Source organism: Fringilla coelebs, assembly GCF_963513975.1.
Source record: "Fringilla coelebs genome assembly, chromosome: 17".
Taxonomy (NCBI): domain Eukaryota; kingdom Metazoa; phylum Chordata; class Aves; order Passeriformes; family Fringillidae; genus Fringilla; species Fringilla coelebs.
The window spans coordinates 5,418,523-5,695,045 of NC_140043.1; the positions used below are offsets into that span (position 1 = coordinate 5,418,523).

General features: G+C 51.8%; 12 protein-coding genes across 18 annotated transcripts; 7 read left to right on the plus strand and 5 right to left on the minus strand.

The window, feature by feature from the left end:
- Positions 1-19,647: 19,647 nt before the first annotated feature.
- On the minus strand, positions 19,648-36,609 carry SUDS3 (SDS3 homolog, SIN3A corepressor complex component). Its single transcript, XM_084216944.1, has 12 exons — positions 36,429-36,609; positions 34,914-34,983; positions 33,959-34,014; positions 33,578-33,649; positions 32,063-32,082; positions 31,383-31,539; positions 29,410-29,505; positions 27,669-27,730; positions 26,765-26,786; positions 26,019-26,124; positions 22,014-22,098; positions 19,648-20,390 (listed from the first exon to the last, which is right to left on the minus strand). The coding sequence occupies exons 1-12, from the start codon at positions 36,586-36,588 to the stop codon at positions 20,292-20,294; spliced, it is 1,005 nt and encodes a 334-aa protein (XP_084073070.1). The 5' UTR covers positions 36,589-36,609; the 3' UTR covers positions 19,648-20,291.
- Positions 36,610-52,990: 16,381 nt separating this feature from the next.
- Positions 52,991-116,555, plus strand: TAOK3 (TAO kinase 3). Of its 3 annotated transcripts, XM_084217091.1 has the most exons (21): positions 52,991-53,102; positions 73,569-73,658; positions 74,837-75,047; positions 77,597-77,668; positions 78,508-78,609; positions 78,864-78,909; positions 79,548-79,644; positions 81,542-81,655; positions 82,983-83,074; positions 84,981-85,074; positions 86,406-86,487; positions 89,014-89,181; positions 91,931-92,137; positions 99,954-100,088; positions 108,410-108,646; positions 109,377-109,505; positions 110,212-110,415; positions 112,767-113,006; positions 114,052-114,264; positions 114,615-114,797; positions 115,064-116,555. In XM_084217091.1, the coding sequence occupies exons 3-21, from the start codon at positions 74,928-74,930 to the stop codon at positions 115,223-115,225; spliced, it is 2,697 nt and encodes an 898-aa protein (XP_084073217.1). In that variant the 5' UTR covers positions 52,991-53,102; positions 73,569-73,658; positions 74,837-74,927; the 3' UTR covers positions 115,226-116,555. The 3 variants fall into 3 exon arrangements, with proteins under 3 accessions (XP_084073217.1, XP_084073218.1, XP_084073219.1); XM_084217092.1 differs by lacking the exon at positions 91,931-92,137; XM_084217093.1 differs by lacking the exons at positions 52,991-53,102; positions 73,569-73,658; positions 74,837-75,047; ... (4 more) ...; positions 81,542-81,655; positions 82,983-83,074 and adding an exon at positions 83,498-83,637.
- A 915-nt stretch (positions 116,556-117,470) lies between these two features.
- Positions 117,471-120,144, minus strand: PEBP1 (phosphatidylethanolamine binding protein 1). The gene is made up of 4 exons (XM_084217010.1): positions 119,960-120,144; positions 119,525-119,634; positions 118,824-118,924; positions 117,471-118,257 (listed from the first exon to the last, which is right to left on the minus strand). The coding sequence occupies exons 1-4, from the start codon at positions 120,092-120,094 to the stop codon at positions 118,040-118,042; spliced, it is 564 nt and encodes a 187-aa protein (XP_084073136.1). The 5' UTR covers positions 120,095-120,144; the 3' UTR covers positions 117,471-118,039.
- An 813-nt stretch (positions 120,145-120,957) lies between these two features.
- On the plus strand, positions 120,958-127,220 carry VSIG10 (V-set and immunoglobulin domain containing 10). The gene is made up of 7 exons (XM_084217187.1): positions 120,958-121,074; positions 121,287-121,571; positions 124,277-124,558; positions 125,327-125,620; positions 125,700-125,810; positions 126,516-126,695; positions 126,810-127,220. The coding sequence occupies exons 1-7, from the start codon at positions 120,990-120,992 to the stop codon at positions 126,875-126,877; spliced, it is 1,305 nt and encodes a 434-aa protein (XP_084073313.1). The 5' UTR covers positions 120,958-120,989; the 3' UTR covers positions 126,878-127,220.
- Positions 127,221-128,110: 890 nt separating this feature from the next.
- On the plus strand, positions 128,111-130,212 carry CFAP73 (cilia and flagella associated protein 73; the record flags this gene model as incomplete). The annotated part of the gene is made up of 6 exons (XM_084216987.1): positions 128,111-128,169; positions 128,616-128,751; positions 128,898-129,002; positions 129,070-129,270; positions 129,370-129,591; positions 129,859-130,212. 6 exons carry the CDS (start codon positions 128,111-128,113, stop codon positions 130,210-130,212), a joined length of 1,077 nt encoding a protein of 358 aa, XP_084073113.1.
- A 377-nt stretch (positions 130,213-130,589) lies between these two features.
- On the minus strand, positions 130,590-136,011 carry DDX54 (DEAD-box helicase 54). Of its 2 annotated transcripts, XM_084217134.1 has the most exons (20): positions 135,955-136,011; positions 135,398-135,533; positions 135,242-135,312; positions 134,974-135,159; positions 134,838-134,887; positions 134,680-134,721; positions 134,354-134,449; positions 134,137-134,258; positions 133,908-133,969; positions 133,655-133,786; positions 133,190-133,400; positions 132,761-132,895; positions 132,344-132,565; positions 132,200-132,273; positions 131,917-132,114; positions 131,612-131,757; positions 131,424-131,537; positions 131,233-131,337; positions 130,948-131,051; positions 130,590-130,869 (listed from the first exon to the last, which is right to left on the minus strand). In XM_084217134.1, exons 1-20 carry the CDS (start codon positions 135,991-135,993, stop codon positions 130,646-130,648), a joined length of 2,469 nt encoding a protein of 822 aa, XP_084073260.1. In that variant the 5' UTR covers positions 135,994-136,011; the 3' UTR covers positions 130,590-130,645. The 2 variants fall into 2 exon arrangements, with proteins under 2 accessions (XP_084073260.1, XP_084073259.1); XM_084217133.1 differs by having other exon boundaries at positions 130,590-131,051.
- Positions 136,012-136,077: 66 nt separating this feature from the next.
- On the plus strand, positions 136,078-139,497 carry RITA1 (RBPJ interacting and tubulin associated 1; the record flags this gene model as incomplete). The annotated part of the gene is made up of 2 exons (XM_084216988.1): positions 136,078-136,298; positions 136,439-139,497. The coding sequence occupies 2 exons, from the start codon at positions 136,078-136,080 to the stop codon at positions 136,971-136,973; spliced, it is 756 nt and encodes a 251-aa protein (XP_084073114.1). The 3' UTR covers positions 136,974-139,497.
- A 773-nt stretch (positions 139,498-140,270) lies between these two features.
- Positions 140,271-182,703, plus strand: TPCN1 (two pore segment channel 1). Of its 4 annotated transcripts, none has more exons than XM_084216966.1 (27): positions 140,271-140,309; positions 140,606-141,203; positions 157,961-158,085; positions 160,546-160,722; positions 161,549-161,662; positions 162,481-162,611; positions 163,789-163,877; positions 164,447-164,481; positions 165,035-165,093; positions 165,823-165,922; positions 166,804-166,920; positions 167,781-167,905; positions 169,485-169,533; positions 169,731-169,794; positions 170,568-170,612; positions 171,810-171,866; positions 171,957-172,010; positions 172,338-172,410; positions 172,605-172,712; positions 173,828-173,899; positions 174,691-174,780; positions 175,471-175,586; positions 176,257-176,303; positions 176,711-176,864; positions 178,167-178,303; positions 179,013-179,093; positions 180,091-182,703. In XM_084216966.1, exons 2-27 carry the CDS (start codon positions 141,092-141,094, stop codon positions 180,211-180,213), a joined length of 2,454 nt encoding a protein of 817 aa, XP_084073092.1. In that variant the 5' UTR covers positions 140,271-140,309; positions 140,606-141,091; the 3' UTR covers positions 180,214-182,703. The 4 variants fall into 4 exon arrangements, with proteins under 4 accessions (XP_084073092.1, XP_084073093.1, XP_084073094.1 ...); XM_084216967.1 differs by lacking the exon at positions 140,271-140,309 and adding an exon at positions 140,330-140,424; XM_084216968.1 differs by lacking the exon at positions 140,271-140,309 and having other exon boundaries at positions 140,466-141,203.
- A 927-nt stretch (positions 182,704-183,630) lies between these two features.
- SLC8B1 (solute carrier family 8 member B1) lies at positions 183,631-189,451 on the minus strand. Its single transcript, XM_084217135.1, has 15 exons — positions 188,768-189,451; positions 188,118-188,270; positions 187,969-188,021; positions 187,814-187,872; positions 187,480-187,584; positions 187,220-187,387; positions 187,031-187,138; positions 186,892-186,948; positions 186,608-186,738; positions 186,293-186,434; positions 185,799-185,920; positions 185,467-185,620; positions 185,300-185,380; positions 184,715-184,779; positions 183,631-184,631 (listed from the first exon to the last, which is right to left on the minus strand). The coding sequence occupies exons 1-15, from the start codon at positions 188,921-188,923 to the stop codon at positions 184,434-184,436; spliced, it is 1,752 nt and encodes a 583-aa protein (XP_084073261.1). The 5' UTR covers positions 188,924-189,451; the 3' UTR covers positions 183,631-184,433.
- Positions 189,452-190,608: 1,157 nt separating this feature from the next.
- Positions 190,609-194,960, plus strand: PLBD2 (phospholipase B domain containing 2). The gene is made up of 12 exons (XM_084217348.1): positions 190,609-190,831; positions 190,972-191,065; positions 191,148-191,306; positions 191,713-191,813; positions 192,205-192,419; positions 192,488-192,582; positions 192,653-192,813; positions 193,354-193,449; positions 193,779-193,850; positions 193,950-194,102; positions 194,200-194,362; positions 194,463-194,960. Exons 1-12 carry the CDS (start codon positions 190,617-190,619, stop codon positions 194,628-194,630), a joined length of 1,692 nt encoding a protein of 563 aa, XP_084073474.1. The 5' UTR covers positions 190,609-190,616; the 3' UTR covers positions 194,631-194,960.
- A 2,756-nt stretch (positions 194,961-197,716) lies between these two features.
- SDSL (serine dehydratase like) lies at positions 197,717-199,521 on the plus strand (the record flags this gene model as incomplete). The annotated part of the gene is made up of 7 exons (XM_084217349.1): positions 197,717-197,884; positions 197,982-198,021; positions 198,110-198,249; positions 198,476-198,564; positions 198,653-198,880; positions 198,962-199,086; positions 199,328-199,521. The coding sequence occupies 7 exons, from the start codon at positions 197,717-197,719 to the stop codon at positions 199,519-199,521; spliced, it is 984 nt and encodes a 327-aa protein (XP_084073475.1).
- A 4,008-nt stretch (positions 199,522-203,529) lies between these two features.
- LHX5 (LIM homeobox 5) lies at positions 203,530-210,266 on the minus strand (the record flags this gene model as incomplete). Its single annotated transcript, XM_084217043.1, has 5 exons — positions 209,470-210,266; positions 207,545-207,768; positions 206,077-206,354; positions 204,856-205,021; positions 203,530-203,897 (listed from the first exon to the last, which is right to left on the minus strand). Exons 1-5 carry the CDS (start codon positions 209,640-209,642, stop codon positions 203,530-203,532), a joined length of 1,209 nt encoding a protein of 402 aa, XP_084073169.1. The 5' UTR covers positions 209,643-210,266.
- Positions 210,267-276,523: the final 66,257 nt, after the last annotated feature.

The window sequence follows — 276,523 nt, forward strand, 5'->3', positions numbered from 1 at the left end:
AGATAAATCTGCTGCATACAATTAGCACCAGGAGTCACCTGCATTTCACCAGCCTTCCCCTTCACTCCAGCCTCCACCAGCACCTCCCAGGCTGCAGAGCAACCCACTCCCACCTTTGGAAAGGATTTTCCATGGCATTTGCCCTCCTCTAGCAAGGGGGAAGATGGGGTTAAACACCTTTACTGCATTACTGTAGTCCAGGAGAGCTGCTGGAGGGGCAGAGGCCAAGGCAGGAGCTGCTGCAGCTGTCCCAGCTCAGTCTCCAGCTGCAATTCCTGCAGCAGCACAGCCCAGGCCAGCAGCACTCCCTGCTGCCCCAAGCCACTCTGCTCCTCCCCAAAAGCAGCTGCATTTCAGCAAGGTTTGGGGCAGCTGTGCAGCCCCTGGAGAGCTCTGGGAACAGCTCTGGGAACAGTGAGCAAACACTGTGACTACCTAGAAAATATGGGAAGCACAGGTGGGAACATGGTGTTCCTTTTTAATATCATATAAAAGTCTGTAGGTTTTTCTGGCATCTGTTTTCAGAACACCCTGAAACTTCAGTGTACAATCCCCAAAGCCTGGGGAGCACAGAGCTGCTGAGCCAGGGTCACTGTTGGGGCAAGAGGGAGACCCACAGCTTTCCAAAGAGAGAAAGCTGAACAAGGAGAACAACGTTGTCCTGTACCAACCACAGCGATGCACAGGCAAAGGTCTCACCTGAGACTGGAGAGCCCCCACAGCCTCTGGCTGTTCTCTGTCTGGTTCAAAACTCACTGGTGAGCCAACTCGACTGCATCCATTCCCTTCCCAGAGCTCTGAAGCACAACAGTTGATTTAAAAACCTTACAGCAAACTGTTGGGGAGTGAAAAATGGATTTTCAGGCATTAAAGCACAGACCGAGGAGCAAACAGACACCTTTGATTGAGAAATCAATGCTGGGGTTTTACAGCACTTCACACTAAGCAGCAGCAGAGCCCAGCGTGTGCCTCATCCCTGCAGGGCATGGAGGGAGAAACCAGCAGAAAGCAGAGAAATTAAACACTCTGAGGCTTCCCATGGCCTCACCAAAGCCAAATGTACCATGTTTTCAGAAAAAAACCCTTCACATCATAAACTGACAGGGAAAGGGTCCATGCCAGACCTTTCAGGGGGCTTCACCTGGCTGCTCCCAAGGCTGAGGGCTGCTCTCTCCTCACCCCCTGCTAACCAAGACCCTGATCCAGTGGCTGACATTCCGGCGTTGGAGCTAAATGGCCTTTAAGGACCCTTCCAGCCCCAGCCATTCTGTGATTCTCTCATCTCTTCCAGCCCAGGGATCACCCAGGGCAGCACACAGGAGCTGCTGCTGCTCTGTCAACCAGCCTTGGGTGCAAAAAAGAAAAAAAAAAAAGAAAAGAAAAAACCTGAAAAATATTAAAACAGAGCCTGGGATTGATGAAGATGCCAGAGGGAAGGAACAAGTCACAAAGGGAAGAGGAGGAACAATCTCTGCACCCAACAGGGATGTTACAAGCAAGAGAGACAAGCTGCCAAATTAAAACAGACCACGAGAACCCCTGATATGTTTTAAAGTCTTCTCTCAGCTTTCTTCTTCTCTTTTGTACATTGAAAATTCATCTTCAATTGCAATCTCAATGCCCCCAGAGGGAAAAGCAGCCTGGCATAAGGCAGACTTCCCTCTAGGCAATGTGAGTCTGTATTACCAGAGCAAAAAGCCTTTCATCTCAAAATCGTTCCCTTCCAGAGCACTTGACCCAAAAGGAAGTCTCCTTTATTTCTCTAAAAGTCACTTTCTCTCCCACATCCCGTGGCCTCAGAAGGGAGCAGGGAGGCAGCTCTCTGCATTCCCCAGTGCCTGCTCAGAGCCTGGAAGTGCCTGCCCTGTGCCCCTCCAGCACCCACTGCTGCCAGGGCACAGCTGGGCAGGGTCAGCCCCTCCCTGCAGCACCAGGATGGAGGCAGATCCCAGGGCCAGGAGCTCAGGGACACCCCTGCTCCCCAGAGAGCCCTGCCAGGCTCCCCAGGGCCCTTCTGCCCAGAGAGAGGGACAAAGGGGGACCTTCCCCAAGAGTTTCCACCCCCCAGCAAGAGCCAACACAGCAGGTGCAACCATTGGCACCTGTCTTGCTTCTCCTCAGATGCTCCAAGCCAGGAGCACTCCCTTTTCCAACCAAGGCTGCATCCACAGCACCTGGGTGGTTCTGGACAGCTCAGAGGTGCCACCAGACACAGCAGATAGAAACCTGGGAGCTGCTGGTGCCCTGGGAGCTGCTGGGACTCCACGAGGAGCCAGCTGTGATCCCACCTCCAGCAGCTCCCAGAGCCGGGACAAAGTCCCAGTCCCTGAGAAAGCTGAAATGGAGGGGACAAGTGGCACCAACAGCTCAGCAGGAGGGAGGGGAATGGCTGTTTGCCACTGCCAGCAGGCAGCCAGAAGCTGGGATGGGTGAGACAAGCTCCTACAGCCATCTGAGCTGCAGGGACATTGCCACCATGGACAAGGATCTGTGCACCAAGGCTGCCAGCCCAGCCTCACCCCGTGCCAGGAATGTGCAGCTGGGCTCTGCCCTGCAGGACACCAAACCCCAGACACCTCCCATGTGGGCCACAGCTCCCTGGGCTCAGAAAGACCAAACAACCCTGGACTCAGAAAGCCCAAGCCCAGCCCAAGTCACTGGGTCCATGCTGAGTTTTGCAATCAATTTGCAGTGTAATGGCAGGAAGGACAGCAGGACCCACAGAATTACAGCACATTTCTGCCCCTCCAAGCTGAGAACCACCTGAATCCCAATGTGCTGGAAAAACCCAGGGACTGCCTGTGCAGAGCTCTGCAAATTCCATGTTTTTAAAGCAGCCCTTGGGGTTGTTTGAAGCTCCTGCTGTTGGGATCCCAGCAAGCAGCTCCTGAGCACGAGCTTTGCTTTCTCTTGAACACACACACAGGTCTGGGCTACTCACTGGGCTCAGCCATCCTGGAGGGAGCAGACTTATCAGGCAGGACTGGCAATAAAGATAACAGTGGTGGTGATGGTTCCTCGAGCTGAATTGCTCTCAGTGCACCGAGGGAGTGACATGCAGTGCAAGATACCCACAGAGTTCTATAGAATAAACACAGCCTGCTTCAGTTCACACAAACCAGCCCCACAGAAACATTAAAATTCAACAGCAGGGCCGTCAGCTGGTTCAGATTGGGCTGATTTCTGCATGCCTTTGGTAGCACTTTTAGGGAGGCTTTTTCTGAGGCTCTTTTCTCCAGCTGACAACTCCCTCAGCCCCTCTTTTTCTGGGCACCCCAAGGAAATCCTTGAAGGAAAATCATTTCCAAACCTCTCAGAGATAAAATAAGTCCTATTAGACTAATTTTTAGTATGCAGGGAGGAGAAAGCTTAAGCTAAACAAACTAGTGGAAAAAATGATTTATTAAAGTAGTTGGATGCTATCAGGGAAGCAAGCAATTTCCTGCAAGCACCATTCTACTGGAACAGATCTGCCTCACCTTCCTGGCAGTGTTCCCTCTGCCTGCCCTGCTCCCAGAGCAGCTCCAATGGTCTGATCCCCTTCAGTGACCCATTAGCAGCCATGGCACATTTGCCATTGTGTAAGTGGCAGCAGCAGCAAACATAACACTCTAAATAAATTTTCGTTGGCTGCAGAGTGGTGTAATTAATCACAGGGTGTTTTACAGGCAGCAGGAGGCAGGGGAATGCACAAAGCTGTGGGAAAAGGGACATCAGGTCCCCCTTCTGCTGCTTGTCCCCACCCTGCCCTGCCAGAGGCGACACAGGAGCTGATGGCTGAGGCCAGGCAGCAGCTGGAGCTGGAGCTGGAGTGGAGGTCAAGCTGTGTTTCACAGCTCCTCCCAGTTTGTGAGCTCCAGCAAGTGATGGTGTCCCCAGCCTGCTTCCTCCGGGCACATCCTTGATCAGCAGTTAAGCAGCCCTGACTGTCAGTGCCTGCAGAGGTGTAAAGTTAACCCTGCTCCAAGCCCACTCCCTGCATCTTCCCCTTCCCACATCCCTGAGCATCAAGACCTGCTGACACAGAGCAGGAGAAATGAGGAAGGAACAGCTTTAAACACTCTGAGTTGGATCCCTCCAGCTCCTCCCTCAGCCCTCACAGAATTCACAGAATCCCTGGGTTGGAAGAGACCTTCAAGATCATGGAGTCCAGCCTAGCTCAACACCTCAACTGAACCCTGGCACCCAGAGCCCCATCCAGGCTTTGTTAAACACACCCAGGGATGGGGACTCCACCACCTCCCCAGGCAGCCATTCCAGAACTTTATCACCTTTCTGTAAAAACTTTTTCCTAACATCCAACCTGTATTTCCCTTGGTGTAGCTTGAGGCTGTGTGCTCTGGTTCTGTCAGTGCTGCTGGAGAAAGAGCCCAGCCCCACCCGGACAGAATTCCCAGAATGACTGGGTTGGAAGAGACCTTAAAGACCATCGAGTCCAACACAACCCTCTCCATCCCTGCAGCCTCCTCCTGCATCCCATGAAGGCTCCTGTGGGATCTGCTGGCTCCTGCTGCCCACCCAGCAGCTGGGGATTGCTGGAAAGCCTCCCAGTCTCCTGAGAGCAGGACACAGCACGTGCTGCCAGCATGCCTGGCTGCCCGGATCCCAAGGGCATCAGCAGAAGCAAATGGAATAGCCTGGCCCTGGAGAAACCTCACATAAAACTCACACCACTTCAGAAAGCTGTCAGGGACCCTTGAACTCACCAGGCTGGTACAAATGGCAAGCTGAGAGCCTGCAGGACTTCTCCCAGGGGAGCTGGCAGATGCCTTGGCCCTCTCCTCCTCCCATCCTCCCTCATCCAAGGACAGTGGCCCACATGGAAGTGTCCTCCTGCTTCAGAGGGCACTGCCCTCACCTGTAGAGACAGAGACAAAAAAACAGGTTTTGTTTCCCAATGCTGAATAGAAAACTGAAGTCCTGCAGGCTGTGGTGGAATTGAAGTGTCAGCATTCACCCAGAACCCACCTGAGATAATCCTCCTCTTTTTCTCTTGCTTCAGCCCCACTCCCTGCTCTCTCCTGAAGTCTGGCATCCCTCTTGCTCTGACTGGCTGCTGTCTCTGAGCAACACCACCAAAGCAGTGCTGAGCAGAAGGGGAAAAAAGATTACAGATATATATATATATATATATATATACAGCAGCCTTTGAGCCATGCTTTTAATATTTCATCTTTCTTTTTCTGCCAGAAGAAAGGAAATTCCTTATGCTGGCTGGGCTGCAGCCTCACCACCACAGCCCTGAGCCCCAGACAGCCCTGGCTGCCAGCCCCTCCAGGCAGACAGGGAGTGCCAGGCTCATCTCCCACCCACCCAGACCTTTCTGCTCCAACATTCCTGGTGCCACTCAGGAGCTGGCACTGAGGGGGCAGGGGTGGGGCTGGGCAGCTGCCTCAGAGCTACAGAATTCAAGATATTGAGGAGAATCCCTGCACTGAGCTCCACAGGCCACTCAGAGGCCTCCATGGACCAATTCTGGTGGAAGCTGATCCAGAAAAGGTGACAGGTCAGCAGGCACCGGGTCACCCCGAGGGACACCTGCCAATCCCTGCCACCACGCTCTGTGTCAGAGCCAGCTGCCATCCCACCCTCACACCAGCTATCCATCACGCATTGTGTGTGTCAAGCCAGCTTTTATTTTTAAATGTAATGTCTGTAAAGTATTTTGGCTTTAAATTATTCTGCAGCCTCCCTCGGTTTGGCGGCGCTTCCCCGTCTAGACAGAACAATCTTGTTGTCAGTGAAACAGATTCGCCCTGACATCCCTGCCGAGATGTTGCTGCTGTTTTGTGGAAAGGAAAAAGGCTAAAAAGCTCATTCTTTACAGTTTGGAGATGTGATTCTTGTCCATTACACTTCAAACAAACACCTCAATAAACAATCCCGCTGTCTGAGGTTTGATCTCTCTGCGTTAGGCAGTGCAGGATGGCTCAGCAGCAGTGGGATCCCCCCTCTCCCACTGCCTGCCCTCCTGGGAGCCAGGGATTCCCACCTCTCCTGTCCTTCCAAACCCACCTGCTTTGGCTGCAGAGCAAGGACTGCAGTGTGGAGATCCCCATGGCAGCAGAGTCCCTGCTCCCCAACACTGCCCTGGATCCTCTTGGCTGCAGGACAAGTCATGGATGGCTGCATGGGAGATGCAGGAGAGACATTAAACCAAGTCAAAATATACCTTGCACACCAGATTTACTGCCAAGGCTCTGCCAGCATGAAAGGCTACAAATACTTTCTTTATAATTAAAAAGAGTGCTTTTCCCCCTTGTTCACCAAGGCAAAGATAAACCAGACTGAGCGTTCAGCAGCACCTCGTGTTAGCCTGTGATACTTGGAGAGAGAAAACAGCCTGATCCAGCCAAAAATAACATTGTTCCCCTTTCGCTCTGCCGGTGACACATCCCTGCTGCCTGCAGTCAGAAGTGACAAGTACCAGCTGGGCACCTTTCCATCTCCTCTCCCGGTAAGACAGCCACCCACGTGGCAGCAGGGAGGTGATCTCCACCTTGTGTGGGGCATTCCCAGCCCAGGCATCACCCAGGGGAAAGGAACAGCCCCAGAACTCAGCCCCTGAGGAGCTGACACACACAGTGTCACAGAGGGGCCTCCATGAGAAGGGCAAAAGCTCAGCCCCCAGGGATGCTTCTCAAGGGTGCCTGTGGCCAGGGGGGCTGGAGAAGAGCTGAACTAGGGTATTTTCTGGGACTCCCACTGTTGGAAGGAAAGAATGATGAATTTGACTCCATGTTTTTAGAAGGCTAATTTATTATTTCATGATATTATATTGTACTAAAGAATCCTATACTAAAACTATACTAAGGAATAGAGAAAGGATACTTACAGAAGGCAAAAAGGTAGAAAAGGAAAACTCATTGCTCCTTCCAGAGTCCTGACACAGCCTGACTGTGACTGGTCATTAAGTCAAAACAATTCACATGTTGGATAAACAATCTCCAACCACATTCCAAAGCAGCAAAACACAGGAGAAGCAAATGAGATCATATTGTTTTCCTTTTTCTCTGAGGCTTCTCAGCTTCCTAGGAGAAAATCCTGGGCAAAGAGATTTTTCAGAAAATATGATGGTGGCACTGAGCACAACACCAGGCACACCTATAGGGTGGCAAAGTGTTCCACTAGCTGATTTCATTCCTGAAATGCCTCTGGAGCTCCAGGAGGTGCCCAGCTCAGGGCAGACTGGATCAGCCCCCAGGTTAACATTTAATCCCAGAGCATCACACAGTAAATCATGTGCAAAAGCACCGTGCACAGGAGGAGACACTCGCCTCTAAACAGCCAAACAGAAAAAATACCTCTGGATATTCAAATGGGAAAATGCAGTCATGAAGCAAGAAGGGCTGTCTGTGCTCTTTGCTCAGGCACCCACGTCCAGCAGTGGAATGGGAAGAGCTACAGCAGGAAAAGCTTCAGGGCAGCTCCACACCTGCTTCCCACCCTTCATGTGAGGTACAACCTCGTGAATTCATCCCTGTCCTGACCTCCATGGAGACAGAGAAGTTTCCTTCCCCCAGCTCTGCCTCTGTCCCACAGGGAACAGCAATCCTGGCAGCCCCACATTTGGAGCAGCCCCCAGCACACCCACCCCAGGCAGGAGCAGATGGCCCCAGGATGCAGAGAGGAGAGCAGAGCAACCAACCATCCCAGAGATGCCATGCAGAGCCAGCCCCAAGGACTGACTGTACCAGGGAAACAGCACCAGGAAGGCACGGGAAACAGCAGATGGATGTGGCCTTTCCTGGGAGCATGGAGACCATCCCACACAGCACAGAGCCCAGGCATGGCTGAGAGCACCTGTGGTGTTTGTGATGGTCCCCAGGATGAGGTGAGAGATGAGACTCTGACTCCACGTTCTCAGAAGGCTGATTATGATATATGATATTATAGAATGCTATACTAAAACTATACTAAAGAAAGAGAAGGATACAGACAGAAGGCTTAAAAAGAATGATAATGAAAAACTCGTGACTGACTGACTCCCCAGAGTCCAACAGAGCTGGACTGCAATTGGTCATTAATTAAACACAATTCACACGTTTGGATAAACAATCTCCAGACCACATTCCAGAGCAGCAAAACATGGAGAAGCTGAGGTTTCTCATCTTCCCAGGAGAAGAAATCCTGGTGAAGGGATTTTTTTAGAAAATATGACAGTGACAAGCACCCTGCAGCACAGAGCCCAGGCAGGGCTGACAGCCCCCTGCAGCAGCCCTTTCTGCCTCTCCCTTCACCCACAGCAACACTGCGCCAGCACATTAATTCTGTGGGGTTTTGCCCCATATCTGGGGGACCAGCAATTGCTCCTCTGAGGTGCCTTGAGCACCTGCTCTCCGTGTTGATGGAGGGCTGCGAAAAGTCTTCTCTCCTCAGCCCCTGCAGCTGCAGCAGCCCTGCTGATACCCAGATCCGTGATAAATGGAGTTACAGCTCCGGCGAGTGTTCGCAGTCCCCCTGGGATGGAGGTGTTAATGCATGGGCAGAGCTGGCAGAGTGGAGTGCTGGAAAACGATGCAGGAAGCTCATTAGCGCATCCTTAATAGCCCTGAAATTGCTGTGAGGGCCTCTGGCAGCTCTCCTCCCCCTGGGTCGGGGGGAGCATTGTCGGGGCACCTCCACCCCGGGCACTCCCAAGGGGAACGAACTAGCTCAGCTCAGCACATCTGCTCCAAATCCAATGACTTTGGCATCAAGCGCCCAGATTTTACTGCTGCATGCTGCTACTGCCCTCTGTGCCTCAGTTTCCCTGAGTGGAAGAGCTGTGACGCCTTCCACCCACTCTGGTGAGTATCTCCTGCTCTTGATTCTTGTTCTGCCCTCACGGAGCTGCAGTGATACACTCGGGGGGGGGGTTTCAGGCAGTTCAGAGGTGCTGCCTGAATTCCCAAGGTCACCCAAGCACACCAACACAGAATCCCAGAACGGTTTGGGTAGGGAGGGACCTTAAAGCTCCTCTCCTTACAGGGACACCTCCCACCAGAGCAGGTGCTCCATGCCCACTGGTGGGTGGGTGGGTGACACCCCCAGGTGTCCCGGGGCTCTGTCCAGGGGGAGGTGGATGCGGACACTGCTCCCGGCAGGTCTGGTGCAGCACACACTGAACCAGGTCAAGGCTGGCTCACAGGAGCAATTCTGGTTTCCAGAGCTGGGGAAAGCCTCCTCTCTGAATTAACCAGCTGGTCAAATGCCACTCCTGGGCAAGAAGGGGGCATGGGGCAGGAGCAAGTCCCGTGTCCCACCTTTAGGTGCTGCACCACAGTTCCACTTTCCATGGCACCTGCACTGCAGGGATTTGATGACTCCTGAGAAATGCCAAGCCAAGAAGCTTTTGAGAACTCCTAAACTGCCTTTTTAAGAGGCAGGGCACATGTGCATCTAATCCAGTCTTAAAACTAATGATTTAATTTACCTTTGGAGAAGCAAACCAGCATAAATTAATATCTCCCAGTAGTATAACATAAGCATGTTTTATCTAGAGATTATGTTGATTAAATCATCAAGTGCCATAATCTTCCCTTCGTACCTCAATAAATTGGAGGGAAAAAAAAAATCCCTAAAAATGTAGATACAGCCTTCTAAGCCACAGGAGGGAAGTGCATGTTCAACTCCAAGCAATTTCTGGCTCAGCAGAGCCTGCACAGGAGACTCCCAACCCTGGAAGGAGCTGCTACAGCTGGCATAGTACCAAGAGGTAAAATTAAAAAATAAAAATAATAATAATAAAAATTAAAAAAAAAAAAAAAAAAAAAAAAAAAAAAAAAAAGCTCAGTGTTCCTCATGGAAGAGGTGCCAGGAGATGGAGGAGCTCTGAGGCAGCACAGGAGTTGCACTTCTGGGGTTTCACTGTGCAGATGGACCCGAGCAGGGCAGGTCTGGCTCCTCCAGGCCGTGTATCTGCTTTCAGGATACAGGACACCAGGGCCATTAAGTCATGCGAGCTGGAAATTCCAGTGCCTCAGCAGAGGGGGAAAGCACAGAATCCTCTTTAAACCACCTCCCTGCCGCCTCCCTGATCTCATTTCTGCTTGTTCCCACTCACCTTGGCTGAAGGACTAAACCACCCACCCTGATGAATCAACAAGACCTACCTGGACTTTTCCCACCTGCCGTGGGTGGTTTTTCAGACAAAGCCGGTTCCTGCGGGACTCGGCTGCAAACAGTCTCCAGGTAATCATGGCCAGGCACTTGAGCTTTAATGGCTTTGTGTGCTGGCTGTTTGGATTGCTGGAGAGCCCTCGGGCCGGGCACTTCAGACGCACAACACCTTTTATTCAGAGCCAATGCAGAACCTCAGGCGGGTTTCAAAGCTTCCCTGGAGAAGGAGCTTGTTAAGAGGAGGTGTCCAAGGCCAAAACAACATCTCCCACAACAGAAAGTCCCTCCCATGAAACAGCAAACTCTAAACACTGCTGGTACCCCTGACGCCAGCAGCAGGTCTCCAGCAAGAAATCTGGATTTACAAGGTCAAACCTCAGCCTGAGCAACACAGACTCACCCTCCTAGTCCCCCCCAGTGCTTATGAAATAAGTGGATTTTGCAAAGAAAGGGCAGTTAACAGGTGTTGTTTTATTTGGTTATTGGCAAGTTGGGGCAAACAGCAAAAAGCTGCCAGCAGTGCAGGCACCACAGCTCCGTGCCTGTTTCCTCACAAACAGGGTAATTTCTCCACTTTTGTAAGAGCTCAAGAGCCTTCAGAAGAGAAAGGGCATTATTTCAAAAAGCATTTTAAAGCCAACATGAAGTTGTCAAGAGGAACACTCTGCTCAGTGTCTGAGGCAGAAAACACAGCTCCATCCAAACACTCTGTCCCTGCTAGGAAAAATACACATTGTAAGGGATCCATTTTCAGGCTCTGAAAGGAGGCACTTTCTGAACACAGGTTTTTCTCTCAGAGAGGAGACACTGTGTGCTGACTTGCAGCATTACAGATGTGGAAGCTTCAAGAAGTTTCCTGACTTTTTTTCTTTTTTTTATAATTACTAATTTCTGTGGTCCTGCAAACCTGCCTGGTGATTCAGAGAGCAGAGGGGGCTTGTGTTTCTTTCCACGAGAACCATTAAACTAAAACTCACCCCAAGCCCTTTTCTCCCCTAGAAGCAAACCTCCAAGTCTTACTGACTTCCCTAAAGTGATCCAGGCAGAGCAGTGTAATTTAGGAGCAATTCTTCACATCCTTCTAATGCTGTTTTACAGTAGAAATAACCTATCTGACCCTCTCCCTCTGAGAGTGTCTCTGCCTGTCCAGCATTTCCCTTCTAGGCTTTATAACCTCTTCAGTTCAATTATAGGGGCCCCCAAAAGCCTGGGGGCTGCATTACTCCTAAATGAAACATCTTCAAAGACATTAATGCCACTTGTCTTCTGCAGGACCCTCATTCCAGGCAAGCCTGGCATTTTGACAGATCCTCACACTCTTTTTCACGGAGGATATGCCGTTACACAAGGTTAATTTTTTCAGGATTGATAGAAAATCTCTTCCTCTAGGTAAACATAAGACAAACATCTACACACTGAGTGGAATTATATGTCAAGCCACTCGGTAAAACCAGCTTATCTGCCAGGAACCAGCCTGACAAATCCTTGGTGCAGATGTCTTTCTTTCCCCACTTTAAATTGCACTCAGAGGCCTCAGAGTTCAGAGGGAGGGAGGGGGTTCCCCTCATTGATCATCCCCATCCTGCCTGTGCTCCCACCCCCCTGCTGAGCCAGCTGCCTTTGGAAAGGAGGATTTGGAGAAGATATCCAGAGGAAAGCCTTACAAAAAACAAAACAAAGCAAAACAAACACAACAGGGAGGTTGCCTGACCTCTCTCCTCCTTCCTCCCTGCTGGGAGAGCGATGCTGTCTGCAAATGTCACCTGTGCCACCTGTCCCCCTGGCAGGGCCCGTGGCAGAGGGTGCTCAGCTGCCCAGGACAGTGACCACCAGAGCTTTGTCACTCTGCTGCTGCTCATTCCCCAGGAGGAAATTAACTGGGGATGTTGCTCCTTACAGACCCGACCTACAAGCATTTGCTTTCTGGTTTGGAATATATTCCCCTGTCCCCCCAAGCTGAGGGGAGAAATCCTCCCCAGCAGATCAAAGCCTACAGATGTCAGGCAGTTCCTCTTCCTCTCCTTTTGCAATCCTTTAGCTGCCTGATGACCTGGGGGAGCCAAAGGCTGCAGGGAGAAAGCCCATGGTCCCTTCAGGGTGGATTTTATGGTCTTTAGCTAATGAGTTCCACCTTGGAGAGGGAGATCCTCCTTTCCAAAGGCCACAGATCCTCTCTGAGCTTCACCTAGAATCTGTATGGACATTGCCATTCTACACTCCACATCCTGGACAAACAAATGATTAATTATCCCCAGGGAGCTGCCATCTGCCAGCCACTGGCTGGAGGAGGGATGTGATTAACAGAACATCCCCCTGATCTCCACCAACTGCCAAGGAAAACGTGCTCTCTTCCAATGGTTGGTGCAACCAGCTTCTCAGACTCAACTACCAAATGTAGCTGGTGATCCAGAGCTCAGCCAGCCGCCTGCTCCAGAGGGAGCCTCGGCCTGGCCAGTGGATGGAGAAGGGCCAAGAGGGTGACACTCAAGAGATGCACCCAGAGGTGTGGGTGAGGCTCTGACATAACCAAAACCCTACTCAAAGCCTTAAGGAAGGTTAAGTTGCCCTCAAGCCCAGAGTGAAAGCTAAGTTGAGAAAGGAGAATGTAATTCCCAGCTGAGTTCCAGAGCCAGCTCTCAGCCTTTGGCTGCTCACTGCTCTCCGGTGCCTCAGCCTCCCTGAATGAGTCATCATGTTTGTTCTCATTTACTTCTCTCTGTAGAAACCTCTGATATTCGTATTTCAAAACCACTATGGGGGTAAAATCAGCGGCGAGACAGGCAGCAGAGCCCCAGCAGGAAAGGAGGATGCTCGGCTGGCTCCTCCCGCCCGCCCTGCTCAGCAGGCGATTGCCACAGCAACAGGAAAGAGGAGAAAAGTGTCCCTCCAGTTCGGATCCGGCTGCTTTTAAGTGGATGAACAGGGGAGAGTTTGTTTATAAACGTCAAGAGCAGGTCGGCGTGAAATTGGAAACGCGGGAGGAGTTGGGCTGCGGGATGGAGGATGGGACAGCCCAGGGGAATGGGAACACCTGAGGGGAATGGGGCAGCCCAGGGGAATGGGAACACCCGAGGGGAATGGGAACACCCGAGGGGAATGGGAACACCCCAGGGGAATGGGACACCGGAGCCAGGTGTGTGTGGGAGCCCTGGGGGCTCCCGGCGCTCAGGGAACCATGTCACTGATGCTCGCAGAGCGGTGCCTGCTCACCCCCCCGTCCCCAAACGCCAGCACAGGGCTGAGCCATGGTGATGTGCCTCCCCAAAATGAGCCCCCGGTGCTGGAGTGCCACGCTCCGCCAGCCGGGCCGGGTCAGCAGACGGGAGCGGGGCAGGAAGGCAGAGCAGGCCCGTGCTCGGCCCCAAGGCCGATTGAGGGGCTCATTGAGGCAGGTAATGGCCGCCGACTTTAATTTCTAACAGCGCCCCCAGGGACTCGAGCTCTGGCTGGAGCACTGAGGGACACCTCAGCCGGGCTGTGCCAGGGGTGAGATCCCAAAAACACAGGCGGTAAAAATCCTGATTTTCGATGGACAGCGAGGCTCTCCATGTGCGCTGATGATGATGAGGGTGATGGTGGCTGGGTTAAACTGCCGGGCAGCACAGCTCGCCCTCAGGGCCTGCCTGCCTCAGGACATGTCTGCTCCCAAAGGAGAGTGGGGGAAGCAGGGTGAGAGCCAAAGCAGCCCTTTGGACAGTCCCATTCCTGAGATGGTCCCTGCAGCCCCTCTGCAGCACACTCGGGGAACGAGTGACAGGCAGGGTGGAGGGCTGGGACACCGCGGGTCAGTGCCAGCCGCCTACCCAGAGCCTGCCCGGCCCTGCTGCACATTCCCCTTCATCCGAGACACCACATCCACCCAGCCAGCTGCTTGGCCATGAAAGGCTGCAGGAGCAGGGAGCAGGTTCACCACCACACATTAATTAAAGGTAGCAATGCCCCAGAACTTGGGTGAACCTGCAGCGGCACCGTGCAGCAGGGTGTGTAACCGGGCACGGGCGGGTGGCTGAAGGAGAGGCCTGGTGGCTCTGCTCGGCTGGCTGGCTGGCTGCTGCCATTAATTACAGCCCCATTAGGCAGGCAGGAAATGCTCCCACCAGCAGCACCTTCCTGCTCTGTCATCCAGGCCAGGAACATGACAGATAGGGCAGAGCTGAGGCATAATCGAGACGGAGCACCTGCCAGGCAGGATGGATGGGGAGGAACCCCTCTGCTCGGAGCCTGTGGGGGTTATTGATACCTTTGCTTGCATGACAAGATAAAGAGGCACTGCAGGCCTCAGGAAGGCCACAGCCCATGTCTGAGGCTGTTCACATCCACTTCAAGGCAGGTGGATGAGATCCCCCCAGGGAGTCAGCACTGCTTGGGGGAGCAGAGGCTGGCACGAGCCAGCCCAGCACATCCAACTGCATCCCTCATGCTCCCGTTGGCCCCCGTGGGATTTCAGAGCAAACAAAACCTTCAGACTTCTCTGAGAAAGCCAGATCAGCACTGAGAGGTGCCCAGCCCTGCTCACTGCTCCAGAGACTTCTCATTGCACTGCTGAGGCCCTGGCACAGATTCCCAGGGAAGCCCTGGCAGTATCCAAGGCCAGGTGGGACACTGGGGCTTGAAGCACCCTGGGATGGTGGAAGGTGTCCCTGCCCATGGCAGGGGTTGGAAGATGATCTTTAAGGTCCCTTCCAACCCAAACCATTCTGTGATTCCATGACTCCCTCCCAGGACAGTCCAGGATCTGCTTTCCACACCCCACCTCCCTTGCCCAGACATCACACAGGCAGCCCAGGTATGAGAGCACCAACACAGCAACTCTGCAGCCCAAAATATCTGCTAAATACCCCCCTTGACAGCACCTGGACATGGCAGGCAAGCACTTGTGCCTACTCAGATGGATGAAATCCTCCAGGAGCAAAGCCCTGCAGTGGCAGAGCCACTCACTGGACTGCCACCAATTGTCCCTTCCTTGGAACAGACAAGGGTTTATCATTTTCAGGGGACAGAAACTGCATTTCTGTATTTCACCCAGACTTTCAAAGCTCTTCCCAAAACTGCTATTTCAATGGAAGAGGAAACAAATCCATAGTTTTGAATTCTCTCAGGGAAGAATGAGACCAAGAGGTGAGGCAGGGCTGGTAACAACCCTGCCATGTTCTATTTCTCCTTCCTGGACTGCAAAGCTCCAGGCTGGGTCCAAAATGAGATCTAATCAATATTCTAATGCTGAGATCCCATTACAGACTGAGCATCCCAGGTTCCAGGTCAAACTCTCCTCATGTCTCAGTTTTCCACACAGCCTTGAATCAATTGTTTTAGCAATTCCCAATCTCAATGTTTGAGATTTTTACCACCCCAGAAATCAATCCCAACAGAATCTTTGCCTCCTGCTTTTCTACTCATTTTGTGCATCTGCTTTACATGATTTAGCATCATCAGTATTCAGAGCCTTCCCCATTATGTGATGTCTCATGATGTGTGAGGTTTGGAATGTTTCTTCTCTAATCACATCAGAAAAAAGATATTCCTGTGGCCATTAGGCAGTGTTGCTAAATTTCAGATCAGGGGCAAAAGGCTATTTCTTCTCCAGAATGAGTAATTTTTCAGTGTTAACAGGAACTTGACATGATCAGCAGCTGCCTTCAACTGCGTGACAGAAATCAATCGTTTATCAAACATCCTGGATAAAAAAGGTAAAAGCCCAAAACAAACAAAAAACTTGACTTACCTCCTCATTTAATGATGGAAGCAGACATCCATGTGTCCTGAGCCTGTCCTCCAAACCTTTGTGAGCCAGTGCCACCAGTCTGTTCACTTAAAAACTCTTCAGTCACCAATTCCAAACAGGATTGAAACCACCAAGCAGAAACCTTGGCTGAAGACACCAGTTTTCCCCCTGGATTTGCATTTGTATTTATTTTTTGTTAAAGCTTGTTAGCTCTCATGACCTGGGCTGGCCATTAAACCTGCAGAGATCTGCAGGCAGTGACCACCCTCCAAAGAATCCTAAATTCAATAAAAATAAGGAGCCTTAATAAAGTGAAATGAAAAAATGTACATTTCATCATTATTCTGCCTTCCCCCCCCTCCCCTCTCAGGATTCAGGGCAGAACATGGGGATGCAAATTAGAACTAAATGAAAAATGACAAAGCTACCTGAGGCATCCAGAGAACTGATAGCTTTCAAATGTGAGATTGATGGAATAAATCAGCAGCTGCTTCCCGTGGGTTACAGCTCTCGGTTCCAAAGCCCTACAAATGCCTGGCTTTGCTCTGAGCATTGCTATTTTAGAACCAAAGGCTTAAGTAACTCTTCCTGTGCTGCTGTTCAGCATTTTAATTATGTGAGGGGAGTTGAGACACCCATCCTGTTTAGATATACACCATGGAGAATATTTAGCATTTCTGTTGTCACCTAAATGTTATTTTAATGTTGGTCCCAAGGCTTCTTTGAGCCACTCTTCCCCCCTCTGCTTATTTATTAGCATTACATTGGAGGGGAAAAAAAACCCCAAATATTTTGGGGAGGTTTTGGTTTTCATAAACCCAAGCTGTTCTTCATGCCTATTTAAAAATTGAAATCAGTATTTTACAGAAAGGCAGTCTTGCTTAAAAAGCAGGAATCTAAATAAACAGAATTACTCCACTGTAAAGTGACAGGCACTTAAGTATGACAAGATGTTCTGGCATCCCCAAAGTTTGAGCTGATGTTAAATATTAAAGGGGTTTCCCACATTCAGCAAAACATTACAATAGTGGAATTCTTTAACTGCATGAAATTTGAGGTGTCAGTGATGACAGGTTTTCAATAAATCATAGAAAAACAGAAACGTGCATTCTTTTGTTTTCTAAATACTTCACTGTGTATTAAATTCTTACCTTTAGAATTGGACAAACTAAAAATAGTAACTACACCTCAGACACCCATTCAGAATTCCTGAATATTTCAGTGTTTGCTTCTGTAGAGCAAGAACACAAATGCTGCTTTTCCTTTTTCTGAAGGAGGAAGAACCTCAGCTATCCACAAAGCTATTCCTTGCTCTTTTAGCCTTTATTTTCTTTAAGTTCCCCAAAATTTACAAAAAACAAAGCAAACAATTAAGGTTTCAGTCATTAAATCCCTTTGTCTCTTTACAAAATTCCAGGCAGAGCACATAAACTAAAAAAGCCAGTTTTGTATATTAGCATTTGTCCTTGGAAAAAGCCTTTTTGGAAACCTTTCTGTTGAGAATGATGTCAAAAAACCCCTGGAAGTTGGCTCCCTGATCTGGCCTTCTTCCATTGAACATCTAATGGCTGGGGGGGAATGTCTTTTTTATTTTGCACATATCAACATCACAGTCCATTTCTCAAGGCAATAAAAAAAAAAGAAAAGCTTAATATGACTCAGCCAACTGCAATTTAACCCTCAATAAAAGTCTATTTTTGGCAGAAGGTTCACCTTTCTTTAAAACTACTGTAACGAGGAGTCAAAGCCATTTCCTGAATTTGCTTTGAATGCTGTTCATAATGAGGATTAAATTGTTTCATACCTGCAGCAAAGCTGTTTCTGTTCAGAGGGTTGGGATCCTTCAAGACTGATGATAAGCAGGCAAAGAGCAGACAGAAAAGCCAATTTTCTCCCAGAATTCAAGCAAGACCTTGTCCATCTCCTTGAGTAACTTGTCTCTATTTTTCCAACCCGTGGCAGGAAATCTTCAGTTCTACAGCTGATGTCTCCACTCTTGATCTCCACATGCCTCATCCTCACCACAGAACTACTTGTGCATCCTTTTAGGATTAAAGAAAAAAAAAATGCACTTTTCTTCCCTGAGTGCACAGCAAGGCACTGCACTCTATCACTTCCAGCCTCACAAATGGCTCAGGCCATTACAGAGCAGCCTGCCAGAATAAAAAATTCAGGATACAATATTCATGTACTCTGTGAGACACAGCTACTCTTTATGGTGATCGACAGAGGCGAGGCAGACTTTCATTTCATTAAGAAACTGAGGATGAAGCAGCCTATAAACAAAATTCCTTCAGTGTAGCAGTTAAGTTTGAGCCATTTACAGCAGTACAACCCCTACTCAGGGCTGCCAAAAGCAGAAATTACCAGTTCCAAGGCTGACCCAGGGGCACTGGGGAAACTGGCCAGGAGTTCTGACAGAAGGAAGTTGTACAAACCTCTCACATCCCTCCTGGAGGCGTAAGATTGGTGTGGAAGAGTTTGAGATTGGGGTTTGCCAACTGCCACGAAGAATCAGTGCCCTGATTCACCACGGGCTCATGAGCCCCTCTCCTGTCCCACACACAGTGACATCCCAGCCACACACTTCTGTTAACTTCCAAAATTCCCCCAGAACAGGGAACACCACAGCAGCAGATGGCTGCTGGCAAAGCATCTTCCCAACACTGAGCACGAGTCTCCAGCAATTCCCACAAATATATGTATTGATAAAGTGATAGAGACAGGAAATAAATCCTGCTACTTCCTTAGCACTTTTTATTATTAGAACGATGTTCATTTAAAGACTCAGTGACGAATCCTGCCTGGTACATCATCACCTTATCAAAAACCTGTGACATGTGCAGAGAATGTTAAGTTATATTAAGTAAGCTGTTAACTTGACAAAATCCAGCCTGCTGCATTTGGCTGCCTAAGCTGCAGCAGAGATGGCACATTGTCAAGGGTGGGAAACACCCTCTCCTTCCTTGCCAGAGCTCCAGATCCTCAAAACTCAGCACAAATCAAGTCAGGTGTCTCAGTCACATCAGGAGCTCAGCCATCACACTCCACTCCAGACCCACGTACAGGCAGCAGTTTTTGGGATGTGACTGCCACCCAACTGCAGGAAAGGAACGGGCACAGCCAGTGCAACTCCCTTCCCTGGACTCCACTTGTCCACACACCAAAGAAAGGCTGGATGGGTGTTAACAGGAAGGCAGCTCAAAAGCAAAACCAGAAGATGCCTCAAAGTGAGAGAGACTGAGAAAGACAGAATTTACAACTTTTTGATTAGTAATCAAAAGGAGCACTAAGTTGTTCTGCACAGAAGGTGGAGATGTGACAGCACTGCCAGGGCAGTCACACATGGCACTGGTGCTTCTACCCATCAGCAACTGACTGGGAATAAAAAAGGAATGCCAGAGGCAGATCCTTAAACACCCAGGGAGCACCTTAATGTCATTATTTGGGTATTTTCACTTGTGCTGCAGGAGGCCAAGTGTAGAAACCCAGTGTTACTTCCAGCAATTAAAACAGCCTTCAAGAGGAGCTCTTTGCAGAACATCTCAGGGAATGAAGGTTCCAGCTAACAGCATGTCAAGGCCACTTCCTGCTCTGTACCAGGATCCTTGGGAGGATCCCATCATAACCTTTGATTCTGAGCATCAGTGGAAAAAGTGAAATTGATCGTTTGCCTCTTTACATCTCTGAGTGGTTACAGACACACACAGAGCTCAAACAGCCTTGCTATCTGCAAAATCCAGGTAATTAGTCCTTTAATTTAGTTATCCACCTATCCCAGGTAATTATATCAGCAAACAGACATACTCTGCTTGTTCATTAAGGGGTTTTTAATGTGAAGTGAAACGGAAGCTTCTGACTAACCACGCGTGACTCTGAGCTACATTAAAATCACTGGATTTCAGCGGTTTCTGAGCTGTTCACACCATCCTAAAAAAGTCTCCAGTCTTTCAACAGTTCATCCAATAAAGCTGATGTTGTGCATCAGGTATTCTGGAGGCATCTCTCAGCTGCAGCTGAAACCTGGCAGGATTCATCTTTTGCCCAAAATCCTGAGCCTTGCAGGAAAACAAGGCCAAAAAGCACAAATAACCTCAGGTCTTGACAAGCAAAGCTTCTTCCACTGGTCTGACTCCCAACAGAAACATGATGATGATGTTTTTGACACACAAGTCCCATCTGTGCACCACAAAACAACAACAAAAAGGAGGATGATGCCAAGTCTTCTCAAACAGTCACCCAAAATACAAAGAGAGCGTACAGAAGCTTGATGCAAAATCCAGAAATAGTCCAGGGCAGTGCTTGGGCATCACTAAAGGTTTAAGGACTACTGGGGATTATGTGGCCAGCCACAAAGTGTCTCATCAGAGGTCAGGACTCTTCCCTGCTGCTGGGAGGAGTGAGCAGCCTGTGAGCCCCTGGCAGAAGTTTGGTGATGTGACAGAAACCAGGACAGGGCAGAGCAGAGTCAGGTGGCCGAGCGCCGGCGGATCACGAACACGCCCCGCTGCAGCTGCCCCAGGTAGATCCTCATCTTGGTGCTGTCGCTGGTTTTCCTCACCCAGATCTGCAGGAGAGGAAGGGCAGAAAGAATGGGGCAGGAAGATGAATTAGGGGAGAAAAAGGGAAAACTCACAGCAAGCAGCACACAGACAAATTAACTGCGTGTCTTAGTGTCGGAGCTGAGCCCCTCAGGGGGCACAGATCAATGAGGTTAATCCCCTCTCCCTCCCCACATGAGGCATTTGCAACCTGAGTAGGAAATGAAATAAGGTGTCTAACTTCACCTCCTTAACTTCCTGCTCACAACAGTCCTCGAGAAAAATGACTCTTCCAAGCACCATCAGGAAAGCAGGTTCCTCCTGCAACAGCTCACAACAGAGCCGTGGCACTGAGCTTTGCCTAATCAAGACTAAGTCTCTCCAGATCCACAGATGATAAAATTATCTATCCTGGGATTTGCCCAGACAAGTAACTATTAGTCAAATGAAAAGCTTATTCTGATTCTGTTCCATGAAGCATTTCCCACCATGTACCACAGAAATTGTGTCTGGAGATAAAAGGGCCTCTCTTTTAAGCACCTGCATGGAAGGATTCACACCACGTGCCACAAGACAAATTGCTGCCACCAAGGCAGCCACTCCAGAGAGTTTTTGAAATCACCTTCAAGGTGTTTAGATCTAAAAACCTGTACTTTAAAAATCAAGTCTGAGCAATTTCCTCTGCATTATATCCTTCTAATGCATTTCAACATATTTAAATAAATACACTGAGTAAGAATTATCCACTCCTTAGTACTGCAGTATTTTAGGAGGGAAGTCTAATATCTCCTCATTCAAAGGGTTATAAAGTTATGTTGGCCTGTGATTTACGCTAAACTTTCTTCTTCATATATTAGTTACAGGCCTGGCAAGTAAACTGATTTAACTCTATTATTTTAGTTCTAAATTGACTTTATTAACAGGACCCTTTAATATAAAATTTAGCATTTGCCAGGATTTCTACTTCAATTATTTCTCCAGAGAAATTAAAATCAGCATTCGTTGATAATAATCTCCCAACTGCAACATTTCCAAGGATTTGGCATGTTTTGCTTGCCAAAATAATTCAAAAATCCATAAAGTTTGAGCAACTGTAGGAAACAAACATGTACAATTTTATATTCTACCACAGTATGATGGAATGATACATTAGTTTTGCTAAATTACAATAACAACTTTTAACAAATTTTAATGCACCCATAAGCCCACTACCACTGCTTTTATCTGAACAACTGAGTGCCACAACTGCCACTGCAAGGGAACAGCTGTGACACAAACAGATCCCACATGCAACTCACTCTGGGGAAAATAAAGTGTTTTCCCTTAGCTGCCACAACAAATTAAAGTTCCTTTATTGGCTGATTGAGGAGAAGTGCACTCAAATCTATTATTTCTTTCCCTGAAGTGTCTGGAATCTGCAAGCAAAAACCAAAGTGCTCCCTTTGCCCAACTGCTGCAGGAGCTAGCAAAACACATGATTATCCTTCAGAAAAAATGCAAGTCTCTTCCCATCTCAAAAAGAGATTTCTCAAGTCAGTTTTATCTTGGCTTCAGCTTTCTTTACACCCTTTACAGACAGGTGTAAATCTTCAGCCCTTACTAAACCCATGTCTCTCCCCCCTCTGCTGACAAATAAAAGCAGCCACAACCTCGTTGGCACCCACGGAGCTGATCACACAGCTGATCTTCGTGTTCTCTTTAGACTCCAGGTAAATAGCTTGGCTCTTGTGGTACCTGCAAAATGGAAACAAAAAAAAAAGGAAATGCATGAATCCATTATTGATAAAGCTGGACAGAGTAAATTTGAAGTCTGCCTTTCTTTCCACACCACCTTCTCCAGCTTTGCAAGATAGTGGTGATCTGATCGTGCACAAACAACCTGCATTAATGGTATTGTGAAATGCAGGAGTCTTAACTCACATTCAAATCTGCACTGAAGGGTACTGAAAACAGATTTCACAACTGCAAGGGGGAGAGGCAGAGTCCCAGCCACAGGCCAGGGGAACAGTGACTGACAACACACCCAGGCTTCAAAGGGTTAATCCAAGCAGCCTTTCCCATTTCAGACTCAGGATGGATTTCAGAAGGCAACTCCTTATTTTGCCTGACAAAATATGACAGAGGAAATCACAGATACTCAAGTTGCTCCCTAATACAGAATTACCAGAGCACCACCAAAAGTGCATTACCCTCAATCAGTGCAGTCTGTGCATTGTTTAATGAGAGCTCAAATTTCTAATGCTGGCCTGTTGTGTGAAAATACCCAAAATGGTAACTAATGGGTAACTGACTCTGTAATGAACTGTAAATATCTGCCATAAGGAGTCCATGACTAAACATATCCATTTCATCCCATTGTAGATCATATTTTAAGCTCTATATTGTTCTTAACACATTGTGTATAAAACAAAGACTTTGAAATTCCTAACTCTGAATTTGATTCCTTGGACTTCCCTCTTTCACAGCCCACATTTCTCCAAGTGCTGCAGTGTGCCAGCCCCAAACCCCCACTTTCTGTTCATTCTGCCTCATTCTCTTCCATAGGCAGAACTAATTACACTGGAACAGGTGACTGGCAAGTAAATCATCTTAATCAAGCAAGCACCAAAATAGTTTACAGTTATAAAAGCATGACTGTATTTCCACCTTTCCCCTAATCATGATTTTATCTGGGCAATCCAAGCTGCAGAATCCCTGCACAGATATTCCCTCAGCAGCCACCCAGTGCCAGCCCCTGCAGCCTGGCTGCCATTTGCAAAATACATGGATTTATTGAAACTTTACAGTTATTTCTACAGTAACCACACTGTATATGTGGAAGTCTTCCAATGGTTTATTCCACAATCTCTTCCTACTGGAAAATCCTGCACTCAGAATTTTCCTAGTGCTTGCCAGTAGCTGGAATGAGTGTCAGCTTTGAGCCTTCCAAACACACTCATTACCCATGGGGGGGGTGGGGGGTGAGGGAAAAAAAAAATCCCCAAATCCTGCAACCTTTAAAACAATAGTTGGACACAGGTGTCTTTCTCCCTCGTTTTGACAGAAACAATGCCAGTGGGTGCCAGGGCAATGCAAAGCAACAAAGATCTGAGCCAAAAAAAAATCTCAGTTTAGCAAGTCCAGATGCCATTAAATGATACAGCTGCTGCAAACCCCAGGCCTCACTAAGATGAGACAAGAATCTCAGTCCAGCAGTGCCCTACCATGCCATGCTGTGAGTACTTAAGCAAGAGTTTTGATCTTGATACAATCAGCAGGAGTGCAGGAGAAGCCAGAGCAAACAACGGCTCTGAGTGTCAGCTGTGCCCACACAGACAAGGAAATATTTCCCCCACTTGCAATTTCTGATTAGCAGTGAATTCCACAGCTGATGACACACGTGTCAGAGGCTTCATTCAGCCCTTGGATTTCACACCATGAATGACTCTCCATCAGTAAATTAATGCTAATTGTGCCCAAAAAAGGCAAAGAGCCAAGTCAGCAGTGTTTCACTGAGGAGCTGTCTCACCTGTCTCACACTCACTGAGACAGGGCAGCTGGAGGCACAGCACCCTGGTGCATCAGTTCCCTGGTCATGTCTCACCCTTTTGCCAAATGTATATATCCACAGAGGGATAGGATTGAAGAAATAAACCTCAGATGAAAAATGCAATGGGGTTTAAGTTGGCATTCAAGAAAGCAGAGCCAAACAACTCAGTGTTGCAGTAGGTAAAACACACCAAGAGAGGCAAGCAGAAATAATTCCATTTCCTGCTATAAAATATTTTACTGAAAGGCCAAGATTTCCAACTGCAACTCCATCAGAAGATTGAAAGAAATCCCTTTGCATTATTGTATGCAGCAAAGCTAAGAGCAAAAAGATGGTTGCTTAACAGTGAACTGTGGTTTAGGATTTGATGGGGGAGCACAGAGCTCTGAGGATGAAAAACCTGAGTCTAATTCCACATTCACCTGAAACACTCCACTCTGGAGATGTCTGAAATGTCTCTGCAAGACTTCAGGGGGTTCATTACTGGCATTAAACATTCCCTGTTTTCAGGTAATTGTCATGCAGGGCTGCATCAGGAAACAAAGAAAGTCATTCCTGGGCTGTCAGGTTTAGGATTTCTGTGCATGCCAGCATTCTTCATGCACCTTAGGAAGAATTACCCTCCCACTGCCAGCAGTTACTTCATTATTTTAAAACACCAGCTACTTTGCACAAGTACTATTACTTATTATCAATCAAAAAAACCTAAGCAGGATTGTTACAACCAAAAAAATATAAGATACTGATCTTAAAACAGCATAAGAACAAGGCAGCCAGGAAAAACAACAGCTGGAATTCCTGACAGCAAGACCCCCATGACAAGTGAATTCAGCAAGGTGAAAATATCTGTTAAGTGCTTTATGCCACAGCCAGATACCCTTCAGAGAGAGCTGGTGCTTTGCTGAGGTTCTGGGCTCACTGAAGCTCTTCCAGGTTGAAATTTAATGGGAAGTTTTGAGCTTTACTGACAGATTACTTCAGATGCCTTTTTTTCTTTCTTTCTTTTTTTACTCATGAACACTTTTCAAGTACTCCATATGCTTCAAAATTCAGAAGAGTTTATTCATCCAAATATATCCTGGGGATAGTCACTCTACACACACAAAAAAAATTATAAAAGCAAAAAAAAAAAAAACCCTAAAAACCTTGATGAATCTGTGGATAAGTAGCCTGTTCAGTTCCTACCTGCTTTACACTTCATGAATGTTTAAACTGAGGGAGCAGCTTTTATGAGAGCTGTGTACACTGAACTCTCAATTAAACTTCAGTCAGAAAGAAAAACTGACCAACTGGCCAAGAGGATTGCTGTGTAAAAAAAAACCAGCTTCACACCTACTTCTGTGATAGAATTACAGCCTCATCACTTGTTTTGAGCCACCAGAACACTGAAGGAGGCTACAAATAAGCAGATGACTTTTTGAAAGCAAATTGTTTTCTGCTCAAGTTTAAGACTGCCCCCTTGATTATCCAGGTTAGCAAGTCTCATGGATTGAGTTTAAGATCTAAGTTTCCTCTGCAGAATTTAATATTTTCCTTGTGTTTTGTGAGGCTTGTACAGCTGTATGGCCATAAAACTCAACAGAGATAAATCCAATCAGCAATTCTGAAGTTGCCTCTCCCAGGTGGGTTTGATCTTTAAAGGTTATTTGGATTTATTAGAAGCATCTTTCATCCTGAGCAGCTGGTGGATGACATTTCTTCTGCCACCTTGTGGAATGCTGGGCACAAATCTGAAGCTCAGAAATGGGAATGTTGCTGACAGCAAATCATGGAGTGCCTGTGTCCAAACTGGCAGCTCCAGTCACATCCCACCGTGGCTGCTGCTGCCTGTCCTGCCTCTTATTAGGTTTGACTTCCTAAGTGCCACAGTGGGCCATGGAAAAGATCCAAATCTCCTTTTATTGGAGCCACCAGTTATCTCTGAAAGCCTGCAGGGTGTGAACATTCCATCATCCCCTCTGCTCTACTGGGCCCATGATGAGCTTGTGGAGGGAGCAGCAAACCTCTGCTCTCAAGCATTCTGTCCACCAATTCTTTGCTCAAAGGCATTTCTCTCTGCAGCCTCTGCCTCCTCACAAGAGAACACAAGACAGACTGATGGAAACAAAAACTCCCCAGGCCTCACCATCTCTTGTCATAGTAGAGTTTGCCATCTTCTATCCGAGCTTCAAATCTCTGTGCTGGAGACTCTGCTGGTGTAGCTGGGAGGTGCTCAGGAGAGGAGGGGGAGGCTGGGGACAGCAGAGACACTCTGGTTAAAGATCAGCATGTGCCCCTCTCACAGCAGCACATCTGACTGCAAAACTGCAGTTAATAAGGTTGTGTGTGCAGAAATAGCAAGCAGAGAAAGCTGAAAACTCAAATATCCAGCAGGGAAATATTATATATTGTGATGAGTAACTTGACCTCTGCCTTGAATTAAAATATTCACTGAAATACAGCATTTATGTGAAAAAACATTTATGGGATGGACAGTATGTCCTTGATTTTGTTTTAGTTACAATCCACAGTTAATTAGTTAAATATGGTTAAAATTACTGAGGCAAGTTAGTCCCACTCTGTCTTGAAATAAAATGTGCAAGTACATATAGAGAGCTGAAGGAATAAAACCATAAGTGGTCGATCCCTCAGTGGAGCTGACAAGCAGACAAGGTGCCCAGATGCACCTGGATATAATGGAAGATCTCTTTTCCCAGCTGGATTGTCCCATGCCCAAATGTTTCAGCCCCCAGAGATGCTCGTGCCCCCCCCCCATCCCTGACAAACACCAACAGCACATAAAGAACAGCAATTGCACAGCCAAACATCTGCAGTACCATCCTCTGCTCAGAACAGCCCCCATGAACAAGTTCCACTGCATCTGTAACTCACCTGGTCTCTTGGGTGATTTCAGCTACATGGGAAGAGAAAAAAGCAGTGTTAGAGATCCAACAGGAGCCACAGAAGCTGCACTGATAACTTCAGATATCTAAACACACTCTGAATATTTCTATTTTAAGGCTCTGTTAAGTGGCACAACACATAACCAGTGTGCTCTAAACAGCCAAAGGTGCAGATAATCAGTATAATGATCCAAAAGGCCAAAAAACTGAACTTGAGAGCATTCAGCCAACCCACTTCAATGAGTCAAACCCACCTAACACACTGTTTTTGAATGTGATACAACACTTCTCAGGGTACACAAAATACAGGAGCTAAATCATTAGAGAAACCTCAACAGCTGGCACAAAACCAGCCCTCCACTACCCTCCTCAAAATGCCTTAATGAGCAGCTTATATTCTAAGAAATTAGATAAGCCTTCAAGTGTTCAGCAAGAAAACAATATGTTAATCAAACCCAGAAAAATATAAACATGCACACTGCCCCCTATGCAGCTTGCTGAAATCTTGTGACAGCAGGGAGGGAAAAAAATTAATGAAAAAATCCTACCCCACACTAAGGCTTAAACCAAAGGAAGCCTGTGATTTCCCAGAAAAACACACTGACAATCTGCTCAGCCATGAGGAAGAAACTCCTCAACATAGCTCATCCCTTGGTTCACACAAAAAGTAACATTTTTAGGTGACAGTCATTTAAATTAGGTTAATTAAACCTCAATAAAAAAGAGGAGATACCATCTTGCTAAATCTTTTCTTGTACTACTTCAGAAAGCTTACAGGGATGAAATAGTGCCACATCTCAAAAATGAATATTAAAGAGAGCTCTGTTCTCTTCAGGAGAAAGCATTTGCCTTCTCTTGAAAATGAAGAAATACAGTCAAGCAACAATCCCTACCTTATTCAGTGTTCTTAGGTCCTCCATTATTTGCTCATCAGTCAACAAATAATTTAGCTGAGGTATCCAGAATTAAGGTTTCCATAAGCTCTTGACAAGCAAGGCTAAAAATTAAAGGTCAATGACATTTCACTTGAGTAAATGTAAGCCAAAAGGTTTCCGGGATTTTAATAAATGTCTTACTTGAGCTTTTCTTTTATGTCAGAGGAATTAATACAAGTCCATCCCCACCATCTTAGCAGCAGAGTGCAAAATCATTTTAAGTCATTCAGACACAACCATCAATGAAAAACCTTTAGTGCACTGACATTTACTTCATGGAAGCATCAAGCACCAGTATTTTCAGTGTTTTTCATCTTGTATTTCTGTGGAGAAGAATCTGTGAGCTGAAACAACAGACTCACTTCAGGTTTTCTACAGTGAAGCTAAATCCCACCTAAACCTAGTTAAATAAAACTTTGTGTGGTTGGGGATAAATAAGAGCCTACAATGCACCTGAAAAAAACCCAAAACCTCTGAAAATAGAAATTAGTGTATTACAGTCTTATTAGAGCTCTGCTGTACTTTTGTTTCTTCATAAAAGTGTTTAGCCAAAAGCATTCAAAGTATTACACTAAAGTTAACAATTGCTGGGCTGCATTTCAAGGATTTTGGTTTTGATGGACTTTAATCCTCTCCCAGTGAGCAAAGGCAGAGATTTTCACTGTGTGGTTGCTGTATCATGCTCAATTAGCAGGTCATGTTCACTATGAAACTCATTTATTTTGGATGAGATAGGGGCACTAATAAATTACTTTTTTTTTCCTGAAAGAGTGAACAGAATCTCCAACCAGAAAGAGGTTAATTGAAACTGGAGATGCTCATGACCATCCTGCATGAACTCCAAAAGTTCAAGGTTTGATATTGCCTTCAGAAAATGAGAGTCACTCAGATAAGTTTTTTTTAATCTAAGACATACAGGTTTAGAATCTAATATGAAGCCCCTGCAAAGCAAATATCCTTGCCTTCCTCTCCAGGTGAATTTAATACACAAATAGAAAAAGTGCCTATCATCACAAAGGTGCTAAAAACATATTTCCAGAAGCCAAGGAACATTTTAATTTTGAGACATGCAGGAAGGCAGATCCTAAGGATTACACAGACATGTTTTTCTGTCTCTTGTGGTACATGAAAACAAGATGAATCTTCATCTTTTCTTATTCAAAGAACAAATCTAGCATCCTTGCTTTTGCTATGCATCTCTGGATTAGAGATCTGAAGCTTTTATCAGAATTGGAAAACCTATTTGGATATGACAAATATGATCTTCCTGGTAAATGCTTTGTCACGTCTTGAAATGAGAAAAGTTCTGGCTCATGTAAAAAGCCATTTACTATCTATGGAATCAACTATCTCAGCATAGCATATATATATATATAAAAAAAATGTTCTTTTAAAGTTTTTCTTTTGTGAAATAAATTGCCTGTAGAATTCAAACTATTCTCACTGACAAAAAAAAGTTATCTCATGATACTGTAAGGATTAAATTAGGATACCAAGGGATCTCCAAACATATACATGTATTGAATTGTGTAACTGCTGGTATTGCTTTAGCACACATGACACATGACAACTGTGCTTCAGTATTTCCCAGGTTAACATCTGATCCTGGCATTTCATTTCCTTTTCCTTGCTGTACAAAACAAGCAAGGTGTGGGTAGCACAGGGCTGCAAACCCAGCAGTGACTCCAGCAAAGGATATCAGGGGCAGGTTTCCTCCTCTTGTCTGGGATGGGAACTGGATCATTTGGTCGCCGTCTCAGTTTCCTCGTCATAATGGGCTTCACTTCCATTGAATCTGGAGAGAAATGAAGTTGGAGAGCTGATAAGGCCAGAGAGAAAGGAGTAAGCAGCAGCAACTTTCTATACAAGGCACAGGGAAAATAATCTTCCCTCTTTCATTCAGCAAATTGGATTTTTTTTGTGTGTGTGGGTTAGCTTCCAGCATGGAAGTGCTGACAGTGAATCCAAGTTCTCTGCCATCAGGTCACTGTTCAGTGCCAGTGCTGCAATGCCATGGTTACAGCTGCTCCAGGTACTGATAAGCAGCACAATGATGCTACAAGGATTCAAGGCAAGCTCCTTTCATGCTCACCCTATCTGCTTGGGAACAGATTTAAAAGGCCAAGCTCATGGAGTTCTTTCCCAGCCACACTCAGATCATTAATAGCATGTAAAACATCAGCTACAAATCAATTGCTCTCTCATCTTCAAGGTAGAAAAACAGCTTTGTCAAAAGATTAGGGAAAATCTCTGCATTGAAGACTGATACAAGTCTGCTAGAGGGATTTCAAACAAACAGTATTTAAATTCAGATTACCTAAGAATGATTAATGAAATGAGCCTAATTAATAACACACAGAGCAGCAGTTGACAGGAAGTAAACTGCAGCATATGCACTAGGGAAAAAGAAGAGAGTCTGTTAAAAACTTAAACACCAGTCTCATCACCAAGTAATTATCTGAACTTAAGTTTGTCCAAATGCCTACAGATAACCTTTACTGAACAACTCCACTAAACTCTCACAACTCATTCCTTAATTCATCAAGATACGTTGAACTGGCAGCCAAGAGACCACACCATAAATGCCAAATACATCATCCCACCTCCCTTTCTCTGTGCTGAGATTTATTTGCTCATCTCTAAGCACCCCTGGATCACCCCCTGGGAAGCACTTCCATCTGGGAAGCCCCTTTGGCTCCCACTAGACACAAAAGCCTTGAGCAGCTCTGCATGTGCCAAATACACCAAATTCCTTCTCTCCTCATCTCAAGGGTGAACAAGGATGACCACGAGATCAGATTTCATAAATAAATGAAAGTTACCAAGGAAACAGCATAACTCAAGATGCTTTCCAGTCCACATCAGCCCTAAGAGTTTATATAAAGCCAAGAGCACCATTTAATACACCAAAACAGGGTTTAATTCTCACTTCTGAATATTAACTACATGATTAGTTAATATAGAACCTGCAGACACCATGCAAGAAATATATGAAGGGTGTAACTCATGGACAGGCCTCAGCAACAAAACCACACTATCAGTCCATGAAGTGAGGGAGCTGCTCTCAAAGAACATCAAACCAGACTTTTGATTCAGCATCACAGGAACAGAATTCTGCAGGAATAATTAACCCTTGACTTAGCTCCCCTGTGTCCATTACCACAGAGCACTGCAAGGCACCAGGGGTGCCAACTGTCCCAAAGAAATCTGTCCATTTAATATAAATTTTCTAGAGCCTGTACACAAATGTAACCCACAAATCTTTGTTTTCTGGCTTTAAGCAGCAGATTTCAACCTTTATTGTTTGGCTTTCTTCAAACTGCTTGACCACCCACACCTGCAGCAAGGAAAGGGCACAGCTTTACAAGCTGGCATCACTGGCTAGGACAATACTGTGACATATCTCAATACTTTTATTGCTACATCAGGGAACCAAAGCAGCCTCTCTCCCTGCCATCATCCCCTCTGCTGCTCCACTGGCACTGCTTGATTCACCTGTTAACAATTCACTGAATTTTGACCGGCTTTCTCCATTAAAAGGCCATCAACTCCTGCTCTGCCCCTCTTGGCATTTCCCAGCAGCTGTGTAAACCAGCACTGACATCTTTACAGCTCTTCTCCTAAGCAGGAGCAGAGTGGATAACACAAATGACAGGTGCTTATCTTCTTTACCTCCTGTTAATTCCATGGTTAGCTTTTCATTCTCAATCATCTTCTTCTTCTCTTCCAACTCTGCTATCAGATTTTCCTTAAGCTCAATTTTCTTATCTTCAAACTCCTTTGCTGCTGCTTTCTTTTCTTTCACATAATTTTTCTCCACCTGATCTGTCTAATGCAAACCCAAAGAGCAAGAAGGTTAATTAAGGACTCAAGTTAATGATATCAAAACAGCTTTTCAAATGCTTTATTGATCAGTTTTCAGTTCACAACTGGCCCAAGTTCTAAAGATTATCAATATTCACAATCTACAGAAAAACATCAAAATACCACTTAGTGCTATTGTATTGGCAAAAGAATGATTTTTAAGAAGACATTTTAATGTTGCACAACACATCAAGTCCCTAGCAGAGAGCTCTGCTGATTTATAAACAGCACTTTTTGACCAGCCCCATGCACAGCCAGATACAAGAGCCCAACAGCAAACATTTAACTCTATTTTAACAACAAAGTGCAGAAGTTACTTGAGATAAAACCAGCAGTAAGCTCTACTACATCTCAAGTGCAACAAGCAAGCTAGAGGAAGAAAATTTCTTTAAGCCTTCTGGGAAAACAAGGCCAAAACTGGCTGATGAAACAAGGTTTATGCCTCTTCCATCTAATTAATGCATATTTTTGATATTAAGAGTACTTACTTCCAGCTGCAGGAACAGTTCTGAAACACAAGAAAGACTTAATTTATTACCTTCAAAGCTGCACAAAATTACTTCCTTAACATTTTAAGCCACTGAATATTGGAGCCAAGACAGGCAGTGAAGCAAATAATTCATGTACCTATCCAATCTCTACTCTGACTTCACAGCTTTATGCTGAAAATAAAGTGACTATGAAAAAGTTCCACAAAAACACACTCTTACTAGAGGTTTTTTACAGATTGTCACCTCAAAAAGCTTCCACTATTCCACACTATTCAGTTCAGGCTATAGTAGCAACACTGTACTACTCTATTATTAAAAAAAATAATAATTTAAAAACAGTAATAGATATACACCAAATATAAGAATGCTGTAATAAAAATCAAACCTTTTATTTGCAAAGCATGGAAGAAGCATTATGTAGATAATCAAATGCAGGTAAATGGAAAGTGTTGGTTTAATAAACCTCAGCATGGCAAGGACAAATATAAAAGACCTTTATTCCTGTAGCACAAGGCAGCTGGATTTTTTTACTCATAAAATTCCAAGTGATCACCACCTGCCCTCCTGTGGAAGAACTCTGCTGCTGCAGCACTGCTCGTGGCCAGCCAGAAATACCAGTTTGCACTGGGGCTTAATTTTATCAGAACAACCCAGGCTTGCCAGGATGCAGCTCTAGTGCACATGAAAGGTCTTTTTGGAGGTATTTCCCAACCTAAATCATCAGTGAAATTCATCTCAGGAGACAGGTTCCTGTTAACAAGAAGTTGTTCAAATCACTTCAGTTCCTCAAGCAAATCCTTTACCTTTCCCAGGCACTTTCAGAAATACAGAATTGCTTGCTTTTGCTAAAGGAGGAGCAGCTGTATTTCCTATATCCACATGATGCCTTCTATAAAAGGCCCTGCTTCAATATCCAAGGGAGGAACTACTGGAAAGGGAAGAAGGAAGAGAGAGGGCAAGCAGCTGGATTTGATTCCCAAGCCACTCCTCTGCAGCAACATAACAAAACCACCCAGAAGGACAAGCACTGGGCACTTGAAAAGTTAACTTTGCTCCTTGAAACAGAGCAGTACCCAAAGTCCAGGCAGCCCATTCCATGCAGCAAATGCTCTGTGCTCATTGTTCACAGACAGATCTTGGGGAAAGCATGTGCTCCTAATTTCCAATCCTGCAAACTGAAGGAGACAGGGCACCCAAAGCTTCAGCTGGGGCCACAAAGCAACAAAGTGGACACTGTGGGTTAGGAAAAAAAGGAATCATCTTTCTGCTTGTGCTGCTTCACACAAATGAAGGCTAAAACTGTTTATCAGTCAGCAAACAATGCTGATCAAGGGAAGAAAATCATCGAGGCAGATCCTGTCATGTTTGGTGGACTCTGAGAAACCCTACAATCCCTTTGCTCCAGCAAGTTCCTTTTCTTTAAAGGACAGAATTACCTCTTTTTTTACTTCAGTGTTATACAAAACACACATTTAAGTTATTTGCAGTGTCTTAGGGAGAAATTCGACTTACCTGCATTTCTTATCCTTTCTTTGTACTGCTGGTCCAACTTTTTCATCCTTTTCTGATACTCCTGAAGAGTACCTAGTGGAAATAAATTGTAGATTCCCATTGTACTTTTTCCCCCAAGTATTAAATATCCTCAAGGAGTCAGACACCACTCAAAGCACATTCCCTGCTTTTGTAAAAAGTGGATTACTCCTTTTAAGGAGTGTTTTAGCAGAGGCTTACCTACAAGTGGAGTTAAGATGAAGAAAAGATGGGAAGCAGCTGACATTTTTAACTCTGCAGCACAGCTGAGAGCCAACATGCAGTGAAAGATGCTGCTCCCATCCTTCCATGATATTTGAAAAGTGCTGAAAATAAAAACCAAAGCTACTCTTCTAAGCTTACCTTCCTGCAGCTGCTGTAACTGCCTCTTCAGAGATGCCAGTTTGTCCTGATACATCCTGCAAACACAGCAGGAAACTTTTAAAACACCTAACACACATTGTTTATTCCACCATCTCTTGAGGTTAACATGTTTACACAGAATCAAAAACTTCTCAGAACTTCAGTGAACAAATGAACTCCAAACTAAAATATTTTTTTTCCCATGGAAGGTTCTCATTCTGTCTTAAAAATGGGCTTAAAAATTGGGATAAAATAGGATTTTTTGTTGTCGTTGTAACCTAAAATGACACTTAGATCTACAAACATCAGAAACTTTACAGCAGAATCATTCTTGCACTATGTCAAGTTTTATTAGCTGTGTACTAGCTCCCCACATTATTTTAAAAACCACTGAAGTCTATTCCTGGTGCTGCTGCAAACCTGCATTTCTTTTACCATGCAGCTGTGGTTTAACACTGGCCAAGTCCTCCTGACCTGTACAAAAACAGGTCTCTGCCAGTAAGCAACAACTCAAAATACTGCAAATGCTCCTACACACCAAGGGCAGACTATTTCAAGTCTCCCAAAAGTCCATTTCTGGTTCAGGACTAGAATTCAATTGTTTAAGGCATTTGGATAGGATTTTAGTTTTGTTTAGTTTCTCTAAAGCACAGCTTTATTTTATTTGAAGGATTTATCTGCAGCAGGATCCATTTGCAGCTGATCTCAGAACTCATAATTATTCCTTTGCCTAAAACAGCAGCAGCCCTTAATTTCATTAATTTATTTAGAATAGAGAAATTAACTAGGGAGAGCAGAAATACAAGTGTGTGGACTCATGAGCTGTTCCACGGGGGTAAGCACTTAAAACTCCCAATCTTGGCCCAAAACTTTGCCAAGTTTTAGGCAATAAATACCCCTAAACCCACAAATAAATAGAACATCACCTTATTTCTATTTGGAATGGGTTACTTACTGTTCTTTCATTTCTACAAAGTCCTCCTCCTCGTGCTTTGCCAGGTCTGTTTCACTGGCATCCTCAGTGTCTGAACAAGGCAAAAAACAACTTGTTAAGATTGAAAAAGTATTTAAAAAAGAAAAACCAAACTCACTAGTAAATTATTTAAAACAAGGAAACAGGCAAACAAAAAAGAAATCCCCAAACCTCAGGCAATTTGGCATCAAAGACAACCTGAGAGATGAATTCAGGAGGGAAATGAAACATCTCATGTCCCTGCAACTCTGAGTTTTGCATGAACAGCTTCAACCTCAGCCTGGGAATTTTTTCTCATTTCAGACGAGTGCTTCTACATCAATACTCACACACAGGTGAGACACAAACAGCCTAAAGACTCTGAAAGACATTTTCACAAACCTGTTACTGGAGTTGCACCCACTCAGTGCTGCTGGGGTTGACCCCAAAGGTCTCACAAAGAGCAGTTACTGCCTGGGACCTGAACTTCTCACCTATACCTCACTTTAGCAGCACTGCCATAAAGATAGCTGCATTTTATAAACAGACTGCATAAACTGTAGATAAAGTAAATCACTGTGGGATTGCCAGTTTGCTGCTAAGACTTTTCAAGAATCCATTAGCTTGCCCAAGAGGGGCAAGTGCCTCCAGACTTTACAGGGTACAGCTGAGAAACCTAAACCACAGCTAATTCCCTACACATGGCAGGGGAGCCCAGCCCTTTAAATAAAACCTTTCTCAAATTTTTCTTAAACTACAAACAGTTTGAACTTAAGATAAAATTTAAATCACCAAAAATAAACCAACAAGCTTTTTAACTGCAAGAAATGTACTTCAATGTCTGGGCCACCACGAAGGATTTCCACACTCTGTTGGGACAGAGAGCCCCCAGTGACCCTGTCTCCCTCTGCATGTTTATGTTATCCCATCTATAACCAGGCCAGAGGGATGGAGGGCTCTGCTGCCAGTAACAGGCACTGTCCAAGAGTCCTTCTACATCTCCCTTATCTGTCGTTTTATGCCCTCTGCACTCCTGGCTACTCTGGGTTTTACTTAATTTCCTCCTTCCCTCCGGCTCCCTGGTTCTTGTACTTGCTCACATCCTCCTGCACTGCTACTCTTCTGTCCCTCTCCTCCCTCAGTGCGTCCTTCCCCTTCACACCACGGAGTTAGAACCCATACACTGGGTTTCTCCGCTGTTTTCGCTCTGCTGTCGCACTCAGTCCCCTGCTCAGCGCTCCCCCGTGTCCCACTGTCCCCTGCTCGCCAGGGAAGCCAGCACTCCACCTCTCCAGCGGCTTCTCTCCTTTACTGTTCCGCGGGGAGCCGCTGCCACCTGACAGCTCCTTGTTTCCCCCGGGTGCTCTCGCCGCCCCAACCCCTGCAGCCCCCAGCCCGTCCCCGAACACCGTGCGGAGCGGAGCGCTCCCCTCCGCCCCCCAGCCCCACGAGAGCCCCCGCTCCATCCCCCCCGTCCCACCCCGTCCCCGGGCACCAACCCGCCCCCTCCCCACGCACCCTCGTCGGAGTCGCGGGCCCGAGCGCTCCGCTCGCCGTCCTCCTCCTCGGCGCTCTCCAGCTCCTCCTCCTCGTAGTAGTCGGGCGCGGGGGCCATGGCGGGGGCGGGCGGCCCCGGCGGGGCTGCGGGCGGCGCGGACACGAGCCCGGCCGCGCTCATGGCCGCGGGCGGGACGGGACGGAGCGGCCGCCGCTCGGCAACCGCGGCGGGAACCGCGGCCGCGCTTCCGCTTCCGGGCGGCGCCGGGGCCGCCGCGCCCCCGCCCGGCCAACGCGGGCCCTGCGGGTCCGAGGGTTGCGGGTTCGAGTCCCGGCCACGCCCGGTGCGTGGCACGGGGTTGGACTGTGCTGGCGTGGGGTTTAACTCCGCTCTGCTCAGAGGTGCCAAGAAATAGGAGCAACGGGCAGAAACATGCCCAGGAAGTTCCACCTAGAGATGAGGAAAAGCTTCTTCGCTGTGCAGTGACCGAGCAGCAGAACACAGACCAAAGAGGGTGTGGAGTCTCCCTCTCTGGGGATATTCCAGAACCGCCTGGACACAATCCTGTGCTTCGTGCTCCGGGATGACCCTGCTGGAGCAGATGATCCCACTGTGATCCCTTCCAACCTGGCCCATTCTGTGACACAGACACAGAGCAGGACCTTGCCTCGGTGGGGATGGACTCATTAGGACACTCGTACTCTTTTGAACTTATTTATTATATTTTAATAGAGAAATTACTTCCCTGTTCCTCCCGGCAGAGCCCCGCCACAGAGAGCAGCACTGTGATCTCACCCGGGTGAATCAGGCGCCGCGTGCCAGCGAACAGCAGCTTTAGTAGGACACGTGCCTCACATCTGCCAGGTACTGGTTATTGTCCTGACTGGACACTGCTACAAAATTAAGGATCAAGACACATGTCCTGTGGGGAGACTCATATGGAGGATCCCACTCCCCTCTGAAAGTGCCTCACTGTGGTATTTCAGACTAAATATCTCATGTATCTTATTTTTGCAGCTCTAATTCGCCTGGGAACGACTAATTAATCTCATCACCTCCAGCACAGCCACACTAATCGCTCACCTTCAGCTGCGAGGTGCATTCCTCACATGCACGGTTTATTGACTCACTGAGGCACTACAAACACCTCACCGAGGGGAAGGAAATGGGTTTGATCTGAAGCTCTGAGCTCCAAAACCTGCAGCGCCTCTCCCAACCCGCCGAGCCGGGTGCTCAGCGCCCACAGCAGCACCAGGTCGGTCACACCGTGTTCTCAAAGGGGCAGCAATAATGCAGCGCAGCCACTCGGCTTTCCTGCCGATCGCCCCAAAGGTCTGTTTGCCCAGACTGACAATTTTTAACTCGGAACACCCATGCCAAACATGCTCCGTGCCTCTTTCCTTAAGTCAATATTGCCTCTACCAGGGGACGAGGCTGAGGCACGGCCAAAAGCGGGCACCGCCCCCCAAGCAGCTCCCAGAACTTGTGGGAGCGTTTTTGTCTCAGGGGAGAGACACCACCGGAGCTGCCCACCACCCCTCCTTTCCCAAGGAATGCTGTGGGTTATCAGCACGTTGGAAACCCCTCCTTTTACCCTTCTCCCCACTCAGGCAGCGTGGCTGGCACGGCTGCCCGCGGCCCCGGGGTGAACAGGAAAGGGCGGGGTGGCGGCTGCCACATCGCATGAGCTGCCTGGTGCCCACGGCTCCGTGCTCTCCCCACGCTCACACCTGGCTTGAGCTCCTCAAATCACTCCCCAAAGCCATCCAGTTGCTAAGCTAAAAGTAGACACGGGACTGCAGGACTCAGGAGCTAACCAGAGCCCCCTCGGAGCTTCACAAACACTAGCGTTTCCCCTTTGTCCCGCATTTCCTGTGCGTATCTGTTCCATCTGTCCACACACTCGGCTCACCAGCTCCCCTGCCAGCCGGGTTTGTGCTGCCGGGACTGCGGACACCAAACCACTTCTAAGTGCGCCTAAACCACAGCTACCGTCCCCGGAATCGTCTGCCCTGCCTTACTGTTGCCTCAGCACGTCCTGTTCGGAGCTGGCTGCCCTCCCGGCACAGCCCTCCGCACATCGGGCAGGTGCAGGCACCGACAGGAGGGCACAGGAACCCCCTGAACAGGAGCCAGTGGGTAAAAAAACCTGCAAACTGCCGCCGATGCAAAACTTTTTTAGCTCATTCTGTGGTCAAAACTGGGATCTCAGAGCTGTTGCTCCCTCCGTGCTAATTCCTCCTGTTTAATAGGAGCCTGCTGGAGACACCCTCTGCTGTCATCTCTCAGGCATTCAGTGGGAACCCGAGGGAGGAGGCTCAGCTTTAAGGAATGCCATGTTTCCCTTACAAACGCAGAAACTTAACTGTCTCCGCCCCAAGGAGCTGTCAGGGAAAGTGTAAAGTTCCCTGTCGAGCTGTTGTTCTTGGCTCGTGCTTCCATCAGAGCTGTTGTTCTCGTCACAACTCACTCAGTGCTTTGTACTCGCTCAGTTTGGGGAGAGATCTCTACCTCCTGCTTGCTCAGCACCAGCTTTTCACAGAGCTGCTGACAGACGAGTCGTGCTCACTCTGCTCTTCTTTCCTCTCGTAAGAAAGAGGGGGGAAAAAAGGGTTTTGGAGCTCAGCTTATAAACAGGAAACTCAGTGTGTGAAATTACTCAACTACATTGAGAAGAGCTGTATGGTACCTTGGCCTCTGAGCACAGGACACACCAACACCCCTCATCTGGGACTCGGGGCTCTCAGGTTTCTGTACCTGTGGTTTCACACAGCTCTCTGAGGATAGTTCTAGAAGCCCAAGAAGGGGAACAGCTGTCAGGAGCAAGTTGGCAGAATGAGGCTGCATGAGGTACTGGCAGATAAAGCTCAGGTCCTCCAGTTTTATTTAGAAAAATGAAGTAATTAACCCCCCTATCAAATAAGTCTCTACAACGAAGTGTTAAGGTTCAGAGGCCACCAAGTGTGGCAGAAACAGCATGAACTCATTTTACCTTGCCTCTGCTCCGAGCAATTCCTAATGCAGAGCTCTCAACCCCTGCTGCAGCTCCTTTTCCTTTGGGGCTTTGCTGCCAAATCACAGCTGCTCCTTTTGGGTACAGGGGCCTCTTCCTGCCACAGGACATGCAGTGCCTGTCAGGGCTCCCCCAACACCCGCAGCACGGGACTGAAGATTCTGAGCTGCCTTTTTACTGGGCCCACTGTCCCCTCACACAGGAGCTGGTCATGGGCCCCAACACACCCCACACCTGAGAGCACTTCAGACCCTGACAATGCACACAAACATCCCTCTGAACTAATTATGGGCGCTGACACCCCTCCACACACACACACCTGAGCCTGATTTGGCCCCCAGCATCCATTCCCCATACTTGAGCCAACCACCCCCGCACACACCTAAGAACACTGTGGGCCCTAACACCCCTCACGCACACCTGTGCCCCGGCACGAACAGCCACAGTAGCCGCTGCTCTGGCCGTGCACCCTCACGGCGCTCCCGCCATTGCCCTCCCTCAGAGCCCGCTCCCTCGGCGGCACCGCGCAGGCGGCTCAGTCGAGCGCCGATGGCGCGGGCGGTGCGCTCGGTGAGGCGGCGCCGCTCAGCGGCACGGCCTGAGCTTCCAGGCGGCGTAGCCGAGCGCCGAGCGGGGCCGGGCAGGAAGCGGCGGTGACGGGCACGGCCCGGCGGACACGCTCCGTCCCCCTCTCCTTCTTCTCCTCCTCCTCCTCCTCGTTCCTCCCCGCCCGGGCCCCGCGGACGTGGCCCGCTGCCGCCGGCCGGCACCAGGTGAGGCACCGGCAGAGGGAGCGGCGCCGCTGACAGGCGGGTCCCGGCGGGGCGCGGAGGGCAGGGGGCAGCGCTGGGGCTGGCAGCGTTCGGGGCTGACACGGGCACTTTCCGCCGTTTGGGGCTGATAAAGGCACTTTGCGGGGCTCCGCTGTCCCGGGTGCCTCATGGCAGGGGCTGCTCGGGCTCGGGGCAGCTCCCGCGGGGCTGCGAGTGCGGGCAGTGGGTGTGGGGGTCTGAGAGAGCCCGGCCGGGCAGGACGGGGCAGCCGCCCCGCAGCCCGTGCCGGGGCACCGGGAACAGCCGCTCCTCCCTTCCCTTCTGCCCCGCTCCCCGTGCCTTGCCTCGCTCCCCCGTGCGTGCCGGGAGCTGTCCCCGGGCGCTCTCTGGAAGTCGGAGCTCCGGCAGAGCAGCCCCGAGCGGACGGGAACGCCCCGGTAGGAGCGTGAGGAGCGGAGGGAGAGCGGGCGGCTGCTTCACCTGGGGCCGGGCAGGGCTCGGGAGAGCGGCGCTGCTCCCGGGATCGCCCCGGCATCGTCTGAGCCGGTGAATCCCGGGGAAGAGGGAGCTGCGTTTCTGTCGGCTTTGAGCGGAGTTGGGAGCAATGACGTCGGTGTGGTGCGAGCAGATGTCTCTGTCCTTTTAATGACACAGAGAAATGGTTTGCTGTAGGTGCTGGATGCCATCGAGCAGCACTCGTACTTGCGTGGGAAGGAGAAGGAAGGAGGACACGAGGCAAGTACTAAGCCTTCAGAATTTTGTTTTATAAATACATCTCCTCGTGTTTCCTCACCCCCCTCCCCCAGGAACGTGAGTGGAATGAATTCCCTAATCCTACAACTATGGCAGTTCTAAACTTCAGTAGGCACTGAGTAGCCCTGGTAGATTCCTGGTTTTCCCTGCTCCCTTCCTGAGCCTGGGCAGAAGTGAGCAGCTCGGTGCTGGGTTTGCTGTCCCCAGCTGGGCTGTTCTCCCCTGGCTGGGGGAGAAGCCCGTGGGACGCTGCTCTGGGAGCTCTGTGGAATGCTGGGCTCACACACAGTCCAGCAGCAGCTCCGTGTTTGTTTAGAAACAGCAAAGCAGGCGGTGCTGATTCCAGCCCTGCTCCTGCCAGGAGGATTTGGAGTCTCCCTGCCCAGCTGTGTGGACAGTGATCCGCATAAGAAGGTGGAAGCAGTCAGGTTCTGCATCCACGTGGTCACACTGGCACAGAACACAGGGTGATTTCAAGTTGCTGGCTGGGATTTGTGGTGCTTATGTTGTTTGAGAATAAGTGGGCTACAGTCTGTTCCCCAAGGTTTGCTGACATCTTTTAGCAAATGTTTAGAATGCTGCAGTGCTGCAGCTTGTTTTGCCAGTGGTCATTACTTTGATGTATCCCATACCAGATCTGTGAGAGGACACGTGTTGGTGTTTCTGTGTTGATGGATTGTTTGTGGAAAGAGATAATACCCCGTGCTTGTCCTCTCTGTGAGCTTAAAATGGGGCTATTTCTGGTAGGTAGCTATTTTTGTGTTCTCAGGGGCTAATAAAACAATATAGGGCATGTGTGTAATCTCTCTTCTAACCGAGCTTCATACAGATATCTGACAATTCTTTCATGCACCCACAGTGAGGCTGCAAACTGTTCCTATCTACATAAATGTCTCATTTATCAAATCCAGATTTCTTATTTGCTGTCCAACTCATCATATAACTTCCTCTGGCATCTGATTTGAGGAAACCTTGAGCTGGGTTGTTTCCATCCAGCCCTCTCTGTACGAGAGCTTTCAGATTGCAAACTAATTCTTGTTTGTGTGTGTATGTGTTACTTACAGTGATTCTCTCTAAGTACTTCCTTTTACATCGTTGCATCATTATCAGTTAAAAAGGATCTTAGCAAGTCAAAGCTTTTAAAGATGAGGTATTTCTACTTGTGTGCGTTCTAAATGTGGCTCTTACATCAGCAGGGTTTTACTGTTAGATTTGTTTTCCATAATGTGTTGCTGCATGGGGGAAACTTTCAGCAGGAATGAGCTCTGTTCCTTCTGAGTAACCTGCTGTGTTCTTTTAAAGGAAAAACCCTGTTTGAATGGAGCAGGGCTGGAGTTTGCTGGACTGCTGGGGAGCAGAGGAGGAGCTGGGGCAGGGCAGTGGTCAGAGAGTTTGGACCAGGAACACAGACTCGTTGTTTTCTCCTCTTACAGGTTTTTGTTCCAGGTTGTTCTGCAGCCTCATGGGATGCTGCAACATCCAGGTTATGAGAAATGCCAGGGAAGGAGGTGTTTGTGAAACACTTTATATTTTATTTATTTATTTGTTGCTTTTGCACAGAAAGGTGTCTAAAGTTAATGGTTTTAAATAGGAAATGCATCTTTTGTTTTAAGACAGTGCTCAGAGCTCAGAGTCTTTTAACAGGACCCCTCTACAGTTCAGTCACAGCATTTACACCAAACTGAGTTTGAATAAAAGTGCAGTTTTGCCATCCAAGGTGTTCTGGAGGTACATTTTTATAAAGTTCTCTTTCAGCATGTGCTCAGCTTTATTAATGGACATGTTTTCATGCATCAGGGAAAAATTCAAAAAGTGAACCCAAAAGAGTATTTTGTTTTATGCTTACTATTTTCAAACTACTTCCTCATTTGGAGGCCATTGATTAAACCAGAAGGATCTGCTTGCCCTTGGCTGTGTAATAAACATGATGCAATTGCCTGGTGCCTGCTTGGTCATCAGTTCTTCCAGGGGCAGCTCAGTGAGTTTCCCTGACAGTCTTTTTATCACTCCCTGAAATCACTCTGGCAGCTTTGTTCTAATTTTCTGAGTGAAGTGTGTTTTAGAAAGTATTGATCTGGTAAATTTAGGGTTCCCTCTGGGTAAAAAGAAGAAAATCTCCCCTCTGATTTTAACATGGGCAGCACAGGTTGTGACTTTTCACTGTGATTGTGTAGTGGGCATCACTTAAAAGTCATCAGTGGCACTTTGTGCCAGGAACTCTCATCTGTGAGAGCCTCAGCTCCTCATTAACAAGGAGAAAAGTTGAAATAGAAATTAAATTATTGGGCGTGATCATCCATCTCTTAAGCTACTGAAGGATGTTGGATATCTGAGTATTAATGGTACTGTGACAGCTTCTCAATTGTTATAAAGCTCCACTTCCAGCATTAAAGAGCAATGTTCCTAACATGACATGTTGCCCTTATTCTGTACAACATGGGAATTCACTTCCAAAATCCCATTGGAAATATGAAATATATATATTTTTAAAGACCAGTAGGTTTTGCTCTAAGATTCAAGAAATCTGGAGTACTGCTAGTATTCATTTTAAAATTATTTTAAATTTATGTAAATGAATTAAATACTAAAGTTTGGTTGGCAAATAAGTTTGTTCTTGTTCAGGATGGCAAAGTACATGTTGGATTTGAGCAGGTTGGAAGATTTCTTGTCCATATACTCATGTTTGTGTCACAAATTCTTAGTTTAATTTGTAAGGGCAGGGAAATTTCAAATTTAATATAGGGAGCTTACAAAACAAGTTTGTCTGAGTTGGTAATGAACTAGGCACTTATCCCCTTGGACAGGTAATAGCTTGATGTTGATGTAATTACTTTTTTTCCCCACCCTGAATATTAGGTCAAACTGGACTCTGGTTGATTTAGAATTTAATGACACCAGTCATTCTGTGGGAGCCTGTGGTCACTCATGGTCCCTCCTTGGCTACTAAAAGCTTTCAAATAGGGAGATTCTCCCAGTTTGGTCTCCATCTGTGCCTCCTCCTGCTGTCACTGTTAATTATGATGCTGGGTTACCTGAAAGCCCAAGAAATCCCTCAAAAGAAGGGCAAATGGTGATCTTGGTGTTCCATGAGTTTGATTTGAGATGAGCAGGTTTTGTGCTGCAGGTGATGCTGTCTTTTGGGAAGAGAGAGAAAAAGCTGTTTTTAGGAAATTGTCACTGTGAGAGTGAAGATGTTAACCCAAAATCCTGGATAAACTTCCAGCTGCATTCCCCTGGAGTCTAAAACACGCACTTGGGTTTGGTTTTGTTACTTTTCTACAGAAAATACTTCCTGGGGAGTGCCCCAGGATCCTTGTGGTGCAGAACCTGGCACTGGCAGGAATGGATCTCATATGCAGTGTTTGTATTTCCACACATATCAAACAGCTTAGGATGAAAGATGTTGGGACTACCAGATACCATCAACATTTTGTGAGCAGGATGTCATTATTAGATTGGAACTGATAAATGTCAAACATTGTGGTAAGCCTGTTTTTAGAGAGATGCAGACTCTGCTCGCTTCCTACATTAAACCTCATTTTCCTCTAATTTTTATGTGTGAGCTGTGATTCTGTTGCACAGAATCTGGCATAATATTGAGCAGATTTATTTAGTGTTGCCCTTGAACGTTGTGAGTGTTTAAGCCAGATTTACAGGAACACAGTCAGTGATGATTCATGTTGAGATGATGTTTTTCTCCCTTGTAATGGAACATATGGGACTACGTAGCATATGGTACCACTGAAAATTGTTAAATGTGGAGCACTGATTTATTACACAGCAAAAAGGGTTGGGGTTTTCAGTCTAACACTGAGCAGGAAGCTTGTAAACAGCTCTGGCTGTTGGTTTGTGTTGGGTGCACTACTGTGTTGTGTGGCAATTTCAAAGGATTCCTTTAAATGGCAACAGAATGCTTCTGAAAGTTGTGTGTCTGCCCTTTTACTATGGTACAGTCTTGCTCTGTGGGATGACAGCTTGAAAAACCTGGAAAAAAAAAAGAAATCCTTTCTCTCTCAGATGGGAAGCAGAGGTATTAAAATGTGTAAATATTTTTCTTCTAGTCTTACTATCCAAAACATCCTCATTCTGTGTTTTGTTTGGGTTTTTTTTTTTTGTCTTTCTGTGACTTCTGGAGTGTTTGTTTGTTTTTTTTTTTACTGAGGCAGGGAGAGGAAACAAACACACACCTTGGTCCTTGCAGTGCACAAGGGAAAGTGGACTAAAGTGCAGCTACAGAGAACATAAATTCCAGTCACCTATTTCCTTGTGCTCTCCTGTTTTTCTTAACTATTCATCTTTGGATGATTGTAATCTCTCCAGAGCAGGCATTGCTTCTGCTCTGGCTCTGTATGCTCTTGCTGCAGGATAACTGAAGCTCCCAGGTGCTCTGGTCATACAGGAATTAATGGCTGGTCACAAATTTTCATTGCTTAAGCTTTTCCAGAAATTATTTAAGCAAGAAACTTAATTTAAACCTTAGAATGGTGCTCGTGTTTGTCTTTTTTTCCTAACAGCTCGATTTATTTGTACATCTTAAAGTACTGATTAAAACAGACTTTATGCTAAATTTACTTTTGTTAGGCCAAACAAACATAATTAAGAAAGAATATATTTTGTAAATTTTTGGGATAAAAGTCAGATGAGCCTTTTTTCCTCCTTACTTGGTTAGTGACAATCTGCCTCTCAGTTCAGGGTTTCTTGTGTGTCTCTGCCTGGTTCAGGTAAAGTTTAAGTATGCTGTGTCCTTTAGAATGGCAACAGATATTTGACATCATTAAAAACTGCTGTTATTTAATAAAAGGAAGTTGTATCTACCCTGGAGGGAATTAACTAATGACCTCTTGTTAACCATCGCCTTCAGGATCTTAGATCCTCCCTTTGCTTGCCTCATCCTTAGTCATACATTGGAAGAGGAAAACAGGCTTTTTTCCCTCCCTCCCTCCCAACACTTGAGCAGTTTCTCAACTGGAGGTGAACTGATGGTTGAGCTAAACCCTGTGAGGAAACTGAAGTGGGGACCACACTCCCATTCCCCTTGTGGAACATCTGCTGTTAAAACTCACAGCATCTCAATTAACTCTAATTCCCAGCCTTAGCCTGCACATTAAACATTTTTTAAAAAGCATTAGCCCAAATGAATTTTAATTTCTGGCATTTCTAATCTCAACACTGGCAGTGGTGTCAGTTTTAGCTCTTGAAAAGAGGGGAAAAACATTTCTTATCTGGAAAGTATGCAAGTGGCAGAGCAGATAAGATAATTGAGCCCTAAATGTGAGCTGGGATGGAAACAGGCTCTGTTGAGAGTCAGGTCTCATCTGCTGTGCCACAGTCCAGTGGTGCTTTAATGCATAATAAAAATCCTGGGAGTTTGCTCTTCCTGGGCAGGACACAGGGAATTTTCTCTCTGCTGCTTTTTCATTAAGAGACACGAGCCTTTAGTTCCAGTGTGAGACATTCATGTTCTCAGAGTCAGGAGTTTTCTGTCATTTAGGAGGCAGACAGCCAAAAATAGGATTTTATGGCTCTCCTGCCTGTAACAACAGTTAGCTGCTAAAGTGAGGAATAGAAATTAAAAACCTTCCAACTTGTTGTTCCACTCAGGCAGCTTTTTCTCCAAATTCCTTGTGTGTTTCTTATATGTGCTGTCTTTCCTCTGTGGGGGATCCCCACAGAGGATAACAAGTTTTCCATTTCCAGCTCTTCCCTTGGACTGAGCTCCTGCTGTGGTTTAGAGGTTGTGTGTTCAGCACTTGGGCATGGCCCACATGGGTGGGAGGGAGCAGCACAGGTACCTAAAACCAGAATAAATTAGTAACTACAGGAATTACTTTTTTGCTACACAGAGTCTTATTTTTCTTCTGTTTAAGTTTGCTTTTGTAGTTTTCCACTTGGTATCGTAGGGTTGGCTTATTAGAAAGTACATTACTTCAAATGAAGTTAGGCTCTTACAGAATGAGACATAAGAGGGTTTTTGTTGCAAAAATCAGTATTTGGCTTAGTATTTTGCTGCAGGAATTGTAGCCCAGGAGTTAGACCTGCTGCAGGTATTGAAGCTATAGTGCAGAAAAATATCTGCTTCTTTGTAAGGTCACATGGAAATGCCATAAATCAAAATATATCTCACTTAGGCATTCAAGACCTGCAGAAATTACAGGTAAATGTGTGATAATAGAGTCTGAGCAGTTGGAATGATTAACTTGTACAAGTGCTCCAGATTTTAGGTGTGTTGGGCACCTTTTCTACATTGCAGGTTTCTAGTTCTTGTGTTACAGGGAGATTTCTGCCAGTCTGACTTGGTGCCTTAAAGAAGGAGAAAGTTGCTGACTCAGGCTCGTTGTAAATTTGCTTTTTCCTGCCTGCCTGAGTATTTTAGAGCAATGCTGTTTATATTTTTAGAGCAGTCTTACATTTTTTGATATACTGAGCCCAAACCAGAGGTGGTCAAAAGAGATTGTGGTCTGATCTGTTGGACAGTCTGTGCTGGATCCAGGATCTGGAGATATGCAGGGAGGCAGAGGGATGGGATCCCAGTCCCAGTGCTGTGCAAGCTGGTGCTTGGAGCCCCAGGCTACCAGTGCAGCTCTGCTGGTGTTTAAGGTCAACTCCTTGCAAATATTTTAGCAAGGCTTATATTCAAATGCTATTTATAAGACCAGACTAATTTCTTTCCTCCTAATGATGGCCTTTTGGCTGATGACAGGGCTGGAATCCTGAAGATCTGGATTCTGCATGCCACCAGTCAGCTGTGTATCCACAGGGAAGTTGTTTGCCAGCTTTCTGCCTCACTTTTTATCTGTACTTAAATGAAAAAAAAAAAAAAGGCTGACTAATACCTGCCTCACAGGCTGTGAGAGCACAGTTAGTAGGCTCATGCTGTAGGATCTTTGGGAAATGCTGTAGGAATGTTCTAGGGGCTTATTATGGTTAAGGTCCTGCAATGAGAGAACTGGTTAAGCCTGGCTTATTGTTAGACCATTCATTAGGGAGCCTTAATAGCTGCAGCTCTGATAGAGGCTGTTGCTGCCTTCACCTGCAATTACCCTGGGCAGATCCAGGCTGCTGCAGCTCCAGAGGGCTGGAGCAGAGCTGGAGCATCTGCAGGATGTTGGAGCCTGCCTGGGGTGCCTCGCTGCCATTTCACGGCTGGCTTTGCATGCAGGTCATGCTGTAGCCTCAGTGGGTTTGGGCACTTCAGCGTGGTGATGATGACTTATTGTGCCACTAGTGAGCCCTTAGCACCTTTTCATGCCAAAAGAAATGCTGTGAAATCAGCTGAGTTTTTCCTGTGTGGCTGGGAATCTGCCCTGCTTTTGCTTTGTAAATGGAACAAAACGTAAGAAAACACCTTTAAAAATGTATTAGCATTTTTAACAGAAATTTTAGTATTAAAAGGTGTAAACCAACTATTAAAAATCTCTTAGATCTGGTGATCTTCAAGCTTTTGAAAATCTGTGAAGCTTTTGTGTGAATGCTGACATTGTGGCTTTTAAAATTAATTTGATAGTATATTTAGAAAGTATCTATCAGAATTTCTTCCCTTCTGGCCACCATTATAATAACATAGCTATGCAAGGAAAGGCAAAATCCCCATTTATGGGAAAACTAGATATCAGTGTTTATTTCCCAAACCAAGTAGTCATTAGCAATAGAACCTTATTAAACTTTAATAACTTTCTTAAAATTCACACTCACTTGAAAGTCAAGATGCAGCCTTGACAGCTGGAGGTCCTAATCCAGACAGTTTTATTTATCTTTGCAGTTTCATCTTTTCATTATTATATACCAAAGTTGTTTTCTGTGTCTTGGCAGATTGGAAATGTATTGACTAGAAGAAAAATAGAAACTTGGATTGCTGTTGAAACACAGGGCTGGAGGGGGTAGGAAGCAGGAAATGGATTGGTTGTGAATTTAAATTTTGAGTTTAAAATCATGAGCCTGCAAATTAATATTAATTTTGTGCTGATTTTAGAGCTAAATCAAAACCAGCTGTTATTCCACCTCTCCTTTCTCCCACTGAGCTGGGTTGGCACAAACCTTTGGGCTGCCAGGGGTGGTTCAGATCAGCAAACTGGTCCAGCTGTGAAATAACCTGGGCTAACAAAGCCAGAGATTTAGAGGTAGGACCAGAGGATGAGGATGGATGGTACAAACTTCTGCTGAATTACACTGGGGGTATTTTTCTAAAGAAAAAAAATAAACCAAACAAAACCCCTCCAATGCCTTTGTTAGATTTCAGTTAATGAGTAAATTAACGAGTTTCACTTTCTGTTTCCTGGGCATGTGTTGGCTTCAGCAGCATTGGGGTTGTCCTGGGGAAGACTCAAATCATTGTTAGCACTCTCTCCTTTCACTGGGTTTTATTTATTTGAAGTGCTTTTTTTAGGAATCCAAATTTTGTTGCTTTATATTACTTGCACCTGCTTTTTTTTTTTAATGTTTTGTATTCAGATTTAACTGAGGAAAAGCTTTTCTCAGTTTTCTCAGAAAGGCTGACACAATTTGCTGTATGTTCATTGCTCACTGTTTTATAATTTACATGGACGAGTATCCCTGCCTTAAAAAGTGGGGGAAAATCCCAAGCAGAATGTTTGTATCAAGGCACTGACAATATTGACTAGATGATGATACAGGTATTCCCAAATATGAAGTTATATTTCATATTTCGGGTATACAGTGGCTTTTTAAAATGTTAGGCCGTGGCCCCCTATGACAGGAAGGTGAAAAGTGAAGGTGAAAAGCTCCTTCATAATATTAAATTTATTGTTTAAGTGTGAGAATTACTTGCAGTATATAACCAAGATCCTAAAGGTAGAAAAGGAAGCACCAATTTATATTAATTGTTTACAAATAGACTGTTTCATTAATACAAATGAGGAGAGTTTGTTTGTTTTTCTTCAGGAAAACCATTATTTTGAGGAAACAGTGCAGCACAAGAGAAGCCTTTCTGAGCACTGCTATGCCCACCTGGCTTCCAAAGCCATGCAGGGAATTTGTGGTGGGTGTTTGCAGAATAAAATATCTCAGTTTAAAGAGCATTTGGCTGCTGCTGCCAGGTCCTCCCCGTCCAGAGAGAGCGTTTGCAGCTGCTGTCAGTGAAGCTGTGGGTGAGAGCCTCGAGGGTGTGGAGAGAGGAAGTCAGAAAACTTTCATATTTATAATCTCTGTCTCTGAACAAAGGGGATGTTTAATTGGTGTCATCATTCATAAATTAGGAACTCTTGCACAGCAGGGCTGAAAGGCTGAGGGGCAGGATGAAACCCCCTCTGTGCCCTGTGTCCCTGTATTCCAGCAGCTTGGAAGCTGTGGCAGAGATGGGATTGTGGAGGTGAGGAGTTCCCACTCTCCCTGGCAGGAGGAACTGCTGTCACAGAGCCACAAGGGTTTGCTCTGCTGTTTGTGGCAGAATCTGGGCAGGGAGTGAAGAAACCTGGCAAAGCTCCTTTTGTTCATGAGTGAAGGGATGGCTGTGCTGGGCTCTGTGCTGCTGGGGCAGGTTGGTTTGTAAAAAGCAGGGGATTTAGCACCAAAGAGCAAAAGCTGGTGGTAGGAGGTGGCCAGGGAGCTGTGTGTGTGCATGGGGAAGGTTTTGGTTCCTGTTTGGGGATGTCCCCACCCTGCCCAGGCTGCTGTGCCCAGCAGGTATTGTTCCCTCTGGAGCAGGATGAGGTCAGCTCCACGACCTGGAGCCTTCTCCTGGCTTTGTTGGTCTTTTGGTGCCAGGGCACCAGCAGAACACAAATTATTATTGTTAAAATTTTGATTCCATAAACTGTCACGTGATGTATTCTGTCTTCTCAGGGGGAAATCTGCATGCAGTGTACAGGGGTTTTCCTGTTCAGGAATTTGTGTGCTGCCTTTTTGTTAGGTCAGGTCAGAGGAGAACGCTTTGCCTTTTTATTGGGAGCTTGCAAAGATTTTGGAGGATCTTTGCTGCTTTTGTAGGTTGCTCTGATGTCTTGTACCACCTTTGAGTAGGACATTTGCACAACTGAGTTTTAGTTTTTACATTATCCTACATCTCCTTTTTTTTCCTCTCCTCCCTCCACTATTGTCATCATCCTTTGTGTTCTATGTACAAAAAGGAAGGATCAAACACAACTTCAAATGTTCTCCTTAAGAGGTTCATGTTCAGGGGTTTGATCCCTGTATTGGCATAGCATTGATATAAATGAATGTGCTGATGTTCTACAGTAAGATTGGGAAAAAAACCCAAAAAACTGTTAATGAACCAGTTAAGGAGACATCTGGGTGGAAGGAGCAAGTTGCTTTTCTCTTTTACTACAAGCCAAAATATTTTGGAATTAAAAGCAAAACTGAAGTCGAGTAAATAGATTATTTTTTTTTAACCACTTGTACTTAGAGTTTATTTTATGTAATTACTGGGGCGTGACTTTTAAGTTCTGGGCAGGACTTTGTGGCTTGTTAACATCGGGTTGAGCCTCTGATGTTGCAATGAAGAAGGAAGTGAGCGTGTGTGTGCTTGGGGAGGGGGACTGCAAAGCACTTCTGCCTGCATGAGGTGGGAATTGCAGCTGGCTGAGTATTTTTAGCTTCAGAATACCTCATTTTGAATGTGAATTTTGGTTTTTTCTTCTTATTCTGTGTTTGGTAAATTAAGCTCTCAGTTACTGTTTTAAAGAGGTTTTTTTCATACCAAAATGCACTAAACCCAATTTTATTCATGAAAGATTTTAAGTTCTTTTTTTTTAAACCTCCAAAGCTGCAGCACTGGGTGTGATGCATTTCCCAAATGTTTCTTTTCCTCTGGTGCTTTTTGCAGTTTTACATCCATGGGTAAGGATAGAGACATAGTAGGGATTGCAGAGAGAGATGAGGCTTTGAGGCTTCATAGATCAGCCTCTGTTTCTCCAGCTTAATTAAAGATGAAAAAAACAAAGGAAAAATAGTGGCTCAGATTTTGTTCCCTCTTTGTAAAAACATGCAGCAGTAAGGACTTTTTCCTGGGTTGGAGGGAGAGGCAGAAGATAACCTCAGTTTCCATCAGTGTTTTCCAGTCATTTGCTGTAACAGAAGTGATTCACTTCTGTTCAGTTGTTCATCCTGGCCTGAGGTGAGACATATAGAATGTTTCTATTTTAAGCTCTTCAGCATAATGGATGAATAAAGTCCCCCTTCTCATGGTTTTTGCCACAGTGGGTGAGCTTTCCTTCCTGGCATCTCTGTTTTGCTGCTCTGGCCTGAAATACTCGCCCTCTGAAAGCTCTTGGTGTGCTGTCAACACCGGTGGAAGAAAATGTTCTGACCATTTTGCTTCAGGGTTGCTGATCTTAAACTGCACTGTTAAAAATAACAAGTTTTCTGAAGGCACACAGTGATGTTTTCCTGGCTCTCTGCCTCTTCCCCCCCATACTGATGTGATTAAATGCCACCAAAACTCAGCAATCCTTAGGTCAAGTGCATAGCCATGTGCATTTGCTGCAGCATTAATAGTGGTTATTCCAGCTTTCTCAAAGAAAACTAAGGATGTTTTCATAAATTGAAGTCTTCTGCTTGCCACAGTAAGTACCACACAAGCAGTTTATGTACCAGGGCATAGAGTTTTGAGATTATTTTCATACTGCTTTAAGCTGTCTCATGCTGACTCAGTTTGGCTGTAAAAGGCTGAAGTCTTGTGATTGAGAGCAAGTTTTTTTTTTTTCCTGATGGGAGAATAGGTGTATGCTGGAGTTCAGCTTTTCTCTATGACCAAAACATTTTTTTATGTTGATCCTGAAGGATCTGCTTTCCCCAAATGCCATTTCACTCACTGAGCTCCAGGATCAGTCTGTCTTTGCCAGTGTTAGGGTGGCCCTTTCACATTTTATGTGTGAGAAGCTGCAGTGAAGTCTGAGGGTGTTATCTGAAATCAGACAGACCTGGTGGCAAATGCTCTCAATTATGGGTTCAATAAATCCACGCTGGAAGGAAGGACTGGGCAAAAAGGCATTTCCAGGCTGATCGTGGCAGGAGTACCTTTAACCGTCTGAATTGCTTGTAGCTTTTCCAGGATCTTTCTGCAGTGATCTGGGCATGTTCCACTGTTCTCAGAAGCAGATTTAAAATGTTATCCCTCCTAAATTAGATGCCAAATGATGCATTTACTGAATTGAATCAAGAAACCTCTGGTGGTTCGAATGGCAATCTTGAGCCAATGGGTAAGGCTGCCAAATTTATCTGCTGAGGAGCTCAGAGAATTTATCTCTGTGGAACTCAGAGCAGGTAGTTAAAGAGCTCTGCTGCCTGTGTTGGGATGGACTCAAACCCAGATCCCAAACCATAAACACAAATCAGATTTTGCTGTGGAATTTGTTTAAAAAGCTTTTGCTAGCTTGTATTTAATTTTAATGATGATATTTTTTAATTGGCTGTCAAAAATGTGCTTCAGATGAATACAATGCACTTCTTTTTATGTGCTGGTCATCTTGTTCCTTGTCCTTAAAGTGCTTGGGCTCTGTGTGTCCCTGTTTGGGAAGATAGTGCAGCCTTTTGAAGGACACATTTTCTGTGCAGCCTTTAAAAATCTCTCTGGTTTGTTGAGTGTTTGCCTTGGGTTACCCTTTGAGATTTGCAGGGCGGTTTGTGTTTGTTTTGACTGTTACTTTATCTCACTTTCTCAGAAAGTCCAGTCTCTTCTGGCCATGAGTGATAGGAGGGGAGGATGAGGAAGTTCTGGGAGCTTGTGTTTGGAATACCGTGCTTCAGGTGCACGCTTGGATTCTTTTCCTTAGCTTTGTGTTGGTTCTGTGATTGAAAGAGCTGTAAAGGTACTGTGATGATGGAAATGAATTAAATGGTTAAATGTCTTAATCATTCAGATGTGAAATGTCCTTTCTGCTTGTACTTCCCTTGGTGTTCCTGTGTATTGGCTAATATTTGGTGACAAAACACTCCTTGTCCTGCCCTTGCACAGCAAAGGGGCTTCCTCAGCTCGTTTATTAATCTTTAAGCTTGATATTGACATTTCATTTCCAGGTTTGGAAGCTGTTTTACACTGCAGACACAGAAGTCAGTGTCATATTTACAGTGTAGTGGTTGGTTCATATCCCCATGGCAGGCTGGGGGTGTTTGCCTGTGTGTTATTGTTCTGCACACACTGTGGGAATTGTTGTCTTCCTGAGTAATACCCGGCAGTCATGGACATGAAATGGGTTTTAAAACAAGATATAAAAATGGCAGTGCTCACATTCAGCTCTTCACCAGAGCTATGAATGATGCAGTGCTGAGAGCTGGTGGCCTGTACACTGAAGGATTTTTGCAGATGTATTTCTGGGTGGGTTGCTGTTTTTTTAAAAAACATGTTGAAGCTGTACATGTTCTGTGTGTATGTAGTGGGGTAGCTGAATCATCCTCTTTGGAAAAGAGCATTTTAAATCTACTTATTCATCCAGTGCCAGCACAGGTGAAATCTTTGGGTCCTCCTTTTATCCAGGCTAGGTGGGTGCTGAGGTGCAGTGTAGGATTGCTGTGAGTTAATTCAGGCTGTGCAATGCTGTGCTGAGAACTGAGCTCCTTCTGCATCCCATCAGGGACCCCTCAGGGATGCTGTGCTTCGTGGGCACTGGCAGCTGAAACTGAAATTGGGGCAGCCAGGTCAGTGCATGGATTCTGCAGATGTTCCTGAGGTGGAGCTTCTGGCCATGACTGACCTCGTGTGCCAGCAGCCCTTATTGCTGGGAGACACTGCTGGATCTTAAACCTTGGTTTGCAAAATCAGTTCTTGGGAGCAGCAGTGCTGTGCTTGCCTCCATCAAACAGTTAAGCTACTTAGAAGCCACAGTTTTAATCTTTATGGAGAAGGAAATGGGAGTGTTGCAAGCACACCTTATATAATGCACATAATTACTGACATTACCCACACTTCTCCTACTGATACCAACTCCTGGGCATGCAGCTGGCACTTCCCCAGAGAGGTGACAAATGTGTTCTGGCCATTTTGCTGAGCAGGTTTCCTGTAACAGCTGCCCATGAGCTGCTCTTCAGACTCCCAGAAACCTCTGACAAATCTGGTTTGGTTTGTGTTTCAGTGGTGCTTCCTGTAGCATAACTTAAAATGCATAAGGGCAAATGGAGGCCATTGTATGCACAGGCCTGTCTGTGCTCTTTCCTGTTGCTTCAGGGAATTTGGATTTGTGTTTTTGGGAAAGCAGGAGGGACCTGGGAATTGAGTAAACTTGTGAACATGGAAGTTTTGGTTATAATATTCAGATTTTGTGTCTTCATCTCCCCTTTGTAGCACTGATTGCAGCTATAAGCAAGACACTATATTAATATGATTGTGTTGACATCTGTGGATTCTGCTTTTATATTGAATGAGTGCTGCTGTGTAACTGAAGGCCATATGATGTCTGAAAAGAAAGAAATTCTGATAAAATTGATACTCTTCTTCAGAGCTAAAACCAGCTATGGATTCCTGCAGCCTGGTCTGTGCCTTGCTTATTGCTGCCAACTGTAGTGAGCTGATACTTTGGAACAAACCCTTAATTTAGTGTAAATATTTGCAAAGTATTCCAGCTTCGCTTTACATCAGGTGTTTTCTGAAAAGTCCCTGACCAGGAGTCTTCTAAAGAAAATTCAATGTCTGGGGAAAAAAAAAAAATTTAGTTGACATCTGATGCTGGCAAGGGGTTTCTGTGAGTGCTGGAGAAAACTCTGTGTATTAGTAGTTCTTTGTCCTTGTGACATACTACTGCTAATTTATTATACTGACATGGCAGACTATTCAAATGGGGTACCACATTTAGCTAAACTTGGTGGAGATATATATTTAAGTTCATGCTTGGAGAATTTCATTGTCAGTATAAATATTGCAGATAAGTGGGTGGTGTCACAATTCACCAAAAGTTTTGCCTTAAGAAAGCTGAAGACTGGTCTGGGGTTGCAGAGGGAGCCTGCATGAGTTTGGGGACTCATTCTCAGTAAAACCAATCTCTCACTTCTGGATTTATCCCTTTATTGGGATAGCAAATAGTTTTTTGTCCTCAAACCAAGGGCTTGTGACCCTCTTTGCAGTCCCTTGGTGAAAATGAGTGAATCTTGTTCTGTGTCCATGGTTTTGTGTAAGCAGATATTGTACCAGTTTCTGCTTTCTGGTGGGTTTGTTTTAGGCTCTCTCCATTGATGAATGAGGTTGTGACTTGCAGGTATTCAAAAGTGAGGTGGAATTTCTCTTTTGTCCTACTGGATTTTTATCAAGAGTCCTGGTAATTCAAGAAGGCCATGGTGTACTCTGAAGGTGAGCCTGCTGCTGTTTGGTAATTCTAGGAGCCCCAGGCCTTATCTGGAAGGGTTATTAGTTGGCTGCTTGCACACAAATGTCTGAGCTCTTGATTAGAAGTCAAACCCAAAAATGTGTCTTTAGCTTGAAATGCACAACCAGTGCTCCAAAACTGCGTGAATCTTCATTGCAGTTCTTCATCCATGTGCTTTCTTTGCAGCTGTTTTGATCATGGACTAAAAATATTGAAATTGATCAACACAGTATAAAATAACTCCCTAAGTTTGGTTTGCACCTTAAATTTTTTTTTGCCTAGCAAAAGACTCCATATCTGCTAGGCAAGACCTGGTTCTGTGCTGTCAGTGAGGCTGTGTTCCTTCCTTAGAGGCCATCTGACTCTTAAAATCCCAGTTATTCTGGCTAACCTCAAACCTCAGGTAAGTTTAAATTTTGCACATCACAGTGCCTGTGTTAACTTGTTTGGAAGTGAGAGGTGGACATGACCAGGATGCTTTTAAGTTGAGGGTTTACTCCTGAGGTCAGTCTAGAGGCAGCAGCTGCTGTGGATGTGTCCTCAGAGAGGCTTTTGTGGGGCTGTCACAGGTCTGAGTGAGGGGACAGTGACAGATCCAGCTGTTGGCAGAGTGAGCACAAAGCATCTCTGTGATTTGGAACATCTGGGGATGCAGGAGGCAGCGTGGCTATGGAAAATGAAGCGTCTCTAGTCTGGTGGTTTGGAGTGGAGTCAGAAGGTGAGAAAGAGTTTGGTCCTCTATAGTTTTGTCTAAAACAGAAGGTGCAGGGGGAGAGTTGGAAAAAACATTAGTATTTTTATACTAATGATTATACTATACTTTTATATTAGTATAGGAAAAACCCCTAAAAACTAATGGTTTGAAGTTTAGGGAGGGACAGATGTGGTAAGAGATTATAGAGTTAGTGATGCAGCACTTGAAAATGGAGGCAAGTGCTGTGGGGTGTTGCATGTTTACTTCCCTTCTTCAAAATGTCCTTAAATTCCTGCAATTTATTTAAATTAGTTTCTCTTCTTCCAGTCTCTTCTGACCTTTAACGTTTCTTCTTCAAAATTTACATTGCATTCAAATTAAACTGGGGAATGTTTTCCCCAAAACAATCTTTCTAATTGTAATCTCTTACTTGAAATCTGCAGCGAGTACATTAAATATAATGTATATTTATTGATAGAAGTTATTTCTTCTCGTTTGTGTGGGTGTTATATACAGTCACATCACTGTTTCAATCACTGGCTGCCTTACTGGTTCCTAGAAAATACAGGGGAATTTCCTACCATGACTCATCTTGGAAGTAGCAGATGCTGCACGCTCTCAAGCTGTGTATGGTAGCTCTGGAGTCTCAATAAAATTAATTGAGTGTTGGGAACACAAAAATATATTGGATTACTATAATGATTCCACACTGCTACTATTTATCCCTTTTTAATGAGGATGCTTAAGTAAAATCTTTAAAAAAGTGGTGGTGCTTTCTTCCCTTTCTGTCCTGTGGCACTCCTGTGAAAATGTGTTTCTGCTTTGAAATTTCAGTTTTACCTTGCTGTCACTGGGGGGTGACTCTATTTTTAGTACTTTATAATTCTGAGAAACCATCCCTATGTTTTTTCTTTCCCCTTTTTTTGGTTTTTATGCTCTTGAAAGTGACCTCTGAGCCACATGTCACTGAGCAGCAGCTCCAGTCCCTTAGCAGGAGCAGATTGTGTCGCTGGCAGTGGGTCTGTGCTCCTGGGGAGTTCCTGGGTTCCTGCTGATCTCAGGTACAGAAATGGGCTTGGGAGTGTGTCTTGGTTTGGAAAAACAGGTGTCTGTTTAAGGAAGGCAGGGGGCTCCCCTGAAATGGAAAATGTAATCCCCCTCCCTCCAAATTATTAACAGTTTTGAAATTAAAAGGCACTCAGGCAAAGACATGGGAATAGGAGTAACAGTTCTTTAGAACAGTTTCTTACTAGGAAAACTAAAAATACAAGTGCAATAGTACAAACAAAAAGAAACCCCACTGACAGAGTTAGAATAGGAGCTGTCCCCTGTGTGTCAGGGTGTGGCACAGCCCCATCCCATGGGGGCTCAGCCCTCCTGCAGTGCCAGCTGTGGTTCTGCTGCAGCAGGATCCTGCACAAGGGGGGAGTTTTCCTCTGCAGCTCCAGGGCTGCTGGAGATGGGCCTGCTCTCCCTCTGGGAATGCAGGGCAGGAGAAAGCTGCTCCTCTGGGAATGCAGGGGGCAAAGGCTGCTGTGCTGTTCCAGGTCAGATTGTATCCAGGTAGGAATGCTTGGCTCCTGCCCTGGGCACAGCATCTCCCCATGGGATGATGGAATTTGATCAGCCCTGCAGGGACACTCACTGGCCATGGACAGTAGAGATCTCTTGGAGGGAGGATGGGCTGTGGGAGAGATAAAGAAAAACTGCCCCATGAACAGCAGAGAACTGCCCCAGCTCTAATAGATGACAAATAGAATACACACCCCCATTTCCAGCCTGAGACAGAGTGTGGTATTCACATTCTCTGAAAAATTCCTTCACCCAGGATTTCTCTCCTGGGAAGCTGAGAGGCCCCAGAGAAAAGGAAAACAATTCTTATCTCGTTTGCTTCTCCTCTGTTGTGCTCATGTGGAATGTGTTTGGAGATTGTTCACCCACAGGTGATTGTTCCATTGCATTCTGCTGTGAGTTGTTTTCACTCTTTGGCCAGTCAGGGCCAAGCTGTGTCAGGACTCTGGAGAGAGTCACGAGTTTTCATTATTATCTTTTAGCCTTCTGTAAGTATCCTTTCTGTATTCTTTAGTATAGTATAGTATTCTTTAATATAATATATTATCATAAAGTACTAAATTAGCCTTCTGAGAACATGCCTTTGGCAGGGCATTCCCAGCAAATACAATAACAGAGTGCTGTGCCAGGGCCAGCAGGCTCCCAGGGCATCTGCAGGGTGTCACAGAGCAGGTTTGGGCTCAGTGGGATCCCACTGGCTGTGCAGCAGCACAGGGAGGATGGCATCAACCTCCTCCTAGAACTGTGCCCTGCTGCCGTGTCCAGCGAGCTGGCATTGAAGAGACAAGGAGCTGGAGGTGCTGGGGTGCCTGGCATGGAGCACAGCTCCCTCCTGCCACGGTGGAGGTGAGTGTTTGAAGGGAAATGGAAGGGAGTGGCTCTCCTGCGAGCTGAGTGTGCCAGAGGAGATACCCAGCTCTGCCTTGAGGAGTCTCAGGATCAGTTCTCATTGCAGCATTATCCAAATAAACCCAACCTGCTGCTTCAGCAGCTGATGTGCCTCTTTCTTTCTGTGTGGAAGTCTGGATTCCCACGCAGGGATGGATCTTGCCTGGAGGCACATGGTGCTCCAGAGGAGCCCCAGAGGGTCAGTGGAGTGCTGTCATGTCCACACCCACTTCAAATCCAAGGGATCCTTATGGCCTGCCCTTTTCCATAGCTAAGTGAGGGTTGAGTGTAAAATGTAAAACTTTGGGGAGCAGTGGAATTGCCAGGCTGTTGGTGAGCAGGGCTCTGTGGGATGCCCTGACCCACCTCCTTTGTGTAGAGGCTGTAAGACCTGGAGACACAGGACCATCTCATGCTTGGGGAATACTCCCTGAATTTACTCCTTTGGCTGCCCAGGATGGGTGGTATTTATCTGTCTGATGTGTTTTATGGCTGTATTTTAACGTGGGGTTTACCGGGTTGGGAATGTCGCCCATCCTGGTGTTGGGGGCTAATCTGGAAGTGAACAGAGAAACACTGGCTGGGTTTCCCAGCCCTGGATTTTGGGTGGCAGTTCCTTTGTTCAGAAACATGAAATGACACACAGTGAAATATCTGAGCAAGGATGGAATTACATTGTTACTGGAGGTTTTCCTGGGAGAAGGGAAATTGCTTTTCTGCCTCGGATCTGGGTTGTAGAAATGGCTTTTGCTGAGTGGCCCTGGAGGGAGCAGCAGCTCTCACTGAGAAACTGCAGCCTTGCCTTTGGCCAAGGAGCCAGCTCAGTAAAGCCAGGCCTAAAAGCTGGTGGTTCCCAGCCCAGCCTGGGGTAGGTGGGACAGGGAGGGGGCCCCGTCCCTGCCATGCCTGGAAAAGAGGAAGCCTGGAGCTGAGCCTCACCATGCTGCACTTCCCTAGAGAGCAGGAGGAGCAGAGGCAGTTCCTCTGCTGGGCTTCATCTATGATTAATGCAGAGTTTAAGCACAGTATAGGCTTGCTCTGTAACCTTGCTGTGCTCCTCATATTCTCTGGGAAAGTTCCCTTCTCACCAAAGAAATGTGGAGCTGAGTTTTTCCAACAGCATCATCTCAAATGGTTGGAAGCTTCTGTGTTTGAGTTTGCAAGAGAGATTCTGTGGTTATTTCTGATATTTATTTTTTGCAAAGTCAGATAATATTTACATTTGGCTGGGTTAGAATGATGCAGTTCTGGCGTGTATTGTCTGTATACAAATATTCAGTGTTTTTCCTCTGTAGTTGCACTTTGGAAAGTGTTGATTCTTCTCAGCATTATAAGTAAAAATCATCAAAATGTATAGTTATTTAATGCAAAAAGCTTTAGCAGAAGAGTTCAGTGCAGCTTCCCCTGAAGGCTTTAAAATTACATCTGTAAAATTCAGGGTAGCTATTCTAAGACCATTCTCGTTGTCATATTAGATTTAGTTATACATTTGTACTAGGTATTGATTAGTTAGGAGGCCCCATAAAGGAGTTTTTCCCCCATTATTCCTGTCTAGAGCATCCTTTTCTAGGAGCCTAGAAACTCCTGTACAGTAATGACCCTGATCCAGGTGACTTCCTAAAGTCCCCATAGCTCCTTCAGCATTTTGGGCTGCCATGACCATAAAGTAGAAGACTGAACTATCACAAATTTATTTGTTAATACCAGAATTTTTCATCCCTTTGATTAGTGGTAATATGCTTCACTCTGCAGAAAAACATATTTCATTCACAGAGTGTCTCAGCTGTGCTTAAAATTAACCAGAACAAAATAATGAGCCCTGCAATTGAGAAGCTGTCCCCAACTAAAAATATTCCTCACTTAGATGATGGGATTGGATCCTTTCATAGTTTTACTACAAGTATCCCCTTAGGTTCATTATGCCTTGGATGCTGAATCCACAAAACAGGGCTGTTAATATGTACACCAGGCACCAAGCAGTGCTGGAGACTTTCAAAAACTGGGAATTCCTTGATTTATTCATAAAGCAGGGAGAATAACTCTTGAAAATTTGATCAGATGCCAGTTCCTTCAGTAGCCACTCGATCCAGAAACCTTTTTATAGCTGTGCTAACATCTCTGAGGACTGTTAGGCTTAATTAGTGTTTAAGACTCTTGTACAGAACATGTCATGAAAAGGGAAGCTCTGCTGAGGGAGCATAGGGAGGCAGGAGGGAATTTGGCTTCAGGGTATGGGAAGGCAAAAAGGATGTAGCAGCATTTCAGTTGAGTAAGTTTGTGTCTATTCTCTCACTTAAAATACCCTTTCTGTGTTTTTTAGAGAATTACTGTTATTTGGGGTGTTGAATTGACAGGTGTGTATGCAGAATCCTTCGAATGGACTTTCTTTTAGATATTTAAGAGCAATTCTAGGTTATAAAAAACACAGAATGGCCTTATATAAATATATATCTGTCACAAAAAAGAAGGCTCCTCTCTGTGTTATGAAGATGGCTAAGCCTGATAAAATGGTTCTGAAAATGTTCACTGTCAGGCAAAACACTCTAATTTCTCCCATCTGCAAAACAGAATAATATTTATATTTTCTGAAGGGTCAAGTGAGGGGACCATTTCTCTGGGAAACTGAACATCTTTTTCTTGTACATAAACTTGTTATGGATCCAAAAATGAGTATTTTCTCATGAGCACTGACATCTCCCTGCACAAATACCTTCAGGGCTATGCAGAATATCATCAAACAGCAGAAAACCTTTATCCTGTGGGCATGTCTGGTGCTTCTGGGGCTTCAGTGGGGTTGGGTGATATTTTTTATCAGGAGAAAATTGGCTTCATCTGTTGACATCTTGCTTAACAAAGGTTTCAAACCCCCTCAAACCTCATTTCCCTGCTCTTTTTCCTCAACATACACTTCCCCAAAATCTAAGTTTTGAAAGGTGAATGGAAAATAAACTGTAATCACAAGGTAGGAGTGATTGAATAGATGTTTGTGTATTTTTAACTGGGGGAAAAAAAGTTGGATTATTTCAGAAGAACTTGCCTTAATGTTGTGTGTATTTTTGTGCTTTAGAACCCTGTATCTCACATAAATACATTTCTCAGAGGAATTTAAGCTGAGTATCTGCCCCCTAAGCAGGTGAGGTTCACACCATGAACTGAGAAGAGAATGAAAAGTGGGAAAACAGGAGGCTTATCCAGCCCTGCTGCTGGGGAAGGACTCCAGTCTGACTTAATAGAAAGCAGAACTGGAATAGGCTGACGTAAATGATTTTTTTTTTATTTAAGTCCAACAACATCGCCTGCAGGGGAAAACACAGTTGGCAGAGACGTTCCTGGTGATGAAAGCTTTACTGTAGCAGTTAAGATTAGTTGTCTTTAGACAAAAACCTCATGTTTTGTTTAATCTCCATTCAGGCTTTTTTTTCCCCCTGGTTAAAAAGGTAACAAGTAGGGCATGGAGATCATATCAGTGAATGAACTATAGATGGTTTATTCGGCAAAAAGACCATTTTGGTTTCTCTTAGAAAAGTTTATAATTGCTTAATTGCATGAGATTTAAGATTACAATAGTGAAATTCTGCTACAGCCTTCAAAGCCTGCTTTGTGTAGCATTGCTTTCAAGGCAAGGCTTGCAGGAAAAAATGTAGTGGAGCTTTTTTTTTTAATAGGAAATGAGGAGTTTCTATCTAAATTCAAGACTGAAAATCAAGGATGCCCAGCCTTATCTGGTGGTCTTGAGCTCAGGGTTTTTTTCCCCTGCAAAGACAGCCTTGCTACAGCAGAGGATGTAAATAAGCATTTGTGTAACTGGGGCCTTGCTCACACAGTCATGGTGGCTTGCAGCTATTTTATCTCAATATCTGTCCAAATAAACAAAGCTTTAAGTGGTCAAGTGATGCCTGGACATCTCCCTCTGGAAAGCACTGGGCTTTAGCTGTTCAAGTGGCTCTGAAAAAGTTGTTTAGATCAAATTAGGAAATTGTGGAACACTGGGATGCTTCATGGTGATATTTGTAACATTTTAGCTCTGGCCATGGTCAAATGTAGTTGTTTGGCAGTGGGGACCAGCCCTGAGCCAGCCTTGGTGGTGACAGGATCCACAGAATGCTGCTTGAGGTTTGGATCGGTGTTTTATCTACAGTAACCATACTTCACATGGCTCTGATTCCCAGAACATCCTTGGAATAAGTCTGACAGTTCCAAAGAGCCATAGAAAGTATAACTGGAATTTGTCTGTTAGATGAAAACAAATCTACAGAGAGGAAAAAGTGGTTTTTCCTTTCCTTGCTACAGAAATTTGCCACAGAAATATGCAACAAATCAAGAGTTTTTATTCATTATCTTCAGCTGTCACTCTAGATGTTGGAATACACTGAAGTGCCATATCAAATAGAATTATAATATTTGGCAAGGACAATTTCTTACCAGGAACAATAAATGTGGCTTAAAGCAGGTTTTGTGTTCCTTGTCAGATGGTTTGGGCAGGTGTGTGTGAGGGAAAGGGAAGAGTGAGGTGAGGAGGGAATGTGCAGGATTGCTGTGGGAGCCTGCCAGGGATTTACTGTGAAATTGTGGATGGAGAGAGAACTCCTGAGATAAATCCATAGGGAATGTGTGGTGCAGCTGTATGTGACAGGGGGATGCTGAACTGCATCTCCTGAGGTGTGGGACCAACCCCAGGAGGTGCTGCTGGGACTCTGCCTTGCTCCTGGGCTCCTCCCTAAGGGAAACTTCTCTGTTTTCCATCTGAGCTCTTCATTCTGAGCCTCGCACTCAGAGCTGCAAATGGGTGAATTCATCCCTTGAGAAGGTTTTGTTGCTATATTCAGAATAGAAACATGTCATGTTTTTATGTCCATCCCTACTTTTGGCCATGGCTTCTTGTCATTGCATTTATCCCAACGCTCCATTTGCCTGTTTTTGACTGCCTCTGCCTGCTGAGCAGATGTTTTCAGAGAGCTGTCTGCAGCAACCCCCAGGTCTTTTTCCTGTGTGGTTACAATTAATTTAAAATTCAGCAATGTGTAGAGTAGCTGAAAATATTACTAGTGCTGTCTGTTACCCTATTTTTGTACCAAATGCATTTCATCAGCCCCTGTTCTGCTGCTGACATCTCTCAGGTCTGAGTCACTCAAGGTGGACCTGGCTCTGTGTGTTTTTATTACCTCTGCTATGAATTAAAATTATCTATGAGATAAGTGACCAAAACCCTTCTGGTGCTGCTAATTCAATATACACAAATCTGTGCCATTACTCCCTCTTAAAAATAGAAAACTGCTCACTGGCTTTTTTTTGGTGGCGATTCAAAATAGTAAATTATCATTAGAGCAAAAATAAAGCTCAGTCATATCTTAGAGCAATCTCCACATGATTCTTCCTGCACACTGTTTGCCAGTAAACCTGAATTTTTGTTAGCCATTGAGCACACATTCCAACATCAGCTGCCAGTTCCTTGGCTTCTCATGCAGAAATAAAGGAATTTCCAAATTATGGTGGCCTTTCATTTTGCTTTGCTACCCTTTTTGTGATAGTTTCTTGTTTTAATGATGTCTCTGACCTGAATTTCTCCTGCCTGTCCCCCCTGCCCTCAAATGTGTCCATCACTGCCACCCCCAGAAGCTGCCCTTGTCCCCACAGCCCCCTCCCAGTGCTGTCACGTGGGATTTTTGTGCAGTGACCTGATGTCATCTGGGGACTTGTCACAGAAGCTGGGCCAGCAGTGAGGAAGTTTGACCCTCCCCTCCTGCTGGCTTCCCTTTGCTGGGCTCTGTGAGCCTCCAGAAGGCTCCGTCAGTGACCAGAAAATTGAACTGGAGCTTGCATGATGTTTTCTCCAGCTGATATCCTTGGTGTCTTTGCTGCATCCGTTTTTCATTTTTTGGGAATTCCAGCAGACAGAAATGCACTCGGTGTTTGTGCTGAAAGCTTTTCTAGTTGGTTGGGAGGGAACTGCTGCTCGCCTGATTATGTTCATATCATAGCAAATTGCACTGCTGAAGTACCTCATAAAATACTCTGTTTCCATGGTGATCTACCTTCCACTTTTCCTAAAAGGACCCACTAGGTCCTGGGAGACAGACTCTACTTTCTTTGCCTGTGAGAAGATTAGTCACATCCCATATTTTCCCCTTAGTTCTGCCTTGTTTTCTTTACACCAAGTAGTTGGAGTTTACTGATCTTTTTTTTTTTTCCCCTCTCTGCCTTTAACACTCTGAAATATTAAATCTCAGCACATTAAAGCTCCTCTGAGGATGTCCCTGTGCACAAGGATGCAGCACTGAAACTTGCATGTGGAATTTCGAGTGGAAAAAATGAAATTTAAGCATAGCTTATTTAAAATGAGAATTAAAATCAGTTAAAACTCTGTGAAACTCTTCAATGCTGCAATGCTAATTTAAAAAATAGAGAAGAGAGAATGCTGAGGGGACAGGTACCAGCTGGTGCATCCTATCCAGGTGACTTTCTCCCTGTCCCTGCCAACCTCCCTTTGGTGGAACCAAAACTGTTTCTGCCTGAAGAATGCTCTGGCTTGAGCTGCAATGTTAAATTAATTTTACACATCTGATTCCAGTGCTCAGTGAAGCAAATTTTTGTTTGCCTTCCAGTTCTAATTTAAAATTGTAGTTTTTTTCTGCATTAAAGCAACATTAAGGGTCTTTTCTGACCTGATAAAACCCAAGATGACAAAACTTAATGCTGAAATCACAGACCTGGACCTCTCAGTTATCCAGTTATTTAAAGAATCTCTGGGTGTTGTATATTCTCACATAATGGCAATAATGTCATGGTGTGGTAGCTGTAATTTCAGTTTTAACTCAGATTTTTTTTTAGTATACTAAAGCAAGTTAGTTATTTCAGTTTAGAATTCTGCAGGGTTTTGGTTTGGGGTTGGGTTTTGTGTTGTTTGGGTTTTTGGTGTTTTTTTTTGTATTCTTTTTTAGCTTTACTCTGGAACTTGCAATGGACCTATTTGACAATATATTAAAGTTTTTCTTCCTTATTATTTCCTAATTTTCTTTTTTAATTTTCTTCCCCCCCCCCCCCATCATGTGTGATCTCCATTACAGCCTCCTACCTGGAAGGAGCCATTCATTATTCCCAGTTATAACCCTGCATGAAAGCTGGCATCATTCACTGGGGAGTTCCTTTCCATCTCAGCAGTCTCTCTCCTGCTGTTTGGGGGTGGTTTGCTGTATTGTGGCAAGAAAAAAATCTATTTATTACTTTCTTAACCATGATATTTTGGTGTTTTTATGATAACTGGGATAACTTGTGCATGCAGTTAAGGGCTGTGATTGTCACAAGGGTTTTCAAATGATCCTGAACAAGGGGGATCCATGAGGGGGCTGTTGTACAAATACATGTGATGACTGATACAGCAAACTTTGAGTTCTCTGTGAATAAAAGCAGCACATGATCCTCCTTCTTTCCAGACCTTCAGCCATCCAGTGCTCTTTTCATAGAGGATAAACACTCTCTTCTTGAACACAGTTATTAGATGAGAATAAGGAGATTTTGGATGTTAGCCACTCATATTTCACTTCTATCCATGTCTTTTATTAATGGCCATAAAAATTGCAGGTTATAAAAGAATAAACATAGAAAGCCAGTGGGTAACTCATGTAATATTAACAACTGATATTTCCTTGGCTGGTACCTGCTAGACTAAGTCTATCATCCTTTAATAATAATAATCCCACGTGAAATGGAGTTTGTTGAGTTTTCCCAAATAAGCTTTTTCTATTTTAACTAAAAAAAGTTCAACTGGAAGCAGACTTTGGCACCTGAGTGGAACAGGTGTAGCCATTTCTGCAGAGACCAGCATGGAACAAATTCCTGTTATTTATGTTAATGGTTGTGCCTGTAAGTGGGTCAGGAGGAGAGCTGGCTGTGCTGGAGAGTCACTGAGGGCAGGAGGAGCAGAAATGATAAGCTGAAGCAGTCCCAAAGGCTGTTTCCTCCAGTGTTATCTCTGGCTGGCACAGAGCAGGCAGGAAGGAAGGAGGGCTGAGAAAGGAGAAGTTGTAGCAGGGACAGATTCAGGGGCAAAGAAAGGGGGAACTATAACACAGTGAAAAGGAGGTGTCTTGGGGGATATGTATCATGGAATTGTGGAAAGCCAGGTTGGGAATGTTGTGGAAATGTGTTGGAATGCTGTGGCTTTCTCTGCTTGACAATCTCTGCAGCAGTAGGGCAGGATGAGAAACCTTTCCCTTTTATCCATGGAGAGGAGGAACAGCATCCACAGCACTGTGCAACTCACCTTCTGTAAAATTGGGTTTTGGGGCTGTTTTATGAGGGTTTTATTAATAGTTGTTTTATTAGTAATCAGTCATGGTGAAGATTCCTGGATTTTCTTAGAATTATGAAGAACATGTTTCACATACACCTTCCCCTGTAAGGAAAGAGAAGAAAAAAGTTTAAAACCTACGGTTTGGTTTGTTGTGAGAGGTGTTCTCACCCTGCATGACCTGGGAATGTCTTTTCTTTTCCTCCTTCATGCACACAGCCCGTGTCTGTTTCCTTGCTTTGTGTTAGGACCTCCTGCATGATTCCTTCTGGCCACTTTTACTGTGAGGCAGCTGCCAGAAAATCAGTACCTGAGTTTATGTTTTCTTGCACAAAGAGAATAAACAGGATTTTAAAATAGAAAACTCCTTTTTCAAAGTCAGCTAATGTTATGACAAAATCCATGTAGCTACACCAGCACTCACTCACTGCCTTACACTTATGTAATGAAATCACATTTTGCCTCAGATGGCATCCCAGGATTTTTATACATAAATATCTTCCTGTGCCTGTCCTAAAGCCCACCTTTTGCTTGCCTAGCACACAGTCCAGTAACATAATTATATGTTCACCTCAGGTAGTTAAATCTGACAGTCCTGCAGTTTTTAAAGGGGCAAATCAGAAATCAGGCCATCTAAGTCATGATAAGGAAAGTACTTTTAAAATACAAAGAATTCTGTTGTGTTCAGAGTTATTGTGGCAGTCACTTCTTACACTTCAGGAAAACTTGAACTGGAGGTGGAGATGAGGTTTCAGCCTTGTTTGCTATTTAAATGACCTGGTGGCCACTGTGGTGGCTTCAGTGTCCCTGGGGATCCTGCAGCTCTGAGTTCTAATGCAGGTGAGTAGGAAGAGCTCAGATCTCACTGCACCATCACCCTGGACACTCTGGAAAGCTCTGGGAATAGATTTGTCAGTTGCTGGATGGGTTTTTTGTTTTATTTTTCTTGATTATGTGATGGTCAAAATATAAACTCTTTTTTAAAAGTACCTAAAAATAGCTTTAAAGCACAAAATGGATCCAGCTCTTTGGAAGCCATTACATTAATAGGTAGGAAACTCTGAGTGTGCTGCTGTCTCTTGAGGCTTCCACAAACAAATCCAATGACTTATTTGTGCCTCTGAGTAGCACACACAGCATAATACTCATCAATTTATAATGGTCTGGAGTTTTAAGCAACGTGATGAAGAGCCTGATAAAAACACTAAAGAGAAGAAAAAGATGATGAAAATAGGGAGGCAATTTTCTCAGTTTCATGACCCATCTGTGATGCTTTTTAGAGATGTTTTGGTGAGAAGATCTGATGAAATTTGTATTTTTGTGTATGATGCTGCTTGGGCTTATGTATGTTAGAGTTTAAAATGATTTCCAGATCTTTCCTCCCTTCCAGATGTACTGCTGATTTATTTCAAGTGTGCCATGATGAAATATTATGAAATGTTGTTGCTGGGAGCAGGAAGCCTTTTTTCTTCCCTTTATTTTTAATTAGGCAAGGTTTATTTCATGACTGAAAGTGTTTAATCTTGTTAAACAAACCTGAGAAACTCCAACAATGCTCTCTAGATTTTATGGTAAAATACAGGTTCTAATCCAAAACATGTTAATTACCCTTAAACTTAACAAGGGGATATGTATTTCATTAAATTGTTTTAAATTCAACAGGAAAACTATTGGGAAGCTACACCCAGTGCCTCTTGCTTTTTCATTACATGTCTGTTGTGAGAATGATGCTGTTTGACTTTTAAACTGAAGCCCAGGCTGTACCCCATGATTTGGGGTAGCTGTGATTATACATATTTAGCAAAGCAGTGGAATTTCAGAGCACAACTGAGACTATTCCTTTGGGGAGGGCTGGCCTGTGGCTTGATTTCATACTTGTTAAAACATTCCTGATGACTAAAACTGATTGTTTCTTGACTTTAAGCCCACTGATTTTATTATTTTTTTAAGGTTTTTAAAATAAGGTTGTCTTATTTTAATTTTTTAATGAGTTTATTGTCTTTTGCTGCATAAACAGTGTTCATAGGGGAATTATAAATTGAATGTTTCCTTTAAAACTACTGCTCCTCACCAGGAAATAAAGCTGTTTTTGTGAAGGCATTTATCTACAACAAGCCCTGCAAGTTATTAGCTGGATTTCATCCCCCAGGGGCAGCGTGCAGCAGTGGCCTGGGTCAGAACAGTTGTGATTCAGGGTTTTATTAGCATGAGTAATGTGTGAACTCCTCATGACCTGATGAACACACGAGCTCTGGGCTGCCCTGACCCCCAAGCACAGCCCTGGGATGGAATTCCAGGTGCTCTGCAGAGCCAACACTCCAAAGGGAAATTCCTGCGCTTCTGCTCAGAGCTGGAGGTGCAGAACAGCTGTGGCTGCACCCAGATGTTTGTAGGGATGGGGGCGGCATTGACTTGGCTGTTCTGGGCAGTTATTCCTTGGAACAGCCATCAGTAGAGGTGGTGTTTGAGGAGCTGCTGCTCTGGTTCTGTCAGTCTGTCCAGCTCTCCTGGCAGACTGTCCCCATGTCCTGAGTCTGCTCCTCCTGCTGTGTGCCCTCAGGGACACTGCCCTGGTACCTGCAGAGCCCCAAATGCTCAGGAATATTTGTCCTTCCTGCTGAAGGTCACTGGGTACCTTCTGTTCCACTTCCATCCCATGTGAATCATTTTGCTTCAGAGAAATCTGAGGGAAGGATGTGAGAGGATTTGCTGCTTCTACACCAGAGTGGAATCTTTCCTAAATGTCTTGGAGTTTGGTGATTAATTTAAGCAAACAAAGGCTGTGGTGAGGGTGCTTTTTGCATGCCTTGTTCATAGTTTGAGTTTCTGTGCCAGTGATGTGAATCTGCCTGGTTTAAGCATTAAGGTGGGTGAAGTGCTTGGAAAAAACACAAATGTTGTGTTCACTTACATCAAGTTAGCTGGGGAAGTAATTCTTAACAATCAAAGAAATGACACCAAACAGCTTAAAACATGGAGGAGGTTCCAGAGTGTTCTCCAAAAAGCTTCTCTAAAATAATGGGCTGTTCATCCAAGGCTGTGGTCTTCATGTCAGGGAATCAGCCCAGGATGAAGTGTTTGTGTTTGGCCTGGCCAGGCAGCCATATGTACCAATTAAAGGGAAGGGGAAGAGCTCCAGCTTCTTAAAAACAGCACAAAACCTGCCCAAATCAAACCAACAAAACTGTGTCACTTTGTGGGTGGGGTCTGCAGGGGACCTTGAGCACCTTCCTTAATTCAAACTCAAAAGGTTTCTTAGTTATCAGCTGAATTTATCTCAGAATTTCCTTCTTTACATTGTGTTCCAGGTTTTGGAGAGACTGGAGTGTTGAAAGGGGGCTCTGTGCTTGCCATTCTTGGGAAAATAATTCTGGTGTGAATTTATTCCCCTCAAAATAGGCATCTAAAAATGGGTGCATGAGCCATGTCATATTGCTCCTCCTCTGAGTGGAATCTGCTGCTGGTCCACCCTGTTTCCTGTAGTTTGTTTTTCTGCATGGAGTGGAAAACTTTGTCCTTGTTTTGGGAAGTACCCTGGTGTAGTTAGGAACTAAAATTAATTTTGTGAGTTTCTGGGCACATTTGAAACAAGCCCTATGGTGCTGTGAGATGCAATTCAAACTGGGTTTTCACAAGCCACACACTCAAGTTTATCTCATTGACTGACATAATTTTAGATCCATGGATTATTTGGAAATGTCAGTTTAGCTCCTCTTAAAGATGCTTCCAGTTGTGTTTTGTTCTTATATTCAGGTCAAGGTGCTTTTTGTTGGTATTAATACAGCACCTGGAAGTTTTAAGTGGTGGGAGAGAACCTTTGTGTAGCAACAGTGGTTAATTAATGTTTTTTAAATGGGAGGGTTGCTTAGCATTGAGGGAACTCTGCTGTCTGAACAGAATGCTGATCTCCCAAACCCCCCAAGAGTCACTTGTCACTCCCCTAAGTCACTGCCAGTGATTAATGATCTTTCCTTTTGAGGTCTTCAGCACATGCAGAGTCTCAAATGCTGCTTTACAAGGATGAAAAGCAGAAATCAGGCTTCTAATAGAAGTTGTTTCTTGGTGTATTAATTCAGCACTTTGGTAATGAAGAAAACCTGCTCAGATTTGCCATACCTTGACCTTGAGTGTTTTCTACTAATGGCACTCAACTCTTACACTGCTCTGCCTTGATTTAAACCATTTTTATTTCAGTCTCCATATCTAGAGGAGAGTTGGGTTGTTAAGATCTGTGACCTGGCCAGCCTAAATGGAAGAGCTGTGTTGTGTGTCTGTAGTGTTTTACACTGTCCAGGAGCCAGACTGTGGCTCTGGTGCTGTGGTGGTGTCTGCAGAGGGCTCTCAGGGGTTGTGGGATCCTGTGGATCCCTCTGTGATCATGTTCAATCAACACAACTCAGGTTGCTGTTGATTCGCTTTCCACCCTAAGTTTTTTTTATTTTCATTACTGGGAAATAATAGCCCTGCTGAGCAGATTTACCAGGAAGATTTACTTGCCTCACTACTCGTGTCTGCCCTAATTGGAAAATGACATTATTACTTAGGGCTTAACTCTTAAGTATTGACATTTAGCCTCCCATTTTAAATACCTTGAATACTGGAGCTGCACAGCCTTTCTCAATTGCAGAGAGGTTCATTTGACTGGAGATGGATAAACTGTTTTCTCCATCAGTTTGTTTTTCTTTTTTAAAGCCAGATGGATTTTTCTGTTGGCTGAAGAATGCCAGACCTGAAATACTGCATTCTTTGCCCTGTCTGCAGGGCTGTAGTAAATATAGCACCTTTGGGTGAGGCCAATCAGCTGAAAATGAATAAGCATTTCATTCATCTGGCTTTTGTTTATACTTGAGTTATTTTTTTTTAAAGCAAAACAGTGCAGAACCTTTTTTTTGGTGCTCTTCAAATAGCCTTTTAACAGCTCGATACTATTGGCCTGTGGTGAGATAAAGTAACAAAAATAACATTTTTTGTAATGTTAGCTATTAACAGAAAGATTTCTGCTCATTTATTTTTTTCCCTAATAAAGGAGAGCATGAGTTAGTGTGTCATTAAATCAAGTGCCTATTAATTCAGATTTTGGCAATGTAACTATTGCACCGTGCTTAACATGGAAGCATTTCTGCTGTGCATGTAAGATAACATTTTCCATGAGTTCAGGCTATTCCCAGCTCTCCCTGTGTCCCACTCCCCTGAGGGGACAGCAGTGGCTCTTTGGGGGTGTCCCTGCACCAATGGGAGTGGGTGGCTGCGGTGGGGGACATCCCTCACTGTGACCTGATTGCAGCTGATGGGGCTGGTGCTCTTTGCCATCTTTTCATTGCTCATCCTGTCCCTGGTGGAATTCAGCAGTGTTTGACTTCCTGATGCCCAGAGCTTTCCCTGGAACCTCCTGTGTCATCAGGCAAAACTCAGAGTCAAGTGATGGACACAGCCTTGTCAGCTTCTGACAGAATCATGGGATGGTTTGGGTTGGAAGGGACCTTAAAGCCCATCCAGTGCCACCCCCTGCCATGGCCAGGGACACCTTCCACAGTCCCAGGCTGCTCCAGGGCCCACCCAGCTTGGCCTTGGACACTGCCAGGGATGGCGATTTTTTCTGAACTTGGTCGTTTTGATAGATGATCTAAAAAGCAGGGTCTGAGAGGAACTTCCGGTGCCCTAGCAAGCTTAAGAGACTTTACAAAAGCCAAAGGACTTGGCATTTAACCTCTTTTCCTGGTTTTCTGTCCTCCAGTGATGTATAGTGCAAAGCTTTGGAGCACAGAAGTGTTTATCCTCACCTAAAGGCACCCCATTTGCATTCTCAGCCTGTTCTCCTTGTGCTTCCCCTGCAGTCCCTGGCCTTTGCTGGATGTGGTGGTTTTGTGTGTTAGAATAAGGTGTAAAACTTTAAATCATGTTTCTAAATCCAATTCCTTCTTTTTCTTTGCAGAGTAGAAGATTCTGGAGGGCTGGGAGCACGGGACAATGCTGCTGGAAGGAATGTGAGCCACGGAGCATGGTTGGTGCCACAGCTGTCCAGGTGAGCTCCTCTCACTGCCCCTCTCCTTCTTGCTCCATCCCTGACCCTCAGCCAGAGAGGCTGTCTCAGCACCAGGCCAAAATTCTACTTTCATCCAGATGGCACTTGAAGTCCAAAACCTTCTAAAGCCTTTTATCCCCGTGTTTTAGTTTCAATTGTATCTGATTGTTACATTTCAGCTGGTCTCCCATTGAATGCTGCCCTGCTTTGTGTCATGGTACAGGCTGGAGGTCCTGGTGAGGGTTTGCAGGAGTTGGTTGTGCACAGGGAAGATGTGACCTCAGTAAAGGAGGTGCTGAACCACAGGTGTGAAAGTACCTCCAGACTGATGGAAACTGCTCCAAGTGACTCAGCTGCAGCTCCTCTGCTGCATTTTCTGCCAAAAGCAGATGAGTAAAGGCCCCCATCAGTGCTTTTCATATGAGTATTTAATGAATCAGTGCAGATTTTTCAAGGTGTTTTGTTAAGAAATGAAAAACTTCCTGATATTAGGATGTTCCTTTTTTTTTTTTTTTCCCCACACAAATAAAATTTTGGAGATGAATACTGGAAGTCTTCATTTAGATGCAGCTCAGTTCTGTGCTAAGGAAGAATTTAGGGAGGCAAAGATGTGCCCTATAGGATGGAGTTTAGGATTCTTCAAAAGCAATTCCATGTGCTGAGAGCAATCACAATCCAGCAGCACTGGCTGTCATGCAGCTCTGAGTAAATAAATGAGAAATAACAATTACATGGCTGCAAAGTGTTGCTGTGGAATAGCAGCTGACTTTTCCACCAGCACCAGCTGGCAACTGGGAGTAGAGAAACAAAGCAAACAGCCCAGGAAAGTAGGAGGAACAACAGAGAGTGTCTAAAAACTGACACACTGGGAGCCTGGCGTGAAGAATAACAAACTCCTGTCACAGGATGTTTTGCATAGCAACAGGACTCTTGAATTCAAGTGGACTTCAGTGTCACTGCAGCATTGCTTCCTGTGTGAGATAAAGAGCTGTTGTATCCTGAATGCATTTTAATCTCTCTATCTAAATAGGACTAATAATTAAAAAGAATTAGCTGAGGGGAGGAAGCAATGGTGAAGCCTATTGCTGCTGGGAGTGTTTCCTCTGGTGTTGCTGTCAGAGAAGTGTGAACAGAAACACGTGCAGGGGAAGCAGATTAAAGATGAACTTTCCCAGCAGGTGCTGAGAGCTGTCTGCAAAGGGCTTTGTGGATGAGGGAAGGAATTGGCTGGGATTTGAGAGCACAGAGCAGTTCCTGACACGCTTCACCATGCGCAAAGGGGTGCCAAAGGACCCAGAGATTGCTGACCTGTTCTACAAAGATGATCCTGAGGAGATCTTCGTGGGTTTGCATGAAATTGGACATGGAAGCTTTGGAGCAGTTTACTTTGTAAGTAGAGTTGGTTCTTTTTTTGGAGAACAGAATAATTTTAAGTGATGTTTTGGAGGCTTTTGGGCATTTATAGAAGGCAGTGTTCCTTGAGTTTTTAGTGTTTTGTGTGCATTAGTTTTGTGATAACACCTCTCAAAAAGAATTGTTTCCAAACCACTCCTGATCTCTTGAATGTTCCAGCTGTATTTATATTGTGTTTGCAGGGATCTCCCTGGCAGGGAGGAATGATGCATCTGACTCCATGTTCTCAGAAGGCTAATTGATTACTTTATGATACTATACTATACTATATACTATACTATACTATACTATACTATACTATACTAAAGAATACAGAAAGGATACTTACTGAATGCTAAAAGATAATAATGAAAACTCGTGACTCTCTCCAGAGTCCTGACACAGCTTGGCCCTGATTGGCCAAAGAGAGAAAACAACTCACAGCAGAACCCAGTGAAACAATCTCCAAACACATTCCACATGAGCACAACACAGGAGAAGCAAATGAGATAAGAATTGTTTTCCTTTTCTCTGAAGCTTCTCAGCTTCCCAGAAGAAAAATCCTGGGAGAAGGGATTTTTTCAGAGAATGTGAATGCCACATATTTATAGTAGCAGTTTACTTTAGTCTTAATAGTGTGCCCAACTATCCAGATCAAGTATATGGTGTTTGATGCTGAAAGTTGAATTTAAACAGCTGAAAATTAATTTGCCAAACTGGAATTTCAAGTTACTTGGAGCTCTTATGTTTGGAAATCTCTACAAGTTCCTTTATGGAAAAAGCAAAGAGAGAAGAGAGTTCCTCAGAGGAATGGGAATTCAGACAGGAAGGATGTATGGCCTTCATTGATACACATCTCATTTAATCTGGAAATGAGAAATATGATGCTTTTACAGTTGGTATCAAACAAAACCAAATCCAAAATACTGGAATTGGAAATAATTATAATCCAGTTGGCATTAGTGAGACTGAAGTAGAATCAATATTGAAAAAATCAGTTAAAGCCAAATGAAAGCTGCTTGGAACCATGGCCAGCCACTCAGGAGGATCAGGTTCACTGGAGCTGGGTTTCTGAATATCAGACAGTAAAGGATTAAGATAAGAGATCCCTGACACCTCTAGCTTGGCCATAGGTAGCATGAGTTATTTTAAGTATTCCAGTTCACTGTTGGGAGTTGTGTGATGTTGGTGGAACTGCTGTAAGGAGAGGAACCTTAAATTTTATGTCATACAAGTGTTTCATGTGTATTGAGAGGGATAATAATTTTTCAAGGTATCATCTCAAACAGGCCCCAAACTGCCTCAGCACATGGCCCTTCCCCAGGTGTGCTCACACAGCCCTGGAATTGTCTCAGCCAGGAGCACCCCAAGCTCTTGGTGCAGTCAGAACTTCCCCCCAGCTCTGGGAAGGTGGCAGTGTGTCCTTCAGTGACAAATCCCAGCTGGAAGGACAGACACCATGGTCAGGTGGAGCTGCTTGGAATTGATGTGACAGGCAGAAAGAAAGCATAAATACATCTGAGTCAAACACTCTTGATCTTCTCTCTGCTGAATCAGGGTGGCAAGTGGTGGGGAAGGGCTTTGCTTTATCCCAGAGTTACTCATTTGCAGCTTTCTCTGCCTCATTTGAGCTGTGAGGGGCCTGTGTCACCTCCCTTCAGTAATTCCTGTGCCCCCCTGGTTCACTCAACACAGTTTTTCTTTGAAGTCCCCACATGCCTCAAAAAATGTCATTAGTTAATACATTACTTGAAAGGAGGATTTACCACATTTAACTCCTATTATAGTTAAAGCTTTTAACTGTCACTAAATTTTTTTTTTTGTCCCAAATATGGTTGGAGGTACAGAGATTTCAGCAACTGTTTTAAGACCAAAAGCTTGATGTTTTTTACCCTTAACAAGCAGAAATGAGGGCAGTGTCAGTCCAGGCAAGGAGAGATCTTTCCAAACCTGAGTTTTTATCCTCTAACTACCATCCCTGCATCATCCAAGCAGAAAAGTAGAATTTTGATGGCTGCATAATCTTCATCACAAAAATAAGGTCTACTGCAGTGAAAGGAAAGCTTTTAAATTTAGATAAATTCCAGGTTGAATCATCTTCTTGAAGCTGGAAATTGAAATAGCTGTTTAAGAATGGCAGTGTTGTATGGAGTTTTTGGATGAAATCATGGAGATTTTGATACACCTCTATATTTGTTGCTTTGGCAAACATTTTGCCAAAGTTTCATCTAAAACTGTTTCTACTGTAATTCCAATAAAACTGTTTTGAGAGTTCTCAGTAGGTGCAATATTGGGCCTTTTACATGTCAGTAGAGAAGTAGCACAAATTCTGGGGAAGGAACAGTGGATTTGGCCAGATAAAATCAGGGGAAAGTGTCCTAACAGTTAAATAATAGGTAGATCATAGCCTGAGGAAGATGTCTCTGAGGTGCAGGATCCTGCAAGGATATAGGAGAAAAAAGCCTGCATTGCCACAGGCACAGCTCACCCTGTGAGGAGGGGGGAAAAATGAAACTTTTTTCAATGTTTCTCTTTCCCTACTCCAGGCTACGAATTCCCACACTAATGAGGTGGTGGCAGTCAAGAAGATGTCCTACAGTGGAAAGCAAACAAATGAGGTGAGAGGAATAAAGGCAGCTGTGCACTCAGGAGCTGTGGCAGCTCCAGTGGAAATGTGAGCAGTGGAATGAGCTGCAGCTCTGGTTTGACCCCAGCAGAACAGCTTTTAATGCAGGAGCTGCTGCTCCTTTCCATGGGAATCGTGGAGGTTTGCAGAGAGAAATGAGTTCATGCCTGGATGGGGCTTGTTTCAGAAATAATTTTATTAAGAAGTGTGTTAAGAGCACACTGGCCACTGGAGCACATCTCTCTGAAATTCTTGATCATCTGTCAAATTGTAAAGAGCTGCTAATCTCAGACTCATTTCAGTTGTTGTGTTAATGGTTCCTCTTATTTTTGTGTGGAACTTGGCCCCACTGATCCTTTGGACTGGTGTGTGGATGTGCAGAGTGTGTTTGTTTGGTAAGAGCAAACAGGGGTGGTTTAAACTCATTTTTCCTTGTTTTTTCTCCCAAATGTCAGTGGTTCTGTGCTGTGTTACAGAAGGTGAGCAGCTCACTGCTACTCTCTGTAGTTTCTTACTTATTTTGAGGCCACTGAGCACTTCAATTTGCAAAGCAGCAGCATTTAAGTGAAATGTATTGCAGTTAAAGTGAGGAAGAAAATTATTTTGGCAGTCCTCAAGCTGTTAAATACATCTTGGGGGGTATCCCAGTGCAGGAGAGACCCAGACAACTGATTTACAGCTGTGCTTTTGCAACACTGACTTTCCATCTTCATAATTTAAAATAGTTTTATGATCACTTTTCAGACTGACCTACAGGGTGTGGTGCATGAAAGGATGTAGAGGATTAAGAAGAGAAATGGATTTATACTTTTAACTTTGTTTTTTCATTAGAAATGGCAGGATATCATCAAAGAAGTCAAGTTTCTCCAGCAGCTGAAGCACCCCAACACCATAGAGTACAAGGGCTGTTACCTGAAGGAGCACACAGCTTGGGTGAGTGAGCATGTGGACCCTGCAGCACTCAAACCCTCAGCACAGGCTCTGAAATAGCTTTGAACACTACTAAAATAAAGTCAAACTTTGCATCTTCTGATGGAAAGCTAACAAAAACTACTACTTTTTTGTTTTTTTCCCTTAATCAGGGCATTAAAGCCACCATGTGATTTAAATTTGGAATGTAAAGATGTTTCCTAATTTCAGAATGCTTCCAGAGATACCTGAAGGCGTGATGTTCTCTTTTTTTGCAGTTGGTTATGGAGTACTGTTTAGGATCAGCTTCTGATTTGCTAGAAGGTAAGTTTGATCTGTCTTGGCTTTTCTTTTTGCCAGTGCTCCCCACCTGAGTTTGATGGGAGGCTGTTTCCTCACAGAGTGGGGTTTTTCAGATGGGACAGGTGCTCTGTCTGTCCTGCTCCATTCTCTAGGAGCAATATGAGGCTTTCCCAGTGCTACAGATAGTTGGCATGCACATTTTAATTTTGTCAAATGAAGGTGTAAAAGTGTACAGTTATGTTCCTGTAATCTGTACCTTTTTAGGGTGCCTGGTTTTGGAATATCCATAATAAAATCCTGCAGAGATCACCTTTGTCCTTGCCTTGCAGTGTGCAGGAATAATTACAGATGGGGTTTGGAAGAGGAGGTTGATGTCACCCCAACAGTGGAGCAGCACCTGCAAAGAAATAGGGAAATCTAAGTTAAAATAGGGCATCAAAGCCAAAGTTTACAAAAATTAGTGTTCCTTGGGGGCCAAGATCACAGGATCACAGTTTGGGTTGGGAGGGACCTTAAAACCCTCAAAGGGAAGAATTCTTCCCTAATTTCACTTTGTAGCAGATTGGTGGGATTCTTTTCTTTAAAAAACACTTCCTCAGGAAAACATCCCATTTATTTTCTTCTGTTTTATTTAATTTTCTTGCTTTTTCCCCCCGTAGTTCACAAGAAGCCACTCCAGGAAGTGGAGATTGCTGCCATCACCCACGGTGCCTTGCAGGGGCTGGCCTACCTGCACTCCCACTCTAGGATCCACAGGTGAGCCTGGAGCTGCTGCCCTTCCATCTGCTGCTCCCTGGAGTCTCAAAGCTGCTTAGAAACTTATTCTACCAACCTTGGGAAAAGTTATTCTACCAACATTTTCTGTGCCTTGTTGGCAATTGTTCTGTGCAGACCTTGGTAACAAAGACTGCCCAGGAATGCTGCACTGAACACTAATAGGAGAAACACCCTAAATGTGCCAAATTAATTGGAGTTCACTGAGCTAGACTATTTCTAAGACTAGATAATTTTTTCATGTTTACATGTGAATAAGTAAAACTGTGTTGGTTTTGGTAGCAGGGAGGCCACAGAGGTGTGATGGAATCGCAATTAGGTGATGGATAAGTCAAGGACAAAACCACCTGAGGAGAAATCCAGGCACTTTTCCATGGAAGGTGGCAGAGCCCTGAAACAGCTGCCCAGGGAGGGTGTGGATTTTCCCTCTCCGGGGACATTCCAAACCCTCCTGGCCGCGTTCCTGTGTCACTGCTCCAAGGGGGTTGCGCTGGGTGATCTCCAGAGGTCCCTTCCAACCCCAGCTGTGCTGTGCTTCTGTCAGCTGGGTTTTGTACCAAGGGTACAAAGAGTATTCCGGCTTTTCCCTGCTGAGGTGGGGAGGCCAATCTGCTCACCCAGAGATGAGGAGCAGCGACACATCCCTGCTTGTGCGGCTGCTGCGGCAGAGAGCGACGGGGGCACGGCCAGCCCTGCCCGGGCGGGGAGCGGCGCCGTGCTGCTGCCACAGCCCCAGCGAGAGCTTCCTCTGCCCGTGGGAACGGCGAGGCCGAGGGACAAGGGGCAGAATTTTGGGGTTGGGGACACGATTTTGGGGCTGGGGACGCGGTTTTGGGTTGGGGACGCGATTTTGGGTTGGGGACACGATTTTGGAGCGGGTCCGGCCCCGCACGGGGACCTGGCGCGGGGGCGCCACCTGGTGGCGAGGGGGCGGCACTGCAGCCCCCGCGCGGCTGATCGCGCGTGGAAACGGAGGGGTTTCTTGGGTTTTTATTGTTTAATTTAGTGTAAATAATAATTAAATTATTAAATAATTCAAGGCTGTGAGGTATGTTGCTGATGTGGCTGTTGAGCCGTGGTACAGAATCACAGCATGGTTTGGTTTGGAAGGGACTTTAAAGTTCATCCAGTGCCATCCCATCCATGGTAAGGGACATCTTCCACTGTCCCTGGTGGTTCCGAGTCCCGTCCAGCCTGGCCTTGGGCACTGCCAGGGATCCAGGGGCAGCCACAGCTGCTCTGGACACCCTGTGCCAGGGCCTCATCACCCTTATAGGGAAGGATTCCCTCCTAATTTCCCATCTAACCTGCTCTCTGTCAGTGGGAAGCCATTCCTTATGTCCTATCCCTCTATCCCTTGTAAAAAGGGAGTAAATCCCTCTCCATCTTTCTTGTAGGCTCCCTTCAGGTTATGGAAGGCCACAATTAGGTCACCCTGAAGCCTTCTTTTTTCCATTTCTTTCAGCCTTTCCTTGTGGGAGAGGTGCTCCTCCATCCCTTTGGCTGTTGTACAGGGAAGGTGACAGCGAATGTGACAGCCTGTGCTGTCCCTCTTGTACTTTTGAGGCGTTCATTCTTGCACACACACAAGACTTCAGCACTTGTCCTGGAGCAGAAGTGTTGGGATGTAGCACTTGTGGATGAAATATTCCATAATATTACTTTTGAAGCAGTATGGCAGTATATATTACTTTTGAAGCTGCCCAGGGAATGGGGGAGTAGAGGTTACTCTGGGCTTGCTGCTGCAGCACTGGCAGTGAATTCCTCTCTGTGTCTCTGTCCCAGCATTACAAATTGCAGACAAAGGCATCTCACCAGAGTTTGCATCATGCTGAATTACTTCTTTTTCCTCTTTTTTTTTTTTTTTTCTCTCTTAAAGGGATATTAAAGCTGGAAATATTCTTCTAACAGAACCAGGTCAAGTGAAACTCGCTGATTTTGGGTCTGCATCTATAGTCTGCCCTGCCAACTCTTTTGTGGGAACGCCTTACTGGTGAGTGAAGCCTGCAGTGCTTCAGTCCTTTATAGAACTGCTCTCTTCCCTTTCCAGGGCTTCACAATTCAATAACAATACCTGCATCAAAATCTTCATTGGCCAAGCACTTCTCCTGACATTCCTGTGTCCAGATCTTCAGGAAGTCTGTCCTTGCTCAGGGTCCATAAGGAGAGGTTTGGGCTGTGCAGTGCTTGGAAGTGCCATTGGCTTAAAAATACCTCACACTTGGCTCAGGTGATGGGACTGGGGCATTCATGGAGAAAGGGGATCCTGTTAGTCTGACTGGAAGTCACACAGCTCCTTCAGTCCTGTTTTGAAGGAATTGCTGAAGGGTCACCCGAGTTCCTTGGCATGCCCAGCACTGAGGACCAGCACAGCTCCATGCTCCACTGATTTTGTGGCAGAGGCCCCAGGCAGTGCTGGGAGGTCACCATGGCCCAGCCTTGGAATGAGGCTGTTTGGCAGGAAGCCTTTTTTTGGAAGAACACAATTTAAGAGGCTGAATTTTTGTAGGCTAGGCCTGCTGCTTCTCTGTCCCCACTTCATCCCTTTATCCTGGACAACCACTGTTCCCAGTTTCCCTGTTCCATTCATGGCTACACCCACAGGCTGCATTTTTCTGCTGGAAATGCTCCTGGTGTGCCAAGGGGCAGCCTGGGGAAGGGTGCAGGGGGTGCCTCTAGGGCTTTCCCAGCCCTTGCTGTCATCCTGGACCTACAATTCCTTTGGAAATAGGGGGTCTCCCATGTGCCAGTGTATTCTGCTAACAGGAAGATGATTGGGTTAATCCTTTTTCTCCCCCCCCCCTTTTCCCCTTCCTTTCTCCCCCCTTTTCCCCTTCCTTTCTCCCCCCTTTTCCCCTTCCTTTCTCCCCCCTTTTCCCCTTCCTTTCTCCCCCCCTTTCCCCTTCCTTACTCCCCCCCCTTTCCTCTTTCTTTTCTCTGTCCCTTTCCTCTTTTGCTTTTTGCCCCCTTTGCTCATTTCTCTCTCCTTTTCCCCTTGTTTTCTCTTCCTCTTTCCTCTTTTTTTCTCCCCTGTCCCCTTCTTTTCTCCCCCCCTTTCCTGTTCTTTTCTCTCCTCTTTCCTCTTTCACTTTCCCCCCCCTTCCTCTTTCTTTCTTCCCCCTTTCTTCTTTTGCTTCTCCCCCCTCCTCTGACAAGTTGCTGCTGTGGTCAGAGCTTGTTCCATTCCAGCAGACTCTTCCCCAGCTCCCTGCTGTCTCTGCTGGTCTGTGGCTCTGCTCAAGGGGCTGGAGCCACCTCAGCAGGTGTGGCTGGAGTGTCCCTGTGTGTCCCTGACACAGCCTTTGCTCTGTGCTTGGCAGGATGGCACCAGAGGTGATCCTGGCAATGGACGAGGGGCAGTACGATGGGAAGGTGGATGTTTGGTCCCTGGGGATCACATGCATCGAGTTAGGTGAGTGAACACACAGCTGAGGTGAGCAATTAACTCTGGGGAACAGCTGAGATGGGTCATTAACTCTGCAGTGTGTTAGGAACTCCTGCAAAAAGGGAGAATCCTTATTCCTCATCAGTTCTCCCCTTTAAAATGTCTTGGAGCACCCTGACAGTTGAGTTCAACCTTTTTCTGCTGGCAGATCACTGATGCACTGTGCTTTCATGTTAGTCTGGTGTGCTCAGTTATTCCCTGGAGAGCCAGAGCATTTTGCTCTTGAGTGAGAGGAAACCATGGTTTGTCATCTGTGTTTTCCAAGCTGCACTCTGAGAAAGTTGTCCCAGCTGTTGTGCCAAGGGAGCTGCTGTCCTAAGGATCATCTGTCAGAAGGGACCTACATTTAATTTTCAATTCTTCTTACTTCCCTGCTCTCTGAAACAAAAGTCTTCAGTCTCAGCTGAAAAGTTTGTGGCATGAGCCATCATGCACAGGTTCTTTATGGGAAGAGAAGAAAAGGGTTTGCACTTCAGAGGGCAAATGATGCACATCCACAGAGCCTGGAGCAGAGGTGAATGTGATGGCAGGTACACAGAGCAGTCTCTAAGTGTGTGTTTCAAGTTTGAATATTGACACTGCATGTGCTGAGTAGATTATTTTCAAAAATCAGTCTTGATATGGATTTTACTTAACAGCAGTACACCAAAGCTTATTATGTGGGTGAGTTCACTGACAATGTCATTGGTGAATGTTTAATCAGCAGAAATGTGTGAGATAACAAAGAGGGGGATGTGCAGAAGAAGTGTTGTCTGCAGAATTGAGATGGTGTAGATAACCAGTAACTAACATGGCTCTATTTCATGTGCCAGCATGCTGACACAGTCTGTATTTTGACATAAAGAATGCCAGAATGGGAAGTTTTGAGCTTCTGTTGTTGTGCATGGCCAATGATTTTTGTTTGTGTGGAGTTGAGGTGTGTGACAGCCTCCCAAGGAGTAAATCACAGCAGCAGGACAGACTCTGCAACCCTCTGTAGACACAGTGTTGGTACCAGCATTTCTGTGGAGCATTTGACTCAGGAACCTCAATGATGGATTTGCTTTCTTTAAAAATACCCTTTTGAGAAGCATTAAACTTTTTTAAACTTCAAACTTTGCATGAAATCCCTGTGTGAGCACAAGCTCAGGCAGCAGTGGCAGGAGAGCTCTTGTTGAGCAGTTTTTTTTGAATGCTGAGGTCTTAATTCCTGGTGTAGCTGAAGTGAGGGGTGATTGAGGAAAAGCAGATGTGGTGGTTTGCCTGCATGGCAGAGGCTCTGGCCTGAAAGTGCTGAGAAATCCTGGCACCACTGGCCCTGGTGAGAACCAGCCTCCCCCAGAACTGGGAGTTCTGCCCTCCTGAGAGGTCAGGGGCTGCTGGCCAGCTGCCCTCTGGGTGCAAGGACTGGGAAGGATTTCAGTGAGAGGGAGTTCATGGCACACCTGGCAGGTGAATTGGGTGACCTGTCCCACTTGCAGTGACAAATGAGGCAGGCAGCCACTTTTTCCTGCAATCCCCAAGTTCCAGCAGTGCATCAAACATCTGTGGGGACTGATACAGCACGTCCTGGCCCTTAAGATTAGTTTTACTCAGTTTCAGCTGATTTTGCCACAGCAGATCAGGTGTGAGATGTTGCAGTTAAAGTAAAATTTACTGCAAACTCTTCCTTCTAATTTGTATCCTGCTCTCTTTGGATTTTGTCATCCCTGTCCAAATGAACAGCAGCTTTCCTTGGGTGGGTGTGCTGGTCTAACTTGGAATATTAAAATAATTGGCCTAACTGTGATGGCAACAGCACTGGGTATTGATTTAGCAGTGCTCATACTTCCATACATTTCTCCTTTCTTTCCAGACAGCTTTATCACACCTTTCTGTTCTTTTTTCTTCCCAGCTGAAAGGAAGCCTCCACTTTTCAACATGAATGCAATGAGTGCCTTATATCACATAGCCCAGAACGATTCCCCTAGGTTACAATCAAATGAATGGTAAGAGAACCATTAACAGCTGATTTTTGTTGTTTACTTCCCTGAAAAAGCCCTGTGACACTGCACAGTTCAAGCCTGACAATGAACATGTTGGCTGCAGTGCAGTGATTTGTGTGTGTTCTCAAATCTTGTGCATGCTAGCTCAATTCTGACCTTCTGTCACTCTGGCTGTTCCACAATCTAAAAGTGTGGAGGTGTTAATTCTGAGGTGTAGCTGCTGTAGGAATTAAAATACTCTCAGATGTGTTAAACCAGCCATGGCTGAGCATTAGCAAAGTTTCCAGCTCCCAAAGATCTCTTGGCAGAAGTGTTGTTAGCATTGCTGTGCAGCTGAAACGTGGAGGAAGGGAGGGGAATGTGGAGGTAATTGGATATTTTTGTCAGTGGAGGACTCCAAAAGCCCTCAGAGCTCTGTGGCCAGTGAACACTCCCTGTGCTCCAGGCTTGTTCCAGAATCTGAGCTTGGATACAGGAACACTTGGTTATTCTGTGGGTTCCCAGGAATGGAATGTTGCTGTTGGGTGATGCTTGGCAGAGGCTGCAGAAGGCTCAAAACAAAAGCTCCTGGTGAGGTGTGGAGTTCCCCCGTTTCTCTGCTGGCCATTTGAGCAGCACAACTGTTTAATTGCTGATCATTGTATCAAGACCACTCCAGTTTCCTTATTTCACCCTCTCTGTTTTGGCCATTTTTCAAGGTTCCAGGAGCTTGCTCTGCTGCCTGCAGTGTGGTCCCCACGTTCTGTGCAGGGTTTGCAGTGCAGAGCAGAGGCAGCTGTGGATAAACCCAGCACCACATCGGTGCTCTGGATTGCAAGCCCTTGTTTACAGTGCCCTGTTTGCTCTCTTGGAGTCACCAAGGTGCCTTTTGTGCCCCTTTTCAGTCCAGTGACACCAGAAAAATCAGCTGGGTTAGAACCTCAAATAAAGCCTCAAGTATTGAACTGAGCATTGAGGCAGGGCTCCCTCTGCAACCGCCCAGAGATCAGTGAGTGCATTTCTGGAGTTCATTCCACTGTCCTTTGTTTTTAAGCAGTTGAAGCAAAATCAGAAATAGTGACTGGTACATGTAGTTCTCACTTGATTTTCAGTTTGTGCTTGGGGATAGTTGTGTGTCCATGTTGTTTCAACAGCCTTTAATTGGGAAAAAACTTATGAGATCAACTTAGAATTTGGAAAAAACCCACTTACTTTCTCTGCCTTAGAACTTAAGAACAAATCAATCAATGTTTTTCTTTTGCTTTGCACTGCTAAGTTTGAATATATTCCAGATCCTGAGCTTCTTTTTTAATTCAGATTTTTAAATTTTTTTTTTAAATTTTTTGATTTTGCAGGTCAGACTCCTTTAGGGGATTTGTTGATTACTGCTTACAGAAAATACCTCAGGAAAGGCCATCATCAACAGATTTGTTACGGGTAATTTATCAAATCTTTTCCAGAAATCTGGGGGGAAATCTGTTTGTCTACCAAAATAATTGTAAAGATGGTGAACAAATATTTGCCCTTACAAAAATCCACTCTTTGGTTGGTTTTTTTCTTTTCTTTTCCCCTCCATTCATGCATCACTCTTAGCAGTTAAGAATAGCATTAAGGGGATAGGCCAAGGCTGACTTCCTCCCCTAATCAAACCACCAGACCCAAAAGTTGTTTAAATCCTTTTAATGGTTTCTATACTGAGCCCAATTAATTAAACTCATTTTGGAAATAACTGGATCACTTTGGAAGGGGTTGTTACAGGTCCCTAATTGCCAGGAGCCTGTAGGAGGGGCACCTGGAGTGATGTGTGTAGAGTTTGCCAGGGGTTTGTCAGTGAATCATGAATCAGTTCCAGTTTAAGTCATTTTGGCTCAGTTTACCTGGGAAATAGAGGAACTGTTTACAGCTCCAAGGCCTTTGCTTTTGGGGAATTCAGGAGCAGCCTTCCATCAGAAGGTAGGGGGATGTGAAATCCTCTCCAGCCCCTTTTCCATCAGGCTTTTCTTTAAAGTTGATTATTAGCCCTGCTCTCCCTCTGGCTGCCAATGACCTCTCCAGGTAAATGATGAAGGAGCTGTTTGTGCTCCCTTTGGCACCTGGTGTATTTTTTTATTTCCTGTGGTACATTTGTGCTGTGGCAAATAATCAGTGTTTTGTTCCCTGGTTTTACTTGTAGCACCCTGACCAGCTAATAAGTTTATGTTGTGAGTTTTGGAATGATTCATTCCTGGGGATTGGCAGCCTTGCTGCTCTCTAGGAACAGGCTGAGTTCATTGAAGGATGTCATTTCAGGAGTACCTTAGGTTGGAGTCTGTACAAGAAATTAGAGCTGAGATCTGAGTGTGAAATCCTGTCTGTTCCATATTTTATATTTATATTTTATTTATATTTATGTCTGCCCTACACTTTTCACGTGGTCACATTTTCATATTTGAGTGCACACATAGAATGGATTTAGGTTCAGGATCATGGTTCCAGATGCTTTGCTGCTTTCTAAAAATGATCTACAATGAGATAAAAATGGGTTCCTTTTTTTCCTCATCATAAATAAGCTGCAGATTGTTACTGTTCACAGAGAAATAAATGGTGGTTATCTGCATTGAGGAGCAGAAATGATTCATTTTGTTTCTGTGTGAAATGATGTTAAGAACTTTTAGCTCTGATTCAAAAATAAACACCATCACTACAAGCAAAATTGGGTACTGAAATGACTGGCTGTCCCCAGTAGCAAAACTCAAATGCACAGCGGTTTGAATTCAATTAAAAATGAGAAATCAGCTTGTGGCATGATGCTTTCCTTGTTTATTTACAAATCATTAAAAGATGATTAGCTCATCCTTTCAGCCCTTTTGTTGAAGGCTCCTGTTTTAGGGTGGCTGGGGCTCCATGTGCTGCTCACTCCAGCTCCAGGGGATGAGTTCACTCCTGAGTGAGCCCACAGGAGATCTGGGAGGCTGAGCAGGCAGAGCTGACCCTCCTGAGAATTTCCTTGCAGGTGGGTCCAGCTGTTGAGGCTCTAACAAAAGCCCCTTGTGGATTTGCAATGTGCAGCAGAGAACAACTCTTTTTCACCCTTTTTTTTCCCCATTGCCAGTTTTTCTGTTTTCACCATTTTTCTATTTTTCTACAAGCATGCAGAGGATGTTTGTGCCCTAAAGCTATCCCTCCTGGGAGCTACTAAGCAGCACACCCAGCTGTAGGGATCCCATAAAAGCATTGGCAAGTGTTCACTCAGGTTATCTGCTTTAGCCAGGGTTAAATGGGAAAGCTGGAGACTTTTGTATCCACTGCCAGCTGTACGGTTCAGGAGAATGTATCTGATAAATCAGAGAAGAGGCTTTAATCATGTTCCTAAATACCATTAAGGAATTTATGAAGTCTGCACTTAAAACCTGTGCAGGAGTTGGCAAGAGCCTGATTTGATTTCAACTCTGGCTACAAAAGTTTTAGGTATAACTAAACTTTGTGGTCTCCTTGCTGGTTTTATGTGTGAATTGGAATAGATGGATGCAGGATAAATCTTTGCAGGTTGATTCTTCTTTGTTCTGGATGCATTTTGTTCATTCCTGTGCCTCCAAGGTTTTTAAGTGTCACCTTGTGTGTTTTGAATGAACCCACTCAGGAAGGGACAAATCATCTCTGCAGCCTGGAGAGCACAGAAAACCTGACCCCAGCACAAGCTCAGTGTGTTTGGAGCCTTTCAGAAAGGCTATTACCAGTTATTGAATATCAACAGATAAATTGCAAGATTGGGAGGTGTCCCTTCAGGGCTCTGACAAGTCCCCTACTGTCCCAGTTCAACCCCAGAGTCTGCCCTGAGGGGTTCTGTCTTCTTTAACAAGACCCCACTGTCCCTGGTTTAAGCCCAGAGGTGACCCCAGTGGGATGCTCTGTCTCCTCTAACAAGTCCCCACTGTCCCTGGTTTAAGCCCAGAGCTCACCCCAGTTCTGTCTCCTTTACCCCAGCACGATTTTGTCCGCCGGGAGCGGCCACCCAGAGTGCTCCTAGACCTGATCCAGAGGACCAAGGATGCAGTGAGGGAGCTGGACAACCTGCAGTACCGGAAAATGAAGAAAATCCTCTTCCAGGAGACACGGAATGGCCCCCTGAACGAGTCCCAGGAGGAGGAGGAGGTACTGGGAATGGTTTGTCACCCCATTCCCACTGTTGCCAGTCCTTTCAGGGCCAGGGAGGTGTTGCTGTCCTTAGGGTGGCAGAACAAGCAGAGCCTAGGTGAGGGATGTTGTTGGAATCTCATCTGGGTCAGCAGAGAGGCAGGAGAGGATAATGAGTGAAAGAGTCCTTGCTCAGTGTTAATGCTGCCAATTACTGTACATGTGGAACTTTGGATTTTTTCCAGTGCTGCCCTTTCTTTTGGAAGCCTTAGGGAAGAAACTCATTCTGAGGGAGGTTCTCTGTGAGAAGTGGCTCCCAGCCTGTGTGGAGGAGGGTCTTTGACAGCCCAAGCTTTTCTTTCTCATCTGCACAGTCAAAACAACTCCATTAATGTTAATATTTTTTCAATTACCATAACTTTACTGTGAAGTAATTGGACTCTCATGAGCTGAAAAGCAAATCACCAAATTAGTAAGACTTATTTTTTTTAAATTCTTTAATGTTAAGGAAGAAAAAGGTTAAAGACCTAAAATGCAGCTTCAGTTTAAATCTTGTTATAAACAACCCACTTAATCAGTGTATGATAATTGACCCTAACTGTGGCTGAGAGAAGAAAACCAGTCATTTTTCAATTGATGAACTTAGATGGAAATTAATGTCACTTGGTGCAGGCACAGTGCATAAATAAATCCATGACTGCTTCTCAGTGAAAAACACTGACAGACAAATGGATGTCTGTGTTCCTTTGCTCCAGTGGAGTGAGGCAGTAACACACAGCAAGGTGCCCAGGCTCAGAGGATCTTCAGGAGCTTGGGTTTGAGGTTTGTGGGTGTCAAATACTCCTTGAGAGCTAAACTGGTTGAAGAAATGGGCAGGTGGGTCTCAGGTGGAGCTGCAGGAGGAGGGGACTGGCACTTTGTGAAGCTGCCCCCAAGGAGCAAGAGCAGCAACTGCTGTGATTGAAGGTCCCCTCCAGCTTCCAGACCTGGAGCTTAGCTGGGGACTGGGGGATTGTCAGACTTGTGCACTGAAACCTCCCAGTTTCTCTCCCCACAAGTGCCAAGCTGTCAGCAGAGTGCCAGGGAATGATTTCCCCCTTGGCTGTTGAGCACTTGCAGCTCAACAGGAAACACACGGTGGTGTTTGGCGTGTCCCTGTTCCTCCTGTCCCCACTCCTGAGGAGAGCAGGGAGAAGAGCTGCTGTAGCTGCAGGGAGGGCAGGGATGCAGCTGACACTCTGCATGTGCACAGCATGCTCTGCACTGAGCCTGAGCCCTGTCCCAGCACAGGAGGTGTCACTGCTCGTGTGTGTGTGTCACTAACTGGGCAGGGAGAGCAGACCCAGCACGTGCTGAGCTGGGGACACAACCTGCCCCACTGGAAATGCCACCAGGCACTTCCTCCTTCTACCTTGGGCTTTCTAAGGTGGAAGATGAGCCTTAAAAATCTTTAACATGCAAAATATTACTAATGCTTTCCTCAGAGCCCTCCCAGGAAGGTGAAAGTTGAAGTCAGGAAGCCATTGCTAAGGTTGCATATGCAATCTCATCTCTGTCCTTCCTGCATAAACATTCATTAATGACACAGCCTCAGATCCTTCATTATGTGATTTCTTCTGCAACTCTACATAAGCATCCTGAAAATATTTCCATTCCCCTGTGTTCTCTGTAAAATAGTATTATTCTGGATTTTAAGTGCTCTCACACAGGCTCTGAATGATCTGCTGATTGCTTAAAAAATAATCACACAATCAAAGGCAAATCTGTCAAGTCTCAATTTTATCTTTCTGTCGGCCTCCAACAAAATGAGTTCCCTGTTAATTGATTTGTAATGGAATTCTCCCCAAGCTCCCTTCAGAGGCCAGGGCAAACTGGATGCAGCAGCAGGCTGCTCATTTTAGTGAGTCAAGGCTGCTTCACCCCAGGAACTGAAGGATGTTCAGAGTTCTGTCCTCACTGTGAGCTCCTTACGAGCCTCTTTGGTGCCACTAGTTAATTACAAAGGACTCCATAAATTCTCTCAATCAGTCCAGACTAAGTGCATACTCTGGCATTTCTGAACTCCTATGGGTATGGAAGAAGAAAAAAGGCTGCTAACTCCTAATATTTGGCTATAGAATCAAAAGTACCTCTTATATGAGGAATCTTTGTCTATGTATATCCAAGTTTTAACCCCTATAATAATGCAGGCTCGTCTGAATCAGCTGCTAAGATTCTTCACTCACCTTTATCTTGGCTGTCAACACAAGGTTCAAGGGGTTTTTAGCTTGATAAAATGGAATTGCTGACTGCTTGGGAGGTTAAAACCTCTACACCGTGAAGAATATATAAAATAATAAATAGATTCATTGTCTTAGATATTTTCTGATTCAGGAAATGTGTTATAGCAGATCCTGACTTGAAGCATTGTTTTAGTTCAAACTTGGATCATTTCTCTTAATTATGAGGCTCCTTCCACCAGCCATCCAGTATTCCTGGATGTCTCCTTTCAAGCCAAGAGCCATGCCCAGACTTAGGGATATGTAGGAAAAAAAAATGGCTTGAAAGCTGATGTGATCAGATTGCAGGGGAAAAGGCAGGAGCTGCCTGCCCGATATGGAGCATTCCAGAACCCAAACAACCCTTTGAGATGTGCAGTTGGCAAAATAATGCCCAAAGACCCTTGAAGCCTGCAGAGTCACCTTTAAAACAAACTCTGGGCGTTGCAGGCACGTGCTGGGCAGGAGATCTCCTGCAGGATCTGTAACTGATGCCCCTTGTTTTATAGGACAGTGAGCATGGATCAAACCTGAGTAGGAAGATGGACAGTCTGGGCAGCAACCATTCCATCCCCAGCATGTCTGTGAGCACAGGCAGCCAGAGCAGCAGTGTGAGCAGCATGCAGGAGGTCCTGGATGAGAGCAGCCCTGAGCTGGTCATGATGCATAGTGACGAGAGCACCATTAATTCCACCTCCTCCGTTGTTCACAAGAAGGTACGTGTGCCCTGCTGCTCTGTGCTGAGAGCAGGAGCTGCTGCTGGCCTTGCCAGAGTCAAGTTCTGTGGGGTTTTTGTCTTTAAAAGCATCCAAAGAGCCTCTGCCCATGGAAAGATGTTGCTTCTCAAGGAGCTGTCAGTGCCTAGGCAGGGTCACCAGGCTCCCCGCATGCCCAGCCCTGCATGTGCGCCTCTTCCTCTGCTTGGGACACCCTTGTTTCCTTGGGAATGCCTGTGCTGTGCTCTGTGTTGGTGCTGGCAGCCAAGCTAACCCTCTGCCAGGCACAGTGTGTGATTCAAACCTGCCTGCACTTGGATTTCCCTTCTGAGGAGTGGAAGTGTGCAGAGCTTTGGACCCTTCCCACGAGGTACGTTTGGAGTCGAGTCCCACTCAATGCTTTCCTGCTGCTTTGCTGCATGCTGTGATCTGATGCCTTTCCTTTTCCTAGGGCTGGATCTCGAGCTAAGGTTGTCTAGCTGTAAGCCAGCATCTCATCTCCACTGTTTGTCTGACTGAAATAGTTTTGGCTTGGCCTTGGCAGTGTCATTTGCTAGTGGGCAGCAAAATGTAGGTTGGTTGTGTTGGTTTCGTTTGCAAGGAACTTCAAAGTGTACATGTGCTTTTTGCCAGAGGAGCTGAAACGTTGCAACAGCATGAAAAGGATGAATTTCTTGTTTGTAAGGTTACAGTAAGGCTTGGTTGTAACTAACTAAATATTTGTAAGCAGTTTTTCCTCCTGAAGTGCAGGGTTTGTGACGTTGAATATTAAGAACTATTGAAACATTTTGTCTTCAACAAAACATGGTCTTACGTATTTAAAGATACTGGCAGAGAAGTTGCAAAGGTTTTAGGGGTTTGCTTCTTTCCTAAAGGCATTTGACAGCATCTTTAGAGAAGATTGTTTATTCAGAAAGGTGAAATTAAGGTGTTAGGTACCAAATGCCAGCCCATGGAACTGTCCTGAATGAAGAGCAGCACCACTGATGGATGTTCTGGGTGGTTATGATTGGAGCTCTTTCTTATTTTGTGTAGGCTTTCAAAAGGTGTGTTAACTTTTAATTTCATGTTGTTAAATTGCCATATTTACTTGTGCATTAAAATGGAAGTTTGAGGGACTGATTTACACAGAATTCATAGGTTATAATCACTGCTCAGAGTTGTTATATTTGATAAAAACAAAACACGAGCTGCTCCCACCAGACATAAATGGCACTTGTGAAAGGAGTGGAGTTCCTGCTTTTAAGAGTAATATTGTGTTTTATAATGGTTGTATGACACTGTAAAGTATAAATACAGCATTTCTGATGCTGTGAATTCAGTCCTCCTAGACTTTGTGTAGAATGCACAAACAGGACACCACATGGAAGTTTTTATCTGGTTTGAAAAAAACCCAAGGGTGTCTTGCACACTCGTAACTGAAGTAGTATAAAAGAAATCCCCTCTAGATCACTCAACCCAGGTGTTTTAGGGTAATTTTGGGAGCAGAAAGCCCAGATCTGCACTGATGGTCTTCACAAAACAATTAATGGTTGGCTAGGACTGCTGATCCTTGGAGTGGATTCCTTCTCCATTAGAAAATGTTCCCTTCTGCTGTATGTAATTCATAAAGCAGATCTGGACTCTGTATATTCCAGGACATATTCCAGTCTGCAAATATATTGTTTTAATTTAGTACACTATTTTTTTATACTTTGTTACTTTGGGGAATGCAATCTTAAATGGAAAACTGCTTCACATGTGTATTAATACATGTTAAGAGACTAAAATTGGAGCTGGACATTTCAGGGCGATTTATATCCACATCCCACTTTTTTTTCAAGGTAAAGTTCCTTGTTCCATCAAGATCTCAGTTTGTCTTTGTGCTTTAATTGCATTTCTGGAAACTGGGATGAAGCTGAGTTTTGGGTATCGCTCTGGAGCCCCTCACAAACTCAATGGGAAGAGCTGGAGTCGAAGTTGAATTTAAGCTCATTTAATCAGCCTTTAAAAGCCAAAAAGAAAATACTGATGAACATAAACAGCACTTTGTGGGTACAGGGTCACATATGAGATGGTTTTGAGATGGGTGAAGTCAGAAGTGGTGTATAAAATTGTGGTATCCCACAAACGTGTTAATGAACAACCTCCAGATTGTGGAAGGGGTCCAAGAAGGCAAAATGGCTTGGAGTGTTGATATTTCCTATGGCTCAGAGCTCTGAAAAGTCAGAGCCCTGCTGGTGTTTTGGGCCACAGCCCCAGAATGTCACATGCAGGTAAAACATAGGCTGGAGGAGTCTGTGGTGGTTGAGGTGCAGCTCTGAGCCCTCAGTGCCTCCAGCTGCTACCTGGTGTGGAGAGCCAGGCTGGGCTGGCCTGGAGGAAAGCAGGAGCAGCCATCCATCCCTGAGTGCTGCTGGGCTGGAGGAAAGCAGGAGCAGCCATCCATCCCTGGGTGCTGCTGGGCTGGTCTGGAGGAAAGCAGGAGCAGCCATCCATCCCTGAGTGCTGCTGGGCTGGAGGAAAGCAGGAGCAGCCATCCATCCCTGAGTGCTGCTGGGCTGGAGGAAAGCAGGAGCAGCCATCCACCCCTGAGTGCTGCTGGGCTGGGAGAAGCCTCAGGAGCACCCCTGGCATCTGTCCTGTGACCTACCCTGAGGCAGAGGCTTAGGGAAGAGGCTGATGGAGTAAAAGCACTTGTAAACAACTCATTCTCTTTCTTTTTTTTAACAGCTGCTAGTTGGCTGTAACTTCCAAAAATGTTTTGTGGTCACAGGGTAAGTGAAATGACGTGTTCTGGTCTGGTTCATTGTCACTGGCTATGCTAGTTCATGGCAGCCAAGGTGCTTGGGGTTTGCTGCACTTGGGATGAATCCTCTGTGGAAAACAACCCCTCCCACAGCACAGCAGGGCTCCATGGTTTCTAAACTTGTACTTAAAACTAAAGTGACTCCCACCTGTCAGAGTACACCTGTTAGGCTGGAAGAAAAATCACCAGACAGGAATAAAACATTGAAAATAATAACAAGCCATAATTGAATGTGGAGCTTTTTGTGTTATTTAGTTTATAGCTGTGTCCTGAAGTCCTAGGAGGGCAATCAGTGATCTACTCAGGCAGGAAGCCCATCCATGGGATCAAACCCTGCTCCCTCAGGAGGACACCTTAATCACCATGTTCTTCTCAGGAAATTCAGATGTCTGGCTGGAGTGAGGAAGTTTTCCTTGCCCTTTTGCACGTTGGTGAGCTCCTCCATGTGCATCTCAGTATGCCCAGTGTAAGAACTCTCTTCTGAATACAGTTAAATAACTCTGCTGCTCCATGCAAGGGGCATCTTGCCCATGGATACACATTGTCACATCCATCTCCCTTCAGGAGTTTTCAGCTGCACAGGCTGAGAGCTGAAGAGTAAGTGACAGCTCTGATACAAACCCAACTGTACCTGAGAGCCCCAAAAAATGATAAAATGGGGCAGGGAGTAAAACTCCAAATACACTGTGCTTCAAAGACACATAACCCAGATTTTAAAATCAGATAAATATCAGTTAATTCATCTTAAAAATGAAGATTAAGATTTTTGGCTCCCAGAGTAAGACAATAAAGTGAGTGTAGGCATCAGAGATGTTCTGTCACCTGTTTTGTTCAGCTGCTGGTAAATGGCAGTGTGGGCATTGTGGCTTCTCAGAAATATTTCATTGTCCTCAATGAATTTATTATTATTTTATATCTGCAAAACTATAATAATAAGGCATTGTAATCTTTTAATCTAAACAAAAAGCCAGTGCAATATTGGTTTTTTTTCAACTGCAGTGCTCAGGTGTTGCTGTTTCTTGCTTCAGTCTTAAAATACATCAGTGCTTTCTGAAACTTGGGCAGTAAAATATCAGGGAAAACTTGTGATTAAGATTTGGTTTTTAACACAAAGATGGAAAAGAGGATCTTTGTAGTTGATCATCACAAATTCTCACCCAATCTCTGTAATAATAAAGTACTTTTACAATAACTGCTGCAGCTTGAGTGACTTCCCAGATCCTGTAAATTAACCTGTGCACATCTCCTGTTGCTGCTCCAATTAATTTCAGCATTTGTGGGGAATTTTGTGCATGGAGAGAGCTTAAACCTCCCTGTTGATTATCAAGGCACTTAAAGCAGTGTATTAAGACAAATGGTGCCACACTGTTGTTTTCCTTGTTCTTTAAATTCCTAGAAAGCACAAAGGGATTTGCTGCAATTCCATGGAAGTCCTTAGTGTGGCTTGGAAATTGTCTTTCCTGTTTGTCTGGCAGCAGTTAAGGAGTCCTCCTGTGTCTCTGGAGGTTTTATTTGGTGTGCATAGCAAAAAAAAAAAACAACCCAGAGGGAAAGGGAGTGTTCCTCCTGAGGAGAAGGTGGAGGTGTCCCAGCTTTGGGCTGGGCAGAATTTGGATGGGAAAGGCCTTTTTTCAGTGAGGAGAAGGGTGAAAAGGCAGTGTGTGGTAGAACTGGGATGGGACTGAGAGCAAAATCCTCCCTGTGTTGGATTTTGAGCTGGTGGTTTGACACAAAGTCATTGTGAGGTGCTCAGTTCACCAGGAGCAGCCATTCAGATCCAGCTGGGAGCACCCCTGGAAGCTCAGATAATTCTGTGAGAGTATTTGAGAATGGTTTTGTCCTGGCAATGTCCCAGCCAAATCCCCCCCTTTGTTTGGATCAACCTGAAAACTCTTAATGTGGATGATACAGTCAGAAGAACAAATTGTTCCTTGAGTAGGAAGTTGAAGATTTTGGATTGTTGGTCCTGAAGAAAAGGATTTTAATGAATGAGTTGTGAGCTGAGCATGCATAAAGTTGCATCCTTAAGGTAAACATTGCAAAAAACCCACAGAAAACAGGTGGGAAATGAAGTGTATCTAGAGGATACATTACTTTAAAAACAAACCAGGGTTTAAAATGCAGATGTGGGGCTGAGAGGTACCCTGACCCAAACTTGGTGAGTTTCTGGGATGCCTTCAGTCAGATTTTCTTTATTGGGTGCCATGAGCTGAGGTACCAATTTTGTGTCTTTGTTTCCCACACATCTGAAACTAAAAGTTGGAAACAAAATTTCCTTATCTGTGCCAACAGTTGCAACTGCAGTGTCTCTTAGCAAGTTTTTGGGATAAGAATAATTTTGTTTTAAAATAAAAGTAGCAAAATTCTGTTTTTCTGGGTTTGTAGGGAGATATTTGTCTTTGCTATCAGTCACCTCATCTGAGGGAGGCTGATGGAGATGTGGCTACTCATGGATTTATTTCTCTTACCAGCTGAATTTTTTGTCCCCTTGAAATTGATCATTTGGCTTGCTCAGTTGCAAAGGAATTTTCCCATTCCTTGCCCAGCTGAGTTTGAAATGCAGAATGTGGTTAATTCACATTCCTGAAGGGCAATTTAATTCTACTCTGAGCTTCTCATGTGCACTGAGGTAACCAGAGATCCCATAAAACAAGGCCAGGGTGAAGCTCTGCCCTCTAAAAATCCACCTCTTGGATAACAAAAAGTAAATCGCAGATTAATTTTCCAGTAGAAAAAGTTATTACAACTTAAACTTGTTATTTTAGGTGGTGTTTTGGAGCATTCTGGAAAGTCTGAATGCCCATTTAAAAAATTGGGGGTTTTTTTTCAGTGATTTGCAGCTTCTCTGGATTAAATATTTGCCATGCCAACATAATGGAGAGAAGGAAGAGGATCCAGGGATTGGGGTATTGCTTAGCAGGTTTGGGAAGCCTGTGCACTCACAGGTGCTGCTGCAGGCCCTGTGTGAGCCATGGGGTGACATTTCTGCTGTCCCCACCTGCATTTCATGGCTGGAGCACAGCACTGGTGGCTCCTGTTGTTTCCTCAGTGGTTCAGGTGGGTGAGTTTGGGGCAGATCTTCCCTACAGGGTTTGGGATCCCTCTGGTGAGGCTGAGTCAGATTAAACTGAGAGATGCTGTTGGACTTTGAATGTTTAATCAGGATCTTCTGGGGATGGCTGTTCTAGAGCCTCACGTGTGCCTTTCTCAGGAATGTTGGCAAGTCCAGGAGCTCTGCCCATCACACCAACGTGCACAAGTGGGAAATCTGAGATCAGCCCAATTTTCAGTGATTTCTCTTGTGGTCTCACTGTCTTTCCTGTCAGACACTGCTACAAATGCCCACTCTAAGGATGTCCAATAAAAAATGAAACTGCAGCTTTAGTGACTTTCCATATCTCTGTGGAGGACTGTCCTTTTTGGCTGTTTTGGCTCATTCTGTGTGCCTTGTGTGGGTGTAGAGGAGCTGGTGCAGGCTTGGCTCTGTGGTGGCCTTGGGCAAGGGAAAGGTGAGCATGGACTGGGAGTGCTCAAAAGGAAGGATAAGGAAAGGTTTGGGGGTAAAAGCACTTTTAATCAATGTGGTGTTCAGCTCTTAATATCAGCATTTCTGCACCTAATTGGCTTTTGCTTGAACTCATTTCCAGAATCCTGTTGAAAAGGGCTGAGTGTGTGTGGGTGTGGGTGAGAAGCAGCTGGAAATGGAGGCCAGCAGAGGGGAAAACCAGGTGTCTGTAGGGTGGGAAAGAAGCATGGGGATGACAGCAGTGTCCTGATGGAGACACCATTCCATGGATTCTCCATGTGGGGCTCTCTGACCTTCCTGGTGTCTGCTGGGCCATGGCAGGGTAGCAAAGTTGCTCCTGCTCATGGAGGCAGCTTTTGCCTGCAAGGGCTTTCTAGGCACTGGCAGCCTTTATTTTGCATCCCAAAGAACTGGAAACTTGATTTTATTCAGGAAGAATCTCAGTCTTCCTGAGAGGATTTAGGATTGGAGGTTGAGGATGGGAGTCATGACGCTGGTGGGTGCCGGTGTGGCCGGGCAGGAGCGGGGTGTGCTGGGTGTCCAGAGGCTGCTCCATCCCCAGGGTGCAGCCTGCAGGTGTGCTGACTGTTGGCAGTCACCATTCCCATTGGGAAAATCGTGGTGGTGTGGGGTTTTTTTGCTGGCCTTTCTGAGGGGGGTTTCTGCTGGAGCTTTGTTCCACTCCCAAATTTGCCCGCGCCGTTGGGGAAGGGCACAGCCTCTCCTGGCAGTGCCTTGCCAGGGAGCACGGGGAAGCTGCACCGGGAACCATTCCTGCTAAAACCTGGGAGCTGTTGCTTTAAAAAGAAAAAAAAAAAAAAAAAAAAAAAAAATCCTTTGTGGGCTGTGGAGAGAAAGTGCTAGAACTGTGCAGGATCATGACTGGAAAGCAGGATCCCTGAGTGGTCACGGAGGCTTTCCTGGTGCTCTCCAGCCTGCCGTGGATTTAGCCAGGATGCTGGTCCCCCACAGCAGATAGCAAACGAGGGACAAAGAAACCCCATCGAGGACACAGCGCTGGGCAAAGGGAATGAGGCAGGATGTTGCTGTGGTGTTAAAAGGGAACAGGATCTCCGTGCCTAGACATGGGAATCACGTTTTCACCGGGATCGCTGGCTTACAGTGCTTGAACCCGACCTTCCCGAGGACTCCGATCGCCCTGCTCCGCTTCCTGCTCCCGGCTCGCTTTTTTCTGGCACATATGTAATACTGGAGGTTTAAAAAAAAAAAAAAAAAAATAGGAGATTAAAAAAAAAAAAAAAAAAAAAGGCAGCCCGATCCAGGGATTCGGAGGCATCCTGCTCGCGATCAGCTGACGCGCCGAGCCGAGCTGCAATGTGTTGCTTATTCATTTTGTACGGTGGGAGCTGCCGGGGCTAAGCAGAGAGCTGAACTATGCCTCTCCTACAGCCGCGCTTGTGCAGACAGAGGGGTGAGAGAGAGGCAGCCGCCGCGGGAAGAGCACAGCCGGACTTTCTCCTTGTTTTTATCCATTTCTGCAGGATCATGTATTTATAAGGGATGAGGTGGGCCACAGGGATCGCAGGCCTGAGGTGCGGCCTACCCAGTCAGTGCAGAATCAGGCCCTCCACTACCGGAACCGAGAGCGCTTTGCCACAATCAAATCAGCATCTTTGGTAAGAGCCCCCATCCCACCCCACCCCACCCCGCTCCCCAGCCCCTCGCTGCCATCGCCTCCCGTGCTGTTGGTGCTGTTGGCATAGCAACTGGATATTGCACTGGGAGAGATTTTACCTCTGTGTGTGTGTGTGTGAGATGTAAATGTGAAATATGTTTAATTTCTCGCTGCATTTCCAGTGTGAGATAGCCCACCTTCCTGGGTGAAGTTAATACCGTCTTCATTTCCCACCCTCCCTCCATTTCCCACCTGTCCCTTTTGTTAATGTATTTATCTGCATGTGCAAAAAGAGTGTGTGAGGGGTGTGAGAGCTGCCGGAACGCCGTGGAGATGCAGATGCAGATGGGTTTGGGAACAATAAGATCGCTGCTGCCCACCCTGAGCTGCTGCCTGGTGGTGGCTTTTTTTTTTTTTTTTTTTTTTTTTTTAATTTCATTCATTCATTTATTTCAAGCAACTGTACCGTGACTGCATTTTCCAGCCCGATCCTTTGGAAGGATTGCTGGGCTGCAATAAGGGAAAGAGAGAGAGAGAGGGCTTACAGCGGGCTGTGGGCTTACAAAGGGGAGGGGGATGGGATGAATCCATCAAGATTTGTACTATTGCAAATGTGATTGCTGTGGATGCCTTTGTAGTAGGGAAAGGGGTGTGTGCCGGAAGAGTTAGTTGTGTGCCGCCTCCCCACCCCGCAGCCGCCCGGGCTGGGAGCAGCCTTTTCCAGGGAAAGAGTGAAAAATGGCCCTTCAGAGGGAAAACGAATGTCCTGTTCAATATTTCAGCCCGCTGGTATTAGAGGTCAGATGGACGGGGAGCGTTAGAAAGTCCCCACGGTTTGGCCATGGCACTTGCTCAGTGCTATGACATCATCCTGGACCAACCCCGAAATGACACCAGCGAGCCCTCCCCTTCCCGCTCCCTCCTGCCTCCACCATGGGGGTTCTCCTTCCAGACCACCATTTCTGCATCCCCAGAATCGCTTCCCACTCCTCCCTGCCTGCACAGGGCACGGGGTGTGCCTCTGTGTGTGTGTGTGTGTGAGCACGGCTGAAGGTGGTCACTGGAGGCAAGCAGCAGTGCCAGCAGCCCAGATTTTTTCTGTGTGATTGTTGCTGCTGCTGTTAAAATCTAAAATGATGCTGTGGCATTCAGGCTTCTGCCCAGATGCTTCCTGGGAGCATCTGAATCCCGTCTTTTGCAGGTGTATTTCTGGGTGCTCATACCCTGAGTGCCCCCCAGGCTGGTGTCCCCTGCTCCCCCCAGTTTAAAGTGACCTAGAAATGTGTGTGTTAGAGGACTTCATGCAGCACACCTGACAGGGGCAGGATCCCTTCTCTCCTGGAGACCTCTCTGCCCTGGGAATTTTTCCTTTTTGTGTGTGTTTGTGTGTTTGCACCCAGTGTAGTGCCAGCTCTTCTACTGCCTGCACTGAGCATATAAAAGTGGGACCCAGTTAGGTTGGCTGGAGGGCAGAAATAATGAATGACTCATGTATCATACTCCAGACATACAATTTCATTGATAAATTGATATGTGTGATGAATATATTCATGTTCTTTTACTCCCTGTGCAAAGCTGCTGCACCTTGTGGCCTGCCTTCAGCAGCAGAGCCCAGATCTCCTGTCTTCCCTGGAAATGTCACCCCTGGGCTACTTGGGTGGCTTGGAGGGATTGCATGGCCAGGTGCCTTTGGGAGCCAATGAAAATATGGGCTAGGAGAGATTCCCTGGTCCCTGAGCTCTGGGGAAGACAGCTGATATCCCAAGGTCACTCCTGAATCCCATGGTAGCCTCCTGTGGGGCTGGGATTGTGTCTGCCTTAATTCCTTACTCACTTGGGTTTGCTGAATCTCTCTGCTTCAATGACCAAGTGATGATAAAGATAAAATTCATTTTGGGTGGGGAAGATGGAAAGCTTTTTGGAGCTTGTCTTTTTTGGGTTTTTTGTGGAACATGCTCTGTTATCCCCAGCATTCACACACATCTCCCCTTCCCAGTGGAGAGGGAAGTTCCCAACACACCACCTGGGCACTCCAGGAAGTGTTGGTGTGGGGCAGAACTGACAGAAATATTTCATGGTGATGAGCTTTCCCTTTAACAATCTTCCATTCCCACCTCTTCATGTTCCAAAATGGAAATCCGGGGGGGAAAAATAAAAGTTTAAACCCATTGCACAGAATCTGGGTGCCAGTGCTTGTGTTGGAGCACTTTCTATCACTGTCACCATTCAGTGCCTAGATGATGTCAGTGGGGAGAGGGGCTGGATGCTCCTGTGGCCAAGGCAGAGTTTCTTCCTGCTTCCCTGTCCAATATTTGTGAGAAGGGCAAGGTCAGTCATGGAGCTGACATGGGGAGAAGGACCTGAACATGCCTGGAGTTTGTAGTGCAAACCCAGAAATTCAGGCTTTATTCATCTCTCTGTGTTAATTTACTCTTTTATTGGCAGCTGGAACAGATTTTTCCTGTGTGAATGGGTGCCCAAGATCCCACAGGGGTTGAAAACAAGCAAACCAGCAAGCTTTGATGGTTTCCTACATGCTGGCTGCTTCCCATTTCTCAGCAGCTGGGAACATCTTCCTGCACAGAAGGGTTGTGCAGTTGGGTACATCAGGTGGCCTGTATTGCACAGAATCAAAAATGGGAGTTCTGGCCCCAAATTCAATAATATGGGATGATATTTGGGTGTTAAAACTTCCCTTTTTGGGATTTGCTGAAATCCACCCCCCAACACTGAGACCAGGGCAGTGTTTTTAGAAGAAAAGCACCAAGTCTGGGGCTGTTCACTCCACAGCTCTTCCTCCTGGTGCAGTCCAGGACCTGGGGCCCTCAAGTCCTTGCTCTTCTCCCCTTAGATCAGGATATTGCAGGTGGAGGTAAGACTGGCATTGCTAAGAGTAATCCAATGTTCAAGTTGGATCTCTTTCCAAAAACAAGCTGAAGCAGTTTAGGGAGTGCAGAGGTCACAGAGGAGCTTGTGTTAGACAGCTGAGCACTCCAGGTGACCCAGTGGTTTGGAGAGTGATTCCCTTGCCCTGGTACTCTGCAAAAGCATCATGTGAATATGAAGGAACATGGACAGATCTCCAGAGGAAGCAGTCAAATGAACTCTCCACAAAGAAACAGGCAGTGGATATCCCCTTTTGAGTCTTGCAGTAGTGCTTTAATATTGCTCAGATTAAAGAAAATCATGAAAATCAGCAAATGTGAGTAAGAAAGATGAAGGAGCTTAACTTGGGTCATAATTTAATCAGCAATTTTAGAAGTCATTTTTTCCTGGACCACTTTTCTCTTTAATCAGTTTTGTGTGATAACAGTAACCATCACTCACCTGGAACAGTGGTGGAAAATACCCTGCATATTTCTGCTATTGGAGTGAAAGTTGCCATCTGAAATGGAGACCAGGCACCGACATCTCCATAATTTTTCTCAGATTATCAGTGATCCATAAATTAAAAGTTACAACCAGGAATCTCTTGAAGCTCAGCAAGCTGTTTGAAAAGGAGGGCAGAGGTTCTGCATGTTGATGAGACTACACCTCTCAATGTTTTCAAGGGAAAGCTTTTTTTTGAATCTCTTCAGAGATGCATTGATCTGCACTTCTGGGTGTCTTTCAAGCTTGACCCCTTAGGTCCCCCCTTCCTCGTGCATCTCCTCACCAGCTGCTTTTGCAGTTTTCAAAGGCAATGATCAAGTAGTTAAAACTTCATAGAATCCCAGAGTGGGTTGTGTTGGAAAGGATCTTAAAGCCCATCTCATTCCAGCCCTGCCATGGCAGGGACACCTTCCCCCATCCCAGGGTGCTCCAAGCCCCGTCCAGCCTGGCCTTGGGCACTGCCAGGGATGCAGGGGCAGCCACAGCTGCTCTGGGCACCCTGTGCCACCCTCCCAGGGAAGGATTCCTCCCTCACATCTGGGACATCTCATTCCATAGAAAGATCAGACAGCGAGGACTCTATCAAAGGCCTTGGTGTTCTCTTTGAAATCCAAATGCCAGCAGAAGAATGATGTGATCTCATCTGGGCCTGCAGAGCCAAGTGTCTGTGTCCATGGGAGCAGCATTCCCTGGATGTGGCCAGGAAAATGGCACCAGGGCAGCCTGGCTCCAGAGCCAGGTACCTTCACATGGAGCTGTTCCCTCTTCTGCTGGAGCATTGATGTGTTATTCCAGAGGGTTGAGTTTCTCCCAATGGACCCATGGGGCTGCTGCCTTTGTAGACCTTTCCTCTAAAATTTTGGACTTGTTCTTTCTCATCTCCTCTTGCTGTGAGAAGCAGCTGGCAGTGTTTTGCTCAGAGCTCTGCTTCCTCCAGCACAGAGGAGCTTGGAATTTCAGTTATCTAGAGGTGAAAACTCCTGTCTTTAGGAGAGGGTTCAGTATCTTGGATAAACAGTGTAGAAAAGGGAACTCTAAACAGCTGCTGGTTTGGAGGAGAAGTTGTGAGCTCAACTTCCTTACGTAAACCTAAAATCTTGGAGGGGTGAAAGAAAGTTTGGATTTTATGGCAAATGTGGGAGTAGGTTGGAAAAGACATCTCTGTTCTCAGTTCTATGTATGCCAAAGATGCAGAGAGATAAGAAACTGAGAAAATGTCATACCTTCATGAAAGCTGTTCTGGTTTATACAGGTTTTTGGTTCTCCTGATGACCTGATTGATTGTTGTGTGCTGCAGGGAGAGCTCCAGGAAACTGCAGCTTTCTGCTGTGAAGGATCCTGACATTTCCTGGTTATATGGAGAAGAAATTTTGTAGTTATCACCTTTTGCCTCACAATAATTTGTGGAGTTGTTTGTGAGCTTCTTTCTGAGGGGCAGCTCTAATCCTCTGCTCTCTGTGGCCTGGGACAGGACCCAGGGAATGGCTGGAGCTGTGTCAGAGGAGGTTTAGGTTGGAGATCAGGAAAGGTTCTTCCCCCAGAGGGTGCTGGCACTGCCCAGGCTCCCCAGGGAATGGGCACAGCCCCAAGGCTGCCAGAGCTCCAGGAGCACTTGGACAATGCTCCCAGGGATGCACAGGGTGGCATTGTTGGGGTGTCTGTGCAGGGCTCTGTGATCCCTGTGGGGCCCTTCCCACTCAGGATATTCCAAATAGTGCATGGAGTTCCGAGAGTCTTTGTCTAAGAACACCAGAAAGGTGATTAATGGAACATCCCCAAATTTTCTTGTTAAAATGGTTGCTAGAGCTGTTAATTCATTAGGGGTTTAATCTTTAAAACCATAATCCTGCATTCATTCATAGTCTGAAGGACTTCTCTGGCACTGAACTGGGCATGTTCAGTAGCTAATGTTCATTTCTTCCACATTCTGCCACCCCTGAGATCACCATGTGCAGACTTTGTCTCTGAAGAGTGTCCTGAGGAGTGTGGGACTTGACTGGAGATTATGGTGATAAATGAAGTCTTTATCATGAGTTTGCTGAACACAGGCACTAAATCCACAAGATGTCCACCAAGTCTGCTGCTCTCTTCTCTCATCTTTAGGATGAGACGCTGCTTTTGTTTTCTTCTGACTTTTTAATGTCTCATCTTCTGTTGTGACTGGGAGGCTTTATCAGCTAGGCTTGTAATTAGCAATTGCATCCTATTGTTAGGGATAAATATCCTAGATTTCATGGGAAATCTTTCCAAGATGGAATTCTTGTCACGATAAAGCTGAGCAAAATTGGAAATGGGGTGCAGAGGAGCAGGGAAAAAAACAGGGATAAAAGTTAATGAGTTTTGCTGTAAATAAAACAAGTGCACACTCTACATCTCATTAGAGATCAGACCAAAGGAGACTGGCAAAGTTGCTGGAGGATCCTTAGATCCATTTTTTCTTAGGCTCTTGCTGTTTGCTTTGTTCTCCAACGTCTGGGAACGGAGTGTGCTGTGCAGAACATCCCATTGCTCACAAAAGGGCTGGGCCCCAAAAATAGCACCTCCAGGAAGATCTGGTACAGCTGGTGGCTCCCAGATCTCCATTTCTCTTCAAGTGCCTGACCAAGGCTGTTCTCTCCCAGCTGGATGTCACTGAACATGGCAATGGCATGTGTGGAGTGTTGGTGGTCTGTCTGTCTTACCTGGCATCTGTCTCTTATCATTAACTTGGATTCTCAGAGAAATTTTCCTTACCTGGAAGCAGTGGTGGAGATCTTATTCTTGCTGAACTTGACTGAAACGTGCAAGCTCCTATGAGCACTTCCCAACCTCTTCCAAGTGTTGCTGTCCTTGGTACTCTTGGAAGAACCAAAGCTTTTTGAGCTGTAGCAGAACATGGGGCTCACAGGGTGTTTGTGTTTCTGTGGTCATTCCTACAATCCCACAAGCTCCTGGTGGCTGCCTTGGATCTGATTGTGTCTCAAGCATGTACAGGCTGCTCTGTGGCACCGGTTGCTGAGGTGTATTTATTGCAGCCTGCTCCAAAATGACATTCTGAAATTTCTTGTAGGAAGGAAGTGGTTTGTCCATCTCCACCTGGTGGGTGCTCAGCCTCACTGATCGCCCTGAGTGTGACAGTGCTGTGCCCAGGCTGGTTCTTTGGTTCTTCTGCAATCTTTGGGAGGCTCTTCCTGAGTTCCTCTTCTCCCTCCTCCCAAGGCTTGGGGGTCATTTGAACTGAGGCAGGTGGCACTTGCTGCCTGCCTTGGGTGACCTCAGTCAGGGTGTTCATCTCTTGATTCTGGAGTTCTGACTTGGCTTCCTGTCACCTCCCAGCCCTGGAGCCAGCAGGTGCACTGGGATGGCAACTCCCTAAAGCAGCTGCTCTTCTGTGGAACCTGGGCCTTCCCAGCTCTGTAGGTGTACCCCATCCTGCATCTGAACTCCAAAAATCTCCACAAAACTGCCTTCAAATGACAGCAGGATTGTAGCAGGGGCCAGGTTTTGGGGCTGCTTTGGAGGAATCCATCAGGAAGGCTGCAGGAGGGACTCTTGGTTTGTAAAGCTTCAGTGATCACCTTCAAAGGCCTGAGCTCTTCTCACTGAAGTGGCAAAGCAAAGGTCCCCTTGCACAGAATCAGGGGCTGCAGTTCCAAACATGAACCAAGTTTTTGGTTCTCAGGTCGTATAAATGATCAGCAAATCTTCATAAGTTCCTGAGACTGTCTTTAAAAAAATAAAAACCAGTCTTGGACACTTTTCTTCTTTTGAAATGGAAGCATCACCATTTGCATTTTCTTCTGAACATTTTTGGCACAGCCTGTTGATGTTTTTTTTTCTTTCTTTCTTTCACATGGATACACTTGGGCATGGAAATGAATGTGAAACTTGTGAGTTTGTTTCAGCTGAGCAGGGTTTAAAATCTGCTTAGACCATCTGATCAATCTTGTTAAGAGCACACAGTTCCAGAACAGTGTTCCCTTGTTAGAAAACTTTCAATTCTGGGAAGGAATGAGCTCAGTCTGCCATCATCTTGAATTTTAAGGGGAAATTTTGAAGGAGGCTCCTCTTAGCAGAAAATAGATGTTGAGGGATTGAATTGGCATGGGGGTGACTTGAGGAGGAACGAAAGAACAGGGGTTTGGGGGGGTTCTGGCTGCTTCTTGGGAGTCCATGCCACCCTCAGGATCTGAGTCCTGCATCTGAATAAGGTGTCTGAAGAACGTTGCCTATCAGCCACCTCTGTTTCCAGATTTCCACCAGTGTGTCCTGGAGTGATAATGATGCCTCAGGTTTTAGCTTTTGTATTTTTCAGATTCTGTTCTGCTTTAGTGTCTAAGCCTAGGCTTCATATTAAGGGATGGTGAGCTCTCTGCACAGAGCAGGGAGACAAAACAATTCCTTCTCTAGCTGGGGACCAAGGACAAATGATCCAAACCTCAGGCCCAGGAGCACAAACAATGGCAGAATGAAGAGAGAAAAACAAGAGGGATGGGACTTCATGGGCTAAAGCTGTAATTGGCAATTAACTCCAATATGCAAATGGAGAAGAACTTATAAAAGTGTGAGACCCTGTGACTGGTCATCCATTGTGTGGCCATTTTGGGTAGTGCTGCCCAAGGTGGCTCTGTTGAGGTCTCTTAATAAATCCCCACTTCATTCTTTAGTTCTATGTAGTCTCTGTTCATAGGGCAGCCTTCACAAGGTATCAGTAAGTAACCAGTCCCTTCCTTTATTTGTAATGTGGCATTTTCAGCTGTGTTACTGAAAACACAGAAAAGTCTCAGGAAAAGATGGGGGCTCAAAGTTAGGACAGAGAAACCTCGTGGCTTTGTGAAACTGAACAACAGCACCTCCAAACCCCATGGCTTGCTGAGAGCACAGCAGAGCAGGGCCTGGCTTGCAGTGAGCAGCCAGCAGCTGGTGTGGAAGCAAGGCCATGGAGCACTGGCTGTCCTGTTCTGCCCCCAGGTTACAAGACAGATCCATGAGCATGAGCAGGAGAACGAGCTGCGGGAACAGATGTCAGGATATAAGCGGATGCGGCGCCAGCACCAGAAGCAGCTGATCGCCCTGGAGAACAAGTTGAAGGCCGAGATGGACGAGCACCGCCTCAAGCTGCAGAAGGAGGTGGAGACACACGCCAACAACTCGTCCATTGAGCTGGAGAAGCTGGCCAAGAAGCAAGTGGCTGTGATGGAGAAGGAGGTGAGTGCTGGGGGACAGGAGAACGCAGGTCTCCAAGGGAGGTGCTGCTCGGACCCCTGGTGTGAGGTGCAGAAGGAAAGGACAAGGTCCTAAACTGCCCCGAGGGAAATGTAGATTGGATGTTGGGAAAAAGTGTTTTACACAAAGTACTAGAATGGTTTGCCTGGGGAGGCGCTGGAGTCACCATCCCTGGGTGTGTTCAGAAGATTGGATGTGGCACTCAGTGCCAGGGTTCAGTTGAGGTGTTGGGCTGGTTGGAACTCAGTCATCTCAAAGGTCTCTCCCAGCCTGGTGATTCTGTGACCTTGTGTCCCCTTCCTGGCTGATGGGCACTCTGTGGCCATCCACCAGTGCCACAGCTGCAAAAAGGGGCTGTGGGGACCTTGGTGGGAGCTTTGCCTCAGCTGAGGGGGTGACAAAGCTGTCACTCAGTCCAAAATCAGCATGTTAATGCACATAATAAACTGGTGTGGTTGTGCCTTCTGGGGTGGCTTTGGTGGGGAGGTGAGAAGCACAAGGAAGCACTCACACTTAGGTGAGCATTTCCTGTGTGAGCAGCTGTCCTGTGCCTGAGTGCTCATGGCTTTGTCTAGCACAGTCACCAAAATGACTGACCAAAAATCAAAAACCACAATGATTTCTGCTGGATTCTGCACCTTGTCACTCACTTTTTCTTTTTTTTTTAAATTTTATTTTATTGTTATTTTTTTCTTCTCTCTGTACATTGCAGGCAAAGGCAGCTGCAGCAGATGAAAAGAAATTCCAGCAACAGATTTTGGCTCAGCAAAAGAAAGACCTGGCGACCTTTTTAGAAAGTCAGAAGAAACAATACAAACTTTGCAAGGAAAAGATTAAAGAGGCAAGAAACCCTCATTTTCAGGGCTGAAGGGGTGTGGAATGAACACGAACCAGTCATCTGTTTTGATAGACCTGGGCCAGCCCAGGGGTTTAAGGGATATTGTCAGGCTTGGAAGTAAATTTTGGATTCTCAGCAAGTGAATTTTCAGGAACTGGGAGCATCTGGCAGCATTTCCAGAACAATTTGTGAGGGTGGCTACAGGTGCCTTCACAATTTGCTGTAGAGCAGAATCTTTGAAACCAAGGGTGATGAGGGAAAATGGGACTTCACAGAGAGTTCTTCTTCCCTTTTCTCCTCATCTGTTTTTGGTTTTTTTTTTCCCAAGTAATCAGAGCAGCCATTCAGTGTCCCCAGACTAAAAGCCCTATGATCACTTACATAAATTAGGAAGAGAAGTAACTTCATATGTGCCAAAATGGATTATTTAAGTAGTGTCTTCACCGTATTGCAAAAATAATTAAAGTAAAGGTGAGAAAATGATAATCAAGGAACTCTGTGGCCACTTTTCCTCCTACTCTTGGTGTGGGTCCTGGTACAGCTGTAGAGGCAGCAGGGCTGAGCATGGCCAGGTGATAGGTCTGGTTCTGTTGGTTTGTAGTGGGATTTTGGTGTCCTTTCAGGACCTGAATGGCAGAGGAGGAGCCAGGAAGGTCCCTCATTGCTGTGTCACTGTGGTGCTGAGGCAAGCCTTGTTTTGACCCTGCAGGAAATGAATGAGGACCACAGCACACCCAAGAAAGAGAAGCAAGAAAGGATATCCAAACACAAAGAGAACCTGCAGCACACACAGGCTGAAGAGGAGGCCCAGCTTCTCAGCCAGCAGAGACTCTACTACGACAAAAACTGCCGATTCTTCAAGAGAAAAACGATGATCAAGAGGCACGAGATGGAGCAGCAGAACATTCGGGAAGTATGGCACTGCTCACTTCTCTCACAGCCTGTTTTAACTGCTTTAGCTTCATGGCTTGGCTGAAGTTAGGTCTGCATGTTTCTAGTTGCTAAATAGAGTTGAGAAAAATGTAACAAAATATGTTTTGGGAAATGGTTTCCCTGCAGCTGTGGCTGCTTTGATCAGTTGAGGGATGGCAGTACTGACTGCAGACAGAAACACCCTGTGGGCCCCTCCTCTGGGCCTGATGCCTCATCCCAGCTTCTGAGTGTTGGGTTTGGGGGTCCTGCCCCAGTTTGGGGTGTGGGGAGAGCTCTGGGATGGGGATATGGGCTGTCAAGGAGCAGCTTTTCACACCCTGCTTCCCCTCGTTGGTTTGTGCCCCTGCCTCAAGGCTGCCCGTGGTCAAACACCACTTTGGAGAAGGAGCTTCCATATGGAGATGTTCCTGTGGCCATGGCTGTAGTATCTGAGTTCTTCACAGGTGTTATTTTTGGATAAAGAGTGTCAGATAAGAGGGTGTTTTAGTGAAAACTGAGTGAGGAGTGGTCAAATATTTCCAGTTGTGTTTGGCCTGCTATCCTCAGGCTTTCCAGTATAATTTGGACTTGTTCAGAGCTTTGCTACCCTTGGGTCCAGATGTGCCTGGAGCTGCTCAGCTGCTTTGCTGAGATCTACATATCTCAACCCAGGCACCCTCAAAACTAGTGACTCCAAAAATTCAGATTTGAGCACCCTTGTCACAGCCTGTCAGCTCTGTGGCAGGGATGAGAACAGAGTTCAGTGACCCAGCATGGCATTTAACCAGGAACACATCTCTGACCTCCTGCATTTAAGCTCTTATGACACCTAATTTTCAGAATGATCTGAGTTTTTATTCCCTGAAAATTACATCCCTACTAATTCAAATGTGCCAGTACTGCCTACTTGGATCACCTGAAGTAAATAACACTTTCAAAATGTGTTTTCCATATTTTAGCTAACCACAGATGTTGTTTTTGTGCAAATGGGAAAGTGTTTGAAGGAAGTGGAATGACTCTGTGTGTTTATGCTGTGTGAACTGAAATCAGATATGGAATAGGCTTGGGAAAGGCTGGCTGAGCTTTCCTGGGATGAAAACAAATGTGCCACAGCTCCCTGCCTGGTCAGTGCCCCACCTGCCTTTGGGAAGTCGTTCTGGCACACCAGTACATGTAAATTTTAATATTGGCTGTCAGGGGTTGAGTTTTAGGGCCAAGAGGGCAGGGGGAAACCCTGGCCCTGTTTCCTTGCCCATCCTCTCAGCTCAAACCTGTCCCAGGTGTAGCAGCCACAGGGGCTGAAGTTGGCAGGTGCTCCTGTTGAGAGTTACAAGAGGATTACCACATGTATGCAGCAGCTCAGAATAATTACATTTCTTTGCTTGTCCTGCAGAAACCCGTTAGGCTGAGGCAGCCCTGGGCTGGGCACGGGGTGGGGTGGGGCAGCTGAGGCTGTGACCTGAGCCGGGATCAGGGATGCAGCAGCGCCATCTGTGAGGGGTACAGCTGGAGTCAGCTCCCTGCTGCGCTGGGTGTGCCTGACACCCTGAGACACAAACGTGTGCAGTGATCAGGGAGGGAGCTGGTGTCTTCCCCTCCCTGGGCTTGTGGCCTGGGAAAGGTTATCCTGGACTGCGCACACCCTGTGCAGGAGCTCTTGGTGAACGCTGCTTGTTTTAAAAACGAGCTGCCCCTCGGGCCAAATCCCACCTGGACAATTCACCTGCTCACCTGAGGTGGTGTTAGAGCCATTGACCTCTGCCTTGGCCACTCTAGTGTAGGAGATGGAGGGGGGAGCTCCTTGCCAGTACCCACCGGGGGCACGGGGGAATTTAGACCAGACAAGAGCCCCAGTTCCACCACCTCAGCCCTGAGCACCCCGGGATGTGCTCATTGAAAGCTGCTGCGAGTTTCTGCAGGCACCGAGGGCTTGTGTGGGGTCCTGGTGCCACCTGCTGGGGACTGCCGGGGCCATCCCAGAGCAGGGGAGGAGGGATGGATGGATGGATGGATGGATGGATGGATGGATGGATGGATGGATGGATGGATGGATGGATGGATGGATGGATGGATGGATGGATGGATGGATGGATGGATGGATGGATGGATGGTCGGTCACTCAGTGGTCACTCCTGGCATGGATGGATGGATGGATGGATGGATGGATGGATGGTCACTCAGTGGTCACTCCTAGCATGGATGGATGGTCGGTCACTCAGTGGTCACCCCTAGCCTCCCCATGGCGCTGTGGGGTGTGTGTTTCCCTGTGTCAGGCCGGTCCCTGCTGCTGGCAGAGCAGTGAGCAGGAGTGCAGCAGGCTGCCCGCTCAGGGGTGTGTGTGTGTGTGTGCAGGAGCTGAACAAGAAGCGGACGCAGAAGGAGATGGAGCACGCCATGCTGATCCGGCACGACGAGTCCACGCGGGAGCTGGAGTACCGGCAGCTGCACACGCTGCAGAAGCTGCGCATGGACCTCATCCGGCTGCAGCACCAGACTGAGCTCGAGAACCAGCTGGAGTACAACAAGCGGCGCGAGCGGGAGCTGCACAGGAAGCACTTCATGGAGCTCCGGCAGCAACCAAAGAACCTGAAGGTGCTGCCAGCTTTCCTTCTCCTCCTCCAGCCTCTTCCTCCGTGCAGCGCCCGTGCTGTGGGACCGCTGCTCTCTTCACCCCGTGCTCTCCCTTGCGTCCCCTCCCTTTGCACAGAGCAGCTCCAGATAAGGGAAGTTGTGGGCTGGGATAGCCCAGGGCTCACAGAGGGTTAAGTGCTGTTGTAAAATAGTCCAGTCCTAAGTTAGAGAAGTTGTTTCTGACAAGCTGTGTGTTGTTCAGGCCCTCGCTGGTGCCAACTTAGAATGATGAGGAGAGGGGGTTGGTGGTGCTTTCAGAGTCCAGGGAGAACACAGAGCACTCAGTGTGTGCTGAGCTCTGTGCACACCCCAGTCTGCTTACAGACCTCTGAGCTGCTCTCTGTGGTACAGGCATGTTCCTCCACCCAATGTCACAGAATCACAGAACATCCTGAGTGGGAAGGGCCCCACAGGGATCAGGGAGTCCAAATCCCAGCCCTGCACAGACACCCCAATAATCCCACCCTGAGCATCCATGAGAGCATTGTCCAAATGCTCCTGGAGCTCTGGCAGCCTCGGGGCCATGCCCATTCCCTGGGGAGTCTGGGCAGTGCCCAGCACCCTCTGGGGAAGAACCTTTCCCTGATACCCAGCCTCAACCTCCCTTACACAGCTCCTGCTGTTCCTTGGGGTCACTGGTGACCAGAGAGAAGCACATTGCTGTCACTCTGTCACACCCTTACTAGTTCCCAGGTCTGCAGCCTCCACATAGTGCAAGGTTGAGGTGGGAAGGACATGGAAGGGGAATGGTGCTGTGAAAAAGCAGATATGTTTTGGGAGGCAGGTGATGGGCTGGGTGATCTGCAGGAGGTGGGAAGTGCCCTGGGCTGAGGGGGTGCTGTTCCTGGCCAGGCTGCAGCAGGGTCTGAACTGCTGCTGGTGGTTGATCCCTGTGGGAAGCATGCACGGGGAGCTGTGGTTCCCACCACCCCAGCCATGTGGTTGTACCACAGCCTCTCCATTCCCAAAGCCCTTCGTGCTCTTCACGTCATTCCTTCCTTGGCAGGCTATGGAAATGCAGATCAAAAAGCAGTTCCAGGACACATGCAAAGTGCAAACTAAGCAGTACAAAGCACTGAAGAATCACCAGCTGGAAGTAACTCCAAAGAGTGAGCACAAGACAATTCTGAAGAGCCTGAAGGACGAGCAGACACGGAAGCTCGCCATCCTGGCCGAGCAGTACGAGCAGAGCATCAATGAGATGATGGCCTCGCAGGCGGTACGTGCAGGGGCTCTGAGGCCTGGCACCACCCTGGGGGGGACTCCTCCAGCCACTGAATTATCAAAACTGTTTAAACAACACATCAGCTGGCACTTTCCTCGTGGAATAAGTGTCCTGTGGAATACATGTCCTTCCCCTGCTCCCCTGGCATGCTGGGGATTAGGATTTGTACTGCTCAGGCTCTGCCTCAGTGTGAGCAGAGCAGCTGCTGCTCGTGAAGCCTTTCCTGCTTCCTCCCTCTGCCACCAACACCGGTGGCTTTGGGAAGAGAGAGTGGTGTGTGACTTGTGTGGGAGCAGAGGAATTCCCAGCAGGGTTTGAGCCTTGTTTTGCCCATGCTCTCACAGCTCCGGCTGGACGAGGCCCAGGAAGCAGAATGCCAAGCCCTGAGACTGCAACTCCAGCAGGAGATGGAGCTGCTCAACGCCTACCAGAGCAAAATAAAGATGCAGACAGAAGCACAGCACGAAAGGGAACTCCAGAAGCTGGAGCAACGGGTGTCGCTGCGCAGGGCACACCTGGAACAGAAGGTACCTTCCAGAGGGGATTTTGGGGGACACAGGGAGGCTGGAGCTGTGCTGGGGGCTGCTGGCTGTGCTCATTGATTTTGGGGACCTGGGGCAGACTAGAGCTGTGCTGGGGGCTGCTGACTGTGCTCCTTGCAGAGGGGATTTTGGGGACACAGGGAGGGTGGAGCTGTGCTGGGGGCTGCTGACTGTGCTCCTTGCAGAGGGGATTTTGGGGCACACAGGGAGGGTGGAGCTGTGCTGGGGGCTGCTGACTGTGCTCCTTGCAGATCGAAGAGGAGCTCGCCGCCCTGCAGAAGGAACGCAGCGAGAGGATCAAGTTTCTGTTGGAAAGGCAGGAGCGAGAGATTGAGACGTTTGACATGGAGAGCCTGCGGATGGGCTTCGGGAATTTGGTCACATTAGAGTATCCCAAGGAGGACTATAGATGAGGTTAAATTTCTTTGCCATTTAAAAACAAAACAAAACAAAAACCACAGAAAGCAAACAAAGTAAGGATAAAACTTGCAAACCCAACATTCCCCATGTTGACGGGCGTGCTCTCTCTCTTTCTGTCTCTCTTACTGACATCGTGTCGGACCAGTGCCTGTATATTCTTATCCATCAGGGGCCCCTTTCCCCCGTCACGTCCCGGTGCAGGACAGCTCCTGGCAGTCTTTTCCATAGTATGTCACAGTATTGATGTCTCTGTGCAATGATTAAAAATGTTTCAGTGAAAACTTTGGAGACAATTTTAATGGAGAAAAAAAACAAAAAAAACAATATATAAAAAAAAAAAAGCCACCAAGTGGATGTATGTTGCTTCTGAGCAATCACTCATTTTACCACCAATCAATGAAAGTACAAGCAAAAAAGTATTAATAACTAAAAGATATCTACGATCCCAGGGGGAGAGAGACTGAATCCGCAGCCTTACCTTGACTAGCTGCTGCATAATTTTATTTTATTTTTATTTTTTTGGTATTTATTCATCAGGAATAATTAAATAATAAAAAAAATTTTATTAAAGATTGAAAAAAAATTTGATACATTTTACAGAAAAAAAAACCTTAATCGTGCTGTACATATCAGTGGTGACATATTATTACTTTTTTGGGGGTGGGGAGGGGAGGGTGATGACGTGGTGATTTTTAGGAGAACCATGCCAGGGGCAGCAGGGACGAGCCCTGGCCCCTGGGCATATTCTTGATTGTATCATAAATCATTTTCTGCTGTCGCAGAGAATGTGAATACACTTAAATGAGCCCACAGGATCCCAGTAGCACAAATTGGGCTTTGTCAAATCGTGTATTTTGTGTATAGAAGGAATTTAAGGAGAGCTTTTACTTATTTTCATATTGTATTTTAACTGTTTCTCTGATCAAAAATTTTTTTACTTCTTTCCCCCCCTCTCTTCCTGCTCCAGCCACCCCCCACTCTCCAGTTCTGTTCTGGAGCTCAACACTGTCTGTTAGATCATCCCAGCCCTTTTCAGTTTTTCTTTTATTTTTTTGGGGGGTTTTTTTTTGTTCCTCCCCCAAGTCCACCCCCAACCCCATGATCTTGGTCATAAATATTGCATTATTCACACTTTCAAACTGTGTATTTTCTTACAATAAAAAGAGAAAAAAAAAAGGCTTTACTTCTTTTGCATGCACTTTAAAAAAAAAACCAACAAAAAAAAAGGACAAAAAAACCAACAAAACAACAAAAACATTTTTCAGGTTCCAGGGAAGAGCATGAATAACTGTCAGAGCTTTTAATTATATTTGTAAATAAAAGTGTTCATCACAATGCCTGGCTGTGTCATTGTGGGAGGGGTGGCTCGTGGCCCAGCACAGGTGCAAGGTGGGGATGGGGAGGGGACACGTTCCACAGGTGTCCCTCAGCCTCGGCAGGGCTTGGTTTCCTGGCAGTAGAGGGTTTCCAGGTAATGGATTTTTTATTTTTTCATGTCCTTCTCCCAGCCCAAGGATGGATCAGCCTTGTGAGCCCTGCTCCAGCCTCACTCTGGTGGGCCTTGGGCTGGAGTAGTCAGGGCTGTTTTCCTGGGAAACCACTGATCCTCTGGAAATGTTTTAATGGCTGGGCTGATAAAGCTGCCCTGGGGCAGCACTATCCACCCGAGTTCTGGAATGCCCCATTTTCACAGGGGTGCTGCTGATTCCTGTTTGTCAGACCATGGCACTGCAGAGCTTTGCTTCAGCAGCTTGAAAAAGAGGGGGAAGGCTCCTGATTCCTGAAGCTGAATTGCACAGGCTTCACCTTTTTTACCTTTTCATCAGGCTCTACCAAAGGCTCATTTCTGCCCTAGGCACTTAGGAGAAACCCCCAGGCCTCACTGGAAAAGCAGGAAGCACCTGGGACCTGCAGCTGGGCTGGGAAGTGGCTTCAGGGAAGCTGGTGATGCCCAGACTGACTGTTGGGGTGTCAGAGCTGCTGTGGTCATGGGGGGAGCTCCTGTGGAGGGAAGGAGCCCCCACAGGTCTGGGAGTGTGGGGAGATCCCTTGGGAAGGAACTGAAGGCTGGGAATGTTTTTGAGATGGAAAGCATGATGGCTTTGAGCTGTGTCCCTCCAGGAACAGGGAGCCCTGGCACAGGGTCCAGCCTCGTCCCAGGAACACAACACCACCCACTGCTCCCTGAGCACTGCCCTCATCCCCCCCAAGAAGACAACCAAGCACACCAAGTACCTTGGGAAGTTTTTAATTGCACTGTGAGCACAGGGCAGGGCACCACAGGACTGAACAGAACAAAGTGGTTTTAGCTTTGGGGGGCAGCAGAGAACAGAAGGAAGTGCTCTAGGCCAGCTCCTGCCTCCCCCTCGAGCTGCACCTTCACTACTGTAGTGGTGATGTAGAGGCACTGGCCAAATGTAGGAGGGGGGGGAAAAAAAGGGGAGAAGTTTCCCTTGGGCTGCCCTCTCCTCTCCTGGAAAAGGGAGTCTCCACAGCCAGCACCTGCCCCAAAGTGGTTGTGTACCCACACCCCTGCCACCTCAGGCCATCCCAAGACAGCAGAGACCCCCTGAATTGCCACTAATTCACAATTATTTCCCTTAAGCAGGTCAGTTTGGAGCCAGGGGCAGCTCTCTAACTAGGATACCACGAGCATCAGCAAAGGCCTGAACACAGGAACAGAGCAGGGACAGTGACATTGCCGGCAGTCAGAGCGGGACACTCGGCTTCAACTCATTAACAGAACACAACTACAGCGCCGTGCCCGCCCCACCCACGGGTGCTGCAGTGCCCCAGGGGCCCCGGCCCTACTTCCCCGAGAGCTGCTCGTAGAGCTTGGGCACGTAGTCGTCCCACTCGGCCTGGTAGCAGGTGCCCGCCACGGGCGCCCCCAGCCCGTACTTGCTGCGGAAGGCGGCCACCTTGAACTTGCCGCGCTTGTCCCCGGAGCGGTTGGACAGCACGGGCTCGCTGCAGGCCAGCTGCTGCGCCTGCTCGTACACCAGCCACACGTAGCGGTGCAGCCCTGCACGAGGGAGGACAGCGTCACCCCTGGGGCACCCACACACGCACAAAAATTCCCAGCTGAAGGATTTTTCTCCCGAGAAGCTGAGAGGCCTCAGAAACCAGCTGTCAACAGTAATTATCTGCTGCTGTGGAATGCAACAGGTGCATCTTTGATTGGTCTCGTGGTGGTTTTTAATTAATGGCCAATCGCAGTCCAACTGTCTCAGACTCTGGTCAGTCACAAGATTTTATCATCATTTTTTTCTATTCCTTGCCAGCCTCCTGATGAAATCCTTTCTTCTATTCTTTCAGTATAGTTTTAATATATAATTTTCTTCTAATACAATACATATCATAAAGTAATAAATCAGCCTTCTGAAGCATGGAGTCAAGATTCTCATCTCCTCCCTCATCCTGGGACCCCTGCAAACACCACCACACCCCTGCGCCCCAGGTGAGCCCACAGCTGCACTAAGGCTGGATGCCCAACAATCCTGCATGCATTGCTCCCACAGGCTTCCCCCCACCCCGCTGCACTGGGTGTGATCCACGCAGCAGCACCTGGGAGCTGCTGCAGGTACAGACCTGTTCCCTTGGGAGGCCCGGAGCCAACGTAATCCGACATCACGGTCCCGCTGCCCACATTGTTGCCCTTCATGTTGGTCACCAGGAAGTGATGCCACTCCCTGAAAGGAGAAGGCACAGAACAATCTGGCAGAGCCCCCAACAAGAGCAACCTTTGTCACTCCAAGCTGCTGTTTTACCACGAGGCTATCAGCATGGAGTAAACAAAGAGCTGCCATTTCTTGCTTGCCAAACCCAAAGAGCACCAGTCCCAGAGCAGGCACTGCTTTGTTGGGATGCACAACCTGCCACAACCAGCTCCACGTGGCTGCAGGAAACCCACAGCCTGACCTCTGAGAATGGGGATTCCACACACTGCTGAGGTTAACTTGAGGAAGGTGAGCTGGTCCCAGATTTAAGATTCTGCCACCAGCAAAGACCTAATTCCAACCCACATATGTGCTAAATTAGAGCAAGCAGTAAATGCTGTGCTGCTCCAGCTACAACAGAGTTTTGAGCATCCCTGATAAGAGCAGCTGCTCCTCCCCATGCTGTCCCTGGCTCAAGGAGAGATGCAAGGACACGATTTCTGTGACAAGGCACAGCCCCACAGCTGCACCTCAGGCAGGGCACAGCCCCACCTTCTCTTTAAACCTCTGCTCAGCCCAAGGGAGATGCTCCTTTTTCCCCACGCTAGACACGGAGCTGTCCATCCCCACTACCTGAACTTCGGGTCCTTCCGACTGGGCGCATCAGGGTCTGTGAGAACCAAGGTGTAAAGCTTCTGGGGATCGCAGCCGTCCCACTCGATGCTGGTGGGGCGGTGCTGGACCTGCAGGGATGACGGCGTTAGCACCGGCGCCGCTGTCACCGCCACCTGCCCTGCACACAGGGCCAGCACGGCCTGCGCTGCCAGCGACACCCGAGGGCTTCAAGGCCATTCGTGCCAGCTCGTCCCGGCTGTGAGAGCCACGGGCCTTCTCCCCTGCGGCACGGCCGCCCCCGCAGCAAGGCCGCCCCCGCAGCTCAGCCCCTCTCTGTGCCCCCGCACCCGGGGAAGCTCCGGCGGCAGCTGCCGGAGCCACAGCGCAAGAGGCCCGGCCGCGTCCCGCCATTTTGCCGCGCCAACCCCCGCGCGCAGGGCCGGGGGTGCTCACCTGAGTGGGCGTGAGCACCTTGCCCAGCTCGTCGATCTCCACGGAGCCATACTTGACCCTCAGCGGGTGTGCCGGCTTCTGCTCCACCTCGGAGAGGCTCAGCGGCCCGTCCCACTTGGCCAGGTCCACCGGCATGGCGACGTTTGCGGCTGCGACGGCGGCGGCTCCGAGCGGCCCGTGCCCCTTGGCGGAGGCACCGCCCCACCGTGCTCCCATTGGCGGAGACGCCGCTATGCTCCCCTCCCATTGGTGGAGACGCACCGGCGGCCTCTCCCGCGCCAGCTCTATGGCGCCCCCAGGCGGAGCCGAGGAGGGCCGGCCGAGCTCCGGTTACCTGGGCCAGCACTGTCATTCCTACCATAATTAGGTTAATCAATAATTAATTTATCAGGGCCCCGTGGGGCAAGCCTGTGGGTCTCAGCGCTCCGCTTCACGCCCGCCTTGGTGCTTCCAAGCTGCCATGTGTTAGGTGTCCTGGAGAAACCCGAGGACAGTTGCAAGGTTACGGTCCTCGCTGCGGGGTTACAGAGAGGAACAACCGTTGATCTGTGGTCTTACCGCTCTGCGGCTTGTGGGGTGTCTCTAAGTGCGTGGATCAGAGCAGCTCTCTGGACGTGCGGGTCGCTTACCGCTGAGAGAACACAGCTCAGCGAACACTGCTCAGCACACACCGCGCTCTCCGGTTCAAACGCTCCCGACCCGTGGGCGGCACCGGCGGCAGCGCCAGCCCCGCTCCGCTGGGGCCGCCCCACGCGGCCGATGGGGAGGGGGGGGGGGGGGGGGGGTGAGGTGACCCCAAGATGGCGGCGGCCCCAGGTTGGGGGGGGGGTCTCAAGATGGCGGCAGCGCAAAGCGGCGGCTGTGAGGCGGCGGGACCCGATGGACGGACAAACCCCATCGCGGGCCCCTCACGGGCCCTGGCGGGCGGGTCTCCGCGGCCGGGCACGCCCGCCCGCCCTCCCCAGGTCTCTCGCCGGGGCGGCGGCCGGGCAGCACCGCCTCCGCACGGGCTCCGGCACGGCGCACAGCCATGCAGCGCCTCGGCGGGATGCCGCCGGCGCGGCTCGTCCTCGCCCTTTGCTTCTGGAGGCTGGTGCCGCGCCGGGAGGCCGCAGGTAGCGCGGGCTGAGGGGAGAGGAGCAGGGAGCTGCGTCCCTTTTCCTGATCCTGGAGTGCGCTGGTGGTGTTTAGTCACCTCAGAGGTGCCTCAGCAGACCCCTGACAAGCACCTCGGAGCGCTGACACAGATCAGATATCCCGGCCTTTGCTGCAGAAGGCGGCTGTGCCCATTCCCTCCATCCCTAACGGCGTCCCCTCTCTCTTGCAGGAACGGATGAAGTGGTCTTTGGGCAGGTGGGAGGAAGCATCCTCCTCTTATGCCGGAACGTGTCCAAGGAAGCCGCCGAGGTGGTCTGGTTCCAAGGGGACCCGCGCTCCTTCCCGCCTCTCTTCTCCTCGAGGGTCTCCTTCCCCCGGGATGTCCGCTTCTCCCTGGTGGACAACAGCTCCCTGAGCATCTCCCAGCTGCGTGTGCAGGACGAGGGCAACTACACCTGCAGGGAGGTGCTGAACCAGACAGACCACGAGCACAGGGTGCAGCTCCTGGTGGCCAGTAAGTCATCCCACAGCTGGGCGTCCTCCCCTCGGCCTTCCACATCCCCAAATCCATCTGGCACTGGGGGAAAAATAATGTTTAGAAGGAGCAAACGGCTTTGTGGTGCAGCATCTCTCTCACATCCAGTCACAAAGCACTAAAATGTGTGTCCAAATGGTCTGTCCCAGGTCTAGCATGTGGAGGGGAAATGGCAGCTCTCAAGTCATCGCTGTGTCTCTTCTTCATTGCTGGTGATAAACGAGTTTTTGGGCACGTCTTCTATTCTCTGAAGCTATTCCATGGGGACCTTTTGCCTCAGAGTCTGGCTGACTTGAGTCTCCATAAGCCTTGGGATAGGGGCTGCTGCTTGCTGTCTGCTTTCCCTTGTTTGGGATAGATGTGCTGTGCCATTCCTCGGTGCTGTCCTTTCAGTGGGAGAACTCTTCCCAGCTGAGGAGTCTTACATTGATGGAAGCACGAAATTCCTCAGGTGTATGTGGGAGCAGTGTCCTGGGAGTGTACTTGTTATCAGCACAGGCCAGTTTTTTCAGTCCCTCTGTGTCTTCTAGTGCTCTCTCCCTTCTCCATGTCTATTTCATCCTTTCATTCCCTTAGAAACGTTCAGAGCACAGGTGGAAGTCAGGCTGGAAAGCACTCCAGCCAATTAATCCTTCCTGATTCTGCCAGGGAACCATTTTTTGCCCTGATGCCTCACGTATTCCATGGGAACAGCCCCCTCCAGATCTGGTGCCACTCTAAGTTCCCTCAGGATTGAGAAGGAAAATCCACTGAATTTTGTTCCTCTGTACTCCCTTGGCCCTTTCCTTTCTTGCTGCTCTTTCCATGTGTGAGACCTGTTTGCCCTCAGGGTGTTCCTTCTACCTGTGTGTAAACACTGCACCTGTTCTGTACAGATTAACCTCTTGAAAGTTTACAGGAATAAAAATTCTCTTCCTGCATCAAGGAATGTGCAGATGGGGGTGTGGAAGGGTCGAACCCCAGGCTGCTTCAGGGAATAGATGTGTAGGCACTGGGCTGAGGAGTGGGGAGCCCCAAATCTGGAGTAAACACTTGGGAGCAAAACATACCTATGGGGTGCCAAGTGTTGGTGCTGCACTCTGAACTTCATTAATTAGTCTGGAATTAATTGCATCAACAATGTCTGAGTACAACAAAGGCGATGTGGGCATAGCCTTTCATAGGTGAGAAGGAGATTTCTGGAGATGCTTTAGCTCAGCAGGAGGAGCATCAGCAAAAGCTAGAAATTTAACCTCTGACCTGTAGCAGGGCCCTGTTTTTTTACAGCCCCTCTTGGTGGAACATCTTATCCTGGCCTGGAGCAAATTTTGGACAGGGACTTGGCCTTGCTGTGGAGGAGCCTCCCAAGATATATAGAGGTTTTGTGTGGGAATACCCAGCTGACAGTCTTCAGCCCAAACCCATGGGTGGTACCAGAAAGTTCTCTTTGTTGAAAAGTGCACTTTGAAAACCCCACAAGCAGTAAACATTCTAGTGACAGGACAAAGGTGCAGCCCTGCCTTGGGCTGTGGTTCTGTGTTTGTTTTGGATGGGAAGCACCTGTGAAGGAGACATGCAGTTCCACACCTGCAGGGATTCCTTGGCACCTCTGCCTGTGGGTTGATGCAAGAACTGTTAGCTCTTCTGTGGTCAAACCACAACAGGTCCTTTTGGCTGGTGTTTTGGGAGGGTGGAGATTTTTAGGCTTTTGGTTTGTTAACTTTGTGGGAGCAGATTTCTTTAGACAGAGTTGTGCTGGGAGAGCCTGGGAGTTCAGGATGTAAAGCTGATAGCTTCAGGAGACTGTTCCTGAGGTCAGCACAGAAAGTGCAGCTCTGGCTGCACATCCTGGAGGGGCTGTGTCCACCTGGATATCCCAGAGGGGCTGTGCCCCATTGATGTGAGGCAGTTCCTGCTGGTTCAGGCTGACAGGATGCCCTATTAACCACAGCCAGGGTTTGGGATCAGTTTGATCTTCCCCAGAGGGACACAGGGAGTGTTGCAGAGAACTTTCTTGCCAGAGTTGAGTGGTTTCAAAGATCACCTGAGGTGTGTGTACAGTTCCTGCAGAGACAAGTGCAGGAAGGTGTGTTCTTGCAGCTCACATGAGGGTTTGCCATGATTTTATTTTCATTAATTCAAGTAATTTCAAAGTCCTCTGAATAAATGCTCCCCAAAATAAGGCTCAGACATCCCTCTGACACCTCTGGTGTGGGGCTTCTTTTGGTTTGATCTCTTGGTGGGGTCTTGTTCAGCATTGCATTGGGCACAGTGTGTTAATCCTGCCTGGATCAGAGTCCAGAATCCCTCTGGCTGTTAAATCAGCACGTGTGTGGATCTATGTGTGGAAGGAGCAGCTGGGAGAGAGCCAGGACTGTGCCTTGCTCTCAGGTGATGACTCAGTAGTAGCTGTGCCATGAGGACCAGGGCAGTGGGATTCCATTCTCCTGCTGTGTTTATCTCATTTCCATTGGATGAAGCTGTGGCAATATTTTTTTCCCTCCCTCAAGGCTTGGCTGTGGGACTGTCACAGCCCCTCTTGGTCCCTGCTGGCTGTCACTTGCAGCTGTGCACACCTGGGGCTGTGGGATGCAGGTCAGGGAGCAAGACTGGCAGAGAAACAGGAAAGATTTTTCAAGGGGAATGATGACAAATGGATTCCAGCCCTGCAAGTGTTTCTGACCACGTGCTGTCCTTGCTGACAGATCCACCACAGGCAGCCCCAAAGTGCTGGGCTGAGAGCTCCTCATCAGGGCTGATGCTGCAGCTGTTCTGCAGCTGGCCTGGAGGGTACCCCCACCCCACCCTGCACTGGAGAGAAGAGGGGCAGGATTTGGAGAACTCCAGCTGGGTCATCAGCTCCACCAGCTCCTCAGACACCCACGTGGAGACCCTGAACAGCTCCCACCTCGCCCACCGAAAAGTCTTCAAGTGTGTGGGCAGCCACGTGGTGAAGCAGGAGCAGCCTGCCTGCACTGTGGAGATAAGTGAGTGGGTTTGCTGCCTCATTAACTGCTAATGAAGCTGGTGAATGGGGGGCAGGTGGGTACCCTGGTCCTTCCCTGCTCATTCCAGAGCACTGAGGAGGTCAGGGAAGGCAGGAGGTGGCATGGCAGGGCACAAGTGCAGCAGCAGGCACGGATGTCCTGCAGCTGAGCTCCGTCATGGCAGAGGTGTAGGTGAGCTGAGTTTTGGGCCCATCTTCAGGGGCCAACAAATTTCACCCCAGCAGTGTTTTCACCTGTGGAAAGCTCCCACACAGCTGTGTGAAAGTGAGAGGTGGTTTGGGGGCTGTGGGCAGGCTGAGATGAGGTTTGGTAAGGGTGGGTTTAAGGGTCGTGTGTGCCCTTCAGGCATCCCAGGGATGTGAGTGCCGATGAAAATCGGGGCTGTATTTATCCTCCAAAGGTTTTCAAGGCTTCACAAGAGCTCTGCTGATCCCAAGGAAAATAATGCCTGGGCTGCTCTTCTCCTCTCTGCCATCTGCCTGCTGGCTACCCTCGGACCGCTTTTCCCTGGGGATGTGAAGGCAGGTGTCAGAAGGGACTGAGCACGTGAGAGCTGCTCAGGTCACCCCTTGGGAGGCTCCTGAGTGAGCCAAATGCCAAACCCATAGCTCGACTTCCAGACTCCTGCCTGCCTCCCTTCTGTTAATGATTATTAATCAGCCAGAAGCTTGATTGCTCGTTATGTTAATTGCCTCCATTCCCTTCTTGACTCCTGTTTTTGTTTCCTCTTCCCCCGGGGCTGTTCAGAACTGCCTTCCCTGGAGCCCGAGCCCCCTCAGACCTGCTTTGTGGGTGACAATGTGACCCTGACCTGCCGGGTGACCGAGAGCACGCCGGCAGCCCGGCTCAGCTGGCTGCGGGACATCTCCCAGCCCGAGGAGGAGATCCAGCCTGGGGGCAGGTTCCTCATCGCCCAGGAGGGCAACGTGTCCCGGCTCACCATCCAGAACTGCTCCCAGGGCACCGACGGCGGCTGCTACGTCTGCAAGGCCCAGAACCCCGTGGGGCTCAGGGAGCTCTTCGTCTGCCTCACGGTGAAGCGTGAGTGGGGCTGTGGCAGGAGGGCTGGGGATGCTGCACACCTGAGAATTCCTCATCCATCTGTGTCCCCTCTCTGCAGAGCCGGTGAACATCGTTGGGGTCGTGGGTGCTGTGGTGGTGCTGTCCCTCCTGGCTGTTCTCACCATCACCGGGGTTGTGTTGTACTACAATCCCCTCCTGTGCCTCAGAGGTAGGGGTTGGTTCCTCCTTCTTGGGGCTCTATCCCTGACCTGCTTGTCCCTCCCTGTGTGCTGGACTCAGTCAGGGTTGCCTGTGCCATGTCTGGGCAGTCACCTGCACCTCTGTGCCTCTGCATGGGGCTGCCAGTGACTGTCTGGGGGAGGCACAGGATTGGCAGAGGTTGTCCAGTCCAGTAAAACCAGTGGCACTCCCAAAGATGTAATAATCACATATCTGCTGAACAGAGAGAGACAAAATTCTCTCCCAGGATTTTCCTGGGAAGCTGTGAGAAGTTGTGAGAAAGCTCAGAGAAAACAATTCTTACCTTAATCTCTGCACCTGTTGTTGTGCACATGTGGAATGTGTTGTGGGGATTGTTTACCAAAGAGTGATTCCTTAATTGGACTCTGGTGATAGTGTTTTAATTCATTGACCAGTTAGATCCATGTGTGTGTATCAGAGTGATGGGTTTTTTGTATAATAACAATAAAGGATTTGATCAGCCTTCTGCAGTCACAGGGTCAATGCTCGTGATTCCCCATTCAGGGCACACTGCTGCTGTACAGAGGGGCAGCTTCTAATGTTGTCTCTCTTTTCTCTCCCGTTCAGGTGCTGCGTTCAGGTGAGTTGACATTCCTCAGCCCAATCCCTTGTGGCATCACTGCTCAGCCTTCCTGTAGGGCAGGGAATGGGCTCTCCTCAGCCTTTCATCCAGCTTGCTCTGCTCTTCCCAGGAATGCAGACTCGGGGGATGTCCTAGTGCTGGTGGACTCTGAAGATGACGAGGAGGGGAAGGGGTCAGAGGAGGCCCTGAGCAGCTGCACCGAGCACGAGGCCATGGCACTGGTGGGTGGGAGCAGGGCCCAGGCTGCTCACCTGAACCACCTCACAGAAGGTGAGGAGCCCCTGCTCCCTGCTGAGCTCTGGCTCCTCCCAGAGCAGCTGCCAGGGAGGGAGAATTCCTGATGGCTGTTGTGGCTGAGATGCTGCTGCTCTGTGCCCTGTATAGGTGATGATGACGAGCTCCACAGTGAGGTCTCTGCACAGGAAGTGAGAGAAGAGACAGGAGGCTCATAGTTTCTATCCCTCCTTGAGGAAGCACACGGAGCTCCAGCTGGAATCCAGCATCAAGCAGGCCATCATTGTGTGTGGCTGAGCACAGGCTGTCCGTGTCCTGTCCCAGGACACTTCAGGCACCTCTCTCTCCACCTGCCACTTCCACAGTTTCATTCCATCCTTCTCCAGCCTTGTTTCTCCATTTCTTCTGCCATTTTCCTCCTTGTCTTGGGTGTCCCTAAAACAAGTGACACCTAGCACAGGCAGAGCATGGGAAACCCCCTCACTTCAGTGCCTGTGACAGACTCGAATTCCCATGTGGGATTCTGGTTCAGTCCCCATGAGCAGCTCTGGGATGGACAAAGTCACCACAGGGCCACAGTGGTCCTGGGGCAAGGGAAGAAACAAAGGCTGTGTGGGCAGGACATGGCTGACACTGACTCTGGGAAGGCTGAATTGTTTGTATTATAAATATTTTCCCCCTCTTCCTTCTGCAGTGTTGCTCTGTGTCTAAGTCAAGAGTAAATCTATTCCTTGTCAAGTGTGGGTTTAGGATAATGGGGCCATGGGCACACATATGGGGGGACAAAGGGGACCTGAGAGCTCACAGGGGATGTGATGGCCCATGCAGAAGGGAAGCCCTCCTGGGACATGCAGGGACAGGCAGAGTCTGTGCTGTGGATGAAGTCAGGGCGTCTGACCATCCCTGGGGTGTCACAACAGTGTGAGCTGGGACAGGGAGGGGTGGGGACGGTGGTTGGGCTCTGGCAGTGCACAGTGGTCTCTGAAGGGCCATGGAGCCTGAGCAGAGGGTTCTGAGGGGCTGAAACAGGTCTGAGGGCTGGAGGGAATGGAGTGTGGGTGGAAGGATGAGGTGGTTTGAGAGTGGGAGCGCCACGCTCCCTCCATCCACCCGGGTGCTCCTGAAGCGGCGGGAGGTGGCGGAGGTGGAGCAGGAGCTGCAGAACCGGCGGCAGGTGAGGGCGGCCCCAGCCCCCCGAGCGTCCCCTCCCCGGGGACTGCAGGTGTGCCGTGGGGACAAAGGGGCTGGCAGGGGTGTCCCCAGCTCCCTGGTGCATTCCCCGTACCCAGCACCGCGCCCTCGCTGCGGCGCTCGGAGCCGAGCCAGGAAAATCCCAGGGAGCTGCGGGAGCGTCTGGCTGCCCGTGGCAACTCTGTTATGCTGCCAGCACCTCGGCTGTCCCGGTCCCGGCTCCTCCACAGGCCCCTGGGCACGGAGGAGGCACCGCGGAGATGGACCCGGAGCTGGAGGAGCGGGTGCGAGAGGCTTTCCGGGACAAGCTGCGGCTGCTGTGAGTGACACCCCTCTGCCCTCCCCGTGGCAGGTGACCGAAGGGCTGGCACCAGGCCAGCGTGTCCTGCGTGCCCCGTGATCTCGATTTGTGTTCCCATCTCCGGGTGCCACTGCCAGGCTGGCTGCCAGGGAGGAGAGGACACTGCAGCCATGGGCTGGGACAGGCAGGGGGATTCCCCGGGTACTAACAAGAAAGTCGAGATTGTGGTGTGACATGTCCTTCCCTGGGGAACAGTGCTGGTGCCGGGGGGCTCCAAGTAGGGGAGGCTGAAGTGGGAGGGGTGGGCAAGAACAGGAATGCAGGCAGGGCTGAGCCTGTGTGGCTCCCGACACCCGGGGCAGCGGGCCCGGCTCCCCGCGCTGAGCCCCGCGCACAGCGGTGGCCCGGGGCAGCCCTGCCCGTGGCACGGTGGCAGATGCCCTGCCCAGGCTTTCCCTCCGCAGCCCGGCCGAGCTGCACGCAGCCCGTGGCAGGACGGAGGCAGCGCGGGGCCCCGCCACGCTCCCTCCATCCACCCGGGTGCTCCTGAAGCGGCGGGAGGTGGCGGAGGTGGAGCGGGAGCTCCAGAACCGGCGGCAGGTGAGGGCGGCCCCAGCCCCCCCGAGCGTCCCCTCCCCGGGGACTGCAGGTGTGCCGTGGGGACAAAGGGGCTGGCAGGGGTGTCCCCAGCTCCCTCGGGTGTGCACAAGCGTGGGCGATGCTCCAGGCACCCTGCCATCCCGCAGGAGTTCCAGCAGCGGATGCAGCTCCTGGCGCAGCGCCGGCAGCAGCTGGCCCGGAGGCGAGAGCAGCACCGCGAGGCCGTGCTCACATTCGACTCCTTCCTCAAGGTACCGGGCCGGGGGCCGGGGCCGGGCCGGCCGGAGGGTGCCCGCTGACCCCGAGCCCTCGGCGCAGGCGGTGGCGGCCCGGCGGGAGCGGGCGCTGCGGCGGGCGGCCGAGGAGCGGGCGCGGGAGGCGGCGGAGCGAGAGGAGAGCGCCCGGCTGCAGCGGGAGCTGGAGCGGCTGCGGCGGCACCGGGAGCGCCTGGCCCGGCGCCTGCGGAGCCTCCGGCCCTTCGGGGACTACCTGCGGGACGTGCTGGCCAGGATGGGGCAGGTGAGCGTGGGCTCCTGCCGTGCCACCCTGCGCGTCCCCAAGCCCCTTGGAAGGGTCATCCCTCCAGCCCTGCGGCCTCAGCCGTCTGCCACTGCCCAGTTCCAGGACGTGCCGGCCATGCTGGTGCATTTCGGGGTGCTGGCGGGGGCGCGGGCAGCCCTGGCACGGGAGGCAGAAGCCGGGCAGGAGCAGCTGGCCCAGGGCACGGCACAGCTCCAGCGGTACCGTCAGGAGAGCAGCATCCAGCTCCTGGGCACCAGGAACGAGCTGGCCCGGCTCCGCACACGCCTGGAGGCTGCCCGCCAGGATGAGCTCCAGTGGGTAAGGGGGATGTGGGGTGCCCAAGGACCCCCAGAAAGAGGGGCAGCAGTACAGACCCCAGGAGTGCTGCACAAGGAGATGCCCAATGTGGTGGAGGTGCCAAGGTGGGCTGCACCCTTCTGGTCGGAGCTGAGGATCCCCACTTGCCCAAAAAGCAGCAGCTCTGCATGGGGGGATATACAGCCAGGACTCCTGGGTCCTCCAGGCCTGGCTGGCAGGGCACAGAAGGACACAGGGCAGCAGCCAGGGGCTCACTCTGTCCCCCAGGAGTCCTGCTGGACCCACGTCCAGAGCACAGCCATCCAGAAGACCCTGCTGCTGGGGCAGATCAAGCTGGCTGTGCTGAACCTCTTCCAGCAAACCACAGCACAGCTCAGGATCCCCACGACGGACAGAGCCCAGGAGGACACGAAGGCCCAGTTGGACATGGTCAGCACAACCCTCTCCCCGGGACAATGGGGCTGGGGACACACAGGGGCACTTACATCCCTGGATGGCTTTGGCATCAAGCTCCCATCTCCACAGGTGCTGCTCTGCATGCAGGCCCTGGCTGACATTTGTGCCACTGGCAAACACCCACAGCAGCACAGGAATGCCAAGCTGCTTCGGGGCCAGGAATAGCCCCTGGGGGCACCTGCCTGCTCCTGGGGCTGGGGTGGGGCTGCCAGGGCCAGCATGGAGCCACAGGACCCCTGTGGATGGAGGCAATTCCTGCAAGTCTGGAAACCCCATGTCAGGAGGCAACATGGACAGCAGCGGCACAGTCACACTGGGGTGGCACCACACCCAGGCAGGGCCCGGGCACTCTGAGGTTCCCTCCTGCACAGAGCACCGCAGGCAGGAGGATGAGGAGGAGGGAGCTGCTGAAGGTGCTTCACATCAAAATACACCCAGCCATGCAGCCGCAGCACCTGCTTCTTCTTGTGTCTCTAGGGAAAGAATTACCCCAGGCACGATGCTCGCAGCAAGGACAGCCAGAAGCCGGGATGCAAAACCAAGCAATATTTACTGTCCCCTTGCCCAGCTCCCAGCCCGGGCGCAGGGGCCGTGTGCCCTACATCCTCTTCCTGAGCTTGCCCTTTTTGGCAGGGCCGGCGCGGCGCCCGAAGGCCATCAGCCGCAGCTCCTGCACGCGCTGCCGGCCGCGCGCCCGCAGCCGCTTCAGGCCCCCGCTCTGCAGGAAGCGCTGCTTGGCCGCCTTCTTGCGCTGCTTCAGGATCTGCTGCTTGTTCTTCAGCTCCGAGCGCACCCTGCCCTGCGCCGGGGGCTGCGTGGGGCCTGTGGGGGACACGGCTGTGCTCAGAGCCGGGCTGAGGGGAACAGTGCAGGGCTCTGCTGCTCGCTTCAGGTACTCACCGTGCCCACGCCTGTGCTTCCCTCGGAACTGCTCCCTGCTGCGTGGCCCTTCCTCATCCTCATCCCGCTCGTCAACCTTGTACTTCTGCTTCCACTTCTCATAGCTGGGACGGGTGGGTTAAGGGAACATGTGGGGACTCCTCGCTTTACCCTGGGCTGTGGTTGTCAGACTGTGCTCCCTCCCCTGGCTGCTGCCCTGGCAGGGGATGGAGCCCTGACGCGTGGGTCCAGCCCTGCTCCCGCAGCGCCCAGCGCAGGCAGGCAGCAGTGCCCATGGCAGGATACAGGTTGTTCTTGTAGGAGCTGCTGATGTAGCGCCCGCTCTCCGTCCGCACCTTCTTCTTGTCCTCCTGGCCCGTCTGCCCCACAAACCGCTTCTTCTTGCGGTCCCTGCGAGAGACACGAGGGTGGTGGGACCGAGCAGTGCCACCCCCAGCCCTGATTCTCCCTCCAGCCCACGGGCAAAGCCCACTCACCACTTGAGCAGCTGCTTGTTCTTGTTGAGGTTGTGGTTCTCGTCGCCCATGAGATCCAGCACGGCCCCGGCCGCCTGCTGCTCGAAGGCGCTGCCCTCGCCGCCCACACTCAGCCTGCCAACGGGGGTGATGAGAGCGGCCCCCACAAAGGCTGGGAGGGGACAGCAGCAGGAGCCCCCCAGACTTACCCCCGCTCACTCTCAAAGTCCTTGGGCCGGTATGGGATGTAGAAGTCCTCAGCCTGCTGCGCTGGCTGCTGTGGCTTTTTCCTGGGACCATCTTCTCCTCCTCGGCCCCGTTTTCGCTTCCGGCTGCCCACGTTGGAGAACACGTCCTGGATGGGGACAGTGGAAGGTTCAGGAGCCACGTCCCCCCAGTATCCCCACAAGTCTCTGCACCAACCCCCAAACCCCAGCACAATCTGAGGCTCTGGTGCTGCCAGCACCGGGCCGAGGCAGCTCTGCAGCAGTTCCTGCATTCATGACCCAATTACCTGGAGGTCTTCCTGCTCTCCTTCCCCATCCTGGGGCTCGGGAGGGGCTGGGCACGTCCCCTGCCCTTTAAGTGCTGCTGCCCGCTTCTCCTGCTGCCCACGCTGGAACTTCTCGATCAGGGCGCGGTCGTGGCGCCGCTTCGATCGCATCACGGTGCTGGCCGGTGTGCGGGATGTGGCGTTGATCTCAAAGATGGTCTGTGCCCAGGGCAGGAGCATCATTCCCACTGAGCCACATGGGCATCCCATCCCATCCCATCCCCTCTCATCCATCTCAACTCACCGCCTTGGACTTGTAGGTTTTAATGCTATCCACCAACTTCAGCCTCTGCAGCTCGGTGTCTTCAAAGCGAGCTCCTGGGGAGCACAGATCAGTTTCATGGGAAGGGCAACGGGGTCCCCTGCCTCGGCATCCCCCAGCACTCACTGAAGAGGGGGTGCATGCCCAGCTGGGACACATCCAGGTCCTTGGCCCTCTTGATGGACTCGGGCGAGGGGCCGGGCCGGGAGCGCAGGTACTGCTTGTGGGCATTGTCGGCGACGCGGCGGAGGCTGCGCAGCTCCAGAGAGCCCTCGTGGTCCGTCAGCAGCAGGCATTCCTCATCATCCACCAGGCTCTGGGGGACACGGCCCAGGACCCCGCCAGCATCTGCAGCCCAGGGCACAGCTTGTCACCTCCCCAGCACCCAGCCTGCATTTCTCAGAGCAGAGCTGACAGCTCCAGGGAGCTCGGCACTGTTCAGTCACCATCCCCCACACACAGGGTGTATCACAGCCCCCAACACCCCATTTTCACCCCCACAAGACCACAAACTCCAGCACTGGCCAAGGAGCCACCCCTCACCTGCAGGCATCTCCTGGGCTCCGGCGAGGACGAGCGGGCGCCCCAGGAAGAGGTGGAGGTCGAACACGTAGGGCAGCTCGTCGGGAGCCACCAGCGAGTAGGCAGTGCCACTGCGGCCAGCTCGGGCCACGCGACCTGGCACGGGCAAGAGGAGAATGGGAAACCATGCCCAGCCAGCCCAGCCTGGCTCCAGCCAGGCAAGGGACCCCTGGTGTCCCTGGCAGTCTACACACGTGACATTAGCCATGGGGGCATGGCTGGCAAGGGGCTGTGGGTGGCTGGGGAAGGGGCAAGGGGAAGCCCTACAGGGAAGGTTCCATCCTGCTCCCTAGAGCCCTCGCAGTCCAGCTGGGACATCAGGGACACTGACACTGCCCTGTCCCCAGTCTGTCCCTCAATACCACAACACAGGTGGGCACTGGCACCCACCGACACGATGCAGGAACAGCTTGCCCTTGGCAGGGAAGCTGAAGTTGATGACGTTGTCCAGCATGGGGATGTCCAGCCCCCGGGCAGCCACGTCGGTGACCAGCAGCACTGGGCACTTGCCCTGGGAGAACTTGGCAATGTTGATTTTGCGGGCAGTCTGGTCCAGAGAGCTGTAGATGTGGGTGCAGCGGATGCCCTGTGCTGTCAGCAGCTGGGAAAGGGAGAGAAGATTGGATGGATTTGCCCTCAGCAGAGAGACAGGGCCAGAGACTCCAGAGTGGCCACCTGCCCCTCCAAATCCCACTGATGTGCTCCCTCCTCTCTCTGAGGGGTGAATGGATGCAGCACCTCCATGATCACCTATTCTGAGATTTCTCCTTCAACCCAGTGAAACAGAGGGAGAGATTCCAGCAGGGACCTGACACAGCTGCAGAGCCCCCACTGGCACACCCAAATGCCACTTACCTCCCTCAGATACTCTGTGTGGTGCTTGGTGGCCACGAAGACGACTGTCTGGTCCTGGGGCTTCACCACGCAGCGGAGCAGGTGGAGCAGCACGGCCGGCTTGTCGTCCCCGCGCACGTGGAAGAACACCAGCTGCAGCAGGAGGGCAGCGCTCAGCCCCGTGCCACCACTGCCACCCTCGTCCCCTCCTCGGCAGCAGGTGGCTTGCAGGGGGTAGGGGGCACAAAGCCCCTCTTGAACCCCCCCATCTCACCTTGAGCTGCTCACTCAGCTTGGACTCCACATCCAGGCGGATCAGCATCGGCTCGGTGAGGCCTGTGGTGGCACACACGACATGGGTCACTCACACTCAGGGGTGTCCTGCTGGGGACACCCACTTGGCCCAGCATTAATCCAGCTTGGTTTTCCCAGTGCTGGGCTCGGCCTGGCTGCGGGGCTGTGCCGTGTCCCTGTCCCCAGTGCCCCCTGCCCCAGCTCCTCACCCGCCCGGGCAAACTCGACGAGCAGCTTGGGCAGCGTGGCGGAGAACAGCACGGTCTGGTGGCAGTCTGGGAGCCGGGCAATGATCTCCTGGAGCTGCTCAGCAAAGCCCATCTCAAAGAGCCTGCAGGGGAGGGGATGTGAGACATGGCAGGTCTGCCACCCCTGGGCTCTCACCCATGTGGGGACACTGCCAGCCCTGGGGACAGCCCTGCTGACCTGTCGGCCTCGTCGAACACCACGTACTCCACGGTGTGCAGCTTCAGCTTCATCTCCACTGCCACGTGCACCAGGCGCCCAGGGGTGGCTATGATTCTGCGGGGACAGAGGTTGTGACAGGACCAGGCAGAGGGGCTGACAGTGTCCCCACACCATCCTGGGAGCAAGTCCCAAATCCAACCCAAAGACAGTCTGTTGTCCCACAGGAAGTTGCTCCAAGGGAACACCAGGAATGCCCATCAGGCACATCAGCTCTAAACACCAGGATGTCCCCACATGGCTGGTGGCCATTTCCCCACTGGGTCCCCTCCCTGTGCCCCACTCACATGTCAGGGTTTTCATGCAGGGCAGCAAACTGATCCTCCATCCTGTGAGAGAGGGGAGAGGCTGGGGTGGCACTGTGGCACTGGGAAGCTCAGCCCCTCACCAGGTTTTGGAGAAGCTCAGGGAAGCAGGGATTGGAGGGGACATGGGAACAGCTTACTTGTCTCCTCCCAGGATCAGGGCTGTCTTCAAACCAGTGAACTTGCCCAGCTGTAGGGTGAGCAATAAACATCGGTGGGATGTAGAACCAAACCCATTGTCCCTGTTGTTCCCACTCGCCCCCAGGTCCCCTGTACCTCCTTGGTGAACTTGAGTGTCTGCAGGGCCAGCTCCCGGGTGGGCGAGAGGATGAGGGCGCGTGCCCCGGCCTGGCTGGGCGCCTTCAGCCGCTCGAACATGGGGATGAGGAAACAGGCCGTCTTCCCGCTGCCCGTCCGCGCCATGGCCACCACATCCCGGCCACGCAGGATGGCAGGGATGGTCTGTGGGACACCACCGTCACCGCCACTGTCACTGTCCCCCTGCCACCCCCTGGGACAGGCACCCACCGCTCCCCAGGCTCACCTTCCTCTGGATGGGCGTGGGCACCTTGTAGCCCTTCTTCATGATGCCCTTGAAAACAGGGTAGCTGAGGCCTGGGGGAACAGGGACAAGTGAGGGGCATGGGCAGGAGGGGACAGTCCCTGTCCCAGGGACAGCTCTCCCCCGCCTCACACGCACCCATGGACTGGAAGCCCCCGGATTTCTTCTTCTTCTGGTTCTGGGCCCGCACCATGGCCTGAGTGTCCAGCTCGGCTTCGGCGCCATCGTCCTCCTCGGCGGCCGTAGGGAAGGCGGGCAGTGAGGTCGCAGGGACCTGGGGACAGTGGGGGACATGGCCGTGGTGATGGGTGAGGGTCACTGCAGCACTGCTGGCATGGCAGGCAGGACCACCAGTGCTGGTGACTGGGGTACTGGGGACATTGGCACTGGGACACGGGTACCGGGACACGGGTATTGGGGACATTGGCACTGGGGACTCGGGTACTGGGGACATTAGCACTGGGACACGGGTACCGGAACACTGCTCGTGGGGACACGCGTACCAGGAATACGGGCACTAGCGCTAAGGACGGCGGTACTGTGCACACCGGCACATGGGGACCGGGGCCGCAGTACCGGGTGCAGCGGCACTGGGTGCAGGGACACGCCTCGCTCGGGTCGTTCCCGTTCCCGTTCCCGTTCCCGTTCCCGTTCCCATTCCCGCTCCCGTCCCCGCCCCCGTCCCCGCCCGGTACCGGCGCTCCGCGGGGCTGGCGGCGGGCGCGCGGCGCCATGTCGGTACCGGCGGCGGATCCACGTGGCGGGGGCGGGGGCGGAAGGGGCCGGGCCCGGCCCGAGCCCGCCCCGGGGCCGCGGCCATGCGGGCGGCGGGTCCGGCCCCGGCCGCTGGCTCGGCTGCCGGCTCCGCCCGCCCTCCGCGGGGCCCCCGGGGCCGCCGCCGGGTGCGGCCGTCCTTCGTGGACGAGTCGCTGTTCGGCCGGCCCGCGGGGGCCCGCCCGCCGCCGCCCGCCTTCCCGCCGCCCTGGGCGGCCCCGGCGGCTCCCTCGGCCCGCGGCTCCCGGCCCGGCAGCCAGTGCAGGTGAGCCGTGCCGCGGGGCGCTCCCTCCGCTGCCCCGCCTTTCGGGGCTCGCTCCCTGCGGAGCCCCTCGACACCTCGGCTCCCCCTCCGACTTCCCCCGCTGTAACCAAGCCGTGTTTCTCCGCTTGTCGCCCTCCAAGGTCCCGAAGCCACGCTCCGTCCTTCTGTGACGAGTCCCTGTTTGGTGCCAAGCCGCAGGGGCCTGCCTGGGCAGCTCCGCGCATGAGGAAGGAGGATGTAGCCAAGCTCCATTCGCTGCTCTGGAGCCCCCCGCCCGCCCCCCAGAGCCAGCCCGGCCTCTCCCCGCACCGCCGGGGCGCTCCCCTGCGAGCCGTGCACCCGCCGGCCTCCGCGCCGCCCGCCGCATCCGAGCCCGGCCGCGAGGAGAAGCTGGGTGCCTGGAGACACCCCGGGAGCGATGCTTGCCCCAAAGGCTGGGCTGCTCCTGGCAGAGGACGTTCCCAGTCTGTCAGCCGGCTGAGCCCCCCCCCGGACAGGATTCGCCTTTCTTGCAACCTCGGCTCGGAAAGGTGGAAGAACCAGAGCGCTCCAACAACACCTGCGGCCCCCCAGGGCCCTCTGGTGAGGGGTCGGTCCAACAGCGTGTCTGGATCTCCTGTGCCCAGGAATGCCAAGGCAGCAGGTGGCTGCACAGGCAGACCCCCCTGGAAGTGATGCCAAGTGTCCCTCTGGATGTACACACAGCCTTAGCTACCTGAGGCCAAGCCCACGAGGACCCTGGGCTTTTCCATGGCTGGAAACAAAGGATGGGGCTGTTCCATGCTGGAAGACAAGCCAGGAGCCAGAGGTGACCACAGTGCTGGGAGCAGTGACCTCCTGGTTCAGGGCACACGCCCATGGCACCAGAGCGGGAGAGCCTTGGTGGGAACAGCCGCTTCCCGTGATGTGCAGGGCTGTCAGGGGAGGTTCCTGCTGTCTGGGAAATCCGGCCAGGAGGTCGGAGCAGCAGGGGGCAGGAGTGCCCCCAGTGCAGCACAGGGCCCGTCCAGGCACAGGTACAGGGACATTGTAGGGACAGTGCAGCTCTGTGGGGACAGGCGGGGGCCCTGCAGCTCCCAGAACAGGGGGTGCTGCTGGTGTGGGGTCCCAGGTGAGTCTGGCTGGGGCAGTTGGGGTCTGAGGGCCCTGACAGGGACCTGAGCACGTGTGGTGAGAGGAGTCCTGCTCCATCCCACCTGTGCTCGTGCCTGCAGGAATGCAGGACGTCCCTAGTCTGAGCTGCTCAAGGTGGGTCCAAGGTGGTAGAAACCCCTAGGAACAGAGGCTGCACAGCCTCTCTGGCCTCCTTCCCACTGCTCCACTGTCTTCAGGGTGGAAATTCTTCCTTTATCCAGTCAGAGCCTTTCTAGTTTGATTTTGTGTCTGTTCTCTCGTTCTGCACCCGAGCACAAACCTTGGCCCAGCCCTCACGGCCACCTCCTCTTTGCAGGTGTTGAGGGGCTGCTGAGGCCCTCCCAAAGGTTCCCTTCTCCAGGAGATGAGCTCCATTCCCTCTGTCTCCATGCACAGGATGTGCCTTGGTGTCTCCCTGCTGTCCTTGCTTTGTGCCACCCACACCTTACGGACTCCTCTGACAAAGCAGGACGAGGGAGGACGAGCACAGAGGTGAGGAAAGCGCTGCCCTGTGTCCTGCTGGCAGCGGCGTGGTCCCAGGCTGGATGGGCTTTGTGACACAGAAGGATCTGCCCAGGGATTTTGGCAGCTCGTGGCGATGAGGAGGTGCTGAGTAGATCAATAACTCTGTGGCTGAGGGTTGTGAAGTGCTCACAGCAGTGCCACAGTGTCACTAAATAAGTGCTCGGAGACAAATCTGGGATCTGTGGGATGCTGCTGAGCGATCTGGGCACCTCCAAAGCTCCTCCACCTCCTTTGCTGAGGTGGGAAAGAGCAGCCCTGTGTGTCTGGAGGTGGATAAAGCACATGGGGTGGGTGATGTGGGGTTTGCAGTCACTGCTCCCCGGGGAGGGAGGCTGCAGTGAGGAGTTGCTGAGGTTACTGGGAGTTTGGCAACTCCCATGCCAAGGGAAACACTCAAGTTCACCCAAGGACACACCAAGCCAGGTTAAGAGCATCATTCTGCCCCCAGAAATGATTTTATTGCACCTTGAGCAGCAGCAGGATCGAGCCTTGACTCACTCCAGCAGGTGGAGCTGGAGCCAGCCAGGAGCCTGCACTGAGGGGAATTTCTGCTCATTTCTGGGCCTGATAGGAAGCAGGAATAACCTGACGTTACTAAAACCTGAGAAGGTGAGTGAGGATCCTTGTGAGTCACTCCAAGCTGTCAGACCTGTCCCAATGCTTCCCATTGAGGCAATCCAGCAGCTCTTTTCCAGCTGGGGTGAAATTGGAGGGACAGGAAACAACTGTGGCCTTCTCAGAGGAGGGGCTGGCAGTGCTGGTGTCAGTCCCAGCCTGATCAGGTGTGTTTGTGGGCACAGTGCAGGCTGAGGAGGCTGCAGGTCTCACTGGGCTGGGGGAGAGCCCAGATGTGGTTTGGACACTAGATGGAGACAAGAGGGTTGAGGATTGACACAGGAGCAGGAATGCTGTTCAGCAGCAGGTGGGAGATCCAGAGAGGCGAGTCCTCAGCAAACTGGGGGAGCTACCCTGGAATCTAAGTAGCAGAGAGCTGAAACTGTGATCCTGGAGAGCTAGAGTCCTTGAAAGAGGAAGCCTTTTATTTTAAGGAGAGATTTTATTTGAAAATCAAGTTAACAGTGGCCAGGATTGGCCACTTTACCCCCACTGCTGTGTTTAGGGTCCAAGGAATCAGTGGGGGAAGCTAGAGCCCATCTCATCAGCCACATTTCCCGGTCCCACACTGGCCCAGGTTGTCACCAAGGCCTTCCAGGAGGTGACAACTGGCACTTCCTTGCTATTTACACAAGAGGACGATGTTGTTTAAGTATAAATGGTTTGTTTGCATTTTGTTCTGTGACTCTCACTCACATTGGTGCTTTAGTGTTGCCTTGTCCTCCTGTTCTGCCAGAGCTGTGCAGCCCAGCAGAGAGCAAAAGCTGCTCTGTTACTGCTGGAGCTGGTACTCCTGTGGAAAAAAGACCACATTAAATCTGAATGAAATGATGTGGGGGAAATGTTCAGTTGTTTCCTCCCTGCAGATCCAGCCTGCCCAGTGTCACTGGTGCTCAGCTCAGGCCAGAGTTGTTGATGCAGAGGCCTGAACCCAGCTGCGGATCCTCCCTGCTGCTGCTCTCATTTTTCTGCCTGCTCAGCACTGACATAAATCTCACTCTCCACCTTTGACTCCACCCTGACTTGTTGCTTACTTGGGGCTCGAAGCTGTGTGGCTGCAGGGCTGCTTTCCACTGAAACCAGCAGAGCACTGCGGTGGACCCTCCAAAAGCCAGCAGAGCTGGCAGCAGCCTGACCGTGGCAGGGTTCGTGTCCTGCAGGGCCTTTGGAGAGCCAGAGCTGCTGGATCCCCCTCACGGCACCCACTGCGCCGGGGCCCGGCCGGGCTGCACTCGGGCCCGACCCATTCCTACCGTCCGCGGGGCCTGCGCACAGCGAGGGCCCGGCTCCCTCTTCTTCCCCGTCTCCGTGCGGCCCGGGGAGAAGCGGCTGTCCCGGCCCGGGGCGGCGCTGGGTCCCGGCTCGCTCCCCTCGCCGCTCCCGCCCGCGTTCCGCCGTTGCCCGGTGACCGCCGCTCTCCTCCCTGACCCTGGGGCGGGGCCTCGGCGCAGCCAATGGCAGCCCGCGCTTCCCTTCCCCAGAGCCCACCTCCGCCACCGCGGACCAATCAGCACCCCTATCTAACTTGAGGGACAGCGCTTCTATCCAATGGCGAGGCGAAGTGCGCGGGGAGGGGAGGCGGGGTTAACGCGGATCCTCTGGCGGGGGTGAGGGCAGGCTCGGTGCGCGGATTGGCGGGAGCAATGAGCCCCCGCCTTCTTGGGCGGGGCTTGCTATGTAGCAGCCAATTGGAGGCGAGGGGCGGGGCGCGGAAGAGTCGCGTCGCTGCGGGCGCCGGTTCGGAGGGGCCGGGCCGGGCCGGGCCGGGGGGTGCGGGGGTCCCGGGCCGGGCGGTCCCGGAGGGGGGGTTTGGAAGGTCCGGAGAGTCCCGGGGCCGCGGGCACGGGGGCTGGTGAGGAGCAGGTTCACCCAGGGCCGGGCGGAGGGCGCGGGGAGGGCGCCGGGCCGGGCCTCCCCATCGCGGTGACAGCGGCGTGCCGGTGTCCCTCTCGCTGGGCAGGGACAGCGGCAGTGAGCCGTCCCCGTGGCGCTGTCCTGGGCCTGCTTCATTTTCCTTTTCCATCACCTTTTAGAGAGATCCGTGACCTTGGGGCATCGCGCAGTTCGCAGAAGCGCTCCGGGAACTTGATGTGCGCGGACTGCGGGCGGCCTCGGGCGCTGCGGGGCACGGACGGAGCCATGTGTGCCCGGGACACCTAGCGCCATGCCGGCCCCGGCCCTGCGCCCGGAGCCGCGCCACCAGCAGGTCGCCCGGGAGCGGTTCGTGCTGCGTGCCCGCTGTCCTGCGAGCCGTGCCCCGGCCGGGAGGCGCTGCCCCGGCCCCGCCGTGTGAGCCGGGCCCGCACATTCCCGCACAGCCCCGCACAGCCCCGCTGTCCTGCGCTGCGATCGGGAAGCTCGCCGCTGTCCGGAGATGAGTGCGCTCAGCGCGGTGTCCCCGTGCCCCGCAGGCAGCCCCGGGCAGGCGCTGGCCCGGCAGAGCTGCTGACGGCCGCGCTGCCCCCGAGAGCTGCGGAAGGCGCTGCGGAAAGCCGCGGGGCCGCCGCGGAAGGGACGGCATGGCGGTGAGCATGGACGATGATGTCCCGCTGATCCTCACCCTGGACGACAGCGGGAGCAGCGCCTCAGCCCCTCTGGATGAGCTGGATCGGGAGGAGCTGCCCAACGAAAGTAAGAGCCCTTTGTCGCCGCCCGGCCGGTGTTTGTCGCGTTGGGGTGGCCGCTTTGCCGGTGGGACTGGCGGAGTGTCCGGGGCTCGGTGTCCGCGCTGCCCGGTAACCGCGGGTCAGGCTGCCCGCCGCCGCTCGGTGTGCTGCTCACAGCTCCCGGGGACGCCGCGGGGCCGGACGGGTCCTGCCAGCGCTGTTTCCACCACACATTTTGGGGTTTCCCGTGTGACCTTAAGCCCTTTCCTGCGCGCTGTCCTTCCCTCGGCGCTGTCCCACTGCACTTATCTCGTGGCGTTTTCTTAGCGCCATAAATATCTGCGCTTTGTGAGGTTTGTTTTGTCTGTTTCTACTTTACATCCTGATTTTTCCAAGAAGGGATTGATAAATCCCTTCCACATCTTTATTGTGTTCTTATCAAAGAACCTGGAGTACTTTTAGACAATATGTGCTGTTCAGTGAGGCACAGCCAGCCTGTGGCCACTGGCAGGGGGAAAACAACAGCCACCATCCCTCAGAAGCTTTGCTTTTCTCCTCAGTGTGCCTTCATTAAAGCCCTCACCCTGCAGCTGGCTGGATGTGGCCAGCAGACGTGTCTGAGTGTGTTCACAGAGTTTCTGGTTAGTGTTACACCTCGTGGATGGAGCTGTGCAGTTTTGTCCAGCACACCCCAGTTGCAGGTGCACGTACACAGGTCTTGTGATGTAGCCCTTGCTGCCTCAGTCTGAACATTTGGAACAAATGCATCATCTCCTGGCCAGGCATCCCTTTTTTCCACATTATACCTCTGTGCCATCCTGCCTCTGAGATTTGATTCCTCTAGCAATAAGATGAGTTCCCTTATGACTTCCCAACTCAGGAATTAATTTTGGATAATCAAGATTCTTCTTCCCTCCTACTCCTCCTCCTCCTCTGCTACCCCTCAATACAGATCCCTGACTAAATTGCCCAGTTGACTTTCTTTGAGCTCTATTTTATCCTTGCTTCATCCCATCTGTTTGTCTTTTAAAGTTTAGCCCTCTATTTTAAGTTAAATAGAAGAGAGATTTCTTCCTCCATCCACGGGTGTATTTATAGGATTCCTTGTGACTAATTTTAATCACTCTTCCCTCTTTCTTTCCCTCGCCTCCCATCCCTTCAAAGAAGAAGTTTTGTGAGGCTTAACAATTGCTTGAAGCCAGCATGACTGTGTTAAAGCACAGGCATGAGAATGAATGTATTAATAAATAAAGTTCTCCACATTGAAATACAGGGAAGTTCTTTAGGGACCAATTTTGTGCTTCTTATAGGATCGCTGTGTGGTTTTTGAGAACTCATTTCCTGGCATCCTTCAAATGAAATATCTCTTATTTGTATGTTTTAATCACTGTTAAAGTTGGATTTGCTGCAGAAATATAAAGCTTATGCTCTGGAAGCAATGGGGAATGATCCAGAGCCTTCTGAAGTCAGGGTGGGATGAAGGATTAGGAGGGGAAGGCTGGCATCAACAACTTGAAAGGCACCTTTATCTCTGGGAAGCGGGAAGCTTAAATCAGGGAGGGAGCACACTGACAGCAGCACTGGCCAGAGTAAGCTTGTTTGAAAACCAGCGTGTGTGGGTCCAGCTTTTGCTCTTTGCCTGCACTGAAAATCTGCTGTGAAATGCAGCAAAGTTGTGTCTCGTGGAGGCTGTGAGGAATCAAATGTGTCCCCTCTGCTCTGCCTCCCCTTGGCTGCTGAGGGCTGAAATGGCATTAACAGAACTGTGGGATGTCTCCTTTTCAGGCAGAAGCTTTTCTTTGCCAGGGAAAAAGTGTGAGAAGTGCTTGTCAGGGGAGAGAGAGCCTGCCAGGGTGAAGGTGAGGACATGGGGACAGGGAAGGTCAGGAGGCTCTTTCCTTCTGGCTTTGCCTAAACTCTCATAATTGAATATTCAGCCAGAATTTGGAGGAGCAGCACACTCATTATTGTGCCTGGCCATCATCAACTCCAAGGGCAGATTAAACACAAAACTTTCATTGAGCTGTGTCCCCAGAGCAGGCTGGGACTGTTTGCAGTGAAGGACCCCCCATCCTCTTCCAGGTGACACTTGGGGAAGGACAAAGTGGCTGTAGCTGGCCCTTGTTCAATCACATGTTTGAGGCTGCTGATAATTAAATCTCACCCTTGCTTTGTGTTCCTGTGTGCACAAACTCCTCTGAATTGTAGACCCTTCTCCAGCCTGTCACAGCCATGTCACTGAGTGCTGTGTGCCTCACTGTGCCAGCTCTTGTGGTTTTTAAGGAGCTTCTTGTGCTTTTAAATTAAAAAACAAACAACTCTATCCGTGGTCTGGTTTTGTTCCAGTCAGGTCTTTGGATAAATGAATTTGTAGTTGTGGATTCTTGGTGTTGATGGCCTGGAACTGGAGACAAGTTTCTGGGTTGAAATAAGTAGAAGCAGGGTTTTCTGAAAGCAAGCCTGTAGCAGATGTGAAAAGAAAGGACTGAAGTGCAGGAGTGAATTCCTTTCCAAACCTTGCAGGAGAGTCCTCTCCTGGGTAAGTGGGTGTCTTGGGGTTAGAATAAAAGAGAGCTAAAGGAGGAAAATTGTGTGGAAAATTGCATTCTTAAAGAAAATGTCCAGCTGCAAAAATTAATCTCCCAAATCCTCCAGCTCTTAAGCATTTAATGAGAGAAAATACTTGCATGGGGAGGAATATTAAACTCTGCCTTGCTTGGCTTGTGCTGGGATTCAGGGCTTCCAGGGAGCTCCCATCTGCAGCCACCACAAAGGGTCAGAATCCTGCAAAGTTGACAGGAATTCAGACCACATCCAGAAAAATGTGCTCCCTGTGGTGCTGATGGTTTTCTGACTGTGCTGTGTAGGGGATGGGTAATTTTTCTTTGCAGCTCCAGCAGCTGAAGGAGACAGGGAGAAGCTCTTGCATCACCTGGATGCACAGTAATGAATGTGAGCTGCCCTTCCCTAGCACATCTTATCTGAGCATCTCCATGCAAACTCCAATTAAGCTCCCCAGCCCCTGCCTGAGGGCAATGACTAATAGGAAACTGAATTTCTATAGAAGGCAAGAAGGGAGATGTGAACCTGGCTTGGCCTTTCCCAAAATCCTGATCTGAGAGTGATGAGAACCTGCCAGGGTTTAGTGATTTCCCATCCCTCCTGAACTCTTGGGAAATGTTTGAACAGAGCCCTCAAAATACCTCCTAAGTGTAGTGTCTGTTTCCATCTACAAGGCAGCCTGGATAGCCTTGAAACTCTAGGACAGTGTCTCTCCTTGAGCTGATGGGAGCTATAAACAACAAATGAGTGCACATTGATTTATCCTGTATTAGATCAGATACAAGATTCTCCTTTGCCTCCTGCATGGAAATTGCTGTAGCCTCAAGTAGAGTTGCAGCGTGTTCAGAGCAGAAAGTACAGCTCAGAGTGTTGTACATGGAACAATGGGATATTGTCTGTTTTCCCACACAATGGGTGATGCCAGGGGGAAAGAAGTCATCTTTCAACTCTGGGTTTTTACAAGAAAGCAACTGCATCTGCTATTGAGGTAAAAACTAATTATTAGGGAGGTGGGGGAGCAACTGCAACAGCCAAGAGTGATGTTTTCTAGAAGGATTGTTGGAAAATGGGAACTTGTAACTACTTTAAGTGAGGTGCAATCTCACTTTCTGCTGCCTGAGAAGTGAATTGTCAGGAAAACCAGAGCCAGCCTGGCCTTTTGGGAAGGTGAATTATTTGGGAAGGTGAATATATGCCTGGCACTGCTGGGGATGAGCAGGTGGCCCAGGGTGTGTGAAGAAAATGGGATTTCTCTGTTGGTGAGGTTGGAGGTGCCACCCCAGGAGTGCTGGGTGAGGAAAGCCCAGGGCCTGCTGGTAGAACAGTGTGTGGGTGTGCTGGAAGGGGCCCTCTGCCCTTGCATTGGGGCAGTTCCCTGGTGGGAAGAGCTTCCAGCAGAGCTGTTCCTTTTGTAACTGGCTGCTGGATACTCAGGTGGGGGTTCTGAACACAGAGTCTAATTGCAGCATTAAAGGATGTTGTGTTAAAAAAAAAAAAAAATCCTTTACTAAGCCCCATCTTGACACTTGAGATTTGGGGCAGTTAATGTTCTTTTTGAGGCATGGGAATTACCTGGATTTTGATGTGTTTGGTAGTCAATGCAAGCTGAAGTGACAGAAATCTCTTGTGTGTTGGATCTGGTTCCTGAACACGTTTGTGTTGGCAGTGAGAGGGTTAAGCCTGTCTGTGTAGTCCACAGCTTCAGCCCATCTGGTCATGGCATCATCTCAGAGAATCCTGGAATGGTTTGGGTTGGAGTGGCCTCAAAACTCATCCAGTTCCACCATCGTGCCACGGGTGAGGTTCCAGGTGTACAACAATTCCCGAAGGGCTGGGGAAGCAGAGAGTAAACACCCACCTGAGCTTTGGGAACTGCTGCAACCACACCAACTCTTGGGACCTGGGCTGCTTGTGGAGCATTCTGGCTTTGGTGCCTTTGGAGGAAAAGAGGCATTTCAAATGTCAGCCACCTGGTAGATTTAATAAATCCTTCAGGACCTGTAGGTTTTGCTCCTTGTGTGGAAGCAAGGGCTGTTCCAGAGGTGCTGTTTGGGCTGAGGCACTGGGTCTGAAATGCTGCAGCTAATTAAGGTGAAGGAATGAAGGGGATGAGGGAGCAAGCAACTGCTTGCTTTGGACCTGGCAGATTCCAAGATTTCTGACAGCCAGGCTCTTAAAGAGCCTTTTGGATTATCTGGTGCCTTTCTTGGATGCTGTGCAGGATATTTCCTCATGTCATGGCCCCTAGTTCTACCAATTTGCCTTTAATTAGTTCCAGCAGCAGGAGTACTTCTGCTGCTGCCTTTAGAGGTGAAACATGGCCAGAGCACAGGACTGGGGTCCCATTTTGGGAAGCAGCACCTAGGGTAAGTCAGGTAATGCCACTGTGGGTCACAATCTCACCTGGAAAGTGAGATTGTGACTCCACCGATTGCACCTGGTGCAGGAGTGGACAGGTAGGCGTCATTCCTTTGTAATGAGGAGGTGCTGTTTTGCATTGTTGTGCATGATTCATTTTTCTTAATATGCACCTGCTTAAAATTTATAGAGAGAGGAATTTTTTCCAAAGCATGAGTGGTGGTTTTGTGGGGGATTGTTGGCTATGCCTCTGAAAGTCTCATTTCTCTGACCTAACAGCCTTGCATTCTGCAACTTCTGCCAGGGCTCCTCTAATCCTTTCCTGGCCTAGATGATTTAAAATGAATGTTTTAAGCAAGCAAAGCGAAGCAAAAACTGCCTCTGAGATGAGTGAGGGGTGAAAATCTTGGAAAGGGAAACGAACACCCAAAACATAAGGAGATTATTGTTTTCTCCTTCAGTACAATTCGTTTCCCTGGGTGATGAGCTCTGTAAGCTCAGAGGAAGGAGGGAAATGCTGCTTTTTAGAAGATGTTGGGGATCTTTTGCTATGATGTTAGAAATAATGAAAAAAGTTTCTGCTCTGAACCTTCCTCTGGAATCTCACTTGTCCTGAGAATTCAGGTTTTAAGGCAGGGCTTTGCTTAAATGCTTGTGTAAAGCTGGTTCCTTTCTTTGATGAGAAAGAGCCCTGTGCTGTCCAAAACTCAGCAGCATTTGTGTGGAGACATTCTCACCGTGGCTCTGTGGACGTGGTGCCTGCAGAGGAAGAACCCCAAGCACATTGAAGCACCAGGAGATATCGAGGGCTGCAGTCATTGTGGGTATTTTTTTCCAAGCCTTCCTTGTTTTCTGAGCTCTGCAGGAGAGTGGTTTGCACAATGCACACGTTGTGTGTCTCACAGTGGGATGCTCTGTCAAACAGAATCTCTGCACTGTTGACTCTTTCACGCAGCGAAAAAAAAAAAAAGAAAAAAACCCCAGTGATTTTTTTGTCTTGAATGCCCCATGCTGTTCAAATCTGAGCTGGTAACTGCATCTACAAGGTAGAGAAGACTTGGGGTAGTGTCCCATTATCCTGGAGTCAAATGGTGCTTTCTCCTTTGTCATCTCCTGCAGCACTGGGGATGGAGATCATCTCACACTGTAAATCCAGGGGGGATCCTGCAGAGTGGGGCAAGGAGTCTGGAAGCTCCACACTCCCTGAAGATGGGAGTGACGACCTTGATGCTTTGAGGGAGGGAGCCCCTGCCCTTTGTGCGTCTCTTCTCCAGCACAACTCCCATCTTTTTGGGCTGAGAGCAGAAGCACAGGGTGTTACCTCCCTGAGCTGGCTGCTTTCATTGGAAAATGTGGGATAAGGCCATGTGTCGTGTCATCAGGGGGCTCTGCTTTTTTTGAACAGGTGGTCCTGGAATTATAAAAGATGTTAAGGAGTTTGAAAGTGTTGGAGCTGCAATTTTCAATTGACAACTTTCCAGCTCGAACCGGTCACTCCTCAGCCACCACAGCTGACTTGGAAACATTTGGCTCAGGAAGCGGAACAACAGTTGGAAACAAACAGTGATTAGTTTTTTCATGGCTTCCCAGGGAACGCATCACTTTGTTCGTTTTCCCCCCTCATTTTGTGGTTCCTGTGGATTTTTAAGGCACTGTAGATGCAGGATGTTCACTTTAGCCAAGCCTGCGTACTGGCAGATTAAAATGAGCAAAGGCTGAGCACGCTGAGTTCACTCATCATAACCAATATGATGCTTCTCAGAACTTCCTTTGCCCTTGGTATCTTCACTGAGGAATCCTGCCTGCTGCCGTCAGCCCCCCTGCGTTGAAATCCCATTTTACCCGTTTCAATGCTGTAAGAAGTGCTGTATAAACTAAACAGGAGCATCTGGGAAGTGGTTAGAGTTGTTGTTGATTGCCTTTTCCTTATTGCCTTCAGGGGATTTAGGCTTGAATTTGCTGGAAGTAGAATTTATGAGGCAGAACGCTCCATTTCTGATCCTTAAGCTGAGGAGAGTGCGGTGAATTTGATCGGGCTGTTCTGCTGCCTCCCGTGTCTCTGGCTTCTGATCTGCACCTCGCAGGGCTCTCCCTGTGTCTTTAACATAATTGCTTTTTGCATGTGGAGAAGAAGGCCGGTTTTCACATGGCTGCTTGCTTCCCGGGAGCTGCAGGAGCAGCATCAGGGTTTGGGCCATCTGTGAGTGGTGCTGCAGGATGCTCGGGCACCTGTGCCTCACCTGGGGACACCAGGGGTGAGCTGGTGTTGGTCACAGCAGCACCTTGGCCTTGGGGACACATCCTGGGCACGGCAAGAGGACTCTGCTGTGGTTTGAATCACGCTGAGTGCTGCTTTTACAGTCTCGATCTGGTGAGGTCTGTTTGGAACAAAAGGCTTTTCTTCTCCTGCTTGAGTGCAGGAGGAAGAAAATTTAGGATGTATCTGTCTGCACAGCTGTGTTAAACCCCCTGGTTCTGTGGGGCTGGACAGCTCAGCTGCACTTGTATTTCCCACCTAATGTGTGTGTTTCTGTATTGCCGCTTGGGAATGCCTGTGGTTTATTCCAGCTATCACTGTTTTGCAGAGAAAGAGCATTTTCACTATCCCCCACAGATTTGGGAAAGTTTATGGCACAAAAGCAAAGTGGATTTCACTAGAATACACCAATATGTTCCTGGTCTTCATTAACCAAATGAAGAAATGCCTGGAGAATTAAGACTAAGGGATCAATCCTGGGATTTTCCTCAGTGGGAGCACTGAGGAAAATTTTGCCACTTGGGTCAGGGGGGTGAAGAGACCAAGTCAAAGCCCTTTCTTTTCAAATACAAGGCTGGTGGCAGGACCTTATCTCTAGTGGTTGTGAAGGAGAAGACTTAAACATTCTGCATTTTCTATACTTTGAGGCAACACAAATGCCTAGAAAACAGAAATGTTGATGGAAGGTTTAGAGCTGTTGGAGAGGCAGCAAAAAGTCACGGTAGCAACATGCCTGGGCTGGCTAAAACAAAAGATAAACAGATATTTAGATAAATATATATCAAATGAAGGAATAGCACCTGGAGTAGAGGAAAATCCTGAAATGTGGTCAGCAGAGTTAAAGGTGCTCTAAAGGACTTGAGAAATAAAAGATCATATTAAATCATATTAAATTATTCCAGCCTGTCAGGAATTCAGGGTTTAACACTCCAATAGTGTTACAGGGAAACTCAAGAAATACTGAATATATTCTATATACTGACTATATTCTATATTTGCTGAAAAGCCGGATGACACAGTCATTGTATGACCTATTCTTCCATCCCCACAGTAAATAGAGATTAAACAGCTGATTCTAAAGGCTGGCATTTAAAAATCAGCAGATGACTTTTGATTTCTGAGGCTGCAGCTGAGGCAGTCTGTACATTGATGAGAGTGACTTTCTTCCAGCCCCAGAAGGTGTTCTGCACCAGGCAGGAGATTTCAGGCCAGCCAGCCAAGATTTCCAGGCAAACAATGGGAAAGCAGCAGTAGCTCTTCTAAAATCTGGATTCAAATGACTTTTTTTTTTTTTTTTTTTGGTGTGTGTGTGTGGAAGATTTTTGAGTCAAAGTTGTCCATTTTCTGAAGATGTGGTTCTGTGTGAGGGCTGTAGGACTTGAAGCAAGGACCAGTTGAGGGAAAATCAGCTGTTCAGCAGATGTCACATCAATGGTTTAACTCCTTCCTTCCTCTCCAGCCATTAAATGCAACCTCCAGTTGCTGCCAGCAGTGGTTTCCACCAAATGTGCAGAAGCCTTTTTTCCTAATGGAGAACAGCTCCCCAGCTCTTGGGGCTGGGGTTTTCCCTGCTCCTTTACAAGTGTCTTCCTCTGAAGTTGGCAGCCTTTCTTTCCTGTGTGAGGGACAAGGCAGAGGAGATGTGGCAGTGTTGTATTTCAAAGGAATCAGCGTGGTGGAGTCGTGTTCTAACACTACAAAACACAATTACCTCCTTAGCACTGCTGCACCACAGCAAATAACTCTAATTGGTCTCAGCCTGTCATGGGAAGATGTTGAGAGTTTGTTATTTAACTTTTAAATTTATGTCATTTTCCTGCTATCCCTCTTTCTTTAGGGAAAAAAGGTCAGGAAGGCACATACTTTATTACTGCCTTCTTCATTCTAGTGCTGCTTTGGTCATGCTGGAGGTTTGTTACCCAGATTAATCCTGGGTTCTCCCAAAGCTTCCTCTCTGCTCCCCAGTGCTGACTTTGTGACTTCCCTGGAGAGCTGCTGGTGGCTGGAGCTGGCAGTCAGTCCTGGCAGCACGCTGCTCTCCTTTAAAAGGCCAGATTGCAGCTTAATCAAACATCTTTCCAAACTGCATCAGGGAAATCCAGAGGCTCTGCTTTGGAGAATTGAAATGAGGAACGTGCTCTTAAACTGCTGACATTGTGTTGTTACTGAAGCCAAAGCAGATCTTTAATGTGCTAAAAGCAGGAGACGCTGGTTTCCCTTTTTGGAACAAAAAGAGGAAATTCCTTCATGTAACAGGATATGTTAAAGAAATGTTAGAGCTGAGGGACTCTGATATTGTCTCTTTCCATTACTTCCTCAAAAATTATGAATTAGAAATGTGTGTGTGTGTGTATTTCACGTCTGGCCTCTCTCTCTGCCTCAGGCAGAGCTGTCTCTTCTATTTTTCCTTTTTGGTTCGGTTCAGCAAAACCTTAACTGCTTCCAATTGTTTTTTCCATTCATTAGTTGCTCCATAGAGCCCCTCAATGACTCAGATATTTAATTCCAGTTATGGTATGGATTTATCTCAGTGTGTGTGAAGCCTTTGTTGCTGTGATACGATGGGACTGATGAGATTGTGGAGCATATTGGCTGCTGAAAGGATGGATAATGTGAGTTGTAGGTGATCCTTCTGTTGTGGCTTTGGCTTCTCCTTTTTGGTGGTGTTGTGGTTCATTTGTTGAGATAAGAAATAAAGGATATGAAACCAGCAGCAATTTGGCTTGATACAAGTGAGGTTCTTAATTATAGCTTCCTAATGCAACCTTTCATTCTGTGGGACTTTTACTGTGTAAAAATGCTTTGGATTGGACTTGGCAGCTCTGTTAAGGCAGGAACTCCTGTGTTCCACAGTTGTATTTTGAAGGAGTGCCTGGTTCCAGCTCTCCCTGCGATATTTCATGGACTCTCAGATGCAGGAGGATTTAATCCCACATCTGTCAGGAGGCAGCTTTGTGGAACAGGGCTTAGACAGGGGGTGGTCTGCATCTGTCAGTTCATCTTCAGCTGCTGAAGTCTTGCTAACCTAATTATGGATTCCAGACATCCCAAAAAGGAGGGATCTGCCCCTCTGCCTCTTGCTGCTATGTATTCAGGAGTGAAAGTTGTCCCAGGATCAAACAGTTCCTGGCCAAAACTTCCCACATCATATTTCAAGAGGAAAAAAAAGCTGGAGTGACTCAGGGATGAGATCAGAGGAGAGCAGGTGTCCTGGGGAGACAAGGAACTGCACAGATGAGGATCTCCAGCCAACAGAGCTTGGCTGCTGTACATGGGGAAAATTAGCCTCATCCTCATTTTCCTGGAAGTCTTTAATTTTTTTTTTCTTTTATTCTTCCTTACAAATGTCTCTGTCCCCAGGAGGGTGGTGCAGGAAGCCAACATCCAAGTGAATGATCACAGCCCTTCTCCTGAGTTGCAGAGCAAAGGGTTAACTGGCTGTGCCTCACTCAGAGCTCCCTGGATGGAGCCAGGCTTTCTGCTGGGGCTAAACCATTCCCTACCCTGCTTTAGCTCTTCTGGCATGGTGCTCCTTTGTGCCCAGGGGTTTTTCCATGTGTGCAGTGCAGATGTTAGCGAGGATGCAGCGCTCCCCTAATTAAACAGCGCTGCCCATCAGCTGTCTGCCGTGGAAGGAGCACGACTGAGAAGAGGCAATGATATAGAAAATGTGACTTACCATGCTGAGGGACATCTGCTCCTCCTTCACGAGGATTCAGCTCCCTGTGGTGATGGAGGCAGGATGTGAGCTCGTGTTGCTGCATCCTCGAGTCAAGGCGAGGACGTCGCTGGAGTCGCCTTTTACCGCTCACAGGAAGTGGCAACGTCCGTATCTTTTAAAAAAACTTTCCTGTGTTAAATAGGAAGCTGAAGTGACTTTATTTGTTGAGCTTCACAGCAAGTGAGTGCTGTGAGAATACAGTAAGACAAAGAGCCCTGAGGCCTTTGCATATGTTTCTGCTTTGCTGTTGTCTCCAAGGAAGAGCATGACTCAGTTACGCTGGCTCGAAATATTCCGAAGTAGATTATTTCTCCTGTAGCAGAAGGGCTTGGCACTGCTCTCTGTTGGAGATGCCCTTTTTTCCTAGGCAACAAACTGACAGCAAATTGTTTAGACTTCCCCATGGCTGTTCTCTTCCTTCCCACAATGTCCCCTGAACCAGGACAGGCGCTGAGATGTTTTGGGCAGCAGGGACCAGTCCTGCGATGCTCCCGTTGGCGCGGCGCTGAGCTGGCAATCAGGCAGCAGAGGCAGAGATTTCCCTGTCTGTCTCACCTCTGAGATGTGTGGCCAAGTGCCAGACCAGCTGTGCTTTCCAGGCAGCTCCCAGCTTTTTTTCTCCGGGGTAGGTGAGCCTGGCCTTGAAGAGACAAGCCCATGTGTGTTCGTGCCTCAGTGCTTGGGAGGAGCAGTTTCTTGTCAGCCTCCTTGGAGCACGGAGGGGAGATTGATCCTCTGGAGGTGAAGCTGCATGGCCTGTGAGCTCTTGGAAAGGAAAATGCCATCACTGGTGCTGGGACAACTCCAATACTCGACTAAAATCTTGGCTTTGGGTCTGAAGATGCCTGCACAGATTGTGCTGGGGAGAAGTAGGCATCTACCTTGTTTCCTTGTTTTTTTATGGATTTGCACCTTCTGTAGTGAGTGTTCAGCTGATGAGAGCTTTCCAGGAGAGAGGAGTGCTTCTGGAGTGCTGTCCTTCTTCTCCTTGTCCATCCTCACCACAGCCTCAGGGAGCAGTGTGGCTGAGAGAGCCAAAAACCTCAGCCAGCAGTGGGCTCCTGCACTGGGACCTGGGACAGGTCTTGGGTGTGAGCTCAGGAGATCCAGGAGCACCAAGAGAACCTTTGATCCTGCTGGGATCTGCCTTCTTCCATGGGCTCATGGTCAGTGCTCTGGGATTCCTGGTTATGTTTGTCTTTAACCAAAAGCTTGGGCTCTGTCACTGAGTTTGGGAATTACAGATCCAGTGAAGATGGAGAAATAGAGGGGGTTATGGCAGTGAGGGATGCAAAGCCTGAAAAAAATGACTCCAGCTGAATGGTAGAACGGTAAAATCATGGAATGCTTTGGATTGGAAGGAACAGACACATTTTTGGAGAACAGGTTGCTCCAAGCTCCATCCAGCCTTGAACACACTGGTGACTGGAGCTGCCCAGACCATGTCCCCTGGACAGTTTGACCTTTCCCCCATGCAGGAGGTGATGCTTTCCTTCCTCTTCCCTCTTTTGGTGGATCAGGGACCTTGCAAGGCCACGTGAATGAAGATGTGTCCCTTCTCCAAAGCTGTGTGTCCTTGGCATTTCTTTTTTTGCCTGTTAAGAGAAACATTACTCACACATGGAACTCATTGGAGCAACTTGCATATTGCATCTTACATTGGCTCCACACGTGATGCATGAACACTATGAATGACAGAATAAGGATATTTTTTGCTGATTTAAGTCACTTCTGCCTTCATATGTTCTGCAGTGTTCTGTCATCACAGATGTACTTGCTAAAATAGCAATATCTGGGCAGGATGGAAACTTATCATCCAAAGCATCCTCAAGCATTTAGGAGAAAGCCCTGGGAAGTCCAGTGAAGGCTTTGGAGGCAGGCAGTGAGCCAGTAAGGGAATCTCAGTCTGTTTCAGTGCAAGGCCATAAAAAGTGTGTGCTGTCTGGCAGGCAGAACATCTGGCAAACTGGCTAATGAGAGCCAGGCTGGGGGAGCTCCAAGGCAAATGGAAGAGCTGCCCTGTAGGGTTGGTTTATAACTCTCTGCATTTGTAGGAGGTTACTCGTTTGTTGGAATTTTGAAAAAATTACTATTTGTTTGAAGAAGTGCAGACATCAAAAACTGTGGAATTCCAGAGTGGCTTCAGTTTGATGTATAATAGCTGGCTGGGAAGGGTGATTTATCCCAGCCTCCTGTGGATGTTTTCTGTCCCTTATTCTCCTCTCAGCTCTGCCCTGGAGATCCCCCATGGCTGCATGAGCTCCTCCGAATGAGAGGAGTTTGTTTGCTCTCGGCCCATGGAGAGTTTTTCCTTCCCCTAAGCAGGGAATTTGTTTTGCAGAGGGAGAGGTTTGGGCTCTGGAAAGTTTATGCTCCTTCTCTTTCTTCCTTGTTTTTTTGTTTTTTATTGTAATGATGACATATGGAAACTATTTACACAGGAGCATGCTCGGCTGCACTGAATGGAAATGCTGGAGTCCCGGCAGTCTCGTTCCGGATGCCTTGTGTAAGCAGCCAGCTGGTTTTGCTTTTCCTTTTTTTTTTTCCTTTCTCTTTCCCCCCCTCTTTTCTTTTTTCCCCTCCCTCCCTGCCTCTCTCTGTTTTCAGGGAACGCCTGGGATAAGTTACACAAGTGTAAGGAAGGAAGCTTTGCCATCTGTGACCGGCTCAGTTCTCTTCCTTTGGCGTGCCCCTTGCGCCGCAAACTCCACCAAATATCTGTTTTCTTTTTCGTGCTGGAGATTCCTTGCTGTGCCTGCTCAGCACTTCCACTCCTCTCCCGTTAGCTCATCGTGAGCAAGTTGTGCTAAATGCCAAAACACGAGAGCGCAGCACACGAATCCCCAGCTTCTCCAGCACGCTGGTGCCCGGCAGCTCCTCGTCCTGCAGCCAAACCTTCCCAAATCTCACCCTGGGAAACACCCAGGGAAAGGATCTCACTCCTCGTCCTGCAGCTAAACCTTCTAAAACCTCACCCTGGGAAACACCCAGGGAAAGGATCTCACTGAGCTCTGAGCCACCTTCCTCAGAGGGGAGGGGAGAAGCCGCTCACTTCTGCAGGCAGCAGAGCAGGATCTGTTGTGCGGAGCTTTGCCCCGAGGAGCAGCTTTGGGAAGGAAGGGGAGGCAGGAGCCGCGGGCTGCGAGCACCAGGGGCTGCCATGCAGTGGAGGGAGCTGCCTGCCATCTACCTCGAGGATCCCGGGAGCCCCGTGCAGAGATCCTCCTTTCTCATTGAGCTCCATACTGATGGTAAACGCCGTCGGGGATGTCGTGCAGCACGAGCGGAGCCGAGCTTGCATTAGTCTGTGTCATTGTTATCATGGGAGCAGCTGAGGAAATTAGCTCGCTGGAGGGCTGCCAAGCACACAGTCAGAGGGCTGCTCTTCGAATTTATTATTATTTTTATTATTATTTATGACCCAGATGATGCTGTTGCCTCAGGGATGCTAGATCAACCTTCTGGTACCTGATGGGGAAGGAGCTGATCCACAAAATGCAGCTCCCCACCGGAGCACTCGAGTGCATTTTCTGTTGTCTGTGCCTGGTTTAGACAGCAGGAAAGCATCTTCATTCCTAGAGCTGTTTTTCGGTTCTGATTTGCATCTCTGAGTGCTGTTTTGTATTTGCAACCTTGGTCTCAGAGCTGGGACAGCTCTCCTGTGGGAAGCACAGAGCAGGGTGCTGTCCTGGGTTTTGCTGGGGTGTGTCTTTTCCTAGTGTCTGTCCTTTCCAGAGAGGTTAATTTTTGCAAAAGTGCTGCTTCAGGGTTAAAGGTGATTTTGGCATCTTTGTCAGGGTTAAAGGTGATTTTGGCATCTTTGGGCAGGGTCCAGTGTCTTGGTGTTTAGGTTAGTGCTGCAAACCTTTGCTGTTTTGGTCACAGTGTGTTTTGATCTTCGTAAATTTTGTATATTCTGTAATGTAAAGTGCAGGTTCTGATTAAGATATGCTCCTCCTGTAACTGGTAAGCATCAAATGTGAAAAGGTTTTGCTCTCAGGCTGCAGTTTGAAGGAGTCTGTCTTTTTGAGACACATCCCCAGCAAAAGCTTTGTAAATAATAACATTTAAGAACTTTTTAGAGCCTGCAATAGAACGCTTGTGATTTTTGCATATGGCTGTCATCTCTTAGTTAAAAAGCAGACAAACCAGAAAGCTGCCATTCCAGCTCCGTGGATAAATAAAAACTCCATCATTCAGTTTTTTTTTTTCAAGAGCTGTGCTAAATCAAGGGGTGTGGGGGTGGAACCGGCCTCATTCAAACATTTGTCCAGATTTTGAGTGGTATTTTAAGGGTGTGGGGGAAGCAAGGAAGAGAAACAGGCTTCGTGCTGCAGAATGCTCAGCAACCTGAGTGTGCAATCTGGAAGGTCTTCACAAACCCCAGAGAAATGTTATCTTAATTTGATTTGGGGGTGGAAGAGGCAGCTGTGGCTGTGCACTGGTGAAGGGGCTCTGATTTCTTCCCACTCCCTGCCTCTGCCAGGAGCACATGGTGCCATTTCTCTTGGCGGGTGCAGAGTTTTTGGCATGGGCTCCCTCTCCACTCCAGAGGGTGTTCTGGAGAGACTGAATCAGTAATTCATCCAGGATTATTTTGTCACAGCAAATCTTCAGCAGGCTGTCATGAGAAGGGAAGAGAACCTCGTGGTGCTTTTTTGCCCACTCTCAGATAACAACTTTGAACACAGAGAGAACGAGCTGCCACACCACAGCTCCTGTGCTCATAAAAAAAGGGGGAAATCAGCACTGCTGTGCTGGCAAGCTCAATTTTACATGTACCCACTTTGGGAACATGAGGCACTGGGGGAGGGAAGTCTCTTCTAAGAGCAGGAACAACCATGTGATGGGGGAAATGTTTGAAACTCTGGAGAACTGAGAGTGTGCCTAGCTCCAGCACAGGCCCTAAGCAGGTCTCACTGCTGGGGGTTCTCTGCTCAGTATTCTTTGTCAAAGGTAAATTAAAACCCCCAGTCGCAGAAGAAGACACCGAGTGACATTCCCTTTTTGTACAGTAATTGTCTTCTTGCTTAGTTTTCATCTGTCTTAATAGCACTGAGGCTGCAGAATGCAAAAATGGCAATTATTTTGGAGTTTACACACATGCCCTGTGTAACTCTTCTGTGGGAAGGGCACTGTGTATGTGTAGCTCTGCTTGTGAGTTGCTTTTTTGCAATTGAATTGTTTTGGGGTTTTTTAAACAGAATCTTTATTTACAAAATCTGGTTCACACGTTCAGTATGGCATTGTTCTGTAGCTCTTTGCTGGTGAGAAGGACAGGCACTCAGAAATATCAGAATTAATGTGTGGAGTGGGAACAGAAAATTCATCTTGCGGTTTGTTTGCATCAGAGGGGTGTCAGTACTTATCAGCACCTCAGAGTGTTGATGTGTTATTTAGTGGCTCTGAAGTGCTGGGAGAAATGGGGCTTTCTACTCCAAGTACTGACAGCTCCTCTCCTCACATTGTGCCCCGTCCATCCTTCCGTGGCCTCTGCTCCAAGGACATGTGCAAACGCTTCCTGCTCCTTCAGCAAACGCTCTTCCCTTCACTGGGCTGGCCACCCTGGGAGGCTGGTGGCTCTTACCTGCCTGCTTGTAGACTGTGATGCTGATAGCAAGCTTCAGGCATGACAGCACACACCCCTGAGCCAGGAGAGCTGCTTGCTGTACTGAGTAGGAAGCTGTCTCTGCTGATGATCTTCTGGGAGCATCCCCGTGTGCGAGTGCTGGGTTCGAGCGTCTCTTTAAAGCTCCTACCTGCCAAGAGTCAATTTGTCAGTGTGCAGCTGCCACTTTCCCAGCTGCTCTGGCTGTCTGTGATCCCAGAGCCTCCTGCTGCACCCCAGCTTCCCTGATGGCTGATCCCTGTTTCTCTGCTGCAGATGGAGGCAGCTATGACGTGGTCAGCGATGCCTCCAGCCCCGCGGCCAGGGAGTGCTGCGCCCAGCAGAGCTCTGCCCGCCACAACTGGGAGATGAACTACCAAGAGGCAGCCATCTACCTCCAGGTGAGCCCTGCTGGGTGGGGGGACAATGCTCTGCAGGAGCTACGGTGGTTCTTGGCCATGGGAAACAAACAGCTTCTGTTCTGAGGCTGAAAATTCAGTGCCTTGCCAAGGATTCTGCTTCGGGAGTGGGGCGGTGCTGGGGGCACCTCCAGATAGGCTTTGGAAGTCATCTGGGACAACTAACAACAAAATCCCCACCCTGTGCCAAGGGCTGTGCTGGCTGGGGGTTCAGCATGTGCACAGTTCTGCCACCTTGGCATGGAGGTTTCTGTGGCTGGTCACAGATTGTCATTTCAGCTGGTCACAGATTGTCATTTCATCTCTGCAGTCGCTCCTTGGGGAATGGTCAGTGCTCTCCTGTTCTGGAAGTGCAGGTCCCAGTCCTGCCTAGGCCATGGGGTGGGTAGGTGGGTGGCCCAGTTAGTGTCAGTCGAGTCCTGCAGGCCATGTGAGACACGAGGGAAAGCAGAGGTCTTGATTTCTACAGGATTAAAGGATGCTGGGATTAGGATCAGCCTAGGAGTGAATTTTATAATATTTTAAACAATGAAGAATCAAACCCCACCCATGCTTCAGTTACCAGGAGCACCATCTTTACTGCAACAAAGGGTTTGCTTTTTGAAGGTTGCTGTACATCTGGTGTGAGGAATTAGCCACCAAACCTGAGCTTCTCCCCGAACTGTCCCGTCTGAAATGGTTGCTGGTTCCATTACTGTCCATCCTTCCTTCTCTTCGTTCCCTTTCAAAGCTCTGAGGTGCTTTGGACCCAGCTGGGTTTTTTGGGTTTTTTTTTGTTTAAGCCCACTGCAAGGTGTCAGAAACCATTTGTTCCTTTGTGCTCTGACCCCACAGGAGTGAGAAATCTCACTTCTCAGATGTTTTAAAACAGTGTAGCCTGGACCTTGGCAACACTTGAGCTCCGTGGTGAGCTGGAGCAGCCCTGACAATGGCAGGGCGGCTCCAGCCTCCATCCCAGGCTTTTGTTTAAACTCCTGATTATTGGAGCAGCTCTGCAAAGGGTCATTGAGCTGCTGCAGCTCTGATGGTAATGGGCACAGCAGGCCTGGCCCTTCAGATGGGGGTGATTGCTGCTGCTGCCTTGACCAATGGCCACGGTGACGCCGTCCTTGAAATGAGGTAGAATCACTTAGAGAGTTTTGTGAGCAATGGCTGCAGGCAAGTGTTGGGTCTGGATAAGAGGGCTTTGCTGTCCAGGCACGTTTGGAATTGTTTGGCTCCCAAGAGGCAGGATTTAGGCTGTTTGTCATTCCACAAGCGTGTCCTGCCAGGGTGGATGGGAAGGACCCTGCTGATCTCAGCTGGGCTCTGTGCAGGGCTGGCTCTGTGCTGCTCCAGCCCAGCTCTCTGACCCAGCAGGGTTTGTTCTGAAACCCAGTGTGAGCTGCAGTCAGGGAGACACACTGGGAACCCTCTCCTGAGCTAGTCTAGAGAATGCTTCATTTCCTAAAAGAGAGTTCCCTGACCTCGTTATCCATTTGCAATCACAGCTATTCTGCTTTGATAGTAATAGCTTGGCTGTCCTTGCAGTAATTGCCTGCCTGGGAAGATGTGAATTTAAATAAAACCTTACCACTTCTTGTGCATCTGTGTGGCCCTGCTGGGGAAAAGTGATCTCTTATGACAGTTCCCAAGAGGCAGCAAGTTTCCTGTGAGTGACAAAAGCTCCCTTGCCAAAACTGTTGACTCGAGAAAGAGAAGAATCTGCTGGGTGGTTCTGATGAAAACCCTCTAAAATCTCCCCAAACTAAGTTTCATCCTAGGGGTAAAAATAGTCACGATGTAGCTGTTTGAAAATCAGTTTTAGGCAAAGTGTTAAGATGGAGTATCTGACCTTTTAATGTTAATTAAGCTTTCTAGTTAAGAGGGAATGACAAAAATCAGCATAGAGACTTGTTAATTTTGTGTGGAGTCTGTCTTACATTCGTGAAGCAGAAAACTCTGTGTGTGCTTCAATGTTTTCTCCCAGACATTTTGCAAGGCCAAGATAAGGAGGAACAACTGTCAGCCAGGTCCCCTGGAGCTTATCTGGGTGTTTTCCTGTTCTGTCCTGAAGAAATTTAATCAAATAAGTCTGTAAACATGTGGAAGTAGTTGCCAGTAAATGAAGTGCTGTGTTTGTGTTGGGATGTTGGCTGAAGTTTCTTTGCCTGCCTTTATAAACTCTCCCAGCTCTCTGCCTCATTGTGAAAAGGCTCAGGGGTTTCTGAACCAGGAGTTTGTGGATGTTAGAGAGTTTCATTACTGAAATGTGGTTATGAGCAGAAGGGGATGTCCCGTGTGTGTAGAATCCATTCCTCAATAAATACATCAACAACAGGCTGTAAATGAGAATAGTCTGTTGGGAATTGTATCTAATCCCTATAAAAGTCTGCATTCTTCGCTCTTTTATTGTACCAAGAGTCACTAATGCTATTCCCTCCTTTATTCCTGCTGCCCTAGGAAGGAGAAAACAACGACAAGTTCTTCACTCACCCCAAAAATGCCAAAGCACTCGCTGCCTACCTCTTTGCACACAACCACCTTTTCTACCTGATGGAGCTGAGCACGGCCCTGCTGCTGCTGCTGCTGTCCCTGTGCGAGGCCCCAGCGGTCCCCATGCTCCGCCTGGGCATCTTTGTGAGTACCTGCCCCTAAAGGACAAAGCCTGCTTGCTCTGCAGCCTGGGGAAGAGGAAAAGGATGGCCAAACAGAGAGGAAGGAGGAGGCACTAAGAGGAAAAAAATCCATTCTGTAAATGGTTTACAGCAGATAGGCCAGACAGCAAAACTTCCTTTTTCCATCCGATCTAAGCAGACCACAATGAAAGTGATACTCATTTTGTGTTATCAATTTGTGCAGTTCTTCATTCAGTAACAGAAATAGGTGGGTTTTTCCTTTTTCATGAGATAACTCAGCAGTCTGTGGGCTTTGATGGGGTAGTTTCAAAGCTGTTGTCAGGGTTGGTGCCATTACCCCAGCACCACCACTGGTTCCTAGAACACCGATCAGGACCTTCCCTGTGATTATCCAGAATGTCTAATTCAAGGAAAAACCCTTCTCTGTATAAACTCTCCCTGCCCAGGAGCTCTCCTTCTTGTGTTCCCCTAAAAAAATGTCCATCATTTTTCAAAGTGTTTCTGCTCAAGTTGTTGATGTCTCAGCCTTTTGTTTCAAATGTATCAGTAAGTTTTTTCCTGTGTTGCTCAAGCCCAGAAGGGACATGGATTTCAGGAATTTCTGGTCTGGTACTGCTTGGAGGAAAATCGCACAGGCTTTAATAAAAGCACAAAGCAGTAGATATAGAAATTTTAAAAAACACTGCTATGTTAGCTGTAGAAGATTGTCTTGGGGCTTTCCTGCATGCCACAAGGCGATGCTCAGACTGCTGTCAAACCCAGCTGCTCCTTGGAAAAGGAGGGGCAGGAGCTGTGCTGCTGTTCTCACCAAACCTGTGCTGCGGCAGGTCCACGCTACCCTGGAGCTGTTTGCGCTAATCGTGGTCGTCTTTGAGCTCTCCATGAAGATGAGGTGGCTGGGCTTCCAGACCTTTATCAGGCACAAAAGGACTATGGTCAAGGTGAGTTATCTGCTTGATTGTCAGGGCTTCTCCTTTAGCTCCTCCAAGAACCAAAGAGCCAGATGCAGCATTGGCCTGCGCTGCAGCGGGGGGACGTAGCCGCTGTGTCCCAGCTGCCGGAGGATTCATGTGAGACCCCTCAACTCTCAGGTCTCAGAGTCTCTGCTGGTCACAGTGACCCCAACATACATTGGAGAGTCTAAGAAGGAGTCAGAGCTCTTCTGGTCTCGTTCACAAGGTGGTTTATTGTTTCTTATCTATAACATTCTGCCGAGGTCCATTCAGCAGGTCAGACAGAGGCACACTGGCCACCCTCAGGGGAGTGTTATCTTTTTATACTAAAAACTACATGTACATTATTTACCATAACTTCCCAATACCTATTACCTATGTTAGACAGTGAGCTTCTACTCTAAACCACTCCAAAAGGGCCAATATCACCCAGAACATGGAGACTAGAAAGAAGAAGGAAAAAGGACAAGGCACACCCAGATTCCTCCATCTTGGGACCCTGAGCCCCCATTTTAAAAACCTCAAAAATCTATTTTTTCACCCTGTGACAAACTAGCTATTATCCTACTTAAACTCTCTTGACTTGTAATTCTTCATATAAAGATGGAAATTTGCTCCATGGGTCAAGATGGGGTTTTGGGCTCTGTGCCAAGGTCTCGGAGCCCCCCGGGCAGGAGCTCGAATCTTCCAGGGCCGCCAGAGGAATTTCCTGAGTTCCGACACTCAGGGACACCTCCCATCCTTCAAATGAGCAGATAAGCAGGTGGTGAGGCAGAGCTTTGCCTCTGATCCCCCCTTTCTTGCAGACGTGTGTGCTGTTGGTGCAGTTCATCGAGGCCATCGTGGTGCTGGTGCGCCAGACCTCGCACGTGCGCATCACCCGCGCCCTGCGCTGCATCTTCCTCGTGGACTGCCGCTACTGCGGGGCTGTCAGAAGGTGATGCTGGGCTCTGCCCTCACTCCTGGGGCTGGGCTGGAGGGAGAGCACTCAGAGATGGGCACAGGTCTTGGGTCTTCAAAGGGACCAGGAGCAGTTGGTGGTTGTTGTACGGTTGTTTATTGTGTGAATACATCAGTTTGGAAGAGTTCAGAGTATTGAGCTCTCTGCTAAAGCTTCCTGGCATAGAGTCCTGATGTTCTGAGCAGCAGCTAACGGCTACTACTCCTTTTTTTCTTCTTCCCCTTTGCACCCCGGTACAAGGGGATTTTATTCATAAATCATCCAGTCAGCTAAAAACATGATTGTAAAACATTCTTCCTGTCCCAGCTTGATTCTAACGTGTGAAAGTAGTGTCAGTTCTTCCCCAAAATCTACACATGTACTTCTGTCTGTTCATGCAAATAGTTCTGTCTGTTCTGTCCAGAAATGCAAGCAATGTTCTGCTGTTTTCATTATGTCTGGCACGAAGTTAATTTTGTGAAAGGTAACACTACTGAACTTTAAAGTAGGCTTTAGGGCTTTTTACTAGCTAACACAATCTCTTAAGGTGCTTAAGATATATTTCTACTTACCTAAAACTAAAACTTACACTTTTACTTCATGTCTGTGTGGCTCAATATATTTCATTTTCTCTAAAGGTTCCAATTTAATCCCTGCATTCCTTTCTCTCTCTGAGGGACTCAGAGAGGCTTCTATTTCATGCATTCCAACAAAATCCTGCAAGCATCCCAGGAGAGTCAGTGTCTTTCAGTGGCATTTGTGTTGGAGATGGTTGCACTGTGAGCTAAGTGTGGATATTGTGATGGTGCACAGGGCTTGGGTGTATAAACCACCTCAGAGACGCCAGCACAGGGTGTGGCTGCACTGGCTCTGCTCCTGGGCTTGCCTGGAAGCTGCACAGTGAATCAGGGCTGGTCTTTAGTCTGCAGAAGGAGAATTGACAGTGTGACATTAGTGTTGTTTGCAGTACCTGAGAGCTGACTGCAAAGGACAGATGGGTAGCTTGAAAATGATCCTCATTTAGCAAGCTTTCCACTTTTAATCCTTGGAGGGAGTGGGAAGAAAACCCTCAAGTGTGGGGTGGTGCTGGTGGTGGGTTTTTTCCTTTCCCCTGACAACCTGGAGGAGTAAATGTGCAAATTTTAATTTATTAATGTTTTCTCTTATTTTTCAGAAATCTGCGACAGATCTTCCAGTCCCTCCCACCATTTATTGACATCCTTCTCCTCCTGCTTTTCTTCATGGTGATTTTTGCTATTCTGGGTGAGTTGTATTTATGGGTGGAGAAGTGATGTTCTTAACCAGTCATTGTCCAAAAGCCACATGAGCAGCCTGGATGAATCTAAAGCTGATCAGATCCAAAGTGTTGCCAGGATCTTCCATTTATCCCATTTCATCTGCAGTCATCTGGAAGGGAGAGTTAAAACATCCAAAAAATCTGAAGGCTGAGTATTTAATTTTGAGACAAAAGTCCTTTTAACCTCTTCCAGAGCACAGTCAGTGGTGTGTGTTTTCAAGCTCTGCTTTCACCTCAGTGTTAACACTTTAGTCTGCATCCCCACAAATGCATGTGTCTGGAGTGTACCTGCTACAGCCCAAACCATCCCCAGCTTATTTTCCAAAAGGAGCAGTGAAATGCCAATGACATCTCTTGGCAAATCTCTGTGGAGGAAGTCTTCCAGAGACTTCCATCCTCAGGGTGTCAGAGAGGATTTACTGTTAGTGGGACCTTCCCTTTGGGAGCTGCTCCACTGCTCGGCATTGAACTGACTTTATTTTTGTTTGTTCTTTCTCCTTTCTCTGCTCCTCTGTTTTCTCTGCTGCCTCTTCAGGTTTTTACTTGTTTTCTCCTAACCACTCGGATCCAGTGAGTATCTTGATTTTTTCATTAAGAATGCAACATTACAGTGCAGCCATGGTTTATTCCATGTGAGACCAAACTGCTGGCTGCTCCTGGCAGTGTCACCCTGCTTTACCCTCTGTGGGGAGGAAGACTGTGGAAGGAACTTCCTCGGAGACAGGATGTCCCAGAGGGAACATTCTCAGAGTTGTTCCTTGTTCTTGGTGCCTTCATTCAGCCAGAAGAGCCACCTGCCACTGTCCCCAGGGGAGGAGGTGTCTGGGGCAAAGCTCAGCCACTTCCACTGCTGTGGCCAGAGTCCAGCAGCCACTGGTTCCTCCTGCCCAGGCTGTGGCTGCCTGGGAAAAAGTCCTTATAAAAATGTGCTTTTGGCTTAACCCTTCACACACCATTTCTCAGGGAACTTTAGAAGTGCTGAAGCACTTTTCCCTAGGGAAGGCATCAGGGAATTGTGGGAGTGCCTGTATCCAAAGGGGTGGGGGGACTGGTTGTTTCTTTGAACAAAATGTCCCTGTGAGCTCCTGCTTGCATTTTGTCATGGGATTTTTTTTTCTTTCAGTACTTCAATACCTTAGAGAACAGCCTGGTGAATCTCTTTGTGCTTTTGACCACTTCAAAGTAAGTTCATGCCCTTCTATCTCAGTCTTTCCCTTTGTCCCAAAGGAGTCTGGCAGAGCCAAGAGTTTATCTGCAGAAATGCTCTGTCTCCAAATGTGTGACCCCTTTCCTCTGCCTGAGAGAGAGATGTCCAGGGTCAGCCTGCATGGGAAGAGCTGCTGTTCCATTTTACTTTAGGACACTGTGACCTCAGCTGCAGAGTTATCTCTAAAGACTCAGATGTCTTCATCACTGTGAGGGGGAAACAGCTTTGTTAGGGCTTGGTCCAAGAAGGGAAAAATGTGTGTTTGTGCTCCTTTGTCAGCCAGCAGCTCACTGTTGAGGAGTAACTTCCCATTCCTGTGCTGCACTTCACCTGTCTGCTAGGAAATTGGGATAACAGCAGTGAGTAAATATTGATCTGCTGTCAGGGAGAGCCCTGAGGATTAGGAAATTAGCAAAGGACGGAAGAAATCTGAGGTGGTAACACCTGCACCAGGCTGTAGTGCTGTTGTTGAGTATCAAAGCATAGCCCTTAAGCACACCACAAATCCCACGGGGTGTTTTGTTTGGGGTGTGAGGAATGTGCTTGCCGCATTTATTTTTATTCCACGAGTTTTGTACAAAAGTGCAGATCTTTAGATGTGAGTTCATACTCACCCCCCCTCCCCTCCCTGTGCCTGTTGCCTGTGCAGTGGGCTGTGTGCCATGAGGGTTTGGGGGTTGACCCTTGTGTCCTTTGGGATGCAGTTTCCCCGATGTGATGATGCCGTCCTACGCCCGCAACCCCTGGTCCTGTGTCTTCTTCATCGTGTACCTCTCCATTGAGCTCTACTTCATCATGAACCTGGTGAGTCCCCAGGGGAGCACTTCCCTTCCCTCTGCCTGCTTTTGGAGCTCATTGCTCAGCAGAGTCATCCCCACTCCCAGAACTGCTCTGCAATCATCTCAGACCCTTCGGCAGAGCACTTCTAGAAGTGGCAGCTTGGCTACAGATAGAACTCTTTTAATGTCTAACCATGAGGAATTGAACTAAATCACAGAAAACCAAATTATATGAGCATCTTTCAACTACTCTCCCATTAATATCGTGCTTGGAGTGACATACTCGGTTGCATGAAATTTATTATCCTTCTCTGTCTTAATTATTTATCATAAAGTGGCATTTTATTATCTGGACTTGCCCGAAATACTTTGTAAATCAGTTTGAAGGGGATGGAATTACTCAGGATGGCAGGACAGCAGTGCTGATCACTGCAGAGTGAGAGCACAGCTGCCCAGGGGAGGATGTGAGTGCTGGAAAAGGCCTTGCCAAAGGAGCTGAGGAATTCTGCAGCCCAGGGTGAGGGATTTGATGCTTGTGGTTGGATTTCACTGCCTCCCCAGATGGGGGGTTAGCCAAAGCTCCCAGGAAGGGTGGATCCAGAGAGCAGCCCTCAAACCCTGCTTTCCAGGGACAGATCAGGGCATTTTAATAAATCTTTTGATATGGTTCTCTGCTGGCACTTGTGTAGCTCTTAAAACCCACTAGCAAGTGTTGAGAGGCCAGAAACATCTGGGCCTTCTCCAAAAAGTGGATCAGAGCTTGAGGATTCCTTTGTGGGATCCCTGGTGCCAGCGGGACCTCACCGACTCCATCAGCATCTGCTGTGCCTCTCCTTGCTTCCCTTAAACCCTGCAGAGGATTAAGGTCAAAACAGCACTTCTTAATTTTTTTTCCTGTCTTCTCAGCTTCTGGCTGTTGTGTTTGACACTTTCAATGACATTGAGAAGAGGAAGTTCAAGTCCCTGCTGCTGCACAAGCGCACGGCCATCCAGCACGCGTACCGGCTGCTGGTCACCAAACAGGTACAGCTGTGCCAGCAGCACCCTGGGCTGCCTGCTCAAACAGCACCTCCAAAAAAAGGGCTTTTGTCTCTGGGCATTGTGATCAGGCTCACCATGGGCTGGTGGTTTTTTCATTCATGTGCACCTCTGTTAGTGGGGAAAAAGCAGAGCGCTCTGAATTTCAGCCCTGCCTGAGGTTAGGGCTTGGTGAAATGAGGGAGGGTTGTTCTGGAGTGCATGTGATCATTGATTTCTCTCTGAATCAGTCTGGGTCATTTGAGGACTTGTTTGGCTTACCAGGCATCACTACTGAGAGGAGGGATGGGTCATTCAATTGAAAATATAATCCATTTTCTAGATCCTGCACAAATGAGCAGTGCAGAAACAGAAGGAATTCACCTACAAGCAGCTTTTAACAGAGACAAGCACTGGGGGAGAAGGTTGAGTTCTTGCTTCACTTGTTGGAGCAGCAAGAGAAATAAGACCCAAAAATAACTAACCCACTTCTAGTAGATTAGTTCATGTTTAGTGCACATAGTTGATGGTCTTAAAAAAGTGCCATGATGGGATCTGTTAGGCTGCCTGCTAATTTCCCAAGAAGAGGGGTTGAACTCTGCTTGGGGTGTCTGGTTGGACAATTTTCAGGTGATGGGGCAGCAGGGAACAGTTCTGCATTTGCTGGAGGGACCCATTGCCAGAAAGGCTTTCTGATTTCTGTGCCCTGGGATGAGCTGGGTGTGTTAAAGTAATAGCTCAGGGTACTTAGGGGGCTCAGTTATAACATATGAAATCCTGCTTAAAACAAATCCAGAGTGAGAATTAAAAGCTCTATTCATTCCTGCCTGCTGCTGCTGCTTCTGACAGCATTCCTTTGTTGCCAGAGGCCATCTGGAATTTCCTTCAAGCACTTTGAAGGGCTGCTGCGGTTCTACAAGCCTCGGATGTGTGCCAGGGAGAGATATCTCACCTTCAAAGCACTGAACCAGAGCAATACCCCTTTAGTCAGGTAGGATGGTCCTGCTGCTGGGTCACTGGCATATTTTATGAGAATCCTTTCGCTAGGATTTTTCTCCTGAGAAGCTGAGAAGCATCTCAGGAGAAGAAAAGCTCAGAAAAGAAAAGTAAACAATAACTGTCTGATGGCTGTGGAATGTGGTCTGGAGATGGTTTACCAACAGGTGCATCTTTGATTGGTCTCATGGGGATTGTTTCTACTCGATGACCAATCGTGGTCCAGCTGTGTCGAGGCTCTGGTCTGTCACAAGATTTAATATCATTCTTTGCTAGCCCTCTGATGTCTCCTTTCTCTTTCTTTAGTATAGTTTTAGCATAGCATTTTTAATATAATATATATCATAAAATAATAAATCAGCCTTCTGAAACATGGAGTCAAGATTCTCATCTCTTCCCTCATCCTGGGCCCCTCGAACACCAGAGCACTGCTGCACCCAGAGCAGGGAGCTTGCTGCAGTCCCTGCAGCTGGGCTGTGCTCTGGAGAGGATGGCTGGGTGAAGGGTTTTTCTGGGAAGCAGGGAGCTGGGAGGGGTGGGTACCCTGAGAGCTGAGGTGCTGGAGTTCCTGCGTGCCCTCTTGTGGATACAGCCCTGCTGGCACTCCCAGGCAGGAGCTGCCTCCCTCTCCCCTGGCAGGGCAGAGGCAGGAGCTGGGGAGCAGCACTGGAGCCTGCCTGGAGCATTTCCTCACTCGCAGCTTAACAAGTTTTTGCTTTTTTCCAGCAGCTGGCTGTCCCCCCCAGGGTTTTGTTAATTAAAATTTGGTTCTGCTGGTGCTTTCAGGGCTGCCATCCTCTGTGTTATGAGGCAGAGAATTGCCATTCTGGTGGGGGGGTGGGTGCAGCTAACTCCACCAGCAAGGGAGTAGAGGGAATTAGAGCAGGAGACCTTCTCTTCCTTTTCCTTTGTTCTGGCCACAGACAGGTTCCAAGTGACTCTCCTATGAAACTGGTGCTGATGCTTCTCCTTGAAGTCAAGTGCCACAGAGAAGTATTGGAAATGCACAGGGAGAAAGACTGAGTTGTGAAATTTAGGCACCAATGTCACCAGTAAGAATCTGAGAAGTTCAGCATCCTCACTTCCAGACACAGAAAAGCTGTTACAGGCCTGACCCTGGGCACCTAGACAGGCACTCATGTTCTATGAGTTTCTTTGCTTTCATGTCCTTTTTCAAACTTCATTTTTACCTTGAAAAGAAAATGTGCAAAGATGTTAGAAAAGGACTGTACAAGTAATTAAGCCAGTCCAAGACTTCTTCATGAAGAGCAGTGCAATCTCCATCCCTTGGAGTTGGCATCTAAGCCTCAGGTCCTTCCTCTCACTGGAGTTCAGCAGAGTCAGAGTTTCCCTTGAGGGCTGAAGCATTACAGAAAGGAGATTCTGGCTATTGTCAATCAGGAACCTTTGGCCAGGCTGGGAAGAGGTCACTGCTGAGCCCTGTCAGCCCTGGCTGCACTTCTGATAAGGAGTTAATAACTTCCAGGGACTCTCCACTGGTGATGTCTGACAGGGACAATTAAGGATCTGCTCACCCTCAAGGCTCTGATCAGATGTTTCTTTCTGTTTTGCAGTCTAAAGGATTTTTACAATTTCTATGAAGTTGTTGGCTTAAAATGGAAGGTAAGAGTTTGTTGGGTGGAGAGGAAGGAAACCGTGTGTGGGAGGGAGAGAAAAGGAGTGGTTAGAGAGGAGCTGGGTGAGAAACAAAGGCAATCTAAGAGAAGCAGTGATGGGGGTAGGGTGGGTCTCCATCCCTGCCCTTTTTTTTGCATGGATGTGGCTCTGGCTGCTGCTGACCGTGGCTGTTCTGCTTCCAGGCCAAGCGGAACCGCGAGCACTGGTTCGATGACCTGCCACGGACTGCCTTCCTTATTTTCAAAGGTAACTCACTCTTTCCATGGCAGCATGGGCTCAGCTGGCAGGAGGAGCATTCTTTACAAAGACAGGACACTCTGAAGGGACTTTCTCTTGTGTCCCTGGCAAACACCTGAGGGAAAGCCTTCTAACCAACTCCATGTGTAGCCAGAGCCTCTGAGCCAGAGACTTGGATTCAGAGTCTCCAGGGAGGATTTCTGTCCTGTAAATATTCCTGTGGACTGGGGTTTGTGTTGTCACAAAAGCTGTTAGGCTGCCTGGTCCCATTCAGGTCAAGGACAGCAGTTTGGGAAGGGAAAAGAGAGGCCTGAAACCCCCATCAGAGTCATATCTTGCCAATTTACCTCCTGTGGCCCAAGTTCCCTGACTGGATGTCACCATTCAGAATTAAGAACCTGCAGCTCTTCTGAGGTGGTGCATGCTCCTGGGGAAGAGCTGACAGCCTCTGATCCAAATGCAGCTGCCACAGGAGCCCTCAGAGCTCTGCTGATGCTCCCCACCCTCCTTGTTGTTCCAAACACAGAGCATTTACCTCTGTCCACCCCAGAATTAGCACACAGAGACCAAACAGGGCATCTTGGGGGCTAAGGATAATGACTTCATTGCTGCTAAAATTTTAAACTTGTTCCCAAAAAGTGGAAGTCAATCATCTGCTGATCTGTTTAGCCTTTGTGCTGAGGATTGGTATGGAAAATGTCTCTAGGGAGGAGACAGAGGGATCTGTGCTGTGGAGGGGGGTGTAAATCATGGTTTGTTTTGTCATCCTTTCCTTCACACAGGCATCAACATCCTGGTGAAGTCCCGTGTGTTCCAGTACACCATGTGTGAGTAGGAATAATCTGCTTGGCTCCCTTGCTCCTGTGGCTCTGGTGTGCTGGCTCTGCCAGCCCTCCAAGGAATTTGGAGGAGCTTTCACAGAATTCACAGAATCCCTGGGTTGGAAGAGACCTTCAAGATCATGGAGTCCAGCCCAGCCCCAACACCTCAACTGAACCCTGGCACCCAGAGCCCCATCCAGGCTTTGTTAAACACACCCAGGGATGGGGACTCCACCACCTCCCCAGGCAGCCATTCCAGAACTTAATCACCTTTCTGTAAAAACTTTTTCCTGATATCCAACCTGTATTTCCCTTGGTGCAGCCTGAGGCTGTGTGCTCTGGTTGTGTCAGTGCTGCTGCAGACAGAGCCCAGCCCAGCTGAGCACAGGCACCTTTCAGGAGCTGTGCAGGGTGATGAGAGCAGCCCTGAGTCTCCTTTTCTCCAGGCTGAGCACCCCCAGCTCCCTCAGGGGTTCCTCACAGGGTTTGTGTTCCAAGCCCCTCACCAACCTTGTTACCTCCTCTGCATGCATCTCAACATCCTTCCCAAACTTGGTGTGGTCTGAGCTGTGCTTCATGGACAAATTGTGGAGTTTTGGTGGAGAGGGAGGGAACTGCTGCATTGTCCCACCAGCCTGGGCTCAGCTCTCGTTCTGGAGAGGCTCCCTGGCTCACTGCACAGCCCCTCTGTGGGGCTGGTTGCATTTAGGTGGGTTGGTGGTCAGCTTTCCCAAACCTTGGGGGTTTTGGGGGGTTTATTTTGCAGCTGAAGGATGCTGGATAAGGAAGTGCCTCCCCAGTGAGCCACATTCTGTTTGCTCTCAAGGAGCTGTGAGCATCCTCACTGCTGGAGGGATTGCTTGGCAGCTGAGCTGCCTGAGGCAGGGAGTCTGTGCTTCTGTTCTCTAGAGGAGGAAGAGTGCTTCCTCCTGGTGCTACCTGCTGGCATCTAAGTGATCATTCCTTCTCAGTAACTCGGGGCTGGGCATCTTGGTTTTTTCTTTTAGTTTTGTTTATTTTTGAACATAAAGGCATCTGTTAAAGGCCTGGAGAAAGACATGGGGGAAGACTCACAATTTATGAGTTCCCTTTGTTCACTGACTTGGAACCAATGCCACTTTTCCTGTATTGTATTCTTTTTGTTGGCCTAAGAAATGGATATCCAGGAGTGGTTTTGCTATGGGTTTTTCCTTTCTTTTCCAGACACTGTGGTGGCTGTGAATGGAATTTGGATTCTTGTTGAAACCTTCATGCTGCAAGGTAGGAAACATCACGGCTTGTGGCTCCACTGTGGTGCTGGGGGATTGGAAAAAAGGGAGGGCTTGAGAATGCTGTTCTTGTGTCTTGCAGGAGGGAATTTCTTCTCCAGGAATGTCCCTTGGAGCTACATAGTCTTCCTCACGAGTAAGCTGATGCCTCCCCGCAGAGCTGTGTCATTTCCTGAGGAGCTGGGGAGGGAATTGAAGCTATAATTCAGCCAGGGTGTAGAGCCTCCATCCAGAACAATGGTGTGCCTGGCAGGGATTGTTTTGTAGACTTCTCCAGAGAGAAATCTCCACACACACAGGGGAACGTGTTGTTTTGGAGGGGGAAATTCTCTTTGGCACCTCACTGAGAATGAGGAGCATGGGTGGGCTCAGAAATCCTTTAAATCCACCCCACATCCACGAGGGCAGGGTTTTCCATGGACCTTTCCTGAGGCTGCTCATTCCTGATGCTCTTGTGTTGCAGTCTATGGCGTGGAGCTGCTCCTGAAGACCACTGGGCTGGGGCCTGTGGAGTACCTGTCCTCAGGCTGGAATCTGTAAGTGCACATTCATCTTTTTGGGTTGGAAACTCCTGAGCCAAGCCTGGAGAGAGGAGGCCATCAGTTCTAATTCTTCTGCCCTGGCCTCGTGCATCTTGTTAGGCTGGAGCAGCACCAGCCCCTCTTGTCTGCTGAAGCACTGCTGATAAATCATTGCTCTTACATTTATTTTATTTGGTTTTCCTTTCCAGCTTTGACTTCTCAGTCACCCTGTTTGCATTTTTGGGGCTGATGGCCCTGGCATTCAACATGGAGCCCTTTTACTTCATCGTGGTCCTGCGACCCCTCCAGCTGCTGAGGTGAGCTGGGAAAGGCTGGCAAGGGGGGAATTCCAGAGAGCAGGTGGGAGGAAACAGCCTTGTTTTCCATCAGTCCCACTGGGGACTGAGCTCCTTAGCAGGAGAGGGCAAGGATTGCTCTGTGGGAACGTGACCGTGGCAAACAGGAATTGCGTGGGGTAATGGGATTAGGCCGAGTTATCAAAATGAGAGATAACAAAAACTTGGGATGGGATATGAAAACCCCGTGCTTTGGAGCTTAAGCTGATCTCTAATAGAGATCAAGGGATTTACTGGGGGCAGATTATCCTGTGTCTGCCTTCGTGGGGTTCTTACACCTCCTCGAAATTGTCTGATGCTGTTCAGAGAAAAGCTTTTCTGTCAGGGTGAGATGGCCTGAGCCAGTTTAATAATTTCCATTGAATTACCAGAAATTACAGTTTTCAAAGGATGCTGCTTTCTAGGGTGAAGTACTGCCCTGCTCCAACTGCATCTCACACTTGGAGCAAGAGCATGGCCTGTCACCTCTCTGCAGTTCAGGGAGCTGGGGCTCATTAACCCTCTCATGTCGAGGTACACTCACCTTCAAAAACACCTCCAGAGCCACAGGGGGAAGGGATTTGAGGTGAAACGTTTCATTAAAAACAAACTGATGTAATTTAGCTCTTCAGTCAGGATTTTAAGAACACTTCATGATACTCAAGAGGGGAAAAAAAAAGTTTTCTCTGTTCCTCCCCTGCCAAAGCCTGTTTGGTAGCTGTGTTTCTCTGTAAAGGCTGATGGGGTTGCCAAATCTTAAATTAGCAGGCACACTGTAGTTTTCTTTCATCAATTTTTATTGGGTCAGGAGGGGAACACAGAAAAGCTGGTGTCTGGGGGAAGCAGGAATGAATCCTGACCCTGTGCACGGCGCCTAGTGTAAGTTCTTACAACCTTGAGGAGTTTGAAATAGCTGTTTATGCATCATGCCATGTCAAAAGACAGCTTTTTTTTTTCCCTGAGATCCTCAGTCCTGTTGAATGTGTCATAAACATTTAGATGGGACAGCAGGAGAGGGCTGGGATTCTCCTTTTTGCTCTTTCCCCCAACACCAGGGGAGCTGCAGGGTGTGGGTAACCCCTGGCCTCTCCTTTCAGGCTGTTCAAGCTGAAGAAACGCTACAGGAATGTGCTGGACACCATGTTTGAGCTGTTCCCTCGCATGGCCAGGTACCACTCTGCTCCTGGGCTGGTGGCAGGGACAGGGCAGGGACCTGTCCAACCTGCTGAAGGGATTTAGGGGTGGTGGCAGGGAGAGGAGAGGGCAGTGAAGGTTTGGGGTCAGGGCAGGGACCTGTCCAACCTGCTCTGATCTGTCAGTAGTTACTGATTTTCTTAGCCAGGGGAATGTTCATATTCCAATTCCTTGGAACCCCAACACTCCAGCACCCTGCTTTGGGCTAAGAGTTTTATTTTTAGTTTTTCTCCCCCATCCCAGCTCTTGCTGGAAGACAGAGCCCCTGTGGGAAGAACTTTGGCACAAATCCCTTTGGCCCCAGCTGTTGCCTGTCCTCAGCAGAGCCCCTGAGAGCATTTTTGTGGAATGGTGGGGTAGAGGGAGCCTGGAGCTCCTCAGCCCTGCTTCCCTGGCTGGAGAGCCCTGCTCTTGGCACAGTCCCTGCATGCCAGGACGTGGAGAGGGCACACACAGTGTGTGGTGTTCTGTAGTGAAGGAGCTCTGGAGAGATGTTTATTTAGCAGAAAAGGACAGGCTGGGAGGGGATCCAGGCTGCTCTTTGGTTTCTCTCTTCAGTGAGTGGCAAACTCCTTGTCCAAGGACTCCCTGAATGAGAGCAGGCCAAGAGCTGCAGAGCCCCAGCAGCAGGGAGGCTGGGCTGGGGTTTCCAGTGCTGCTTCCCATCCCTTGGAAATTCCTCCCAGAGCAACCAGCCCAGGATTTTGTGTTTCCCTGCCTTAGCAACACTTCAGCAGCACAGTACTCTTTCTGTCTCTGCCTCCAGCCTGGGTTTAACCCTGCTGATCTTCTACTATTGCTTTGCCATCGTTGGCATGGAGTTCTTCGCTGGCGTGGTCTACCCGAACTGCTGCAAGTGAGTACCTCAGTCCAGCCCCCTCCAGAGTGCTCAGCCAGCAGCAGGGAGCTCTGGCAGCTCCATTTCCCTGTGGAGAAGGGGCCTGGGGCTGAATGGGGTTTTGTAGCTATGGCAACATGTGGCAAAAATCCAGGAGATACTTCATTTCTCTTGCCCCGTGCCTGGAAGTGCCCAAGGCCAGGTTGGACAGGGCTTGGAGCAACCTTGAATGGTGGAAGGTGTCCCTGCCCATGGCAGGGGGTGGAACTGGATGAGCTTTAAGGTCCCTTCCTACCCAAACCATTCTGTTTCTATGGTGCCAGAGTTACTTGTCCAGCAACAAATTGACCCAACATCAATTCACCTGGTCCTGGACTCTAAGCTGTGCTGTGCCCTCTTGACCTTTAATGATGGCAGACCACTTGGAAATGCCAAGCTTGAAGGGTGTGAGCCAAGGAACTCAAACTCTCAGTTTCTCTGGTATAATATTTGCTGAATGATTAGAAAGATTCCATGTTCTCCCTGAGCTTGTGCTGAGCTGTGAAGGGGAGAGGATTCCTTCCAGAGGAAAAGACAAATATTGGCCAACAGGTAGAAATTGCCAGTCTTGTTACCACCTTCTAGAGGGGCTGGTGTTTATAATCTTTTAGATTTTCCTTGGTTTCCTTCCAGTCTCTGCTGATTCTTTGTCCTGTTTTCTCCACCCAGCACCAGCACGGTCGCGGATTCCTACCGCTGGGTGAACCACACAGTTGGCAACAAAACAATTGTGGAAGAAGGTTATTACTATCTCAACAACTTTGACAACATTCTGAACAGCTTTGGTAAGGGCACTTTTGTCCCTGGAAAAGATTATCCTGTGTTCCTGCAGAGCTGGATGGCTCTGTAGTGCTCATGTGAGCTGGGGACTCTCCCAGGCAGTCCTGCTAATGCACCTCACTCAGCATCCTGCTCTCTCTGTCTGGAGAGCTCCAGCTGACTGATTGTGCCAGGCCTGCTTTGCAGGGTAAGCAGAGGTCTCTCAGAGCCAGCTGGAAGCCAACAGATCTGTTCTGGCTGGTGATCAGACCAGAGAGGTTCAAGAAGGGCATAAAGGCTCTGCCTTGCTAAAGAACCAACAGTATTGCCTCTCTTTAAACCCTGTGGGGAAGAATAATTTGAATGTGTTGATTGCTCTCCATGAGTTTTTGTAATGTGTGAGCAGAATACTTATCTCCTGGAGATTTCAGAGGTCTCCATGCTCCCTGGTGAGGAGTCAGGCCTGGTTTCTTTAGGAAACAGAGATGAAGCCATGCTGCAAGTTCTGTGGGTGTGACCCTTGGAAGGAATTGCAGTGGGGAGGGTCTGCATTCTCTCTGGATTTGCTGTCTTTATTCAGACTTGGCTGTCATGTGTCACTCTTCCCTGTCAAACACTTCATCTAAAAATCCCTGTGAAGCAGGTCAGCATGGATAAAACAATGACCTGTGTGTGTTTTCTCCCTCTGGTGTGCAGTGACACTGTTTGAGCTGACGGTGGTCAACGACTGGTACATCATCATGGTGAGTGAGCCCCTGCAGGCAGCACAGGCTGCCAGCTCAGGCACAGCTTCCACACCACCACTGCTTTCCTCCCATGGTGCCTTTGTTGCCAGGTGTCTTTTTTCCCTGACTGTTGGGATGCATTTGACCCCTGCCATGCTGCTGGGCACGTTTCAGGCTTTACAGGCTGCACAAATGAAGTCACCCTGTGCTCCAGTTTGTTACCCTGCTGTACCAGCTTTGGATGTTCTGTGTGTTTGCTTGTAGGAACATCTCTTTTTAGCTGCAAGGACCTGTTGGGGCATTGGGCATTGCACAAGCAGTCCCTGGGGGCAGAGTGTTTATGCTGCTCTGTGCCTGTTGATAAGCAGTTAATGCTGCCTCTCCCTCCCTTTGTGCACTGCTCACTTCTTCCCTCTCCTCTTTAGGAAGGGGTGACATCCCAAACCACTCACTGGAGCCGTCTGTACTTCATGATCTTCTACATTGTGACCATGGTGGTGATGACAATCATCGTGGCTTTCATCCTGGACGCTTTTGTGTTCCGCATGAACTACACTCGGAAGAACCAGGATTCAGAAGGTCAGAGCTGAGGCCTGGCTGACCTGCAGCCTTGTGTCTTCTCTCCCTGGTACTTCATGTCTCTAGGAGAAAATGGGATTGGCCAGGAAAAAACAGATTTTTTTTAAATTTTCTTTTTTTAACCTGTCATCCTGAGCTAATTCTTTTGCTCGTTGTTCTTTTGCTCGAGCTTGCTCTTTGTGTGATATTTCTGTCTGGTCTTTCTGCTCTGCCCCTCATCTCTTCCCCAGAATTCCCCAAAAAGCATGGGTGGGTGTCTTTATGTGGGTTTTATGTCTGTCTGTGTGCACACACACATACAAATTTCAACCACTTGAGCCATTTCAACCAAATTCTTTGAAATAGGAAATCCGTGTGCGTTTCATGCAAGGTTTCTAGGAAACATTGCAGCAGTGATGTAGCAAAGCTCAACGAGGGACCTTGCAGGAAGGGAAGATTGATAATTTTTTGAAACCAATTTCCCTTCCTCACTAACACACTCACTGGTGGCAGGATGTGTCTCCAAGGTGATTTGCCAGCACTTTGTGCCATGACCTGGAGGACAGCAGACACTGCCTGTCCAGTTCTTCCAACATTTTCTGGTTGTGCTTAGGCTGCTGGCTCTGTGCTGGTTTTGGACATGCCTTTCCCTCTAGGAACTGGCAGGGACTGGGCTCTGCATCCCCCTCATCACTTACTCACTGTCCTGTTCCTCCTGAGCTGGGGGGTCTGGAGCTGCAGGCACCTTCCTGACCTGCTGATTCAGAGCCAAAGCCACACTCATGGCTCACAGCCCTTCTCCTGCTGTTCCCTCAGGTGAAGGCTTCACCCCCCTGCGGTTTTAGCTGCCACAAGATCAAATTTGTGTGGCCCAGGAGCTGCTCATTAGGGAAACACTTGTGATCCTTCCTGCCCCCAGTTTGAAGAGAGCATTGAAGGGCACTGGTTAGCCCTGGATTCCCAAGCTCTCATAGGCAGGTGAAGGTCAAAAGGCAGAAACTCTTGTGTGATTATTTGATTTCTTGACTTACAGGCCAGCAAAAAAGCTACAAGATTTTTTTTTTTTAAGATACCAAGGAGCCTGATGAGAATAGTTTGAGTCAGAAGGTTTGCTGGCCCTTCTCACTAGTTAACTTTCTCCCTGCCTTGTTGGGGGTTGAGCATATCCATGTTCCAGTCACAAAAGCAGGTACAGACTGTACCTGACCTCTGGCTTGGTCCTGTCTGCTTTAGGCTCTGCCTCCCAGGGTTGTGGTAGCAGCTGTTGAAGCAATGCTCATCTTGGTGACTTTTCCCCCCTCTTTCTGTTTCTTGCCTCTTCAGAAGATAATGGCATTGTTCTGGAGAAGGAGATCTCCAAGGAGGAGGTGATTGGCATAATTGAGCTGTACAAGAGAACTTCAGCTGCCACTGAAACAGCTCAGCTGCAGAGCATTGTGTTGCAGATGGACAAATATGGGGTAAGAGGAAACACTGAGAGTTCTCACCTTCAGGAGAGGGAGGTGTGCCAGGGCCACTTTGCCTGTGTGGAGAGAAAAGATCCAGCTGCCTGTGCAGTGTTCAGGGCTGAGCTGCTGGAGGGACTCTGCAGCATCACAGAATTTTGCTGCTCTGGAAAAGCAGCAGCTGCTCCTTGCATAGCCTTGACAGAGCCTGGTCCCTGCTGCCTGAAAACTTTCCTAAGATCAGTCCTGGCCCCTGCAGACTGGAAAAAAAGCATGTTTATTTTTCCTCTAAGGAAGCACCTCTCTCATAATTCTCCTGCTTGTCCCTCTGTGCCATCAGAGAGCACTGAGGCTGGGACAGTCCTGGAGCATTATGCAGCAGCGTGATGGTATTGGTTCCTGATCCTTCCTTTCTCCATGGCACTGCTAATGCTGCCATTCTAAAACATTCTACACTGGGAAAACGAGCTTTTGTCTCAGAACTGTTGTCTCATGCATCTGGGCAGAGCTGAGTGGTTGTTTTAGCCATGGCCATTGTACCCCTGTGTCACCGTGGCACGGGTGCTGCAGCCTCTCAGGTGACAGCAGAAGGAGCCTGGGGTGCTCTGAGCTCACCAGTGGGTGATGGGTGTCCACAGGAAGGAAGTTCCAGGACAGATCCAGCTGCTCAGTGACTGATGAATGTCTTTTTTGGTGTTTCCTCCTCCTTGCCCCAACTCCTCAGCAAATGTCAACAGTGTTCCTGGGACGCAGGTCGAGGACCAAGAGTGACCTGAGTATGAAGATGTATGAGGAGGAGATCCAGGTATGTGGGCCTGAGCTGGAGCTGCCAGCAGGTCAGTGGTGAGAGCATTCCCTGGAATAACAACCCATCCTGTCAAGCACTGTGCACTGCTTTCCTCTGAGCCCAGGGGTTTGTTAGCCCACAGAGCACGGCAGAGCTCCTCAGTGGCTGCAGGTGTGTCAGGCCAGTGACAGTATCCACCCTGGGGGTGTGCACAGGCACTCCTGCTTGGCTGAGCTGCCCTGGGCTCCCCAGGTGTCTGCTGGGGCTGTGAGCACAGTTTGGTGCTGCCTGGGGCTTGGCTGCTGAGCACAGAGCTCTTAAACCTCTGGAATGTGGTTGTGTTTGAGCTTAGGTGTGTCTGTCTGACACAGAAACCAAGGCTGGCTTGTCCCAGGCAGGCCTGCCTGGTTTGCAGGCTGAGCAAGATGGGAGACAAGTAGATCAGCAGATTCCCTGGAGTTTTAGCACCTTCCTGCCAGTGCCACCCGTGGTCAGGAGCTTTCTGCCGTGGGTGTGGTCACTGCCAAAGGCACTTGAAGGTCATGGGCTAATGTAATGGTTAGTGCTGAAAAAATCAATCTTGTAACCATTTGAATCTGTCCTTTGTCCCCAGAGCAGACAGACTGGGGATGAGTCTTGAGTCCCCCTAAGGAAAATGCACATTATTTACCATGAGGCTGGGTCACCTGCAGAGAAACTTCCTGCCTGTTCTGCTCGGTCTGTGACTGAGGGCTGTGACATCCTGGCACAGCCTGGGTGCTGCCCAGCACCAGGAGCTGCTCTGCAAGCCCCAGACATCATGGGAACAGGCATCCTCAAGCCCTGGGTGTTCAGGAGGGCCATCCTGAGGGTGGGAAGGTGTCAGTGCATCATCCCCCACAGGCATGCTGCAGTTTGCTGGGCTGTACCCAGGGCTTTGGGAAGAGCCCTCTGTGCCTGGAAAAACGTGCCCCCACTGCAGGCTCTGCCCTTTTGGGGTGATGCTGATCCCTGCCTGTTTCCTCCCCTGCTGCAGGAATGGTATGAGGAGCACTCCAGGAAGGAGGAATCTCAGACACCAGTGCAAGAGCCTGCATCTGCTCCCAGCAGCTCCCTGAAGCCCCTGAGCCTCCGGCAGCGCTCCCAGACCGTCATTTAGGCCCAGCTAACACAGCCACCTTCTATGCAATAACCTAGAGTATTCCTGCCCAGCCTGGATTTTGGGAGGGTGTATATAGATCTGTCAGTGTACCAGTGTAGGGATCAAATCTTGCCCCCAGCAGTGGTTGCTGAGAAGCCAGAGGCCCAGGGGGCTCGGGGGAAGGCTGCTGCACACAGATGGAGTGTGATGCTCATGCTCAGCACATCTGGGCAGAGCAGAGCCCTTGTCCCTCTGAGCCCCTGCCCAGGCTCCAGCTGCTGCTGCTGCTTGTCTTAGCACTAACAGACCTTGGGGAAAGGGTCGTGTAATCCATTAACAGCAGGGAATTCGCTGAAGTCACCTGCTTAACAGTAAAACTCGGGCCCTTTTGGGGGATCCCTGTTGCTCAAAGGGTACCATTAACCTAGGGACAAAAGATCAGGGAGTGAGTTTTTGTTTCTGCCCCGCCTTCCTTACGCAAAGAAAGGGAGGTGGTGTGAAATCTCAGCACTTTTGGAAGGGCAGCCTGCCCTCCCCCTTCCTTTTGGCACACCTAGATGCACTCCTGTAGTAGCTCCAGCTCTGTAGTAGCTCCAGTTCTGATTACTGAATTTTGCTGTCCCCAAGTAGTTCTGAGGCAGAACTGAGGGCCAGCACCCCATCATGCTGTGGCCAAAGGTGGGGCAGGGCTTTGGAGACTCTGTCTCTGCATCACTGCTGGTCAGTCCTGCCTGTGGCACTGCCTGGGCTTGGGGTCACCTCTGCAACCCCCAGAGCTCCTGTCTCTGCTCAGGGAGGGGGATTCTGCAGGGTGACGTGGCTGTGGGGCTCTGCCACTTGGCCACCTGCCCTGTGAAACCTCTCTGGCTGGTCCTTAGCTGGCATAAATGACTGGGAAGAAGAGTGGAAGGTTTTGCAGCTCCGAGTCTGGCTTTTTTCTGCCTGGCTCTGGGTTAAAGCAGAGCTCCTGGGCATCACACACTCCTGCTGGTCAGTCCTCATTCCAGCTGAGCAAGTCCCAGCCCAGAGTGGGGCTCCTCCCTTGCAGGAATGTTTCTCAGGCTGGAAAAGGTCAGCTCAGGTGGGTGTTGGGAAGATCCACTGAAGAGCTCTACTGTTCCCCTGGGTTTTGGATGCAGGAGGAATGTGGAAGTCAAGGATTCTTCTCACCTGCCTGCTTTTCTGCACCTGAGAGCTGAGGGATGAGGAGGAAGAGGGGGGAAGGGATCCCTTCCCAGCTCTGCCCCGTTTGTGGGATTGTGGCAGTTGTGTCATCCTTTGAACCTGTCTCTCCAAGTCCCTCTTCTCCCTGTCAGCACTGGAGTTCCCTGGCAGCTGGGAGGTTCCCTCAGCTCTTGCTGTTTGATCTTTCCTCAGGTTCAGATTAAAGAGTGGAGCTTCCTGAGGAGGCTTCCCCCTTCTGCAGGTGCCCCAGGCAGTGGGAGATGTGTGTCCCATCCCCTTTGTCCCACATGCCTCTCTTTCCTTGGTGGCCTCACCTCGTGGCACAAGGACAGCAGGAGAGGGCTGATCCCACCTGGGCAGCTCAGGAGCATTTCCTGGGTGGGTGAGACTTTCAGAGGGAGGCAAGACAGAGCTGCTTGTGGGAATCTCTCCCTCCATGGCACGGTGGGAGCACTTGGAAGGAGTGGGAGAGCAGCACACACGCACCAGTGGCTGCTCCCAACCCTTGCCAAACTCCCTGGGTGCCTCACAGCAACTCTTTGTTTTCTTTCTGGATACTTGGAGGTATGAAACTACTTCTGAGCTGACCCATGAAGGACCTTAAAGGGCTCTTTTCCAAACCATAAATTCAACCACAAGTTAAGGAGCAGTGCAGTTGTTGCTCCTGCAGTTGCTCTGCGTGGAGTCGCAGCCCAGGAGGTTTATCCAGATTAGTCCTGGGGCTGCAGGAGATGGTGTTTATTGTGCTTTCACTTGTGGCCAGGATGAATGAGCATTGTGAAGGTTAGTGGGGAAAAAAATGTGGCTGTGATTAATCTCCACATTCCCCTACAGCTGATTTCTCCTGGCAGGGCTATCAGTGAGGTTTTTTTTTTCCTTTGGGGGTTGTTTTCTGGGTGTGAAAGGAGCTGTGGCTTTAAGCTGTGCTGAGGAAGGCACTGAGGGCTGATCATGCAATAAAGGGCTCCCTGGAGGGCTGGGGGTCAGGGTGCTGCCTCCAAAGTGTTGATCCTCCCCACATACCCCCTGTGTTCATTATTTTTTGTATAACCAAGGAGGGCAGCAGCAGTTTGCTTCTTCCATATGACTTTGGAAGGAAACAAAGTTTGAGTACGGGGCATCCCCTTCTATTTATCCTCCTCTCCCTCCCCCCACACACAGACTGACAACGGAGACAATCATTTTGTAGGGAGCACGGGAGGAAGCACTGCAGGATTTTGTATGCTGGCATTTTGTTTATAAAAAACCTGATTTTATGGACGTGTCTGTCAGATGTTCTCTAGATTTTTTTCAGGCGCACTAATAAAGAGCATCCTCGGCTTCGTAAAGGCTTCCTTTCCTCCTTCCCCTGTTATTCCAGAGGTGGGGTTGGCCAAGCTGGAGCATTTCCAGTGTTTGAAGAGGAGCCTGCCTGCCCTCCCTGGTGGCAAGTGCTTGCGTTGGGAATGTTTTGTGTTCATGCCTCACCGAGCTGCTCCGCATTCCTGTTCCAGGACATTACAGAGCCCGCCTTCCCTTCTGCCTTCCCCTGCCAGCTTTGTCCCTAAACATCAAGATAACTCCTTCAAAGTTAGGTTTTTTAAGGCTGCCCTGGAGCAGTGTTGAGGTCAGAAGGGGTGTTTGACCCTGCACCTCTGTGCTGGGACGCGTGCCAGGGTTTGGGTGCTTTAGCCCTGGCTGTGGCAGGAAGTGGGCGTTGTGTCCCGGATCGTTCCGGCAGCTGCCACAGCCAGATCAGGGCAGAGCCGATGGCTGTGGGCACAGGAGGGTTATTTTTTGTGAAAGCCACTGGTTCTGTTAGAAAAAGGAGAAATGCTCCAGTCCCAGGAGGAAAGGAGGAGGAACCAGGTCTGACAGTTGTGGCATTTGCTCAACACCCCCATCTCCCGTGGGGCAGGGGGGTAGGTGTCCCTCTGTTCCAGCCTGTGTCCTCTCCAGCTGGGAGCAGAACCACCAGCCCACCCCTCTGTTCTCCTGGCACCCTGGGCCCTGCAGGAGTCCCTGTCCCCGGGACTGAGCCGTGCTGACCCCGTTCCCACTGTGGCAGCACGTGATTGCTCTTGGGACATCAGCTACTAAACCACTTCCCCACTCCCTCGGGAAAAACCACTCTGGGTGTCCCAGGCTCCTCAGCCCTGGCTGTTCCCTCTCACCCCAAAGGCTCTGTGCTGAGTAAGGGCTGAGTCAGACCAGCACAGAGCAGGAGCAATGGCCCTTGCAGCAGGCAAAAGTCAAGGTTGGGTTTGTGTTTGTGTTGTTTTTTTTTTTTTATTGCAATTTTTTTACAGTGCCTAAATCTAGTCCTGCCAGAGGTCAACACTGTGTGTGGAAACCTCCAAGTCCTTTCCTACAGCTCTGCTCACCCCAGGAGGAGGAGAAAAGTAGGATCCGAAACTCAGGTTGAAAAACATTACTAAAAAAAGCAGGGGAAAAACCAGCCTCCCTTGGTTTGGTGTTTGTTTTTCCCTCAGGCTTTGCTTGCACTAAACCCAGTGTGTCCCTGCAGCACTGTGTCCCCTTAACCCTGTCTGGCTGTGCCCTGTCTGCTGTTCCAGCCCACGGTGCCAACAAGGACGGTCCTTCCCCAGGACAGATGTGTGCCTGGGCTGTGGCAGTGCCACCCTGTGCAGCACAGCTGCCCCAGCTCTGTCCCAGAGCATGGCAGGGAGCTGAGGAGGCAAAACCAGCTGTAGCTGCCCCAGCTCTGTCCCAGAGCATGGCAGGGAGCTGAGGAGCAGAACCTCCCCTGCTGTGCCCCCGAGCTGGATCTTCCCCATGCCCTGGTCCTGCCCCTGTCCCGACACAGCTGAGGTTTTGATGCTGCTCCTGCCCAGAGTTCCCTAAATCACACGGATCAGAGAGAGCGAGGAGGGGATGTGGGCACTGACAGCTCCTTCCCCGGAGGACAGCAGGACCCGAGGGCTGGGCTGGCCCCTCCAGCAGCACGGTGAGGCCGAGGTGCCCTTGTCCCCTGGCAGGGACAGGGGAGGGCACGGCCAGCCCCGCTGCAGTGGGAGGCAGAGCGAGCTCCGGGGCTGGAGCTGCTGGGGCCGTCAGGGGGTGGGGAAATGGATGACCCTGAACTCGGTGAGCAGGGCCACGCACAGGAACAGCAGGTAGGAGGCGATGAGGCAGACGCCGTAGGGCTGTCCCAGCTGGAAGCACTGCGCCGGCACCGCCACCAAGGAGAACACCAGGCTCAGCCCCAGCGCCCCGGCCAGCACCCACACCAGGGGGCTGTCAGGCTCCAGCTGCGGGGAGAGCAGCGTGATGTGGGGTGACCACGGCTCCTGCCGCCAGCCTGGCCTGTGTCACCGTGTCACCACGGCCTTACCTTCACCAGCGGCTGGCTGCTGGTCATCTGCAGCAGGCAGCCCAGCCCCACGCCCACCAGGATGTCTGGAGCACGTTCAGGATGGACACACAGCACCGAGCCCATCTCTGTCCCCCATCCTCCTCCTTCCTGCACGGCTGAAGCATTCTCTCTCTCTGTGCTGAATGCTGCCCTGAGCACTCGAGGAGAGGCTTCACCCAAAACCCACCTGGGCGAGGCACAGCCCCCTCCCTTCCTTCCCTTTGGCAAATCCCAAATCTGCCATGTTCCAGCCCAAACTCCCGCCCAGCTGGGGCAGCTGTGGGGACAGTGGGGTGCTGCTGGCTCTGTCCCTGCCCTCCCAAATCCCTCACTGTCCCCTTGCACTGTGGGGACAGTGGGGTGCTGCTGGCTCTGTCCCTGCCCTCCCAAATCCCTCACTGTCCCCTTGCACCGTGGGAACACTGCAGGCTCTGCCAGCGTTGGAGGGACTCTGGGATGGATCCCAGCTCCTCTCCAGGCATCCCACAGCACAAGGGGCTCTCCCTGGGCTGCAGGCAGAGAAACTGGGGCAGCTCCTGCCCCACCCTGGCATGCAGAGGATACTGAAGATGATGCCCCCGAAGCAGGCGGAGAAGGCCATGCGGGGATAGCCCTGCCGGGCCATGGTGAGGTCGGAGAAGGTGTCTGTGGAGGGACAAAAGGAGACCTTGGGCATGGCAGGGGCACCCCAGCGTGTGCCAGGGGGGCACGGGGAGCAGCAGAGCCCTCACCCCCGATGCTGTTGCCCCAGGCCAGCAGTGTGAGGCCCAGCACGGTGTTGCTGAGCTGGAAGATGATGCCCAGGGTGCGCAGGATGTTCACCAGCTCCGTGGCCGCGGCGTTGATCCACATGGCGCTGGCCAAAAACCCAAGGAAGGCAAACACCTGACAGGAAGAGGAGCGAGCTGGTCCCTGTGTGCGTCCCACAGGACCCTGCACACCTCCTGGGACATTGGGAACTGGGAGAGAGCTCCAGCTTCCTGCTCTGCCCCAGGAGCCCCAGCCCAGTCTGGAGCAGGTGTGCTGGTCCCTGGTGGGTGTTCAGGGCTGGGGGACACCTTACACAGTGATACTTGGGTGGCTCCTCGTTGCTTGTGGTGATGAAGATGATGAGGGCCAGGGCAGAGGCAACCAGTGTGACCAGTGCCCAGACTGGGAAGATGCCCTGGATCTGGTAGAGCCCATCTGCACATGGTGGGGAGAGGAGGGACAGAGAGGCTGGGACACGATCTCACCAGGTTTGAGGCAGAGGTAAAGCCTTGCCAGCTAAAGCCACCTCTACCCTACACCCTCACAGAGCTGCTCCCCTCCGTGCCTCAGTTTCCCCAGGCAGGCCAGGCCTGCTCCATTTTCCCCCCAGGACCTGGATGCTGGGGGCCCCAAGCCCCCCAGCCTTGTCAGGGTGTATCCAGCTGCAAACACAGCTTGGCTCTTCCCTGCCCATCCCTCCTCCCCACAGTGGGAAGCCAGCTCTGATGGGTTCCTGCATTCCCCAGGGCTTTGGTGGCCTCTCAGTCCTGTCCCCTTCTGCAAGCTGGGACTGCCCCAGGCTCTTACAGGCGCCTGACTTCAGCGTGAGGACACAGAGCAGGGAGCTGGTGAGGATGTGCAGGCAGTTGAGGGGTCTTTTCCAGTTCAGGTCATCCTTGTCGGGGTCCACAACAGGAACGGTGAGCAGCAGCACCAGCTCCACGGGCACCTGGCACGGGGACACCCACCTGGGACACTCTGCCAGGTGCCCCCTGCCCCGCTCCCAACCCCACTGCCCCTGTCTCAGCCTCCCCACTGCAAAGCCCCGGGGGGACAGAGCCCCAGGGGCCAGCAGGGATGGGGCTGCCCCTTGGGGGGCTCATCCTGTTGCCCCCTACTCACCTTGAGGGCCTTGAAGAGCCGCCAGTACCAGGGCTTCCTCCTCCACTTGCGGTAGTCCAGGGGGCTGAGCGCCGAGGCGAGGATGCGCAGGGAGCTCTCCCGGGAGGGCAGCAGGGGCCGGTACTCCTCCCCTGAGAGGGGCCACGGGGCTGAGCGGGCTGGGGGCTCCCTCTGTGTCCCCAGGGAGCTCCCTCTGCCCCATGGGCTGTCACCCCACGGGCTCAGTCACACCTGCAGCAGCCTGGGGGGCTCTGGGACCCCCGAGGATGGAGGGAACAACGTACCGTAGTCCCCACTGTTTGTGCCCGAGGGCTCCGGCTCTTCCACATCTGCCGGCATCTCTGTGAGGAAGAGGAGAAGGCAGGGGCACTGGAAGGGCACCCCAACACCCCGGGGGTCCCATCCCAGCTGGGCAGCCCTTACCTGGCTCCCAGGCTCCGGGAGGGGCCAGCCCATCCCCGCGGTGCCGCCGGTGGATCCAGGTGCAGAGCACCACGGTGAGCACGTAGAACACGTAGAGTCCCAGGTAACCTGAGATGGGGGAGTGATGGGGACGGGGGGTCACGGCACCCCCGGGCTGCTCCCACCCTGCCCAGCTCCCACTGCGCTCACCCAGAGCCTCTCCCAGCCTGATCCTGCCCAAGTAGAGCACCACGAAGGTGAGGAAGACGGCCACCATGTAGAAGATGATGTCCCTGAGGAAGGGCCTGGAGGCGGCCGTGAAGGGCTTGACCAGGGCGATGCCCCCGGCCACCACCGTGGTCACAAACACACCGGCACCTGCCAGCACAGGGGGACTCTCTTGGGACATGGGAACATCCCACAGCCCCAAAATGTCACCCTGTGAGGACGTGGCACTGGGGCTCCCTTACCAAAGATGGCCCCGATGGCCAGCCCCGCTGTCCGGGGGTCAGAGAAAGCCACCACAGCACTGAAGACATCAGGTGCCCCGTTCCCAAAGGCCAGGAAGGTGACACCATGGAGAGGGGACGTCAAGGAAAAGACCTGGTGTCCTCCTCCCCGTGGGGACATGGGTCTTTGTACCTCTGTCCACTGCCAGCACATGACCACTCGTCCCACTGTAACCTCCCAATGGGTTTCCCCTGGCACGGTGCCGAGGGGACACAAAGTGACCCTGTCAGGGCCACCTCCCTGGCCCTGTGCCCACATCCCTCCTGCCTGAGGCCCTGTGATTTGCCAAGGATACTGCCACGTTGTGGGACAGCTTCAGGTTGGTGGAGATGGCTGATAAATTGGGGCAGAAGCTGGAAGGGCAGAAAAGGAGACACAGAGAGGTGATGGAGCTACTTGGGGCTCTTGGTCACTCTGGGGACAATCCCCTCCTCTGCAGGGCCACTCACAACTTCTCTGCTGTCACACCGAGGATGATGAACAGGTACAGGAGCCAGAGAGCCTGTGGGGTCAGGAGTGGCACAGAGAGGGGTCACTGGGGTCTCCACCACACGCCCCCCAGCAGAGCATCCCCAGCACCGCCCTTTCCCGTCCTTACATAGAGGGTGACAGCCAGGGGCAGCAGCCGGGGCGGGAAGACACAGAAAACCCCATCGAGGTAATCGAGGAAGCCTCCGTCCAGCCGGCAGTCGGGGTTGCTCCGGATGAAGTGGCACCACTCGGAGCTGTTGTGCTCCCGAACCTCCCAGCACTGCGGAGCACAGGGGAGGGCGCTGGGCCGGGCCCCCCCGAGCACCCACCGACCCCCCCGAGGGCTGCCAGGGCCACCCCGACGGGACACTGCCCACGCCGAGGGGACACTGCCCACGCCGAGGGGACACTGCCCCCCAAGCGCTGCCATGGGGCTGCTTTGGCAGGTCGCTGTCAGCCCTGCCTCAGTTTCCCCACCTGCGCTACACGCGCGTGGGTGGAGGGCTGTGCCAGGGCGAGCAGAGGTGGAAACCCTTGTCCCCACCCCATCCATGTCCCCACACAGCCCACACCCACCCCGGGCCATGGGAAGGCGCCGGCCCGGCAGGCAGAGAGGTTTTCGGAGGAGAAAACCAGCAGCGGAGGAAATCCGGGTGAGATCCCTGCTGCGATGGCGGGGACACGGCAGGAGGGACGGGACGGGACCCCACCACCCCGGCAGCACCCAAATCCCTCCCCGCGTCCCCCCCCAAATCCCAGCGCAGCCCCCAGACTTACATCCAGGCCCCGTGCGTGGCTCAGAGCATCCCCGCCGGGAGGGACCGTGTGCCCCGCGTCCAGCAGCAGCGGGGTCCCGGCCGGCAGCGCCCCGGGCAGGCTGTGCGCCCCGGGCAGGCTGAGCGCCCCGGGCAGCCCCGTGGGTCCCTGCCCCATGGTGCCCCGTCCCTGGCGGGGACAGCCCCGGGGGACACCTACCACCGGCAGCGCTCCCCGGGGGCACGGAGCGGGGGCTGCCCGCGGAGCCCCATCCCGCGCTCCCCGGGCGGGGCCAGGAGGGGTTAAAAATGGATAGTAAAATTGGAAATTATAATTAAAGCTAAAAATAATAAAACGGATAAAAAGCAGAGCCTCCCGCGGGCAGGCTGCGCCACGGCCCCGCCGGGGGGGGCTCAGCCCGGGGGAATGGCACCCACACCCCGCGGAGAAGGACGAGAGGACCCGGGGGCACCCCGAGGGAAGGGAGGGGACAGGGAGGGGACAGAGGGGGGACAGGGAGGGGACAGAGAGGCCGCGGGGCGGGTGGGGAGGGTGACCCGGGGGGGCGGGTGGGGGATCCCGGGCGGGGATGCGGGGATGGATAGATGGAGAGATGGCTGGATGGGGGTACCGGGGGACCCCACCCGCGGCGCGGCCCCACCGTGTCGGCGCGGCCCCGCTCCGAGCGCGGGCAGCTGATCCCCGGCGGCCCCCCCGCCTTAAAGGGGCCGCCACCCTCCGCCCTTAAAGCGACAGCGACACTCTCCCGCGCGGCCGGCCGCCCGGAGGGGACACTCGCGGCTCTCTGCTCCGGGCCGTCCCGCTGGGGCGGGACAGCCACCGTGCGGGCTGCGCCCACCCACAGCCCCCACCCGGGTGAGCCCCCGAGAACGGGCGGGCTCAGCGCGGGATGTGTCCCGGGTGGGACAGCCTCGGCACCGGGCTGCATAGAGCCCGTGCCGGCGGTCCCGCACCCTCAGAGCGGCCGGGCCCCATCCGCAGCGGCGTCCCCAGCTCCAGGACACCCCGGCCTCAGCCGTGCCCCCCGCAAGAGCCATGCCCTGTTTGTGGGGCGCAGGTTCGCCCTTACGGCCGGAGCCCCAAGATCGTCATGGGACTGAAAGAACCCCCGGGACTCAAAGGTCCATTTCCCACTCTGGCCCGTTTCCCCCCAGGCTGCGTTCTGCCCTTCGCCCGGAGAGAGGCGAAGGGAATTGCGCAAGCCGGGGCTGCCGCGGCTCTGGGGCCCGCGGGAAGCAGCAGCTCCCCGTGTGTTCCCCCTGCCCGAGCGCAGGGACACGCCGCGCTGTGACAGCTCACACGAGGGGACCACGCGTGTCCCCCGAAGGCGGGGAGGAGGAACCTGCGCACATCTCCTGCGGGCGTGGGGCTGGGAGAGGGGGGCTGGGACCGTGGGTATGGGCGTGGGGCTGGGAGAGGCGGGCTGGGACCGTGGGCATGGGCGTGGGGCTGGGACCGTGGGTATGGGCGGGGGGCCGTGGGGTGGCATGGGAGGGGACAGCAGTGTTGTGGGGGGGTCTCAGGGGTCCCCACGCCTCGGTGCGGCTGGAGGCGTGACTACACCAGAGCCCCGCCTCAGGCTCCGCCCCGCGTGGGTGTGTGCACTGGGCGTGGCTGTGGGGGCGTGGCCATAACAACGCCCCGCCCCAAATCGGGCCAGCCCAGTGATGCCAGGCAGTGCCGGTGGGGGCGTGTCCACGCTGACGCTCCGCCCCAATCCAGCCCCGCCCCACCACTACACAAGAGCGTGGTGGGGCGTGGTCACTATGAAGCCCCGCCCCCATCCCCGGCCCTTCTTTCGCGCCGCGGGGGCGTAGCCCGACTAGCCCCGCCCCCCGGTGTCCCCGCCATGGCGGCCCCGCGGGCGCTGCTGGTGGCTTCGCTCCTGTCCCCGCTGCTGTCCCCGCTGCTCTCTGCCCTCCCGGCCGGCGCAGCCCCGTCCCCGGTGCCCCGCAATGTCTCTGTGCTTCTGGAGCCTGGCTCCGAGCGGCTGCGCGTCCTCCCCGGCCGCCACCCCGCCGCCGTCGCCTGGGCCAGCCTCGATGACCGCATCCCGCACGTCGGGTATGACCCGGGCGGGACGGGACGGGACGGGACGGGCCGCTCGGGGCCGAGCGCGGATGGGGTGGCCGCGGGGGAGCCGTGGTCGGTGGGGTGCCCCGTCCCAGCCGTGTCCGTGACCCACCGAGCCCGTGTCCCCACAGCTGGGCCTTCCTGGAGGTGGCCACCAACGCCTCGTACAATGACAGCCTGCAGGCCTACGCTGCCGGGCTGGCCGAGGCTGCCGTCACCGAGCAGGTAAGGGGGGACCCCTCCGGGAATCCGTGCCCTGGTGGCTCCCGGGCTGTCCCCGGCGGTGACACGCGGCCCTGTCCCCCAGCTGATGTACATGCACTGGATGAACACCATGGTGGGCTACTGCGGCCCCTTCAAGTACGAGAGCGAGTACTGCCAGAAGCTGCGCAGCTACCTGGAGGCCAACCTGGCCTGGATGGAGGAGCAGATGGAGAAAGGGCACGACACCGAGTACTGGCACCAGGTGAGGGTGGGGAACCCCCACCAGGGGAGCCCCCCCGGGTCCTGCTGGGCCCTTAGCCCAGAGCACAGTACGGGGCAGCGAGCTGTCCTGGCCGAGCTCCAGGTGGGATGACAGGGATGTGGTCATGCTCCTTCCTGGGGTGACTAGAGGTGACTCGTGACTTTTTCCTCGCCAGAGCCTCGCATGCTGCAGTTGGGGTGCACAGGAGGTGGCTTTGTCACCCTCGGCCGTGGGTGCTGAGTCATGACCTTGGTGACAGTGACACTTCCCCCCTGTGCCTCTGCAGCAGCACTGAGACCCAGCTGATCTGCTGTGTCCCCTGGGGGAATGAGGAGGTCTGTCCCCCAAAAGCTGTCAGCCTGCCTCCTCGCAGGAGCCGGGTGCCAGCTCTGTCCCCTGTCCCCAGGTGCGCCTGGCCCTGCTGCAGCTGAAGGGGCTGGAGGACAGCTACAACGGGCGCCTGGACTTCCCCAGGGGCAGGATCACCCTGGCACCCTTTGGCTTCCTGTAAGCTCCTTCTCAGAGCTGGGGGAGAGTGGGGGAGGGTTGTCCCAGGGTTTGGAGTGCTGTGGGGACATTTCCTGCATGTCCAGGAGCAGCCAGTTCTACTCCCAGTCCACCTTTTCTGTGCATTTGTCTTCTGCTGCTGGGGCAGGACAGAGCCAAGGCAGGTTGTCCTCTTCCCCACCCTGTGGGCTGGGTGGTGGGTTCCCCCCACAGCCCCTGCCTCAGTTTCCCCACTGCTGTGCTCCCCCTTTCCTCCCTGCTCATGCTGCCAGCACAAGTGCCTGCACTGGGGTGTGGTGGGGATGGACAGACAGACAGAGAGCTCTGAGGCAGCTCAGCTCCAGGCCTGGGGCATCCCTCACCTGCCATCTTATGCCTTGCTTCCCCCCAGGCTGCTGCAGTTGGGGGGTGACCTGGAGGACCTGGAGTCTGCCCTGAACCGCTCCTCCCCTCAGCGTGTGCTGGGCTCAGGCTCCTGCTCGGCCCTGGTGAAGCTGCTGCCGGGCCAGCGGGACCTGCTGGTGGCCCACGACACCTGGACCTCCTACCAGGCCATGCTGCGCCTCATCAAGAAGTACACGCTGCCCTTCCGCGCCTCGGCCGGCGGTGCGTGCGCTGGGCTGGGGGGGCTGCGCCTCACACCGCCCCTCTGATGCTCTGCATCCCCCCTCCAGGCAAGTCCCAGATCCCTGGGAGCGTCCAGGTGTTCTCCTCCTACCCCGGCACCATCTTCTCCATGGATGACTTCTACATCCTCAGCAGCGGGTTGGTGAGTGGGTCTGCTCCTCAGGCACCTGCCCCCGGCCCCGCTGCCCTCCCCATCGCTCCCTGCCCTGCAGGTCACGCTGGAAACCACCATTGGCAACAACAACCCGGCCCTGTGGAAGTACCTGGAGCCCCGGGGCAGCGTCCTGGAGTGGCTGAGGAACATCGTGGCCAACAGGCTGGCCCGCAGCGGGCCCGAGTGGGCCGCGCTCTTCCGACGCTTCAACAGCGGCACGTGAGTGGGCTGGGCTGGGCCTGAGGGAGGGTGGTGCCTTGTGAGGGCTGATCTACAACAGGGTTAAAGAGTAAAGTAGGGATTTATTAAAAGCTTCAATGGATACACCTTGGGCAGCACAAGAGCCCAGTCATGGCTACACCCAGGAGGAACCAAAATGGTCACAAAATGCATGACCACTCACAGGGTCTGTCACTTTTATAAGTTCTGGTCCATTTGCATATTGGGGTTAATTGTCCAGTTGTAGCTTTAGGTTATGCAGTCCCATCCTTTTTGTTTTTCTCTTTTCAGTCCACCATTGTTTGTGCTCTTGGGCTTGAGATTTGGATCATTTGTCCTTGGTCCCAAGATAGAGAAGGAATTGTTTTGTCTCCCTACTCTGTGCAGAGAGCTCACCACCCCTTAATATGAAGCTCAGAACTACACACTAAAGCAGCACAGAATCTGAAAAATAGAAAAGCTAAAACTTAAGGCATCAGTGGGATGGGGTGGAAGGTGCCCAGGCTGCCAGAGGGATGCATTCCTTGCTCTCCATGCCAGGTACAACAACCAGTGGATGGTGGTGGACTACAATGCCTTCACACCGGGCAGAGCGAGCCCGGCGCCAGGCGTGCTGACAGTGCTGGAGCAGATCCCGTGAGTGGCTCCATTCCTCCCTGAGCCCCTGCTGGCTCCATTCCTCCCTGGGCCCCTGCTGGCTCCTCTCCCAGCCCTGTGGGTTTGGGAAAGCCCTGAGGGTGGTGCCTGCCCAGCCCAATGGGTGGTCACAGGGCAATGGGGCCTGTCTGGCTAAAGGCTCTGGGAGTGCTGGTACTGAGGTGATGGGTGCCCAGCACCTCTGGCTGGGGTGGGAACCCCTCAGTGGGGACCCCCAGCGTGTGCTCCCCCCAGCCCAGCATGCCCCCCACTACCCTCAGTGACTTTTCCCCCCTCTGCTCTGACCAGTGCTCTTCCTCCCAGCACAGGGGCCTGGTGGTGGTGGCTGATGAGACAAAGCTGCTGTACCAGCAGGGCTACTGGGCCAGCTACAACGTGCCGTGAGTGCCATCCCTCCCCGCGGCCTGCCCTGCAAAGACGGGCAGCAGTGCCCACCTTGCACCCCCTTGGTGCCAGCTTGCTGGCTTCCCCCTCCCCAGATACTTCGAGGAGATCTTCAACACCAGTGGGAACCTGGAGCTGGTGAGGAAATACGGTGACTGGTTCACCTATGACAAGAACCCTCGTGCCCAGATCTTCCGCCGGAACCAGACGCTGGTCCGCGACCTGGACTCCATGATCCGCCTGATGCGGTGCGTGCCCGGCACCCCCGAACCCCGAATTTCCCGAGGAACTTCCACCGAGGGATTTTCTGTGTCTTCACCGTGGCTCTGTCCCCTCCCTCTGCAGGTCCAACAACTACCTGCAGGACCCCCTGTCGCGGTGCAGGGGCTGTGACCCCCCCCAGAACGCCGAGAACGCCATCTCTGCCCGCTCCGACCTCAACCCTGCCAACGGCACCTACCCCTTCCCCGCCCTGCGCCAGCGCTGCCACGGCGGCATCGACATGAAGGTGAGCCAGCCAGGCGGCCCCGCAGGGCTCCCTCCTTCCGGGGCTCTGCAGCCTGTCCCCAGGGCTGACTCGCTGCCCTGCTCTGTGTCCCCACCTGCAGGTCACCTCCTCGGGCATGGTGCCCACCTTTGGGCTGGTGGCAGTCAGCGGCCCCGCCTGGGATGATGTGCCGCCCTTCCGCTGGAGCGAGTCCCCCTGCAGCTCCCTGCTCCACATGGGCCACCCCGACCTCTGGACCTTCCCCCCAGTCAAGGTCCACTGGGACTGAGCAGGCGCTGGTCCCGTCCGTCCATCCGTCCGTGGGCGTCTGTCCTGTGGGGGATCCCTCCATGGGTGTGGGGGGTCTCAGCTCTGTAACAGCTCTCAGGGTCCCCCCTGTTCTTTCTGCCTCTCGGGGTCCTGGCTGTGCTGCACAAGCCCAGCGTGTCCCCTCCCTGCTGTGGGGCTCTCCAGGCTCTTCCCTGGGTGCTGGTGCCTGGTTTGGGGGGCTCTTCCTGGAAAAGGGGCATCCCGGGAGGCTGGGGCTCGCCCTCAGCGCAGACAGGAGGGCAGTGAGCTGCATTGGCTGTGGTCAATAATAAAGTGCTCTGTGCTGGTGGCTGTGCTTTGCTCTCTGCTGAGGTTCTCCAGTGGCTTTGTTAGGTTGGGCTCACGCAGGGGTCTTGCCCCCTCCCCGTTAACAGGGTGATTTCCTTCCCTGCTGCTGGGAGGACGTGTGCCCAGTGAGACTTTTGGGGTGCAGGCTGTGCAGGGCTCTCTGCTAGGGAATGGGGGAGCCCCACTCTCACCCCCAGGAGAGGGAGACCATCCTCACCATGCCTTTTGTCTTCCTTTCCTCTGGCACCTGTGTGCCCCGTCCCCAAAAGCCGCGGTGCAAAATCCTCTTAGGCAGCTCCCTTGATCCGCTCTGGCTCGTTAGGAATAACGAGGTCATTACTGGGGGATTAATGAGCTGTGCCTCGGCAGAGCTTTGAAGGTACCAGGTTCCCACCGGGGCTGGGGGGCCCTGGGGGCTGCGGGGGGGTGTGAGAGAGCAGCTCTGAGCTGTTGGGGTGCTGGCACCCCAAAAGCTGGGATGGGTGCCCTGGGAAACGTGGGGTGTCTGTACCCTGCTGTGCTGGGACAAATTACAGGTAAGTCTGTGTCCCCTCGTGTCCCCATGGTGGGGAGGGGCTGCTTTTGGGCTTCCTATGCCTCAGTTTCCCCAGACAGATCACCGTCCGGGAGGTGAGCTGCAAGGGGGAACAGGGCATGCTGGAAATGCCACAGTGTTGCTGATTCCCTTTCTTTTGTTTCTTTAAACATGGAAAAACAAACAAAAAGTTGTTAAATACCATCCCAGCTGCTGCCACAGTGTCAGCCAGGGATGCTGGCCAAGGGAAGTGACCAGGTGACAGCCTGGCATGCCTTCCTCGTGGCAGGGATGGAGCCAAGGGAGAGCAGACGAGGCACAGGGAGGTGGTATGGGGTGAAAGGGACCCTGGAGCCCCCCAGGGCTGAGCTGAAATGTGGTGTTCTGCCAGGGGGGGTCTCCAGCCTCATCCCTGTGGGCTGGGACAGGCTTCTCACACCCCTTTCCATCTCCTGCTGCTGTCCCACCCTCCTGGAAGTGGCTGCAGTCTCTGCCTACTGTGAGCTGGGGGGGGTCACTCCAAGGCCCCAGAAGGACTGGAGCCATGTCCCCCCCATGCCCCCATCCAGGAAGCCCTCCTTTCCAGGTCCCCGTGTCCCAAAAGCAGCGTGGCCCTGCAGAGGGGCAGTGCTGCGCTCTGTGCTGCTCTCAGGAGCCCAGGGATGTTTTGTTTTGTTTTGTTTTGTTTTGTTTTGTTTTGTTTTGTTTTGTTTTGTTTTGTTTTGTTTTGTTTTGTTTTGTTTTGTTGGCCCCAAAGCTCAGCTCCATGAGGAGCAGGACAGCCCCAGGGCTCTCTCCCTGCCAGCAGCGCTGCTCAGGGGGTTTTGCAGCTCAGTTTGGGTCAGGGCACTGGAATCCCATGTTGTGGTTTCCCTGCTGTGTGCCTGGCACTGGGGCAGAGCTGGGCACACCGTGGGGCTCCCAGTGCTCCCTCTTTGGCCCGTGTTGGTTCCAGTGCAGTGTCCGCCCCTCGGGACTCCTTGTGCCCTCTGCTTCCAGGCTGCTCCAGCTTGGCCAGAACAGCAGAGCAGCCTCCTGCGGCTGCGGGGCTGCGGGCCAGGGCTGGCCCTTCCTCCAGATGCCACCCTCCTCCTCCTCTCTGCCGGCTGTGGACAGAACCAGCCCCTCAGAGCAGAGGTAGGACTTTTACCCAGGGCTGTCACCAGGGCTGGGTGACAAGGAGGGATCCCAGAGGAAGGGAGGGGGCTCTGCCTGCTTTGCCTGGGGTCTGCAGGACCTTGGGTCTGGGCCAGCCTCTGCCTGGGTCACTTGGGACAGCCCCTCCCTAAGGGATCTTTGTCCTTGGAGTGCCTGGCATGGCCAGCTGGAGCAGGGGGGCTCATCCCGGGGGTCTGCCCCAGCTGGAGGGGGGGAACCTTGGAGAGGATTCAAGGGCTGCCATGGGGTGGGGCCTGGCAGGGTGAGCAGAGGGGTGTGACGGCTCGTTTGGGGACAATGAGAGCTGTTTTGGCTGGGGGTTTGGGGCGTGCAGGCTGCCCTGGCTACACCAGGGCTTCAGGGCCAAAATCCTAAAATCTGCTGCTACGTGTTTTTGTCTGGATCAGATAATATCCACTGCAAACCCTTGAGGCCCCCCAAAATCATTTGTGAGCTGCCTTTCCTCTTCCCCCATCTCCCGGGAGCCCACATCCCGTCTCCCGGGCATGTGGGAGCTGCCGGGCTCTGGCTGGCAGGGCCACACGTGCTTGTCCCCGCGGGTGACTGGCAGCGTGCCCAGCCGTGCCCGGCCACCCTGGGCAGCAGAGCCGGCTGTAAACCCGCCCAGGGCTGAGCAAACAGCGACCAGCCGGGGCAATGTCCGAGCCCTGCCCCTTGCCCGGCTGCGTGACTGAGCACGGCGACCTGGGCACCCCGGCACGGCCCCTCGGACGTCACCTGTCCCTCTGGTGTGGCGCAGGCTCGGCGGTGAGTGAGGACAAGCGGCGACATCCCCCGGGGTGAGCTCAGCAGGTAATCAATCCCCGGGCAGGGCACCTGGGGACACGGGGGCTGGGGCACCGCCAGGATGGAGGAAGGGGTGGCACAGCCTGTCCTGGGATCTTCCAGGGAGAGCTGCTGCATCCTAGAGATGGGAGGGGACACTGGGGACAGCCCTGTCCCTGCCTGTCCTCCCCGAGCGGGCATCGGGGCTGCGGGGGGGACCCGTGGGAGCAGCTGGTGACTCCACCGCCTCTCCCTGGCAGAGCATCCCTTGTCAGGCCATGGCAGCCCAGCCAGTCGGGGGCCAGAAGCCCTTCCACATCGTTTCACCCGTCCTGGAGAGCCTGTCCCTCTCCAAGGCCGTGGGCACCAAGGTCTTCATGAAGATGGAGAACGTCCAGCCCTCGGGATCCTTCAAGATCCGGGGCATCGGGCACCTGTGTCAGGATGTGAGTGTGGGCACGGCGTGTGCGGGGGGTGCCTCCTGCCCTCACGGGGGGACACTGGGGGGACGCAGCCGTCCCCTCCCCTTTTCTCTCCTTTCAGGCTGCCAAGAAGGGCTGCCACCGCTTCGTCTGCTCCTCAGGTAACTCCACCCCTAGCTGGGGGGATGCTGCTGAGGAATCTGGGGATGTGGGGGGGTCGGGCCGTGGCTGAGCCCTCCCTTTGGCCAGGAGGGAACGCGGGGCTGGCAGCAGCGTTCGCAGCCCGGGAGCTGGCCCTGCCCATCACCGTGGTGGTGCCCAGCAGCAGCGGCCCCACCCCCGTGCGCAAACTGCAGGAGCTGGGGGCGACAGTCGAGGTCTACGGCAAGGTACCCCCAAAAGTGGCGTCCGGGGGGTCCAGAGAGGGCTGAGCCTGACCTCAGCCGCTCATGGGTGCTTGGCAAACCCCATCCCGGAATGTCCCCCTCCTGCATCCCCTGCATCACAGCAGGGTCACCCGTTCTGGTGTCCCCCAGCCCTGCAGGGACCAGGGACCCAGCCCGGGGTTGTGAGGACTCTGTGGAGCCCTGCTGAGCCCCCCTTGCTCCCACCCAGGTGTGGGATGATGCCAACAGCAGAGCCCAGGAGCTGGCTAAGACAGAGGGCTGGGTCATCATCCCCCCCTTCGATCACCCCTTGGTGTGGTGAGTGCTGCCAGGGCTCTGCTCCTGTCCCCAGTCCCCATCCCCAGGACAGCCCCGGGGCTGCATCCTCCCGTCCCTCCCCCCGCAGGGAGGGTCACGCCAGCCTGGTCCGGGAGCTGAAGGACTCTCTGGAGGCCAAACCAGGTGCCATCGTGGTGGCGGTGGGGGGCGGGGGGCTGCTGGCCGGTGTCGTGGCCGGCCTGCAGCAGGTGGGCTGGCAGGACGTCCCCATCATCGCCGCCGAGACGCTGGGGGCTCACAGCTTCCACGAGGCTCTCAAGGCCGGCCGGCTCGTCACCCTGCCCGACATCACCAGGTGAGCAGCCAGGCGTGCAGAGAGCTGGCAGGGCCGGCCGCGGCGTCCTCGCCCTGACCGCCTTGTCCCCTGCTGTCCCAGCGTGGCCACATGCCTGGGAGCCAGGACGGTGGCGGCGCGGGCGCTGGAGTGTACCCAGGAGTGCCAGGTGCTCTCGCAGGTGGTGCAGGACGCGGAGGCCGTGCAGGCTGTGCAGCAGTTCCTGGGTGAGCGGGGGACAGGGACACCGCCGGGCCATGGGGTCAGAGTGACAGGGACACCGCCGGGCGCTGGGGGCACTGGGTTCGGGGTAGCAGGGACACCACCGGGCGCTGAGGTCGGGGTGACAGGGACACCACCGGGCACTGTCGTCAGAGTGACAGGGACACCGCCGGGCGCTGGGGGCCCCGGGTGCCGGGCGAGCTGTCGCTCGGTGGGTGCCCCAATGTCCCCGCTCGGTCCCCGCAGATGACGAGCGGGTGCTGGTGGAGCCGGCGTGCGGGGCGCCCCTGGCCGTGCTCTACTCGGGGCGGCTGCAGCGGCTGCAGAGCGAGGGGCGGCTGCCGAGCCCGCTGCGCTCCGTGGTGCTCGTGGTGTGCGGCGGCAGCAACATCCACACGGCCCAGCTGCGGGCCCTGAAGAGCCAGCTGGGGCTGGAGTGACACCCGCGCCGGGCAGGGCGTGTGGCAGAGCCCGCCTGGCTCGCCCTGCTCGCTTTCCTTCCCAAAGAACCAAAATAAAGCCTGGGCACGCGGGGCCGGGCTCCTCACCCAGCCTTTTTTGCAGCGCGCAGCGCCCGTGCAGGGATGGGGAAACTGAGGCACGGGGGTCGCAGTGCAGGCCCTGTGCTGAGGGCGGGACTGGGCCCCGCGCATCCCGCTTTTCCCCTGGGACATGCCAGGGATTCTCCTCTGCCCCCCTCTCCTCCCTCCCCCTGCTCCTCCCCAGGCTGTTCGGGCTGCAGCTCCCCACCTCAATTAGCAAACGCTCCCTCTCTGACTAATTACTTTGCTACTGTCTTTATGCATTATTATTGTAATGATTATTAATTATTACAATCCTCTCCCGTTCCTGCCACGTTGGCTGCGGCCAGACGAGAACAACGCTCTTGTTACGGTGATTTATCCACGGGAATCCCCGGCTCGCTTTAACACCTGCGGGCTCCGAGGTGCTGGAACATGTGGAGGCGATATACCCCATCCCAGACCCCCTAAGATCTCTTTTCCCCTCCATCCCACTCTTTTTCCCGTTCTCCCTTTCCCCCAGGCTTTCCTGCTCTCCCACATTTCCACTCCGTAGCGCTGTGTTTGCTTTTAGCCCTTTGCTGTGGCGCCTCCTGGGGTTTTTTTTGTGTCCTCCCAACATTTCTCCCCTCTCCTTCCTCCCCATTCCGGGTGATGCGGGGTTTTTGCTCCTGCCGGTGCCCCCCGGTTCCCCTGCCGAGCCTGTGCCCTGTGCGTTGGGCAGGGACAGAAGCCTTTTGCTGCCCCCAAACCCCTCTCGTCCCCCTCGTGTCAGCCCCAGGAGCAGCTCACGACATTCCCCAACAAAGCCTGACCTGGCTGCCAACCCGCAGCAGCCCCTCCCTGCCCTCAGCCCCTTGCCCTGCACCTCCCACCGGTTCGGGCCACCTTCCCAGGTGCTTCGTGGAGGCCAAACCCCCATAAATCACGGCTCTGCCACTCCAGCGTGAGCAATATCTTATGTAAAAAGGTGTTTCCAGGGAGCACCGAAGGCTGGAGAATCCTATTACGAGGCGCACTATTAATTATAAGGAGTCAGCCCAACCTACTCCAGCTATTTTTTATCCCAGGTCCAAAACCTGATTACTTTCCACCTTCTGCAGACCTTCCCCCTTCCAAAAAAAAAAAAAAAAAGGCAAGAAGGTCAGGAAAAGAAAAACAGAACCAAATAGCTTTTAAAAGGGAATTTATTCCCCTGATTCTGCTGGGGGTGGGGTGTCAGGGCAGGCAGGAGCTCCCCATGGTTACTCCTCAGCACAGAAGGGACAGTGCTGGGGGTGGCACGGGCAGGCTGGGGGCTTTGGGGGGACCCAGCGGGGAGCTTTGCCCCTCCTTGCCTTCACCTGGCCTTTGGGAGCCAGCTGGGAGCTTTGGATGTGCCTGGCAGGGATGCGAGGTGCAGGGTGGCTGGGACACCCTTGAGGGATGGCGTGGTCCCGAGCTGGAGGCAGGCAGGAATCCCGAGTGCTGCTGCCTTCCTGGCACCTCTGGGGTGATGAGGACCCCGGGTTTGGCTCCTGCACCCAGCTCAGAGCTGCGGAGCTCCTCTGTGCCAGGGGATTTTCCCTTGGGATCTTCCCTGCTTTGATGGCTGCTCCTGCTGAGTCCCATCCTCCTGGGAGCTGGCAGCTTGGAGCATCACCCCCAACCCCTCCTGCAGCCTGTTCTCTCCAGGTCTCACAGATGGGGTGTCCCAGCAGCCTAAAAACAACCCTCAGCTCTGTGCCTTGAATTTTGAATTAATAATAATAAAATAATAATAGTAATAATTGCAGCCAGTGTTTACCCAGTGATTGACCGTTTTTACTCCCCAAAATGATGCTGTGAGTGGGTTATTTACCAACACATCCCCCTGCCCTTAGGAAAATTCCCCATTGCCTGCTAACAGCCTGGGAGTGCTGGAGCCCAGGGCAGCAGCCAGCTGTGCTCCTGCCTCAGTTTCCCCGTTTGGGAAAAGGGGAGAAGGTGTTTTCCTTGGGGGTGAGGGGGGAGGGAACCCCAGTGTCTGTGCTGGCCCCAGCTGCGGGCTGAGGGCTCGCTCGGGGCTCGGTGTGGCTCCTTGGCCACGCCGTTATTAATGCCAGTTATGGTGGAGGAAGGATAAATTCCAGCACTTGGCTGAACAGAGAAAATATGCAGAGATGTGGCTGGCTTTCCATAAATCATCGCTGCTCCCTGCTACAACCGAGCCAGGACTTAAAATTCAGGTCAGGAGAGAGGGACTCTCGTAAGCCAGCAAGGGAAGGTAATTTATTCTGTTTATATCGTTTTACTGCAAGAACTAGGAGAGGGGGGAGGATGTGTGGGGGGGTGAAAAACTCTGCCATGATTTTGCATTTTAAATATTAGTTCAGAGCTGCAGCCTGCCTGGGACTTTTTATTTTTATATCTCAAGGGATGGAGAGCAGGATAGAAGGGGAGTGAGCTGGGGTGCTGGGGAGGAGACCCCCCATCCCCCCCAGGGAAAATGGGGCAAAATCTGCTGCTGGCACTGCTGAACCCCCGCTTGGGGTGTCCCCCCGAGCTGCCCCTCGGGGCTGCTCTGGGAAGGTCTCGGCTGCCCCCCAGGAGAAAGAAATTGTGCATCGTGCCGTCTGCTGTGGGGAAGGGGCTGAGCTGGGCAACGTGCCCCTTCCCAGTGCCAGGGGTGGGGGATGCAGCAGCATCACCTTGTGCAGGTGCCCATCGCTCACCCGGGTGGGAGCTGCTCCCCCAGAGCCCAGGCAGGGCTGGGGGACGGCGGGGGAGCCCGGCCAGCATTTCTCACGGGCTTGTGTTAAAACAAATTCAAATAAAGTAAAATGAAAGGGACCAGGTGACCGAACAGTAGGTAACTAAAAGGTTTTTTATTCACATTGAACAACAAGAGCCATTCACACTAACAGCCTCCGCAAGAGGCAGCGGGGACAGGAAACCCACGACGCTTTCAGAAAACAACTTTTTTTCTTTCCTTTTCCATTCTCCTTCCTTTTATTCCCCCCCTCTCTCTATGCTCTCACCCCCCTCCCCGGTGCCATCCCCTCCCTGCCTTCAAAATAGAAAAATTCGGAGCCTCCGATGACTAAAGTACAATAAATAATCAGTAAACACAAAAACATACTTTATTTGTTTCTCCTTTATACAAAATAAAGAAACTAGAAGCAAAAACTATAATACATCCTTAAATTGGCGGAGCCTCTGGGAATCGTTGGGGTGGGACTCGGCGTCGAGGCTCGGGTGAAATTTCTGCTGCCGTGGTCGGGTTGGTTTAGTTCTGGGGTTTATTGTTTGTTTGGGGTTTTATTTTGTTGTTGTTGCGGTTTTTTTTCCTGTTTCTGCCTCTTTCTGGTGTCTGTTCCACCACGTGGGAGCCCAACCTCGGCCAGTCACCGGGGCCTGGCCCCGCTCGGCCCCCTCCTCCCCAGCGCCACAAACCGGCTCCGAACCCACCTTCCCCTCGGGGGTGAAACGGGAACAATAAAAACGAGGCCAGGGAGGGGCCACGGGGGGGTTATTCCTGCTATTCCCCATTCCCCCCTTTCCTGTGGTAGGGGATAATTAAAAAGGACGCTAATTAGCAGGGGGCAGCCCTGCCGCAGCCCCCTCCCCCGGTGCCGCCGGGCCGGTGGGACCCGTGTCCAGGCGAGTTCAGCTTTGGTCCGAGAGGCGCTGGTCCCGACTCCGGCGGGGTCTGCAGGGCCGGGCACCCTTCACTGCCCCCCGAAAACTGTCGGGGGAAGGTGCCGGGAGGGGGGAGGTAGCGGGGTGGCCCCAAGCTCCCGGGGGGTGCGGGGATGGGGAGGACGGGCGGATGCCGGGATGCGTTTTGGCATCGGCGGGGCGGCTTCACCGGCCCCTGCTGCGGGGCGAGGAGGGGGACACGCGTGGGCTGGGGGGACCAGGGGGGGTTTCCCCCTGCACACACGCACACGCGTGCCCGGGCCGGGCCTACCAGACCGCCGCCTCGCTGAGCTCCGGGTTGGGGTGCGAGAGAGCCCCGCTGTAGCCGCTATTGCTGGACATGGAGAAGGGCGGGCTGGGCCCCCCGCTGAAGACCTCCCCCGGAATGGGGTGCAGCGAGCCCGTCATCCCCGGCTCGGGGCTGGGGGTGTCGGGGTGCGAGATCATATCCGTGTACCTTTGGTTTTCTGAGGAGTGGTGTCCGCTTAGGGGGGGCTCCAAGGGTCCCAGGGGTGTGGAGCCGGGTCCTGAGTTCTGAAGGTAGCTGGAGTCGGCCGGGGACTGGGCTTGGGAGGGCGGCCCGTGGGGGAAAAAGTCATAGTTGCCTCCCGGCCCGTAGTAGTCACCTTGGTAATCTGTGGGGAGGGGGGAAAATGGATGGATTTGGTCTCCCGTGGCTAAAAACCTCCCGAAATCCCGCTGTGCCCCAAACCGACCCTGTGCTGCCCCCTCCAAAGCGCTCTGCTGGCTCCCAAAGGGCGGGTGGGATTTGAGTCCAGCCTGAGAGGAATGAGCCCTCAGAGCTGCACTGCCCATCACCCTCTCTTTACCCAGCCTGGAGTGAGGGAGGGCAGCGAATCCGGCCCAGGAAAACGGGCTCAGTTTAGTGCTTAATTAATGGGGAGGGTAAAAAATAACGTGCATATATTTAAAGGGAATGGGGAAAATATAGATATAAAAAGAATGGGGCAAAAATTAATATTAAACGGGGAAAATGTATAAAGTGGGAAAATATATATGTACATTGGCGAAATTATATATAATAGGAAAAATACATTAAATATATATATATATATATATATATATATATATATATATATATATATATATATGATGTGGAATTCATAGATGTATTTAAGCAGCTTGGAAGGGATCTAGAAACTAACTGCAGGGCAACAAGGGGTGCCGGGAAAGCCCCTGGTCAGATGTGAGGCTTTGAGAACGCAGCTTTTGAGGGGGCTCTGCGGGGAGCAGGGGCAGAGGGAGGCGCGGGCCGCCCCGCTGCGCCCATCCCGGCCCGCCGGGGCAGCGGGGGGCGGCCGGCCCGCACTGACCTTCCATATGCTCCGGGCCCGCGAGGTAATTGGAACAAATGCGGCCTGAAAGGGGGACAAAAGCCCCGCAGCTGGGGCTTTGTTCGCGGGAGAGGGGCCCCGCAATGCCGGGGGGGGCGTGGGGGTGCGTGGAGCCGGCTCCGCGTGTGCGCGGCTGCGGGCACGCGTGTGCGCACGGGCGGGGGAAGGGGAGAGCCGCCGAGAAGGGGATGGGAGGAACAAAGGACAGGAGGGGGACGGGGCAGGGACCGTCCCTCACCTCCGTAGTACGTGTAGGGCGTGGAGCCGAGCATCTCGGACTCGTCGAGGCGGCCGCCGAGGGGCCGCATCCTGCGGGGGCTGCGGAAGAACGCGTGCCGGCGGGCGCCCAGCGCGCTCAGCTGCTTCATCCGCCGCTCCTTCGACCGACGGTTCTGGAACCACACCTGTGGCCGGGCTGGTGTCAGTGCCACCGCGGATGGGCGGGCAGGGACCCCTCAGGGTCAGCCACGTCCCATCCCCAAAGTGTGCGAGGAGAAATCTTGCACCCACACGGCTTTTCCAATATCTGTTTGGTTTTTTTTTTACCAACACCGACCCCCCTTCCTGCTGCTGCTGCCTCAAAAAGTGCATGGGGACACCGCACCCCACAAATAACCAGGCTGTTTAAAACCCTGCCTCTCCTTCTCCCGGCTGCACACCCTCAACCTCTCTGTCCCTGCAGCTGGAAAATGCAGGAGGGGGAAGTTTCCGCTATGGACAGGGGAAAGGAGGGAGGAAAGGTGGGAAGGAAAAAGAGATCGGACTCGGGATCGTGACAGGAGCAGGCAGAAAGCGGGGAGCAGGGGGATGAGCACCTGCGGCAGCAGGCAGGGACTCAGAACAGCCGGCGGTGAGAATGGGAATAAAAGGGAAGGGGAGATCTGGCCGCCTCTCCACGGGCATCGCTTCTTCCGAACCGCACGCCTCAGCAGCCTGGTGGGGCGCCTGGATTATTGTCTGACTCCCCCAGGGACGGGGCAGCTCAGGGGTACGAGCACAGCGCTCTCCTGCGGGACTCGTGCTCCGCTCTGCCAGGAGCCGGGAATCGCAGCTCCGCTACCGGCAAAGCCGGAGAGTCCTCCCCCATTAATGCCTCTATTAAAGCCCATTAATCCCTACATTTCCGCAGGGATTTTCTTCACCGGGGCAGCGCGGTGAGGAAGTGCCGGCTGCCTGCAGAGCGCGATGGATGCTCCTCGCTTCCGCAAGGCTGGAGCATCCATCTCCCGGCACGCCGGGGATCCTGCTCGGCCCCGCGCAAAACCTTGCGGTTTGGGAATGGTTTTCACCCCTTCCCACGGCTGGGGGATCCCCGCTCACCCACGAGAGCGTGGCGTGGCTGCAGGGCTGGGCCTGAGGCGGCGCTGGCAGGGGACAAACGGGGTTGTCCCGTTCCCACTCTCACAGCCTGGAACTCCCCCCGGGACCCCCTGTACCCCCCCGCGGGCGGCTGTCCCACCTGGATCACTCTCATGTTGAGGCCGGTCTCCTGGGCCAGCTGCTCCCGGATGTGGCGGGTGGGTTTGGGGGTGGCGGCAAAGGCGGCTTTGAGGGTCTCCAGCTGCTTGGCTTTAATGGTGGTGCGGGGCCCCCTCCGCTTGGTGCCCGAGTTCTGCTCCTCGTTCTCGTTGTTGGTGGTCTCCTTGTCCGAGGAGGTCGAGTTGTCCGTTTCCTTGGTGTCATCCTGCATGGGGTCCTGGAGATCCGGGGACAAACTCCTGTCTGTACATGAGGACACTGTAAAGGAGACCCAGAGAGGAAAGGAGGGGTGGGATGACTTCGGGGAGACATTGATCCCCCTCTCCTCCGTCCTCCCCGGCCCGCCTGCTTGCCCGGAGAGGGGTTGGGGGGTGCTGGAGAGCAGCAAGGGGTGCAGACGGCCTCTGCCCCCCTGGTTCCCCTAAAGCATCGCCCCCCCAACACCACGCGGAGCTCCGGGCGCCGCTCCAGCCCTGTGCACGGTGCCGTGCCGGCGGGGGGAGCTGGGCAGGGGGTGACCCCCGGGCCCGCCGCTGCCCCCCGCGCTCCCCCCTACTCCCCGTGCCGGGAGGCGGGATGCGCCACCGGGAAAAACGCAGCCGGTCCCTGTCGGGGTTCGGGGAGCCCCCCTCGAGCCTGGCTCACCCCCCCCGCCCCCAGGCACCGTGTTCCCCCCGGGGACCCTGCAGCCAGCACCCCCCCAAGGCCAAGCTCTACTCGCCTCGCTCACAGCAGCGGCCCCACTGACTGGCGTGGCAGGATCCGGCCCCGGGTGCTGGACGGAGAGAGAGCCCACGGAAGGGGGTGAGCAGGGGCGCCCGGCATGGCTGGGACAGCAGGAGGGGGCCTGGCCCTGCTCTCCTGACGCAGAGACAGCTTCCAAGGAAGTCAAATGGGAGCTTTGCCTCTGGGTGAAAGGAGGCGAAGGATCAGGCCCGCGGCGCGGGGGGACCGGGCACACTCGCAGGGGGGCTCTGGGGAGGGGGGGGCTCCCGGGGCAGCCCTCGGGGGGATCGCGGCTCCCCCCGCCCCGCAGCCCCGCTGCCGGAGGAGCCGTGCGCGGGGCGGGAGCCGAGGCTGGAGAGGGGAGCTCGCCCCACCCGCGTCCGCGTCCCACGGGGGGTGTCACGGAGGCTTCCACCCGGTTCCAAGCCTTTCACCCCGCATCACTCCCTCCCCCGACGGATCAACTGGCTGCGGGGGGCAGCCCCTCATCCCACAAATCCAAACCTCCTGCCCGGCCGGGAGGCGCCTCCACCGGGAGGTACCGGCAGCTCGGGGCTTGTGCCCGGCGCTTTCGGCGCTGCCCCTCCTGCCGGGGCCGGTGCCGGTGGCCGGGATTACCGGGGGGTCGGGCTGACCCCTTACCCCACACATCCAAACCTCCTGCCCGGCCGGGAGGAACCGGCGGCGGGAACGGAGCGGTGGGCGGGCTGAGCCGCTCGTACCTGAGTTGAGGCTGCCTTCCTTCAAACTGGGAGAGTTCAAATAATCCTCTTTGCAAACAAATTTGTTTTCGTCGATGATATAGAGTTCCTCGCCCGTGGAGAGCTGCTTGTTGCAGACCATGCAGGTGAAACAGTTCAGGTGAAAGACTTTATTCCGGGCTTTCCGGACGAGGTCGCTGGGAGAGATCCCTTGGGAGCAGCCGGCGCATTTGGTGCCAAACCTCCTGGGAAGGGGAGAAAAGCAAGAGCTGGAGCCCCGGCCGAGACGGGCTGCGGCGGGGGCCGTGTGCGTGCGCTGCCCCGACCCCCACTCCTCAAACCCCCCGCGGGAGCCCCGGTTCCCCAGCACGTCCCATGGAAGATTCGGGGGAACGGGCGAACCGCACCTTTGGGCGAGGATGAGGAGCGCCTTCATCCCCGCCGCTGCGGGCACAGCGCGAGTTTGGGGCGTCCCCGGGCGCGGGGGACACGCACGAACATCCTGGCCCGGGTTTGGCCCCCGAAGGGACGCGCGGGAGGGGAGAGCGGCCGGGGGTCCCCTCCGCACCCCCCGGGGCAGGATTTCGTTTCAGCCGGTGCCTCCCGGGAGGGGAACGCGGGGCTCGGGCCTGAAAATCCCCGAAAACGGGGCTGGTGACGGGCAGAGAGACGGGAAAAGGAGCGGCGGGTGCGGGGATCGGAACAACGGGCGGCGGAGGAGGGAGCTGCGCTCCCCAAAGCGTCCCAGGGTCCCAAATCCCGCATCCGGTCCCCAGCCCGTCCCGCTCTCCTGAGGGGGAATTTTTTCAGGTCGGGAAGAGTGCTTTGTAAACCTCCGGTTTTCCTTTCCTTCCCAGAACGGGTCTGGGTTTAGGTGTGATTTTATTTTTTGTTTTTTTTTTTCCCCAGGAAATATAAAAAAAAAATTAAAAAGAAAAAAAAATCAAGGAAATCCGAATCGGCTGGGAACAATCTCCCAAGGGAAAAAAAATGAAAAAAAAAAGGAAAAAAAAAAGAGACAAAACTAAACAACTGAAACCTGCCAAAACCCCCACAAAACAATACCCAAATCCCCACCAAAAAAAAAAAAAAAAGAACAAACCAAAAAACAAACCAAACCAAAAAACCAACCGAAAAAACCCCAAGAACAAAACATAAAACCCACAGCAAAATAAAACAATAACAAAAAAAATTCCAACAAAGCCCCCCACACCAACCGACCAAACAAAAAAGAAACCGATGCGGGAAAAAAAGAAAAAAACCAAACAAACCAAAAATAAAACCAACATCCAAAACAAACAAAAAAAACCCTCACAGGAACATAAAATCTGCCTGCAAAACGGGGAGCAGGGGCTGTCCCCGAGGTCCCCGGGGGCTGCCAGGCCCACGCAGGGTCCCCTTTTCCCCCTCGGGCCGCGGCACACGCGGTGCCCGTGTCGCCGCTGGCCGTGACGTTGATGTAGTGCCAGCATTAGGAGCCATAAGTCACGGCCCCCCTTTGCCACGCCGGCCCCTCGCTCCCTCCCGGCCCTTATCGCGCTCATTAGGGGCGTTTAAGGGCTTTGGGCACCGTCCCCAGCGGGGCCTGCGCTGCCGGGGAGCCGGGGGTGCCGGGCCGGAGCGGGGCGCACCGCGGGCCCGGTGTCACCGAGGCCCGACTCGACGGGACGGGCGGAGCGGGGCCGGGGCTGGCGGGGAAAGGTGGTGGGGAGATGGGGAGGGGGGCACAGCCTCGCCGCCCCCACCTCGGGCTGCAGCAGCGGCCGCCGGGTCCCCCCGGAGCTCCCCCGGGCCGCGGGGTGCTCCCGACGGAGCCGTGGGGCAGGGAGGGGACCCCTCCGAGCTCCCCAAAACTCCGGGGGACACCCCAGGAAGGCCGGGCACCATGACGAGCTCCTCTCCCTCCTCTCCCTCCGCTCCCCGCTGGGGTGGGGGTGAGGGCTCACCTGAAAAAGTCATTTTTGCAGTAGAGTTTCCCTTCCCTGGAGAAGCATTTCTCGGTCAGGTTGCACTTGCACTCGCAGCACTGGACGCATTTGATGTGCCATGCCCTGTCCAAGACGTTCAGTAGGAACCGGTCCAAAATCGGCCTCTCGCAGCCCGCACAATGCACCATCATAACCTCCGCCGGGGGATGGAGACGCTCAAAAGGAGAAGCCAGCCCCGCGCCGGCACACGGCGGCGGCAAAAAAAGGAAAAAAACCCCAAAAACCAAACAAAAAACCCACCCAAAACAAACAAACAAACAAAAAAAAGCAAGGGAAAATAATGGAAAAATAAAATAAAATAGAAAAAAAAAAAGGCAGGGAAAAAAATCAAATCAAATGAAATTAAATGAAAAGAAATCAAATAAATTAAAACGGAATAAAATAAAAGAGAATAAAAAAATTAAAATAAAAATAAAACCCCAAAAGAAAATAAACCCGAACGAAATAAAATAAAAATTAACAAAATATAGAAGAAGGAATAACAAAAAATTCAGGGGAGGGCAGCGGGGCGGCTGTCAAGTTCTTCCCCCTCTTCTCTCCGGAGCCTCGACGACGGCAGGGAAAAAACGATGCCCCCCCCAAGAATAATCCAAACCACCCCCGAGAAATAATAACAACAATAATACTAAACAGCCCCCGAAATCGCCCTCCGGTGCGTGCGGAGCGGCCCGGGAGCCGGCGGAGCGGCGGCCGCGCTGCTGGCGGGCTCTGCGGCAGCGGGCGCGGCGGGAGGGGTGCATGAACCCCCCCCTGCAGCCGGCAGCCCCGGTGCCTCGCTGTGCTCCGCCGCCGCCGCGCCGCCACTCTCATGCTGTCCCCATCGCCAGCTTTGTCCCCCGCCTTAGTAATTCGCGCATCCTTATTCAGATTTGGTGACGCCGAGCGCCGCGTCACCCGGGATGCGGCCAATGGCGGGGCGGTAACCATGGCAACCTCTTAATTTATAGCATATCTAAATTGGCTCCAGCCTTGTGCTTGGCACAGAGGGAAAAAAACAACGCGCCTCTATTGTTGAGGGTGGCTTGTACCTGGGCCGCGAAGTGAGTACGCACCTGGCTGGGGGGCCGGGGGGGCAAGGCCGAAAATCCGCCGGCCCGCCGCTTTTCCTTTAATTTTAATTTTCATTTGCGTTCCTTTCTGTTCAAGGGATGCTCGGGGAGGAGTTGCGGGGTCCCGAGTTGCTCGGGGCGAGAGCATCACCTGGTTTCGGGGGCTTTATTTTGTTTTGCGCAAGGGGAAGAGCAACAAGTGGGAAAAAGCAGAGGGGGGGATTTATCTGGGCGGGGGGAGGGGGTGGTGGGGACGGGGAGGAGGCCGGGGGCTCCTTCCCGCAGCGGAGCGGGATGAAAAGTTCCCCCGGAGGTATGCGGCCCCCCCGAACACCCCGGGCTTTGTCCCCCGGGCCCTTCCCCGCTGCCGGCGGGGGGAGCGGGGCCGGGGCGTCCCGGGGGGCGGCGGCAGCTCCCCCTCCCACACTGAGATTTCTCTTTAATTCCAGGTGCGGCGGAGCCGAGACCCCGCGGGAGGGACGGGGCAGCGCCGGGCCCGGCCCGGGCTCGGGGGGGTTTGGGGAGGAAGATCCAGCCCGGGGCCGGGGCAGCTCTGCCTCCGTTCCCCGGGGGTTTCGGGAGGGTCCGGCCGCGCGGGGAGGAGGAGGAGGAGGAAAGCGGAGGGGCAGGTGAAGGCCGAACCTTCCTTCCCATTCCCCGTCGTTTCCTCTACGCAAAATCCCTGTATTTTTATATTAAAAATATATACTTTTTAAAAATTTTATTTTCCCTCGCTCCGGCCCGAAATAACCCGTGGCTATGGAGCCTCCTGGTGCTGGGAAATGCTCCTGGCATTGGCAAAAAAAGCCCCCCAAAAACCCCAAACAACAACAAAAAAACAACCCAGAAAAGCCCCACGTCAAAATCCCAACAAATCCTCCTTCGGCGGGAAGTGGAGAGGGTTTTGTGTGTAGGGATGTGTGCGGAAAGAGGGAGAATCGAAATGAGAAAATAAACAGAGAGAAGAGATTTGGGGAGGAAAAATAAAAGAGAAGGAAAAGGGAAATAAAAAGAGAAAAAGCACAGGAGGAAAAGGAGAAAATGTATACAGGAAAAAAAGAGATGGAGAAAGGGAAAGGAAAAGAGAGAGAGAATGAGGAAAAATAAATTAACGGAAAAGAAAAAGGAAGGAACTAAGAAGAGACAGAGGAAAACCACAGAAAACGAAGAAAAAAAAGAGAAAGGCAAAGAAGCAAAGAAAGAAGCAATAAATGAACGAAAGAAAAAATATACAGAAATAAAGAAGGCAAGGAAGAAGATGGGAGGAAAATGAAGGAAAAATAAGGGAAAAGGAAAAATAAACGGAGGAAAGAAATAAAAATACAGAAAGAACGGCTAGAATAGAAAGGAATGGAAACCAAAAGGGAAGGGGAGAGAAAAGCGCCATAGAGAGGGAGCAAGGAAGAGGAGGAGGAAGAAAAGAAAACAAAGAAAGAAGGAAAAAAAGCCAGGGAAGAGAGAAGAAAGGAAATGAAAACTGCGGCCAGTTTAAAAGGGGAGAAACGGGCAAGAAATCGAGGGCACGGGAAGAAGGAGGAGGGACCGGACCCAGGGCCGATCGCGGCCGCGCTCCCGCCGGCTCTGCCCAAGTTTGCGGCGTTCCCTGGGCGCTCCTGAGGAATCTGGGAGCCGCGGGGATGTGCGGGATGTGCGGGGATGTGCGGGGATGTGCGGGGATGTGCAGGATGTGGGGGGATGTGCGGGATGTGCGGGATGTGCGGGATGTGCAGGATGTGCGGAGATGCACAGGGTGTGAGGGACGTGTGCGCGATGTGCGGGATGTGCGGGGATGTGCGGGATGTGCGGAATGAGCAGGGATGTGCAGGGATATGCAGGATGTGAGGGATGTGCGGGATGTGCGGGGATGTGCGGGATGTGCGGGATGTGCGGGGTGTGTGGGGATGAGCGGGGATGTGCGGGGATGTTCAGTGATGTGCGGGGCCCGCTCCCAGCGCAGCCTCCACGGATTTCGGGGCGGGATCCAGCCCGGCATCGGGGTCAGGGCACCGGGAGCACCGGGCAGGCCCCGCTCCGCACACGGCGGGGGAAAGCCGGGATGTGGAGGGGCTGCAGAGCCGCGGGCACACGCGTGTCCCCGGGCAGGGCTGTGCCCTCACACGGCACCGGGCTGAGGCACCGCGGGCTGCCCAGGGCCGCGACACCGAGAGCGGGAGTGCGGCTGTGCCACGTCCCGGTGCCCTATGGATACACCTATGGATAATCTGGGCTGAATGGATTGCCCGTGCTGGGTGCGGGAGCGGCACCCGCGCCGCTCTCCCTCCACATCGCTCACCCCCGTGGGTCCCCTCCCCGCCACCCTCTGCTCCCCTCCACCGAACCGGGACCCCCAGCTGGGCACCCCCACCCCATCCCCTGCTCCCCGCGGCCGCCCCCGGTTCCTTTTTCGTTTGGAAGTCGAGGAATAAATAAATCCAAGGGGAAAGGGAGGAGGGGAAAAGCCACCCCGAGCCCCAAGAAACTCCCCCCAGCCACATTCCCCCACGGTAACAGATGGTAATTCAGGGCCCATAAGACCGCCTATATGTAACTAATAAACCTTTTGTGTTTTAACAGGGTAATGCGTGGAGAAGCAGCGTCGCTTATACAAGATGTTGATGGAATTTACTATATTATTAAAGGAAAAAAAAATCCCCTTTCAAGAATAAAGTGTATCAACTTACAACACAACAGACGGCAGAGGGATAAGTGAAACAGACAAAAGACAAACAAGATAATAATCTGTTTCCAATCAGTTAAGCCCTGTAGAATTTGTAATACGCGGTTTGCATATTCCCCCTGTGTTTTGTAATTAATTATCTATCTGTTCGGATGCTCCGCCGCCGACTCCGTAGATATTACCAACTATTTTTGGGGTTGTAGGCGGTGATCACGCCGGGGACGGAGCGCGGAGCGGGGCCGGGCTCCGCGGCTCCGGCCGGCCCGAGGATGCCGAGCCCGGGCGCGGTGGGAGGCGGCGGCTCCGCGGCGCTCCGCGCTCCTCCGCGGGGCCGCTGCCGGCGGGCGAGGCCGCTCCCCCCGCGCTCCCCTCCTTTCCCCTGGTAAGAGGGGGGACGGGGCAGGTTTTAACATTAAACAAACCCAGCAAGCATCTCCTCGCCGGGCCATAGGCGTTTCTGAGTGACTGCGTTACAAATTGTTAATTTAAATAGCTCACAGGATTCATTACCTCCCGCGTCTGATTTCACCCAGCCGTGAAAAATTGTCCTGGTGTACCACTGAGAAAGGGTTTGCTGCAAAGAGCCACAGTCTAATCACCAGCTTTCTCTCGCCAACAAAAGTGTAATTATTTTGTTTTGGGTGTAAATATAACCCACGGTACAAAAAAAAAAAAAAAAAAAAAAAAAAAAAAGAGAAAGAAAAAAAAAAAAAGAAAAAAAAGATAAACCTCCAGCAGCGTCTGAATGCATTACAGGGCTGTTTAAAAAGATCCGTCCTAAATTAATACCAAGGTTAAAAGGGGAAGGCAGCTGGGACATGGAAATTTCCGTATTATTGGGGCGGGGGGGCACACGAGGTGAGTGTGAGTGTGAGTGTGAGTGTGAGTGCGGGCGTGCGGAGCGCGGGCGAACAATGCGGCCCCCCCGGCCCCACAAAGCCCCACGCAGCCCCCACGCCGCCAGCCGAGCCCCCCACCCGCGGCTCCTTCTCCCCCTCCTCCCCAGCCCGCAAAAGGGGCCCGGGGAAGGTGCCGGGCACAGGGGATGCCGCAGCTCCTCGCTCCCCTCGGGTGCTGCTGGAACCGCCGGGGGGTGTGAAAAAGAAAACAAACAAACCGAGCCCTCCAGCCGCACCGCAGACAAATACAAACGAACAACCGGGGGATTTTTAATTCGGGGTTTTACCCGTTTTACTTCATTTTAACGATTTTTTGTTTCCTTCCCTCCGAGCTCCGGCACGGGGTTTCGGTGGAAGAAAAGGCACAAAACGAGCGGAGATGCCGGCGGCAGGGAGAAGCCCCGGGAGAGGCGGAGCGGCCGCGGGACCGGGCTCTGTTGAGGCCGTTTAACGGGAAAAAAGCGAAACAAAACCACACCACAAAAAAAAAAAAAAAAAAAACCAACAACAACAAAAAAGGAAAATAAATTCCAAACCAAAGTGAAGACACAAAAATCTCGAGCGGGGGTAGAGAAGCGGCTGCCGCCGGCGGTGGCGGAGCTCGGGAGAGCCGTCGGTGCGGGCTCGGTGTGCAGCGCGGTCCCCGGAGCGCCCCGAGACCCGCGGGACCCCGGCCGGGGCTGCCGCTGCCGGGTCTGGGGGCAGCCGGCTCCGAGCCGGGCGCTGCTTTTCCCTGCTCCCCTCGACCTTTCCGCATCCCCCATCCTTCTCCACAGCCATTTTAACCAGACCCTTTTCTTTTTTCCCCTCGGGCTGCGGTAATTGGCGAAGCTTTAATTGCACCCCCAGCCCTTCCTGGCTGCAGCGCGATCCCGGGACCCCCATTCCCACCGCCCCGACGTTTCCCCGGGGCTAAGCCGGCCCTGGCTGGGGTCCCGCTCTGCGCGGAGCCGGCCCGGAGCGCCCGTGGCTGCCGCTCCCCGCGCTGCCGAACCGCGGGCGGGCAAAGCCCGGCCGTGAGCATCCCGTGCTGCCAGAAACGAGCCGGAGACGGGCAAACCCACACCTCCGGAAACTTAGTGACTTGAGGGGGATGCGGCAAAGAACTCGCTCCAAATTTCCTCGGGTGATCCCCGGCCCGCTACAAGCTCCCGTCGATGCGACCGCCCCCCCGGAGGGGCTGCTCGAGCCGTTCCCACCCGCTCCCCCCGCCGCCTCCCCGCTAATGAGCGTGTGTGTTGACACGGCGAGGCGATGCCCCCGTTTGCTTTTGTTTGGGAGGTGTGAAAGAGGGAATCTGCATGAGAAAAGCCGGCGGCAACCGCGGAGCTCCGCACAGCAGCGGCGGGACGGAGCGAGTCGGTGCGTGGGGAGCCCGCCCTGGCGGGGCAGAGCCCCCGGAGCGGGGGGGGTCGGGGGACACACGGGGGGCAGGGCCGGAGCTGGGGCGAGGCAGGGAGGGGAAGGGAGCTCGCCCCGGTGCTCCCGTCGGGGGTCGTGGCTGAGCAGGGCACTGGCAGGGGTCTCACCCCGCGTATCCCCGCACGCAGGACCCCCAAAGCTGTCGGGGCGTGCGGTGAAGCCCCCCAGAGGCTGCGCCCCTCGGGGTCCTCCTCCCTCCCTTGGGTTTGTTTGGGCAATGGGAGGGGGGAGCGCTCGGGCCGCACCTGCGGGCGGGATGGGGGGAGCGCAGCGCGCCCTGCTCACCACGGGGGGACACGGGGGGACACGGGGGGACACACGGGGGGACACACGGGGGGCTGAGCGCGCCCCGCAGCCACGCGGAGCGAAGGGTGCCGGCAAGGGAGGGGGCAGCAGCTCCACGGGAGGGGCTCGGGGCGGTTTGCAGAGGGAAAGCGGAGCAGGGACGCCGCTCCTCGCCTTGCACGTCCCGAGTGGCAGAGGAGTCCCGCGGCAGGACGGATGTGACAGCAGGGCCGAGCCCTGGGATGGAGAACCCTGCTGGCATCGCGGTCCCGCCGAGCCCTCCCCGGTCCCGGTCCCGGCCCCGCCGTGTCCCCGCCGTGTCCCCGCCGTCCCGCCGGAGCCGCGGAGCTCTCCAGGGTGCTGAACCGCGCGGCCCCGCCGGCACCGGGCCCGGCCCCCGCCTCGTCCTGCGGGCACCGGGCACGGCTGCCCCCGCCACCCTGCCCTATTCTCCGTCGCCTTCGTCCTCTCCACCTCGATCTTCCCGTCTTTGCTTTTCTTTCTTTTTTTTTTTCCTTGGTTGGTTTTCCTTTTTTCCTTTTTGTTTTCTCCTCTTTTTCTTTATTTTTCCCGGTTTTCTCTATTTCTCTGTTTTTCTGTGTTTCTCTCAGTTTTTCTCTTTTATTTCTTTTTTTGTTTGTTGCTATTTTTCTTTTTCCACAGATTTCTCTCGTATTTTTCCTGTGTTTTTCTCATTTTATTATTTTCTGCTTTCTTTTGTTTTCCCCCCGTTTCCCCTCATTTTCTTTTTTTATTTATCTCCTTTTCTCTTCCCTCCCTCAATTCTTTCTCTTTTCCTCCCTCGATTCTTCCTCCCTTTCTCTCTCCTCCTTTTTCTCTCCCCACACCCTCTGCCGCTCTATTTTTCGTTTCCCCCTCTCATTTCACACACATTCCCTTCCGATCTCCTCTGCCCCTCTCTGTTTTTCTCTCACTTCCCGTTTCCCTTCTCCCACAGAAAGACTGGAAATTTGGGGAACACCGCCATAGAATTATCAGACACCCACCGGACCCCCAAAATGCCCCCCAGTCCTTCCTCCCGAGGGGAGGGGGCTGCGCTGCCCAGGACCCCAAGATCCGTTGGGACAGGCAGGATCTCAGCACCGTTTTTTTTTATTTTCACTTTAAAAACGATTTAAAATGACCCCCCAAAAGCCGGGGCCTGCCCGCCCTGAGCGGTGCCAGCGCAGGGCGGGGGAGCTCACGGCGAGAACCGAGAACGAAGCCCCGGTGTCACGGAGAGGCGACGCTCGGGGGTTGTGTGAACGCTCCTGTCCTTGCACACGCTCAAAGCACAGCGAGCAGGGGCCGCCTGCGGGGTGTCCCCCCCAGGGCTGGGGCTGGGGGTGTCCCCCTGGCCGCCCGCAGAGCTCTTTGTCTGCCTCATCCTCTCCCGCAGCTCCCTCGCCGCCCGCCCCGCGCATCCCCGCATTCCTTCACCGTGTGCGCGGCCCCTGCTCCCGCTCACACCCAAATCCCCGCTCCCCACACCCCCCCGAGCCGCCTTGCACACCAAACCCAGCCTTGCACACGCACCTTCCCCCCGCGACACCCATCGCCGTGGCCCTGCCTTCTCTGACGTACCCGGCTCCGGGGGAGCCGAGCCATCCCTCTGCCCCGGGCTTTGACATCGCGGCGTGAGCTTTGTCTCTCTCGGTGACAGAGCCCTTTCTGGGGGTGTCCTGGCACCGGGAATCGGGCTCAGAGCTCGGCCTAGATCCCTCCAGCAGCGGTTTCACAGCCCGGGTGACGCCCGGTGCTGGGCAGGGATGGGATAATTCCTCCATGGCCTCAGGGAACGGGAAGGCTGCCCCGGACCTCCCTAACCCCACCGGCTGCCTAATGTGCAGTTGTGCCGGGTGTGCTCGGACTGTCACTGTCACCTGGGCACGGGGCCACGCTGCTTCCTCCCTCCTGCTTTCCCTTCTCCCCCATCCCCGCTCCCTTCTGCTGACCAGTCCTCGCTGGAAATGCACACCTGCCTCCCTGAATGGCAGTCAGGACCGCGAAAACAGCTCCACCCGCTCTGACTGAGGGGGGATCCCCATGATGTCTGGGTATCCTGGGCTTCCCAGGGTGTCTGGAAGGCAGAAAATCCAGAAGCAGGGTACTCTGTGGGGCTGTGCAGGGTTTAAAGGGGGTCAGAGTCCCTGGGCACTTGGGAAGCTGTTGGTTTCTTCCATTTATTTTTCTTTTAATATTTCTGATAGGTTTTATTTTAATTTTTTTTTTAATATCAAGAAAAAAAAAAAAACCCAAAAAAACCAGCAGAAGAAGAACACAGGTTTGGCTTTTCCATTGGAAGTAACTCCTCACAAAGGGAGACAGGGATGGCCAAGGACCAGCCCAGCCTGGGTGAGTCCCAAGGCAGGGGCAGCCTTAACCCTTGCAGTGCCTGGCTGATGACAAAATCCGCTTGTCCCAAGCACTGGGATGGACTGGGCAATTGGAATAATGAGCATTCAAACAGTTCAGGACTTGCTGGGTGCTGTGCTGCTTCCTGAATTCCCATAAAGAAACAGGCAGCTTCCCACCAGGGCTCCTATCAGCACAAGGGAGTTTGGCAGGGATTTTAGGCCAGGCTGGTGTTAATTATGACAAGATGAGGTCTCTGTGTGTTCACATGTGGATGTGAAGGTGTTCCACACAGGCCCTAAATCCTCAGAAGGCACCCAGAGCTTCCCCTGACCCCCGGCGTGCCCCTCTCCACTCACAGTTTGTGGGTGTGGAGGGAGTGGGGCTGGAGGGGGGAGCCTGCTCCTCCTGTGCCCCCACAACCCCACAGCACGACCACAGAGGCCCTTTTCCCTTTGCCCCTGAAAGCTGGGGGGGTTTAAACCTGGCAGAGGCAGGCTCAGGTCTCTGGCTCACAAATTCTCTGCACAACTTCAGCGGGGACAGAGCTGGGAGCAGCCCCCAGCCCTGGCCCTGAGTTTCTCTGTGCTGGTGCACGAGAGGAGATCACCAGGGAGGGGCTGCACCCCTGAACTCCTCGGGCACACCTCCCACAGCTCCTCTCTTTGTTCCCCCTCACATCCCCATCCCAAACCCTCTGCAAGCCTTGGGCTGCCTGCAGACCTCAGGCACCAACCCTGCAGTGGGACTGCTACAATTCCTTTATCATTCTCTTTTATTTTTTGTTTTGTTTTGGTTTTTTTCCTACAGAAACATGAGGGATAAACACAATAATTTCCAAGAAGCAAAAGCTTCCCTCTGGAGAAGCCAGGAGGGACCTGCAGCAGAGTCCTGGTACGGTGTGTCAGTGACACTGATTCCATCTGACACCTGGGTGTCTCCAAAGCCATCACATTGTGTGCTGCAAATGTATATTAACATTAGTATGCATTGGCACAATATGGATCCATTATTCCAAATGCTTATGAGAACTAGGTGCTGCCTAGGAGCAGCTGCTGCTTTTTAAGCCTCAGAGCATCAATAGATTCATAGATTTTAGGGCCAGAAGGGACCCCAGCAAGCCTGGAGTCTGACCTCCCACCGAGTGGGAGCTGGGGGTGATTTTTGCATCCTGCCCCACAACTTGTGGGCTGCCAGCTGAGGGCTGATGTCTCCCTCTGTAAATTTGTTCCCTTGTTTTATTGCTCTCCTCTTTAATCCTAAAAGGGCAGATTTTCATTTCAAAGCTTGGCTTGTGTAGGTCCAGCTTTCCACCTCTTGGATTGCCTCCTCTGTGTAAGAAAACCCATTTTCCCTCTTTTGTTGGAGTAGCAGCGATGTTGGAGAAAAGAAAAACAAAATCAATGTCCTGGAATGTCATCTGGAAAAAGGATTGGTACTTCTTAAGGGTGGAAATGGTACCTGGCAAGTGTTCAAATCTTGGGTGATTCCCTGACTGGGAGCACTTCAGCTTTAGTCTTTGTTTAAAAAAAAAATAAATCTGCATTTTGCAGAGAGGGGTGATGCTGGAGGACTTTGGGTTTATAGTGCTTCCAGAAAATGAAAGAAAAGGGAGAATGAAAATCCACTAAATCAACGGAATAAAAGGAGCTGAAAGTCCTATATTATGGTCACAACAATTCCTCACACAAACACCTCCTGGGTGACAGCTGAAGATGGGTAATTATCATTCAAACCACCTCTGATCCCCAAATCCCCGGCAAAACCTCGCTGGAGAGCGAGCCAGGATCAGATGCTGGGCTTGCCTTCCTGCAGGGGTTTGTCCCTTTTGTTTCCCCCTCTGTCCCCCACTGCCCTCCTATCCTGATGCCATCAGGTTGGTGGCTTCAAGCCCCAAAGCACGGCAGCTCCCCAGCTGTTCTGGGAATCCCCACCTCTGAGCCTCCATCCAACCTCACACCCACATTTTCAAGCAGAAAGCAGCTGAAAGCAGATATTTTCCAGGAACATCACCCGGTGCCTCCTGCTGAACATGTGGGAATGGAATGATCAGCTGATGGGTGGGGGTGGAAGGCATTATCCAAAGGAAAAATGGGAATAATTCGGTGATCTTCAGTTTGTGCCTCATGAGGAGGGAATCACCCCCGATTTTGTCTCCTGGGAGCAGCAGGCTGAGGGATGTCCTCTCCTCGCTTGGGATGGGCCATTCCTCTGTCCTGGGGAGGTGGCTGCTGCTCTCCAGCTCGGTGTTTTCTCCTGACCTGAGACAGGGAGGACCAGCTGTGCTCCTGGGAAGGAAGGATGTCCCCAGCATCACTCCTCCTACCCCTCCTGGCATGAGCAGCTTCCTCCCCAGCTGCTCAGCTGAATCCTGGTTTGCCTTTTCTCTTCCACTGCTGGGTTCACGTGGGAGCAGACACATCCCTCACCTCTCCCAGGCTCTGACAATGAGGAGAGGAAATGAAAAAAGATTATTTAGTATATTTTTTTTTCCCTCTGACGAGACGATTCGTGTAGGAAACACTTTCAAAGAAGAGGGATGAATCATACAACCACAGAAATTAGAGATGGAAAAGACCTTTTAGGTCAGCCAGTCCGTTTTCCTGTGAATGCAGAGAAGCTTCTGAGTACAGTTAGATTTTTTCAAGGACTTTGTCCAGTCTAAACCAAATTTAGCAAGAAAGCTTCGACTTAAATCCATTGCAAAGCAGCTGTAGCTGGTAGAGGGATGGTCTTCAGCTGAGTGCCATTTGAATGCTCTGAGACTTCCAAGGGAGGTGTGAAGCTCTTCCTTGAGGAGAAGTTGCAGAGCTGGGGGCCTGGAGCAGCCAGCAGATCTCTGGCAGCTCAGCTGGCTGGAAACCAGCCCCATCCCACCCCTCAAAGGTCTGGGGGGTTGCATGGATATCTTTTTTGTAGCATACAAGCACTAATATACTATTGTAAGGAGACTGGTGATGTGTGCTACAATAATTAAGTTAGAATCACATACACAAACATACATATTACAACATCTCTTACTTACAAAGTTTAATGAGATATTTTTTCTCCAATAAACGCATTTGATTGAATCTTCTCATAATATAACTTTCAAAGTTCCATTTGCTTTTGCCAAGGCATCCTGTGATCAAATCTCTTGCATTAACCAAGTCCAAAATCCATCATCTATCTTGTGTCCCCCAACATTCCAACACATGGGGAGACTCCAGTGGCCTGAGAGTGAGGCAGTGTGGCTGCAGGGTGCTGGGCACGGAGCTGCTGGGACCACCATGGGTGGGAGGCACAGAGCCCGAGCTGGGTGGCTGCAGGGTCACCACAGAGTCACAGGAGGGCTCAGGCTGGCAGGGAGCACAGCCAGCTCATCTGCCAAGCTCTCTGCTCCAGCTGGGCCACCCCAGAGCACAGGGCTGTGTGCAGATGGTTCTGGAATATCTGGATACTCCACAGCCTCCCCGGGCAACCTGTTCCAGTGCTTGGTCACAGGACAAAGCTCTTCCATGTTCAGGTGGAGCCTCCTGGGCATCACTCCCTGCCTGCTCCTCGTCCTCTTGCTCGGTATTTCCACCAGGAGCCTGCTCCGTGCCCAGCCCCTCCCTGCAGACATTTCCCTGCTCCTCCCTTTCCCGGGGTCGGGGCTCTGCGCATCTCCTCGGGCTGCCACAATCCATGCCATGAAAGGCAAAGCAGCCGTTCCCACCCCAGGCTCTGAATTCGGTATCCCAGGCCACCTTCTGAGCCGTGGAAAACCTCCCTGGAGGTCAAACCACAATTAACTAACAATGCAGCCGGAATTAAAAGGGAACAGATCCGCTCAGACATTTCATCTGCGAGCGGAGCCGCTGCGCACACAGCCCCAGGCTGAGCTCTGCCAGCTCCTCCTGCCCCCAGCCCCGGTGGCAGCCGTGTGGGGACATCTGAGCCCCGGCCCGGGGCCGCAGGGAGCTCCTTCCTTCTTCCCCGGGAAGGAGCAGGGTACCAGAGAGGTGGGGAAGGGAGATGAAGTCATGATGATGATGATGATGATGGTGTTCAAAGGGAGCTGCCCAGCCCGGGGGTTTGCTGTTGAACGGGGACTTTTGGCCGTGTCAACTCTCCCTCGGTGACTCTGCAAATCCTTATACTTACCTTTTTTGGGGGTCGTTTTCAAAAGCCACCGTGCCTCTGAGCATGGCACGCAGGCAGGAAGGGCCTTTCTAATTAACCCAGGAGGGAGAGCATCCCCCTTGCCCGCTCTGGCCCTGCACCCTGAGGGAAGGAGCAGGATTGCCAGAGCTCCCCTAGAAACGCTTCTTTAATCCGCCTCCCCAAAATCCCCGACCCCTGATCCGCGCGGAGACAACCATTTTAAAGAGACAGTGTCCCCATGTGCCACCTCCTTCTCATAAGTGGTCACCTGCCAGCTTCGACTGAAGGCGTAATTACCATCCTCGAGGCCTGATCCATCTTATTCCCCTTGAAGTCGATGAGGAAACCTCCCCGACTCTGCTGGAAGCGGTGTTAAGATTCTTTCCCCCCCTCCCCATCTCTTTTCCCAGGATTTATCTCCTCGTGAGGCTGGAGGATCTCCCCAGCACCGAGGCCGGAGTGGCCGGGGATGGAAGGAGCTGCGGGGAGGCAGAGCCGCCGGGAGGGAGTGGGTGAGAGGGGGAGAGAAGGAAGAGCAAACACAGGTCCATTAATCCGCAGTTAGTCTGCCTTTTTTGTTAGGAAGATGAACTTGATGAGTTAATTAAGCCACAGCCTGTAAAACCAGTTTATTTGCATAGCAAACTCCTGGGCCAGTGTGCTGTGAGCGGGCATAGACGTGCAGACAATTCCGGGGAAATTACAGCCTCATTAATATGCTAATCTGGTTGCAGGCCTGGAACGAGTTTTGGGTTTGCGGTGCTTTGGGGGGGGTCGGGGGGGAGGGGTTGCTTAGCAACCCTTTCCTCCAGGTAACCCTTCTCTTCCTTGCCCTTGATATCCCCCAAGGATCGCCAGGGGAGGGGGGCTCGGCGGCCACGCAACAGCGAGCAGAGCGAGCGGCGAACGGGGCGGCGGGGGCGGGGGGCACGGCTGCCCTGGCACAGCACCCGGGCCCGCACCCCACGGCGGGGGCAGCTCCCCCTCCCTCCATCCCTCCATCCCTCCCTCCATCCCTCTCTCCATCCCTCCCTCCATCCCTCCATCCCTCCATCCCTCCCTCCTCCATCCCTCCCTCCATCCCTCTCTCCATCCCTCCCTCCCTCCATCCCTCCCTCCCTTCATCCCTCCCTCCATCCCTTCATCCCTCCCTCCATCCCTCCCTCCCCGGGCCGGCTGCGCGGCTGCGAGCGCGGAGCGCGCAAACGAGAGCGGGCACGGCCCGGCGTGGGCACGGCCGAGAGGGGCAGCGCCTCTCCTCTCCTCTCCTCTCCTCTCCTCTCCTCTCCTCTCCTCTCCTCTCCTCTCCTCTCCTCTCCTCTCCTCTCCTCTCCTCTCCTCTCCTCTCCTCTCTCCTCTCCTCTCCTCTCCTCTCCTCTCCTCTCTCTCCTCTCCTCTCCTCTCCTCTCCTCTCCTCTCCTCTCCTCTCCTCTCCTCTCCTCTCCTCTCCTCTCCTCTCTCTTCCTCTCCTCTCCTCTCCTCTCCTCTCCTCTCCTCTCCTCTCCTCTCCGGGGATGCAGCAGACAGGGATTCCACCCCTGCATCACGTTTGTTCTTCAGCAGCTTCGTCTTCCTTCCTTCCTTCCTTCCTTCCTTCCTTCCTTCCTTCCTTCCTTCCTTCCTTCCTTCCTTCCTTCCTTCCTTCCTTCCTTCCTTCCTTCCTTCCTTCCTTCCTTCCTTCCTTCCTTCCTTCCTTCCTTCCTTCCTTCCTTCCTTCCTTCCTTCCTTCCTTCCTTCCTTCCTTCCTTCCTTCCTTCCTTCCTTCCTTCCTTCCTTCCTTCCTTCCTTCCTTCCTTCCTTCCTTCCTTCCTTCCTTCCTTCCTTCCTTCCTTCCTTCCTTCCTTCCTTCCTTCCTTCCTTCCTTCCTTCCTTCCTTCCTTCCTTCCTTCCTTCCTTCCTTCCTTCCTTCCTTCCTTCCTTCCTTCCTTCCTTCCTTCCTTCCTTCCTTCCTTCCTTCCTTCCTTCCTTCCTTCCTTCCTTCCTTCCTTCTCCTTCCTTCCTTCCTTCCTTCCCTTCCTTCCTTCCTTCCTTCCTTCCTTCCTTCCTTCCTTCCTTCCTTCCTTCCTTCCTTCCTTCCTTCCTTCCTTCCTTCCTTCCTTCCTTCCTTCCTTCCTTCCTTCCTTCCTTCCTTCCTTCCTTCCTTCCTTCCTTCCTTCCTCCCTCCCTCCCTCCCTCCCTCCCTCCCTCCTCCCTCCCTCCCTCCCTCCTCCCTCCCTCCCTCCCTCCCTCCCTGCCAGGTCTCTGCTGACAGATAAGCAAGGGAATTCTCCTCATTTCCCACTGTTTGCTCTCTAAGCACAGGTTTCCCACCCTTCCCTGGGTCACCAGACCTATCCTTCCTCTCCTGACCTGGTCCTTGTTTGGGATTAGAAGATTTCCCTCATGTGTTCCAGGCTGCTTCCCTGGAAGCTCCCCCATGGCTCTGGGATGAGCTGTGGCACTCCTGTGGCCCCTGACTGGGTGCCAAAGCTGTGTGACTTTCCCCCAAAGCCCCGTTCTGCACGTTTTTGTCATCCAGAGGTGCAGCTCCAGCAGAGCTTTTCACCCAGCTGCTCTCTTCAGGCTGTAGTGTGGCTGTCACCTCACAGACGCCAAAACCTTGTGATTTAGACCCACTACCTGCAAAACAAGGCCAGGCCAAGCCCCTGGGGCTGGTGGTGACTGCAGGCTCATCTCCCTTGCTCTGCCACCAAGCCTCATGCCAGGTGAATCCACACCTGGCTGCAGGAGGAATTAGACCTAATTAGAGCCCCAAAAGCTCTGAGAGCCCTTTGCTGCCCAATCTGGCTCGTGCTCAGCGCGAACAGAGAGCTGGGATGGAGGAGCTTTCCCTCTCTTTGCCCCGTCATGCTTGGAAATATTCACCTCTACTCATCCCCCAGCCCAAGCGTTTGAAGTGTGAACAAACGTGCCGGGCAGCAAGTTTTAATGTCCAACACCTCCCTGCCAAGAAGAAACTCTGACTTCTCAGGAGGAGGCAGATTCCCTGGCTCCCTGCTGGAGACACTGCCATGTGGAAAGGAACTGCTGCCTTCCTACCTGGGGAGTCCCAGTCTCCAGGGTTATCCATCCGTTAACCTTCATGAGCTCAAATATTTATTATTCATATTACCCTGAAATGTGCTAAAAAGATGAAAAAAGGAATTAATGTGCCAGATCTTGCATCCACCTTTTAGCTTATTACAGTGCTAAAGCAGTATTAACATTTACAGTGTGTGAGCTCTGCTTTGCTTGTGCCTGAGGCCAAGGGGTTTAAGCCAGTGCTGGAGTTAATAGCAAGCTCTGGTTAGAAAAAGCCCATTATGTCATAAAGTTGGAATTTGACTTGGGCAGTGGCCACTGGCTCTTTCCATTTGGGATGCAGTGCCATCCCCTCCATCCCTTTCTGCTTGGCTCTCCTCTCACAAACAAAACCAGGATGGGGAAATGGTGTTTTTCTTTTCAGTGCTGCTGAGAATTGGCTCAAACTCTGGCCAAGGAGATTCTTGGGCTGGTGCTGGAGGTGCCATGCACACAGAGGTGTTCCTGGGCCTCATTGCCCCTGCTGGGTTCCTTGACCCTTCCTCTTTTATATCTTGAACATATTTATACATCCAGCATCCCCATGTTCTGCTGGAGCATCTCCTGCCTCCCCTTAGGAAGATCTTTATAATTCCGTGAGGAGCAGCTCTGCTTTTTTGGGATCTCCCTCAAACCTGACAGCCCTACCAGGAGGCAGGGTGTGCCCAGGTGCTCAACTGATTTTCTTCTGAGTGCAGGGTGTGTGAAGGTTTTTGCTGTTTTTATAGCTCAGTCCTCCTCCTGTGTTCCTGCTCCCCAGCAGAGCCACCCAGAGCAGGAGCACAGAGCTGAGACCTGCTTGGAATTCAGAGGGCACCACCACCCATGTCATTGGCAGGGAATAAATAAATAAATAAATAAATAAATAAATAAATAAATAAATAAACAAAGAGCTCCTGGAGCACGTCAGGAGTGATGTGCTGCTGGGCTCAGCCAGGCCACTGTAACTTGGACTGGGCAGGCACGGAGCTTGATCCTGGCAGGCCTGGACAATCCTGGCTTGCTGGCAACCTCCTTGCCACACAAACCTCCCCCCCTGGCTGCAGGAGCATCCCTGGGGACAGGGCACTGGAACAAGGCAGCCCTGGCAAAGGGGAGAGGGGATGCAGCTGACCCCATCCTATCAGAAGGCTAATTATATATTTATTATATTATATTATATTATATTATGTTATGTTATGTTATGTTATGTTATGTTATGTTATGTTATATTATATTATATTATATTATATTATATTATATTATATTATATTATATTATATTATATTATATTATATTATATTATATTATATTATATTATATTATATTATATTATATTATATTATATTATATTATATTATATTACATTGTATTATATTATATTACACTACATTACATCATATCATATTATATCATATTATATTTAAATTGAATTTGTAAAGTACTTAATTTCTTTTAATAGTAGTTTGTGATTGTTAGCTGACAGTTTTGATACACACAGACATGGATTTATTGGTCAAGGAATTAAAACACTTTTGCTGGAATTTAATCATTAATTTTTTTAGGTGAGCCATTTTTTATCATGTACTTTACCTGTGAACAACACAGGCACAGCAAATGAGATCAGAACCGTTTTGATTGTTCTCTGAGGTTCAGGGACTGTGGATCTCAGAAATATTTTTGGGGAGTTGTGTTTTGCTTTTCTCTGTGAAGAGAAATGTGGAGACGAGAGGGCAGTGCTGGGGTGTGCTCTGTGCTGGGATGGGGCTGGGATGGGGCTGGGATGGGGCTGGGATGGGGCTGGGATGGGGCTGGGATGGGGCTGGGATGGAGCTGGGATGGGGCTGGGATGGGGCTGGGATGGGGCTGGGATGGGGCTGGGGTGTGCTCTGTGCTGGGATGGGGCTGGGATGGAGCTGGGATGGGGCTGGGATGGGGCTGGGATGGGGCTGGGACAGGCTGGGGGTGCTGGCAGGGGTGACAGTGACACTGGGCGGGCAGGGTGAGTTTCTGAGGGTGTGACCTGTGTGTGACATCCAGCGAGGGAGGTTTTCCATGAGAGCTCCTGCTCCTGGTTCAGAGGCTGCCTCAGCACCTCTGGTGTCCCACCAGGACTCTTGTGTCTGGAGCAAAACGTCCCTGGGGGGAGCTCTGCTCCTGAGGTGGGGCTGTGCACAAATCACAGACGGGACAGGACTGCTGGGAACGTGCCTTGAGCTGTTTGATTTTCCAGCATCAGTCCCATTCCGTGGTTGTGACAATGGGAAGATGCCAGCAGCTCACATCTCAGGTGGCAGACCAAGAACTCCGTGTTCCAACTCACTTTAACGGTGTTTTGAGCAATCACACAAAGCAGAAGCACACTGACTGTGGTTCCATCCAACCACTATGAGCACAGGTACCTCTGGTTAAACTATGGTTGCTTATTTCAAATACAATACCTGCTTGTAAGCCTTAAACACAATGCACAGACCTCCATTATTAAGCTTAAAACTCCCTAATATCTCACTAGATAAACTTTTCTGTAGCTGAGGGAGTTATTCTAGGCAAGTGTTAATACACAGACCATTGCTCTGTTTGTCTTTGCTTTTCTACATTTTACATCATTTTTCTGCTGACCGATCTCATGGCTCCTGCTCAGCTCTAATCACAGTCCTGCTGCCTCTGAGGCCTGCCTTTTGCAGCTTTCCCCAAACCCTCTGGATTTATGGATTCCCACAGCCCAGTAGCCCTGTGGTTGATCCACCCTCGTGCCCACAGCCCCTTCCCCTCCCCAGGCTCTGCAGAGCCCCTTGCCCCGGGCTGTGCCTTTCCCTGCTCGGCTGTGAAGCTGCTCCAGGGCTTATTTACACAAAGAGTGTGAGAAAGTTTGTTGTGAGAATGCAAACATCAGAAGGCTCAGAAAAACTTCAAAAATCAGGGTGACACCCTTGCTCTGCCGGGAGCCCCTTCCTCCCACCCCAGGTCCGAGGCTGCTCCGCTCTGTCTCGGTGCTGCTCCCTCACCCTTTGACAAATCCTGGCATTTGCAAAGTTATTATACCTCATTATGAATTGGATTTTAATCTAGTGTAAATAGTCCTACCATTATAGTGTCATAAGAAGCAATTAGCCCCCCTGCCTGCTTCTATGCATGAGGGGAAAGCTTTAATATCACGGAGCTGTGAGGGCTTGATGGGGCTTCAGCCTCCACGTGCAGGCAGAGGCTTTGCTCTCCTGGCATTCCCTGTCCCGTGGGTGCTGGGCTGTCCCCCGTGTGTCCCCTGGGCTGTCCCCTCCGCGTCCCAGGAGCTCTCCAGCCCCGAGCCCCGGGGTGATTTTGGATCTCTCCTGCCGCTCCCTGCGCTCAGCAGCGCGGCTGGAACTCCTCCTGCCGAGGATGGCCGCGCTTCCAGCCGATGATAAATCGTGATTTCCTCGCCTTGCCCCCAGCCCAGCCACAAAGGGGATTATCCCCGGCAGGGTGAGAGGCTCTGCAGGCGCTCCCCGCCTCGCCTCGGGGTGATTATTTCCAATCTCTCCTGCGCAGGGAATTCATTCTGGGCAGATCCCGGGCGGTTCTGGAGCGATCCCAGCCTGTCCCGTGTCACCTGGAGCCCGGGCACTCCCGGCAGGGCTGTCCCCACCGGGGAATGCTGCGTGATTAACAGCCCCAGGTTAATGGGCTTTGAGTGTTCTCAGCTTTGATCTTTGTTTTTGGGAGGTGTCTTTGTGCTCCTGCTGCTCGTGTGGCTCTGGACGCCGTGGGCTGAGCGACACAGGCAGGGCCAGGTGCGCTCCGGGGCTGGGAACTGGGAATTTGTGTGTTTGTGGTGATGGATGTGAGTTCAGCGCTGGCCCCAGAGATCCTGGGGGGATGCCAGTACAGGGTGGGGGATTGCTCAGAGCGTGGCACAGCAGAAAGATCCATCCTTGTGCCATCTCATCAAACATTTTATCAAAACTATCAATGTTTTTTTCCTCCCTGCGCTGTGGCTGTAGCAGAGGAAAGGCTCTAACACCCCCAAGGATGGGAAAGGACCCTGCTTGTGCATGGAGGGAAATGAGGGCCGGGCAAAGGGGGCCCCTCCCTGCCCCCAGGGTCCTGCTCACAGCCTGGCTCCTTGCTCCTGTGAACAGTCCTGCTGGAACTTGCTCTCAGGGGACGGGCACAGAAAAATCCCCCCCAGCCCTCCCCATCCTGCCTTTGTCACATGAAAGAAAAGCTGGCTGCCTGTTAATTACACGAACCTTCTCATGGGCAATTGAGCCGGCCCCGTGTGTGTGTATTCACGCTGCCTGCGAGCTCCCGTCTGATTCGTGTCACAGGTGACTGAAAGGAAGCCAAATTCTGCAACAAAGCCGGGCCCTGCTGGCCGTGTCAGCTGCATCCGGGGCCGTGCACACAGCAAGGCACGGCTCCTTCTCCAGGGACAGGGACAGGGACAGGGACAGTGCCACCTCCATCCCAAACTCACTTTTGCGGTGCTGTGACGCCTCACCCCACGGCCTAGAGACACAGAGCCCCAGAGGTGGGGACATCCCCTGCCTGTCCCCTCCTGTCCCTGGGCTGTCCCAGGGAAGCCCTTCAGCCTGAGGTTTGATCCTTCCCTGGGGGGGATGTGGCCCCTTCCCCGAGCCTGGAGCTTTGGGCAGGGCTGGGTTTGATGCCCAGGGGGCTGGTGTGGGGATCCTGCCCTGCTCCGTGTGTCCCAGTGACCCTGCTGGCTGGGGACAGCCCCTGGTGGCCCTGCCAGCCCCGGGACTCCAGTCCCCATGGCTGGCTGTCCTGTGTGCACACAGGAGCTGCTGCAAGCCCAGGGAGGTGCTGGTTCCTGGCTCTGCACCCCAGATGCTCCTCAAGGAGGAGCATTCCCTCCTGCTGGAATTCGCCGGGAATGTTGGCCAGCAGGGCTCCCAAAGCCTCTCTGGACACATCCACAGGGCACAGACCAGAGCTCTGCACATCTCCTGGCACGATCCTGGCCCATTCCAAGCAGTACCTTCCCATCCAGTCCCTGGGAGCAGCTGAGGGTCGGCCCAGGACACAGGAGGGGATGTGCCCCAGCCTCCCGTGACTCTGCAGCTCATCTCCTCCCTGCCAGCTCGATTCCACCCTCTCCTAAGCTGAGTCTCCAGGCCTTCATTCCCAGCTCTCATTGCTATTCATCGGTGCATCTGAATATTTTAATCCTTGGGGAGGGGGGCCTGGAGAGCAGCATCCTCCCCCTGCTTTCCCAGGCACCTTCCCTGCCTTATCTGCTGCAGCCAGGGCCAGGCTGCCCCGGCCTCTGCGGCTGAGACAAATCGTGCAAGGAGCTTAAAGCCAGACCAGCATCTCCCACCTTGTGCTGGGAGGGGGCTGGGGAAGGAGAGGAGGGAGGGGGCGAGGGAAGCAGCTTGTAATTACAGAGTAAGAGGCAGCGATAAAATGATAATGGAAGAGTTCTGACCCGCCTGAGCCGGTCCTGTAAAGCTGTGAAATAAATTTAGCAAAAGAGCGAGGGCACGGGGGGCTCCCGGGCTGGGTTACAGCTGAAATGCTGGTTTCACAAACAAGACGTAAATTGGATTGCAAACATCTAATTAACCTCCCTGCTTTTTTTTTTTTTTTTTTTTTTTTTGGTGGGAGAGGCGACAGATTCCAGCTAAAGCTGAAAGTGTGGCTTGATTTCCCTTTGCAGGAGAGAATCTGGAGGAGAGGAGAGGCAAATGATGTGCTGGTTTCACCTGCTGGCTCCCTCCTTGCTGTCCAGGCACTGGGAGAGGAGAGTTCCCAGCTCCTCTGACCCTTCTGCCTTGCTGTAGGAGCTGTGTGTGCTGTTTGTGAGGAGCTCATCCTGGAAGGAGAAGGTGCTGCTGGAGCTTCCCCCCGTGTCTTTGTTCTCCACCTCACCTGGAGTTCCCCACTGCCAGGGGGCAGGAATGGGGATCTCCCTTGGCTGCTGCTCTGCCCTGGGCCAGAGCTACCGAGCTCACTCTTGGGTTTGACCCAGCCTCTTCGGAGAACAGAGTAAGAGCTGGAAAACCCCCCTCTCCCCCCTTCCCTGGCCTCCAAGCGTTGCTGTTTGTATTCCTGGAGAGCGACCATTCCATGTGGATTTTGGGAATCTCTGTGCCCCCCCTCCCTCCCCAGCCCCTCTGCGCCTCCTGCCTCCCCCTCACCCCAACCTCTCCTCTCTTCCACCCCACCTTCCCCCAGGGGCATCCAGCCAGTGCAAACGGTCCCTTGGCAGCAATGATGAAGATGGATGTCTGATTGATTCTCTCTCCTCCGTGCAACCCCCTCTCCAGCCCCCCCTTTTCCCTCTCCCCCCCTCTCCGTGCCCTTCTGGCAGAAAATTAAAAGGCTATTTGTTAAAGGGCGAAAGCCCTCAGGTGCAGCCCCCGGCTGGACAATTTGTCTCCATGAAAAGGATGCTATTATGAGAGCGGCTGGATCCAGGAGGAGGGGGAGAATTTGCCAGGAAGAGAAGGGAGAGGTGGGGAGGGGGAAGGAGGCATCTCCCGGGGACAATGAGCTCGGCCCGGGGGGGACGGGACATTGTCGGGGCCGGCCGGCTGCGCCGCCGTTCACCGGGAGCGCGGAGGGGCGGGAGAGCCATGTGCCGAGGGAGGGAGGGAGGGAGGGAAGCCAATCCTCTTGTTCTGAGCCCGCCGCACGGTGCAGCCCCGACCTGCCAAATCCTCTCCCGCTTCAAAGGGAACAGACGCTCGGGCCGGCCCCGCGGAGGGCTGGGACCCGCCCGGCCTCCCCTGCACCGCCCGGGATGCTGCCGGGCTCCCTGCACGGCCCCGGGGCTGGCTGCCCCCTGCTCTGCTCCAGAAGGGAGGAAAAGGAGGAATAATGCCCCGCGGTGCCTCTTGGCTGCTGGACAGCCCGGGGTCTGCTGCACCTCCAGCCCTGCCCTCCCTCCATCCCTGTCCCCCCATCCCACCCTTCCCTCGCCTCCTCTGTCCCCCAGCAGCCACTGTCCCCACACTCAGGTGTTTGTCCCTGACCCCAGGTGTGCTGTGACACCTGGCTGTGTCCCCCCAGCATCTGCCTGTAGGAAGGTCCCTGTGGGAGCTCAGAGCCCGCAGCTCTGTCCCTCTGAAACACGGCAAAAACTCTGACAGAAGTCACTGCTGCGGCTGCAGGAGGGAGATCCCCTCGTGCTGAGCCCTGAACTGGAAGAGGCTGAGCATCCCTGAGCTCATTCCCCCCACACTCAGCTGTTTGAGCATCCCCGAGCTCATTCCCCCCACACTCAGCTGTTTGTCCCTGATCCCAGGTGTGCTGTGACACCTGGCTGTGTGCCCCCCAGGATCTGCCTGCAGGAATATCCCCGTGGGAGCTCAGAGCCTGCAGCTCTGTCCCTCTGAAACACTGCAAAAACCCTTCAGCAGAAGTCACTGCTGTGAGGAAACGACTGCAGGAGTGAGATCCCCTCATCCAGGCTGGAGCTGAGCCCTGAACTGGAGCAGTCTGAGCATCCCTGAGCTGCCCTGGGAGGCACCAGGACAGGGCTGAGCCTCTGCTTCCCCCTGACCCTGGGAGCTGCCAACAGCAGTGAGGTGGCAGCAGTGGGAAGTGGGAGGGGGGTGCTGAGGGTGCTGGGGGGCTGCCCTGGCTGTGCTCTGTGCCCAGCAGGATCCTCCACCACGAGACCAGCCTGGATCCACCTGCTCACTGCCCACGGAGCTCCTGCCCTCCGCCCTTCTGCTGTGCTGCCCCAAAAACGAGGGAAGCCAATGGTCCCTTCGCCTGGGAGCAAGCAGGGAAGCTCTCTCAGATGGCAAGAAACAGCCTGATCTAAAAATAAAATTGTCTCTGCCAATAATATAATGTAAATATGGATGAAAATGGCTCTGCTGGAGCAGTTTCCAAGGGGGATTGCTGCTGTCCAGGGTGGTGCTGCAGCTGGGGAGGTGCTGACCCCCGTGGTGAGGGGCTCTGGAGGGCAGGGCTGGGTTTGGGTGGAGGGAAAGGACAGATCTGGGCAGGGCTGGGAGCTCTGCACTCGGGGGAAAGCATCTCTGCGGGGACAGGAGCCTCTGGCCACGGCCACGGGGCAGGACAGAGCTCCCTGTCGGTGTCACCAGCTCCTTGCGCTCCCCGAGGGCTTCCCCCACTCTCATCTTACTGCCAGAAGGCCCAAAAAGGGTGAAAATAGCTGTTAATGATGGCTGAGTGCAGCAGCTTCCCAGGACAGGACTGCTCAGGGGTATTTAGTCCAACATCTCCTAGAAACTCACTTCTCCATCTCATAAAGAGGAAAAGGTAGCTGTGAGTAGGGAGAGAGCAGCTGTGCCCATTTGTGGGGTGTGGGATGGGGAGGGTGAGGCCTTGCTGGAAGTCTCTGTGTCCTGTCTGGTGTCCCCAGACTGTCCTGGCTCCGTGGGACAGGAGCCAGCTCTCCCTGTGGCTGTGAAGCAGGATTACACTGAGTGCTGGCTCACTCACTCCTGCCTGAGCCAGAGGTGCAGCCAGGGCTCAGAAACCAGCCCTGAATTTGCATCATTCCCTTCTGGCCCTGGCCTAAAATCCCCATTAAAGAAAAATAAAATAGAGTTTTATTTCTAAATTTTTACTCAGGACAAATTCAAAACCCACAGTTTTCCACAGGGGAAAGGATTTTTTTACCTTCAGGTAGGGACTGGAGCTACCTTGGCCTTAACCATGAAAACCAGGGATTGCTCTGCCTTCCCTGGAGTGTTTTATTTTGGTTTTGCCTTTAAAGCCTGTTGCCTCCATGCACAGCCCTGGATATGTGTTCTAAAGCCAGCTAAAATAGGTTCCAGTGTAAGATTTAACGATTCAGCATTTCTCTTGCCACTGATTTACTGACTGATGCTCAACTTTTTCCTTTTTTTTTTATCAGTCAAAGAACTGCCTGGCCATCGAGAGCTGCAGGCAGCTGCAAAGGGAATTAAATAATAATATCCTTGGGAGGTAAAAATGCCTGCATGGAATGGAAAAGGAAAAGTCAGGATAGGAGCTCAAACAGGGAGGAGATCCCATCATGAACTCCTGTTACCTAACACAGACTTAACCCAAGGAGGTTTTAAAATTTATTTTATATGAGCCAAACAATCTCTGATGATTTAAATTATTTATTTTATATGAGCCAAACAATCTCTAATGATTTGATTTGGGGAGACAAAGTGATGCTGTGACTGTATGAGGTTTGTGGCAGGGGTAACCAAGCCCCTCCGTGGCAGCAGTGACCCAAGGAGGACAAAGCCCCCGGACCATTTTGTTGCTCCCCAGAAGCTTTTCCAGCTGGGGCTGTGTGGGACACCCCCATTTGTCCCCAAGCCCAGCCAGGGGCAGTTCCCAGCACAAAGAGCCTAGCAGGGCTGGGTCCTTGGCACCCCACTGCCTTGGGTGGGATGGGGGCACATCCATGCACCCCAAGTCCTTCCAACACCACTCTCTGGGGTTTTTGCCCATCTATCTCCATTCTTCCCCCCTAAACTCAGGTAGATTTTCCCAGGACGTGAAATCTGGATTTGTAATCCAGTCCCAAGCCCACACCCTGTCACTCAGTCAGGCCAAAAGTCAAACCCAGCCTCCTCTCTGAGTCCACATACAAATGTTTTTCCTCTGAAGCTCGTGATGCTGAGGCAGCCTCAGAAACAGCTGACCTGCCTCCCTTCTTCCCAGCACAAACCCTCTGACCTTGCTGGGTTCCCTGTCCTGTGTCACTCCTGGCAGGTTTGTCCCCTCACCTCTCCTGCCTGGACTCGAGCAGAGATGTTTGCATCCAGCTCCTGCTGAAGGAAGGAACAGAGGATTTGGGCACTCTGGAATGGAGTGGGGCCCGGGGGGATCTCGGGGGTAGCCCAGCCACCCTGAAGGTCCACGTGGCTGTGCCACCTTCCCTGGGCATGGGCAAGGAGCTGCTCCACATGTGCAGGGAAATCCCTGGTGGGATTGCTGGAGATCAGGAGGGAGGAACGGTTTGGATCGGGAGGAAATGGCAGAGAACTGTGGCTTTGCCAGCCAGGGAGACATGGGTGTGGGGCAGAAGCAGCACCCTGGGGGCAGAGGAGGCTCTGCAGAGAGGTCTGGAGCTGTCAGAGCACACAGGGGGTGAAGTGAGGGGTGGGTGGGTGCTGCTGGTGCATCCTGGAGCACCCGGCACACTCGGTCCAGCTCTCCTCTCTGAGCCGGCCCAGGGCAGCGCTGTCTGAACGAGCTTGGGGGCCAAAAACAGTTGGGAAGGAAAGGTGGGGGGAGAAAAGGATGGCCAGAATGCAAAGGCAGAGCCCCTCTGGAGACAGCCAGAGCTGCTGTGTGCCGGTGTCTGCAAAGCACGCGGAACGTGAAGCGGAAAGCAATGAAGCGCAGTGAGCGCGGGGAAATGAGCCCTAATTGAGGGACAAAAACAGGAGCAGATGGGCAACCCTGCCCACCACCCCTTTCCAGGGGTCTAATTTGCCGTGGAGGCCGGGGAACGGCCATCCCTGACAAGGGAGGGCTGCTGCTGGGGCTGGGGGTGGCCTTGTCCTGGTATGTTCCTGGAGGGACCCCAGGGTGTCCGTGGGAGGGGGCTGGCAGCATCCCGCAGCCACCACCCCTCCACACAACCCTGCTGAGGCTGGGCTGCTCGAGGCCTTCATCCTCAGGGCCAAATCTGCGAGGGCTCAGCAAGGTCCAGAGCTCCCCAGGTGGGGTTGGTTCTTTGCTGGCACAAAACAAAGAGGTATTTCCCCTGGCATTTTCATTTTTGCCACAAACACGTGAGTTCAGGGGATTGTTGGACCAGCTGTGTCCTGCTCTGCAGACAGAGACTCTCTGTGTTATATCCTGAGACTCTCTGTGCTGTTTTAGGACAATTCCTTCTCAAGGAGCACTCCTAGCACCTCTTTGGGGATGCTGAAAATCTCTGTGTGGTGGTTTTCCTTTTTTTTTCCTCCTGCCACCAAGGAGCCCTTGTGTCTGCCCACCTCAGCCTCCATCCGTGGGGGAAAGCAGGGAATTCCCTCTGGAATGCCTGTGGAGGTGGGGACCAAGGGATGCTCGCTGGAAGCCAGCACCAACCCCTTCCTTCCTCCCTCCCTCCCTCCCTCCCACCACGGCCTGGGGAAGCTTAATGAGTTAATGCTGATTAAGTGCTTTCAGATAATCAGATAAAGGTGTCATAAAAGTGCTTTACAGTGATGATGATGTGTTTTATGGTGAGGAGAAACTGATGATCCTAAATAAAAATCCAAATTAAATCGGGGAGGAAGTACAAAGGTGTCTTCAGATCTGGGGTGAACTTCACATTAAGGGCAAAAAAAAAGCATTCAAGCATTCACCAGGTTCCCATCTCTCCTCAAACCGTGCCTCATTTTGACCTCCCCCCTCCTTTCCAGGAGCCTTTCTGCTCAGACCAAGATTAATTACCTCCCTCACAGCCCTTTGGGCTTCCCCCATCTGATAAGGTGTGAATAAGGCTGACAGGACCTGCTAAGGGTCTCACAGCTCTCTCAGCTCCGTGTCCTGCCTCCAGCACATCCCGGCCTCGCTGCATCCCTGCTGACCCCCAGCCTGGCTTAACTCCTGCCTCGTCCTCAACTTTTGGTGTCCATGGAGCTGGAAACGCAGGGATGGTGCTGGGCTAAGAGAGAAATCAGCCCCAAACCCCGAGTCTGCCCAGCCCAAGTGCTCCAGGTGTGGAGCAAGACCCTGAATAAAGCAGGTGACAGCATTTCCCCCTCTCTGAGAGCTCCTTTGTCCTGGCTGTCAGGGACCCCAGAGTTGAGGGACACATGTTAAGATCTAGAGCAATTAAAAGGGGCTCCAGCCTTAATGTGCTCAGCTGAAAGCCCAGGTCCCCAGGTTGTGCACGGGAAATTGGCTGCTAATTTAGCGGCTGCTGCCAACCGGCCGCATCTGTCCAGCCTTGCATGGCTGTTCCTTCCTTGCTCTTTTCCAAGCACTCCTCCTGGCAGGATTACAGCCTGGGGAGGAGGCAGAGCCAGCTCACACAACCTGCTCGCTGCACACACTGCTTTGGGTTCATGGCTGTGGCTGGGCAGTGCCCCCCACCCAGGGCTGTCACCTCTGACACCTCTGTACCTCTCCCTGAGCTTCCTTGGAAGCAACAGGACCTGGCACAACAAATTCCCAGATCCTGGCTCATCTTGGCTGGTTTATTGGGGAAAAAAATTCATCCCCCCTGCCCCAAAATAATTTTTTTCTTCTTTTATTCGAGTTCACCAAAGTGATGGGTTAAAAATAAAACAGCTCATACTATTTTTTAACGTGTTTTTACTCTTCTATCAAAGGGAAATGAAAGATCTGAATTTGTTTCACTTCAGTTGAAAACATCAAGTTGAAATTATCCAACTTCTCCAGTGTGGTATCTCTGTTAAAAACACATTTATTTAGGCAAGCTGCTTTGCCAAATGTGACAGGAATCTGTGGCTTTGAGCTGAATTTCCCAGCCATCCTGAGACAGCAGTTTGAAGAACAGTGGATTTGTCTGACAATATTTCCCAGGCTGGAGACCACTGGATCTTCAACTCAAAGGATGTGACAAAATACCAGAGGAATTCACTTTCGTCCTGGAAATGCAGTGCTGCAGACCTGAGCTGAAGGAGAAGCTGAAGGTTTTGCTCAGGTTTGCCTTGGGGAAGTTGAAGGTGGGTGACCCCAAAAGATCCATCCTGAGGATGAAATCATTTCCCCAACAGGTGATCCCACAAGCCCACAGTGGTCCTCTGTGCCAGCCCAGCAGCTCCAGGATCCAGGAGCCAGGTGGGAACTGCTGCCAGGCTGCCCTGGGACCCCTCAGCTGGGTGGAGGTGACAGGGAGGGACCTCAGCAGGGAGACAGAGGGTGGCAGAGCTCCACCACTGTCAGCTCAGGGTTCTGCTGTGCTCTGAATTTGGGATCCCGGTGCTGACAGAGCCTGGTCGGGGCTCCTGTGCTCCGTCGGGGCTGTCAAACAGGAGGAGGAGGAGGAGATGGGGGATGGCTCTTGGCTGCTCGGCGGGCAGAAATGAGGAGCTCAGCACAGCGGCAATGCTCTAAGCCACCACCGAGGTGCTCCAGGTGCCGGATGAAACGCAGGGGGCTGTTTTCCTCCCCGAGGGAAGGCACGCTGCCCTTCAAACCTCCTTGACCCCTTGGCAGAAGGGTCGGTCCGTCATCTGCGGCCCTGGGGACGAGCACCCAGCCACGGCTGCCCATGCATCAGCCGCGGTCACGCTGGAGCTCCCGTGTCACCGCCATCCGTCTTTGTCCCCTGCTCCCTGTCACCGCCAGCGCCGCGGGAGAGGCGGGGGGAGAAAGGGAGGCAGAGCAAGACGGAGCCAGGGAGAAGCAGGGGGAGAAAGGGAGGCACAGAAGGTGAGGGAGGTGGTACAACCATCCATGCTCTGTTCATCGAGGGTGGCTTCTTCCTCTCCTGGAAATTCCCACCGGCCGTGCCTTGAGGGCAGCTGCCGGCTGGGCAGGGATGGAGGGATCCATCCTTCATCCCTGCAGGGCAGCAAGCAGGCAGAGAACCTCAGGAATGCCTTTTGGGATCCCTCCAAACACCCCAAAGCTCAGGATTCCTTTGCCTTGAAGGCAGGGGAGGTGACGGCCTCTCGGGAATCACCTGGCCCTGCTTTGCCGGGACCTGTGGCACAGAGCAGGAGCCCAGCCCGGCACCTCTTTGTGCTGATTTGTGACCTCTGGAAGCGTCCGAGGCCAGGCCGGGCGGGTCCCTGATGCCGTGAGCGCCATCCCTGCCCCGTCGGGCGCTCGGAAGGAGGCGGCCTTTGGGCACAGGTGGGACGGGAGGATGCGGGGCTGAGCCACGAACTCTGTTTCCCTCAGACAGAGGTGGCTTTGCCACAAATCGCGTCTCTCCGTGCCAGTCAGAGCTCTGTAGGGGGACTGGCCGCGCTGCTGCCGGCGGGCGCTGCCTTTGTGCCGGGCTCAGCCCCGCGCCGCAGCTCCTGCCGCTCCTCGGGGTCATGTTTGTTATGTTTCCAGGAAGCCCCTCCAGAAAAACATCCTCGAAACACAGAGGTTTCCCTTCTGCCGGCATACAAATGAACCCCAAACAGAGCTCACTTCAAAGCGGCCGGCTAATGAGCCGCTCTCTCCGCCGGCCCGCCCCGGTTTCAGGAGGGCCCTAACGATGCTGCGGTGTTACAAAGGCGTTTGGAGACTGTTCAGGGGGAAAAAATAGAGGGAGAGGGGGCAGGGAGCAGCGGGAAGCAGCAGGGACATGCCAGCACAGGCGGCTGTGGGATGGTCCCCAGCACCACTGTCCCCAGAGAGGGCACCGGGCACGGCCAGGGCTGGCGGTGCCACCCCCGGCAGGGCAGATCCCAGCTGTGGGCACACGGCAGGGGCAACTCCAGAGGCTGCCGGGATGGCTTTGGGATTCCCGCAGCCCAAGGGTGGGTGATGGGGGCAGGGAAGGGGATGAGGCGGAGGAAGCACTCTTGGAGCATCCCCTCGCATTGCAGCGGGGTTTTGTTCCGCAGAGCCCGTCTGTCCAGCTTCCCTCGAGATGCTGCTGCAGCGCAATCCCAAACTCCATCGAGCCCTGGGCTCGGGCCGTGCCGGGAGCCGGGCTGGCTGCAGCTCCTCCCGGCCCCGGGATGGGCACCCGGGGGTTTGGGGAGCTCGGCCCCCCCAGCTGGGGCTGCAAAGGCTGCCCGGAGTTCCCAGCACGGAGCCTCCATGGGCAGCAGGGGTGGGATCAGCCGAGGAAAACCAGGAACCATCGCTGCAAAGCCCAAATGAGGAGCTGAGCTGGGAAACCGGGCTTGAACACTTTTTGTCACAAAGTGTTCTGAGGTGGAAACAAACCCAGAAATTTCCTTTTGCTTTGTTCGGAAGTTTTTGTTTCTGTTTCTAGCTAGTGAAAAGAAGCATTTTTCTGATTATTGCTTACCAAAAAAAAAAAAAAAAAAAAAGATGTTTTCACACTTTCATTTCATCCACAGTTGTATTTTTCTCTGGCTGAGGAAGCATTTTCTGCTACAGAAATATAAAACAAAACTAAAAATAAAGCCTTCCTGCTCCTGAGCTGTAAATATTCACCATGCTCTGCAGTTCCCTGGATCAGGTGGAAGTTTTTCCCATCTAGCAGCAGCAAGGACATTTTACTCAGGATCATTTTCCTGCGTACACCCAGGATTGCTGCCACCATTGGACAAAGGTTTTTGGTTCAATCTCTTCATCTCTTCATTCCTCCACCCAAGTCAGGTCATTTTTCAGGGGAACAGCAGCTCCCTGGTGCAGGGCTGAGCCATCAGTTTAGGGCTGTCCTACCCTTACCAACACTTCATAGTCAGAGCCAAAAAATGATATTTATGAGAACCTTAAAGGTCTCACACCCTCCAGACTGGACCTGCTTAGGTGCTTCCATCAGAGTGAATTTAATAAATAATTTTGAGTCAAGGGGAGCAGAGGATTCTCTGGACCTGCTTTCCAAGAGTCTCACATCCCAGGGAACTTCCCTTGCAACACAAACTGATGGTGCTGGGAGTTTCACCTGCAAATTTCCACTAGATCCCAACATTCCTTTCCCCTCTTCACCAGAAGGATGCTCCAAACCCCAGGACCTCCATCTGCCCTCAGTCAGGGCATCCTCAGAACCTTTGGACAGATCTGGGCGGAGCCCAGAGGAGCAAACTCCTTCCTCTGTGCCACCAGCATCCCCCATCTCCTGGTATAAATAAATAATCTGCAATCTCAAAGCATTCCCAGCCCCGAGGGCTGATGGATACACCCAGCCAGGCCATTGTTCCCCTGCTGGATAATAACCAATCTTCGATTTCTGGCTGCTGTTAATGCCTTTGAGCCGGGCTGGGCTGTCCCGGGGATGGGGATGGGGATGGGGACAGCCCCTGCGGGCACAGGCACAGGGACAGAGCCACCAGCCCTGATCAATAGCGCTGATCAGCTCCGGCATCGATCCCCAGCCCCTCCCAGCCCGCTGCCCTCGCTGTTTTCTCTGGTGATCAGGAACGAGCAAACACCAGCAGCGGTGTCTGGGCTGCTCTGGCTCCCGGTCTGGGATTGCTGCGGCTCTGAGAGCTCCAGCACCAGCCAGATCCCGGCCAAAACCTCCACACCCGGCCCAGAGCCGAGCACTGCCCGGCCCACAGCCCACACCTGCCCTGAGCGGGCACCAGCAGTGGGGAGGAGACCTGCAAAGGGTGGAGAAAAATTCCCTCTTCCCTCTGGCTGTTGTGCCCCAAGCTGCGTCCTACACTCCCTATCTGTACCCTACACTCCCAGTTTGTACCCCACACTCCCAGTTTGTACCCCACACTCCCAGTTTGTGCCCCACACTCCCAGTTTGTACCCCACACTCTCTGGGATGGAGCTTCAGAGGGAGCCCAGTCCTGCAGCCAGCTGGGTGGCCTGGTGTCACTGTCATATTTTCTGAAAATTTCCCCCACCAGGATTTCTTCTCCTGGGAATATGAGAAGCCTCAGCTTCTCCTGTGTTTGCTGCTCTGGAGATTGTTTATCCAAACATGTGAGATTGTTTATCCAAACATGTGAATTGTTTTAACTTAATGACCAATCACAGTCCAGCTGTGTCTGACTCTGAGGAGTTTTTCGTTATCATTCTTGTTATGCCTTCTGTCTGTATCCTTCTCTTCCTTTAGTGTAGTTTTAGTATGGCATTCTTTAATATAATATAATCTCATAAAAGAATAAATCAGCCTTCTGAGAAGATGGTGTCAGATTGTCATCCCTCACCTCATCCTGGGGACCCTGACAAACACCACAGCCGGGTGGCTGCTGTTTGCAGCAGGTCTCACACGATGAGGAGCCAGGACTGGGGACAAGCCTGTGGCTCCTGGCACACCCCATCCCCGGGGATAAGGAAAGCAGCAGGAATCGCGGAGCCGCCCCCCATCCTCCCAGCTCCATCCCCCCGGAGCACACGGGACCCAGGACGGGGATTCGGGAGCGGCGGAGAGGAACAAACAAACAAACAGGCAGACCCCCCTGCCGGTCCCCGGCGGCACGGGAGGAGCAGAGCCCGGCAGGAAGGGCTCTCCGGTGGGTAATCTCTCCTTCAGATGTGTCCCGGCATCCCTCGCCATGCGCAGCCACCACTTGAATTAGCACCAAAGGCTTATGGGAGCCAGAGTCATTAATCTAGGTGACAAACAGGACTCTGAAGGAATATTTGCACCCCGAAATTGAAAAGATTAGGCCATATTTGTCAAGGATTGGTAGGCTTTATCGCCTCCAGAGCAGATGCTGTTAAATATTCATGAGCTGCATAAGTGGGAGAAGACCTCGCTAGGCCTGATGACTTTCAGAGAGAGAGAGAAAGGAGGGAAGGGGGGGACGAGGGCGGGGGGACACGGTGGCACTGCCACGCGGGTGGGGAAGGGGACATGGGGCTGCTCTGCAGGGCAGGGACAGCGCTGGCAGAGTGACTGGAGGGGATGAGGGGCTGTGGGATGATCCCTCTGGACACGAGGCAGCACATCCACCTCTGCATCCCTGGCACCTGCACGGGCAGGTTCTGCCCCTCCTGCTCTGCCAGAGGCACCAAAGGCAGCTGGAAGCTGGGAGGGGGCCACTGTGGTCAGCCCAGTCCTGGAGGTGGCTCACAAAGTGTCCCCCAAAGGACTGAGATGTGCAGTGAGCTGGGCTTGAGGCTCCAGGACTCGTGGGCCAGCAGGCTGGGACACTGGGTGTCCCCACACACATCCCCCAAGGTGGAGAGAGGCTGTGAGGTAGAGATGGGGAGATGGGCCAAGAGGAAGAGGTGGGGAGAGGACCTGGATGGGGAAAGAGGTGGAAAATGGGGAGGAGGTAGAGGAAAGTCTGCTGGGGAAGGGAAATGTGAGGAAAAAATATGATGATGATGACGATGAAGAGAGGATGGAGGGATGGTCAGAACAAGAGAAAAAAATAAAGGAAGCAGAGCAACAAGAGTAGTACGCAAAAAAGAAGCAGAAAAATGGTGCACAGACAATGCCCTCTCCTTCACCTCCTAATCCCTCTTTCCCCCCAAGTTTAAAAATGACCAGTCTAAGAGCTGCTGATGCCCACTGCAGGGCCCAGACTGGCCTGGGGACAGAGGACTGCAGGTAGCAGGTGTCCCCTGGCCAGCCAGAGCAGCTCCCAGCACATCCCTGAGCTCATCTCAGGGCTGGGATCAAAGCCTCCCACGCCAGCTGGAGTTTTCCACGCTGCAGCAGATTCTCCTGGGAACAATGTGGAGTCCTGGGCTCTCCTGGGGAGGCTGCAGCCCCAGGAGCTGCTGTCCTGCTGGCATTTGGCAAGGAGGCTCCAGGGACACCCAAAGCACGCAGGAGGGCTGGGATCTGAAATCTCCCTGCTCTCCCCAAGTTTCTCCCTGTATCTTTCCCATACACATGGTTGGGTGGGATCCAATTTGAACCAAAACCTCCAAATCTCCCCAAACCAGGGAGAATTTCAGCAAACCAGAAAGCTTGGTTTGCAGCCAGCTGTTTCTCCTCGTGTCACTCAACTGATAAAGCGAAAAGCTGGGGCTGGCATTAGGAAAAGCAGAGAGTAAGCTGCAAAACCAGCAGAAAAAGGCTCCATTGCCAGGCTGGGGGGGGGGAGACAGACACTTAATTTAGTGCAGTCCAGGGACATTTTTTATAATGTTAGTGGAAAATCCTGATTCATCAAAACCCTGGTTCTCGGGGAGAACAGGTCGGGCCCACCAGCGCCTCTGCTCAATTTAGAGAAAACCCAAACCAATAATGGTGATTCAGAAATTTTGTACCTGACCTCTCCCGAAAGGGAAAATGGTTTGCTGGTGGGTGACCATGGATTGGAATTGTTTGCTGCTGCAGAGGTGATGGGTGAGCATGGAGAGGGTGCACCTGGACCCCCCTGCACACGGGTGCTGGGCACAGCATCACTGCCCAGGATGCTGAGAGCAGGCAGAGGGAAAAGCAAACGAGAGTGCTTGAAGCTGCTGGATAATCCACTTGCCCAAATCCTCGTTTCCATCTCAACCTTCAAGAGATCTTGGTGCAGTTCCTGGCTTCAGTCTGTGCGCAGGATCTCCTCCTCCTGCTCTTCCTGCGCTCCCCAGGCCCCTGGCAGCCCTCGCACAATTTAATGTCTTACAGCTCTGTCCCTATTTGACAAACAGGTGATTTTGCTAATGAGGAATAAATGAGATTCACAGGATGAGAGAAAGGGAAGAGCAGCTGTCGTGAGCGCAGGATGTGCTGGCTTTATTAAAATAATATATGGCCACATGCTTGGTATTAGGGCTCGCAGTTTGAGAACTCCCATCTCATCCCTCCTGGCTCCCCCTCCCCTCGGCTCCCTGCTCCCTCCTCTCCCTCCCAGCCCCTGGAACACTTTCCAATCAGTGAATTACTGGCTGGAGAGGCCAGGCTGCCCCAGTCCGTGCAGGGGAAATACAGAGGGAAATAGAGCCCACACAGAGCCTGGTGTGCTGGGAAATGGTGTGTGTGGGGAGGGAAGGGAAAGGGAAAATGGGGATGGGAAAATGGGGAAGGGAAAATGGGAAAGGGAAAATGGAAAATGGGAAGGGAAAATGGGGAAAGGGAAAATGGGGATGGGAAAATGGGGATGGGAAAATGGGGATGGGAAAATGGGGAAAGGGAAGGGGAAGAGGGGAACAGGAGAAAAGGGAAAATTGACAGGGAAAGGGAAGGGAAAGGGAAGGGAAGGGAAGGGAAGGGAAGGGAAGGGAAGGGAAGGGAAGGGAAGGGAAGGGAAGGGAAGGGAAGGGAAGGGAAGGGAAGGGAAGGGAAGGGAAGGGAAGGGAAGGGAAGGGAAGGGAAGGGAAGGGAAGGGAAGGGAAGGGAAGGGAAGGGAAGGGAAGGGAAGAGTAAAATGGGAAAGGGAAGGGAAGGGTAAAATGGGAAAGGGAAGGGGAAGAGGGGAACAGGAGAAAAGGGGAACAGGAGAAAAGGGAAAACTGACAGTCTGGGGAAAGGGTGAAAAAGGGTGAAAAAGGAAGGACAAAAAGGTGAAAAAAGGGGGGGGGGGGGGGAAGGGAGATGGACTGGAATGGCCATTGAAGGCACTGTGCAGTTCCAGACATGCTTCCCAAAAGCTTTTCCCCACCCGAATCCCTAAGGAAGCACAGACTCTGGCCTGGTTTCAGGGGTGCAGGCAGATGTGCACCCCTCTGCCTGCTGGCTGGGGTGCCCTCCTGCTGCAGGGCCAGGCAGGGATCAGGCTGGGCACGGGCAGGGCACCAGGCTGGGCACGGGCAGGGCACCAGGCTGGGCACGGGCAGGCAGGGAGCCCCAGGCCGGGGTAAACAAGTGCTCAGTGAATAATTCACTCGCTGAGTGACAGAGGAATTGCCATTTAACAATTTGCTGGGCAAATATTATTTGACCATTTCTAGAGCTGCCTGAAGAGTACAAATATAACCTCCCTCTGCTCGGGGAATAATTCATTGGGCAAAAGCAGGCTGCAACTCATCAGATAAATTATTGAGAGGGGATAATGCAGCCCTCTTAGGGGTGGCACAGGTGCCTTGGTCCGTGCCACCCTGCTGTCCCAAGGACAGGGGCTCCAGGAGGGTCTGCCTGGCACCGTGGGGGATGCTGGCAGGGAGCTGGGCCCCCTCTCTCCGGGAGCACCACTAATCCCGTGTCCCCACATCCCTGGAGGATTAAGCTCCCATATGAATGCTCCTGGGAGCCCGGGGAATGAGAGGAAGCAGCTCAGCTTCTGCTGGGAGAGGCGCAGGGGGTGGAGGAGGGGACGGGCACAGGCAGGGGGTGGGGAGGACCCCCCTGCCCCGCTCAGGTTTGGGAACAAAAAGCCGGAGTGGCATGAGGAGCATCCCCTGCTGAGGCCCCGCGGCTGGAGCTGCTGCTGCCGCTATTGAGGCGGCTCTGGCATGCATGGCTCCAGGTGCTCCGGCCCAAATCCGCTCCCCTGCATCCCTGCATCCTCCCCGCGGCACTGCCAGGTGCGGGATGGAGGGGCCAGGGCTGAAAAAATGCCTTTGGTCAGTCCGTGCCTCAGTTTCCCCAGGGGGTTTGCCAGTGCAAAGCTACTCCTTGTTGACTGTACACCTCGGCTGCTGGGAATGGAAAAGGATTCACTGATCCAGAAAAAATAAAAAAAATTTACTCTTCTGTGGAGCTCTTGAAGTCAAAATTGTCAGGTGCTGTGGAAACAATTAATTGCGGGAAATAGAGCAGAATTTTGAAGAGGAAATGTAAAGCTTACTTTTAAAAAATTAATTTTAGAAATCAGAAAACTTGGGGGGCTCTAAGTTTGAACTCTGGGAAGTGAAATTAAAAGCAAGCCTGGCTTTCAATCAGCAGCACCGGCAGGGTCACCTCACCTCTCCCTGTGGCTCCACACAGTCCCCTCTGGAGTCCTTCTCCAATCCATTCCATTCTAAACCCACTATTATCTTATTTATTTTGGCTTCCCTCCTTGCCAGTCCCCCTGCTGTAAATTAAATGATTGCCGAGTTAGATTAGCAGAAAGCATATGTGGAAATTACCTTTTAATTTCTTAATTACATTGCACTCACCTGCAGCTCAACCTGCCAGGGTAAGGAAAGTGTGAAGTTAATTTCCATTGATATATTATCTGCGTTTTTATAAATGAGGATGCTATTAAAGAGGAAGCATATCAAGAATTCATTGTTCTTAATCAGTCCCTGGGACATGGTTGGGATCTTCTTTCAGCCTCCAGGGATGTCTTACAAAACCAGGGCTGGCTAAAGGGCTCTGGGAATTGCTGCTTAAGCCTGGGCTGCTCCAAGAGGATCTGGAGGGATATAAGGAAATAAAATTCACCATGAGAATAAATGAGCAGTGGAATAGGGGCCAAAGGGAATTGCAGCATCCCCATCCTTGGAGGTTTTCAGATGCCTGAAAAACCTGGTCTGAATCCGGTGGTGGGCTTGCTTTGGACACAGGGGTGGATTAGGGACCTCCTGAAGCCCCATCCCACCTGGAGAAACCTACATCCAGTGTGGGCTCTGTGCAGCAAGGGGCTGGAATTGTGCTCTGCCCATCATTTCCAACATGGTCCCGAATTTCTGCCCACCACGCCCAGAAATCATCAGGAGGTGACACAGGTCAGTTGCAAACCCAGTGAATTTACTTCAAGTCGAAAATGTCCAGTGAAATTCCAAGCTGAGACAGAAGATTCCTGCTTTTTCCTCCCTGCACACTGCCTTCCCTCACTTGACCACACTGCATTCATTTAAAACTCCTCATTCCCCACCCAGAGGTCACATCCCCTATTAATCACGCTGAAGAGCCCCTCAATTATCTGCAACCACGATTACCCCAACCCATTCCACGTCCCCCATGACATTTGGATAACTGAGGTTGTTCTGTATTATTATTATTTTTCAATTGTGGTAATTATTGTACATTAAACCATTAGCATTCATTACTCCTACAGTGTGTAATTAGAACAATGGTGGATGGATTGCTACCGACTCTAATGAAGTTTTTATAATTGTAATTTATGGCCGTCAAATTACCTTTCTTAAAAATGAAGGCTAATATTAGCCTCTTAAGTTATGGGGAGGGGGTGGTAATTACTGCTAATTGATGCTGCTTGTTTGCTCTCCACACAGAGCGATGCTGATCCCATCCTGGAGCAGGGGGGCTGGGAGGGGATCCTGGGGGTGTCTGGGACGAGAGGATGGGCCAGGCTCTGCTGAGTGGTGCAGAAATTGAGACTGAAGTTCCACCTGGGGAGAATTCCCTCAGAATTCCCTCAGGCTGTCCCGAGGGGTTGGAGGACTTTCTTTCTCTGGAGGCTGTGTGGTCACAGCTCTGAGTGTGATGCTCCAGGGGCTCTGCCCAGCCAGGGGCTGGGTAAGGGATCTGAGTGGTCCCTCCCTGCCCCAGCCACTGATCCAGGATCTGGGGATCCATCCAGTCTCCTCCTGGCCCAGGATGGAGGAACATCCTCAGAAAGCAGCATTCACCAGGCCTGGCCATGACCCTGTGATGGGGTGGAGGGATCACAGAGCCGTGGAATATCCTCAGTGGGAAGGGCCCCACAGGGATCATGGAGTCCAGCCCCTGTTCCTGCACACACACCCTGAGCAGCCCTGGGGGTGTTTTCCAAATGCTCCCAGAGCTCTGGCAGCCTCGGGGCCGTGCCCTGGGAGCCTGGGCAGCACCCAGCACTCTCTGCGGGGAGAACCTTTCCCTAAAATCCAACCTAAACCCGCCCTGGCACGGCTCCAGCCCTTCCCTGGCTCACAGGGAGCAGAGATCCGAGCTGCCCCTCCACTGCCCCCCCTGAGGAGCTGCAGCCCCCGATGAGCCTCTCCTTGGTCTCCCCCAGGCAGAACAACCCAAACGATCCCAGCTTTGTACAGAGGGAATTCCGCGGGAGCCGTGCCGGGAGCGGGGCTGGCCCGGGGGGAGCCGCAGCCCTGGTGGGAATGCTGGGCTCGGCGGGCAGGGAGAGGGACAGGGAGAGGGACAGGGCAGAGAGAGGGCAGAGAAGGGGCAGGGAGAGGGAGAGGGTGGGGAAAGGGAGAGGGCAGGGAGCAGGAAGAGAGAGGGCAATGAACGGGCAGGGAGAGGGCAGAGAGAGGGCAGGGAAAGGGAGAGGGCAGGGAGCAGGAAGAGAGGGCAATGAACGGGCAGGGAGAGGGCAGAGAAAGGGTAAAGAGAGGGCAGGGAGAGGGCAGGGAGAGGGCAAAGAAGGGGCAGGGAGAGGGCAAAGAAGGGGCAGGGAGAGGGAAGGGAAAGGGGCAGAGAGAGGGCAGGGAGAGAGGAGGGAGAGGGCAAGGAACGGGCAGGAAGAGGGCAGGGAGAGGGAAGGGAAAGGGTAAAGAGAGGGCAGGGAGAGAGGAGGGAGAGGGCAAGGAACGGGCCGGGAGAGGGAAGGGAAGAGCCCCGGCGCTGGCCGTGGTGCTGAAGGGCCCCCGGGAGCTGCAGGGCAGGGTCGGGCATCCCCCCCGATAGCTGAGCCCGGCTGGAGGGGCCGGTGCCACCCTGCCCTGTCAGGGTTATTTTTGTTGTGGTTGTGAGCTCGAAAGAAGCCGCTCCTCGGCGTGCCAGCGGGGGGCCGAGTTTTGCTTTAATTGCCTCAGTTTGACTCAATTTAGGCTCAATTATGCTCCTCCTTAGGTGTAATTGAGACGTTGGTGCCTATCTCTCGGAGGTGGGTGCGATCATCCCCCGAAGCCAGAGGCAGGGCAGGGACTCCATCCCCTCCCTAATGGTCGGTGCTGGGTGAGCTCAGGGGCAGGATTCCCTCAATCCCCTCCCAGGGAGCAGGGAGGCCTCTGAACCAGTTAGGAAACTGCAGCTGTTGGCGCCTTTTTGGGCTGCAGCTGTCACTGAGGTGTGCCAGGACGTGGAGGGGACAATCAGAAGAGCCCTGGCCAGCAGAAGGCTCCAAACTTTAAAGCTGCACGTGACAAAGATGATCGGGAATTGGTTTCTATGGACAAGGTTTCCTGCAATGATGGCAAATCTCCAGGCTGGAATATCCATCACCCATCAGGCTGTTCTCAAGCTGTTAGGTGCAGGTCTTCTGCTTGGCCTCAAAAGGAAAATTTAATTCCAACACAAGAGGAAGAGGTGGATTTTCCCCGGTTTAGCAACAGTTTCAAGGTTTTTTTTTTTCCCTTAGAACTAACAAGAGAAGAAAAAAAGTGAGTTGAAGTGTTTTCTTTTCTTTTTTTTTCTTTTTTTTTTTTTTTTTTTTTTTGAGGTAGTATTGGTGCTGTTTATTGTGTTGGTGTTTTTCTGTTTCTTTTTATCTGCAAGAGGACATTTCAGTATCATTTTCCTGCTTTGCTGGAGTCTAAGGTAAGGCTAATCAGAAAGCAAAAGGCTGATCCAGAGACCTCTGCCTCATTCATTGTCACAATTAGAGAGCTGGTCACTAGAGGGATTTTTCAGAGGTTTTAAAAAAAAGAAAAGAAAACATTTCTCTGGTTTTGACCTTCAGGAGGTTCATGTTTTCTCCCTCAAATGCAGCGCTTACATCTTGGTAGCACAGCAATGCACCGGCTCTTCCTCACCCCCAATCCTCACAGGCAGGAGAATGTGAAACAATGAGTTATTTACAGAAAGTGTGTGAGAAAGTTTGCTACAAGAATGTCAACATCAGAAGGCTTAGAAAAAAATCAAAAATCAAGGCAGCACCTTCCATCTCTCCTGAATCTCCCCTCTTTTAGTTTAAAACCACACCCCCTCATCCTGCTGCTGAAGTTTGTTTTCAGCTCTCTTGGAGCCCCTTCAGGCACTGAGATCTCCTTTTTTTCTCCAGGAATTTTTCCTGGGAGAGTTCTCCAACCTTTGGAGCACATCCATGCCCTGCTCCAGAGCTCGGAGAGGAGGTTTCTGCTCCTCGGGGACCTTGCTGATCCTCTTCACACCCACAGCAGCCCTGCAAGTGCAGGATCCCTCTGTCCCGAGCCATAGCCCAGGCTGGCAGTGCCCAGCCCGTGCCCAGAGCCAGGCCTGCCCCGATCCAGGCTGGCAGTGCCCACAGCCCGTGTCCAGAGCCAGGCCTGCCCTGATCCAGGCTGGCAGTGCCCACAGCCCGTGTCCAGAGCCAGGCCTGCCCTGACCCAGGCTGGCAGTGCCCAGCCCGTGTCCCTGAGCCAGACCTGTCCTGATCCAGGCTGGCAGTGCCCTGAGCCCCTCCCTGAGCTGATCCTGCCCTGATCCAGCCCAGCGGTGCCCAGCCCGTGTCCAGAGCCAGGCCTGCCCTGATCCAGGCTGGCAGTGCCCACAGCCCCTCCCAGAGCCAGGCCTGCCCTGATCCAGGCCGGCAGTGCCCACAGCCCCTCTCTGAGCCGATCCTGCCCCGATCCAGTCCGGCAGTGCCCAGCCCGTGTCCCTGAGCCGATCCTGCCCCGATCCAGGCTGGCAGTGCCCAGCCCGTGTCCCTGAGCCGATCCTGCCCCGATCCAGCCCGGCAGTGCCCAGCCCGTGTCCCTGAGTTGATCCTGCCCCGATCCAGCCCGGCGGTGCCCAGCCCGTGTCCCTGCCCCGATCCTGCCCCGATCCAGCCCGGCAGTGCCCAGCCCGTGTCCCTGAGCCCCCTCCCCGATCCTGCCCCGATCCAGCCCGGCGGTGCCCAGCCCGTGCCCGCAGCCCCCTCCCCGCTCCCTGCCCCGCACAAAGGCGCTGCCTGGGGGCCGCTGGCAGTGCCTGGGCGCAGCCCTGATTAGATCGCTGTCACCAGGGAACAGGAAGGTTAATTGCCATTCTCTTTGTGTGCCGCGCCGAGAGGAGACCAATTTCAGCTCAGTAGCAACAAAGTGTTGCCTGCTTGCTTTGGAGGGGGGTAGGGGGAGAGCAAAGAAAGTGGAGGGCAGGGAGGGAGGGAGAGGGGGGTGTCGGACAAGCGGGCAGGATTGTGCACGGACTTTGAGCATAGCTGTGTCTTGTCTGGTCTAGCAAAAGAGAAGTGCTTAACAAGTATTAAGAGACACAAATAATTCTCCTTTTCTCCTCTCGCCCATTCTTTTCTCTCTTTCTCTTTGCTTGTAAATCCTGCTTATCGCATCTGAATAGCAGAATGGTTTCACACCGGACCTTTAATCTGGCCCAGAGCAGCCCCCAGAGGGGCAAAGTGGCTGAGGATTACCTTTTATTTTATTTGATTTTTTTTTAGCTTTCTTCCATTCCTCCCCTCCCTTGTGGTGGTGTAGGTTTTTTTTTTTTTTTTTCTTCCTTTTTCTTTCCCCTTGCTCTGCATTTGTTCTTGGAAGGAGTGAGGAGCAAAGGCTTAAGGGGGGGAAGGGGGGAAAAAAGAAGTGTGTAGGGGGTGTTACAAACTTAAGGGGATCTGGATCTATTCAGAGAGACTTGTCCATAGCCTTGCTGCTTTTGTTCGCCTGCCATTCTTTAGCTGATTTCTTCACTCTGGTAAAAGCCCCTTAATTCCCTTGTAGATACCGAGAATCCCTCCTTCTCCTGCTCTGCCCTCCTTCTCCTCCTGCAGCCCTGTGCACCCTCCTTCACTTTCTCAGACTCTTTATCCAGTGTCCTCCTAACAACCAACAAAGCCCAGAAACCATCAGGTTTCCTTTCAGAAGGATGAAAGAGGGAGAAGGAGCAGGAGGAGAGAGAGGAGACGGGGAGCAGAGTGTGTGTGTGCATCTGGACACACCTGAGGCACCCTGGAGGGATCTGGGGGCTTTCCCTGACCTTTTGTGATGTGGGATTTGATCTTTATCCACAGTCTGCTCAGCTCCAGGTGCAGGGCACACGGCAAGGTCCTTCAGGAGCAAAGGGCTGAGGAGCCAGGCGGCCTTGGAGGATGCAGGCAGGTCTCACACCAAGGGCTGCTGGAGCTGGGAAGTGTCCCCAGGACACAGGGATGGGCTGGAGACTCCAGCACAGACAGGTGGGTGTACCTGCCCAGGTGCACAGCAGAGCAGAGGCCCCTCCAGGCACTGAGGAAGAGGCTGGGCATCTCTCGGGTTTCTGTGCTTGAGATGACCCTGAGGTATTAAAAGTCTCTTTTTTCCCAGCCCCACAACTGAGGAAGTCGAGATCCCTCGGTTCTGCTTCTCAAGGTTGTTTATTTTCTCTTATCTGTTCCATTCTTTCTCTGACCTGCTGAGCTCTGTCCAGCAGGTCGGGTTGTGGCACAGTCCCTGCCCTTGGGGTGGGGTTGGCTTTTTATACTAAAACCTACCTGTACTTTATTACAATAATTTTCCAATACCTATCACCTATGTTAGACAGTCTGTCTCTACCCTAAACCAATCCAGAAGTGTCACCATCCCAGCAGAAGATGGAGGACAAGAAGGAGAAGGACAGGACAAGCCCAGATTCCTCCATCTTGCCTCCTGAACCCCCATTCTAAATCCCCAAAATTCTAATTTTTCACCCTGTGACAAATTCACTGTTATTCTACTCAAACATTTGTGGCTTGTAACTCCTCACACAAAGTTGGTAATTGTTTCCATGGGCTAAAATGGAAGGCACGGGTGTTTCTGACTCTGTGCCAAGGTCTCTGAGCCCCTGCCAGGGTCTGGAATCACCCAGGGCTGCCAGAGGAATGTCCTGGGTCCTGACAGTCTCCTGCCACGCTGAGCCAGGAGAGACTTGCCTGCAGGGGAACATCTCTGAGCAGAGCTGTGAGCACCCTCTGCAAAGCTGAGGGAAGGGGCTGCCAGCCCAGGGTGGCAGTGCTGCCCAGGCTCTCAGTCACAGCTCCCTGGGCTCAGTTGGGCTCATTCCCCTGTGAATCAGGCCCAGAAGCTCAGGCAGCTGCTCAGCTCCAGCTGGAAACAGGACCAGCAAACACATCTGCTGCATTCACCCCTTCAGCCACAGGGGTTTATCCAGGGGTTTATCCTCAGGTGTGGTCTCCAAGGTCTCACAGCTGGCTGGGGTCACTGCTTATCAGCCTGCAGTGACCAGGCTGGGCTCTCTGCAGAAGGAGCAGTTCCCCATCCCAGCCCACAGCTCTGCTCAGGGAGTGGGGCTGCTCCTGCTGCCAGCCCCAGCTGCTCTGCCTGGAGACAAAGCCTGGAGCAGGGGCAGGGACTGGCACATCCACCGGTGGGGCTGAGCTCCTGCACTGGAATGTGCAGGGCACTCCCAGCTGGGCTCTCTCTGAGTTGTGCTCGAGTCTGATGAAAACCAAGGCTCTGAACTGGCACCGGCTCTGCAAACAGCCAGCCAGCAGCAAAAACATTTGGACCAAACCTGGTGTTGGTGGAGCAATTCTCTGAGCTGCCACGTCCCTGCTCTCCTTCCATCCTCCAGCTCTGCCTGGGAAGCTGGGAAGGCTCCAGGAAAGCCTGGAGAAGGCACAGGGAGAGGAAGAAGAGCAGACTGACAAGGCCAGGCTGGGTGGGGCTCTGAGCAACCTGACCTAGCGGGAGGTTTCCCTGTCATCGGCAGGAGTTTGGAGCTGGAGGAGCTCTGGGATCTGTTCCAGCCCAAGCCACACCATGATTCCATGATTCAGTGACTGCAAAGGTGTTAGGCAGGCCAGCAAAACACGGGGCTGCTCTGCCCTGCTCCTGGAGGTCACTGCTGCAGCACAGAAAAGGAGATGTGCCTTTATGGCCAGCTGTGCCCTGCAGGTGGTGGAGCACAGGGAGAGATTTCCCAGTGCTGGCTCTGCAGCAGGAGGTGATAAATTCCTTCCTCTTCTCCTGTCCCACCTTTTGACCTCAGAGTAAATCAGAGCCTTGGGCTTGCCTGTAATGCTGAATGCATTGCACTGAATCAAAGCCATCCTCACAGGGAGGAGCTCTGACCACCACCGGGGTGTCTGGAGCTAAACTGGCTGTGCTCAGCAGCTGGGTGAGTTAAAGCCACCAGTGCCTGTTGTCAGAGCTCAGCTGAGCAGCTCAGCCTGGAGACATGGCCCCAGCGCTGAATGGAGTCAGGGATTTTAGCTAATTAGTCCCAGCCAATTAATAAACCCAGCTAGAGACACAGACTTGGGGAGAGAAACCTGGAGTGATCCCCTGGGCTGTGAGGAGGGATCCTGCAAACAGGGAGGTCACCCCACAGGGAACCAAAGGTTCCAGCTCCACCATCTCTCCTGGCAGTGCTGAGCTCCCTCTGCCCTGAAGGACCAAACCCCTTCACCGTGCTGCCCTGCAAGGAAAGAAAAGGGGATGACCCAGGTACCTAAATTAAAAGATCTCATGGTGGGGGTTATGTCTTTATTGAGCTGATACCTGATGGGGAGGGAGGGGGGATGCAGAGATGAGCCTTGTCAGGGCCCTGAGAGCACTGCCTGCCCTTCCTTGCTCTAACCAGGACATGAGACTCTTCCCCTCCCCAGGGTCATGAGACTCTTCCCCTCCCCAACAATTTCTCCCACTAATCCCAGACAAAGCCCCCAGTGCTGGGCCGAGCTGCTGGGCGCTGCAAACCAGCACTGCTCCCCTTCTGCAGTGAGGATTGCTCAGCACCACCAACCCACACCCCCAGAAATCTCATTTTGTGCATTTCCCTCCCTAATGCCCCTCCTCTGGGCTGCCAGGGCACAGCTTTCCCTTGGAGACACATAAAGCTGCCACCACCAGCGCGAGTGGTGGCACTGCTGTGGCAGTGGCTCTGCTGTGACAGTGGCTCTGCTGTGACAGTGGCTCTGCTGTGACAGTGGCAGTGGCACTACTGACAGAGGCAGGCACAAAGGGTGCTCCTGCTTTTCCAGATGGCTGCATTCCTCCTGTACCCACGGTGGTGGCACTGGATTAAGCCCCAGGCTGAGCACACTGAGCAGTTTAATAATGAATGATTCACACGCTGCCAGCCAGGAGTAATTCAGGCAGCAGCGTGTGGAGCACAGCTGCTGTCCAAGCACCTGGCCTTCAAAGGGTGAATGAACATTAAGATTGTTCCATAAAAGCTGGTCCAGCAGTTGCTGGTGGCAGGGGGATGTTTTATGAATGGAGGTGGCGACTGGCCCCAGTTTTTGCGGGAGCTGGAGGATGATTTGTGCCCTGTGTTTGTTGGCCAAAGGCTGGAGCAGGCTGGGGAGGCCTCAGGAATGTGGGAGGAGGTTTGGAAACAGCCAGGAGTGGAGGGATGTGGGACAGCAACACATAACTGGGAGGAATTTCAGGGTGGACAGGCAGCCAGAATTTCCAGAGACGTGTCTGGGCTTGCTTAGGAGCCAGAAAGGGATGGACAGCGCAGCTTCCATCTTTTCTCCTCTTCCTTGAGGAAACCCACCAGAAATCCCAGGCAGCAGGACAAGTGTCTGGCTGAGGTCCCTCTGGAACTCCCAGTGGTGCTCTCAGCCCACCAGGGGCAGGCTCAGCTCTGTGCACACCAGTGAGGGCTGCTGGAAGGTCACACTCAGTGATCAGTGCAGGCCCTCCAGAGCAGATGGAATGAGGAACATCTCGAGAGAAAGCACTTTTGGCAGCTCCCTCTGAGCTGAATGCTGATCAACCCCTGGCCCTGAGGTAGAATTTACCTCTCTGGTGCCTTCTTCTCTTCCTCCAGAGTCTTCTTGAGCAGCCCCACAGACAAGGGAATATTCCCACAGCAGCTCCAGAACAGCTCAGTTACTTCTTCCATTGGAACTGCAGCTGGGAGAGGGATTTGAGATCAGCATCAGCACCCAAAGAGGCAATAAAGGCTGAAAACCCCCATCCAGTCCTGCCTGTCAAGGGGCAATTCTGCTCTGCAGCTGGGCCCCAGGTCTTTAGCAGTGCCAGCTTCACCCAAGTCCCTGTGGAGCACTCTCAGTGTCTCCACCCAGAGCTCAACCCTCGTTTGAGGTGGAAAACACAGCCCCAGGAAGTCATGCTGAGCGTGAGTGTATTTAATAATTTATTTTGGAGAAAAGGTTCCCACCACAAGCCACCACTGTCCCCGTGGCTGGTCTGGTACAGGGGCTTGGTGAAAGAAAATGCTTCATCCAGGGGGATCTCCCCCTCCTCCTCTTGGAAGGCATCACCCAGCCTCTTTGGAGCACAGGCTGGGGAAGGCGTGCAGAGGAGCAGGGGAGGGAGAGGAGGAGCTGGAGATGTTTGCTAGCAAATAAAGGACTGTGTGCTCAAACACTCCTGCTCTGCCTATCCCTCCCTGGCAGCGTTTGCTCAGCAAACAGAGCTAATTCACCAGCTTCCCAACGTTTGATTCAGTCTGCAAGAGCAAACCTTGCATCCCACGTCCCCAGAGGCCTCCTCCCCCTGCTGCTTCACCCCCAGACCTGAGCTCAGCACCAGCCCTCTGCTCTTCCCACATCCCCTGTTCTTCCTTTCTTCCCCCCCAGTCTGGGAGCTGAGGGGCACAGGGTGGGCAGGTGGTGGAGCAGCCTCCTCTCCTGTGCTGCCAGCCCACAGAAATGTGGGAAAACACCAGCCTGGGCAGCGTTTTCCTGGGATGTCACCCAGGTTCCAGGCAGCTGGGCAGGATGAACACAGCCCTGGTTCCCTGTGGGCTTGGCCATGAGAAGGGCCATGAGCCAGGTTTTGAGCCCATCTGCCATGGGACAGGCAGAGATGGCTCCTGTTCCCTTTGGAGCAAGGCAAGAGGTTTTGCAGAGGAGTGGGTGGGACTTCAGCTCGGATTGGGCTCAGAAGCCTTTTTTAAATTTGGATGGTTCCTTGCAGCCAGTGGCCCTGGTAAGGACACAGCCTGAGCCCTTGGCTGCAGCAGTGGGAAAAGGTTTTCTTGCCTGACTGGTGCCTGCTAAAAGAGAGACTGAAGTTCTCAAACTGCCAGGCACAGGAAACCAACCTGAAATCACCAAGTTCATCCAGACATTGTTTCAGACAGAGGAGCCACCAGTAGCTGTGTGGAGGCACTACAGTCTGTAATAGTTATGGTAATGAAGAGGCAATGGTAATGAAATCCAGTATATTTAACAGGGACACACAGGCCAAAATACTTCAGAGGAGTCCTGCCTTCACCACCTCTGCTTCTCTCAGGTCATTTTGGGGAGTAATTAGGTTTTTCTGGGAGCCTGGTAGGCTAAAGCAAGCTTCCAAAAGGAGATGTGGCTGCTCTGTGTCCCAGGGGAAATGAGTTTGTGGGAAAGGATGGAAATTGTGACTCCCTTTGCCAGGTGCAGGCTGGCTGCTCGGGGAACCTCTTGAGGAGATGGGAATGTTTGCCATGTTTGCCCTACAGACAGGCTGCAGGCACCTGTTAAACTGGAACAACCTCCCTTCAGTGAACAGATTTTCCTCTAGTGGGGAGCAAATTCTCCTTGGAAACTCTTGGAAGGGGCTCTCACCCTTTCCATCAGCTCAGCACACAGAAATACTCCAGGGAGGTTTTAGGATGAGGGAGAAATCCCCAAATCTTTTATTTCTGCCGCCCATCAGTGCCTGCAGGTCGGGAATGGGCTGGGGAGGGTGGATGTGCAGCTCTGGGGGTTTGTCAGCACCCAGAGCTTTCTCTGCCCCCAGAGGAGAGGCGGGCTGTGATTTTGCAGCAGGATCCTTTGATTTGGAGCGGGGCTGGGAGCAGAGCCTGGCAGTTCAAAGGCAGCAGGGCTGCAGCAGGCAGCTGGCACCACTCCTGCCCTATCTCTGCTGGACACAGCTCAGCTGGGGCACACGGAGCTGGGGATCTAAAACCCGGCATGCCTTTGAAAAATCTTCACTCAGAAACTTTGCTTGACATGGCAAGGAACAAAAAAGGCCTTGGAGCTGTGCAGGGGCATGGAAAGAGCAAGATGTGAAGGAGAAGCGCTGCTCCTGATGTGCCAGTGCTGTTTTGGTGCCTTGACTCTGAAATAAATGCCCCAACAGGTGCTGGGCTGAGGCCTCCTGGCTGGTTCCTCTGCTGGGCTTTGGAAACCCCATCCCCATTTCCTTGGCTTGGGAAAAACCCCTTGGGGGCTTTGGGGTTTTTTCATCATTCCTGCTGCTCAGGTTCTTGTGGGGAGCTCTTCAGAGGGGGCAGCTGGGAGGTGCTGGGTGAGGGGGGACAGGCAGGTGTGACAGATGTGACAGGTGTGGGAAACACGCCAGGACTTTGCCACCGTCACTGCAGGGATCAGGAAGTCATGGAAGGGTTTGGGGAGGAAGGGACCACGAGGATCCCCTTGTTTCACCCCTCCTGCCGTGGGGTGACATCTCCCAGCTGACCAGGTGGTTCAGAGTCCATTCAGTGGCCTTGGATGGAGCGCTCTGGTGTTGTCCAGAGCCTGGACCTGTCCTGGGGGAGGCAGGGAGGAGATGGAGCCCGGTGTGAGCAAAGAGGAGCTGTGCTGGTGCTGTGGCACCACTGCAGGAGCAGCTTGGAGCAGTAGGGATGACCTTTCCCACTGTCTCCCACACGTGGGTGCTGGACATGTCCTGTGCTGGTCCCTCCTTGGCTGGGACAGGCCGGGACAGAGCTGTGCTGGCCCTGCCGTGGCTTCAGAGCCTGCTGCCCCGCAGGAGGAGCCCTCCTTTATCCCCCCTCCTGCATTATTATTTCCCCCCCTCTTTAAATTCATCTCCCTCCGCCAGCCGGGGCTGTCCCTGCTGGAAAATTACTCTGACAAAAGCTCCCTCAGCAGTAATTACCTAAATGGGGGGAAGGGAGGGGACATCCATTTAGAATCCACTTCATTGCGGGATTAGCTAATTAATTAACGGTTTCACTGACAACTCGAAGGGGAAGAGTGTGTTAAATAGGAAGGCTCTGGAGCTTGATTTATGCGATCTGACACCCACGGTCTCCCCGCCAAGTTGCCATCCCGCCTTCCCCCGGCCGATGCCGAGGGGACGGAGCCGGCCCGGGCGGGGCTGCCAGAAGGCTGCGACACGTGTGGGGACAATGCCGAGGTGCAGGGAGCACGGGGTTATGGGCTGGCAGATGAAGCCGGGCTCGGAGGGGGCTGCGGCCACCGAGCTGGCAGGGGACACCCATCTGCCCGGCTGTGGCACAAAGAGCCGGGGAGGAGGCGAGGAGGAGGATGGTCCTGACCTGTGCTCCCTCCCTCAGTCCCACCTGCTGTCGCTGGGAGAAGGAGGCTGGGGCTGAGTCCTCTGGTCACCCTGCAGCCCCAAACTGTGCCTGTGGGGGCTGCAGGGTGGGGTGGGATGAGGGGCAGGACTGGTGTCCCCTCCCTGGGAACGAAGCTGCTGAGAGCCCCCAGCAGCAGATAAATCCTGTCCGGTGTCACTCCAGGACACAAAATGATGCAGACACTGGAGTGGCCAAGGTGGAAAAGAGGGGAAGTTTAATTCTGACTCCAACATTGATGGTGACAGTGGGTTGGAGGGTGACAGTGCCACCTCTCCAATGACCCCGGACAAGCCAACAGTCCATCAGGTTTCTCCTCCTCCATAAAAGAATGGAAAACGATGAGTTATTTACAGAAAGTGTGTGAGAAAGTTTGCTACAAGAATGTCAACATCAGAAGGCTTAGAAGAACTTCAAAAGCCAGGGTGACAGTGCTCTGCTCCAGGATCCCTGGACAGGATCCCTGGACAGCCCTGGGCATGTCTGTCACCCCCACAGAGCCCCCTTCCCTGCCTGTCACCACACTGACCTGGTGACTACAGGCCTGAAGGGACACTTGGGGGTGTCCTGGCTCCCAAACCTGCCCCTCACAGAGCTGCCACCAGCCCAGTGTCCCCACCCAGTGCAGGGATGGGGCTGGCAGGGTGGCTGTGCAGAGGGAGGGCCAGCATGGTCCTGCCCACAGCCAGAGGGGATGGGGACCCTGAGGGACCAGGGCAGAGCTGGCAGTGCCCCTGGCATGGCTGCAATGAGCTCATTTGGGCTCAGATGCTCGGAGCAGGAGGATGGTGACTCCAGCTCCCCTCTCCAGCATCCCTGTGCTTTGCCTGTTCTCTGCCCACCTTCCCTTCTGTTTGTTGTTGCTTTTTTTTTTTTTTTTTGGGTGGTTCTTGGAGCAGATTGGGGTTCAGGGATTGCTCTGCCCACCACCCAAATTCCCCCCTGCTGCCAGATGACTGTCACCCACACTGGCATCTCAAGGGACAACCAGCTGTGGATTTGGATGGGAAAAAATACAACTCGAGAGTTTCCAGCTGGATTTGTTAATTTGAGGCAAATGTTAAAACGTGTATTGAAAAAAACCCTCGTGCTTCTCCCGGTTAATTTGCATTTGTTTGTTTGTTTGCGTTCTGCAGGGGCTGTAATTCCCTTTGGAGGGAACAAAACTGCCAAGTTTCACACCTTCTCCGGAGGTGAAAATTTCTCACGTTGGTAGCAAACCCAGGGATTGGTTTGGGGAGAGGCAGGAGGGGGAGAGAGCAGTGGGACTGGGTTTCCTTCCACTTTCATCTGCTTCTGCAAGGATGAAGGGGAATTTTTGATTATCAGTTGCTCCAGAGCTGCAAAAGTAGAGGGGAACTGAGGCTGGGGACAAGGTGGGACACGCAGAGTGATGGCCACGGGCTGGGCATGGAGAGCTGGGCTCATCCCAGCCTCTCTGCCCTGCTCCTGCCAACCTCTGGTGCTTCCCCAAACCTCGCCCTGCTGACTTCCAGAACTGTTCCAGCCACTTGAGCGCCGGAGGCAGGGAGTGGGTTAAATCCAAATAAATAAATAAATGAATAAATAAATAAATAAAGGCAGTTGTGGGGTGGGGCACACCCGTGTCTGGCAGGCCTGGATCTCCCCCCCACCCCCGGGAGCACTTGGATTGCTTTTTTTTTTTTTTTTTTTTTTTTTTGATGGCTTCTAAATAGAGGCGCCCGATCGCATCTGGGAGGAAAATGAAACAGATTTCATTTTTCACACGCGGCACAATGGCCGCGCTGACAAAAGAGGAAGGCGGCCCATTGTCCTGCTCTGCATCTTCACATCCTACCTCTGTCCCCCGAATTAACCCCTTTCACCTCCGCCTTTGTGCCGACACCGCTCCGGAGCTGCCGAACAAAGGCGGCAGAACGGCCCCGCCGTGTCCGGGGTGGGGCGGCGGGGCCGGGGGATGTGCCCGTGTCCCCCGTGTGGCTGTCCCTGTCCCCGTCCCTGTCCCTGTCCCTGTCCCTGTCCCGTCTCTTTCCCACCAGGATCTCCTCCATCAGGTCCTACCTGCTGCTCCAGCTGTGAGGGTGAGGAGAGGGAGCTTTGTGTCCCCCACCTCCTCTTCCTCTGGGGTTTGGGGTTTGCAGCAGCAGCTCAGAGCGAGGGAGAAGCTTCACCCAGGGAGTGTCATCACCCAAGGAGCTCTGGATGCTTCAGCATCATACCCTGAGCCATAAAGGATGAGCATCCCTCTGCTCCTGAGGGCTGAGGCCTGCTAAACCAAGACCCAGAGCTGTGGTGACCCCACCATCCACAAATTTTGTTTGCACATTGAGGGTTTTTTTCAGTTTCTTCCAAAGCTTTTTATTCCCAACTCTGTGATGGTTTGGCTCGTCACATTTAGATCCCAGCGGTGCAAAGCCACAAAGCTCAGGGGGTGAAAACTCACAAAGCTCAGGGGGTGAAAACTCACAAAGCTCAGGGGGTGAAAACTCACAAAGCTCAGGGGGTGAAAGCCCCAAAGTTTTGGGCAAAGCTCAGAGGGGTTTGGGGGCTGCTTGGGCTGGTTTTGATGTGAACCTCAAGGACAGGGCAGGATGGGCACAGCCAGGCCCAGCACGGACGGCAGAGCTTCAGTTCTGTGGGGAAGCGATTTTGGAGATTGCAGCGTGCCTTGGAGCTGGGGAGGTGTCAGGATTGCTCTCCCCAGCCTGCTGCTTTATCTCCTGGGGGTTTTGTTGCTGTACTTTGTTGCCCAGGATCATTTTGGCTCCTGTCTATCTGACAAACCCTTCTGCTCCGAGATGACACCGCTGCGATGACGCCTGCGATAATTCCCTCCGTCCCTGCAATCAGTGCCCTCTCCTGCCTCCAGCTGCAGCGGGATTTCGAGATGAAAACCCCATAAAAATCACACCCAGAGATGTGTTTTTTCCCTTTCCAAGCTTCCTCTTTGCAGCAGCTGCTCGTGCTGGGGTCCTGCATGGATGTGCTTGTCTGCTGGGATGTCCCCTTGGATTTGGGGAGGGGGAAGGACCAGCCAGGCTGATATTCCCGGGGGGATTTTGCTGGCAGCAGCATTTCCCCTCCCCAGCCAGAGGGACACCATGAGCACTGCAGAGAGCACAAGGAGCTGGCCAGCCCTGTCCCTGCTGGCACCCCTGGCTGTGCCATCCCTCTCCCTGTGAGCAGCTGCCTCGTGCAGTTCCCAACTGCAGCATCCCTTTAAATAGCGAGGGACTGCACTCCCACCCGGGGCCTGCAGAAGGTTAGATAAGGGAATACAAACCACAATGCTTGCCCTTTTTTTTTTTTCTCTTTTTTTCTTTTTTTTTTTTTTTATCTTTCCTTTTTTATTATCTTCTTATGGCTTTCGAATTATCTTCACAGACACTACATGAATTTAGTCAGGGCAGGTAAGGTCACTGGCAGACACAGTTGCTCATATTTATGTATATTCACCAGGCAAAGGAGATAAATGGGAAAACAGGCGCAGAGGGGGACGGGGAGGGAGGGAGGGAGGTCGTGGGGGGAGGATGGGATGCAGCAGCCCCAGGGCAGGATGAGGAGGGGCAGCGTGTGGGCACCCTGAGCTGGGTGTCAGCAGAGGGACAGGGGGAGGAAGAGCAGCACCTGGGCAGTGGCAGGCCCAGGGTTTCCTGCCAGGCTGGTGGGAAATCCCCCTGGAAAACGATGGGGTTTGGGGCAAGGCCTTTGCTTTGCACGTCTGGGAGTCAAGCAACATCACAGGCAGGGTTCTAAAGCAGGGCTCAGCTAGGTCAGGCTTTGGTGACCCATGCCAGGTGGCACCTCCCCTCTGCATCACAAGCCCTGGGGTCACCTGTCCTGGGGCCCATGAGCATCCCTGAGCATCCTCTGTCTCCTGCAGGAAAACCTGTCCAAGCTGTGAGCCCACAAAGCGGGCAGCTGCCGGTGAAATTGAGCAATAAAGAGGATTTCACAAAGAAAGGTCTCTTTTCATGGGATGGACCTGGACAGGAGGGGAGGACAGGGACAGGGCACAGGGCTGGACATCCAACTGTTAATGGCAGGAGCATTCCTGGGAAGCTGGGCACCCACATGAGAGGCATGTGATGCTATTTCAAGGAAAAGATATAATGCACCTAAAGAAATAGTACAGAAATTGCAAACAAAGCATGCACAGGAGGATATAAAATACCCAGCACAAGGGCACCCACCGATTATAACTTGATTTAAAACCACTTAATTCACTAAATAATAAATGCAGATTTACCAGAGGTGTCAGGACTAAAAGCATGCCTAACAATGCTTTTATTTAATAACTGTTTGCTCTCAATGTCAGGGCACTGTGTCTAGAAAATACAGGCAGCAACCAAAGGCTGCGTTTTTTATTCTTTTTCCCAAGGCCTAATATATCTAGGGGAAAAAAAAATCAAAAAAGGAGAAGTCAGAAATTGTAATGATCCAGCTGAGATGAAACCCAGCTTCCCTTTTCTCAGGGATGGAGGAAACCCCCACGGGAAGAACAAATCCACCAGGGCTGTGGATTCTCTGCTGGTGCCAAGGGTTTAAATGGAGCCTTCCCAGGGGAACATCACCCTGGGGAAACGGTCACAGAAATGGCTCCTTATTCCCCAGATGGGAGGGGATTTGTGGCACAGGAGCAGGTGTGGGTATTCCCAGGAAAAATGAAAGAGCTGGAAGCTCTGCTGGCGACCTGAGCTGCTGTTGGGGTGGTGGGAAGTTTAATGAGTGCTGGGCTGGGCTGGCTCGTCCCCATGGTGGTTTAAGGAGTCATTTTTGGTGGTTTGGTGTTGTAAATGCAGGGCCACCAACAAAGGCAGGAATGATGCATCTGACTCCATGTTCTCAGAAGGCTAATTTAGTACTTTATGATAATATATTATATTAAAGAATACTATACTAAAGAATACAGAAAGGATACTGATAATAATAATGATAATAATGAAAACTTGTGACTCTCTCCAGAGTCCTGACACAGCTTGGCCCTGACTGGCCAAAGAGTCAAAACAACTCACAGCAGAATGCAATGGAACAATCACCTGTGGGTGAACAATCTCCAAACACATTCCACATGTGAGCACAACACAGGAGAAGCCAATGAGATAAGAATTGTTTTCCTTTTCTCTGAGGCTTCTCAGCTTCCCAGGAGAAAATCCTGGGTGAAGGGATTATGTTCAGGGAATGTGAGTGGCACAGTTTGGGACACTGTAGACTTTAACTGGTTCTGCACTGGCAAGATCTGAACTGCCCCCCAGCAGGGTTTGGGGGAACAGGAGAGCTGGGGGTGGTGTTGACCCAGCAGAGCATTTCACCAACACAGCCAGGCTTAAGGAAGGTCTGGGGGGTCTTTGGGGGGTTCAGCTCCACCTGGGAAATCCCCAGGCCGCCAGTGACACTCTGGATTTTCAGCCATTAAACACAGATTTTTCAGCTCAGTGTGAGGGGGATGCTGAGCCCAGCTCCTTGGAAATGTCTGGAAAATATTCCAGCAGCTGTGGTTTAGCCTGTAGAAAAGAATTAAAGGCCAAGGGGACCTTGTACAGGAAGAAGCTGTCCTCTGCAAAGCTGCTGAGTGAGGGGGGTGTGCTGGAGCTTCACACCACCACCTCTCAGTAAATCAAAGTGAAGAGCCTGCCACCATCACCCAGAGAAACTCATTTGAACCACACTTTTCCCTCAAAACCGAACCAAAATGTTCAGCTCTACCCATGGCTCCACATGGGGATAGATGTGCTCAGGGAAGGGGTGAATTCCCCCAAAATCCATCTCCTGGCCTCTCCCCCTTTGCCTTCTGCTCCATGCCCAGCTCTGCTCAGCACCAGGTGGGAAATTCAGGATAATCACTTCCTGCATGCCCCTGTTTCAGCCTTTCTGTGTGAAACACCCACAAATGAGCTGTAAAATCCCCACTGGTGCCCTCAGGGAACAGGAGCTGCTCTTTGCCCGGGCTCTCCTTGCCCACGTCCATCCTGGTGGCTGCCTGAGCCTCACACAGGGACATTTGGGACATCTCCCTGGGCCCTTCCCGAGTGGGTTTGTGCTGCCAGCAGTGCCAGGCTCTGCAGCACCGAGGGCAGGACAAGGGGGATGGATGGATGGATGGATGGATGGATGGATGGATGGATGGATGGATGGATGGATGGATGGATGGATGGATGGATGGATGGATGGATGGATTTCCCTGAAGACTTTGAAAATCAGAGGCTGGTTTGTTGTTCACCCTGTGAGATATCCCACCTGCTTCTCCAAGGCCACTTTTGCCCCTTTCTTTGGGAGAACAAAGCTTTGTTCCCTGCAGCACCATTCCCCAGGACCTCGGGGCTGGGTGTGGCTCTGCTGTGCCCGGGCTGGAGCAAGGCACAGGTCCCTGAGGGAGCAGAGGGACCTTTTGGGGTGATTTTTTTGGGTGACCCCTGTCTCTGGGAAGCACAGGGTGGGATCAAGCAGAGGTGCTTTGCTTTTCCAAAATCCAATCTCCTCCCTGCAGCGCTCCCTGCCCACGCGTGGGTTTCTCTCCCCTCCCCACTGGAGATGTTCCCAGCGTTCCCGAGCAGCGCAGACCCAGCCCAAGGGCACGGCGGGGCTGTCCCATCCCTGTCCCGTGTCCCTCGGGGTGTCCATCCCCGCAGGAGCTGCCCCTCCTCCCGGGAACCCCGCTGCCCTCCGAGCACAGCCCCAGCCCTCTCACCCACCGCGGAGGGGAGGGACAGCCCCACGTTTGTCTCTGCTCTTCCCCGGTGGCTCCCCTCCCTGAAAATCCCGATTATCTCCCCCAAAGCCCGCTCCTGCCCGGGCAGCCCCGCACAAAGAGCCCCCAGCCCCTTTCAGCCCACGGCGGAGGTCTCTGCTGGGCTCCTCTCCCTTATCCCCCCTCACCTCCCTCCCCACTGTCTCCCTGCCTTATCTGCTGTTGTCTTCTCGTGGAAGAAGAGATAAAAGTAATTCTTATGGATGCTTCTCCAGCGGAGGCTCGCCTCCTTCCCCCCTGCCTCCCCCAGCATCTCCCTGCTCCGTCCAGATAAAGGGTGAGGACCAAGCACATGTCATTTTCTTTGTGCAAAATCAATATTCAGCAAAGTTTATCTGTCCGACATAGCAGGAAGCGCTAATTTCATCCACGTCAATTACTTTGATGAACGCTTATACTGTTCAGGGTGCGAGAACAAGATAAAAGAATTACTGAAATAAAAAGCATACATGGCAAACCCCCCACCCACCACCCCCTCCCCTGCCCTGCTCGGCTCTCCCCCACCCCAAATCGCCCCTCCCGGGGTCAGGTGGTGCGTGCGGAGCGGGGCTGGAGCCGAGCAATGAGGGGCTGGGATGCCCAGGCACAGGGAGCTGCTTCTGCAGGAACGAGCCCGGTTTGGGGGCAAACCCCCCGGTTTGGGGTGGGTGAGGAGCCAGAGCTGCCCAGCTGTGGTGTCACTCCGTGCTGGGCACGTCCCACCGCGGGCTGTGTTGGTACGGGGCTGTTTTGGGTGTGCTGGCAGGAGATCCTGGGCAGCTCCGAGGTTTCCTGGCTGATTTCTCCTCACTCAGGGACGGAGGCACGGAGGGAAGGATGGATGCCCAAATTCAGGCGTTGAGGTCCGCCCGGACAGGGTGAAAGCTGTTGCTGAGCTTGCCAGGACAAAACCTGCCCGTGCCCGTGATGCTGCAGCGGATGAGAAATGACCCCGGGGGATGGGAGCGGCCCCTTCCACAGCGGCTCCTCCAGGAGCTGCCTCAGTCCCTGCCGGGAAATGGGGCGTGACAATTTTATGGCACTGCTACCACAGACCTGAATAAGCAGATCTCGGGGCCCAGGTCTTTAATTAACCAGCCAGCCTTGATTTTTGCAGCAGGGCTGAGTGCACACCCACGTTGTCACAGCGTGGCCCAGAGCTCGGGGACATCAGCTCTGCCCCTCCTCTGCACAACCCGCCTGCCAGGGGCCAGCCTGGCCCTGCCACTCGTGTCCCCTACACCAGGGTGACAGGAGGGGTGAGCACCGGTGCCCCCAGAGCTCAGCCCTCGGAGGAGGAGCTGGTCCATTCCTCTTCATTTCTGGGAACTCAGCCCGTTAATTCTGGGTTTTGTTGGACACAAATCCCCTTCTCCCTCCACCCCAAGCTCAGGGAACGGCTCCTGGCTGGGCAGAGAGAGATCCTGCCGTGCCCATGGGCTCAGGAATGTGGACAAATGGCTTTTATCAATATCTCTGACACTTCTGTCCCAGGTCATTTGTCAGTCCCCCCCTGGCCCTGGGTGTGTGGGGACACAGAGTGACACGAGCTCCCTGCTGAGGGACAGGATTTTCCATGGGGATCACTCAGGTTCTTGTCTCAGGACACAAAGCTGCCACAGCCCTGGGTAAAGTCTCGTGCTCAGCTCTATTTTGTCCCATTTTCTTCTGGGGAAAGAAAGAAAGAAAAATAGAGAAAGGGAGGAAGAGGGAGGGAGGGGGGGGAGGGAGGGAGGGGGGGAGGGGGGGAGGGAGGGAGGGGGGAGGGAGGGAGGGAGGGAGGGAGGGAGGGAGGGAGGGAAGGGAAGGAAGGAAGGAAGGAAGGAAGAGGAAGGAAGGAAGGAAGGAAGGAAGGAAGGAAGGAAGGAAGGAAGGAAGGAAGGAAGGAAGGAAGGAAGGAAGGAAGGAAGGAAGGAAGGAAGGAATGAAGGAAGGAAGGAAGGAAGGAAGGAAGGAAGGAAGGAAGGAAGGAAGGAAGGAAGGAAGGAAGGAAGGAAGGAAGGAAGGAAGGAAGGAAGGAAGGAAGGAAGGAAGGAAGGAAGGAAGGAAGGAAGGAAGGAAGGAAGGAAGGAAGGAAGGAAGGAAGGAAGGAAGGAAGGAAGGAAGGAAGGAAGGAAGGAAGGAAGGAAGGAAGGAAGGAAGGAAGGAAGGAAGGAAGGAAGGAAGGAAGGAAGGAAGGAAGGAAGGAAGGAAGGAAGGAAGGAAGGAAGGAAGGAAGGAAGGAAGGAAGGAAGGAAGGAAGGAAGGAAGGAAGGAAGGAAGGAAGGAAGGAAGGAAGGAAGGAAGGAAGGAAGGAAGGAGCAGCCCATCCCACGTGGGCAGGTCTCACCCCACTGGACAATCCCACAGGAAATAAAATTCAGGATGGGGGGATTCTGCTCCAAACCCCCCTGATCTACTCCAAAGCTTTGCTGTGTCATCACACGGGGCACCAAATGATCCTGGAAAATCCCAAATGCCTGGGGAGGGTGAGGGGCTTGCCAGGCTGGACAGAGCTCCCTGAGGATGGGATGGGATGGCAATGAGGATGGGGATGGGGTGGGGATGGGATGGGATGGCAATGAGGATGGGGATGGGGTGGGATGGGATGGGATGGCAATGAGGATGGGGATGGGGTGGGGATGGGATGGGATGGCAATGAGGATGAGGACGGGGTTCAGCCGAAGCCCACGCTGAGGCCGGGGCGTCCCCAGGGGGGCAGGACCATGCCTGGCTCCCGAGGGCGGTGGCGGTGGCTGCGGAGCCGCTGAGCGCCATCCCCTGCGGCCAGGTGACCCCTCGGGCGCCTCGCAAGCGGCGCAGGAAAATGTGTCTTAAGCAGCGAGCGCTGCCTGCACATGTGCAGGGGGCTGGGAACGTGCACTGGAGCGATTTCCACAGCTCAGCTCGGCAGCGGGAATTTGTTCAGTCACGGCAATTTGCCAGCGCGGGGTGCTGTGATGGAGAGGCTGTCCCCGTTTCCAGCCAGCTCCGTGTCCCTGCCATCCTGCCAAGGCTCCCCGAGCGTGTCACCTGCGGCGGCAGGGCTGCCCCTCGCCGTGCCAGGGTGGTTCTGCCACAGCCCTGTCCCTGTCCCTGTTTGGGGAGCACAGGTCCCCCCCGTGGCCGTGGTCCCCCTGCTGGGGCGGGCAGTGGAGCCCCCCGAGGAGGGGTTCGGGGTGCAGTCCGAGCTGGGGCACCCCAGGAGCCGCGGGGCAGGCACGGAGGCGCCCTGGCCGGCAGCGGGCACCCCGGGCTGGGGGGCTGGGGGTGCCTCTCTCCCCACCGGCTACAGGGGGAGCCAAGACATCGAGTGAGCCGGGATGTGCATTTTATCCACGCAGGAAGGTGGGGAAAGCTCACGCCGAGGGCGTGCTGGCACCGGGACCTGCTGGGGGAAAGCTGGCGGATGCAGAGCGGTTTTTGGGGTGACAGCACCCCCGTGCCCTGGGGAATGGCTCCTGGCGGGCAGAGCTCTCCCTGCTGCTGGAACAGGTCACCCAGCCAGGTGCTCACCCCCCGTGCACACCTTTCACTGCACCCCGCAGAGGGGACACTCCCAGCACGGCAGGATGTCCCCACCCCTGAGCCCGGCATTCAGCGCTCTTGGGGTGGCCAAAGGAAATAAAAGGTGTGACACAGATCATAAATACTCAGAGGCAGGGCAGGATCCTGACCTCCCATCCCTGGATCGCTCCTACCCCTCGAGGCTGATCCAGCCGCTCTTGCTGATGTCAGTGGTGTGTTCCTGCGGGTTTGTGCAACAAAAAGGGACCCAGAAGAGAGGAACTGAACTGAAACCCAGCCACACAAATGGCAAAGTGCATAAACCAACACAGCACTGCAGGATACCGTCCTCTCCAGCCAGCATCCAGAGGCAAACACACAAACCACAGCCCCAAAAACTGCCCGCTGAAGGATGATTTCATTTCGGATATCACCCCAAACAATTTATTTCTTTGCTCATTGGGTTTTTTCTGCCTTTGTTAAAGGAGTTGTTAACAGCACTTCAAGGGTTTTACAAGTGACAAATAAAAAAGTCTCTCCAATTAGCAAGACTTTGTTTAGGGAGAATAATCCCTCTTTGTTATTATTTGGAACAAACAGGCGTGGGTGGGTGGGATGTGTGCGTGTGACAGGGAGAGACCAGCTGAATTATGCAACGAAATATTCCAGAGGGGATGTCAGGACGGGAGGCTCGCGTTTAACTCTGTGCACGGTCCAGTTTAGCTTCAAGTGGGGCTGCCCGGGCGCTGGGAACTGGCGCTGCTGTGTCCCCAGAAAGCCTTCTGCAGCCCGGAGCGGCAGCGCTGGCTCGGGATGAAGGCTGCCTGAGCAGGGAGGGAGGCTCGGCCGGGATCCATCCCCCAGCACGGAGCCTGCCCCATCCCCCCGGCCCCCGCTCCCTCCCTGCTCCCTCCTGGAGAACACAAAGCTGAGACTTGGATTATCTTCATTTCCATATGGAGAGCGATGTAAGCCCGTTCAATGCATGGCCGGTCATTTTGTTCACAACTTTGCAGCGAGCGGGAGCAAAACCCGCTGGGGAAATCACCGATTCAGCTCCTCTCACCTTGTGTGCACACGCTCGGAGCAGCAATGCTGGGCACCAAGCCGCCTCCCCGGCCTGCCTCCCACCGCCCTGCTGCTTTTTGGGGTCCGGCTCCCCCCGGAGAACCCCGGTGGGGACAGATGGCAGCGAGGAGTGGCAGCGCTGTCGCTGCACCCCGGGATTCGGGTGCCCTCAGTGCCCCCCGGATGCCCGGGGTACATCCAGGCCCCCTCTCCACGGCCTGGCAGCCCTGAGCTGCTCCGTGCCTGTCCCCTGCCGTGTCCCTGCCGTGTCCCCGCTCCTCCTGACCTGCAGCCCCCTCTGCCGTTCGCCGCTCCCGCCTGGCCCCGGCGCATCCCGCAGGACGCATCCCGCAGGGAGCGCCGGAGCTCTCCCGGCTGCCGTGTCGCCCACTGTCCCCACCGTGTCCCTGCGGCCCTGCCCTGTCCCCTCTGTCCCCACCGTGTCGCCCACTGTCCCCACCGTGTCCCTGCGGCCCTGCCCTGTCCCCTCTGTCCCCACCGTGTCGCCCACTGTCCCCACCGTGTCCCTGAGGCCCTGCCCTGTCCCCTCTGTCCCGTGCCGCTCCCTCCCCGCAGTCAGTGTCCCTCTCACGGGGCTGGTGTTGCCCTTTCATGAGTCCTTGGGGTGACGGAAGGAATTAAAGGCCCAAACTTTAAAGAATTCAGCCCAAAGCGTTGCCGCCTTTTTGCCCTGCCCGGGATCTCCGGCACAGGGAGCAGCTGGGGCGATGCTGGTGGCACCAGCGGGGCGGCCTCAAAGGCTGGCAGGAGGTGGGAGCCGGCGGGGACACTGGGAAATTGTGGGGTGACATCACTCTGGCCAGCTCAGCAGCCTGGGCCCCACAAAAGCTGGGCCCCCCAGCAGCCCGGCTGGCTCCCACCCACGGCAGCCGCCTCGGAGGGGAGAGCAGAGCCCCTGGCAGGGAGAGACCCCCGGTGCAGCCCTCGGCATCCATCGGGACAGGGATGTCCCAATGCCACCCCCCGTGGCATCCATCGGGACAGGGATGTCCCAGTGCCACCCCCCGTGGCATCCATCGGGACAGGGATGTCCCAGTGCCACCCCCCGTGGCATCCATAGGGACAGGGATGTCCCAGTGCCACCCCCCTTGGCATCCATCGGGACAGGGATGTCCCAGTGCCCCGCCTCCGGCCCGGGACAGGGAGCGGGGAGCGCCGGGAGCGCGGCCCGAGCTGCCCCCGCCTGTCCCGGAGCATCCAAAGCCCGCCCGGGCTCTGCCCCCTTGCCCTTTTTACTCTGCTTTCTTCTGTCTTTCTTTATTTTCCTTCCATTAAAAAAAAAAAAATAAAAAAAAATTCCTTTTTTCCCTTCTCTCCCCCTGCCCTTTTAAAATAGTCTTCTCCCTTTTTTTCTTCTACCCACCCTTATTTTCCTTCTTTTTCCTTCCTTTCCCCCTCTTGTTTTATTATTTTTCTTCTTCTATTTTCCTTTCTAATTTTTCTTCTTTTTACTTTCCTCTTTCTTTGCCCCACTCCTTCTTTTCCCTTCACTTTCCACTATCTTCTCTCCTCTGAGAAGATTTTCCCCCTTCTTTTTCCCTCCTTTTGTTTTCTTCTTTCTTCCCTTTACTTGGATCTTCTTCTTTTCCTTTTTTTTCCTTTTTTTTTCCATCTTCCCCCACTCCCTTTTCTTTTGGTCTTCTTGCTCTTCTTTTTTCATCCCTTTCTCTGTTTCCCCCCCTTTATTTTTCCTTCTTTGGTTTTCTTCTTTATTCCTTCTTTATTCCTTCTTTTTTCCTTCTTCTTTTATTCTCTTTTCATGTGATCATGTTCTTTCTTTTTTTCCCCTTCTTTCCCTTCATTTCTTTCTTCTTCTTCTTCTTCTTCTTCTTCTTCTTCTTCTTCTTCTTCTTCTTCTTCTTCTTCTTCTTCTTCTTCTTCTTCTTCTTCTTCCTTCTTCTTCTTCTTCTCCTTCACCTCTCTTCTCTTCTCTTCTCTTCTCTTCTCTTCTCTTCTCTTCTCTTCTCTTCTCTTCTCTTCTCTTCTCTTCTCTTCTCTTCTCTTCTCTTCTCTTCTCTTCTCTTCTCTTCTCTTCTCTTCTCTTCTCTTCTTCTTCTTTTCTCTTTTTCCCCTTCTCTCATTCTCTCATTCTCTTTCCCTTTCCTTCTCCTCCTTCTCTCATTCTCTTTCCCTTCTTCTTCTCTCTTTCCCTTCTCCTTCTCCTTCTCCTTCTCCTTCTCCTTCTCCTTCTCCTTCTCCTTCTCCTTCTCCTTCTCCTTCTCCTTCTCCTTCTCCTTCTCCTTCTCCTTCTCCTTCTCCTTCTCCTTCTCCTTCTCCTTCTCCTTCTCCTTCTCTCCATCCTCTCCTCCTCCCCCTTCTCTCCATCCCTCCTCCCCCTCCATCTCCCCCCCATTCCCAGCCCTCTGGCGGTCCCACGGCGCTGTCGCCGGGTGTCGGGGCGGCGCGGGTGACAGGACACGGTGACAGAGCCACCCCTCACAAAGGCTCCCAGACAGTCTATTAGTCAGCAATTGTCTGCTCGCCAGCGCGGCCCGGCCGTGCGCCGCCGCTGATAATGGCCAAGAACAAAGATGGCAGCTGCTCTGGAGAGGGACAGATTTGTGGCAAATCGAGATAAAATAAAGAGGATGGAGAAGGGAGTGTAAAGAAAAAAAAAAAAAAAAAAAACAAACCCAAAAAACCCACAACGGTGTAAAGGAGGGGGAAGGAGGGAAGAGGAGCGAGCGGCGGGGGCGGAGGGAGGACGCTGCGTGCGGAGCTGTCAGGCGGGCGGGCAGCGCTGCGCTCCGGCTGGGGCGGCCGCGGGGAGGAGGGAAGGGAAACACCGTGGGAGGAATGGCAAGGCCTGGTGTGCACGGAAGGACATCCGCACCGGGCCCCTGGAGCCAGAAGGGCAGACGAGCACGGCCACGGCGGCAGCATCCCCGCCCGCAGCCTGCCGGACATCCCCGCGGGCCCGGTGGTGCCGGAGCACGGCCCCGCTCCAGCGCCAGCTCCAGCAGCACCCGAGCCCTGGGGGCGAGCTGGGGGCGGTCACACATCATCCCAGCCATCCCAGCCATCCCAACCATCCCAGCCATCCCATCCATCCCATCCATCCCAGCCATCCCATCCCATCCCATCCCATCCCATCCCATCCCATCCCATCCCATCCCATCCCATCCCATCCCATCCCATCCCATCCCATCCCATCCCATCCCATCCCATCCCATCCCATCCATCCCTCCCTGTGCTGGGCTGAGCTCACTGCAGGGAAGGGAATTCTGCCCTCCCCAGCACAGGAGGGAGCTGGAGCTGCTGGAGAGAGCCCAGGGGAGGGCACGGAGCTGCTCCAGGGCTGGAGCCCCTCTGGAGCCAGGCTGGGAGAGCTGGGGCTGTTCCCTGGAGAGGAGAAGGATCCAGGGACACCTCGGAGGGCCCAAAGGGGCTCCAGGAGAGCTGGAGAGGGACTGGGGGATGGAGGGACAGGAACCAGGGAATGGCTCCCAGTGCCAGAGGGCAGGGCTGGATGGGATATTGGGAATTGGGAATTGTTCCCTGGGAGGGTGGGCAGGCCCACAGGTGCCCAGCACTGTCCCTGCAGCCCTGGCAGTGCCCAAGGCCGGGCTGGATCCCCACAGTCCCAGCTCCTCCTCCCACACTTGGCCCGTGGAGGTGGAACTGGAGGAGATGCAGCAGTGGAGGGGGTGGAAAGGCTCTTGAGGCTGGCCTGGCTCTGACTGGGGATCACCCCAGAGACCCCAGTCACCCCCTGATGCTCCAGGACACTTGCTTATAATTCTGAGCAAAGGGGGGGATCAAAATCAGGTAAAAAAAAAAAAAAGAAATGAAAAGGTGGATGTTATAATTAAAAGCTGATTTTTCATTGAAGCTGGGTTTTTAATTTAAATGAATTACATTTGCCTTAAAAACTTAATTGAATTAAAATTAAAGTTAACATTATGGTAAACCTATGTTAAAGCCTGAAGTTAGTATAATCTATTCACATTGGAATTAAATATATATGTACAATTTTAAATACATATGTAAAAAGATAGCTGCACATATTTGCTGCTGAAATTTTAAAGGAAGTTAAATTACTGAACCATCCAAAAGTTGTCTGCTAAGTATCTAAACCCCAAATTACCAGAGTGGCCCTTGCTAATAACATCCAGTGTGTAAAATACTTCTTATTTTATGTCAGTTTCCTCCGTGGGTGCTGCTCCAAGGCTGATTTGTCCAAGCTGGGAGGGGAGTTGGAAGGCTAAAGGCAGGAAAATGTGGTTTTGCCTTTCCACTCGGGCAGGATAAAGCTGAGTGAGGAGTGGTTTGCTGAGAGGTGTGGGTCCCTTGCTGCAGACAACATTCCCAGTCTTCCAAGAATTTATCCTGTTTGGCGCATAGGAAATGCCAGACCTTTCACTCTTACCTGTTCAGCTTTCCCAGGATTTGGTTAATGTACATAAAAAATGTCAATTCCTAATTTTGTACACGTTGGATTGGACTCCACCTCCCATCTGGCTGGTGCTCAGAAAAATCAATAATGACCCAGAGGGCCAGGTTTGGGGACAGAGCTGCTGGGCACCCTGGGCAGCTGGCATGGAGCGGGGTGGCAGTGCCGGGCTGTGCTGGCCAGGTGATCCCATCAACTCCTGCCAGTGCCCACGGGGGTGAATTCCTGCTCTCCTGCCTCTCCCAGCGCCCCAGCCCGGGGACAAACACCTGCCCACCATTCCTGGAGCATCCCAGAGGGACACTGAGGAACAGCCAGGGCTGTGACAGCAGCACGGATGGCCCTGTGGATACCCCTGGCCGTGCCAGCATCCCCTGCCCACGCTGGCACGGCCCTGGCACAGCCCTGGCACGGCCCTGGCACGGCTCTGGTCCTGTCCCTCGCTGCCAGCCGGCCCTGCTTTGTCCCAGGAGCTCCCCCGGGGCCCAGCTCGGGGTGAGTTCAAGTCTAGCCTATTTAGATAACCTTCTGGTGGGTCTACGGAGAGCCCAGCATCCCTGCTGGAGGATCTCACTACAAATGAGCCAATCCTCCTAATCTCCTTATCGTTGTAGGCCTCAGCCTCCGGGCCTGGTTATCTGCGTGGATAAAAGAAAAGGGACACTGCACAGCACCTAGCCCGGCAGAGACCCCTCCCCTTTAATCCCGCCAGCCTTGTTTCTCCCTTTATCCCCCTCTCGCAAATCCCCGGCGAGCATCCCGCGGCCGCGGCGCTCCCGGCGCGGCGAGGGAGGCAGGGCCGGGCAGGGATGCTCTTATCGCCAGCACCTGGAGCGGGGAGCGGGGCTGGGGGCGCAAATCCCCCCGGCCCCGGCCGGCAGGGGGGCTGCGAGGGGCGGGGGTCTGCTCCGTGCCCCTCCGGAGCTCCCTGCCTGATAAGTACCTTAATCATTCAGGGCCAGGAGTCCCCCGGGGCGCGGGCTAAGCCCCGCGCATTCCTGCCGCACACAATTAGGGCTCTCTCCCCCCTCCCTCTACGCATTTTTCCCTCGCTTTCATTCCTGCCCTCCACCCTTTCACCTTTGCAGCAGCCCCCTCTTCCCTGCTTGGTCCTCACCCCGTCCTTATTTCTTCCCAAGTCCTCTTCCCCAGCTCTCAAATTT

Excerpts from the sequence above, each read along its gene's own strand:
- SUDS3 (XM_084216944.1), bottom strand. The coding sequence starts at position 36,588 with ATGAGCGCGGCCGGGCTCGTGTCCGCGCCGCCCGCAGCCCCGCCGGGG. Across the intron at positions 34,015-34,913 it reads TTTGTAGAAATGAAAGAACA|GATGTATCAGGACAAACTGG; the intron begins GTAAGTAACCCA and ends CTGTGTTTGCAG. Across the intron at positions 22,099-26,018 it reads CTCTACTATGACAAGAGATG|GTACCACAAGAGCCAAGCTA; the intron begins GTGAGGCCTGGG and ends TCCATTTTGCAG.
- TAOK3 (XM_084217091.1), top strand. The coding sequence starts at position 74,928 with ATGCGCAAAGGGGTGCCAAAGGACCCAGAGATTGCTGACCTGTTCTAC. Across the intron at positions 79,645-81,541 it reads TCCCACTCTAGGATCCACAG|GGATATTAAAGCTGGAAATA; the intron begins GTGAGCCTGGAG and ends TCTCTCTTAAAG. Across the intron at positions 92,138-99,953 it reads CCTCCGTTGTTCACAAGAAG|GATCATGTATTTATAAGGGA; the intron begins GTACGTGTGCCC and ends CCATTTCTGCAG.
- PEBP1 (XM_084217010.1), bottom strand. The coding sequence starts at position 120,094 with ATGCCGGTGGACCTGGCCAAGTGGGACGGGCCGCTGAGCCTCTCCGAG. Across the intron at positions 119,635-119,959 it reads AGGTGCTCACGCCCACTCAG|GTCCAGCACCGCCCCACCAG; the intron begins GTGAGCACCCCC and ends TCATCCCTGCAG. Across the intron at positions 118,925-119,524 it reads CGGAAGGACCCGAAGTTCAG|GGAGTGGCATCACTTCCTGG; the intron begins GTAGTGGGGATG and ends TTCTCCTTTCAG.
- VSIG10 (XM_084217187.1), top strand. The coding sequence starts at position 120,990 with ATGCAGCGCCTCGGCGGGATGCCGCCGGCGCGGCTCGTCCTCGCCCTT. Across the intron at positions 121,075-121,286 it reads GCCGCGCCGGGAGGCCGCAG|GAACGGATGAAGTGGTCTTT; the intron begins GTAGCGCGGGCT and ends TCTCTCTTGCAG. Across the intron at positions 125,811-126,515 it reads TCCCCTCCTGTGCCTCAGAG|CTTGCTCTGCTCTTCCCAGG; the intron begins GTAGGGGTTGGT and ends CCTTTCATCCAG.
- DDX54 (XM_084217133.1), bottom strand. The coding sequence starts at position 135,993 with ATGGCGCCGCGCGCCCGCCGCCAGCCCCGCGGAGCGCCG. Across the intron at positions 133,970-134,136 it reads CGTCGAGTTTGCCCGGGCGG|GCCTCACCGAGCCGATGCTG; the intron begins GTGAGGAGCTGG and ends GTGCCACCACAG. Across the intron at positions 133,401-133,654 it reads ACACAGAGTATCTGAGGGAG|CTGCTGACAGCACAGGGCAT; the intron begins GTAAGTGGCATT and ends TCCCTTTCCCAG.
- TPCN1 (XM_084216966.1), top strand. The coding sequence starts at position 141,092 with ATGGCGGTGAGCATGGACGATGATGTCCCGCTGATCCTCACCCTGGAC. Across the intron at positions 167,906-169,484 it reads AGCAATACCCCTTTAGTCAG|TCTAAAGGATTTTTACAATT; the intron begins GTAGGATGGTCC and ends TCTGTTTTGCAG. Across the intron at positions 176,865-178,166 it reads GAAGAACCAGGATTCAGAAG|AAGATAATGGCATTGTTCTG; the intron begins GTCAGAGCTGAG and ends TTGCCTCTTCAG.
- SLC8B1 (XM_084217135.1), bottom strand. The coding sequence starts at position 188,923 with ATGGGGCAGGGACCCACGGGGCTGCCCGGGGCGCTCAGCCTGCCCGGG. Across the intron at positions 188,271-188,767 it reads GCCACGCACGGGGCCTGGAT|TGCTGGGAGGTTCGGGAGCA; the intron begins GTAAGTCTGGGG and ends TGTGCTCCGCAG. Across the intron at positions 185,921-186,292 it reads CACGCTGAAGTCAGGCGCCT|ATGGGCTCTACCAGATCCAG; the intron begins GTAAGAGCCTGG and ends CACCATGTGCAG.
- PLBD2 (XM_084217348.1), top strand. The coding sequence starts at position 190,617 with ATGGCGGCCCCGCGGGCGCTGCTGGTGGCTTCGCTCCTGTCCCCGCTG. Across the intron at positions 191,066-191,147 it reads AGGCTGCCGTCACCGAGCAG|CTGATGTACATGCACTGGAT; the intron begins GTAAGGGGGGAC and ends CCTGTCCCCCAG. Across the intron at positions 191,307-191,712 it reads ACACCGAGTACTGGCACCAG|GTGCGCCTGGCCCTGCTGCA; the intron begins GTGAGGGTGGGG and ends CCCTGTCCCCAG.